The 288,358-nt window shown below is 43.3% G+C and overlaps 6 protein-coding genes, 1 long non-coding RNA gene and 2 other non-coding genes across 18 annotated transcripts; 7 read left to right on the top strand and 2 right to left on the bottom strand.

Annotated features, from left to right (window-relative positions):
• Positions 1-991: 991 nt before the first annotated feature.
• LOC112258793 (transcription factor MafF) lies at positions 992-8,356 on the bottom strand. Its single transcript, XM_024433381.2, has 3 exons — positions 8,107-8,356; positions 3,280-3,366; positions 992-3,182 (listed from the first exon to the last, which is right to left on the bottom strand). The coding sequence occupies exons 2-3, from the start codon at positions 3,310-3,312 to the stop codon at positions 2,739-2,741; spliced, it is 477 nt and encodes a 158-aa protein (XP_024289149.1). The 5' UTR covers positions 3,313-3,366; positions 8,107-8,356; the 3' UTR covers positions 992-2,738.
• Positions 8,357-8,876: 520 nt separating this feature from the next.
• LOC112258827 (mitochondrial import receptor subunit TOM22 homolog) lies at positions 8,877-11,723 on the top strand. Its single transcript, XM_024433447.2, has 4 exons — positions 8,877-9,177; positions 9,684-9,802; positions 10,085-10,202; positions 10,517-11,723. Exons 1-4 carry the CDS (start codon positions 9,088-9,090, stop codon positions 10,589-10,591), a joined length of 402 nt encoding a protein of 133 aa, XP_024289215.1. The 5' UTR covers positions 8,877-9,087; the 3' UTR covers positions 10,592-11,723.
• Positions 11,724-18,971: 7,248 nt separating this feature from the next.
• On the top strand, positions 18,972-23,109 carry LOC112258808 (meiotic recombination protein DMC1/LIM15 homolog). 7 transcript variants are annotated; one of them, XM_042326967.1, is made up of 13 exons: positions 18,993-19,109; positions 19,484-19,528; positions 19,800-19,948; positions 20,299-20,351; positions 20,496-20,559; positions 20,693-20,765; positions 20,953-21,044; positions 21,419-21,497; positions 21,665-21,751; positions 21,941-22,055; positions 22,219-22,279; positions 22,414-22,530; positions 22,621-22,763. In XM_042326967.1, the coding sequence occupies exons 8-13, from the start codon at positions 21,483-21,485 to the stop codon at positions 22,676-22,678; spliced, it is 453 nt and encodes a 150-aa protein (XP_042182901.1). In that variant the 5' UTR covers positions 18,993-19,109; positions 19,484-19,528; positions 19,800-19,948; positions 20,299-20,351; positions 20,496-20,559; positions 20,693-20,765; positions 20,953-21,044; positions 21,419-21,482; the 3' UTR covers positions 22,679-22,763. The 7 variants fall into 7 exon arrangements, with proteins under 7 accessions (XP_042182880.1, XP_042182901.1, XP_042182899.1 ...); XM_042326965.1 differs by lacking the exon at positions 21,419-21,497 and having other exon boundaries at positions 22,645-22,783; XM_042326942.1 differs by lacking the exon at positions 21,419-21,497.
• Positions 21,997-22,996, bottom strand: LOC112258838. The gene is made up of 4 exons (XR_002954781.1): positions 22,905-22,996; positions 22,615-22,719; positions 22,339-22,482; positions 21,997-22,089 (listed from the first exon to the last, which is right to left on the bottom strand). It is a non-coding gene; the product is annotated as an uncharacterized LOC112258838 (long non-coding RNA).
• Positions 23,048-43,642, top strand: LOC112258799 (eukaryotic peptide chain release factor GTP-binding subunit ERF3A). The gene is made up of 14 exons (XM_024433394.2): positions 23,048-23,404; positions 23,746-23,787; positions 28,500-28,763; positions 28,913-28,946; positions 29,120-29,197; positions 29,314-29,494; positions 29,831-29,985; positions 35,409-35,549; positions 37,503-37,596; positions 39,017-39,097; positions 39,945-40,118; positions 42,448-42,537; positions 42,688-42,856; positions 42,998-43,642. The coding sequence occupies exons 1-14, from the start codon at positions 23,206-23,208 to the stop codon at positions 43,048-43,050; spliced, it is 1,755 nt and encodes a 584-aa protein (XP_024289162.1). The 5' UTR covers positions 23,048-23,205; the 3' UTR covers positions 43,051-43,642.
• A 227-nt stretch (positions 43,643-43,869) lies between these two features.
• On the top strand, positions 43,870-48,456 carry LOC112258843 (ribosomal L1 domain-containing protein 1). The gene is made up of 9 exons (XM_024433465.2): positions 43,870-44,006; positions 44,488-44,627; positions 44,796-44,934; positions 45,318-45,466; positions 45,796-45,897; positions 46,143-46,236; positions 46,641-46,775; positions 47,323-47,454; positions 48,012-48,456. Exons 1-9 carry the CDS (start codon positions 43,965-43,967, stop codon positions 48,186-48,188), a joined length of 1,110 nt encoding a protein of 369 aa, XP_024289233.2. The 5' UTR covers positions 43,870-43,964; the 3' UTR covers positions 48,189-48,456.
• Positions 45,076-45,198, top strand: LOC112261936. The gene has a single exon (XR_002955251.1). It is a non-coding gene; the product is annotated as a small nucleolar RNA SNORA55 (small nucleolar RNA).
• LOC112261929 lies at positions 45,934-46,061 on the top strand. Its single transcript, XR_002955250.1, has one exon. It is a non-coding gene; the product is annotated as a small nucleolar RNA SNORA55 (small nucleolar RNA).
• A 9,491-nt stretch (positions 48,457-57,947) lies between the features above and the next one.
• Positions 57,948-225,692, top strand: LOC112258857 (sorting nexin-29). Of its 4 annotated transcripts, XM_024433484.2 has the most exons (21): positions 57,948-58,389; positions 61,105-61,169; positions 61,753-61,805; positions 61,887-62,011; positions 78,766-78,946; positions 79,048-79,118; positions 82,290-82,556; positions 82,719-83,088; positions 83,212-83,330; positions 83,931-84,018; positions 85,687-85,775; positions 89,340-89,403; positions 89,535-89,663; positions 105,486-105,574; positions 169,778-169,884; positions 184,783-184,899; positions 187,530-187,585; positions 191,592-191,673; positions 216,950-217,090; positions 222,484-222,623; positions 223,984-225,692. In XM_024433484.2, the coding sequence occupies exons 1-21, from the start codon at positions 58,383-58,385 to the stop codon at positions 224,111-224,113; spliced, it is 2,490 nt and encodes an 829-aa protein (XP_024289252.1). In that variant the 5' UTR covers positions 57,948-58,382; the 3' UTR covers positions 224,114-225,692. The 4 variants fall into 4 exon arrangements, 3 of the variants coding, with proteins under 3 accessions (XP_024289252.1, XP_042182920.1, XP_042182930.1); XR_006084102.1 differs by lacking the exon at positions 187,530-187,585 and having other exon boundaries at positions 223,984-224,122; XM_042326986.1 differs by lacking the exons at positions 216,950-217,090; positions 222,484-222,623; positions 223,984-225,692 and adding an exon at positions 191,830-193,449.
• The last annotated feature ends 62,666 nt before the right edge of the window (positions 225,693-288,358 follow it).

The following is a 288,358-nucleotide window of genomic DNA, read 5'->3' on the forward strand; positions in this document are numbered from 1 at the left end:
GTGATCAACATCTACATGATCAGCTGTGTGACATGGTCAGCCATTACAATTTAACAGTGGTCATAATTGATAGTTTACCAACACCGCTACTGAGTCATGACTGACTTACGGAATTGGATTTATATTACAATTTTGAAGTCGTCAATGTGCTTTGCATTGTAAGGGGTGAAAGGGGACTCACCTCACCCTCTACCAGTGGAGCAGGTTGAGAGCTTCAAGTTCCTTGGTGTCCACATCACCAACAAACTAACATGGTCCAAGCACACCAAGACAGTTGTGAAGAGGGCACGACAAAACCTATTCCCCCTCAGGAGACTGAAAATATTTGGCATGGGTCCTCAGGTCCTCAAATGGTTCTACAGCTGCACCATTGAGAGCATCCTAACTGGTTGCATCACTGCCTGGTATGCAATTGCTCGGCCTCTGACCGCAAGACCCTACGGAGGGTAGTACGTACGGCCCAGTACATCACCGGGGCCAAGCTTCCTGTCATCCAGGACCTCTATACCAGGCGGTGTCAAAGGAAGGCTCTAAGAATTGTCAAAGACTCCAGCCACCCTATTCATAGGCTGTTCTCTCTGCTACCGCACGGCAAGCGGTACCGGAGCGCCAAGTCTAGGTCCAAGAGGCTTCTAAACAGCTTCTACCTCCAAGCCATAAGACTCCTGAACATCTAATCAAATGGCTACCCAGACTATTCACATGGCTACCCAGACTATCCCCCCCCACACACACACACTTTTACACTGCTGCTACTCTTATCTATGCATTGTCACTTTAATAACTCTACCTACAAGTACATATTACCTCAACCTGTGCCCCCGCACACGGACTCTGTACCAGTACCCCCTGTACATTAAACTTTTTAAAAATATGTATTTTCTTAAAACTGCATTGTTGGTTAAGGGCTTGTAAGTAAGCATTTCACTTTAAGGTCTACCTACACCTGTTGTATTTGATTTATATAAATGATCACAATCACTCCATTGTATTCACAATATATACAACATTTATTTCAGTTAATATATAAAATAGACAATGTACTTAATTTTCACCATAGAAAAAATACATGTAATAAATACAGACCATTTTAGTTTTGCTGTACAAAACATCCAGCACAATTTGACATTAATAATCTTATATGAGACAGAGGATAAATGCTATGCAACATTGATATTGAGAAGATAGCTAAGTATATCTTAAGGGAGTATTAAATCAACACAATATAATGAGTCATATTATTGACAGATTAAATTTATATTGCCATTCATTTCCGAATGTCGAATCAAACTGTCTAGTGGAGTCAGCAGGGGTTTATTGATAAATCCTGGATGTTACAAGGCTTTCAGGTGAATTAAGCACCACCTCATCTCTGGCCTATCTCTTTGACCTTCTCATTCACCTCCCAAATCCTCTCTACCACCACATCTTTTCTTCATATCCATCTCTTTTTCCTCTCATTTTCTTCTACCATTCTTTTCCTTCATTCTTTCTCCTTACAGTGTTTGTCTCCCTTTCGAGCCATTTCAGAAAACAAAACATAAAATAATCATAAATAACAATACGTATCATCGCAATCACCTTGGTACTTTATAGAAAAATAGTATCCCTACAACAAGCCACACGACTCACTATGAAATTAGTACAAATATGGTGTACACGCATACTAAAATCATCTTACAGCAACATGACCGTCGGCTTTTAGCATATCTAAAACAGCTCATTACAAGTTAAACATTACAAAAATAATTGTCACACACTCCATACAACAATTAGACTTGAGAATTTCCCCAAACTAGTCATATCCAGGTATTTGAAACATACATTACATCACAGCACTCATTAGCTTTGTAATATCTATCCTTTAAATACACATAAAATAGAATACCTCTGAATAAACGTTTGCTCAAACATTTGTCTCTTGTATAAACATTATAAAATAACAGATAAAGGAATGCATCAATTGATTTTTGCATTGACATAGCATTCTACGAGATGTTGATTATTCAACTGTTTCCAGCAATGACCAACTTCTGCAAGTTGGGGAATCTAGAGACAAGCAAAGGATGTTTTTTTAAATTTTTATAGCAAACCAAATTGTGCACTGTGGTACAGTTGAAAACACCCATGTAACCACTACACACGGCAGCACAGTGAAGCACAATAGTATCGACACACTAGAAGTACAGAGGAACAACACTCCAAGACGTGTACAGATGTCAATAGTGATGCCATTTAAAAAGTCAAAGCATTAGAAGAAGCGGTGGAAGAGTCTGATTAACCCAGACATTGTGTAGCAAGGCTGGATGCCATGCCAGAAGGCAGAGCGTTAGCTGGCTCGGCTTGTTGAGTAGCAGTTAGAGAGAGCACCAGCAGCAAGACTGGCTTTGTCCACGGATGGTGTCTGTGTCCCTGTTTTGCACGTCTGTCGTGCTTTAGTTGGATTCGTCAACCGTCATGTTTCCTTAAGTCCACGCATGTCTGAGTGTGTGTTGGCTGGGTTTAGAGACTATTTGTCACTGCCTGTGAACACCGTACGTCTGTGTGTGTGTCACCTGAAGCGCATGAGCTTCATAAGTGCCTATTTGTCCTATTCCTCCAATCCTCCTGCTCTCTCCAAGCGTGCATGTGTCTAGCTGTGTGTGTGTGTGTGATATATATGAGAGTGTATGTACGTGCCTGTGTATATGAGAGTACATGTACAAGCGTTTGTCCATCCCCAGCCCGGTCGGTTCCTCCTAGGACCCCCCCTGCTCTCTCTGGACGTGGGCCTGTGGCGGGGTCTTCACTATGGTAATGACAGAGGCTGTGTTGAGGCGTGGGGCTGTAGCCAGGAGGTTGCCCCCTCCAGACTCTAACCCACGGGCAAACCTCTGCAGGGCTGCTAGCCTGGCCCCTAGGCCCTCCAGCTCTCTCCTCATCCCGGCGTTCTCCACACCCAGCCTCTCCACCTCCCTCTGGAGCTCCTTCTTCTGCTGCTCCAGGGCCTCGCGCTGGGACACGCGCTTCACCCGGCAGCTGGCAGCATAGCCACGGTTCTTCAGAGTGCGCCGGCGCTGCTTGAGCTTCTGGACCTCCTCGCGGGACAGACCCCGCAGGTGCAAGTTGAGCTCCCGTACAGACAGGGACATGAGCTCGCTGTCCGACAACACCGGGACGTTCTCACCACACTCCCGCTTTACCTAGAGAGGGATGGAGAGTTTTATCATTTTCTTTTAGAGAAAGTGCTGTGACGTGCGTGTAAAATGCACTTTACAATCGAATGAACTCTAATTCTACCTTCAGGGCTTTGCTGCTTCTTTCTGACGTCATGATCTGGCTTTATCCTGTGTCTCCGACACCAATAAACACAGATTTATAGACGGTCTACAAGAGAGAGTGAGAGAAAGGACATGATTACATTTGAGAAACGTTAATCTAATGAAGTTCATGTGTTCCCTTATACACACACACACCTACTACACCAATGTAGTAGGATATAAAGACATTCCATCTTGGACTGAAGACCTTCCCTTGAAAAGAAAAAACATCCACCACACTTCTGCGGTCTATCATTCAACTGTCTAAGTGGGAGTAAAGTGAAGTTAATAGTTTAAGATTTCTCCCCTGACTGGAATGGTGAAGGGAAGTTAAGTCTATCATGTGCCCATCCCACATTGCTCAAATCAGGTGTTCCCCTCAAACACTAGTAACCACTTCCTAACACTCACAGCAGAACTGAACTAATATGAATACAGTTATAACCTAACAGATTGGACATATTGTGCATTTCCAAATGCTCAAAGTATCGGGGCTGGGTTCAGTGGCGGTCGGTGCCGTTTAAGATGGGGGGGGGGCTTTTTTTTACGAGCATAGCCTTATTTCTATTACAGCATAATGTCATTCATATTCCATTCACCCAGCTCAATGTAACAGTGATAGGTTTAGGCTACTACATGATACTCAAATTTTCCCTATACCCATCATGAGGTTGCTACAACCTAGTCTATGAATGAAAGTTTACAGTGTAGGTGCACAGGTCGTTAGAATTTTGAGTAATCAAGGTGATCTAGGGTGTCATCATTAGTCCAACAGTTGCAAACGTGAATTTCTATTTGACAAATTAATCTATTTTTATACCTGTTCTGTTCACTTCAGTCTAACTTTTAAAATATATATTTTTTTACCAGAATCGGCAGAATGAAGACACGATAACACACAAACAGAGTTCCCTTTCATAGCAGCCACATGAAAACAGAATGATCCCTTTGCTCGTTGTATATATATCAAATCAAATTATATGTCACATACACGTTTAGCAGATGTTATTGCGGGTGTAGCAAAATGCTTGTGTTTCTAGCTCCAACAGTGCAGTAATATCTAACAATTAACAACAATACACACAAGCTAAAAAGTAAAAGAATGTAATTAAGGAATAATTAAATATTAGGATGAGCAATGTTGGAGTGACAGACTAAAATACAGTATAATAGAATACAGTTTATACATGAGATGAGTAAAGCAATAATATGTAAACATTAACGTTACTCGTGTTCCATTATTAAGTGGCCAGTGATTTCAAGTCTATGTATATGGGGAAGCAGCCTCTAAGGTGCAAGGTTACGTAACCGAGTGGAAGCCACCAAGTGATGGCTATTTAACAGTCTGATGGCCTTGAGATGGACAGAGAGAAGCTGTCTTTCAGTCTCAGCTTTGATGCACCTGTAGCAGGAAGAACAGGAAGTCGCTCAGGTGGTTGTTATCCTTGGTGATCTTTTTGGCCTTCCTGTGACGTCGGCTGCTGTAGGGGTCCTGGAGGGCAGGTAGTTTGCCCCCAGTGACGCGTTATGCAGACCGCATTATCCTCTGGAGAGCCCTGCGGTTGGTGCAGTTTCTGTACCAGGCAGTGATACAGCCCGACAGGATGCTCTCAATTGTGCATCTGTAAAAGTTTGTGAGGGTTCTAGGTGCCAAGACAAATCTATTCAGGCTCCTGAGGTTGTAGAGGCGCTGTTGCGCCTTCTCCACCTCACGGTCTGTGTGGATGGACCAATTCAGATCATCAGTGATGTGTACGCCAAGGAACTTGAAGCGTTCCACCTGCTCCACAGCGGTCCCGTCGATGTGGACAGGGGCGTGCTCCCTCTGCTGTTTCCTGAAGTCCACGATCAGCTCCTTTATTTTGTTGACATTGAGTTAGAGGTCACTTTCCTGGCACCACATTCCCAGGGCCCTCACCTCTCTGTAGGCTGTCTCGTCATTGTTGGTAATCAGGCCTACTACTGTTGTGTCATCTGCAAACTTGATGATTGAGTTGGAAGCGTGTGTGGCCACGTAGTCATGAGTAAACAGGGAGTACAGGAGGGGGCTGAGCACGTGCCCTTGTGAGAGCCTTGTGTTGAGGATCAGCGAAGTGGAGGTGTTGTTTCCTACCTTCACCACCTGGGGGCGCCCATCAGGAAGTTCAGGACCCAGTTGCACAGGGCGGGGTTCAGACCCAGGGCCCCAAGCTTAATGATGAGCTTTGAGGGTACTATGGTATTGAATGCTGAGCTATAGTCAATGAACAGCATTCTTACATAGGTATTCCCCTTGTCCAGGTGGGATAGGGCAATGTGCAGTGCGATGGCGATTGCGTCATCTGTGGATCTATTGGGGGCGGTAAGCAAATTGAAGTGGGTCTAGGGTGTCAGGTAAGGTAGAGGTGATATGATCTTTAACTAGCCTCTCAAAGCACTTCATGATGCTTTCTTAGGTACAGGAACAAAGGTGGACAACTTGATGTGGGGACAGCAGCCTGGGATAGAGAGGAGGTTGAATATGTCCATAAACACTCCAGCAAGCTGGTCTGCGCATGCTCTGAGGACACGGCTAGGGATGCCGTCTGGGCCGACAGCCTTGCGAGGCATTACACGTGAAAATGTCTTACTCGCGTGGCCACGGAAATAGGAGAGCCCACAGTCCTTGGTAGCGAGTCGTGTCGGTGCCACAGTGTTCTCCTCAAAATGGGCGAAGAAGGTTTTAGCTTGTCCGGAAGCAAGATGTCAGTGTCCGCGATGTGGCTGGTTTCCCTTTGTAGTCTTGCAACTATCTATGTGCTCGCCTCTTCTCACCTTTTCCCTTCGCTTGTGGACTTCATTGCACATCAGCTGTCTATGGCCAGGCACAAAAACCTTTCCAAGCCAAACCTTCATACCATGACCGCTAACCGCTACACACAGACTACATCGTTGTCACGCCATTGTCAACATAGCTACTAGAACTGACGCGTAAGTAAACATTCTTTAATCATGCAGTACAGTGCAGTCAGAAAGCAGTTCAGTAGTTACACCGGCAGGCCCCGGTGGCAATAAAATAAAACCAAACGCTTACCTGGACTTGGAAGAGTTCCAGTATTTGATAGCCAGCTAGCTAACATAGCATCCCTCTCTTTTTGAACTGGGTGTTTGAGTAGGCTAAAACTAGCGAGCTGCATTCGCTTGCGAAGTAAAAGTTACAATTTAAAAAAAATACAACCTCTCACTTCTTAATTTGGAAGAAATTAATTTGTTCAACTATTGGTCTCTCTTTCAGTCAACTCCTCACCGCATTTTGTGCACTGCAGTGCTAGCTAGCTGTAGCTTTCAGTACTAGATTCATTCTCTGATCTTTTGATTGGGTGGACAACATGCTAGTTCATGCTGCAGGAGCTCTGATCGGTTTGGAAGTTGTCATAATTACTGTGTAGGTCTATGGAAGGGGTTGAGAACCATGAGCCTTCTAGGTTGTGTTGAAGTCAATGTACCCAGAGGACGAAGGAATATAACTGTCTTCCGGCTACACCATGGTGCTACCCTAGTGCTGCTGAGGCAACTGTAGACCTTCAATGCAAAACAGTGTGTTTTAATCAATTATTTGGTGACATGAATATATTTAGTATAGTTTTATCTAAAAGGGTTAACTTTAATGTTTCCATTTATTTTCACGAAATTCACTGAGGATGATGGTCCTGCCCTTTTCCTCTGAGGAGCCTCCACTGGCTGGGTTGGACTCTTGCATGTGAAACTTGGTATTTGGAGGATCTCTTTTACATTTTAATATTTGATCTATTCAGGACAAGTGGCAGCTATGTTTTGAGTGTTATTTTTAGAAGTTATTCTTGCGTTTGATGTAGGTTATCATGTGTTGTTACAATCATTAACAATAAAATCCCCTTCCCCTAATTAGGATAAGGAACGAGATCACAATAAGAACTGGATAGATGTCAAATAGAATGACTCAGCTCTAACATAGACGTCTAGACTGGATTATAATTATTGTTCTAAATAAAGGCTCTGGTGAGTTTATGGTGGATCCTTGACCTTACTGTTTCCCGAAATGCGTGGGAAGTGACCTTATACTCAAAAACGTCTGTCCTACCACGAGGCGTCGTTGTAAACCGATGTGACCATTTCATAAAGTCATAGTGATTCAGCAATAAGCTGCCCACCGCTAGTTTCTAACGGGCGACTACACTCTCTCGTACATGTATTGTGTCAATAAAACCTCACTAAATATTGAACGATACCCGTAAATTCTGCATTTAAAGCAGTATTTTGTGCCTAATAGTGTTATAACACAATACAGTTCTGACAGTTGTAATGTATAATCCAATTAGCCGAGAAGCAGAAACACAAAGCTATATTTATCTTTCAAATTATATGAATGTTTCATAAGATAACTAACATTATTAACAGATTCACATTTAAGATTTGTGCCTATGTAAACATTTAATTCTCAATAAAAATCCACCCATTTCCTTAAACTGGAAGGGAGCTGTCGAGGTAGCTCAATGCGATAGTAAACACACGCCATCGCAACTGCGCAGGTCGCCATCTATTTTTTTTAGCAACGTTTAAATAGCTCCTTTAAACCTTTAAAATTTAGAACCTATACAATGATATACAAAACACCACATATCGAGAACAATACCCGACATGCATCTAAGATATGTAAATAGTGAATATGTGGTCGTATCATTGTTGCCAAATTGTAGCAATTTTGCAAGGCTAGCTAAACAACATGCTAGTAGCATTAGCCAACAACACGGATTAGCCAATGCTAGTTAGGTGGCTGCCTAACTCGAAATGCAAACAGCTGCCTACTTACTTGTCCTTAGCTATGTCGTTGGAGAGTACCAACTGCCAGTCTTTGAGTCGTCGACACAATTGTATAAATAAATGTTTAAAAACACGGAGAATGTTTAAAAACAAGTCAAATACTGTGTTCAGTCGAAGTGAGATAATCGACAAAATGTCAGTCCGCCTTTTCCCGGAATTACTCTGTTCGGTGGGGTTAGATTCTTTCATTCACAAAAAACACAGTAACAATGACGTGAACTCGAAGGAATGAGGGTGGATCCCGCCCGCCCCCACAGCGTACGAGCTGGAAGCAAAGGATCGGGATGTAAACATTAAGGAATCCATGAGTCCCAAACTTTTCCATGATGATGACCTTTCATATTCTTATTGATTTAGAAAGGCGATGTATGGAAAATAAATATATGAGGGAAAATGCCATTCCAAATTAATAGTCAGCTGCATACCTAGTGAATGTAGGTGAAAATGACTTTCATTTTTATATAAATGTGAGAAAAAAAACAACCCTGAAATTACAATTATACTGTAGAAAGGGAGAGTCTGACTCCTTGCTCGAATACATTGCATTTTGAAATCACAAATGTTGAGGCTCTCCTTATAGTGGATTACTAGCCAAAGATCAGCATGCATCATACATAAATACTAAAAACGGTATCTTAATATTAAACACATTTTTAAAAAAGTACAGTTGTTTCGTTGAATAATTAAACACGCTATAAGACATCTCGTACGACAGAGGGCGCCATTTATTTTAGAGAGTCAGGCAACTGACAAATTTTCCCGTCATCCAACGCACATGTAGCTTACCCGAGTGACCTCAGATTGTCGCAGGACCAATGCACGCCTCTTCTGTCCAACATTTATGCAAGCCGGGGCAAAAGCAATAATTAAACGATAAAACATTAAATTACTGATTCACCCTTCCACCGATTGAGGTACATTTTGAGTTGCTAATCACACCGGCTGGTAAGAGGCGCGAGAACAGTTTCCCATGGCTGGAATCGAAGAGCTATCACCGGCTGTGGGCCCAGTCGATACCCGGCCCCCAGAAGGCGAGATCGACGAAGATGAAGATGAGGAGGTATTGATGAATGGCAACTTGACACCTGTCACCCCGTAACTGTCATGCACGATCATACATACAATTTCATTTGAATGGGTATGCCTATTTAGCTAGCTACATCTACTGAGGGTCAGTCGTTATGCTAGTAATTGCTCACCGGTGTTAGCATGGTAGTTAGCTAGCGAACTATCACGTGCACAACTAGGATAGCTGTTTTACATGTAACGTCACCTGTACTGTAATTGGCTGGACCTTAAATTTAACTCCATGAACTAAACTTAACAAGATAACTAAGCCAGATGTCCCATGGTGGGGGCACATACATTGTAGGAATTGTCTAAAACTGTCATGAGTCATTCAGTAATCTGAAGGTTTTCAATACTAGTTAGTACCTCAACATAGCTGGCTACTTTTTGGACTTGAAAATCCTTCATTAATGTAGTTACTATATACCTCCATTCTCCATTGGGTCTACAATAAACATGTTATCAGTGTTGTAGTAACTTGTGTCTCCCTCCCCTCAGCTGGATGAGAGTTTTATTGAGAGGCTGTGGGGTTTGACCGAGATGTTCCCTGATACACTGCGTTCTGCGGCTGAGGTGACCGTATCAAGCTCAGTCACTATGGCCAAAAAGCTGTACAGGTGAGTGTTCTCCTGAAAACGTCTGAAACCTCTCGTTTTAGAGCTTCACCATGCACAATAATGACAGGAGCTATGTGTGGATGGAGCACTATATTGCATTCACAGTTCTGAACAGCTCCTCTGTATTCCAAAGAGTATCTTGTCTGCCTGCCTGCCCCTGGTCTTTCCAAATAGTCAGTTACGCCATCTTAAAAAAAACAACTGTAATTATCTCTTGTCTGTTTGTTATATAACCCCCACCTTTCCCTCTCATCTCACCTCCTGTCGCCATGTCTCTTCCAGTTTCTCCCGCGCTGCCCTGTGGGTGGGTACTACCTCGTTCATGATCCTGGTCCTTCCAGTGGTATTTGAGACTGAGAGACTACAGCTGGAGCAGCAGCAGCTACAGCAGCAGAGACAGGTACTGTGCTATCTCACTGACAGACCATCTTCAATTCCAAATACACTACTAGCCCCTCTCACTATGTCCTAGCTAGGCTCTTGTTCTTCTGAAATTAAAGCAATATGGCTAAAAGTATTAGCATTTCAGACAGCAAGGTGGATATATAATCATATAGCCTATACCTGTCCTATACTTTTCAATCTACGTGAAAAGCCTTTGGGGCTTTGATTTGGAATTGGGTAAATCATTATTTTGTTATGATTCATTAGAATCTGCGGTGTTGTCAATTAATAAATGAACTAATGTTTTTGTAATGCCCCTTCCTTGTGTAGATCCTGTTGGGACCCAACGCAGGGATGTCAGGTGGGATGCCAGGGATGATGCCTCCAGCTCCAGTGAAAATGTGATGAAGATGTCATTCAGACAGCCTTAGAGCTTTAACCAACGGGGGAAAGGGGAGGCTTTCGGAAGGAGAGAGAGAGACAAAGAAGAGGAAGAGAATACAAAGCTGCATCTGGTTAGCACACATGCTCATTCCAACATCCAGGATTGGTCATTTTAGGAGGTTGAGGAGGAGGATGATGTCACGTCCTGGGTGTTGCAATAATGAACGTCCCTCTTGCTGTCTCTCTTACTCAACATCCTGCAGAGACTGACTTCTGAGCACTGTCCTTTTAATTAATTTCTTTTTTTATATGTATAGCGATATAAATATGTATGTGTTCCACAGAGTTTGGACCAGGTAGATAATTGAAGAAATTGGGATATTAGTGCGGTTATAAGAGGTTACCAAGAGTGTGTGTGTGGTCTGAAGAACAATGTTTTAATGTGGGTGTGTAGCTACATTTGGCCTCAACTATTGTTACCTGTGTTTGGTTTGGGACCGTGTTCATTCCACTTGTAAGTGGGAAAATCATGGTAGACTAGACATGATTGTCATCATAGATCGGTCATAGTCACAGCTGGTCATTGAGATCTATAGTGTCTGCTGATTTTCGTTGTACCTCTACATCAAGAACAGGCTTACACTAGAGAAGCCAGGTAAGGCGACCATGCCCATTGAGTTGGTGACTTCTTGGAATATGCATCTACTCAGATGCAACAAAAGCCAGCAGGCCACAAGACTCTGCAAAGACTAAGCCATAGATAGGGTGTTAAAGTGTTCTTTGTTGTGAGTGTTAAAATTCCCATTGAACAACTGCACAGGGATACCCAATTGAAAAAGTGTTCGTGATCAGAGAATGTCTGTCACGTGTTGCTTGAGACTTGGTTTCATTTGGGCATTAAAGCCAATCCATCACAAAATATGCATCACAAAAAGTATATTTTGTTAAGATTCAAACAGCATTTTCCCTACATACAGTATAAATCTGTAAATATATTATGTCAATGTACACAGTCCTGTCAAGCCTGAGAGAATGTCAGTTACTTTTCTCTGTCACTCCCTATGGAATTTATGGTCTCTTACCTCAGCTTCCAGAGCTAATTCTACGTCTGTTTTCGACATGATTGCAGGAATAAAAACACCAACGAAATGGACATTAATATGTGCTGCTTTGCCTCCATTACAGTTAACTTGTTTGAAATGATTTACATGTACCTGACTTTCCTCTGAGACATTACATTTGTATACTGTAGTAAAATACAGGCATCTTAGAGATAAATACTATAAATTGACTTTGTAACTTCTGTGCATCAAGATCAATCACTCCTAAAGATTGTTTCTGATGAGAGCAGAGCATGAGAGAATCTCACGCATATAATTTGATTGACAGTTTACTTGATTGTTGCCGATGAAAGCATCTCGCGAGTGTAACACTTTCGATTGACAGTTCTCAACTTTCAAACGCGAGCGTGATAAAGGACTTCTGTTAAACTTTCCCGCCACCTGAATAATACATCTCAGGTGGCAAGTCATTTTTCATATTGATTAGTTGAAAGTCATCATCATTAGCTTTGCAATATTTTATATACACTTTCTATTTTTACAGAGCTATCAAGTCAGTGAAGGAAGCGTCCCAATTCTGTCGTTCTGTCAAATCTTTCAGGAGCAATAGTTTACGTTGGCTAGCTAACCAACTTATCGCTTGCTAATATTTTCTGATATGAGATATTTCTAAGTTTTTCCCCATTTATTAACTAGTAGCCTATAGCCAGCTAGAAACAAAAACGATATATACTTCAAGACATTGTGCCTATCAATATGAAAGCCGCTGAGGATCAAGTTGTGGAGGATGAGGCCGGATACCAAGATGATGAGGTAACAACCTGGCTAGCTAGCTAAACTCTTTTAACACATTCAACCCAGAGGCGCAACATAGCGAGACTTGCGAAACAGGCCGAGTTTGAAGTTTGAGAAGGGAACAATTCTTTCTTAGTTCAGTTTGACCCGAGACGACCATTAGACCCGATGAGGTGTTTCTACGCATTCGTTTATGCTACGTTCACTTTCTTGTCGGAACTAAAAAACTTCGACATTTCCGACTTGCTAACTGGTTGAACGTGACACGTGTATTTTGTTACCAAATCACCTTATACCACCCACCACTGCGACCTGTATGCGCTAGGCGCTTGGCCCTCGCTCCATATTCCTCGCCAGACCCACTGGCTCCAGGTCATCTATAGGTCCATGCTAGGTAAAGCTCCGCCTTATCTCAGTTCACTGGTCACGATAACAACACCCACCCGAAGCACACGTTCCAGCAGGTATATCTCACTGATCATCCCCAAAGCCAACACCTAATTTGGTCGCCTTTCCTTCCAGTTCTCTGCTGCCAGTGACTGGAACAAATTGCAAAAATCGCTGAAGTTGGAGACTTTTATTTCCCTCACCAACTTTAAACATCAACTATCTGAGCAGCTAACCAACCGCTGCAGCTGTACATAGTCCATCTGTAAATAGCCCACCCAATCTACCTACCTCATCCCCATACTGTTTTTTAAAATGTACTTTTCTGCTCTTTTTCACACCAGTATCTCTACTTGCACATCATCATCTGCTCATTTATCACTCCAGTGTTAATCTGCTAAATTGTAATTATTCGCTCCTATGGCCTATTTATTGCCTACCTCCTCATGCCTTTTGCACACACTGTATATATACTTTCTTTTTTTTCTACTGTGTGTCATTGACTTGTTTATTGTGTTATTGGCTTGTTTATTGTTTATTCCATGTGTAACTCTGTGTTGTTGTCTGTGTCACACTGCTTTGCTTTATCTTGGCCAGGTCGCAGTTGCAAAAGAGAACTTGTTCTCAACTACCCTACCTGGTTAAATAAAGGTGAAAATAAATAAATTAATAATAAATAAATTACAACCTATTAGCAAGTCAGAAATTTCAGAGTTTCCTAGTTCCGACAAGCACCTGAACGCGGCATTAGCTAGCCAACGTCGCGGTGACATCGCCTACAAGTGGGGATTTCTATTTTAGAAATTGAATTAATAGAATGGACGTCCGCATTTAAGGCAATTATGTCATAATGGGTGGACTGGCGAGTATACCCATAGGAGCAAATCAGGAATTAAAAGCAGGAAATGTACCCATCAATCTGGCTGTGATATTTTGAATCAACTCAACTGACATTACAATAAGTACATTCCATGGCATGAGCCACATCAGCTAACATCATTTGAATGAACATTCTACATTACCATGGAAATGATTGCATCACTATGGAAATTATTGTCACAATAATAGGCAGCCATTGCCAGTGTACCCATGAGTTTGCCAGCCAAATCGCCAGGGTTAGAGGATCCAAGCCCATTCTATTTCTATGATTTCTTAGAGCTGGCCAGGTTGTAGTTCTAAAACCCGGAAATGAGTGACCTCTGGTTTGTTCAGCCATCCCTAACGGAAGAATGAATGGGAAAATAATAGAGTTTAGTAATAAACGCTGAAAATAAAATCTCAGGTTAACACAGGCATAAGATATATTATACATTTTGTTCTATGAGATTAAAGCAGTCAGTCAACATGATCTTTATGAATTATGAAGCCTTTATGTGCTTTATGCATAGCCATGGGAAATAGGGGTGCCGAAGGTGCTGCAGCACCCCCTGAAAAATCTTAATTTAGAAAAAGAATTAATACAAAATATATATCATTTTTTGAAAAATATATTGTTTCTCAAAAGTAGTGCACTGGGCCTTTACTGGTATTAGTGGACTGATATAGAGGTCTGTAGTGCAGGCAAAAAAAATTTTTCAACATCTCAGCTTTGGCAAAAAAGGTAGTTGTATAATGAAGAACAATATCTTGCAGGATTCAATAGTTGGAATTGTAAGAGTTGTTGCCCTGACCCTGTCGCTGTGATTGTCATCCAAATAGGATCCAGAAAGAACAAAACCCTGTCTGTCCTCAAACATTTTCATCAAAAGGTGCAAAGTTATGGGCAAAGACACAAAACATCCACATCAAATTACATATTGTTCTTGATCAAATAACATGGAAAACAATTTTTTGGGGGGCAGTATTAATTTACCATCCTTACAAACTACTTAATGTAAATGTACATTACTGTATTATACATAGGCTGGTGGTCATCTAGGTTTGTTTGTACCTGTAGACTTTCCATCACCATGAAGAATAACAATGCACAATACAGTAAATGAGTATATTGAGACATCAAGTGGTTTGTGATGATGTGGCTAAATTGGTAGAGGATGGCATTTGCAATGTTAGGGTTGTGGGTTCCATTCCCATGGGGGACCAGTATGAAAATGTATGCACTCACTACTGTAAATTGCTTTGGATAAGAGCTTCTACTGAAAAGGAATGAATAGACCATTTCAGATAACACATAGAAATAAGTTGCATTTGCAAAGTATTTAAAGAAACTAGAAAACATACTGTATATCAAACAAGTATTTTCATATTCCACAAGTATTATTAGATACTACACAGGCTCTAATCGTACTACGCTGGTTCAGATGCTCGTCAGATGTGGCAGGGCTTGCAAACTATTACAGACTACAAATGGAAGCACAGCTGAGAGCTGCCCAGTGACACGAGCCTACCAGACGAACTAAATAACTTCTATGCTTGTTTCGTGGCAAGTAACACTGAAACATGCATGAGAGCATCAGCTGTTCCGGACGACTGTGTGATCACGCTCTCCGCAGCCGATGTGAGTAAGACCTTTAAACAGGTCAATTAAACAGGTCAACATTCACAAGGCCGCAGGGCCAGACGGATTACCAGGACGTGTACTCCGAGCATGCGCTGACCAACTGGCAAGTGTCTTCACTGACATTTTCAACCTCTCCCTGGCTGAGTCTGTAATACCAACATGTTTCAAGCAGACCACCATTGAAAGGTTGGTCATGGCTCACATCAACACCATTATCCCAAAAATCCTAGACCCACTCCAATTCGCATATCGCCCCAACAGATCCACAGATGATGCAATCTCTATTGCACTCCACACTGCCCTTTCACCCATGGACAAAAGGAACACCTACAGTTGAAGTCGGAAGTTTACATACACCTTAGCCAAATGCATTTAAACTCTGTTTTTCACAATTCCTGACATTTAATCCTAGTGAAAATTCCCTGTCTTAGGTCAGTTAGTATCACCACTTTATTTTAAGAATGTGAAATGTCAGAATAATAGTGGAGAGAATTATTTATTTCAGCTTTTATTTCTTTCATCACATTCCCATTGGGTCAGAAGTTTACATACACTCAATTAGTATTTGGTAGCATTGCCTTTAAATTGTTAACTGTTAGTTGGTGGTTGAAGATATCCCTCTAGTGGTGTGGGGGCTGTGCTTTGGCAAAGTGGGTGGGGTTATATCCTTCCTGTTTGGCCCTGTCTGGGGGTATCATCGTATGGGGCCACAGTGTCTCCTGACCCCTCCTGTCTCAGCCTCCAGTATTTATGCTGCAGTAGTTTATGTGTCGGGGGGCTAGGGTCAGTTTGTTATATCTGGAGTACTTCTCCTGTCTTATCCGGTGTCCTGTGTGAATTTAAGTATGCTCTCTCTAATTCTCTCTTTCTCTCGGAGGACTTGAGCCCTAGGACCATGCCTCAGGACTACCTGGCACGATGACTCCTTGCTGTCCCCAATCCACCTGGCCGTGCTGCTGCTCCAGTTTCAACTGTTCTGCCTGCGGCTATGGAATCCTGACCTTTTCACCGGACGTGCTACCTGTCCCAGACCTGCTGTTTTCCACTCTCTAGAGACAGCAGGAGTGGTAGAGATACTCTTAATGATCGGCTATGAAAAGCCAACTGACATTTACTCCTGAGGTGCTGACTTGCTGCACCCTCGACAACTACTGTGATTATTATTATTTGACCATGCTGGTCATTTTTGAACATCCTGGCCATGTTATGTTATAATCTCCACCCGGCACAGCCAGAAGAGGATTGGCCACCCCTCATAGCCTGGTTCCTCTCTAGGTTTCTTCCTAGGTTCTGGCCTTTCTAGGGAGTTTTTCCTAGCCACCGTGCTTCTACACCTGCATTGCTTGCTGTTTGGGGTTTTAGGCTGGGTTTCTGTACAGCACTTTGATATATCAGCTGATGTACGAAGGGCCATATAAATACATTTGATTTGATTTAAATTGGGTCAAACGTTTAGGGTAGCCTTCCACAAGCTTCCCACAATAAGTTGGATGAATTTTGGCCCATTCCTCCTGACAGAGCTGGTGTAACTGAGTCAGGTTTGTAGGCCTCCTTGCTCGCACACGCTTTTTCAGTTTCGCCCACAAATTTTCTATAGGATTGAGGTCAGGGCTTCGTGATGGTCACTCCAATACCTTGACTTTGTTGTCCTTAAGCCATTTTGCCACAACTTTGGAATTATGCTTGGGGTCATTGTCCATTTGGAAGACCCATTTGCGACCAAGCTTTAACTTCCTGACTGATGTCTTGAGATCTTGCTTCAATATATCCACATAATTTTCCTGCCTCATGATGCCATCTATTTTTTGATCTGCACCAGTCCCTCCTGCAGCAAAGCATCCCCACAACATGATGCTGCCAACCCCGTGCTTCACGGTTGGGATGGATTTCTTCAGATTGCAAGCCTCCCCCTTTTTCCTCCAAACATAACGATGGTCATTATGGCCAAACAGTTCTATTTTTGTTTCTTCAGACCAGAGGACATTTATCCAAAAAGTATGATCTTTGTCCCCATGTGCAGTTGCAAACCCTAGTCTGGCTTTTTTATGGAGATTTTGGAGCAGTGGCTTCTTCTTTGCTGAGCTGCCTTTCAGGTTATGTCGAAATAGGACTCGTTTTACTGTGGATAATAGATCCTTTTGTACCTGTTTCCTCCAGCATCTTCACAAGGTCCTTTGCTGTTGTTCTGCGATTGATTTGCACTTTTTGCACCAAAGTACATTCATCTCTAGAAGACAGAACGCACCTCCTTCCTGAGTGGTATGACGGCTGCGTGGTCCCATGGTGTTTATACTTGCATATTATTGTTTGTACAGATGAACGTGGCACCTTCAGGCATTTGGAAATTTCTCCCAAGGATGAACCAGACTTCTGGGGGGTCTACAATTTCTGAGGTCTTGCTGATTTCTTTTGATTTTCCCATGATGTCAAGCACAGAGGCACTGAGTTTGAAGGTAGGCCTTGAAATACATCCACAGGTACACCTCCAATTGACTCAAATTATGTCAATTAGCCTATCTGAATCTTCTAAAGCCTTGACATCATTTTCTGGAATGTTCCAAGCTATTTAAAGGCACAGTCAATTTAGTGTATGTAAACTTCTGACCCACTGGAATTGTGATACAGTGAATTATAATTGAAATAATCTGTCTGTAAACAATTGTTGGAAAAATGACTTTGTCATGCACAAAGTATATGTCCTAACCAACTTGCAAAAACTATAGTTTGTTAACAAGAAATTTGTGGAGTGGGTGAAAAACAAGTTTTAATGACTCCAACCTAAGTGTTTGTAAACTTCCGACTTCAACTGTATGTGAGAATGCTATTCATTAACTACAGCTCATCGTTCAACACCACAGTGCCCTCAAAGCTCATCACTAAGCTAAGGACCCTGGGACTAAACACCTCCCTCTGTAACTTGATCCTGGACTTTCTCAGGAGACTGAAAAGATTTGGCATGGGTCCTCAGATCCTCAAATGGTTTTACAGCTGCACCATCGAGAGCATCCTGACGGGTTCCATCACTGCTTGGTATGGCAAATGCTCGGCCTCCGACCGCAAGGCACTACAGAGGGTAGTGCGTACGGCCCAGTACATCACTGGGGCCAAGCTTCCTGCCATCCAGTACCTCTATACCAGGCAGTGTCAAAGGAAGGCTCTAAGAATTGTCAAAGACTCCAGACACCTTAGTCATTCTCTCTGCTACCGCACGGCAAACAGAACCGGAGCGGCAAGTCTAGGTCCAAAAGGCTTCTTAACAGCTTCTACCCCCAAGCCTTAAGACTCCTGAACTTGTAATAAAATGGCTACCCAGACTATTTGCATTGCCACCCCCCCTCTACGCTGCTGCTACTCTCTGTTTATTGTCTATGCATAGTCACTTTAATAACTCTACAGATATGTACATATTACCTCAATTACCTAATTATTTGTTATTCTTATCTCGTACTTTTTTTTAGGTATTTTGTTAAAACTGCACTGTTGGTTAAGGGCTTGTGAGTAAACAATTCACTGTAAATTCTACACCTGTTGTATTCGGCACATGTGACTAATACATTTTGTTTCAGATTAACTGTTTTGTACAGATAATTATTAGACTCAAGTTGCAAATGCTGGTAAACATTCAAATACTTTTAGTTGAAAAAAAATCACAAATTAAGTGCACCGTGCCTTTACTAGTCCTGTATTAGCGGAACGATATTCGCGAATTGAGTGCGGGAAAACATTTTTCCTCCAAAGACTACAAAATACGCCATTCATTTCCCCCGTAGGCTTTGTTCAAACAACCATGGCGGAGGTAGTGCTTACAAAAAGACACCATTACTATTTATCTTTATTGGATAAGCAGTGTTTGCCTATCTTCATACTGTACAGTCTTTGATTTTAGCTTGCTTGCCAGCCTGGCTACGGTTGTCAGTTTTGTTAGCCACTAGCCATCTCGTTGCTACTACTGGCATAATTTTAGGTTTTTCTTGGTAGAATGGATTGTTGTAGCTAGGAAGTTAGCTACAACTCTTTGATAATCATTGATAACAAACAACATAGCTAATATATGTTTTGGTGATGGTAACTTCCATCTGGCCTAAGTGGTGTGTCAGACATACACAGTCAGATCATATGTTACTTCTCAACATGGACATGAGGTTGTTTGGTAATGTTCTTTACCCCCAGGAGTCCTTTTTCCAAAACATAGACAACCTACAGAAGCATGGAATTGTGAGTATATCTGAAAACAATGTCGAGGACAGTGGTTAGACAGCGCTGACCATTGACAGAGTGTATAATATGTTATAGATACTTAGTCATGAGTTGGTAGATAGACCAACTCAAGATTACACCTCAAAACTAATAAGTAAACAACCCCCCCTCTCTTTCTCTCTGCCTCACTCTCTCCATTCTCTCCCACTACCACCCCTCCCTCTCTCTCTCTCCCCTTCACTCTCTCCCCTTCACTCTCCTCTCTATCCCTCCCACCCTCCATCCATAGAGAACATGGCAGATTTAAATAAGCTGAAGTCTGTGGGTATTTGCATAGTGAAGGGGATCCAGATGACCACACGCAGAGCCCTGTGTAACATCAAGGGCCTTTCAGAGGCCAAGGTGGACAAGATCAAAGAAGCTGCTGGGAAAATGCTGGTGAGAGACTCACCTGAGTCTACTTCAGAATAGGGGACTTTGATTTTTCATGATTAGTTTTGTTGTCAACAATGTAAAAAAAAAAAAACATTTATTCAACGTATAATTGTAAGACAAACTCAAAATCCTGTTGCAGCTGGTCACCTAGTATGTTGAATACATTTTTATTTTAGACCAAAGGTTTCCTGACAGAATTTGAATACAGTGCGAAGAGGAAACAATTGTTCCGTGTCAACACTGGAAGCATAGAGTTTGAGTTGAGATTCGCCACATGCTCATATGTTCATAACTTTTTATAGTAATACATTTTCAGTACTCCAATTTTTCTCTTCTGATCCGTCTGTCTTCAGTAAACTACTTGGGGGAGGTATGGAGAGCATGGTAATCACTGAGGCATTTGGAGGTGAGCTCTGTGGGTCCCCCAGTCAAAGATATGATAAATCTCATGCTCATGATGTATAAGACAAGAAGTTAAGGCCCAATAGCTAACATTAACCTGAACTGAGTCAGATATAAAACATGTTTTCTTTTTCTCATACTTTCGTAGTTTGTTTAAAATGTTTAGTCCCTCAGAGTTTTGGACAAGCAAGACCCAGCTCTCACACACTGTGGTAAGTGAATGGCTGAGGGGTATTTTCGGTCGTCCCAGTTAGGTTGTACTGTCTTGGAAGTCAGGTTTTAGAAATATTCAGATATTATTACATTGGTTCTTGTCATTTAGTCCGTGTCTCTGTTGTTCTCCAGTCACAGCCCAGCTTCCTGGAGAGGATGGCTACACAGGAGGAAAAGTAATCTTCATCGACACAGAGAACACTTTGTATCCTAATTTACCTGAGCTCTAATCTATAAAGTCAAATTTGCATCCGTTTAAAATCACCCTTACCTTTGCAAGTATTTCTGAGGATACAGGGTCATAAGTATCCCAGTGTTTTTTTATTCACATGACTCAGCCAATAGTCTCTTATGAAATCCTATGTTTTCCTTAACCTGATGTGACCCTCTAGTCATCCAGACAGGCTGAAGGACATAGCAGACAGGTTCAACGTGGACCATGATGCTGTGTTGGACAATGTGTTATATGCCCAAGCTTACACCAGTAAGACATCTAACTTACTCATTAAACAGTACCTCTCTATCATTACTGTCATAGTTCTTTTGTATTTTCTTTGTTTTAGTGTGGTCAGGGTGTGAGTTGGGTGGGCAGTCTGTTTTCTGTTTCTATGTGGGGTTTCTTGTTTGGCCTGATATGGTTCTCAATCAGAGGCAGGTGTTAGTCATAGTCTCTGATTGGGAACCATATTTAGGTAGCCTGTTTTCTGTTGGGGTTTGTGGGTGGTTATTTTCAGTCTTTGTGTGTCTGCACCAGATAGAACTGTTTCGGTTGTTGTTTTGTGTTTTTTAAAAGTGTTCAGTTTTCCATTAAAAAGATGAACACTAACCATGCTGCGCTTTGGTCCTCTCTATCTCCAGACGACAACCGTTACAATTACTGCCTAAACCTGAGAACATATTGTCTGAGGAAAGCTGTTTTGCAATGTTAGATAGAAATGTTAAGTATACATTTGGAGTCTGTTTGTACATTTTTTTACTGTATACATTTTAGGATAATTTCTGTGTTTTCTAATGGGTACTTATGACATCAGAGGATAAGGCTTTTGTATGGTTTGGACCATGCATCTTGGACTTACTCTACTGCACTACTATGTCCCTAATTAGGTTTCAACTTCAGGTGAACACCAGATGGAGCTGTTGGATTTTGTGGCGGCCAAATTCCACGAGGAGGGAGGCATCTTCAAACTTCTGGTATTAAATAAAATATAAACAACATCACCTGTCATATTGTTTTATGTTAGTATTTTTTTCTTAGAAGTTGACACTATCACTGTACTTATCTTTCGGTAACACTTTAGTTAATTCGACAGATATAATGCATTATGTGTAATAAGCATTTGTAATATCTTGTGTCTCTGTCTTTCCCATTCCTGCCCTCAGATCATAGACTCCATCATGGCTCTGTTCCGGGTAGATTTCTCTGGCCGAGGGGACCTGGCAGAGAAACAACAGAAGCTGGCCCAGATGCTCTCTCGTCTGCAGAAGATCTCTGAAGGTCTGGCCACAGCTCTTGCAGATTTATATGGGAACTATGGAAATAATAGATGTACATCGCAGCAGAATAACTCTTGAATTTTGCATAAACCTTGGATTGATGGAGATGGGATATATTAATTTGTACATATTGATATTCATGTCTTCCTTTCTCCTCTCCCTAGAGTACAACGTTGTGGTGTTTGTCACCAATCAGATGACTGCAGACCCTGGAGCTGGGATGTCGTAAGTGACTAGCCTGATGTAGGGACTAGGGTTCGGTTTGGAATTGGACGGAAACTCACCCACTTGGCCACATTTTTGGCCTGACAGATTTTGGCCTGTAATTCTGATCTGAGTGTTTCTCTTGTCTCTGTCAGGTTCCAAGCTGATCCCAAAAAGCCGATTGGAGGGCACATCCTGGCGCATGCGTCCACCACACGAATCAGCTTGAGGAAAGGACGTGGAGAGTTGAGAATCGCCAAGATATTTGACAGGTAATTTGTCTTAAGGTTCAATTACTCAATAAATGTTGTTCTCATTATTCCTTAGTAATAAGTTGTCAAATATGATTTTCTCACCTATAGAGAAAGATCTTCCTCCTCTCGTAGATTCATTATTTTCCATGGTATCCTGCAGTCCTGATATGCCTGAGAACGAGGCCACTTTCACTCCGGGGGGAATTGCTGATGCCAAAGAGTGAAAGACCCTCATGGATTCACCATTGGGCAGCTTTTTTCAAATCATAACTGATTTGAATACTTATACTGTTTATCTGTACTATTTAATGTTAGATTTTTGTTGTTGAGTTTAGTAAAATTAAGGATGTGTATACTCTGATTAGTATACTGTTTTTAAAGTTCATATTTACCGGTTTACAGAGTGGCGATAGACAGCTTTACGTTCAACCCCACCTTCCAGAATGCATTGTTCTGTAGTTCCAGGGTTACCCCCTCGAGGAGCCCTCCTAGCGGTTCGTTGTGAAACTGTGGTTTACGTCTCTCTCGTCGGTCTCGTCTCCGTGAGACACCGGCTCACCATATGCCTCCCAAAACAAGACACAGTGAAGCATCGCGAATTATTTTAACATAATTAGGAAGATAACAGAACGGACATCAAGCCAGGTGCGTTATTCACAGTCAAGCCAGCTAGCTAGCTTAGCTAACTCTGCCATGGACCCGCGAGACACAGCCCCGGATTCGTGGGAGCAGGAGGAGGATGCCGAGGCCCGAGACGCCGCGGGACTCCAGTCCGCTCTCGCCGCTCTCAACGTCAATGCCAAGCCGTTTGTCCCGAATGTCAACGCAGCGGTGTTTGTACCGACCTTCTTTCAAAGCAGCCTCACGGAAATCCCAGTATCCGACGGTCACGGTAGGTTAGTGTGTGATGTTGTGGAGTGTTGTAATAACGGGATTTTGACAGCTGCTCTTATTGCCTGGGGTTAGCCGGGTTAGCTACAGTACCTAGCTAGATAACGTTAGCTATCTTGGGGTTGTAACGTTAGCTAAGCAAGCTCACTAGACCAGTGTATGATATTGCTCAACCCTAATGTGACTTTTGACATGATGGTGCAACATTTATAGCTAGGCCTACTGCTCATAATGCTATTATTATTGTTAAGCCATCACCCATAACGTTACTGGATTCCTATTCCAAAACCTCCAATGTCCATTTAATGCCAATGATAAACGCAACAACTTGTCTCTTCACAGGTGCTGAGACAGTTGCCAGCATGGAGCTGTCAGAAACAGTTGGTATGTGTTTTGTGTTTATTACTATATTATTATGGAGCTAACTATTCTTCCATCTTTTACTTCCCTTTGCCACTCAGGTGTGTTGTACTTTACACAATGTTATTTTTTTGGACAGTCAGACTGTATCAGATTGTTTGTTGAAGATGTGTATCACAGGTGTTTTTTAAAATACCTTCAGGTTTCAATCTTAATTTTTTACCTGCAGAAGGTTGCCTTGCCAACTCCCACCCAACTCATTCCAGAAGAGATTACAAATGTCCGTCAGTCAGTATTGTCTACCATTCAGACATTGAAACATCTCTCTTAAGGCCTACTGCTCACTACGAGGTAGCCTACGCCTGAAGGCCAGTTCTGGGAGACATGACAAGGTCCAACTGGGAGGGTTGGCAGGCTCGCACTCCCTACATGCACATCTATAGCATGATGCAACATCACAGGCCTATGCCTAAAATATACTAGTACACTGGAACACGTGGAAACGGAGGATATGACGTTTGTTAGACTGGTATAACCAAATCGAGCAGTCCAGTTGTATTTTCAGGGAATGTTGCTGTAGAGGTACTGTGTTGACCAGCCCTATATGTTTTACATTTGGCCAGAGAACACTGCCGCTGTGCACATCTACTCAGGTTACATACGCCTGATTTATCTGTTAGTGTGACACCTGGCTGAAACTGTAGCCTGCCAGAGAGAGAGAGAGGACACGAGGGGAAGTGAGTTCTGAGTGACTGTTGATACCTTTTAATGTCAAAATTGAATTATTATTTTTTTTGAAATGTTTACAAAGTCATTAAATGAAAAGCTGAAATTTCTTGAGTCAAGTGTTACGGCTCTCGTTGGGAGAAGGAGACCAAGGCGTAGCGTGGTAGGCGTACATCGTCTTTTTATTGATGACACCAAAAATCAAAATAACAAAAAATGAAAGCAAACAGTTCTGTCAGGCACAGACACTAAACAGAAAATAAGATCCCAGAACTGAAATTGGGGATCAAACTTAGGTAGCCCCCAATCAGAGACAACAATAGACAGCTGCCTCTGATTGGAAACCACACTCTGCCAAAAACAAAGAAATAGAGAACATAGAATGCCCACCCGATACACACCCTGACCTAACCAAACATAGAGAATAACAAGGATCTCTAAGGTCAGGGCGTGACAATAAGTATTCAACCCTTTTGTTATTGAAAGACTAAAATAAGTTCTGGAGTAAAAATGTGCTTACGTTGCATGGATTCACTCTGTGTGCAATAATAGTGTTTTTTAAAATAAAAGTTTACCCCGTTTTCTCCCCAATTTCGTGGTATCCAGTTGTTTTAGTAGCTACTATCTTGTCTCATCGCTACAACTCCTGTACGGGCTCGGGAGAGACGAAGGTTGAAAGTCATGCGTCCTCAGATACACAAGCCAACCAAGCCGCACTGCTTCTTAACACAGCGCGCATCCAACCCGGAAGCCAGGCGCACCAATGTGTCGGAGGAAACACCGTGCACCTGGCAACCTTGGTTAGCGTGCACTGTGCCTGGCCCACCACAGGAGTCGCTGGTGCGCGATGAGACAAGGACATCCCTACCGGCCAACCCCTCCCTAACCCGGACGACTCTAGGCCAATTGTGCATCGCCCCACGGACCTCCCGGTCGCGGCCGGTTATGACAGAGCCTGGGCGCGAACCCAGAGTCTCTGGTGGCACAGCTGGCACTGCAGTACAGCGCCCTTAACCACTGCGCCACCTGGGAGGCTCAATAATATTGTTTAACATGATTTTTGAATGACTACGTCATCTCTGTACTACATACATACATACATACAATTATTTGTAAGGTCCCTCAGTTGAGCAGTGATTCAACCACAAAGACCAGGGAGGTTTTCCAATACATTGCAAAAAAGGGCACCTATTGGTACATGTTGAAAAGAAGCCGACATTGAATATCCCTTTGAGCGTGTTGAAGTTATTAATTACACTTTGGATGGTGTATGAATACATCCAGTCACTTCAAAGTTACAGGCGTCCTTCCGAACTCAGTTGCCAGAGAGGAATGAAACCTCTCAGGGATTTTACCATGAGGCCGATGGTGTTAGAGTTTAATGGTTGTGATAGGAGAAAACTGAGGATGGTTCAACAACATTGTAGTTACTCCACAATACTATCCTAAATATGAGAGTGAAAGGAAGGAAGCCTGTACAGAATAAAAATATCCCAAAACATGCATCCTGTTTGCAATAAGGCACTAAAGTAAAACTGCAAAAAATGTGGCAAAGAAATGAACTTTATGTCCTGAATATAAAGCGTTATGTGTGAGACAAATCCAACACAACATCACTCTTCATATTTTCAAGTATGGTGGTGACTCCATCATGTTATGGGTATGCTTGTCATTGGCAAGTTTTTTTAGGATAAAAATAAATGGAATAGAGCTAAGTGCAGGTAAAATCCAAGAGGATGGTTAAGTCTGCTTTCCAACAGACACTGGGAGACATATTCACATTTCAGCAGAACAATAGGCCAAATATACACCGCTCAAAAAAATAAAGGGAACACTTAAACAACACAATGTAACTCCAAGTCAATCACACTTCTGTGAAATCAAACTGTCCACTTAGGAAGCAACACTGATTGACAAATTTCACATGCTGTTGTGCAAATGGAATAGACAACAGGTGGAAATTATAGGCAATTAGCAAGACACCCCTAAGAAATGAGTGGTTCTGCAGGTGATAACCACAAACCACTTCTCAGTTCCTATGCTTCCTGGCTGATGTTTTGGTCACTTTTGAATGCTGGCGGTGCTTTCACTCTAGTGGTAGCATGAGACGGAGTCTACAACCCACACAAGTGGCTCAGGTAGTGCAGCTCATCCAGGATGGGACATCAATGCGAGCTGTGGCAAGAAGGTTTGCTGTGTCTGTCAGCGTAGTGTCCAGAGCATGGAGGCGCTACCAGGAGACAGGCCAGTACAGCAGGAGACGTGGAGGCCGTAGGAGGGCAACAACCCAACAGCAGGACCGCTACCTCCGCCTTTGTGAAAGGAGGAGCAGGACGAGCACTGCCAGAGCCCTGCAAAATGACCTCCAGCAGGCCACAAATGTGCATATGTCTGCTCAAACGGTCAGAAACAGACTCCATGAGGGTGGTATGAGGGCCCGACGTCCACAGGTGGGGGTTGTGCTTACAGCCCAACACCGTGCAGGACGTTTGGCATTTGCCAGAGAACACCAAGATTGGCAAATTCGCCACTGGTGCCCTGTGCTCTTCACAGATGAAAGCAGGTTCACACTGAGCACATGTGACAGAGTCTGGAGACGCCGTGGAGAACGTTCTGCTGCCTGCAACATCCTCCAGCATGACCGGTTTGGCGGTGGGTCAGTCATGGTGTGGGGTGGCATTTCTTGGTGTGGGGGCCGCACAGCCTTCCATGTGCTCGCCAGAGGTAGCCTGACTGCCATTAGGTACCGAGATGAGATCCTCAGACCCCTTGTGAGACCATATGTTGGTGCAGTTGGCCCTGGGTTCCTCCTAATGCAAGACAATGCTAGACCTCATGTAGCTGGAGTGTGTCAGCAGTTCCTGCAAGAGGAAGGCATTGATGCTATGGACTGGCCCGCCCGTTCCCCAGACCTGAATCCAATTGAGCACATCTGGGACGTCATGTCTCGCTCCATCCACCAACGCCACGTTGCACCACAGACTGTCCAGGAGTTGGCGGATGCTTTAGTCCAGGTCTGGGAGGAGATCCCTCAGGAGACCATCCGCCACCTCATCAGGAGCATGCCCAGGCGTTGTAGGGAGGTCATACAGGCACGTGGAGGCCACACACACTACTGAGCCTCATTTTGACTTGTTTTAAGGACATTACATCAAAGTTGGAACGGCCTGTCGTGTGGTTTTCCACTTTAATTTTGAGTGTGACTCCAAATCCAGACCTCCATGGGTTGATACATTTCATTTCCATTGATAATTTTTGTGTGATTTTGTTGTCAGCACATTCAACTATGTAAAGAAAAAAAGTATTTCATAAGAATATTTAATTCATTCAGATCTAGGATGTGTTATTTTAGTGTTCCCTATATTTTTTTGAGCCGTGTACATTGGAGTTGCTTACGAAGACGACATTGAATGTTCTTGATTGGTCTGGTTACAGTTTTGACATAAATCGGCTTGAAAATCTATGGCAAGACTGGAAAATGGCTCTCTAGCAATGGACAGATGTAATCGCTGCAAAAGTTTATTCTAGCATGTATTGACTCAAGGGTGTGAATACTTATGTAAATGAGATTGCTAGATTTTCTAAAAACGTTTTCACTTTGTCATTGTGGGGTATTTTGTGTAGATGGGTGAGAAGGTTTTATTACATTAATTTTGAATTCAGGCTGTAACACAACACAGTGTGGAATAAGTCAAGGGGTATGAATCCTTTCTGAAGGCACTGTAGGTGACCACAACTCTGTAAAAAATGTGTAATAAGCCAATTTCCGTGTTATAGTGTATGAGGTCAGAGATCAAAGAGCATTGTTTGAAGAGAACCTGCAGTCACCGTGCAGTTCCGCACACAGTTTAGATGAACAGTGTGCCGGTACTCTCCTCTCTGTTCACAAGCTATCTCATATACCCATCATGCACCTGTGAAATCTGCTGGATGTGCGGACTACCTTCAACAAAAGAGCATTGTTTCATGGTCTACATCAGTGGTAAACAAGTGCTGTTTTTGTCCTTTAGCTCCAGTGGAGAACGGAGGAGGGACAGAAGCAGACATGATGGTGGAGACGTGGGAGCAGAAAGAGGAGCCCGGGGAAGGAGAACCAGGAGGAGGGGGAGCCCTGGGAGGAGAGGGGGGTTCCAGTGAGGTGGTGCAGGGAAAGGAGGAGGAGGAGATGATGGAAGAGGAAGAGGAGGAGGAGCTGCCCATGCTCAAAGTAATCCCCCTCCCACCAGACGCCCCGAAGAAGGAGCATGTCAATGTGGTGTTCATCGGGCATGTGGGTGCGTTCCTACTGTATACTCTTACCTCATGGTCTTCTTTCCTACATCATTTTTTAAATTCATGGTGTGCAAGTGCAATTTCTAACAGCAAGTGCTGTTAGAAATTGTCTGTATTCATTTGGATTGAAGACCAGTTTTCTTTTTTTCAGATGCTGGTAAATCAACTATTGGAGGTCAGATCATGTGAGTAATAACATAGTTATCAATAACTATTCCTAGTTTCAGGTTACTGAAGATGGCTTAACATTTTCTTCTACGGTTTGATATTGCTACTAATGCCATGGCTATCTAGAATTAAAATGTTCTCTCCTATATTCATCAGATCAGGCAATCTCTGTTTATCTTTCTTTTTGGAGGTATTTGACAGGAATGGTGGAGAAAAGAACCCTGGAGAAATATGAAAGAGAAGCCAAAGAAAAGAACAGAGAAACATGGTGAGTTTACCTTCTGGTGTGACTAGATTCAGTTATGTATATGCTTGGAAATAATAAAAATGACTGAAAAACGTTTTCATGACTTTTTAATCTTGTATCCATATCTTGCTCGCCAGGTACCTGTCCTGGGCTCTGGACACCAACCAGGAGGAGAGAGACAAGGGGAAGACTGTGGAGGTGGGGAGAGCCTACTTTGAGACAGAGAAAAAGCACTTTACTATCCTGGACGCCCCCGGCCACAAAAGCTTTGTCCCCAACATGATCGGTGGGGCGTCACAGGCTGACCTGGCAGTGCTGGTGAGTTTTCCCAAACAATGCTTTGTGGAAGGCATTTCACTGGCCACTTTTCGTATCTGCTGCGTCGAGGCAAAACAGGCTCCTGTGTCCCTGTTAGTTGGTTAGTTGTATCGTTGCCAGTAGACAAGTTGACTGAGACTGCATTTGTTTAGAAATGGATTTTGTGTGATAAGAAGAGGACTGACATAACTATATAATGAGAGCATTTTCTAACATGCATTCTAGTTCTGAAAAGTCTACACAGTAGATAATGTACAGTACCTGTAAGGTGTACCCTAGTGTTTATCATTATCTTCTGCACCCTATGCTAGTCTAACGTAACCCTGTTGTGGTCAGGTGATCTCGGCCAGAAAAGGAGAGTTTGAGACAGGCTTTGAGAAGGGAGGTCAGACGCGGGAGCACGCAATGCTGGCCAAGACGGCTGGAGTCAAACACCTCATCGTCCTTGTCAACAAGATGGACGACCCCACTGTCAACTGGAGCTTGGAAAGGTCAGCCAGTACAATGTACAGTGCATTCGGAAAGTATTAAGACCCCTTGACATTGTTCACTTTTTGTTACATTTCAGCCTTATTCTAAAATGGATTAAATATATATTTTTAATCAATCTACACAATACCCCATAATGACAAAGCGAAACAGGTTTTTAGACATTTTTGCAAATGTAATAAAAATTAAAAAGAGATACCTCATTTACATAAGTATTCAGACCCTTTGCTATGAACCTCGAAATTGAGCTCAGGTGAGTCCTATTTCCTTTGATCATCCTTGAGATGTTTCTACAACTTGATTGGAGTACATCTGTGGTAAATTCAATTGATTGGACATGATTTGGAAAGCACACACCTAGCTACAGTGGGGCAAAAAAGTATTTAGTCAGCCACCAATTGTACAAGTTCTCCCACTTAAAAAGATGAGAGAGGCCTGTAATTTTCATCATAGGTACACTTCAACTATGACAGACAAAATGAGAGAAAAAAATCCAGAAAATCACATTGTAGGATTTTTAATGAATTTATTTGCAAATTATGGTGGAAAATAAGTATTTGGTCAATAACAAAAGTTTATCTCAATACTTTGTCATTGCCAACAAAGGGTATATAACAAAGGTAAAACGATTTCTGCGATGTCAATTTACCATAATTACGACCGGGAATACGTCTTTCCCGAAGTGGATCCTTTGTTCAGACCTTCACCCTGGACATGCGATCTCATCCCAGAGGACGACCCAAAACGTGGTCGCAGTAGGAGAGGCGGAATGGCCTACTGGTCAGACTTAGAAGGCGAGGACACCATCCACCGCTTCAGAGCATATTACTCGCCAATGTCCAATCTCTAGATAACAAGGTGGACAAAATTAGGGCACGAGTTGCCTTCCAGAGAGACATCAGAGATTCTAACATTCTCCGTTTCATGGAAACATGGCTCACTCGGGATATGTTGTCAGAGTCGGTACAGCCACCTGTTTCTATATGTATCAAGTCGACAGAAACAAATATTTCCCTGGTAAGAAGAAGGGTGGGGGTGTATGCCTTATGATTAACGACTCATGGTGAAATCACAAAAACATACAGGAACTCAATTTTTTTTTTGTTCACCCGACCTAGAATTCCTTACAATCAATTGGGATATGTTCCGGATAGCCTCAGACAATAACATTGACGTATATGCTGGCTCGGTGAGTGAGTTTATTAGCAAGTGAATCAGAGATGTCATTCCCTCTGTGACCATTAAAACCTTCCCTAACCAGAAACCGTGTATTGATGGCAGCATTCATGCAAAACTGAAAGTGTGAACCACCGCTTTTAATCATGGCAAGGCAACCGGAAACACGACCGAATACAAACAGTACAGCTATTCCCTCCTCAAGGCAATCAAACAAGCAAAGCGTCAGTATAGAGACAAAGTACAGTCGGAATTCAACGGCTCAAACACGAGACGTATGTGGCAAAGTACAGTCAATCACGGATTACAAAAAGAGAACCAGCTCCTTTGCGGACACAGACGTCTTGCTTCCAGACAAATTAAACAACTTCTTTGCTCGCTTTGAGGACAATACAGTTCCACTGACACGACCCGCTACCAAAGCCTGTGGGCTCTCCTTCTCCGTGGCCAACGTGAGTAAAACATTTAAACTTGTTAACCCTCGCAAGCCTGCCGGCCCAGACGGCATCCCTACACGCGTCCTCAGAGCATGCGCAGACCAGCTGGCCGGTGTATTTACGGACATATTCAATCTCTCCCTATCCCAGTCTGTTGTCGCCACATGCTTCAAGATGGCCACCATTGTTCCTGTTCCCAAGAAAGCCAAGGTAACTGAACTAAATGACTATTTCCTCATTGCACTCACTTCTGTCATCATGAAGTGCTTTGAGAGACTAGTCAAGGACCATATCACCTCCACCCTACCTGATACCCTAGACCCACTCCAATTTGCTTTCTGCCCCAATAGGTCCACTGACAATGCAATCACACTGCACACTGCCCTATCCCAACTGGACAAGAGGAATACCTATGTAAGAATGCTGTTAATTGACTACAGCTCAGCATTTAACACCATAGTACCATCTAAACTCGTCATTAAGCTCGAGACCCTGGGTCTCGACCCCGCCCTGTGCAACTGGACTTTCTGACAGGCCGCCCCCAGGTAGTGAGGGTAGGTAACAACATCTCCACCCCGCTGATCCTCAACACTGGGGCCTCACAAGGGTGCGTTCTCAACCCTCTCCTGTACTCCCTGTTCACCCATAACTGCGTGGCCATGCACGCTTCCAATTCAATCATCAAGTTTGCAGACGCTACAGAGGTAGGCTTGATTAACAACAATGACGAGACAGCCTACAGGGAGGAGGTGAGGGCCCTCCGTGTGGTGTCAGGAAAATAACCTCTCACTCAACGTCAACAAAACAAATGAGATAATCGTGGACTTTAGGAAACAGCAGAGGGAGCACCCCCATCCACATTGAAGGGACAGTAGTGGAGAAGGTGGAAAGTTATGTTCCTCGGCGTACACAGCACGGACAAACTGAAATGGTCCACCCACACAGACAGCATGGTGAAGAAGGTGCAACAGCGGCTCTTCAACCTCAGGAGGCTGAAGAAATTTGGCTTGTCATCTAAAACCCTCACAAACTTTTACAGATGCACAATCGAGAGCATCCTGTCGGCCTGGTTCGGCAATTGCACCTCCCTCAACCGCAAGGCTCTCCAGAGGGTAGTGTGGTCTGCACAATGCATCACCGGGGGCAAACTACCTGCCCTCCATGACACCTACAGCACCTGATGTCACAGGAAGGCCAACAAGATCATTAAGGACAACAACCACTCGAGCCACTGCCTGTTCCCCCCTGCTATCATCCAGAAGGCGAGGTCAGTACAGGTGCATCAAAGATGGGACCGACAGACTGAAAAACAGTTTCTATCTCTAGGCCATCAGACAGCCATAACTAACATAGAGAATCTGCTGCCAACATACAGACTGAAATCTCTGGCCACTTAAATAAAATAATAAAGATATCACTAGTCACTTTAAATAACAGCACTTTAATAATGTTTACATATCCAACATTACTCATCTCATATGTACAGTTGAAGTCAGAAGTTTACATACACCTTGGCCAAATACATTTAAACTCAGTTTTTCACAATTCCTGACATTTATTCCTAGTAAAAATGTCCTGTCTTAGTTCAGTTAGGAACACCACTTTATTTTAAGAATGTGAAATGTCAGAATAATAGTAGTGAGCAATTTATTTTAGCTTTTATTTCTTTCATCACATTCCCAGTGGATCAGAAGTTTACATACTCAATTAGTATTTGGTAGCATTGCCTTTAAATTGTTTAACTTGGGTCAAATGTTTAGGGTAGCCTTCCACAAGCTTCCCACAATTAGTAGTGTGAATTTTGGCCCATTCCTCCTGACAGAGCTGGTGTAACTGAGTCAGGTTGGTAGGCCTCCTTGCTTGCACACTCTTTTTCAGTTGTGCCCACAAATTTTCTATGGGCTTGAGGTCAGGGCTTTTGTGATGGCCACTCCAATACCTTGACTTTGTTGTCCTTAAGCCATTTTGCCACAACTTTGGAAGTATGCTTGGGGTCATTATCCATTTGGAAGACCCATTTGCGACCATTCTTTGACTTCCTGACCGATGTCTTGAGATGTTGCTTCAATATATCCACATCATTTTCCTCCTCATGATGCCATCTATTTTGTGAAGTGCACCAGTCCCTCCTGCAGCAAAGCACCCCCACAACATGATGCTGCCAACCCGTGCTTCACGGTTGGGATGGTTTTCTTTGGCTTGCAAGCCTCCCCCTTTTGCATCCAAACGTAACGATGGTTATTATGGCCAAACAGTTCTATTTTTGTTTCATCAGACCAGAGGACATTTCAAGTACGATCTTTGTCCCCATGTGCAGTTGCAAACTGTAGTCTGGCTTTTTTATGGTGGTTTTAGAGCAGTGGATTCTTCCTTGCTGAGCGGCCTTTCAGGTTATGTCGATATTTGGACTTTTACTGTGGATATAGATACTTTTGTACCTGTTTCCTCCAGCATCTTCACAAGGTCCTTTGCTGTTGTTCTGGGAACATCAGGCGTTTGGAAATTGCTCCCAAGGATGAACCAGACTTGTGGAGGTCTACAATTTTTTTTCTGAAGTCTTGGCTGATTTCTTTTGATTTTCCCATAATGTCAAGCAAAGAGGCACTGAGTTTGATGGTAGGCCTTGAAATACATCCACAGATACACCTCCAATTGACTCAGGTTCACTGACACTTATCAGAATCTTCTAAAGCCATGACATAATTTTCTAGATTTTTCCAAGCTGTTTAAAGGCACAGTCAACTTAGAGTATGTAATCTTCTGACCCACTGGAATTGTGATACAGTGGCCAGATGGAAGCCACCCCTCATGACATGACAGCCCGCTTGGAGTTTTCCAAAAGGCAACAAGATTCTCTGGTCTGATGAAACCAAGATTTAACTCTTTGACCTGAATGCCAAGTATCACGTCTGGAGGAAACCTGGCACCATACCTATGGTGGAGGCAGCATCATGCTGTGGGGATGTTATGCCAGCTGCAGGAACTGGAAGACTAGTCAGGACTGAGGGAAAGATGAACGAGCAAAGTACAGAGAGATCCTTGATGAAAACCTGCTCCAGAGCACTCAGGACCTCAGACTGGTGTGAAGGTTCACCTTTCAACAGGACAACGACCCTAAGCACACAGCCAAGACAACGCAGGAGTGGCCAAGTCTCTGAATGTTCTTGAGTGGCCCAGCCAGAGCCCGGACTTGAACCCGATCGAACATCTTTGGAGAGACCTTAAAGTAGCTGTGCAGCAACGCTCCCCATCCACCTGACAATGCTTGAGAGGATCTGCAGAGAAGAATGGAATAAACTCCCCAAATACAGGTGTGCCAAGCTTGTAGCGTCATACCCAAAAAGACTCGAGGCTGTAATCACTGCTAAAGGTGCTTCAACAAAGTGCTGAGTAAGGGGTCTGAATACTTATGTAAATGTGTTATTTCATTTTTTATTTGTAATACATTTCTACAAACCTGTTTTCGCTTTGTCATTATGGGGTATTGTGTGTAGATTGATTTAAAAAAAGATTTGATCCATTTTAGAATAAGGCTCTAAGATAAAAATGTGGAAGAATTCAAGGGTTCTGAATACTTTCCCGAATGCACTGTATGTACATGCATCTTGTTAGAGAGAGCCAAATGCAGAGTCTACAGTTTCCCATCTAATGTGTTGTTTGACCCTCATGCTGCATGGCTGGTTATGACAGACAGTCATAGAATAGTAAAGATATAAAAATGGAGATCGTGTTCCTCAATTAGTCAACATTGTAACATTGATATTGATATTTAACACAGTAAAATACCCCATCCTCCTCCCTCTCCACCACAGGTATGAGGAATGTAAAGAGAAGTTGGTGCCATTTCTGAAGAAGGTGGGCTTCAACCCAAAGAAGGACATCTACTTCATGCCTTGCTCTGGGCTGACGGGAGCCAACCTAAAGGAGCCTATAGAGGAGTGCACATGGTACACGTAAGTCAACCTCCCATCAGTTCTCTGCAGAAAGTACACGTAAGTCAACCTCTGCTCAGTTCTCTGCAGAAAGTTCATGTAAGTCAACCTCCCCTCAGTTCTCTGCAGAAAGTACAGTTGAAGTCGGAAGTTTACATACACTTTAGGTTGCAATCATTAAAACTCGTTTTTCAACCACTCCAAAAATGTATTGTTAACAAACTATAGTTTTTGCAAGTCGGTTAGGACATCTACTGTGCATGACACAAGTAATTTTTCCAACAATTGTTTACAGAAAGATTATTTCACTTATAATTCCCTGTATCACAATTCCAGTGGGTTAGACGTTTACATACTCTAAGTTGACTGTGCCTTTAAACAGCTTGGAACATTCCAGGAAATTATGTCATGGCTTTAGAAGCTTCTGATAGGCTAATTTGAGTCAATTGGAGGTGTACCTGTGGATGTATTTCAAGGCCTACCTTCAAACTCAGTGCCTCTTTGCTTGATATCATAGGAAAATCAAAAGAAATCAGCCAAGAACTCAGAAAAATTGTCGACTCCACAAGTCTGGTTCATCCTTGGGAGCAATTTCCAAAAGCCTGAAGGTACCACGTTCATCTGCACAAACAATAGTTCGCAAGTATAAACACCATCGGACCACGCAGCCATCATACTGCTCAGGAAGGAGACATGTTCTGTCTCCTAGAGATGGATGTATTTTAGTGTGAAAAGTACAAATCAATCCCAGAACAACAGCAAAGGACCTTGTGAAGATGCTGAAGGAAACCGGTACAAAAGTATCTATATCCACAGTAAAACGAGTCCTATATCGACATAACCTGAAAGGCCGCTCAGCAAGGAAGAAACCACTGCCCCAAAAACGCCATGAAAAAGCCAGACTATGGTTTGCAACTGCATATGGGGACAAAGATCGTACTTTTTGGAGAAATGTCCTCTGGTCTGATGAAACAAAAATAGAACTGTTTGGCCATAATGACCATCATTATGTTTGGAGGAAAAAGGAGGAGGCTTGCAAGCCGAAGAACACCATCCCAACCGTGAAGCACGGGGGTGGCAGCATCATGTTGTGGGGGTGCTTTGCTGCAAGAGGGACTGGTGCACTTCACAAAATAGATGGCATCATGAGGAGGAAAATTGTGAATATATTGAAGCAACATCTCAAGACATCAGTCAGGAATTTAAAGCTTGGTTGCAAATGGGTCTTCCAAATAGACAATGACCCCAAGCATACTTCCAAAGTTGTGGCAAAATGGCTTAAGGACAACAAAGTCAAGGTATTGGAGTGGCCTTCACAAAGCCGTGACCTCAATCCTATAGAAAATTTGTGGGCACAACTGAAAAAGAGTGTGCAAGCAAGGAGGCTTACAAACCTGACTCGGTTACACCAGTTCTGTCAGGAGGAATGGGCCAAAATTCACCCAACTTATTGTGGGAAGCTTGTGGAAGGCTACCTGAAAAGTTTGACCCAAGTTAACCAATTTAAAGGCAATGCTACCAAATACTAATTGAGTGTATCTCAACTTCTGACCCACTGGGAATGTGATAAAATAAATAAAAGCTGAAATAAGTAATTCAACTATTATTCTGACATTTCACATTCTAAAAATAGTGGTGATCCTAACTGACCTAAAACTGAATTTTTACTAGGATTAAATGTCAGGAATTGTGAAACTCAGTTTAAATGTATAGGGCCAAGGTGTATGTAAACTTCTGACTTCAACTGTACACGAACGTCAATCCCTCTGGGGGTGCTGTGTGGCGGTTGCTTGTCAAGTCTATTTTCATAACAGTCCATCAAATCAATGTATATTTTTTCCTCCTCCATAAAACAGCTCTGCTAACTTCTATGAAGCTATCAAAGTTCTCTCTGTCCCCATAATAATTGATAATCCATAAATGTATTATTAGAAAAGATAATAATTGATTGTCCCAGTCGTTCTTCATTGCCAGGGGTTTGCCATTCATCCCACATCTGGACAGCCTGCCAAGCTTCATCAGAATCACAGATGGCCCTGTCAGATTACCCATCGTAGACAAATACAAGGTGAGCTCAACTGCTGTCATGAGTTATCCCAGTTACATATCTCTAGCTCTGTATTGCACTCAACGGCATAACTTGCATAATTTTTAACCACTCCATCTTATTCTGTAGTAATTAATAATCCATTATGAATACATAATCTGAGAGTTTGACAATGGCTTATGAAATGACTGCTAAATGACAAAGATAATGCAGCACTGTGCAGCTGCTACCTACACACACACTGGCCTTCCCACATCACATCCAGATGAGGCCCTCTGTTCCGTTCTGGGTGTCCTTCCAAGTCCCTCCCTACTGTAGCCAAGGACAGCAGAGCACAGCCATTTTCTCCACAAGATAATTTAGCTTTCTGGCACCGGTTTCACCAGCAGGTGTTTTGGAACAGGTTACAAGGAAGAAAATTATATTGTATAGCTTTCTCAGCAGGTCTTCCGCACATACACACACACACACACACACACACACTGCTGTGGTTGTGTAAGAGGGGTGTTATGAAACCCAGGAGCTCTAACTAGATCTGCTATTCAGTTGATATAATGGGATTACGGTCCAGTTAATTGGCGGCTGGTTAGGTTGTTAGACTAGCTGGCAGTGGGGATCAACAGCTTAGCGCTAGACGGTAGTACACTCAATTAAGTCATCTTAGGTGGGAGCATAGAAGAAAAAAGAAACAACCATTTTAATTGACTAGACAGAATCGGTTTTAGTTTTTTTATTCATTCAATATAAGTGCAAATTTTCTATGGTAACCTGGTGTGAGCAGAATCCGTAGTAAACTGCAGTGTCCTTCCTAACCCTTAGTACCACTTCCTTTAACTGAGGGGGGTGTTGATGAGCATTTGTCTCTGCTAATACAGGAGTAATAAAGGCCTCGTTCACTAATTTTGTGGATTTAAGCACCATCAGAACCCCTACTTCCTGAGCCAAAAAGGTGAAAGATCTTTCTGTGCCCTTAAGCAAGGCACTTAACCCTAATTGCTCCAGGGTTGCTGTTGATAATGAAAGACCCTGGCCGTGACCCCACTCTCAGAGGTTTATAAAAACCTCTTAGATCGGAGTAGAGGATGAGAAAGGAAACAAAGGATGTAGTGTAATAATACAATCTTTAACTTGTAGCTTTGAGCCGGACCAGCTCATAGGGGCAGGAGCCTATCTTCTGTTTCTGTGGCATGAGGCAGCTTGACGTACATGTACAACAGCCCCTGGACAGGACACTAGTCTACCGCAGGACCTTCCCCCCCAAACTATCTCCTTAATGTTGAGTGCCGAGCAGAGACTCATAGGGTACCATTTTTACAGTCTGTGGTATGACTCGGCCGGGGATCGATCTCCCAATCTCAGGGTGGACACTCTAACCACAAGGCCACTGACTATAACTGGTAGAATAACCTTTAACCTGGTCTTGGTGGTGCTCTGTGTTCAGGATATGGGCACTGTGATCCTGGGGAAGCTGGAATCTGGGTTCATTGCCAAAGCCCAGCAGCTGGTCATGATGCCTAACAGGGTAAGGCTTTCCATAGGTCATTCATCTGTCCTGGAGAGTATACATTACACAAGTGTACAGGAGACCCTTTCACAATTTACATGTACGTTTTAATTCCTTTGGCAGATGCTCTGCAGAAAAACGTCTGCTAAATAATTTATCTTTAAATTGTAAAAGTGACTCCAGACTTCCAACATTACCATGCACTTCAGGTTTAGATTCTCCAACATGTACGCATCTGTGTTAAATACTTTACTTCAGGTTCTAATGTTATATTTCCCTTCCCAGCCCCAGTTTATCTTGCGATTTTAAGATTACTAATATATTACTTGTTGTATAACATATACACTGAGTGTACAAAACATTAAGAACATCTTCCTAATATTGATTAGCACCCACTTTTGCCCTCAGAACAGCCTCAATTCATCGGGGCATGGACTCTACAAGGTGTTGAAAGCGTTCCACAGGGATGCTGGCTCATGTTGATTCCAATGCTTCTCATAGTTGTCAAGTTAGCTGGATGTCCTTTGGGTGGTGGACCATTCTTGATACACACAGGGAACTGTTGAGTGTGAAAACCCAGCAGCGTTGCAGTTCTTGACACACTCAAACTGGTGCACCTGGCACCTACTACCATACTCTGTTCAAAGGATCTTAAATCTGTTTTGCCCATTCACCCTCTGAATGGCACACATACACAATCCATGTCTCAAGGCTTAAAAATCCTTCTTTAACCTGTCTCCTCCCCTTCATCTACACTGATTTGAAGTGGATTTAGTGACATCAATAAGGGATAATAGTTTTTGTTTTGTATACTCGGTGTACATACAGCACTATGATACATGTGATGTGTTATCCCCACCCCCAGCACACAGTGGAGGTGCTGAGCCTGCTGTCTGACGAGGTGGAGACAGATGAAGCTGTTCCTGGAGAGAACCTGAAGCTAAGGCTGAAGGGCATCGAGGAGGAGGAGATCCTGCCTGGCTTCATCCTCTGTAATGCTGAGAACCTCTGCCACTCCGGACGCACTTTTGATGCTCAGGTAGGCTACGTTCCTTAGGACATGACTAAGGTAATTTTAGATCGGTTGTTAGAGCATAGCGCTTGCAATGCCAGGATAGTGGGTTCCATTCCCGGACCACCCGTACGTAAAATGTACAGTGTATGCACACATGACTGTAAATTGCTTTGGATAAAAGCTTCTGCTAAATAAATGGCATATGTTATCATTGTCTAGGATTAGTTTACAAAGATACACTGCATCAGGGAAATGCTAAATGATAGCGATGGTAGGTTGGGTTGACTAAATACAGTTGAAGTTGGAAGTTTACATACACTTAGGTTGGAGTCATTAAAACTTGTTTTTCAACCACTCCACAAATTTCTTGTTAACAACCTATAGTTTTGGCATGTCGGTTAGGACATCTACTTTGTGCATGACACAAGTCATTTTTACAACAATTGTTTACAGACAGATTATTTCATTTTATAATCCACTGTATCACAATTCCAGTGGGTCAGAAGATTTCATACACTAAGTTGACTGTGCCTTTAAACAGCTTGGAAAATTCCAGAAAATGATGCCATGGCTTTAGATGCTTCTGATAGGCTAATTGACATCATTGAGTCAATTGGAGGTGTACCTGTGGATGTATTTCAAGGCCCACCTTCATACTCAGTGCCTCTTTGCTTGACATCATGGAAAAATCAAAGGAAATCAGCCAAGACCTCAGAAAAACAATTGTAGACCTCCACGAGTCTGGTTCATCCTTGGGAGCAATTTCCAAATGCCTGAAGGTACCACGCACATCTGTACAAACAATAGTACGCAAGTATAAACACCATCGGACCGTGAAGCACGGGGGTGGCAGCATCATGTTGTGGGGGTGCTTTGCTGCAGGAGGGACTGGCGCACTTCACAAAATAGATGGCATCATGATGAGGAAAATTATGTGAATATATTGAAGCAACATCAAGACATCAGTCAGGAAGTTAAAGCTTGGTCGCAAATGGGTCTTCCAAATGGACAAAGACCCCAAGCATACTTCCAAAGTTGTGGCAAAATAGCTTAACTTCTTGACGCAACCCATCCCGTTTGCGGGATAATTTATCACCACCCGCTGCACCAAATTCAAATTAAATTACTAAACATATTTAATTTTCATGAAATCACAAGTGCGATATAGCAAAACACCGTAGCTTGTTGTTAATCCACCTGGCGTGTCAGAATTCAATACAGCTTTTCGGAGAAAGCATAACAAGCGTTTATGTAAGAACATCTCTCTCAGTAGACAAAATATTACAAACACCTAGCAGCCAAGTAGATTGGTCACGAAAGTCAGAAAAGCAATAGATTAAATCGTTTACCTTTGATCTTCAGATGTTTTCACTCACGAGACCCCCAGTTACACAATAAATGTGCCTTTTGTTCCATAAAGATTATTTTTATATCCAAAATACCTCAATTTGTTTGGTGCATTATTTTCAGAAATCCACAGGCTCGAGCGGTCACGACGGGGCATGTGTCTAAACTATGTCTAAAGACTGACACCTTGAGGATTGGAAAAGGAATCTGGTTGATATCCCTTTAAATGGAGCGAAGGCAGGCTATGGAACATGGAGCTTTCAAAATAGAAGCCACTTCCTGGTTTGATTTTTCCTGAGGTTTTCGCCTGCAATATCAGTTCTGTTATACTCACAGAAAATATTTTGACAGTTTTGGAAACTTTAGAGTGTTTTCTATCCTAATCTGACAATTATATATTCTAGTTTCTGGGCCTGAGAAATAGGCAGTTTCATATGGGTATGTTTTTCATCCAAAAATCAAAATACTGCCCCCTACACTCAACAAGTTAAGGACAACAAAGTCAAGGTATTGGAGTGGCCATCACAATATCCTGACCACAATCCTATAGAAAATGTGTGGGCAGAACTGAAAAAGCATGTGCGAGCAAGGAGGCCTGCAATTCTGACTCAGTTACACCAGCTCTGCCAGGAGGAATGGGCCAAAATTCACCCAATTTATTGTGGGAAGCTTGTGGAAGGCTACCTGACACGTTTGACCCGAGAAACAATTTAAAGACAATGCTACCAAATACTAATTGAGTGTATGTAAACTTCTGACCCACTGGGAACGTGATGAAAGAAATAAAAGCTGAAATAAATCATTCTCTCCTATTATTCTGACATTTCACATTCTTAAAATAAAGTGGTGATCCAAACTGACCTAAGACAGGGAATTTTTACTAGAATTAAATGTCAGGAATTGTGAAAAACTGAGTTTAAATGTATTTGGCCAAGGTATATGTAAACTTCCGACTTCAACTGTATGTAAACTCCAGTACTTATTTTTTTCAATACTTTGTTTTCAGATTGTCATCATTGAGCATAAATCCATCATCTGCCCAGGTTACAACGCAGTCCTACACATCCACACCTGTATTGAAGAAGTACAAATCACAGTGAGTTACTAAGTTACATTAGCTTGTTAACGTCTCCTAACCCAACCGGGTCTCTATCCAAGTATAGCCTACCCACCACAGGTATCTTCTCTGTCAGTGAATAATGTTCATTAGTAAATAAACCTGTATTCAAGTCAATTCTCTCCTCAGGCCTTAATCTGTCTAGTGGACAAGAAGACCGGTGAGAAGAGCAAGACGCGACCTCGCTTTGTCAAACAGGACCAGGTGTGCATCGCCCGGCTACGTTGTGCTGGAACCATCTGCCTCGAGACCTTCAAAGACTTCCCACAGATGGGGAGGTTCACCCTACGAGATGAAGGTTGTGTGTGTGTTCCTGTGGGATTGTTTTATACCTTGTTTTGTTTCTATTGATGAAATAGGAGAAAGCTTTAAACAACAAAACCGGTGGCAAATGGAGTATTAAAGGTTTTTATAAGTATGGAATTGTCTCCCTTTTCAGGCAAAACCATTGCTATTGGCAAAGTGCTGAAGCTGGTACCAGAGAAGGACTAATGTGAAGCAGCATGGAATCCTGGGACAGTTGTCATGAAAGAGGAGGAAGCTGCTGACGCCTACCTAGCCAGCCACCCCCTCTTACATACCACACTATCTGTTGAAGATGAGGAGGAGAACAAATCATGTTTGAAAATAAAGAAGAAACTTTAAAAAGTGACTGAATCAGTTTTTATGATGAACAATGTTAATGAAAGACAAGTCCAGTGTGTCAGCTTTCTCATATTGAGAGCTCAGCTATGCCACTAATGTAGCCACTACCCTTTCCCAGGCCAATCTCACTCTGTGCTGGTCCACCTTTTGTTTTGGAAATGGGAATGTATGCGTTGTTACTTCGTTTGGAAAGGAAGGGACTAGCGTTGCATCCGGTTGCATCACGTTTGGACCATAATTAGCTTGTTATACGCATTCAAATCCAAAATATTATACCAAAATGGTAATATTTTGGTTGTAGGTATCGCCATACCAAAATCCTAATCTGGTATGTTCACACGCACACAATCAAACAAACATGGTTCCTGTTGTGAACGTGTGTTGTCATGTTACCAATCAACAACAATGAAAATAAAGTATCAAACTGAGAGAAAAAAAATTAAAGGCTCTGTTTTTCTCCATTTCTTACAATGTTCATTTGGTCTTTCGGAATGGTTTCCACTGGTTACCACAGCCACAAAGTCAAATTGGTCTAAATGTAAGGTTATGGTTAAGGTTAGCAGAGGGGTTGAGGTTAGGTTTAAATCCGATCAAATTGTAGGAATGGGCGGGGTTTATGACTTTGTGGCGGTGGTAACTAGTGACCTTTTTGAATTGTCCTCAAACTGTTCGCAAATAAAGTTGGGAAGTTTCAATTGCAAGAGTGACGTAAGCCAATCGATATGCGCATGCGTTACCTCGGATAAAACACGTGAAGAAGCATGGCAGACAAACCTGAGGAGGTGGCGCTGGACCGGGTACAGGTAATGTCTAAAATCACTTTGATAATGTCTTCTTTAACAAAAGACTAGTTATATGGATGCCAGGAAAAGCGGGGTGATATCAGTAGGTTATGTTTTGTAAGACAGCTTTCTCTGGAGCTAGCAACCAGCTGGATAGCAAGCTAGCTAGCGTTAGCTTGTGCGGTCGGATAGTTCGCAACACGAGGCAAGTCACTTATTTTCTGTATCTTAACTGGAAACGCTGTGAACACACTTTCGGAGTTGTCTACAATTCATTCAATTGGTTCTTGGTAAAACTGGAAAAATATCGACCCTTTACTAGTCCGACTTTTGTAGGTTAAAAGTGAAAAAGTTGTAACGTTGGCTAGCTATCGTTCACTTTCTCATCTGAGCTGACTTGTTCAGGACGGTTTGTGTAACTTACCTAATGCGGCTGGTTATTTGCATTTGGTCAATGTGTTGTATATTTACATTTCTTCCTAACTTCTCATTGTGTTCCCAGGTGAAGAAAGCAGTTCAAGCACTGCTGGCTTTCCTGAAGACTAAGTCTACCCCAGACTCTCTGCTCCTGGACGAGAGTCAACACCTATCCCTCCTCTTTACACTATGGAAAATCCCCAAGCAGGCCCAGACCATCCGCATGTGAGTCCCTCTGCCAACACTGTCCAGAGCTACAAACCAACATGGTTACATAATACAGGCATAGCTATGGAAAAATACATTGAATGTGTGGCGCAATTAACCCCTTGTCCTGCAGTATAATGTTGAAACTGTCAAGTAATAACCACAAGTCCCCTGTTTCTCCCTCAGCCCCTTGCCTCATGGCATCCGGACTGACACAGATGAGGTTTGTCTCTTCACCAGAGATGAGCCCAACATGACCCCTGACCAGACCCAGAGGTTCTACAAGAAACTGCTGGCTGAGAGAGGGGTCAAGAACGTCACAGAGGTATTACTAACTAACACTAATAATATTAGTTATTATTGATTGTTTTTCTAGACACCCGCAGTGCTTACCTCATCCTCAAATGCATCTCATCTGATTTACTTTAGTCTGTAACTAGTGTTTGGTCATCCAATGTGAATAAGTGCACCTCAGCAAACCCTGTCCTCCTGTCTGTGTTGGACATGGCCAATGATGGTGCCATAGTGACTCAAAGTATATCCAGGTGGACCTCCCTCTGGAGTCTGCCTCTACAGCTTTTACACAGTTGCCTACTGTCATACTGTATACGCATGTATTAATGATCAGAGCTTCTTGTTTTTTGATATGGTCCTTTACTTGTTGGTGCATGACTCAACTCACCCAGGCATACCCCTGTCTTTCTATAGGTGATCCCTTACAAAATGCTGAAGACTGAGTACAAGCCCTTTGAGGCCAAAAGAAGGCTGCTGGGGAATTTTGACATGTTCCTGTCAGATGACCGTGTTCGCCGCCTGCTGTCCTCACACATTGGCAAGCACTTTTACGAGAGGAAAAAGTATGCTTGTAAATGTGTTCTATTGGTTGATCAACTTGTCTATTTTAGTCAAATGAAATCTATTTAGACTTATTTTTGCATTGGTTTGGAACCTGTTTCACACTCCGTATGAATTTTGGTTTAAATCCAGTGCTATATAAACCTCATTCCAGTGAGGCAGGGGAGCGGTGTCCTTTTTGTGCTGTCTCCCTGTTCACTCTCTGGGAACATCAACATAGTCCCAAGTGCTGTTCTCTGGCCTTGAAATGCATCAAATCACTTAAGTTGAAATGTGCCTTCAAGCCAGCCCTTCTGGTGTTCTAATGTAGTGTTTTCTCTCCTCTGCTTAGGGAGCCTTTGTCAGTAAACCTGCAGAGCAAGAAGCTGGCCTTAGATATCCAGCGAACCATCCAGGGAACAACCATCTCCATTTCTAAGAAAGGCTGCTGCTGGTGAGGCCTGCTCCAAGCTTGACTTGATGAATAACTGCACCCCAGCAAACCCTGTCCTCCTGTCTGTGTTGGACATGGGCAATGATGGTGCCATAGTGACTCAAAGTATATCCAGACGGACCTCCCTCTCTATTGGAGTCTGTCTCTACAACTTTGACACAAATTGGCAAGTGTCTAATATTGTTAGTGTTCATAGAATTCATTCATTCACACTGCCTTTTGTATCATGTAATTGTTTGTTTTAGCATGGCTCGTGTGGCCCACTCTGGGATGGCTGCAGATGAAATAGCAGAGAATATCGACTCGGCTGTTAGCACCATTGTGACCAAACTACGCGTGGTGAGTTTGCTGCCAGGGATCCTCCTGAGCTCACGACTGACGGTCACTACAGATATTTACACTTATTATACGTTAATGTCAGTTATACCCAATGTTAAATAAACGTTTGGGCCCAGCTGTTGTCTGGGGTGAGTTTACTAGGCCTATAGTACTGTGGTACATTGAGCTTATTGCCTGCTCTTTATAGCAGAGGGATATAGCAGTGCCTCCTCCTTATAGCAGTGCCTCCTCACCCTAACAAATCAAGGCCCCTGACAAGAGGCCACAATCAGATGCTATACACAGGATGGCAATGTTTTTGGCTGTACCATTAAATGTTTCTCACATAAATGAAGTTGACCTAAAAAGGTATGTGTGAAAGTACATGTTTGAGACTAGATGGCTGCGGTCTTGCTGCTTTGCAGAAAGGACCATTGATAAAGATCATCCACCTGAAGAGCCAGTCATCAGTAGCTCTGCCCATCTACACCTCTAACATGAACCACCTGACCCTCTTAGAAGAGACAAAGAAACAGGCCCGCACAGCCATGGATGCCAAGGTAGGAGTGCTACACACAAATGCTTGTAAGTAGTATTTTAAGATTATAATTGAAGTTATCTATTTTTGTCAAACTAAATCTTTCTAAGGACATGTCTTTGCACTGGTTCGGAACCTGGTTTACACTCGGTATGATTTTAGGTTTAAATCCAGTGCTATATAAACCTCATTCCAGTGAGGCAGGGGAGCTGTCCTTTTTTTGCTGTCACCCTGTTCACTCTCTGGGAACATCAACACAGCGGGGCGGCAGGTAGCTTAGTGGTTAGTGTTGGACTTGTAACCGAATGCTTGCAAGATCGAATCCCTGAGCCGACAAGGTAAACATCTGTCGTTCTGCCCCTGAACAAGGCAGTTAACCCACTGTTCCTGGGCAGTCATTGAAAATAAGAATTTGTTCTTAATTGACTTGCCTAGTTAAATAAAGGTAAAATAAAAATATCCCCTAGTGCCACATATGGGCTACGGAGGTCAATTTCATATATAGACAGGTAGACCCCACATCCTCCTGCTCATAAAGAATACCTATAACCTTTTTTTGTGAATTTCAGAAAACTGCAAGCAAACAGAAGTCTGCCAAGAAGGAACAGAAGTCTACAGAAAAAAACACAGGTGCTGAAGTAGAGGAAGAGATTCCACAGCTTGTTCCCATAGTACCGCCAAGCAAAAAAGCTAAACTGGAGGTCTGTACCACGTGTCATAATGTTTTTGTCAAATTACATTTTTGCTGACTTGTCTGTGCACTGGTTTGTAACCTGGTTCACTCTCTATGAGTTTTGGCTTAAATCCAGTGTTGCATGAACCTCATTCCAGTGAGGCGGGGTAGCAGTGTCCTTTTTGTGCTGTCTCCCTGTTCACTCCCTGGGAACACTGACAGACTGGAGGTTATTTGACACTTTGTATCAGGCCAATCTCCTCTGTCCTGGCACACCAGTGGCGGAAACTGCTTCCCCCTGAAGCTAGGATAGCAGTCCCTGCCCATCTTCTGAGACATCAGAGAACCTACCTCTACAAACAGTATCTTTAAATAATCCTCACCTTGACCCCCTCCAGCTCTGATTTTACTGATGGCTGTTATTGAAGAAATGTACTTTCTATGCATGTGGTTGTCTAACCTAGCTGTCTTAAAGATGATTGCATTAAGTCGCTCTGGATAAAAGTATATACTAAATGACTAATGTATCTACAGACTCCTCTCAGTACTGTGCTAATTGAGTGCTCCTCTCTCTGATGCCGGTAGAAGCAGACCAAGAAGGGACTTGAGAAGGCACCCAACCCGACAGGGGGGAAGAAGGCACCCAACCCGACAGGGGGGAAGAAGGCACCCAACCCGACAGGGGGGAAGAAGGCACCCAACCCGACAGGGGGGAAGAAGGCTATGAGAAGAAAAAGCAGAAGGACCAAGAAGGCTGCTTAAAGGAAAGTGCCTCAATCTCGACGACTTTGGTCTTGATAACTCAATGAACATAGCGTTCCTATCCATTAATGTCTTACTCCCCCTTTCTCTACATGGAACTGACTTCATCACTGATTATAAAGGACTGGTTTATAAATATAGAACTGGTAACGTTTCAGTTTGTTGAATTGATCCAAGGACAAATTCAAATGAGCTGTAATTGTCTGTCTGCCTCAAAGGGTTTTGTTTAATGTAATGTGTAAACTCAACTTATAAATTTAAAAAACTACTGAAGTATGTTGTCTAATTTCTTATACAAAATGGGCTCACTGTCAATATTTAGTGAACACTATTTGTATGTGATGCAAACCAATTAAATCAGGCTTTTAGTGGTTCCTGATGCATTAGCCTTGAGTGGTGTTTACCATGGTGAACTCAGTCCAAATACAGTAGTCTGTCGGGTGACAAGGCTATTGTTGATGGGAACAGTCCGTGCGGCTGCTGCCTGATCCTTACAGGCCATATTTACCTTTCTAATATCAGACTGGGTTCACTGTAGAGTGCTCTTCTATCAGACTAGTGGTCTTACTCATTTTCAACAAATTCTTGAAATAATTTCTGTAATGGCCATTTGATGCCAAGTTAATTGTTCACTTTCACATGAATTTCAAAGCTGCTGGAGTTAGTGAGTTGACAATCCATACCTACTAGGGTCCACATCTAGTATTGAATGACCCCCACCCTATTTGGTGTGGTTAACCGGGTGGAATCACGTGAGTGGAGTGAGCTTTAGGAATTGAAGAGCTGTCAGGCTCACGTAAGTAGGAAGGCTGCTGTCCACAGCAGCACCCCTACTGATACTTGTCAGTAAACCGGTAGCCTAGTGGTTAAGAGCATTGTGCCAGTAACAAAGGTTGCTGGTTTGAATCCTGGGGCCGACTAGGTGAAAAAGCCTGCCCTTGAGGAAAGCACAACTAATTGCTCCTGTAAGTATTCAGTGCATATAACAACACTGGCTAAGCGCATCTAAAGACAAAACAATTATATTGCAGAAGTTAAAGTATTCATGAGGTGAGATGCAAACTATTCATCTCGTTCACTTTGAAGTAAAGGGCAGCTTGTCACTTGAGGGTGGAGTCTGACAAGACAGTCATTGCAGCATCCTTAGGACGATGGTGTTACAGAACAAGATTATGTGAGGAGAATCCTGTGTCCAGAACCACATTGCTGGGCCTACATCCACAAACCAGTCATGGTGATGGGAGCCCTGATGCTGGGTGCAGTGCTGTTTCTCCACTCTAGTGTGAGTACACCCAACATGCCACTGCCCTGGTCTACCTTTCCATGAGGATGATGTGTGGTGGGGCTGGTCCTGATACCTGTCATGAAGCTCAAGCAGAGACAGTTGGATCTGGGGGTCAGGTGGAGGCCCATCAGCATGTATTGGGCAGGAATTAATCACATATTCTGTTGGAATAGTGCGGTTGGATCCTGATTGTCTTTTAAATGATATCATTTTTAAAAACTTATTTAGAGACACTTACAGTCTATTCAGAAACATCCATCTACTGTCAGGTATTCAGCTGCCTTTATTGATCTCGAGGGAACTTCAGAAAAGACCATTCCTTGCCTATTTTAGATGGACGTTAAAATAATTTCTAAATATCTACATGATAAAGTATCATCCAAGAAGATGTCTTCAAGCTGTCTTGAAAACCAAAAGTTACAGTACTTAGAAATGATTTACTGTGAGCTTTCAGCATGTTGCGTCTCTGTGAGTGTGCACTGAGCTCTCCAACAGACCAAAGGCTTCAGTGCACAACACCTGTGTACCGACCTGAATCCACCACTTTTGGAAATTACATGATTTTCTGGACCCTAAAGAACTTTTGAAAATTAATGATTTGTGGACTACAGGAAAAACAGGTCTGAGCACGCCGTGCACAAAGTAGATGTCCTAACCGACTTGCAAAAACTATAGTAGGTAACAACACATCCCCCACGCTTATCCTCAACACGGGGGCCCATCAGGGATGTGTTTTCTGTCCCCTCCAGTACTCCCTTTTCACTCATAACTACATGGCCAGGCACGACTCCAACACCATCCTATAGGGAGGTCAGAGACCTGACCGTGTGGTGCAAGCACAAAAACCTCTCCCTCAACGTGATCAAGACAAAGGAGATGATTGTAGACTACAGGAAAAGGAGGACCAAGCACGCCCCCATTTTCATGGACGGGGCTGTAGTGGAGCAGGTTGAAAGCTTCAAGTTCCTTGGCATCCACATCACCAACAAACTAACATGGTCCAAGCACACCAAGACTGTCGTGAAGAGGGCACGACAAAACCTATCCCCCCTCAGGAGACTGAAAAGATTTGGCATGGGTCCTCAGATCTTCAAAAGGATACAGCTGCACCATTGAGAGCACTGGTTGCATCACTGCCTGGTATGGCAACTGCTCGGCCTCCGACTGCAAGGCACAACAGAGGGTAGTGCTGCTCTTTAATTACTTCTTCTATTTCTTACTCATATTTCTTTTAAACTGCACTGTTGGTTTGGGGCTCATAAGTAAGCATTTCACTGTTGCATTCGCCGCATGTGACTAATAATTTGATTTGACGTTCATTTTTCATGGCGCAAATATAAGTAAAGGACGTGAAGGTCGCGGAGAGGAGATATCAGGGAGTTGATCACTGTAAATGTGCCTATTGGTTTGCAGTCGTCCACAAAATAGTTGGAGTGTTCATATTGCTGACCGGGTGGTTGCAGACATATCCTGACACAATGTATTAATCTATGCAGGGGCTGTCATAATCATCCTCAGTCTCATTTGGTGGGTGTTCTGGTTGGTGGGGAACATCGAGGTGCAACCAGAGGAACAGGAAGATGACGTTAACTTGGTCAGCAGTGTTGTCAGGAAGGTGTAAAATAGTCTTATTAATGATTCCGATGGAACGAGAGGGCCAACAGAGAAGGGCCTGAACGACGGATGGAAATGTTACCGCTAACGGGCAGCAAGCCGTCACTCTGTACATTATTTATCAGTACACCACATCAACTCCATCTAATGAACTTACCAGAGAGACACTGAGAATATGATTTGACAGGTAATTTTGGTTCAAGTCAATTGTCAATATAATAATGAAGCAGTGTGTAATAGTGTTCAGTTATAACCAATTATGTATATAAACCATGGATTGGTGATGCTAAGTATTGGCCATTGAGAGACTTTGAAGCCACTGGTCAGCCATATTGCAACATTGTGATGCAGTGCCTTAAAATGTGATGCACCACTCGGGAGCCCTAAAAATGACACTTAAGGAAAATGTTTTAAAATATTTTTTCATGTTTTATTTGTGTGATTAGCTCACATAATATACTTTAAAAGAATGCAAGTACTTACAATATGAGTGAAATAGTTTTCCTTCCAAAAATTGTAGTTATGTTAAAAAGTAGCTTTTCAGTATTGGAATGTTGTGGGTGTACCCCAACAACAGAATGGTGTGGCCATAAAATTGCTAAAAAAAAAAATGTTATTGCAGGTAAACCGCTGATTAGCCAGCTCATCATCCTCTAAAATTCTGATTTGACAACACATCTTCTTCAGGAGTATGACATACACTATAAGGAAATAGCAAGCAATTTTTAAACCTTCTGTTTGAGATTTGTTTTAAGTGTTTTTTTCCCTAATTAATACTTTGGCCACAAATACAAGTATAGAACCTTATTTGAGTATGAGTTAACAGAGTTTGAACTTTTAAAAGTTTGATTTTCACTCGATAATTACTTTAAATGCTTCTACACCTTCATTGCTTGCTGTTTGGGGTTTTAGGCTGGGTTTCTGTACAGCACTTTGAGATATCAGCTGATGTACGAAGGGCTATATAAATACATTTGGTTTGATTTTGATTTGATTTAAATGTTTGAATTGAATGTAAATCTATATTTACCTACTTTGTATGATGAGTAACACCCTCCTGCTGTGAGTAATAGTTCCTCTTTTATTCTGAAATCTCACCAGTCTATGCGTGGCACAAGGACTAACCCCTACATTACACATTACACTCAAAAAAGAAGAAGGTTCCTGGAGTATCCTTTAGGGGTTCTTCAAGCTGAAACTGTGATGGAACCCCTATAAGTTCCCTCGAAGAACCCTTTAAAAGGTTTAAAGACAATATAAATAGTTTTTGTTGTTGTTGTAGTAATCTCTAAAAAGTATAATGAGAGAGAGAGAGACAGCTGCATGTGAGCTCTCACATTTTCCAACATGTTTTTTACAAAAAGATAGATACACTTTTTTGGGCAGGGACATATTCAGGATGCTACCCTCCACAGCATAACCTTCACTGCAGATCAAAACTCCAAACCTACAACCTAATTTTGGACAAAATTACCTGGAGGGGTTACTGCTGACAAGGATTCCTTTTTCCAAGCTATACAGATGGTGCTCTGGCAAACGATCAGCAGAGACCTGAGGACACCATCCAACCTGGAACTGAGACAGACCAGATACAACTTCAATTAGCACTGATGTGTGACATGAGAGGTGTCGAAGCCTTTGATCTCAACAAATGGCAGGAGTCTCTCACAGCTGACCCTGCTCAAATCCAAATCCAGAGCCCCTACAAGAAATCTGCCTCCAGAAATAAAAGCACACCTTGTGACACCTACTCCCGTTGCCTGCTGCTTGGATTCCACCTGGCGATCTGTTCACCGTCTGCCCTGGTCTGTCTCCCCCTTTCTGGTACAAGTACCCCCACCACACTTCCCCCTCTCTCCTGAGCTATCGCTCGCCTCCAGCACACACGCACTGTTGGGGCGAGTGACTCTGAACTTATAAAGTTATAAACTCAGCAAAAAAAGAAACGTCCTCTCACTGTCAACTGCGTTTATTTTCATAACAAGATTCAACAACTGAGACAAACTAAACAAGTTCCACAGACATGTGACTAACAGAAATGGAATAATGTTTCCCTAAACAAAGGGGGGGGGGGTCAAAATCAAAAGTAACAGTCAGTATCTGGTGTGGCCACCAGAGGAATTAAGAACTGCAGTGCATCTCCTCCTCATGGACTGCACAAGATTTGCCAGTTCTTGTTGTGAGATGTTACCCCACTCTTCCACCAAGGCACCTGCAGGTTCCTGGACATTTCTGGAGGGAATGGCCCTAGCCCTCACCCTCCGATCCAACAGGTCCCAGACGTGCTCAATGGGATTGAGATCCGGGCTCTTCGCTGACCAAGACAGAACACCGACATTCCTGTCTTGCAGGAAATCACGCACAGAATGAGCAGTATGGTTGGTGGCATTGTCATGCTGGAGGGTCATGTTAGGATGAGCCTGCAGGAAGGGTACCACATGAAGGAGGAGGATGTCTTCCCTGTAATGCACAGCGTTGAGGTGTTGCTACACGTGGTTTGCCACTGCGAGGATGATCAGCTGTCCGTCCTATCTCCCTGTAGCGCAGTCTTAGGCGTCTCACAGTACGGACATTGCTATTTATTGCCCTGGCCACATCTGCAGTCCTCATGCCTCCTTGCAGCATGCCTAAGGCATGTTCACGCAGATGAGCAGGAACCCTAGGCATTTTTCTTTTGGTGTTTTCAGAGTCAGTAGAAAGGCCTCTTTTAGTGTCCTAAGTTTTCATAACTGTGACCTTAATTGCCTACCGTCTGTAAGCTGTTAGTGTCTTAACAACTGTTCCAGAGGTGTATGTTCATGAATTGTTTATGGTTCATTGAACAAGCATGGAAAACTGTGTTTAAACCCTTTACAATGAAGATCTTTTTGCTGAGTTTATATATATATATTTAGCTATTTCCCTCATGACTCCTGCATGCTCTGTTGACTATGAACTTTCTTGTTTACTCAACTGTGGGACAGACTGTTTGTTCCCACACTCGGGACTCTGACTCTCTATTGGCTACACATACTTTTGGCCTCCCATGCTATTCTAACCATCTCTCGCTGGCTTTGTATTCATGTTTACTGATGAAATTGCTGTACAATATGATCTTGTTTCCATCTAATGCACATTCAAATGTCATAAATCAACCCTGCAGAGCTCCCCCTGTCCTCTGCTGTGCCTTGAATGTATTCCTGTGGATGATATCTGGAAATGTGCATGTATACCCTGGCCCATCTACTGTTGTTAGCCTCAATTCTGACTTGTGCTTTGATATCTGCTTCACTGATTTCTGCTCTCGTAAAAGCCTGTGTTTTCTGCACGTTAACACTGAAGCTTATTACCTCAAATGTATCAATTTAAAGTGTGGGTTCACAGCTCCAATCCAGATGTGTTGGTTGGTCATTACTGAGACGTGGTTAAGGAAGACTGTTTTGAATACTGATGTTAACCTTTCTGATTATAACCTTTTTTGGCAAGACATATCTTCCAAAGGTGGTGGATTGGCACTCTTTACCAAGGATCACCTTCAGTGCTCGGTTGTCTCCACCAAGTCTGTCCCCAAACAATTTGATTTGCTGGTTTTAAGCATTAAACTTTCAAATAGCACTTTGTTGACTGTTGCTGGGTGCTATCATCCTCCATCAGCACCGGCCTGTACCCTACCTGCCCTAAGCTCTCTCCTGGCACCTTACACTAAATCTGAATTTGTCCTGCTAGGTGACCTAAACTGGGACATGCTCAAACCACCTGACCAAGTCCTAACGCAATGGGACTCCCTAGAACTTTCTCAGATTATTACCAATCCCACAAGGTATGACTCCAAAACACCCAGAAAGGCTACTCTCCTCAATGTTCACAAATAACCCTGATAGGTATCAGTCTGGTGTTTTCTGTAATGACCTTAGTGATCACTGTTTTACAGCCTGTGTAATGGCTGCTCAGTGAAACGACCTGTCCTGATTTGTCATAGACGCTTGCTAAAAAAACCAATGAGCTTCCTTCATGAACTGGCCTCTGTAAAATGGTATAGAATCAGCTTGATCCCCTCTGTCGAAGACGCTTGGACCTTATTTTTTAAATATTTTCAGTGTTATTGTTAACAAACACGCCCCCATAAAGAAAATGAGAATTAAAAACAGATTCAACCCCTGGTTCGAATGTGATCTTGCAGAGTTACTCCACCTCAAGAATTGCATTTGGCGAAAGGCTCGGCAGATGCATACGTAGGCTGACTGGCTCTCGTTCAGGCAAATGAGAAATAAGTGCACTCAGGCTACCCGGAAGGCCGAAATGTGTTACTTTAAGGAGCAGTTCTCTCTATGTGTGTCTAACCCCAAGAAGTTCTGGGAAACGATTAAAGACCTGGAGAATAAACCCTCCTCTCACAGCTGCCCATGTCCCTTAATGTTGATGATGTGGTTGTTACTGACAAGAAGCACATGGCTGAGCTCTTTAAACACCACTTCATTAAGTCAGGATTCTAATTTGACTCTGCCATGCCTCCTTCCCCGTCCAACATTTCCCCATCTCCCACCCTTCTAATGCTACTAGTCCCAATGCTCCTCCCTCTTTTCCCCTACCCCGCTACAACGTTTCTCCCTGCAGGCGGCCACTGAGTCCAAGGTGTTAAAGGAACTCCTTAAACTTGACCCTTTAGACCCTTTCTTCTTTAAGGGTGCTGCCCTTATCATCGCCAAGCCTATCTTTGACCTTTTTAACCTGTCTCTCCTCTCTGGGGAGGTTCCCATTGCTTGGAAGGCAGCCAGTCCTTTATATAAAGGGTGAGATCAAGCTGATCCTAACTGTTATAGGCCTATGTCTATTTTGCCTTATTTATCAAAAGTGTTGGGAAAATGTGTCAATAATCAACTGACTGCCTTTCTTGATGTTTATAGTATTCTCTCTGGTATGCAATCTGGTTTCCGCTCAGGTTACGCATGTGCCACTGCAACCTTAAAGGTCCTCAATGATGTCACCATTGCCCTTGATTCTAAGCAATGTTGTGCTGCTATTTTTAGCAGCTGGCCCCTCCCCGGATTTTTTGTTAAACACTCTACAACAAATCTTTCTTAGTGTCCAACAAGCTTTCTCTACTGTGTATTTAAATGTTTTATCCCCCATCCCTGTAGGAGGCCTTTCGCCTTAGGGTAGGCCGTCGTTGTAAATAAGAATTTGTTCCTTACTGACTTGCCGAGTTAAATAAATGGTTAAATAAATGGTTAAATAAAAAATAAATAAAAGGGTTCTTCAAAGAACCCCTTTTAATGGATCCTCGATTAAACTTTTGGGGTTAATTTTGTGATAAATTTGAATGAAAAAAACTGTTTTGATAATGACAAATGGAACTGATGATACACTACTCAATTTTGAAATTGCACCTTGTGTATTCTACTATTACAACATTCAAGAGTAAGTTTATAACCAGAGTGAGTTCTTTTAAAATAAATACTCTCATAGTTCAGGTACCACTGTCCTAAGACAACAAAAATGTTAAGGGTGTACTGTATGACAGAGTGAAAGACCATTTCATCAACATGGAAGAGAGGAGGATGGCATTACCATCTCTACAAGTAGGGTGAGTCAACATGTTTTTAATACTTGCATGCGCGCACACACAGAAATCAGGAACATGGACAGTCGCATCATATTTAGCTTACATAGATTGGACTAAATTGTTTTTGGTATCTTTTAGTTGCCACTGTATTAGACTAAGCATAGGCAGAGGTGATTTTAGCATGTAAATCTTGGTGGGGCAAAAAAAAAATGTGCCCACAATGTTAGGGCCTACATAAAGCTGTCCCAACAGCAGAGTCACAACATCTTACCACTGCTACACCTGGCTATCAGCGGAACCTTGTCTGGCAGTGAAATAGTACATTCAGCCTAATTTACCACCAAAACATAGCTAATATGGCTGACTTGCTTAAACAAATGTGGTTTCTATTGACAGTTGAGATGTACAAATTATGGCATAAGGTGACGACTAGCAGATAAGAGGCAATCCGTAATTTAGATGAAGACATTAATGAGCAAGTTAGGACAGACATCGTCAATAGAACTATTTGTTCAGCACTTTTGAAATGTACAGCAATAGAATAAAGAACATGGGCTGTTTTTACAGTGTTCTATCTGTACACCAAGTCAGAACCGTAGGATAAATAAAGGGGGCAACACATACTTTCACATGAATGGAAATTAGGCATTGGCTGTTGTCAGCAGGCACACAGGTTATGCCTGTCTGTCACAATATGTGCTTCCACATTTGATCCTGATCAGCAATTTGATTGGTGATTGATTCACTTATTTCCCCCTCCATTCATAATAACCAAATCAAATCAAATCAAACCTGTGACTATTCTGTGAAGAACTACTATTTTTTTCAACACTTAATTAATGTAATGCATATACTTGTGACTCTTCCCAATACATTGCCTAACCCTTACATTCATATCACTATCAATTAAATTAAATTCAAGGGGCTTTATTGGCATGGGAAACACATGTTTACATTGCCAAAGCAGGTGAAATAGATAAACAAAAGTTAAATTAACAATAAAAGTGAACAGTAAATATTACACTCACACAAGTTCCCCCAAAATAAAAACATTTAGTGTCATATACACTATACAACTAAGACAGTACAGACCTTTAACCACACAGAGGAAAATACAGAGGGGGTGTGGAGGTCTGTCTTTGTAGCTTGATGTCTCCAGTCTAGAGATCAGACGTGCTCTCTCACACACACACACACAGCTTTTCATAAAAAGAGAACTGTCAATGAATACTGTTTTTGAAAACAAGCGAACGTTTAACACTTATACAGATTCAAATCGCTCCTAACCGGTCATATGACAACAGTGTGTCTGGTCATGTGACCTGCAGCGCCGACGTTGTTTCGCTTTGCAGGCAGGGGCACCGAAGTGTCAAAATGAATTCATTTTATTACAGCTAGACGATTACCAGAGCCACGACAGTCCAGTCGCCGAATCGACCAATGCGGATGGGTTTGTTAGTCAACCATTTTATCTACAAATGTGACTCGGGTTAACTATATAGTGATAAATGACAACTCGCAGGCCTCTGTAGTTCCAGCCGACAGGAGCAACGGTGGGCCACGGACCGAGGTTGTGTTGATGGGAAGAAGGAAGGGAGGGCTGCATCATGGAAGTTGTGCTCTCTGCCACCCAGGGTTCGGTTCGTACAGAATGTGATGAATCGCAATAGAATTCTGGATATCCACCAAGTCGAACCATGAACTAGTTTACATGTGGTGTGTCAACAACAACTAACATACTCGGACTGACAGAATGAACAGTGAGTTGTAGCTAAAAAACAACTTTTTGTTCTACCATCAATTGACACCTGGCTTTGGCTTATTGTGCGAATTTTGTCTGGTTTACGCACATAGGCCTATTAAGAGGTTTAGAATGGATGACAAAGCATAATTATCATGTGTGTTCAGGCAGGCGTGAAGGATAGATGACTCTTCCCGCGTTTATATTGAATCTCCCCTTGCAAATCGATTTTTTTCTTGACTGCATGAGACCATAGATGTCATCAAACAAATTGTTCATCAAAGAAACCCTTCCAATTATAATAGTAAGACTTATTGTATTGCTCCTGAGTCCTGACTAGCCCAAGATGTGCTCTTACAGAGCATAACATTACCGTAACTTCTTAAGGTCGAAGGAACCTGTTATTTTCATAGGTACACTGGCAACGTTTCTGGTGGCATCTTCTATTACACACAGGTGTTTCGAGCATGCTAAATAGATCAGTGGTCTCTCTGACTTCCATGGCGATACAGTGCCTGGCAAACGTATTCATCCCCCTTGGCGTTTTTCCGATGTTGCATTACGACCTGTAATTTAAATGGATTTTTATTTGGATTTCATGTAATGGACATGCACAAATTGGTGAAAAAAAAATAAAACTTAAAATTATAAACTGATAAGTGGTGTGTGCATATGTATTCACCCACTTTGCTATGAAGCCCCAAAATAAGATCTGGTGAACCAGTTACCTTCAGAAGTGACATAATTAGTTAAATAAATTCCACCTGTGTGCAATCTAAGTGTCACATGATCTGTCACATGGTCTCAGTATATATATACACCTGTTTTAAAAGGCTCCAGAGTCTGCAACACCACTAAGCAAGGGTCACCATGAAGACCAAGGAGCTCTCCAAACAGGTCAGGGACAAAGTTGTGGAGAAGTACAGATCAGGGTTGGGTTATAAAAAATATCATGAACTTTGAACATCCCACAGAGCACCATTAAATCCATTATTAAAAAATGAAAAGAATATGGCATGACAACAAACCTGCCAAGAGACTGGGATGGAGGTTCACCTTCCAGTAGGACAATGATCCTAATCATACTGCTAAAGAAATACTGAAGTGGTTTATGGGGAAACATTTAAATGTCTTGGAATAGCCTAATAACCGGACCTCAATCCAATTGAGAATCTGTGGTATGACTTTGATTGCTGTACACCAGCAGAACCCATCCAACTTGAAGGATTTGGAGAAGTTTTGCCTTGAAGAATGGGCAAAAATCCCAGTGGCTAGATGTGCCAAGCTTATAGAGATGTAGTCAATGTGAAATGGCTAGCTAGTTAGCGGTGGTGCGCGCTAGTGGCGTTTCAATCGGTGACGTCACTTGCTCTGAGATCTAGAAGTAGTGGTTCCCCTTGCTCTGCCTGGACGTGAAGTCTATACTGTTACATTGATGCTGTCAACCCGGATCACTGGTTGCTGTGGAAAGAGGTCAAAAGGGGGGTGAGTGTAGCCGGTGTGAAATGGCTAGCTAGTTAGTGGTGGTGCGCGCTAGTGGCGTTTCAATCGGTGACGTCACTTGCTCTGAGACCTTGAAGTAGTGGTTCTCCTTGCTTCCCAAGGGCCGCGGCTTTTGTGGAGCGATGGGTAATGAGGCTTTGAGGGTGACTGTTGACGTGTGCAGAGCGTCTCTGCTTCGCGCACGGGTCGGGGCGAGGGGACGGACAATACTGTTACAGAGACATACCCCATGAGACTTGTAGCTGTAAATGCTGCAAAAGGTGTCTACAAAGTATTGACTGGGGGGGTGAATAGTTTTATGCATGCTCAAGTTTTTTTTCATTTTTTTTGTCTTATTTCTTGCTTGTTTCACAAAAAATATTTTGCATCTTCAAGGTGGTAAGCGTGTTGTGTGTAAATCCAACTAATACAAACCCCCCAAAAATCAATTTTATTTCCAGGTTGTAAGGTAACAATATTGGAAAAATGCCAAGGAATGGAATACTTTCACAGGCCGCTGTGTGGGATCCCTAACCCTGTAAAGGTGTATCAATTTAACCTTTTTTGTTTTTAGAAAATTATTTCTTGTTGAACTGAAACACAGGGTCCAATGTGTGTTAAGCGTCGGGGCTCTTAACAAAAAAACCCAGTAAAGAAGATGCCTTCCTCCAATCACTTATGTGTAATGGAACTGAGAGCGATAATCAAGGGCTGAGTCCTGACCATCCCCATGTAGCCCATAACTTTCTCCAAGGTATAGCAAACTAAACTCCACGGTGAAGGAAGTTTCTGTTGAACTCCACCAACGGAGTGGATCAGAGACCAGGCTTTGTAGAATCTAGCTCTGACTACATAGATTCGCCCAAGGTCAATGCTTCACATTTTTTGCATCAAATTTTGTACAATTATGAAATGCAGTACCGCATTGGTAATAATGCATTATTTGTTCGACCGCAACTTCTGGGGTAGCTAGCTTTAGCTTGGTACCTAGCTAGCACCAATACAACCAGCCTGAAAACAATGACCAGTAGAAACTGCAGTCATTTTCATTATTCTTAGCAGTGATTTAGGAATCCTTTGTAAGTATCATATTTTTCTTTGAACACATCTTTGTATACATTTCTGATAAGTTTGGTGAAATTGTGGTACAGCTCTGATTTAGCCAGAGATGGCTCTTAGGCCAGAAATCTAAGATGAGTTTCCCAAACTGACAGACTCATGTTTGTAAGATCGCCCTCCTTCTCCTCCTCAGGCCCTCAGCAGAATGACGCAAAGAGACAACACCTGCTGGAGCGGCTGCTTGACTCTGTCAAACAGGTGAGGGGTAATCACAGTTAACCCAGAACTGTCGCTTGTAATTGGTCTGCTGATCGATTAAGTTCTGGGTGCATACATGTGAAGTGATTTAAGGAGGAGCGGAACCAGGAGCTACACCCTCTCTCTTTGCAAGTTACGGTCCGAATGTCCCCTCCCCTTCCAACATTTTAAAGATGGTAACACCTGCGAAATTCGTGATTTGTCCAAATAACCCAAACGTCGGAACTACTGCTCGTTATCCCACGCATCCCATTCCTTCCAGGTTATGTGAGCCTTCCTGTACGTGACAGGCCAGGTTATGTTAGCTTCCCCGTTGCATTCCTTTACTATGGATAATTCCCACTGAGGAGTGCATTACAGCTATGGTCAAATGAGTCATATAATCATAAACTGTTGTAATGATATGCTATTACAGTGTAATTCTTTGGTTTCTACTGTTTATAAGGCATGATATGATACTGTGCCTATTCTTTTTCTAGCTGGTTTGATGTTGTGGTCTCTAGCTGGCAGGCTCCCATTGAGTAAGTAAATGTGTTGTGTCATTGTTATTTTGATAGCCATGTCATTCTTCATTTCTCTTCAGTGCCAAATCCGCTTTGGAGGAAGAAAGGAGATCGCCTCAGATTCCGACAGCAGGTACCAATGTTTTATTATTACAAAACTGATATGATTTATTGATGTTGTGTGTGTGTGTGATGTATTGTATCTCCCCTGTAGGGTGATCTGTTTGTGTGCCCAGTTTGAGGCTGTCCTCCAGCATGGCCTGAGGAAGACCAGAGGCCTGGCTCTCACTGCTGCTGCCATAAAGCAAGCCGCAGGCTTCACCAGCAAGACTGAAGCAGGTACAGTCACATGACCTGAAAACAGATTAGTCAGTGATATGTAAAAAATAAAAAAGGAGCTACTTTGTCTGCACATTCTTAAAATTAGGTCAGATTAGGTTTGTATTTGGTGTAAAAAAAAAAAAAAAAGAATTTTATGTAAAGAATGTAGAAAATTAAATATGATATATTAAAACAAATATTGGGTCAGAAAAGAGCTATATGACCGAGTCAGACCATTAGAACCACTGCATCACCATAGTAGTGACAGCTCAGAGTTACAGACTAGTATTAAAAGTTCAAAAGCTGCTCTCACTCAAACAATGAAAAGGAATAACCAAAGGCGGCAGATATGCAAAAAGAATATACTTAATTTAATCCATGCTCGAAAGAATATACAAGGGGAAAGTTCAAGGTGCTATGAAAACAAAAGGAGCATGTCAAACATTATCCTGGGAAACTGGAGACCTGAGAAGACATGGCCAAAAGTTTTTAGAATGACACAAATATTACTTTTCTCAAAGTCTGGTGCCTTAGTTTGTAAGATGGCAATTTGCATATTCTCCAGAATGTTATGAAGAGTGATCAGATGAATCGCAATTAATTGCAAAGTCCCTCTTTGCCATGCAAATGAACTGAATCCCCAAAAAACATTTCCACTGCATTTCAGCCCTGCCACAAAAAGACCAGCTGACATCATGTCAGTGATTCTCTCGTTAACACAGGTGTGAGTGTTGAAGAGGACAAGGCTGGAGATCACTCTGTCAAGCTGATTGAGTTCGAATAACAGATTGGAAGCTTAAAAAAGAGGGTGGTTCTTGGAATCATTGTTCTTCCTCTGTCAACCATGGTTACCTGCAAAGAAACACATGTCGTCATCATTGCTTTGCACAAAAGGGTTTTCTCAGGAATGGCAGCAGGCAGGTGTGAGTGCATCTGCACGCACAGTGAGGCGAAGACTTTTGAAGGATGGCCTGGTGTCAAGAAGGGCAGCAAAGAAGCCACTTCTCTCCAGGAAAAACATCAGGGACAGACTCATATGGGTAAAGTCATCTTCTCTGATGAATCCCCTTTCCGATAGTTTGGGGCATCCTGAAAAACCTTGTCCAGAGAAGACAAGGTGAGCGCTACCATCAATCCTGTGTCATGCCAACAGTAAGACATTCTGAGACCATTCATGTGTGGGGTTGCTTCTCAGCCAAGGGAGTGTGCTTACTCACAATTTTGTCTAAGAACACAGCCATGAATAAAGAATGGTACCAACACATCCCCCAAGAGGAACTTCTCCCAACCATCCACGAACAGTTTGGTGATGAACAATGCCTTTTCCAGCATGATGGAGCAAGGCAAAAGTGATAAGTGGCTCGGGGAACAAAACATCAATATTTTGGGTCCATGGCCAGGAAACTCCCCAGACCTTAACCCCATTGAGGTCAATCCTCAAGAGGCGGGTGGACAAACAAAAACCCACAAATTCTGACAAACTCCAAGCATTGATTATACAAGAGTGGGCTGCCATCAGTCAGGATGTGGCCCAGAAGTTAATTGACAGCATGCCAGGGCGGATTGCAGAGGTCTTGAAAAAGAAGGGTCAACACTGCAAATATTGACTCTTTGCATCAATTTCATGTGATTGTCAATAAAAGCCTTTGACACTTATGAAATGCTTGCAATTATACTTCAGTATTCCATAGTAACATCTGACAAAAATATCTAAAGACACTGAAGCAGCAAACTTTGGAGATTAATATTTGTGTCATTCTCAACTTTTGGCCACGACTGTACTCGCATCACGAGGAGAGAATGGCTGTGGTGAGTGGACTCTCCACCCAGGAAACAGAGGCTGTAGGACGACTGCTAGAGAAACAAGGTGCAGATACTGGCTATGAAAACAGAGGGTTATGCAACTGATCTAGTAATAAAAGTCAAGAAATAGAAATCTGTTCTCTCTCTTTCTGAGGGAAGCCCAGCACCTGTTGGGGTTTCTTAAAGTAACCAGTGGTGCAATTCCAACAGACAATGACGATTTATTTAGTTAAGTTATACTGCTCTAATTTGACCTCTTGCTGGTACTTGGATGACTGAAAACATTTTCTTTAAGCTGAAATTCATAACATTTTGGTCGACCCGACCAAATTCACATATACATTTGAGTTAAAGATCTGTCATTTTAATTGAATGCAAGTTTAAGAAGTGGTAGATTTGTTCTAGGTGTGTTATTTCTACGCTTCCCATTAAGTTTTTTGTTTTTGCGTCTATTACTTTCGGATTTGTACATCAGCTGAAAATACAATATTTCTGGTTATGGAAAATACATTTTTTTCACAGCTGTTTAGATGGTACAATTCTCTACATTTATATTTGTTTGTTTACTCACACAAACTGAAATTAGGGAAACTATTTGAATTTTAGCAACCAGGATATGGAGTAGCGATTACTGCTTAGTGCCTTTTTTGTCAGTGGGCCGGATGTTATAATTAACGATTGAACATTTAATGGCAGGGATTGCTGTGAATATTTGCAAGTTCTGAATTTTTTCAAATTAAGCTGTAATTTTTCATACATCAAACTTTACAGAAATACTGACGTCTTGATTTTGGCTAAAGTAATGCTTAGCAACTTTAAGTACATTTAGAATGCACACTTTACCCTCTGTCAACTTGTATGGATAATGTATTTGGGATGTTTTCAGAGTATTTTGAACACTTTCAGACAATGTGATTAATCACAATTAAAAAAAAGAGAACTTTAATTAACTGAACTCTGACAGCGCTAGTTATTATCTAAGAGAGAGAAATTACAATACTTCAAGTTCATAGATACAGTATGATGTAAAGATGATACTTAAAAAAACTCTCTTAGCCCTTCCGGTTCTAGTTAACAAAGCCTTGGTGATGATAGAGAGAGAACTCTGGGACACAGCTAACATAATGAGTGTTTAATAAGCCCAGTTCTACACACTGAAATGGGCTGTTTACAGATTTGTGATCTTAATCTGAGCCAGTTTGCTCCAGCAGGAAAATAAATAGTCTTGCAGCAACTGGAAATGCAAATGATTATGTGGATTTGAATTCATGGATATTTTTGTAGGGGTTGTTACAATTTTTTGTAAGGGACATTCAAATCTGAAATTGCAAACTTAAAGCCTTTTTAAACCTCAAAGACACAAGTTTTAAATGTCCTGCATTGAAGGAAAGCTCTCCTGCAACAGTGTGATCAAATTCAGATCCTACATCTGTAACACCATTGTTCTAAGGCCATATGGAAATGCCATGCTAAAGAGAGACCTCCATAGCAGTTATTCACACTAATTATCAAGCACTTGAAACCGTAGGTGAGGTGTTGGGTGACTCTATTTTAGAGCATTTCATTGGTCCTTAAGTGAAATATCCACCCACCCAGGTACCGGGTCATGCAAAACAAACTCCACCCATTAGTCAGGGGATGAATAGGACTGTTTAAAACTCTGCATGGATGGTCTTCTACTGGCTATTCTCTGACCTTGACATGGCCTTCAGAAGCTTCAACTGTTATGAAATGGCTTTAATGTTGTAGAATGTAAAATCATTTCTATCTGTGTTAGAGGATATAAATCTAACTTGGAAGTAACAAGCAGTGCGTGGACATTTTATTTTTGGTGCATCTCTCTTCTCTCACTCAATTTCAATTTGGGGCTCTATTGCCATGGGAAACATATGTTTACATTGCCAAAGCAAGTGAATTAGATGTGAAATAAAAAAGGGAAAATAAATATGGGTTGTATTTACAATGGTGTTTGTTCTTAACTGGTTGCCCTTTTCTTTTTGGCAACAGGTCACAAATCTTGCTTCTGTGATGGCACACTATGATGTATGTGTATATATATATATATATATATCATTTTGTTTTCAAATTCTTTGTGGATCTGTGTGCAATCTGAGGGAAATATGTGTCTTTAATATGGTCATACATTTGGCAGGAGGTTAGGAAGTGCAGCTCAGTTTCCAATTCATTTAGTGGGCAGAGTGCACATAGCCTGTCTTCTCTTGAGAGTCAGGTCTGTCTACTGCAGCCTCTCACAATAGCAAGGCTATGCTGGCTGAGTCTGTATTGTTGTGAAATAAAAAATATTTAACCATTCACCTTTATTTAACCAGGTAGTCCAGTTGAGAACAAGTTCTCATTTACAACTGCGACCTGGCCAAGGTAAAGCAAAGCAGTGCGACAACAACACTGAGTTACACATGGTATAAACAAACGTACAGTCAATAACACAATAGAAAAATCTATGTACAGTGTGTGCAAATGTAGTAAGATTAAGGAGTTAAGGCAATAAATAGGCCATACAGGTGAAATAATTTTAAATTTAGCATTAACACTGGAGTGATAGATGTGTAGATGATGATGTGCAAGTAGAGATACTGGGGTGCAAGTAGAGATACTGGGGTGCAAAGAAATAACAATATGGGGATGAGGTAGTTGGGTGGGCTATTTACAGGTACAGTGAGTGGTAATGTGCACTGACAGCTAATGCTTAAAGTTCGAGAGGGAGATAAGACTCCAGCTTCAGTGATTTTTGCAATTCGTTCCAGTCATTGGCAGCAGAGAACTGGAAGGAAAAGCGGGCCAAAGGAGGTGCTGGCTTTGGGGATGACCATTGAAATATACCTGCTGGAGCGCGTGCTACGGGTGGGTGTTGCTATGGTGCTTTACCGAGCAAAGACTTCTAGATGACCTGGAGCCAGTGGTTTTGGTGACGAATATGTAGCGAGGGCCAGCCAACGAGAGCATACAAGTCGCAGTATGTGGGGCTTTGGTGACAAAATGGATGGCACTGTGATAGACTACATCCAATTTGCTGAGTAGAGTGTTGGAGGCTATTTTGTAAATGACATCTGCAAAGATCGGTAGGATTGTCAGTTTTACGAGGGTATGTTTGGCAGCATGAGTGGAGGAGGCTTTGTTGTGGAATAGGAAGCCGATTGGAGATGCTTAATGTGAATCTGGAAGGAGAGTTTACAGTCTAACCAGACACCTAGGTAGTTGTCCACATATTCTAAGTCAGAATCGTCCTGAGTAGTGATGCTAGTAAGGCGGGCCGGTGCGGGCAGCAATCGGTCGAAGAGCATGCATTTAGTTTTACTAGCACTTAAAAGCAGTTGGTGTTCACGGAAGGAGTGTTGTATGGCATTGAAGCATGTCTGGAGATTTGTTAACAGTGTCCAACGAAGGGCCAGATCTATACAGAATGGTGTCGTCTGTGTAGAGGTGGACCAGAGAATAAACAGCAGCAAGAGCGTCGTCATTCATATACACAGAGAAAAAGAGTCGGCCCGAGAATTATACTCTGCGGCACCCCCATAGAGACTGCCAGAGGTCCGGACAACAGGCCCTCCGATTTGACACACTGAACTCTATCTGGAAAGTAGTTGGTGAACCTGGCAAGGCAGTCATTTGAGAAACCCAGGCTATTAAGTCTGCCGATAAGAATGTGGTGATTGACAGAGTCGAAAGCCTTGGCCAGGTTGATGAAGATGGCTGCACAGTACTGTCTTTTATCTATGGCGGTTATGATATAGTTTAGGACCTTGAGCATGGCTGAGGTGCACCCATGACCAGCTCGGAAACCAGATTGCCTAGTGGAGAAGGTACGGTTGGATTCTAAATGGTCAGTGATCTGTTTGTTAACTTGGCTTTCAAAGATTTTAGAAAGGCAGGGCAGGATGGATATAGGTCTATAATAGTTTGGGTCTAGAGTGTCTCCAACTTTGAAGAGTGGTATGACCACGGCAGCTTTCCAGTCTTTGTGGATCTGACGATACGAAAGAGTGGTTCGACAGGCTTGTAATAGGGACTGCAACAATTTTGGCGGATCATTTTAGAAAGAGATGGTCCAGATTCTCTAGCCTAGCTGATTTGTAGGTATCCAGCTTTTGCAGCTCTTTCACAACATCAGCTGTCTGGGTGAAGGAGAAGCGGGGGGGAATTGGGCAAGTTTCTGCGGGGGGTGCAGAGCTGTTGGCCGGGGTTGGCGTAGCCAGGTGCACAGCATGGCCAGCCGTAGAAAAATGCTTATTGAAATGATATATTATTGTAGATTTATCTGTGGTGACAGTGTTTCCTAGCCTCTGGGAGGAGGTGCTCTTATTCTCCATGGACATCATCCTGTTGGTACTAGGGGGCCGTATTTTCATTTTTGGAAAAAAAAACATTCCTGTTTTAAACGGGATATTTTGTCAGGACAAGATGCTAGAATCTGCATATAATTGACAGCTTTGGATAGAAAACACTCTAATGTTTCCCAAACTGTAAAAATATTGTCTGTGAGTATAACAGAACTGATGTTGCAGGCGAAAGCCTGAGAAAAATCCAATCCGGAAGTGCCCCAGGTTTTGAAAGCGCTGCGTTCCAATGAGTCCCTATTCAGCTGTGAATGTGCCATCAACGAGCTTACGCTTTCTACGTATTCCCCAAGGTGTCTACAGCATTGTGACGTAGTTTTACGCATTTCTGTTGAAGAATAGCCGTAGGCGGTCACATTGCGTAAGTGGTCACATGGTGGCTCCGAGAGAGATTCTCGCGTAAAATACAGAGGTAGCTATTACTCCAATCGGTCCTACTGAAAAACTAATTGTCCTGATCGATATATTATTGAATAGATATTAGAAAAACACCTTGAGGATTGATTATAAACAACGTTTGCCATGTTTCTGTCGATATTATGGAGCTAATTTGGAATATTTTTCGGCGTTGTCGTGACTGCAATTTCCGGGCGATTTCTCAGCCAAACGTGAAGAACAAACGGAGCTATTTCGCCTAGAAAAATAATATTTTGGGGAAAAATGAACTTTGGCTATCTACCTGGGAGTCTCGTGAGTGAAAACATTGCTTTTCTGATTTCCGTGACAAGGTTGCCTGCCGCTAGCAAGGTATAATGCTATGCTAGGCTATCGATAAACTTACACAAATGCTTGTCTAACGTTGGCTGTAAAGCATATTTTGAAAATTTGAGATGACAGTGTGATTAACAAAAGGCTAAGCTGTGTTCCAATATATTTCACTTGTGATTTTCATGAATAGGAAGATTTTCTAGGAAGATTTATGTCCGTTGCGTTATGCTAATTAGTGTCAGGCGATGATTACGCTCCCGGACCCGGGTTTGAGAGTCACAAGAAGATTTATAGTGACCCAAAACTTTTTGGAATTAGTGCTACAGGATGCAAATTTCTGTTTGAAAAAGCTAGCTTTAGATTTCCTAACTGACTGTGTATATTGGTTAATGACTTCCCTGAAAGGTTGCATATCGCGGGAACTATTTGATGCTAATGCAGTACGCCACAGGATGTTTTTGTGCTAGTCAAGGGCAGTCAAGTCTGGGCTGAACCAAGGGCTATATCCGTTCTTCATTCAACATTTTTTGAACGGGGCATGCTTATTTAAGATGGTGTGGAAAGCACTTTTTTAAAGAATAACCAGGCATCCTCTACTGACGGGATGAGGTCAATATCCTTCTAGGATACCCGGGCCAGGTCGATTAGAAAGGCCTGCTCGCTGAAGTGCTTTAGGGAGCGTTTGACAGTGATGAGGTGTGGTCGTTGACCCATTACGGACGCAGGCAGTGATCACTGAGATACTGGTGGAAGACAGCAGAGGTGTATTTAGAGGGCAAGTTGGTCAGGAGGATATCTATGAGGGTGTCCATGGTTATGAACTTAGGGTTGTACCTGGTAGGTTCCTTGATAATTTGTGTGAGATTGCTAAGCGTATCCCAGTTTAGTTCTCCTAACAGTACGAACTCTGAAGATAAATGGGGGGCAATCAATTCACATATGGTGTCCAGGGCACAGCTGAGGGGGGTCTATAACAAGCGGCAACAGTGAGGGACTTATTTCTGGAAAGGTGGATTTTTAGAAGTAGAAGCTCAAACTGTTTGGGCACAGACCTGGATAGTATGACAGAACTCTGCAGGCTATCTCTGCAGTAGATTGGCAGTTCTAAGGAGTCAGAGTTGTAATGTTGTAGTTGGGGATGGAAATTTCAGAATTGAATGGCCTTCCTAAGCCAGGATTCAGACCCGGCTAGGACATCAGGGTGGCGGAGTGTGCTAAAGCAGTGAATAAAACAAACTTAGTGAGGAGGCTGCTGATGTTAACATGCATGAAACCAAGGCTTTTACGGTTACAGTATTCAACAAATGAGAGCGCCTGGGGAATAGGTGGGGTAATGGAGGCTACAGGGCCTGGGTTAACATCGACATCACTAGAGGGACAGCGTAGGATAAGGGTACGGCTAAAGGCTATAAGAACTGGTTGTCTAGTGCGTTGGGAACAGAGATTAAAAGGAGCAGAATTCTGGGCGTGGTAGAAAAGATTCAGGGCATAATTTACAGACAAGGGTATGGTATGATGTGAGGACGGTAGAGGTAAACCTAGGCATTGAGTGACGATGAGAACGGTTGTGTCTCTGGAGGCACCAGTTAAGCCAGGTGAGGTCTCCACGTGTGGGGGGTGGGACAAAAGAGCTATCGAAGGTATGCTGGGGGCTCTACAGTGAAACAAAACAATAATAACTTACCTAAACAGCAGTAGACAAGGCATATTGACATTAGGGAGAGGCAGATGTAGCCGAGTGATCATATAGGGTCCAATGAGCAGCAATAGGTGAGTCAGGGAGCCATTCGGTAGTCGCTACAACGCTAGGCGAGCTGGAGACATGGTGATTCAGAAAGCTAGTGGGCCGGGCCTAGCAGATGGGTCTTCGGCAACGTCGCAACGGAAAGCCTGTTGAAAACTCTTCAGACGATTACATCAGCAGACCAGTCGTGATGGATTGGCGGGGCTCCGTGTCGGCAACTAAGGGTCTGGGCCAATTGGCAAAAGAGGTATTGTAGGCCAGGAATTAGCTGGTAGACCTCTTCGGCTCGCCAGGAAATGGGCCTAGCTCGAGGCTAGCTCAAGGCTAACTAGTGCTTGCTTCGGGACAGAGGCGTTAGCCAGCAGTAGCCACTCAGGTTGCAGCTAGCTAGCTGCGATGATCCGGTGTAATGGTCCAGAGCTAGTTAGCTGGCTAGCTTCTGATGGGGGTTCCGGTTCTACAGTATAAAAATAGCAGATCTGTACCACATTGGGTGAGACGCATTGCAGGAAAGTATATTCAGTCCGTAGATGGAAAGTGAGAATAAAATATATACGAATAAAATGAGGAAAATTTACTTTTTACACGGGTCAAGACAAACACACATCCGACTGCTACGCCATCTTAGTTTAATGCACTGTTGGAGCTAGAAACACAAGCATTTCACTACACCTGCAATAACATCTGCTAAATATGTGCATGTGACCAATAAAATGTGATTTGATTTGACATTGTCAAATCTTTCCTTAAGTTCGGGTCAGTCAGTGGTCCGGTATTCTGCCACTGTACTCATTGTTTAGGCCCAAGTAACATTCTAGTTTGCTGTTTTTTTTGTTGATTCTTTCCAATGTGTCAAGTAATTATCTTTTTGTTTTCTCATGGTTTGTTTGGGTCTAATTGTTTTGCTCTCCTGGGGCTCTGTGAGGTCTGTTTGTGAACAGCTTGGTTAGGGGATTCTTCTCCATGTTCATCTCTCTGTAGGTGATGGCTTTGTTAAGGAAGGTTTGGGAATTGCTTCCTTTTAGATGGTTGTAGAATTTAACATCTCTTTTCTGGACTTTGATTATTAGCAGGTATCGGCCTAATTCTGCTCTTTGGTGTTTGTCCCATTTTGTGAATTCTTGGTTGGTGAGCGGACTCCAGGGCAATGGGTTCTATAATTGATTCAAGTATTTTTAGCCAGATCCTAATTGGTATGTCTAATTTTATGTTCCTTTTGATGGCATAGAAGACCCTTGTCTTGTTTCTCAGATCGTTCACAGCTTTGTGGAAGTTACTTGTAGCGCTGATGTTTAGGCCGAGGAATGCATAGGTTTTTGTGTGCTCTAGGGCAATGGTGTCGATGGAATTTGTATTTGTGATCCTGGCATCTGGACGTTTTTTGGAACACCATTATTTTTGTCTTAGTGAGATTTACTGTAAGGGCACAGGTCTGACAGAATCTGTGCAGAAGATCTAGGTTGCTGCTGTAGGTCCTCCTTGGTTGAACAGAAGCACCAGATCATCAGTAGACATTTGACATAAGATTCTGAATTGAGCAAAAAAAGAAACGTCCCTTTTTCAGGACCCTGTCTTTCGTAAAAATCCATAATTTGTAAAAATCCAGAACATGTTCAAAAACAATTAATGAACATGCACCTGTGGAACGGTCGTTAAGATGCTAACAGCTTACAGACGGTAGGCAATTAGGGTCACATTTAAGAAAAATTAGAACACTAAAGAGGCCTTTCTACTGACTCTGAAAAACACCAAAAGAAAGATGCCCAGGATCCCTGTTCATCTGCGTGAATGTGCCGTAGGCATGCTGCAAGGAGGCATGAGGACTGCAGATGTGGCCAGGGCAATAAATAGCAATGTCCGTACTGTGAGACGCCTAAGACTGCACTACAGGGAGACAGGATGGACAGCTGATCGTACTCGCAGTTGCAGACCACATGTAACAACACTTGTGCAGGATTGGTAGATCCGAACATCACACCTGCGGGACAGGTACAGGATGGCAACAACAGCTCCCCGAGCTACACCAGGAATGCACAATCCCTCCATCAGTGGTCAGATTGTCTGCAATAGGCTGAGAGAGGCTGGACGGAGGGCTTGTAGACCTGTTATTAGGCAGGTCCTCACCAGACATCACAGTTAACCTCTAGTGACTCCCCATCCCGGGTCCGGGAGCGTAATCATCGACTGACACTAATTAGCATAACGCAATGGACATAAATATTCCTAGAAAATATTCCTATTCATGAAAATCACAAGTGAAATATATTGAGACACAGCTTAGCCTTTTGTTAATCAACCTGTCATCTCAGATTTTCAAAATATGCTTTACAGCCAAAGCTAGACAAGCATTTGTGTAAGTTTATCGATAGCCTAACATAGCATTTTGTCCAGCTAGCAGCAGGTAACTTGGTCACTGAAATCAGAAAAGCAATCAAATTAAAGCGTTTACCTTTGAGCTTTGGATGTTTTCACTCACGAGACTCCCAGTTAGATAGCCAATGTTCCTTTTTTCCAAAAATATTATTTTTCTAGGCGAAATAGCTCAGTTTGTTCTTCACGTTTGGCTGAGAAATCGCCTGGAAATTGTAGCTTTTTTTAAATTAAATTATTTATTTTACCTTCATTTAACCAGGCAAGTCAGTTAAGAACAAATTCTTATTTTCAATGACAGCCTAGGAACAGTGGGTTAACTGCCTGTTCAGGGGCAGAACGACAGATTTGTACCTTGTCAGCTTGGGGGTTTGAACTCGCAACCTTCCGGTTACTAAGTCACACGCTCTAACCACTAGGCTACCCTGCCGCAGTCACGAAAACACCAAATAATATTCCAAATTAGCTCCATAATATCGACAGAAACATGGCAAATGTTGTTTAATCAATCCTCAAGGTGTTTTTCAAATATCTATTCGATAATTTATCCACCGGGATTTCAGTAGGACCGATTGGAATAATGGCTACCTCTGTATTTTACGCGAGAATCACTCTGAGAGCCATCAAGTGACCACTTGCGCAATGTAGCCGCTTACGGGTATTCTTCAACATAAATGCGTAAAACTACGTCACAATGCTGTAGACACCTTGGGGAATACGGAGAAAAAGTAATCTGGTTCACTGCTCAATAGGGACGCATTGGAACGCAGAGCTTTCAAATAGATGAGTCACTTCCGGATTGGATTTTACTCAGGCTTTCGCCTGCAATATCAGTTCTGTTATACTCACAGACAATATTTTTACAGTTTTGGAAACTTTAGTGTTTTCTATCCTAAGCTGTCAATTATATGCATATTCTAGTATCTTGTCCTGACAAGTTTCCCGTTTGCTATGGGAACGTTATTTTTCCAAAAATGAAAATACTGCCCCCTAGTCACAAAGTTAACAACGTCGCCTATGGGCACAAACCCACCGTCGCTGGACCAGACAGGACTGGCAAAAAGTGCTCTTCACTGACGAGTCACGGTTTTGTCTCTCCAGGGGTGATGGTCGGATTTGAGTTTATCGTCGAAGGAATGAGCATTACACCGAGGCCTGTACTCTGGAGTGGGATTGATTTTGGAGGTGGAGGGTCCGTCATGGTCTGAGGCGGTGTGTCACAGCATCATTGGACCGAGCTTGTTGTCATTGCAGGAAATCTCAACGCTGTGCGTTACCTCCCTCATGTGGTACCCTTCCTGCAGGCTCATCCTGACATGACCCTCCAGCATGACAATGCTATCAGCCATACTGCTCGTTCTGTGCATGATTTCCTGCAAGACCGGAATGTCAGGGTTCTGCCTTGGCCAGCGAAGACCCCGGATCTCTATCCCATTGAGCACGTCTGGGAACTGTTGGGTTGGAGGGTGAGGGCTGCCCCCCCCCTCCCACACACACACAGAAATAGCCTTGCTGGAAGAGTGGGGTAACATCTCACAGCAAGAACTGGCAAATGTGGTGCAGTCCATGAGGAGGAGATGCACTGCAGTACTTAATGCAGCTGGTGGCCACACCAGATACTGACTGTTACTTTTGATTTTGATCCCCCCCCCCTTTGTTCAGGGACACATTATTCCATTTCTGTAAGTCACATGTCTGTGGAACTTGTTCAGTTTTTTGTTATTCTTGTTATGTTCATACAAATATTTACACATGTTAAGTTTGCTGAAAATAAAAGCAGTTGACAGTGAGAAGAAGTTTCTTTTTTTGGTTTAGTAGGGTGAGGCCGGGTGCTTGCAGACTGTTCTAGTTCCAATTCATATCGCCAATTCATAGATTTGTTTTACGTGTGTGTGTGTGTATATATATATATATATATATATATATTTTTTTTAACCTTTATTTAACTAGGCAAGTCAGTTAACTTAAGTCGAGCCCCTACTTTTTCGAACATTCTGTTAAAAATCGTGCAACATTTCGGCGTCCTGCTACTCATGCCAGGAATATAGTATATGCATATGATTCGTATGTGTGGATAGAAAACACTCTCACGTTTCTAAAACTGGTTAAATCACCGCTGTGACTATAACAGAGCGTCTGTTTCATCGAAAAGCGCAAGAAAAACTGATCACTGAAAACTGAAAAAAATATCCATGCGCCACTTGCATGTATTGTTCAAGGGGCACGAAATTAAATGGGGCCGAGATTGCAGCTTCCACACGATGTCACCACTCTTGTCAATTGCCTTCTCGTTGTTTCTTGGTCAAACGAGGAAGAGAGACCACTTTCCATCCGGTCTCCGACAGGAAGTTTTGGAAGAGAGATTTCGGAAGATATGAAAGCGTGGAGCTATTGAATACACATCGCCTCGTGATCAATTTGATAGATTATTAACGTTTACTAATACCTAAAGTTGGATTACAAAAGTATTTCGAAGTGTTTTGTGAAAGTTTATCGTCGACTTTTTTTAATTTAAAAAAATGACGTAGCGTTTTGAAACAGTGTTTTTTTTTCTGAATTACACAGTTTCCATAGATGGATATTTTGGGTATATATGGACCGATTTAATTTAAAAAAAAGACCCAATAGTGATGTTTATGGGACATATAGGAGTGCCAACAAAGAAGCTCGTCCAAGGTAATGAAAGTTTTATATTTTATTTCTGCTATTTGTGTAGCGCCGGCTACGCTAATTCTTTTGTTTACGTCGCCTTCAGGTATTTCGGGGTGTTGCATGCTATCAGATAATAGCTTCTCATGCTTTCGCCGAAAAGCATTTTAATAATCTGACTTGTTGGCTAGATTCACAACGAGTGTAGCTTTAATTCAGTGCCCTGCATGTGTGTTTTGATGAACGTTTGAGTTTTAACGAGTGCTATTAGCATTTGACGTAGCACATTTGCATTTCCAGATGCCTAGATGGGACGTCTGCGTCTCAGGTCGACGCAAGAGGTTAAGAACAAATTCTTATTTTCAATGACGGCCTAGGAACAGTGGGTTAACTGCCTGTTCAGAGGCAGAACGACAGATTTGTACCTTGTCAGCTCGAGGATTTGAACTTGCAACTTTTCGGTTACTAGTCCAATGCTCTAACCACAATGGTAGCCACCAGGCTACCCTGCCGCCCCATATACACTGCTCAAAAAAATAAAGGGAACACTTAAACAACACAATATAACTCCAAGTCAATCACACTTCTGTGAAATCAAACTGTCCACTTAGGAAGCAACACTGATTGACAATACATTTCACATGCTGTTGTACAAATGGAACAGACAACAGTTGGACATTATAGGCAATTAGCAAGACACCCCCAATAAAGGAGTGGTTCTGCAGGTGGTGACCACAGACCACTTCTCAGTTCCTATGCTTCCTGGCTGATGTTTTGGTCACTTTTGAATGCTGGCGGTACTTTCACTCTAGTGGTTGCATGAGACGGAGTCTACAACCCACACAAGTCGCTCAGGTAGTGCAGCTCATCCAGGATGGCACATCAATGCGAGCTGTGGCAAGAAGGTTTGCTGTGTCTGTCAGCGTAGTGTCCAGAGCATGGAGGCGCTACCAGGAGACAGGCCAGTACATCAGGAGACGTAGAGGAGGCCGTAGTAGGGCAACAACCCAGCAGCAGGACCGCTACCTCCGCCTTTATGCAAGGAGGAGCAGGAGGAGCACTGCCAGAGCCCTGCAAAATGACATCCAGCAGGCCACAAATGTGCATGTGTCTGCTCAAACGGTCAGAAACAGACTCCATGAGGGTGGTATGAGGGCCCGACGTCCACGGGTGGGGGTTGTGCTTACAGCCCAACACCGTGCAGGACGTTTGGCATTTGCCAGAGAACACCAAGATTGGCAAATTTGCCACTGGCGCCCTGTGCTCTTCACAGATGAAAGCAGGTTCACACTGAGCACATGTGACAGTCTGGAGACGCTGTGGAGAACGTTCTGCTGCCTGCAACATCCTCCAGCATGACCGGTTTGGCGGTGGGTCAGTCATGGTGTGGGGTGGCATTTCTTTGGGGGACCGCACAGCCCTCCATGTGCTCGCCAGAGGTAGCCTCTGCCATTAGGTACCGAGATGAGATCCTCAGACCCCTTGTGAGACCATATGCTGGTGCGGTTGGCCCTGGGTTCCTCCTAATGCAAGACAATGCTAGACCTCATGTGGCTGGGGTGTGTCAGCAGTTCCTGCAAGAGGAATTGATGCTATGGACTGGCCCGCCCGTTCCCCAGACCTGAATCCAATTGAGCACATCTGGGACATCATGTCTCGCTCCATCCACCAATGCCACGTTGCACCACAGCCTGTCCAGGAGTTGGCGGATGCTTTAGTCCAGGTCTGGGAGGAGATCCCTCAGGAGACCATCCGCCACCTCATCAGGAGCATGCCCAGGCGTTGTAGGGAGGGCATACAGGCACGTGGAGGCCATACACACTACTGAGCCTCATTTTGACTTGTTTTAAGGACATTACATCAAAGTTGGATCAGCCACTTTAATTTTGAGAGTGACTCCAAATCCAGACCTCCATGGGTTGATAAATTTAATTTCCATTGATCATTCTTGTGTGATTTTGTTGTCCGCACATTCAACTATGTAAAGAAAAGTATTTAATAAGAATATTTCATTCTATCAGATGTAGGATGTGTTATTTTAGTGTTCCCTTTATTTTTTTGAGTAGTGTGTGTGTGTGTGTGTGTGTGTATACACACACACACACATGTATATGTTGAAGAGTGTGGGGCTTAAGCTGCATCCCTGTCTCACCCTCCTGGCTCCTGTGGAACAAAACGTGTGTTTTTGCCAATTTTAACCGCACACTTGTTGTTTGTGTACATGGATTTTATATTGTATCCTTTTTCCCCAACACCACTTTCCATGAATTGTATTGCAGACCTTAATGTGAAATTGAGTCAAGCTTTTTTTAAATCAACAAATCATGAGATTTTGCCTTTGTTTTGGTTTGTTTCTTTGTCCATTAGGGTGTGCAGGGTGAATACGTGGTCGTACGGTAATTTGGTAAAAAGCCAATTTGACATTTGCTCAGTATATTGTTTTCACTGAGGAAATGTATGAGTCTGCTGTTAATGTTAAAATATACAGACCACAAATGCCAATGTGCTAAACTAGGAGACAAACTTGACCCCCAATCACTACCGTGGGATATTCGTGAACAGCAACCTTGGGAGGATCCTCTGCATTATCAATTACATTGTGCTGATTTCTGACGTGCTGTTCCTTTTTTCCTGTTGTTTTTCTGTATTGTTTTAGTGATTCATCATAGTGAAGGCGTATCCTCGGGTTTTCTGGGTCTCTGTTTTTGGTTGGATAGGTTTCTCAATTTCTTTCTTAGGTTTTTGCATTCTTCATCAAACCACTTGTCATTGTTGTTAATTGACTTAGGTTTTCTGCTTGATTTATTTATTTTTGATAGGAAAGCTGACAGGTTTTCTACTGCCAAGTTTACACCTTCACTATTGCAGTGACACGTTTTGTCCAGGAAGTTGTCAAAAAGGGATTGAATTTGTTGTTGCCTAATTGTTTTTTTTTTGGTAGGTTTCCACACTACTTTCCTTTCATCTTTAGCATTTCTTAATATTATTCAGTTCCTTTGGCTTTGATGCCTCGTGATTTGAGTATTGCTCTGTTCAAGTAGTGTGATTTTTGCTGTGATCTGATAGGGGTGTCAGTGGGTTAACTGTGAACGCTCTGAGAGACTCTTTAAATTTAAATGTAATTTTTTTTATCTCTCGGTCAGAGCTGACGTTCTGGTTCTATGTGAAGGAGTATCTGAACCGCCATGAGCTGCAGCGGTTCTACTCCCTGAGACACATCTCCTCTGAGTTGGGCCGCGGCCGAGCCTGGCTCCGCTGTGCCCTCAATGAACACTCACTAGAGCGCTACCTACACACTCTGCTTGCAGACCGCATGCGCCCTGGGTAAGTGGTGTGTGTGTGTGTGTATTTATCTTAGGCCAGTGTGTGTGTGTGGAGTTTGGACCTTTTCTGGAAGTATATATTTTTTTCTGTGTGTTTTCTAGCACCTTCTATGAAGACTGGGCGTTTATTCTGGATGAGGAGCGAGCCAGCATGCTGCCCACCATGGCTGCAGGTGAGTGCATGACTCTGATTCTTGTGGTGAAACTTATTCATATCTCTGCCATTCAGAGAGCTGCTTTACAGTAAGCGATGAGTTACAGTTCAGTCACTCCCTGTGTCATGTGAACGAAAATATAAATTTTCGTTCACATCACACAAAATATAATTTCATTTTTTTTCATGAGCTGAAAAAAAGATCCCAGATATATGCCATATCCACAAAAAGCTTATTTCTCTCAAATTTTGTGCACAAATTTGTTTACATCCCTTTTTAATTAGCATTTCGACTAGATAATCCTTTCACCTGACAGTTGTGGCATATCAAGAAGCTGATTAAACAGCATGATCATTACACAGGTGCTTCTTGTGCTGGGGACAATAAAAGGCCACTTTAAAATGTCAGCCCAGGACCTCCACATCCGTCTTCTTCACCTGCGGGATATTCTGAGACCAGCCACCAGGGCAGCTGATGTCAATGTTGTGAACAGAGTGCCCCATAGGGAGGCGCACAATTGGCCCAGCTTCGTTCGGGTTAGGGGAGAGTTTGGCGGGGAGGGGGGGGTTTACTTGGCTCATTACGCTCTTGCGACTCCTTGTGGCAGGCCGGGTGCCTGCAGGCTGACTTCGGTCATCAGTTGAACAGTGTTTCCTCCGACACATTGGTGCAGCTGGCTTCCGGGTTAAGCAGGCGTTTGTTAAGAAGCGCAGCTTGGCGGGTCTTGTTTCGGGGGACACAGGACTCGACCTTCGTCTCTCCCGAGCCCGTTGGGGAGTTGCAGCGATGAGAAAAGATCGGCAGAATAAGGTGGGTAAAAAATTACAAGAAAAAGAGTGCCCCATGGTAGGGTTATGTATGGGCAGGCATAAGCTTCAGAGAACGAACACAATTGCATTTTATCTATGGGAATTTGAATGCACAGAGATACCGTGATATCTTGAGGCCCATTGTCATGCCATTCATCCGCCGCCATCACCTCATGATAATACATGGTCGTATGTTGCAAGGATCTGTACACAATTCCTGGAAGATGGCCTGTATACTCACCAGACATGTCACTCATTTGAGCAGGTTTGGGATGCTCTGGTTCAGCGTGTTCCAGTTCCTACCAATATCCAGCAATTTTGCTCAGCCATTGAACTCTATGTGAAGGAGATGTGTCGTGCTGCATGAGGCAAATGGAGGTCACACCAGATACTGACTTTTTGTTGTTGTTGATCAATGCCCCTACCTTTTTGTTAAGGCAGTGGTTCACAAACTTTAAACATTCAACCTCCAGCTGCGTACCCCCTCTAGCACCAGGGTCTGTGCACTCTCAAATGTTGTTTTTTGCCATCGTTGTAAGCCTGCCTCACACACACTATACGATACATATATTAAACGTAAGAAAGAGTGAGTTTTTCTCACAACCCTTGCTTGTGGGAAGTGAGTAAGAGCTCTTATAGGACCAGGGAACAAATAATAATAATCAATAATTTTGCCCTTTTTTATTTAACCATCTTACATATAAAACCTTACTTGTTTATTCAAAATTGTGAATAACTCACCACAGGTTAATGAGAAGGGTGTGTTTGAAAGGATGCACATAACTCTGCAATGTTGTATTGGAGAGAGTCTCAGTCTTAAATCATTTTCCACACACACTCTGTGCCTGTATTTAGTTTTCATGCTAGTGAGGGCTGAGAATCCACTCTCACATAGGTACATGGTTGCAAAAGGCATCAGTGTCTTAAAAGCACAACTTGCCAAGGCAGGATACTCTGAGATCAGCCCAATCCATAAATCTGGCAGTGGCTTCTGATTAAATAACATTTTCACAGAACTGCTTGTTGCAATTTCGATGAGGCTCTCTTGTTCAGATGTTGGACTGGAGGCAGGTCTTGATAGGGTTAACGAATCCAGTCGTTTGTGTCATCTGTTTCGGGAAAGTACCTGCGTAATTGTGCACCAAACTCACTTAGGTGCTTTGCTATATCACATTTGAGATTGTCCCTAAGCTTGAGTTAATTTGCACACAAAAAAATCATACAATGATGGAAAGGCATTTGTGTTGTCCTTTGTTGATGAAGACAGAGGAGCTCCAACCTCTTAATCATAGCCTCAATTTTGTCCCTCGCATTGAATATAGTTGTGGAGAGTCTCTGTAATCCTAGATTCAGATCATTCAGGCAAGGGGAAAAAACATCACCCAGATAGGCCAGTCTTGTGAGAAACTCGTCATCATGCAAGCAGTCAGACAAGTGAAAGTTATGGTCAGTAAAGAAAACATTAAGCTCGTCTCTCAATTCAAAAAGACGTGTCAATACTTTGCCCCTTGACAACCAGCGCACTTCTGTATGTTGTAAAAGCGTTACATAGTCACTGCACGAGAGGTGAGGGACCTTGCTTTAACAAATTTAACCATTTTCACTGTAGTGTCCAAAACGTCTTTCAAGCTGTCAGGCATTCCCTTGGCAGCAAGAACCTCTGCAGTGTACCCAAGTGGCGTCGGGAGCAACTGCTTGCACGCGCATTACCACTCCACTATGTCTCCCTGTCATGGCTTTTACACCATCCGTACAGATACCAACATGAGCAGCAGCTACATACAGACCGTTAGTGGAATTCCCGCGAGAGAGTAACGGTTCATGTGATTGGATGTTCATTATTTGACTAGGCTACATGTATTTGACATTGTTATTATTTTTCTGAACACTAAATGCTTTAATTAAATTAATTAATTATATTTTTGGCAGTGAAACGAGGCTACTCAGGCGAGGGGGGAAAAAAAGTACCCAAATGTATAGCCCTGTTTTTGAATATGTGAATAAAAAAATAAAGTATATTTTTTGTATTTAAAAAATAAACATGTGACTCATATTTTTATTTGGCGTACCCTCGACGAAATTGCAGGTGTAAGTGTACCCCAGTTTGGGAATACCTGTGTTATGCAGCTGTTGGTCACAGATACCTTATCTCTTTTCCTGGTCATGTGAAATCCATAGATTAGGGCATCATTTATTTCAGTTGACTGATTTCCCAATATGAACTTTAACTCAGTAAAATCTTTGAAATTGTTGTGATTTGATATTTTTGTTCCGTGTAAGTTGGGAGGAACCAATTCACCTTATCCACTACCGATGGATGGTGCTCTAACTAGGCTGTGCTGTGTGAATGACTTCTAACTAGACCCTCTTTCTCACACAGGACTGAACTCCATCCTGTTTGCCATCAAAATCGACAATAAGGACCTAAATGGTGTGATCCGAGCAGGCTCCTCCTCTTCCGTGAGCCACCTCCTGAAGGAGTCCACCCAGGGCATAGGGAGCTTATGGAAGGAGTCGACCCAGGGGGTGAGCACTCTGCTCAGGGAGATCAGCACCGCCACCACTGTGGTGCCAGGCTTCATCCCCACCCACCGCCCTGACGGCTCCACAGACCCACTGCCTGTCCTGCCCCGCAGCGACTCCGCAGGTAGGGAGGAGAAATTACAATCAACTTAGACACAAGGGGAACAGTGGCTATAACCAATTATTTATATTCAGTTCTATTCATATTCTTACTAAGATGATGATGATAATAATAAGCCCAAAAACATGGATATGAAACAAACTACTTTTTCTCTCTCCTCTCCAGACTCTGGCCTGAGGAAGGAGCGACGGAGGAAAAAGAAAATCACCAACATCATCTCTTTCGATGACGACCTGGATGGGGGAGCAGAGGACGAGGATGAGGAGGTGGCAGGGAGTACAGCCACTCTCAGGAAGAGCACCACTGCTCCTCAGGTCAGTCTGGAGGAGGGCCTTGACCCACTGGAGCCCTCCTCCTCCCTCTCGCCTCCCCAGAACGGGATGCCCGAGCCTGGGATTGTCAGTTGGGCCGGGTCTCCTCCTTTCTCCATGGCTCTGCCAGACTCCAAAATTATTGATAATGATGAGGAAGAGGAGGTGTACAAGAGCAGACCACAGCTACAGAGCCCCCTCCATGACAGGGCCAGCACTAACCAGTGAGTAACTATGGAGACTTTCACTTTCTTAACCATACAATAAGCATGGTGGGAAACTCTTAAACAATGATTGATATAAACAAGTGTACTTGCTGTGGTGTGTGTGTGTGTGTGTGTGTACAGAGTGGTGGTGGGGAGCCTATCCAGTGTGTCCACGTGTAGCCCTCTGCAGGCCATGACTGATCATGACAGTTCAAACATCCTCATTCCTGTGGCCTCCAGCCACTCCTACTCTCAGCCAGGTGAGCCAGGCTCCTCCCCTCTGTTCCTCAACCCAGTCCTCTGGGCTCACCAGTCATTTCTTACACATTTACAGAAGTTTGGTTATAGTGTGTTGGTTCATATTGTTCATTTTTGGAGTTTGTTTCTATAGAAACGGCAGACTGGTGTTAAAAGAGAATAGTGTGTGATGTTACTTAGAGGTAATTATACAGTACCAGTTAAAAGTTTGGACACCTACTCATTCAAGTTTTTATTTTTTATTTTTTACTATTTTCTACATTGCAGAATAATAGTGAAGACATCAAAGCTATGAAATAAACATATGGAATCATGTAGTAACCACCCTTTGCCTTGATGACAGCTGTGCACACTCTTGGTACTTTTTTGGTCACTACATGATTCTGTGTTATTTTACAGTTTTGATGTCTTCACTATTATTCTACAATGTAGAAAATAGTAAAAAAAAAAAAAAAAAAAACTTGAATGAGTAGGTGTGTCAACTTTTGACTGGTTCTGTACATTTACTAAGCTTCTGTTGAATATGGGAAGCATATTCTTAAAGCAGACAGATTTGATCCAAAACATTCCTCAGCATTGTTTGCACTTTCATTTTGTTTCAGTCGGTTCAGTGGAGGATACGGTTGCATTTCCTGTACAGACAGATTCCACAGGCAACCACGAGACAACCAGAACCCAGCTGCAGTTCAAGTATGTTGTCAGTCAATTTTACATGCACATGATCTTAACAAGGGAGGGAAGAAAACCGAGCTCACTTCAATATTTCATAGTTTTGATTTTAACAAAGCAAATTTGAGGACAAGACTACCTGAATCCTATCAGCATATTGACTATAGCACTTGTGCGGGCAATACACTCAATCACTGCTACTCTAAACTTCCGCAATGCACGCACAGCCCTCCCCCACCCTTCCTTCGGCAAATCCGACCACGACTCCATTTTGCTCCTACCGTCCTACAGGCAGGAACTCAAACAGGATGTACCCGTGATTAGAACTATTCAACGCTGGTCTGACCAATCGGAATCCACGCTTCAGAATAATATCGATTTATATGCTGATTCTGTGAGTGAGTTTATAAGGAAGCGCATCGGAGACTATTAAAACCTACCCTAACCAGAAACCATGGATAGATGGCGGTATTCACGCAAAACTGAAAGCACAACCCACTGCATTCAACAATGGAAAGATGACTGGGAATATGGACAAATATAAACGGTGTTGTTAATCCCCCCAAGGCAATCAAACAAGCGAAATGTCGGTATAGGGACAAAGTGGAGTCGCAATTCAATGGCTTAGACACAAGACGTATGTGGCAGGGTCTACAGGCAATTACGGACAACAAAATGAAAAACCAGCCACGTCACGGACACCGACGTCACGCTTCCAGACAAACTAAACACCTTTGCCCGCTTTGAGGATAATACCGTGCCACCGACGTGGCCCGCTACCAAGGACTGCGGGACCTCCCTCTCCTCCTCCATGGCCGACGTAAGACATTTAAATGTGTTAACCCTCACAAGGCTGCTAGCCCAGACGGCATCCCTAGCCGCGTCCTCCGAGCATGGCTGGTGTGTTTACGGACATATTCAATCAATCCTTATCCCAGTCTGCTGTCCCTACATGCTTAAAGATGGCCACCATTGTTCTTGTACCCAAGAAGGCAAAGGTAACTGAACTAAATGACTATCGCCCCGTACACTCACTTCTGTCATCATGAAGTGCTTTGAGAGACTAGTCAAGGATCATATCACCTTACCTGTCACCCTAGACCCACTTCAATTTGCATACCGCCCCAATAGGTCCACAGACGATGCAATCGCCATCACACTGCACACTGCCCTATCCCATCTGGACAAGAGGAATACCTATGTAAGAATGCTGTTCATCAACGACAGCTCAGCATTCAACACCATAGTACCCTCCAAGCTCATCATTAAGGTTGATGACCAGTGTCTCAAGCCCGCCCTGTGCAATTGGGCCCTGGACTTTCTGACGGGCCACCCCAGGTGGTGAAGGTAGGAAACAACATCTCTTCTTCGCTGATCCTCAACACTGGGGCCCCACAAAGGTGCGTGCTCAGCCCCCTTTGTACTCCCTGTTCACCCATGACTGCGTGGCCATGCACACCTCCAACTCAATCATCAAGTTTGTAGATGACAACTGTAGTGGGCTTGATTACAATGATGAGACAGCCTACAGGGAGGAGGTAAGGGCACTCAGTGTGCTGTCAGGAAAATAACCTCTCACTAAAAGTCAACAAATTGACGGGGCAGCAGTGGAGAAGGTGGAACGTTTAAAAAAAAAAAGTTCCTCACCGTACACATCACTGACAAACCTCTCTCTCTCTGGTGTTGCAGCTTGGAGGCCAGCCCGCCGGGCCAGAATGCACCTCTCTCCAGTGTCCTTCCCAGTGCCACCCCCGGTCTACCAGAGTCCATGACAGTGGGTGAGTGTGTGTGGTATACTAAACATGTGTTTTAAGAAGGGAATTCAGTATGATGAGAATTATTTTATTCAACCAGGAGATGGCACTGTTAATTCATTATCGGTGTGCCCTGTGTGTGCCCTGTGTGTACTCAAACTGTAGTCTCCAGTTTATAGGACTGAAACAGAACGGTACCCTCAGAAAATCATGTCTTCTTCGATAGATCTCATTTCTCTATACAACACACACACCAGTCATCCACATTTATTCTGCTCTATTGTCTTTCAAAACTTCCGGGAATATAAAATGCCCTGAACCAGTCAACCGTTTACACGCTGTCTGTGTTTTCGCCTCTAGGACGTGATTTGTGTAATTCTCTAAAGCTTAGCAGAGGTTAGCCCCGCTGATGCTCATATTGATGTTATGTGTTTCCTGTGTGTGGATCTCACCAAGCCTGTAATGTTAGTCAGGGTATCAGGGCTGGGGATCCAAGTGTGACGGTCTGCCTTTAAGCACTGTGGAAGACCCACAGTCACGTCTAAAGTTGTAACTCACGTCTATAGTCAAACACTCAAAAGATTAGCAGCTCTCAAAAGAGGAGTACTGTGTGTGTGTGTGTGTGTGTGTATAGATAGAGAACATTGTGTGCAGTATAAAGAACATAAGCCAAGGTCCACCATTATGTTAGTGCCTGCCACACACACACTATACAGCTCGTTAATGGATCTGTGCTGTTTTCCTGTGGTGAACGCATGGTTATCGTAAATGTTCCACATATCTGGAGCAGTGATGTGGAGTTGGGAGCTCCAGATATACTGGTTCTGTCCTCTCCTCTAGCGCCCATCTTCATCCTCCTCTTCTTCACCTCAACCAGCCACTTAGCCGAGGCTTTGCGTTGTAGACCTACCTTTTGAAATGCGTCCGGGGCCAAAACACGCTCCACTTCTAAGCTTCGTGGCTGTTGATAGCCAACAGCTGATCTGTATAATTTATTTGCTTATAATTGAGTAAATACTTTGGTATTCATAAGGTCTTGGCACTTGCCACTTTTTCCATAGCACTGCACTGAGAGAAGTAGGTCTATGTATTAGCCTATATCCGTCATGTGAGTAAAGAGCTGTGCTGTGACTGTATGGTGTGTATGTATCTGGGCCGAGGTGCTATTTTAGTAGCATGGCTGGTCCCATGCTCATATCAAGACTAGTCAACTATATTCTTATGGGGGCCAGATTTGAAAAAGGTATTTTACAGGGGGGCAAGACATTTTCTTCATGGGATTACTAAAACCGGTATTAAAAAAACAATGCAAAGACACAATTATGATGTTTATAAAGCACTTTTATTCAAATCAAATGTTGCTAAAAGTTCATTTTAAGTGCTTTAAGATTGGCCTAATTCAATGCGTACATTTCTTGAAATAATGTAACACATTTGTACACCGTTGACCTGCATCACAATAATTTCTACTCTCCTGTCCGTTTTATCTTTTGTTTTTATTTACAAATGGGAAACCTTTTATCTCAGTTGACTAGTTTTTGTGGAGGGCTCTCTCCCCCTGCATCAGTAGAGAATGGGTCCCTATAATAAACTGCACCACCTCTGTAGGGACTTAAACTCATCAAATCTCGTTGCAAAGTTAGCTTTCAGTTTATCTAGAAACTCCAACATTACGGGATTGATCTGTGCTGATGATGACTGAATAAAATTGTGTAGGGAAAGGGAGCGTTTTTGTTTGGGCTCAAATCAGAGGGGGAAATAACACACTTCAATTTCAGTCATGTCAATAACTGTTTTATCTCTCCCTTAGTTTATTTGTATTTTTACAGGACCAGTGCACATTTGAATCAACCTTTCAGTAAAAGTGACTGTTTTAGGCAGCCGGCTAATTTTCAACCGCAGTCCCTGGGCCGGTTATTAAAAACAATAAAAATATTGATAAACAAGGAGCAGTGAACACATGCAGAGTCACATATTACAAGCAACACGTAGCACGCCGACAGACTGAGCAACATAGGACAAGCAACACGTAGCACGCTGACAGACTGAGCAACATAGGACAAGCAACACGTAGCATGCCGACAGACTGAGCAACATATGACAAGCGACACGTAGCATGCCGGCAGACTGAGCAACATAGGACAAGCGACACGTAGCATGCCGGCAGACTGAGCAACATAGGACAAGCGACACGTAGCACGCCGGCACACTGAGCAACATAGGACAAGCGACACGTAGCACGCCGACAGAGCAACATAGGACAAGCAACACGTAGCATGCCGGCAGACTGAGCAACATAGGACAAGCAACATAGGACAAGCAACATGTAGCAAGCCGGCAGACAGAGCAACATAGGACAAGCAACAGAACAAGCAACACGTAGCATGCCGACAGACTGAGCAACATAGGACAAGCAACACGTGGCACGCCGACAGACAGAGCAACATAGGACAAGCAACACGTGGCACGCCGACAGACTGAGACTTGTGGATCTGCTGCCGTGGGTTTTTCTGTTTGACTGAAGTACTAAGTGGAGGGAGGGGGCCATTAGGATCTTGAATACAAGACATGCGTCGGTGTATTGAACCAGATTTTCCCCACTCAGTAGCTAATACTGTCTGTGGATGTAACAGTGATGTCTACTCTATCCAGCACTTTGAGAGCCTGTTGTACGCACACTGAAGGGGTTTTAATGTTGTACAGCAAGCTTGGGCCCAACCAGTTAAGCAGTATGTTAATTGGGTGAGTATCATAGCATTGAAGTCCAGTTTTGCTGCCCCTACCAATTTGGTATGTATGGGAAATGAGCTAGGTTGAGTCCATTCAATGGATTGAGGATGTCACTAAATAACAAACATCTGATACTCCTCATTAAGCAGTTTCTCTAGATACAGTATGTGTTGGCTTTCTACTGACAGCTGCTCTTGACAGCACTATAACCATTGCTTAACCACCCAACATCATTATGTAAAAGTTGATCAGGATAGGGGCGGCAGGGTATCCTAGTGGTTAGAGCACGCTGGTGTATCAGGCAGTGTAGTGATCTCATCTGCGGTGAAAAAGCTGATAGTCGGGCAGGCAGACCCTGTACCCCTGTAAGCAGCTCTGATTGGCTGTAACTTGTATGTTTGGTGACGATTGACAACAATTAATCGGTGGGACTACAGGAAAACAGATTCGCCAACTGTAGAATATTGAAAGAGGGCTCCTTTTTCGTACTAACCATCAGGTTTTTGCAGAGTTTTTGTAAATGTTCTAAAATTTATGTTCAGAATTTATCAAAGGGACATTCTAAATTGAATAAAAGAGCCTTATCTGGCCCGCGGGCCACCAGTTGAGTAGCCCTGCTCTATGTTCTGGACCTAACTTGTGTCGTCATGACAACGACAGAAGAGTTGGCTACAGGCAGCAGCACATGCAGTATGAAACCAGTTTAGTATTTCATGTATCACTCAGCTCAGTGGCACAGTAGTGGTAGTGATGAGACTTCAATATGGGCTGAAAAGAAATGTGAACAATAACCACTTTTCCAGATGTATTTTTTTGCATCTGTGTGTTTGTCTGTGTTTAACGGTCTCTCGTCCACAGTGGAGCTCCACCAGGCCATAGTAGCCATGATGAACAGGAAGGATGAGCTGGATGAACACAACATGTGAGTCTCCTAATGTTGATGGTATGAGTTGATCTTTGGAGCTATGTGTGTATATATGTATGCAAGTTTTCTGAGACTGTGTTTTTTGTGACTGTATGGTAATAGTATTGTGTTCTCTTCCGGGACTCAAGGTCCCTGCGTAGCCTGCTGGATGGGGAGATGGAGCACTCTGCTGGGCTGAGGCAGGAGACAGACGCCCTGAGGAGACGCCTGGATGAGCTGGAGGAGAGACACACAGCCAAGGTGCAGGCTCTGGGCAGGTGGGTGCCACTGGTGGTGGTTGTTCCCAACGGCAGGTTCCCATGGCTCAGTTGGTTTCCTATCCCTGTGCTACAATAAATCAGCAGATGTCACAAAGTGCTTCTACAGAAACCCAGCCTAAAACCCCAAATAGCAAGCAATGCAGATGTTGAAGCACGGTGGCTAGGAAAAACTCCCTAGAAAGGCAGGAACCTAGGAAGAAACCTAGAGAGGAACCAGGCTCTGAGGGGTGGCCAGTCCTCTTCTGGCTGTGATTTTAAAGAGTTCATGGCCATTAAGTCCAGATCGTTCATAGATGACCAGCAGGGTCTTATAATAATCACAGTGGTTGTAGAGGGTGCAACAGGTCAGCACCTCAGGAGTTAACGTCAGTTGGCTTTTCATAGCTGAGCATTCAGAGGTCGAGAGAGGGTCGAAAACAGCAGGTCCGGTGAACAGGTTAGGGCTCCATAGGCAGAACAGTGGACCATTGGTGGTTAGAAAAGGAAAAACATGGATCTCAATGGAAACGGTCTTTAGAAGTTCAATATAAGCAAGTGTGTTTTTTGGGTGGCGTCTTAAGTGTATGAGTTGAGTATGCTGCGAAGTGCACTTTTAACATTTGAGCCACTTAGTCACACTTTTATAGTGTTCTATCTTAACCAGCCCAGTTCTTCCACCTCACTACACTTTTAAGCCAAACAGGAAACTCCAGCCAGCCACTCACACTCAAGTGCTATCCTCCACCCAAATCTGACCTGATCTGATCAATAGTCTCTAAAAATACTGGAATTGGTAAGTAAGCCCTTCCTGTGTGTGTCTAACAAAGCCCCGTGGATGTGAGCTGGACTAAGATCCTCTCATAGATTTACCCACATTGATTCATCACAGCGAGAGGAGTGAGTACTGGGCTGGTTAAGATGTGGGCCGCCCACTGACTGAGGCAATGCTTCTGACACGCCTGTATGTAACGCACACTGACTGAGGCAATGCTTCTGACACGCCTGTATGTAACGCACACTGACTGAAGCAATGCTTCTGACACGCCTGTATGTAACGCTGACTGACTGAAGCAATGCTTCTGACACGCCTGTATGTAACGCTGACTGACTGAAGCAATGCTTCTGACACGCCTGTATGTAACGCACACTGACTGAGGCAATGCTTCTGACACGCCTGTATGTAACGCTGACTGACTGAAGCAATGCTTCTGACACGCCTGTATGTAACGCACACTGACTGAGGCAATGCTTCTGACACGCCTGTATGTAACGCACACTGACTGAGGCAATGCTTCTGACACGCCTGTATGTAACGCACACTGACTGAAGCAATGCTTCTGACACGCCTGTATGTAACGCACACTGACTGAGGCAATGCTTCTGACACGCCTGTATGTAACGCACACTGACTGAAGCAATGCTTCTGACACACGTATGTAATGCTGACTGACTGAGGCAATGCTTCTGACACGCCTGTATGTAACGCACACTGACTGAGGCAATGCTTCTGACACGCCTGTATGTAACGCACACTGACTGAAGCAATGCTTCTGACACACCTGTATGTAACGCACACTGACTGAAGCAATGCTTCTGACACACCTGTATGTAACGCACACTGACTGAGGCAATGCTTCTGACACACGTATGTAATGCTGACTGACTGAGGCAATGCTTCTGACACGCCTGTATGTAACGCACACTGACTGAGGCAATGCTTCTGACACGCATGTATGTAACGCACACTGACTGAGGCAATGCTTCTGACACGCATGTATGTAACGCACACTGACTGAGGCAATGCTTCTGACACGCATGTATGTAACGCACACTGACTGAGGCAATGCTTCTGACACGCCTGTATGTAACGCACACTGACTGAGGCAATGCTTCTGACACGCCTGTATGTAACGCACACTGACTGAGGCAATGCTTCTGACACGCCTGTATGTAACGCACACTGACTGAAGCAATGCTTCTGACACGCCTGTATGTAACGCACACTGACTGAAGCAATGCTTCTGACACGCCTGTATGTAACGCACACTGACTGAAGCAATGCTTCTGACACGCCTGTATGTAACGCACACTGACTGAAGCAATGCTTCTGACACACATGTATGTAACGCACACTGACTGAAGCAATGCTTCTAACACGCCTGTATGTAACGCACACTGACTGAAGCAATGCTTCTGACACACATGTATGTAACGCACACTGACTGAAGCAATGCTTCTGACACACATGTATGTAACGCACACTGACTGAGGCAATGCTTCTAACACGCCTGTATGTAACGCTGACTGACTGAAGCAATGCTTCTGACACACATGTATGTAATGCACACTGACTGAGGCAATGCTTCTGACACACATGTATGTAATGCACACTGACTGAGGCAATGCTTCTGACACACATGTATGTAATGCACACTGACTGAGGCAATGCTTCTGACACACATGTATGTAATGCTGACTGACTGAGGCGCATGTTTTCAAGCTCACACGGACGCAGAGAAAGCCTATTCCCTACCAGCATGGAGCTCGGGCTGTTCTTCCAGTGATGTTAGCAGAGCAGAAATGAGATCTCACCCAGGAAGGCGGCTGGGCAGGCGGCCAGGAGAGAGTGGGCCTGGCCAAAGAGACACTGGTCCTCTGCTCGGTTTGGAGGAAACACACACTGAGAGATTATTCTTTTTTCTTACTTGGCACTGAGCGTTTCCTGAAGGTGGTTGAGAATGGGATATTGATGTACTGTAAAGACCCCTCCTAAGGTTTGGGTGGTTTTAATGTAGTTGTTGAGAGGATTTTTGTTGTTTTGCTGCTTTGTGAAGTCAATTATCTTGCTGTCTCAAGGGGCTACTGTACAGTTGAAGCTCCCACTTTTAACAGTCTTCTACTCTACTCCGTCTGCCTACTGTGCTGTGGGCACAGAGGAAGGTTTATGAAAGGAAAACCACAGTAAATGTTTGAAGTATTGTTTGTCGAGCCTCTAAATGGCACTCAGGAGTATTAGATGTAGACGTCCTGTATTTTATCCTCTGAGTGTTTTACTGTAATGTTTTCTCAAACTGGGGCAGGTTTATACTCCTGTTTTTTACTGTCAAATCCAAATCAAACCTCTGGGACTGCAATCCCAGAAGCCTTCAGTAGAGGTCAAACAGGAAACTGTGGAAACTCTTCCTGCCTTTTACTCTTTCTGATATATGGACTTTTCCTCTCAGCTGATCCAATTTCACTAATGGGCGTATAGACCGTCCATTTTGACCGAGATGTTTGGATGGAATACCCCCATGTGGAATATCCCCAAACTTCCTCAACGACACATGCCGGTTGTACAATACACAGCAAAGTTAGTGCTGTAGGATGTCTTTGAAACTTTCAGGGATACTTGTAATGTAGAATGATGAGCCCATATAAAAAGGACTGTCTGGGACATATCCTCCAGTTCCAGTTGTCAGTCTGTTTCTGTTCAGGGAATTGAATCTGGACAGATGCTGTAGATTTGGGTGTGGCTTGTGTAAGAACACAGCCCCTACATTATCCTCCTAAGTCATTCTCTACATTGTCTTTCCTTCAGTGACACCTTCATATTACTCTAGCACAATAGATGGCTACACATACTCACACTGTACAAAACATTAGGAACACCTTTCTAACATTGAGTACCACCCCCTTTTGCCCTCAGAACAGCCTCAATTCATCGGGGCATGGACTCTACAAGGTGTTGAAAGCTTTCCACAGCGATGCTGACCCATGTTGACTTCAATGCTTTCCATAGTTGTGTCAAGTTGGCTGGTTGTTGTTTGGGTGGTGGACCATTCTTGATACACAGGAAACTGTTGGGCATGAAAAACCCAGCAGCATTGCAGTTCTTGACATGAACCGGTGCGCCTGGCACCTACTTCCATACTCCATTCAAAGGCACTTCAATTTTGCCCATTCAACCTCGGAATGGCACACACACACAATCCATGTGTCAAGGTCAGCCTATGTCGATACATTTTCACATCGATACAGTGCGATCCGTGTGCACTGTTGGCCAGAGAACTGATCTCTCTGCCTGCCTGCCTGCTCCCTGCCTGCCCTGCTCTCTCTCCCATTCTGGTACAGGTACCCTTGCCACCCTCTCTCTCCCCGGAGCTTTGCTCGCCTACATCATATGCATACATCGCTGACTTTTTATTGATCTGTGGTTGGACTATTTGATTAGTGACTCTTAGGTTAATAAATAAAAACAAACATGTTGCTATTATTCATGTTGCTGTTGTCTACCCTTGGCTTTTACAATGTTGGCCATACTTTTAGAGCCCGTTACTATGTGAATAAGGAAATATATGACTGTTTCTCCCTCGAGTTTTGTGAGAAACCCCACTCTTGCTCCGGAAGTGCACGTGAGAACTATGCACATTTCTCTCAAACAATATGTGAGAAATCTGACTCTTGCGCTTACATGTCAGGACTGTTCTCTTGGTACTGAACCATGTCTCTGGACTTCATACATCTCCTGAAATATGTGTCTTTAAAGACTCTGGTGACTCTGGATTGTTGTTCAAGTGCTGTCTGTCAATCCAAATGTTGTAACCCTCGATCTAGACTTACCATCATCTTGATGCTTATATTGTCTGGAAATGTGCGATCTAACCCAGGTCCTGACATTCTTACCCCTGCCCAATTTAAGTAGTCAGAGTTGCCTGAAGTTTTTGCATATGAGTGTAAGAAGTCTTCTGCCGAAGCTTGATTTTGTGAATATATGGACAACAGCTGCCGACCCTGATGGATTTATGCTTTCTGAAAAATGTCTCAAAAAAATCTATTAGACTAAAATATTGGCATAATTGGTTAGAATGTTTTTCGTACAGAACGTAAATCTAAGGGTGGTGGTGTTGCTGTATATGTATAAGACAAGTTCTCGGTGGTCGTTCTGACTTCTGTTACTAAACCTAAGCAACTTGAAAATCTGTCTTTGAACCTAAACCGTGGCTCATTTTTAAATATTGTTGTATCTTGCTGTTATAGACCTCCATCTGCACTGTTGGCTCTCTGGATTGTATTTTCAAATAGTTTTCACAGAATGTCAATTCTGAGTTTGTCCTGATGGGTGATCTAAATCAGGACTGGCTAGCATCTCGCTCTGATCAATTTAAAATTCTATGCAATACCTTTAATCTCACTGATTGTCAACAGGGTAACTAGGTTGAATATAAAATGTCCTCTTTGATCTTAACCAATACTCATTGTTTTAATGCTTCTGGTATTTTTGCAAATGACATAAGTGATCACTGTGAGATGGTAAAATTCCTAAGAAATCTCCAAGTGTCATTACGAAAAGAAACCTAGAACGGTTTGATATTCAAGGTTTTTTGCATGATGTATCTAGCATTGAATGGAATTAATCTCTGATGTTGAACTAGCCTTTTCTTACTTCCACAACGCATTCCAGGATGTATGTAATAGGCCCCTTTAAAAAAAATCAGAATCAGAATTAAGGGCAGAGAGAACCCTTGATTTACTAAGGAATTTACTAAAATCATAAGGAAACAAAATGCTATGTAGGCTAAAGCAAGAGGGTCTGGTTCAGGAGATTATTGGATATCTTTTAAGCATCTTCCAAATATGGGTGTGGCTATGATCTGTAAATTGAAAGCAGACCACTACCTGAAATCTACTTCAGATAATCTAAATAATCCATAAAAATTTTGGCAAGTAGTGAAAGGTTTGGAGTGCAAAAAAGATACACAGCTTCCCAAACAATTGTTGGTCGACATACAGATTAACTGAGAGAACCTTCATTCTGAAAACCTTGAAACATTTTTTAGATGCAGGCAGTTTATTTGAAAAGGTCATAGGTATAATTGACCTCCCCAGCTAAAGGCCTACTTCCAAGAAAACAACATCTTAAATGGAATGCGAATCAGGTTTTTAGGTTTGGCCACAGCAACATTGAAGGTTTTAAATGACATCCACTGTGCTCTAGACAAGAAGTTACATTGTCTGTCTTTATTGATTTGTCGAAGGTATTTAACACTGGCCCATGCTGTGTTAGTGCAAAGGTTAAAATGTTGTGGAATTACTGGTCATGCTCTAGATTGGTTTATAAATTACATATCAAATCGTACACGATGTGTAATAGTGGATGGTTATAAATTTGAGTCCATAGAGGTGTGCTCAGGTGTTCCGCAAGGTTTTTTTTGGGCCCACTGTTGTTCATTTTGTATATCAACAACATTGGGGATATTATTGAAACAGCGGATATTCATTTTTATGCAGATACTGTTCTTTATTCAAGTGGTAGTAGTTTATATTTAGCTTTTGAAGATGACCAAAGAGCATTTAACATCATACAACAGAATCTGTATGATTTTAAAGATGATTCTAGATTCGTGTAAAACAAAATGCATGGTATTTTCAAATGCCAGGCATGTTATTAATCATGTCATTGCTACGTTGGCTGGACATACTATAGAGCAAGTCAAACTGTACAAATATTTGGGTGTGTGGGTTGATGATAAGCTGAGCTTCACTGTGCATGTAGAGAACTTGATAAGAAAGCTCAAGCTGAGAATAGGTTTTTATTACCGGCGTGATTTTCTTTGGAGGCCAGGAAGGAGCTGGTACGATGTACATTACTGGCAGTTTTATGTGTGTGTGTGCGCACAGTCCTCAAACACTACCCTGAGTGCACTTGATTCAGTGTATCATGCAGCTCTCAGATTCATTACAAATTAAAAATGTCTAACACAGCATTTTGATCCCTACAGTGCTGTTGGCTGGTCATCATTGACATTGCGTAGGCTTAAATACTGGTATACACTGATTTATAAGGCCATATTGGGTAAAATGCCATTTTATCTCTTTTTTTTTTCAATTTAAAGTTTTATGTTTTCCTGTTTTTCAATCAATCAACCAACAAAACACATTCACAGATGTGACAGGCTTTAAAAAAAAGAAAAAGTAAAAAAATAATACATTTGAAAAAATAAAAATACAATTAAAATGAATGATGAAGTCAAATAAAAGCATTTATTTTTCTTAATCTATTTATTTTCCTTGGTATATATATATATATATATATATATATACATAAACACACACACACGTACTCAAAAACTAAATTAAAATAAAAACACACAAAAAAAACACAACACTTGCAGCAGCACTATCAAGGTTCTTATCAGCTATTTCAAGCATTCGCTGAGACGACGGGCCAATTCGTTTTTAGGTTTTACAGTACCTTACACAACATGTATCTGCGCATTTCCCTAGTCACCCCGTTCACTCTATCCAGTTTGAAATATAGTTGAATAGTGGAGACCAGAGTCTATCAAACTTGGGCTGTCTCTTTTGGAGGTCATAAGTGAGCTTTTCAAGAGGAAGAAAGTCAACAATCTGGTCAATCCACATTTTAAATGTAGGAGGGGTATTAGAGGCCCACAATAGAAGAATACATTTCTTAGCAAAGTATGTAATAGTCATAAGCAAATTTTCTCTGTCAGGATCAAGAACAAAGTCCTGCTGGGCATTAAGAAGATAGATACACGGGGTCATATCAAACTGTACCTCTAGTATTTTCTGTGCAGCAGTATGTAGAATCTGAATCAGAATCAGAATCTGGCAATCTCTCTACAGCTCCAAAATACATGCATATAGGTTCCACTTTCAGAGGTACATCTTTTACAGTTAGGAGACATATCTGTTTTCATTCTATGGAGTCTCAAAGGAGTATAATAAAATTTGTTAAAAAAATTGTAATTAGATTCTTTCATTTTTACACTGGTAGAGGAGCAGTATACCCTGTCGCAAACCTCCGCCCATAACTCATCACTGATAGTCAGACCAAGGTCCTTTTCCCAGATTATTTTCAAAGGAGTAAAGGAGGAGCTTCCTTTCTCAGAAAGGAGTCTATAGATGTAAGATATTTTGCCTTTAATGGATTGTGCTGTGACAAGAAGGGTTTCAACTTCATTCAACTGAGTTCTAAACCTCCTCTTGGAGGTAAATTAGGAAATTACATGTCTAATTTGAAGATATTTTAAAAAATGGGATCTTGGTACATCGAATTCACTGCAGAGCTCTTGAAAGGATTTCAGTGTAGTGGTTTTCTGATGAAATAGGTCTGAAAAGGTCCTGATTCCTAGAGTATGCCAAAGATTAAAGTTGGCATCCCTCAGGGCTTTTGGCAAGTCTGGGTTGCCTACTATAGGCGAGTGAGAACATATTTGGGAGGAAATGCCCAGGTATTTCTTACAGTCCCTCCACACTAGTAGGGTGCTGTAAATCACAAAGGTTTTGGCTATGTTGCCCACTTCACTAAAGTTATTAATGAATATAATTGAGCTTAAGGGCAATGAACCACAGGATTGGGCTTCTATCTGAATCCACGTTGACTCTTGTCTGTTTGTGATCCATGTTAGCATGTTGCGGATTTGGGCAGACCAGTAGTACAATTGAAGGGAGGGAAGGGCAAGACCACCCTTAGATTCAGGTTTCGATAGAGTAGAAAACTTGATCCTAGGTTTTTTATTGCCCCATATAAATTTGGTGATGCTTTGGTTAGTTGTTTTGAAGAAGGAAACTGGGAGATAGCATGGGAGCATCTGAAATAAGTAGTTCAGTCTAGGGAGGACGTTCATACGGATTACATTAATTCTTCCTACTAAGCTAATTGGGAGGGAGATCCAGGTTTGGAGATCGTTCTTGATTCGATCCAGGAGTGGAAGATAATTTTCCTTAAAAAGGCTATTCAGATCTGGTGAATAATTTTGCACGCCCAATTTTTCAGTTTTTGATTTGTTAAAAAAGTTTGAAATATCCAATAAATGTCGTTCCACTTCATGATTGTGTCCCACTTGTTGTTGATTCTTCACAAAAAAATACAGTTTTATATCTTTATGTTTGAAGCCTGAAATGTGGCAAAAGGTCGCAAAGTTCAAGGGGGCCGAATACTTTCGCAAGGCACTGTATATGTTTAATATAGTAATTGGTTGACCATATAGTGACCCAGTTATCAAAATAAATCTCCCCTCCGGATCAGATATGTTTTTGTCAATTATGAATGGAACATTTTTATGGATAAGTATGGCTGTGCCTCTACTGTTTGATTTGAAAGATGAGAAATACACCTGTCCCACCCAAGCTCTGCGGAGTTTGGCATGTTCAGCATCACAGAGGTGTGTCTCTTGTAATAGCGCGATGTCTGCTTTTTCCTTTTTTAGAACACATAGTATCTTTTTTCGTTTTATTGCATGCCCTAGACCATGGCAGTTCCATGTCAATAGATTTAAGGTACTAGTCATCGTCATCGAGCAGTAATCGAACTTTAGTGCAAGTCATCGCTGGGTAAAAGTGGATAGTAATTACAGCTGCGTTCACATAAAAGGAAAATAAATGGTGTACATAAAATAATAATCTCTGAACACCCCAGCCGAGTTCCCAAACAACTCGACACATCCCGTTGGATCTATTACCCCCGCTCAGTCTCAATTCTGTGTTCCGAATAAAACAAAAACCGGGAACAGTTAGCAACGCACAACGTCTCCCTCTCCCCACCAAAGAAATGCCTCATCCTCTCCACCCCGCATTGAGTAAATAACACAGTTGCCCTCGTCCAGACCACAGTTAAAGAGGGGAGAAAAATAAAATCAATAGCCCAGCCTAAATATACCTCCCCCAAGGGACCTAGGGAACCCCAAGTAATAATAGCAACAAAAAAAACCCAGGGAAATAAAAGTAGGCTGAAACATTAGTAGGCCTAGGTTAGGCTATACAGCCCATCCCTCTCAGTTAAAGGGAAATAAATATAAATTGGACGGCTATAATGACATTTAGGGGGTGGGTCTCTGGATATCGGCTACATGTCGTCTTACCTCCTTTAGTAATGGCATTAATCGCATTTAGTCATTGGTCTGTTTCTCATTGGCCAGGATTGTCTTTCAAAAAACGTTTTGCCTCTTCGGGAGTTTTGAAGTGTCGCAAGGCTCCTTGGTGAAGAATCCTGAGCTCATTTGGGTATTTGAATCCCCTGAAGATGCCTCGGTCAATGGAGTATTTCTTCACTTCGTCAAATTCTCGGCGCTTTCGGCGTATTCCAGCTGACAGGTCCTGGTGTAAAGCGAGTTTGGCGTTTCCCACTGTGATGGTGGTGTTTTTCGCCGCCTGTAGGACTCGTTCCTTGTCGGTGAATCTCAGGAAACGTATGGTGATTGGGCGCGGTGATTGTCTGGCTGCTGGTGGGGGCCTCAGTGCTCGGTGAGCTCTCTCGAGTTCTATGGGCCTGTCGGTGGACATGTGGAGCCACTCGGGAAGTTTGTCTTGCAGGTAGCGGATCAGTGGCATGTTTCCCTCTTCTTTTTCGCCCAGATTGAATAGAACACAATTATTCCTTCGCCCAATGTTTTCCAGGTCCTCTGTTTTCTCTTCCAGATGCTCGATTTTCTTTTTAGCATATGCTATTGTTTCCATGGCATCTGTCAATAAGTTTTCCATGGATAGGATTCGCCCCTCTGCCTCGTCCAGGCGCCCGCGTTTATGGTTATCTTGTTGTTGATGTCAGGCAAAGCGTTTTCCAGGATTGTCACCTTGCCCCCTATCGCACTGAGCTGAGAGTTAATGGCATCTAATTTAGTGTTTAGTTCTGTACGTTTGGATCTCAACTCAGAAAGGATGTCTTCGACAGAGTGCGAGGTTGGCATTCGTTGTGCCTCGTGGGGGAGCGGGTTCTCTTGCTCCTGGCTAATGGCGCTAGTTTTTTCTGAAGCTAGCTTCTTCTTGGAGGCTTTTTCCGTCGCTAATACTCGAGTCTGGGTAAAAATGTCACCTGTAGTGTCGCCTTTTGTAGCCGCCATGACTTTTTCTTACTAAAGCTAAATGAGTTTGAACTTGGAGTGGAGGTAAGATTAGGAATTGGAAACTACTTGTGCGGAGCTCTTAGTTCATGCGGCCATCTCGTCCAAGGGTCACGTGATCCCCCTTATCTCTGTTTTTTAATCAGGTCGGTAAATAAATATCAATTACGATCCCATTCTCATTTGCTTCTAACTGTACCAAAAATTAGAACAGGCCATGGTAGAAATAGTTTTAGTTACTTAGCTGGTCCTGCAATTCTCTCCTGAACATTTAAAAATTTGATGATCTAGTTTCGTTGGTGGAGTTTAAACACTTGATCGATGTAAATATCCTAGAAGACTGTCATTGTCTTTTAGTATAGCTGTTTTTTAGTTGTGTTTTGTTTAATGTTGTGTTAGTGAATGTAAGTTGTTTTGTCTGAAACTTTATTCCCTCTGCTGCTATTGGACCAGGTCTCTCTTGGAAAAGAGATGTTATCTCAATGAGAAACCTGTATAAATAAAGGTCAAATAAAACAAATATAATGGAAAGAGCAGGTGTTCCTAATGTTTTGTCACTCAGTGTAGCTCTACTGCATAGACACACTGCCAATAGTTTGCTCTTATTAAATAGATATGCATGTCTGTCTATATGGCATCTCTCTCTGTTTCTACAGTAGGGCCGACCCCATTTTGTCGACTGGTCGATTGTTTGGTCAATAGGCTGTTGGTCAACCAAAATGTCTAGTCGAGCAGTCAATTTTGAGTCTCATAGCAAAGGGTCTGAATACTTATGTAAATACGTATCTTTTTTTATTCTATTTAAAAAATACATGTTTTTGCTTTGGCATTATGTATGAGGTATTGTGTGTAGATTTGAGGAAAACAATATATTTAATCAATGTTAGAATAAGGCTGTAACTAAATAACTAAATGTGGAAAAAGTCAAGGGTTCTGAATACTCACTGTTGGGTACAGCTCTAATATACAGTGCTTTCAGAATGCACTGTTGGGTACAGCCCTAATATACAGTGCTTTCAGAATGCACTGTCGGGTACAGCCCTAATATACAGTGCTTTCAGAATGCACTGTCGGGTACAGCCCTAATATACAGTGCTTTCAGAATGCACTGTCGGGTACAGCTCTAATATACAGTGCTTTCAGAATGCACTGTCTGTCGGGTACAGCCCTAATATACAGTTCTTTCAAAGTATTGAACCCCCTTGACTTTTTCCACATTTTGTTACAGGCTGAATTTTATACGGCTCAAATGGATTTATTTTATATTTTTCTCCCCAATTTTGTGATATCCATTTGGTAGTTAGTCTTGTCCCATTGTTGCAACTCCTGTACAGACTCCGGAGAGGTGAAGGTTGAGAGCAATGCGTCCTCCACAGCACGACCATGCCAAGACATACTGCTTGCTTAACCCTTAATGTGTCGGAGGAAATACCCTACAGCTGTTGACCGTGTCAGCGTGCATGCTCCCGTCCCGCCACAGGAGTCGCTAGAGCGTGATGGGACAAGGACGTCCAAACCTTCCTCTAACCCAGACGACGCTGGGCCAATTGTGTGCCGCCTCTTGAGTCTCCCAGTCATGGCCGGCTGCAACACAGCCCAGGATCGAACCCGGATCTGTAGTGACTCCTCTTGGGCCACTCAGGAGGCCCAAATGTTATTTTTTTTATATATCTAGGCAAGTCTGTTAAGAACAAATGGAGCCACTCTGGAGCCCTGGCCTACACTGGTCTACACAATACTCCATAATGTCAAAGTGGCAAGCCTAAATATGTTCAGGAGTACAAATGTGCTTAACGATTCACACAAGAAGTTGCACGGACTCACTGTGCAATAATATTGTTTAACATGATTTTTTAATGACTACCTAATCTCCGTACCGCACACATAATTATCTGCAAGGTTCCTCAGTCGAACAGTGAATTTCAAGCACAGATTCAACTACAAAGACCAGGGAGGTTTTCCAATGCCTTGCAAAGAAGAGCACCTATAGGTAGATGTGTAAAAATAAATACACTGCTCAAAAAAATAAAGGGAACACTTAAACAACACAATGTAACTCCAAGTCAATCACACTTCTGTGAAATCAAACTGTCCACTTATTAAGCAACACTGATTGACAATACATTTCACATGCTGTTGTGCAAATGGAATAGACAACAGGTGGAAATTATAGGCAATTAGCAAGACACCCCCAATAAAGGAGTGGTTCTGCAGGTGGTGGCCACAGACCACTTCTCAGTTCCTATGCTTCCTGGCTGATGTTTTAGTCACTTGAATGCTGGCAGTGCTTTCACTCTAGTGGTAGCATGAGACAGAGTCTACAACCCACACAAGTGGCTCAGGTAGTGCAGCTCATCCAGGATGGCACATCAATGCGAGCTGTGGTAAGAAGGTTTGCTGTGTCTGTCAGCGTAGTGTCCAGAGCATTGAGGCGCCACCAGGAGACAGGCCAGTACATCAGGAAACGTGGAGGAGGCCGTAGGAGGGCAACAACCCAGCAGCAGGACCGCTACCTCCGCCTTTGTGCAAGGAGGAGCACTGCCAGAGCCCTGCAAAATGACCTCCAGCAGGCCACAAATGTGCATGTGTCTGCTCAAACGGTCAGGAACAGACTCCATGAGGGTGGTATGAGGGCCCGACGTCCACAGGTGGGGGTTGTGCTTACAGCCCAACACCGTGCAGGACGTTTGGCATTTGCCAGAGAACACCAAGATTGGCAAATTCGCCACTGGCGTCCTGTGCACTTCACAGATGAAAGCAGGTTCACACTGAGCACATGTGACAGACGTGACAGAGTCTGGAGACGCCGTGGAGAACATTCTGCTGCCTGCAACATCCTCCAGCATGACTGACCCACCGCCAAACCGGTCATGGTGTGGGATGGCATTTCTTTGGGGGGGCCGCACAGCCCTCCATGTGCTCGCCAGAGGTAGCCTGACTGCCATTAGGTACCGAGATGAGATCCTCAGACCCCTTGTGAGACCATTTGCTGGTGCCGTTGGCCATGGGTTCCTCCTAATGCAAGACGATGCTAGACCTCATGTGGCTGGAGTGTGTCAGCAGTTCCTCCAAGAGGAAGGCATTGATCCATAGCATCAATGGCCCGCCCATTCTCCAGACCTGAATCCAATTGAGCACATCTGGGACATCATGTCTCGCTTAATCCACCAACGACACGTTGCACCACAGACTGTCCAGGAGTTGGCGGATGCTTTAGTCCAGGTCTGGGAGGAGATCCCTCAGGAGACCATCCGCCACCTCATCAGGAGCATGCCCAGGCGTTGTAGTGAGGTCATACAGGCACGTGGAGACCACACACACTACTGAGCCTCATTTTGACTTGTTTTAAGGACATTACATCAAAGTTGGATCAGCCTGTAGTGTGGTTTTCCACATTAATTTTGAGTGACTCCAAATCCAGACCTCCATGGGTTGATAAATTTAATTTCCATTGATAATTTTTGTGTGATTTTGTTGTCAGCACATTCAACTATGTAAAGAAAAAAGTATTTAATAAGAATATTTCATTCATTCAGATCTAGGATGTGTTATTTTAGTGTTCCCTTTATTTTTTTGAGCAGTGTAAAACAGACATTGAATATTCCTTTGAGCATGAAGTTATTAATTATATTTTGAATGGTGTATAATACACCCAGTCACTACAAAGATACAGGCCTGCTGCCTAATTCAATTGCCGGAGAGGAAGGAAACTGCTCAAGGATTTCACCATGAGGCCAATGGTGACTTTTTAAAACAGTTAGAGTTTAATGGCTGAAAGGAGAAAACTGAGGATGGATAAACAACATTATACTTAGTCCACAATACTAACCTAAATTACAGAGCGAAAAGAAAAACTCCTTGTTAATTCTTCTGTGGATTTTTTTAATATGGCAGTTAGCAACCAAATGTAAGGTGCGTTATCGCCACCAACTGGACTGCAATGTGGACCTCATTCATCTCTCAATCACCCACATGGGTATATACTTGTCAAAACCAATGAGTAGAGAGGCGGGACTTGCAGCGCGTCAAGCCTCTAAAATGGAACCAAGTTCTAACCAAGTTCTATTTCAGTGCCTGGCTATGCAGACGCTTGTTGAGACACACCAGCAGTTTGGAGGAAATGATTGAATAACATGTACTGTTTGTGTACATTTATTTTGCAACAGTCACGCACACAACGTGGGTGGTCTGGTTAGTGTGTAAAACAAAAAATATGTAGAAAAGATAAAGGAGCTATATATTTTTAAATAATATCATCAGAGAAAATCTGTTATAGTCACGAAGCATAAAGACACTGTGTAAGCCATGGCAAAATGTGTAGAATTACAGGAAATTCTGTGGTTAAAATCTTAGGGAAAACACTAACCGTGCGCGCCCATGCGGGAATGCTAACCTGCCTTTTCCATAGCAGGAGGGCACATTTGGAGTGATCAATAAGACACACCTGAGCTGTGGAATCACCTCCCTTGCCTCTGGAATGCCAGACATTTATTACCTTTAATTAAATCGCACCGGAATTGTGTCTCGGCTTGCCAACTCTGATAACAACGGCCCTATCGTCCCTCCGAGAGCTCATCAGCCGGCTTTTTGAGATCTCCTGTCCCGGGTGTCCTTTGTGGGGTGGAATGGGAGGCGATAAGCAGGGGACAACGAGAGCGGGGAAGGAAGGGCAGGGGTTGTTGTTGTTAACAGCACTGTAATTCTCTTAGATTCTGATTTCCCCCCAAAACCAACAGTAAGTGTCCGCACAGGCCTTGTAAACACACGTACCGCTACACACACTTCTTCTGAGCATACACACGCTTGCGCCTCCCTCATGCATAGAGTCTGTAGTGACAGTAAACAATCACATGAAACCTGTAGGGCTGCATGTATAATCCTGCTTCAGAGTTGGGGTTTAGAAGGCTGTAAACCTTGCGGTTTACACACTTACTGGTCTGGTCTGATGTGCTGTCTCTCTCTCTGGGCCTTGATTCTGTTGTGTCTGTGTCTGCAGAGAGAACGAAGTCCTCAAGGTCCAGCTGAAGAAATACGTGGGGGCTGTTCAGATGCTGAAGAGAGAGGGGAGCCAGGGCAATGACACCGGTAAGACACCACGCACGCACTCTCGCACAATGCTCCGTATTTAAACAGGGCAGGAAAAATGTATTCTCTTATGGATGACAAGGTCAGTGTTGAGCCACCACTTAAGGATGTAGTAAGTGAATTATAAGCCTGGTTTGAGACATGCCTTTATGAAACATAATTAGTCCCCCCCTTCGTTACTTAGTCATTTTTGGGAATTTGGATTAAAGTGGTTTTCTCTCCTGTTGCTTGGGGATATATCCACGCTGTGCAAAGGGTACAGATACAAGACTGTTATATCAAAGGCAAACGGAATGGACATGGCAATTTAGGGAGACAGAATGCCTAATGACATTTTGGGGGTAGAGACTGTGGTTATCAGTACTGATCTCGGTTTCTGTGGACACTATCTCCCTCCTACAGGGTATTAGATGGGATACAGCTTTTGTCAAATTTGACTTTTCACAGCAAGATGACGCTGTCAGACATGGCAGCTCTGCTTCTAGCGCCTAAGCAATGTTGCATTTTTATTTTTGTGTTATATTTCTTACATTATTACATACAGCCGGAAATAACTTTTGGATATCAGACCGGCGGTAACTCACCAGCATTACGAACAGGAATACGACTTTCCCGAATTAGAACCTTTGTTCGTACACACCAGGGCAATTGAACTTATCCCAGAGGCTGCTCCAAGACACCACCGGCAGAAAAGAGGTATTCTGATTGGACTTCTAGTCCGACTCAGGAGGCAGGCACACCATCCACCGCTTCCGAGTATATTACTCCCTAATGTTCAGTCTCTGGACAATAAAGTAGACGAGCTCAGGGTGAGGATCTCCTTCCAGAGAGACGTCAGTGACTGTAACATACTCTGTTTCATGGAATCATGGCTCTCAGGATATACTGTCCCAATTCATACAGCCAGCTGGGTTCTCAGTTCATTGCGCAGACAGAAATAAAGAACTCACCGGGAAGAAAGGTGGGGATGTATGTTTCATTATTAACTGCTCATGGTGTGATTGTGATAACATACAGAAATTATTTTATTTACCCGACCTAGAACACTTCAATCAAATGCCGACCATGTTACCTTCCAATAGAATTCTCCTCTGTTAGTCACAGCCGTGAAAATTCCCCCTCAAGCCGATACCATGACGGCCCTCAAGGAACTACGTTGGACTTCATGCAAACTGGGATCCACATATACTGAGGCCACATTTATTGTAGTTGGGTAGTTTAACAAAGCAAATATGAGGAAAAAACGACCAAAGTTTTATCAACACATTGACTGTAGTACTCAATTAGGAAAACCATTAGATAACTGCTACTCGCCTTTTCAAGACCCCTACAAGGACCTCCCCCGCCCTCCCAAATCAGATCATGACTCCATTTTACTCCTCCCTTGGCTAGATGGCAGCTTTCGCAAAACTGAAAGCGCTAACCAACGCATTTAACCATTGCAAAGTGACTGGGAATATGGTTGAATACAAACAGTGTAGTTATTCCCTCAAGGCAATCAAACAGGCAAAACGTCAGTACAGAGACCAAGTAGAATCGCAATTCAACGGCTCAGAAATGAGACGTTTGTGGCAGGGTCTACAGACGATCATAGATTACAAAGGGAAATCCAGCCATATCGCGGACACCGTCTTGCTCCCAGACAAGCTAAACACCTTCGCCCGTTTTGAGGATAACACAGTGCCACCGACGCGGCCCGCTCCCAAGGACTGTGGGCTCGTGTTCTCCGTGGCCGACGTAAGTCATTTAAGGCCTGCCTTACAACAGGCCTACAAGCCCTCAGTCCAGCCTCTCTCAGCATAATGCGGACAGTCTGAGCACTGATGGCGGGATTGTGCGTTCCTGGTGTATCTCGGGCAGTTGTTTCCATCCTGTACCTGTCCCGCAGGTGTGATGTTCAGATCTACCGATCCTGTGCAGGTGTTACACATGGTCTGCCACTGCGAGGACGATCGGCTGTCCGTCCTGTCTCCCTGTAGTGCTGTCTTAGGCATCTCACAGTACGGAAATGTATTGTCCTGTCTCTCTGTAGCTCTGTCTTAGGCGTCTCACAGTACGGACATTGCAATTTATTGCCTTGGCCACATCTGCAGTCCTCATGCCTCCTTGCAGCATGCCCGAGGCATGTTCACGCAGATGAGCAAGGGACCCTGGGCATCTTTCTTTTGGTGTTTTTGAGTCAGTAGAAAGGCCTCTTAGTGTCTTAATTGCCTACCGTCTGTATGCTGTTAGTGTCTTAATGACCGTTCCACAGGTGCATGTTCATGAATTGTTTATGGTTCAATGAACAAGCATGGGAAACAGTGTTTAAACCCTTTACAATGAAGATCTGTAAAGTTATTTGGATTTTTACGAATTATCTTTGAAAGACAGGGTCCTGAAAAAGGGACGTTTCTTTTTTTGCTTTTTAGCCGTGTGTGAGCAATAACATTTGATTTGAATTTATGCAGCAGGTTAGGATTATTTAAATAGCAGGTTAGGAAATGTATTTTACGTAAGGAAAAGAGTTTAAAAAAATTCTACTTTTGACATTCATTTGACAAGCTTTATCCCTTCTAGCCATGACCCTCCTACAGAGACAGGAATTCTCCTCAGGCACTGTGTGGGACACCTGTACGGCACAGAGAAGCCGAGGATATCAGGAGTATTGCTTTTGTGTAAGTGTCAAATATACATGGCCAGGATTGGAAGTCTGTCAATCTAATTCACAGACCTCCTGCGTGGGGGTAATACTTTTTATTCTAGTTTGTTGGTTTGAATGTAATGGTTGGTTTGAATGTTTTTTTATTTGACTTGGCTTCTGGCACTACTTAAGAGGAAACATGCACACAAGGGTTAGAAAAATATCCCAGACACATTGCATCTCATCTCTCAGGTCTCAGCAATGACTCTAGCAGTCAGTCGTCAAATCTCCAACATGGATGTTTTTGTCTACGGTGACACACAGAGCAATGCTCTGGGACACTGACAACGTGGAATAATGAATGGATTTCCGGAAGGCTGTAGAATCCTGACAGAGTTTCCACACTAATTAAGGGCCTCGGCACAGCCGCCGCCTTGTGAATTACCCACAATCCTTCTCAGCCTTTCATGGTCCCCAGTGGAGTCAGGCCACACAGTGTACATGGTGACGCTCTTGATGTAAATATCCCAATTTGGTTTTCCCTTGTTCTCTTTCGCCTGTTCTTCTCCTTCTCTTTGTGTATCTGTCTCTGTCTGTCTAAAGTGTAGAAGACAGGCATACTAAATCCCTTTTTACATCTGAGTCTAAATGATTTCCACCTGCATCCCTTCAGTCCCTATTGCTAATGATGTGCCATACTCCATCAGGCTTTGGTGTTGAGTTGCAGCTGAAAGAGACGACAGGGGAAACACTGAATTGATACACAAGCGCTACAATGCATGCTTTGTTTCATCATGTCCTGTCAACGCTGTTTGCCTGATCATCGCACAGCCTTTTGAAACTCTTCTAATGATACTGCTCAATACAGATGTGATCTTCTGAACGCAGCTCAGGCAGAGACAGGCTACTAACAACCCCTCTGAAACAGCTTTCCGCTCTGGATAAACTCCAACGCTGTTTTCTCTTCCCTCCTCCTGACGTCTCCTCTATCCACGTTTGTTTGGATTGTCCCCAGGTGTTGTCACAGATTGGGGGTGTGTGTGTGTCACGGTGTCTATGTTATTGCTGTGTGACTGACTGAATGTGGTGTGATGGGAAAGCACAGCAAACTGTTCCCATGTATATCATTATGTATGGTTATGGGATGAGTCAGCATATGGTATTATTAGTACGGTGTATATTCTCTGATGATATACTTCAATTTCTGAGTTTGCAAAAAATATGAATACACACACTGTATTTCTATACAGAATGTTTAGCTTCGCTCCCTGTAGGCTTGAGAGATGCAACATTTTTGCAGTGATTTCCCCAAACTTTCAAGTACCAAATGCAATCAAGTAAGCAAAATTCAGTACTAATAAACCGTGAAACAGTGGTCACAAAGGCATGGTAAATGGGGGTCAACTTTCTCTGGCCGTAGATCAGGATTTAAGCTCCTTAATTTAATCCTTTTGATTCTTTCCTTCCTTCCTGTTTACATTTAGCACATTCATCTCAAATTCATGTTTCCTCCTTTTCTCCTAAATTTGATTCAGGCTCTCTGACCCCTGCTAAATTAGTCTAATAAAGCGTCTCACTTCATACACTTTAATACGGCGGTGATTAAAAAACGAATCAACACATAGTGGAGTCGTCACTTCTCCTGCTCATTTGACAGACACAGACATGCTACCTAATGAGTGAAGCGACCAGCAGCATTTTCCACCTATGCGACTCAGGCTGCCAGAGAAATTTTAATAACACCATGTTACTAATTGATTACACACACACTGACGTATTTATCAGTCCTTCCTCAGAGCCGTAGGGTCAGCAGCAGCCGTCGTGGTGTTGGTGTGCGCCCACGTATGTGTAATGGTGTTTATGGTGACTAATGTCAGCTCCTGGAGGTTGGGATGGGACGAGTGTTTATTAAACAGAAGGTGTGTGTAGGTGAGACTGGGTTTCTCCGTCAACCCTAATGTCCTAGCCGTTTCTGAATCCTGGCTTAGGAAGGCTACAAAAAATTCTGATATTTCCATCCCCAACTACAACCTTTTCCACCAAAATAGAACTGTCAAAGGGGGTGGAGTTGCAATCTACTGCAGAGACAGCCTGCAGAGTTCTGTCATGCTATCCAGGTCTGTGCCCAAACAGTTTGAGCCTCTACTTTAAAAAATCCACCTTTCCAGAAATAAGTGTCTGTTGCCGCTTGTTATAAACCCCCCTCAGCACCCCAGCTGTGCCCTGGACACCATATGTGAATTGATTGCCCCCCCCCCCATTTATCTTCAGAGTTTGTACTGTTAGGTGACATGAACTGGGATATGCTTAACATCACGGCCGTCCTACAATCTAAGCTAGATGCCCTCAATCTCACACAAATGATCAAGGAACCTACCAGGTACAACCCTAAATCCGTAAACACGGGCACTCTCATAGATATCATCCTGACCAACCTGCCCTCTAAATACACCTCTGCTGTCTTCAACCAGGATCTCAGTGATCACTGCCTCATTTCCTGCGTCTGTAATGGGTCCGCGGTCAAACGACCACCCCTCATCACTGTCAAATGCTCCCTAAAACACTTCAGCGAGCAGGCCTTTCTAATCGACCTGGCCCGGGTATCCTGGAAGGATATTGACCTCATCCCGTCAGTTGAGTATGCCTGGTCATTCTTTAAAAGTAACTTCCTCACCATCTTAAATAAGCATGCTCTGTTCAAAAAATGCAGAACTAAGAACAGTTATAGCCCTTGGTTCACTCCAGACCTGACTGCCCTCGACCAGCACAAAAACATCCTGTGGTGAACTGCAATAGCATCGAATAGTCCCCGCGATATTCAACTGTTCAGGGAAGTGAGGAACCAATACACGCAGTCAGTCAGGAAAGCAAAGGCCAGCTTTTTCAAGCAGAAATTTTGCATCCTGTAGCTCTAACTCCAAAAGGTTCTGGGACACTAAAGTCCATGGAGAACAAGAGCACCTCCTCCCAGCTGCCCACTGCACTGAGGCTAGGTAACACGGTCACCACCGATAAATCCATGATAATCGAAAACTTCAACAAGCATTTCTCAATAGCTGGCCATGCCTTCCTCCTGGCTACTCCAACCTCGGCCCAATAGCTCCGCCCCCCGCAGCCACTCGCCCAAGTCTCCCCAGCTTCTCCTTTACCTAAATCCAGATAGCAGATGTTCTGAAAGAGCTGCAAAACCTGGACCCATAAAAATCTACTGGGCTTGACAATCTGGACCCTCTCTTTCTGAAACTATCCGCCGCCATTGTCGCAATCCCTATTACCAGCCTGTTCAACCTCTCTTTCGTATCGTCTGAGATCCCCAAGGATTGGAAAGCTGCGGCGTTCATCCCCCTCTTCAAAGGGGGAGACACCCTGGACCCAAACTGTTACAGACCTATATCCATCCTGCCCTGCCTATCTAAGGTCTTCGAAAGCCAAGTTAACAAACAGATCACTGACCATCTCGATTTCCACCGTACCTTCTCCGCTGTGCAATCCGGTTTCCGAGTCGGTCACGGGTGCACCTCAGCCACGCTCAAGGTACTAAACGATATCATAACCGCCATCGATAAAGTACAGTACTGTGCAGCAGTCTTCATCGACCTGGCCAAGGCTTTCGACTCTGTCAATGACCATATTCTTATCGGTAGCCTTAGTTTTTCTAATGACTGCCTTGCCTGGTTCACCAACTACTTTGCAGACAGAGTTCAGTGTGTCAAATCGGAGGGCATGTTGTCCGGTCCTCTGGCAGTGTCTATTGGGGTACCACAGGGTTCAATTCTCGGGCTGACTCTTTTCTCTGTATATATCAATGATGTTGCTCTTGCTGCGGGCGATTCCCTGATCCACCTCTACGCAGACGACACCATTCTGTATACTTCTGGCCCTTCCTTGGACACTGTGCCATCTAACCTCCAAACGAGCTTCAATGCCATACAACACTCCTTCCGTGGCCTGCAACTGCTCTTAAACGCTGGTAAAACCAAATGCATGCTTTTCAACCGTTCGCTGCCTGCACCCGCATGTCCGACTAGCATCACCACCCTAGATGGTTCCGACCTAGAATATGTGGACATCTATAAGTACCTAGGTGTCTGGCTAGACTGTAAACTCTCCTTCCAGACTCATATCAAACATCTCCAAAATCAAATCTAGGGTCGGCTTTCTATTTCGCAACAAAGCCTCCTCCACTCACGCCGCCAAACTTACCCTAGTAAAACTGACTACCCTACCGATCCTCGACTTCAGCGATGTCATCTACAAATAACCTCCCATACTCTACTCAGCAAACTGGATGCAGTTTATCACAGTGCCATCCGTTTTGTTACTAAAGCACCTTATACCACCCACCACTGCGACCTGTATGCTCTAGTCGGCTGGCCCTCGCTACATATTCGTCGCCTGACCCACTGGCTCCAGGTCATCTACAAGTCCATGCTAGGTAAAGCTCCGCCTTATCTCAGTTCACTGGTTATGATGGCGACACCCACCCGTAGCACGCGCTCCAGCAGGTGTATCTCACTGATCAAAGCCAACACCTCATTTGGCCGCCTTTCCTTCCAGTTCTCTGCTGCCTGTGACTGGAACGAATTGCAAACATTGCTGAAGTTGGAGACTTTTATTTCCCTCACCAACTTTAAACATCTGCTATCTGAGCAGCTAACCGATCGCTGCAGCTGCACATAGTCCATCTGTAAATAGCCCACCCAATTGACCTACCTCATCCCCATACTGTTTTTATTTATTTACTTTTCTGCTCTTTTGCACACCAGTATCTCTACTTGCACATGATCATCTGATCATTTATCACTCCAGTGTTAATCTGCTAAATTGTAATTATTTGCTCCTATGGCCTATTTATTGCCTACCACCTCATGCCTTTTGCACACACTGTATATAGACTCTTTTTTTCTACTGTGTTATTGACTTGTTTATTGTTTACTCCATGTGTAACTCTGTGTTAATGTCTGTTCACACTGCTATGCTTTATCTTGGCCAGGTCGCAGTTGTAAATGAGAACTTGTTCTCAACTAGCCTACCTGGTTAAATAAAAAAATGACATGGTAGCAACACATCATGGCAACAGCACAACAGAGAAGCAGCACAAAACATGGTACAAACATTATTGGGTGCCGACAACAGCACAAAAGTCAAGAAGGGAGAGACGACAATACATCACGTGAAGCAGCCACATCTGTCAGTAAGAGTGTCCATGATTGAGTCTTTGAATAAAGAGATGGAGATAAAACTGTCCAGTGTGAGTGTTTTTTGCAGCTCGTTCCAGTCACTAGCTGCAGCGAACTGAAAAGAGGAGCGATCCAGGATGTGTGTGCTTTGGGGACCTTTAACAGAATATGACTGGCTGAACGGCCATGCTTGATTACGGAGACATAATTTATAGATCGGCAAGTAAGGGTGCTCGACCGGCTTGATATTCTTAACCATTCGGCCATCAGATTTGCCACCAATGCTCCTTATAGGACACATCATTGCACCCTATACTCCTATGTAAACTTGTCATCTCTGAATACCCGTCGCAAGACCCACTGGTTGATGCTTATTTATTAAAACCTTCGGCCTCACTCCCCCCATCTGAGATACCTACTGCAGCCCTCATCCTCCACATACAACACCATGGGAAGGATGGTCAACTGAAGCAGGGTTAGATTGGCAACTGGGGTGAAAGAGGAGCAATTTACGGCAGAGGAAACCAAGTCTAAATGTAACTTTAGCCTGCAGCATTGATATGTTCTGAGAGAAAGACAGTGAACCATCTAGCCATACTCCCATGTACATGTATGAGGTGACTACCTCAAGCTCTATACCCTCAGCGTTTGTCCCTCTCCCCACAGGTGTGATTACTTTCTTCTTACCAAACCACATGACCTTTGTTTTGGAGGTGTTCAGAACAATGTTTAGAGTAGAGAAAGCTTGTTGGAGAGCGTTTAACAAAAAATCCGGGGAGGGGCCAGCTGATTATAAGACCGTATCATTGCACATTGCATATATTGCATAATGGATGAGAGAGCTTCCTACTGCCTGCGCTATGTTGAGTAAATTGAGAAGAGCTTGGGGCCTAGGATCGAGCCTTGGGGTACTCCCTTGGTGACCGGCAGTGGCTGAGACAGCAGATGCTCTGACGTTACACACTGCGCTCTGAGGTAGTTAGCAAACCAGGCCAAAGAACCCTCAGAGACACCGATACTCCTTAGCTAGCCCACAAGAATGGAATGGTCTACCATATCGAAAGCTTTGGCCAAGTTAAAATAGCAGCACAACATTGCATAGAAACAAGGGCAATGGTGACATCATTGAGGACCTTTAAGGTTGATGTGACACATCCATAACTTGAGTGGAAACCAGATTGCATACCAGAGAGAATGCTATAGACATCAAGAAAGCCAGCCAGTTGATGATTGACAAGTTTTACCATAACTTTTGATAAACATGGCAAAATAGAAATGGCCTATAACAGTTAAGATCAGCTTGATCTCCCCCTTTAAATAATGGACGCACCGTAGGTGCCTCCCCAGAGGGGACAGATTAATAAGGTCAGAGATGGGCTTGGTGATGATGGGGGCAGCAACCTTAAAGAAGAAAGGGTCTAAACCATCTGACCCAGATGTTTTTTTGCGGTCATCTGTGTGTGTCTAACTGCGTGTGTCTTCCAAGACAGTGTATTAAATCACAGCGACAGCTGAACGTTTCAGCCACTTGCAGTCATCTGCCGAAACTCAGATTTAAATTCAACCTCAGAGGTCCTTGCACAGTGCCACTGCAAAGCACTCTGGGGCAGCTCGCCAGGTCGTAGGGCTTAGTGATGTCACAGAGACGTCAGAGGCTATGCTCAGCTGGGCGGAGACAGTAATCAAATCCGGTTGGTGCTCGCCGTGGCGCCCTACTGGTCCAATACTTGTCACACAGGGACTCAAAGATATGTGATGATGAAATCAAGAAGAGACCGTGCTGCTTGCTCCTCCCTGTGGATTCACTTTAGTCTACTTCTAAAGTGATTTAAAGGAAAGGAGTGTGTGGACACTTATGATGATGGCTATTGCTTAGAGTTGCTTCAAGGCTTATTTGAAGTGCTGTGAAAAGTGTCACTTAAAATATAAATTTCTCCCCCAGCAGATCTCTATGTACTTTTTTTTTTTTTTTGCTTTAAAAATTAATGCTTCCTAAAAAAGAGTCTTACTCTTAGAGAATCATTTGCTGTGTGATAACTGTAAGACACCTAAGCATAAATAACTGAGTCTTTTCATGTGCTCAGAAAGGAATATGTACTGAACCTGAGCGGAGAGACCTCTCTTTTTCTCTCTCACACACACACACACACACACACACACACCCTTTCTCTCCCTTTCTCCCCCTCTCTGGTGTGAGTCAGAAGTTAATGACAGGGTTGGGAGGTGTGGGTCAGGTAGTCCATCCCCTCTGTTGTTCTGACCGAACACTGTTGAGTTCCCTGATGATCCTTTGGTAACTGATTGGACTATGATGCAACACAGGTTGTCGAACTATACTGTAAAAAATACTTTTCCCTCACAGATGACTACATATACACCACATAACCAAAAGTATGTAGACACCTGCTCATCAAACATCTCATCCAAAATCATGGGCATTAATATGTAGTTGGTCCCCCTTTGCTGCTACAACAGCCTCCACTCTTCTGGGAAGGCTTTCCACTAGATGTTGGAACATTACTGCGGGGACTTGCTTCCATTCAGCCACGAGTATTAGTGAGGTCGGGCACTGATGTTGGCCAATTAGACCTGGCTCGCAGTCGGCGTTCTAATTCACCCCAAAGGTGTTCGATGGGGTTGAGCGCAGGGCTCTGTGCAGGGCAGTTTTTCCACACCGATCTCGACAAAACATTTCTGTATGGACATCGTTTTGCGTACGGGGGCATTGCTGAAACAGGAAAGAGCCTTCCACAAACTGTTGCCACAAAGTTAGACACATAATTGTCTAGAATGTCATTGTATGTTGTAGATTTAAGATGGAACTAAGAGGCCTAGCCCGAACCATGAAAAACAGCTCCAGACCATTATTCCTCCTCCACCAACCTTTACAGTTATGCATTCGGTCAGGTAGCGTTCTCCCAGCATCCGCCAAACCCAGATTTGTCCGTTGGACTGGCAGATGGTGAAGTGTGATTCATCACTTCAGAGAACATATTTCCACTGCTCTAGAGTCCAATGGGGGAGAGCTTTACACCACTCCAGCCGACGCTTGGCATTGCGCATTGGTGATCTTAGGCTTGCTCGGCCAAGGAAACCCATTTCATGAAGCTTCCGACGAACAGATGCAGTTTGGAACTCGGTAGTGAGTGTTGCAACTGAGGACAGATGATTTTTACGCGGTTCGCACTTCTGCATTCTGCGGTCCCGTATTGTGAGCTTGTGTTGCCTACCACTTCACGGCTGAGCCGTTGTTGCTCCTAGACGTTTTCACTTCAAAATAACAGCACTTACAGTTGACCGGGCGAGCTCTAGCAGGGCAGAGATTTGTCGAACTGCCTTGTTGGAAAGGTGGCATCCTATGACAGTGCCATTTTGAAAGTCACTGAGCTTTTCAGTATGGGCCATTTTACTGACAATGTCTCTCTGGAGATTGCATGGCTGTGTACTCAATTTTGTACGCCTGTCAGCAACTGGTTTGGCTGAAAATGCCGAATCCACTAATTTTAAGGGGTGTCCACATACTTTTGTATATTTAGTGTATCTGTGAGAGTGTAATGAAATGTGCAGCTGTGATTAAACATGTGCTTTATCATGTGATTCATAATCTGATAATATGGAACATGCTGTACATGTTACACTTCTAATATAGGATACATCTGCTGGCTCTAGAAATGGCCTGCCTGTTCTATATTTCTATGTATTAATCAGTGATTTGTTGGTAAAATAGCTCTTGTTATATTTATTAATTTTTAAACCTGACATTTTGTTATGGTGTTATTAGTTTTAATTGAGTTTGTTTGATAGTCGGGCAATGAGCCAAGCTCTTTGGTTTATAAGTCATGAAGGGTTGGATTAGAACAAATTTCTCATCATTCTGTTCATGTATTTTACACCATGTTCAGGGCCTTGCAGAATATCTGGAAAAGGGTGTATTTTTTAAAAACTGGGATTATGAGAGAACTACTAAAATGAAACCAAATAATAAAGATACTGTATCTCAGTTGGAAAGAGTTCCGAGGTGTGAAATGTTCAATTAAGCGGTGGACTTCCGCTCACAGACTCCCGCTGTGTTCACCAACTAAAAAAAAAGATGTACAGTGGGGCAAAAAAGTATTGTCAGCCACCAATTGTGCAAATTCTCCCACTTAAAAAGATGAGAGGCCTGTAATTTTCATCATAGGTACACTTCAACTATGACAGACAAAATGAGAGAGAAAAAAAGAAAAAAAAATCACATTGTAGGATTTTTAATGAATTTATTTGCAAATGATGGTGGAAAATAAGTATTTGGTCACCTACAATCAAGCAAGATTTCTGGCTCTCACAGACCTATAACTTATTTTTTAAGAGGCTCCTCTGTCCTCCACTCATTACCTGTTTGATCTTGTTATCAATATAAAAGACACCTGTCCACAACCTCAAACAGTCACACTCCAAACTCCACTATGGCCAAGACCAAAGAGCTGTCAAAGGACACCAGAAACAAAATTGTAGACCTGCACCAGGCTGGGAAGACTGAATCTGCAAAAGGTAAGCAGCTTGGTTTGAAGAAATCAACTGTGGGAGCAATTATTAGGAAATGGAAGACATACAAGACCACTGATAATCTCCCTCGATCTGGGGCTCCACGCAAGATCTCACCCCGTGGGGTCAAAATGATCACAAGAACGGTGAGCAAAAATCCCAGAACCACACGGGGGGACCCAGTGAATGACCTGCAGAGAGCTGGGACCAAAGTAACAAAGCCTACCATCAGTAACACACTATGCCGCCAGGGACTCAAATCCTGCAGTGCCAGACGTGTCCCCCTACTTAAGCCAGTACATGTCCAGGCCCGTCTGAAGTTTGCTAGAGAGCATTTGGATGATCCAGAAGAAGATTGGGAGAATGTCATATGGTCAGATGAAACCAAAATAGAACTTTTTGGTAAAAACTCAACTCGTCGTGTTTGGAGGACAAAGAATGCTGAGTTGCATCCAAAGAACACCATACCTACTGTGAAGCATGGGGGTGGAAACATCATGCTTTGGGGCTGTTTTTCTGCAAAGGGACCAGGACGACTGATCCGTGTAAAGGAAAGAATGAATGGGGCCATGTATCGTGAGATTTTGAGTGAAAACCACCTCCTCTTCCCTCCTGCAAGGGCATTGAAGATGAAACGTGGCTGGGTCTTTCAGCATGACAATGATCCCAAACACACTGCCCGGGCAACGAAGGAGTGGCTTCGTAAGAAGCATTTGAAGGTCCTGGAGTGGCCAAGACAGTCTCCAGATCTCAACCCCATAGAAAATCTTTGGAGGGAGTTGAACGTCCGTGCTGCCCAGCAACAGCCCCAAAACATCACTGCGCTAGAGGAGATCTGCATGGAGGAATGGGCCAAAATACCAGCAACAGTGTGTGAAAACCTTGTGAAGACTAACAGAAAACGTTTGACCTCTGTCATTGCCAACAAAGGGTATATAACAAATTATTGAGAAACTTTTGTTATTGACCAACTTTTGTTATCCACCATAATTTGCAAATAAATTCATTAAAAATCCTATAATGTTATTTTTTCTCATTTTGTCTGTCATAGTTGAAGTGTACCTATGATGAAAATTACAGGCCTCTCTCATCTCTTTAAGTGGGAGAACTTGCACAATTGGTGGCTGACTAAATACTTTTTTGCCCCACTGTATGTTTACACCGTGCCAGGCACAGAGAAAAAGTGAGTTTGGCTTCAAGTTCAAAACATTACTTGATATAGGACAGAAATCAAATCTCTGATTTGAAATATTCGACACTAGAAACTGGCCCATGAAATCCCTGTCCTCCTTTTGAAATGGGCTGCATTAATAATTCACGTAATGGTGGTTGTAGGAAGAGTCAATTTTTATATATATTTGTTTGTCTTTAGGCCGACCTCTTGACCTAATAGTCAGGCTGGATTTGAGTGACTAGCCTCTGGAGAGGGAGCGAGAGAGAACACCAAATCATGAGAGAACTATAACTTGACACATTGACACATTGGAAAGAATTAACAAAAAACAGAGCAAACAAGAATGCTATTTGGCCCTAAACAGAGAGTACACAGTGCCAGAGTGGCTGACCCAAAATTAAGGAAAGCTTTGACTATGTACAGACATAGCGAGCATAGCCTTGCTATTGAGAATGGTGGCCGTAGGCAGACCTGGCTCTCAAGAGAAGACGGGCTATGTGCACACTGCCCACAAAATGAGGTGGAAACTGAGCTGCACTTCCTAACCTCCTGCCAAATGTATGACAATATTAGAGACACATACTTCCCTCAGATTACAAACTCAAAGAATGAAAAAAACAAACCCAATTGTGATAAACTCCCATATCTACTGGGTGAAGTACCACAGTGTGCCATCACAGCAGCAAGATCTGTGACCTGTTGCTACAAGAAATGGGCAGCTGGTGAAGAACAAACCCCATCTTAAATACAACCCATATTTATGTTTGTTTATTTTCCCTTTTGTACTTTAACAATTTGCACATATGACACATATGACGTCTTTATTCTTTTGGAACTTTTGTGAGTAATGTTTACTTTCAGTATTTGTTTATTTCACTTTCGTTTATTATCTAGTTAACTTGCTTTGGCAATGTTAACATATGTTTCCCACGCCAATAAAGCCCCTTGAATTGAGAGAACAAAGAAGAATAAAGAGGGAGCGAGAACAAAGTAGAGGGAGCAGAATGAGTTAGGTACAGTAATACCTGGAGTTTTAGCTGTGGCAAAAGCAACGTTCCTTTCATCCTTGCAGTAAGAGAAGTCTGTGCCTGTGAAAGCTCCTTCTAGTATTTGTGTTAGTTTGAATATGAAACCCTGTTGGGCCAGCTGTTGATACCAGCACAACACTTCCTCAAACTTGAGTGGATAGTGAATGTGTGGCTGCCAACACGAGGCTGGAAATATGAAAGGGAAAGGGGGATCCCTAGTCAGTTGTACAACTGAATGCATTCAACTGAAATGTGTCTTCTGCATTTAACCCAACCCCTCTGAATCAGAAAGGCTGCTGTTGGAAAACAGGATCTTAATATACCCTGAACAAAATTATAAATGCAACTGAGATAAACAAATCCCAGAAATGTTCCATACACAAAAGTATTAATCTCAAATGTTGTGCACAAATTAGTTTACATCCATGTTAGTGAGCATTTCTCCTTTGCCAAGATAATCCATCCACCGGACAGATGTGGCATATCAAGGAGCTGATTAAACAGTATTATCATTACACAGGTGATTCAGTGCCCTCGCAATAATAATGTTCACCACGCGCACAACTTGCTGCATCACATTCTGTAAGTCTCAGTCTTTGAGTTTAGCCACAAGTGCTTCCTGACAAATGATCCAATGAAACATAACAAATTGGGGAATATCCTCTCTTTCTCATCAGGCCTATGAGTCCCTTCTCCTTCCCTCGCATGTTTGAGGTGCCGTCAGTGCATACAGATGGCAGATTTGACCAGTCAATATTATTATCAGCAAAAAAATGTAATAAGGGCTTTCAGAATATCCTCTTCTCGTGTTGGTCACTGAAGGGGCAGTAAACATAAGTTCCTCTCTGAACGACTTGTTTTGAGGGAAGAGGACCCAAACACATAATTGGGTATTTACATCAGTGCTTTTATCAAGCGCAATACTAAAACAGTTTAAAAAACGTACCATCAGTTGCTTTCCGATGTCCTCGTCGTGTCTTGTTCTGGTCAGGTCTGAGAGTTGCAGTCCCTTATTTGCTTTAAAATAGCTTCCTTCTTTGTGTAATCAGCATACAATATTTTAGCTGAGGCCAAAAAACATTATTTGACAATCTCCGCGTCTGTGTAGGCCTTCCTTGTTTCTCGTGTAGATCTCCTTGTTTCTCATGTAGGTCTCCTTGTTTCTCGTGTAGGTCTCCTGGTTTCTCGTGTAGGCCTCCTTGTTTCTCGTGTAGGCCTCCTTGTTTCTCGTGTAGGCCTCCTTGTTTCTCGTGTAGGCCTCCTTGTTTCTCGTGTAGGCCTCCTTGTTTCTCGTGTAGGCCTCCTTGTTTCTCGTGTAGGCCTCCTTGTTTCTCGTGTAGGCCTCCTTGTTTCTCGTGTAGGCCTCCTTGTTTCTCGTGTAGGCCTCCTTGTTTCTCGTGTAGGCCTCCTTGTTTCTCGTGTAGGCCTCCTTGTTTCTCGTGTAGGCCTCCTTGTTTCTCGTGTAGGCCTCCTTGTTTCTCGTGTAGGCCTCCTTGTTTCTCGTGTAGGCCTCACTGTTTCTCGAGAGTATCCAAGCAATCTCATATGTTGCCTCTGTTTTCTCTTCAACAGTGCTAGAACTGTCCATTATTTGTTGTTCTTTGAGCTGTCCTTTGATTTGTGCTATTTTGTTGTTTCTGGGGTTGCTTTGTGGCAGATATGTATTTTCAAAGTGTGCATGGTGTGACTGGAAATGGTGCTCTAAATTTGCTCATTTAAAACAATTGACTGCCTTCTGGCAAATAAGACAGTGAGCTAGTCCTAATCATGCAGTACAAAAAAAATACTTGTCTGTCCATTTCTCTGAAACTTTGTTCTTCTTGAATCGACCATATCCTTCTCTTAGCCACTGCAGCTGTGTTAGTTATGTAAGCTAGCTGCATTTCCCCGCTGCCGTCTTCCTGATTTTTCCTGGTTCTCCAGTGGTTGTTTGTTCATAAACTCAGCAAGAAAAGTAGTAGTTGTGCCAGAAGCCAAGTCAAAGAAAAAACATTACATTCAAACCAACAAACTAGAATAAAAAGTATTACCCCCACGCAGGAGGTCTGTCAATTAGATTGACAGACTTCCAATCCTGGCCATGTATATTTGACACTTACACAAAAGCAATGCTCCTGATATCCTCGGCATCTCTGTGCCGTACAGGTGTCCCACACAGTGCCTGAGGAGAATCCCTGTCTCTGTAGGAGGGTCATGGTTAGAAGGGATACAGCTTGTCAAAAGAATAAATATTTTAAACTATTTTCCTAACGTAAACTAAATATCCTAACCTGCTATTTAAATAATCCTAACCTTCTGCATAAGTTCAGATCAAATTATTGCTCACACACAGATAAACTCAGCAAAAAAAGAAACGTCCCTTTTTCAGGTCCCTGTCTTTCAAAGATAATTAGTAAAAATCCAAATAATTTCACAGATCTTCATTGTAAAGGGTTTAAACACTGTTTCCCATGCTTGTTCAATGAACCATAAACAATTAATGAACGTGCACCTGTGGAACGGTCGTTAAGACACTAATAGCTTACAGAAGGTAGGCAATTAAGGTCACAGTTATTAAAACCTAGGACACTAAAAGAGGCCTTTTTACTGACTCTGGAAAAACACCAAAAGAAAGATGCCCAGGGTCCCTGCTCATCTGCATGAACGTGCCTTATGCATGCTGCAAGGAGGCATGAGGACTGCAGATGTGGCCAGGGCAATACATTGATATGTCAGTACTGTGAGATGGCTAAGGCAGCACTACAGGGAGACAGGACGGACAGCTGATCATCCTCGTAGTGGCAGACCACGTGTAACAACACCTGCACAGGATCAGTACATCCGAACATCACCAGGGGTGATGGTCGGATTCGTGTTCATCTTTGAAGGAATGAGCGTTACACCGAGGCCTGTACTCTGGAGCGGGATCGATTTGGAGGTGGAGGGTCCGTCATGGTCTGGGGCGTGGTGTCACAGCATCATCGGACTGTGCTTGTCATTGCAGGCACTCTCAACGCTGTGTTACAGGGAAAACATCCTCCTCCCTCCTGTTGTACCCTTCTTGCAGGCTCATCCTGACATAACCCTCCAGCATGACAATGCCACCAGTCATACTGCTCGTTCTGTGCATGATTTCCTGCAAGATAGGAATGTCAGTGTTCTGCCATGGCCAGCCTAGAGCCTGGATCTCAATCCCATTGAGCACGTCTGGGACCTGCTGGATCGGAGGGTGAGGGCTAGGGCCATTCCCCCAGAAATGTCCTGGAACTTGCAGGTGCCTTGGTGGAAGAGTGGGGTAACATCTCACAGCAAGAACTGGCAAATCTTGTGCAGTCCATGAGGAGGAGATGCACTGCAGTTCTTCATGCAGCTGGTGGCCACACCAGATACTGACTGTTACTTTTGATTTTGAGCCCCCCTTTGTTCAGGGACACATTATTCCATTTATGTTAGTCACATGTCTGTGGAACTTGTTCAGTTTATGTCTGTTGAATCTTATGTTCTTATAAATATTTGCACATGTTAAGTTTGCCAAAAATATATGCAGTTGACAGAGGCTTTCTTTTTTTTGCTGAGTTTAGCTGCCACGTTGTTCTCCAGCTCTTCCCCCTCATTTTCGTTGTCATTATATTTACGTTTATTTTTTACAATAAATCGATCCATGTCGACCAGTGATGTGTGTTGGTCGCTGTAGCTGAGCAGTTGCATTCTATTTCGGCAAACGTTCTATTTCAGCCTTTCTGTTCAACAGCTGTGCTATTCTACCATCTGTCTGCCGTCCAGGGAACAATAGATATATTCAATGAAGGGATTCAGGCCTATATTAAACACATTGAATTGAAAACTCATTATTATGTATTATGAATGGAAAATAGGAAAATCACTGCGTGCTGCAATTTAAGGGCTCTCGGGCCGCATAGTGAGTACTACTGAAGTAGAGCCAAATTAATTTATTTAAAGTGAATGATTTCCTTATGTGAACTGTAACTCAGTAAAATGATTGAATGTTGCATTTCTATTTTTGTTCAGTGTGTATATTATGTAATCCACAAACTAGCATAGATAATTTAAGACATGTCAAAGTAAGTACTGAGACAGGTAGTTAAAGAACTAACTATCCGGGATATGCCAAATTAGGCCTAAGTACTCAGTAGTTTATCAACAGAATAGCTGGGTAGATTTTACTTCCTTATGGCTAAGTAAAAAGGCTGCTGTACTTTCCATACAGTGACCTCTTCCATACAGAAGAGGTCTAATGGTAGAAGAGGTAGTAGAGAAGGCAGCAGCAATCATCATCATACTAACATACTCCGTCTCTCTTTAATAACTAATGGCAGTTTAATTTCAATCATAATTGTCTGCCCTCCTGATTAAATTAGATATGCACAGTGGAGTTTGTTAACCACATCTACTCTTGAAGTTGCTTTTGAAACGTTCCTGTCCTAGTGGTGTCTGGATGTGGGGTCAAATGATTGTAACCTTTGATAAAACTGAGCAATAATTACTGTATAAAATAAATAATTCAAATACTGAGGTATATTGTATGTTTACAAAGATTTTAAAGTATTTTTATACTAATACAATTCCTCAGAAGAATCGATTTTGTTTAACGAAAAATTACTTTCTTTCTCAAAGGTAGGCATCAAAGTTATTGGCTCCCTAAAGACTAATTTGAAGGGGTGTCCACATACCTTTGGCTATGTAGTGTATTTTTCTCTCAAGAAAGCTAGGGGTCAAATTGAATGACACCCCAAAATATTTTTATAAATAAAGTAGTCAAAAGTTTAGTATTTGATCCCATATTCCTAGTACGCAATGGGCTACATGATTCTTGTGACTACAAACTTGTTGGATACATTTGCTGTTTGTTTTGGTTGTTTCAGGTTATTTTGTGCCCAATAGAAATTAATGGTAAATAATGTATTATGTCATTTTGGAGTCACTTTTATTATGAATAAGGATATAATATATTTCTAAACACTTCTACATTAATGTGGATGCTACCATGATTACAGATAATCCTGAATGAATTGTGAATAATGATGAATGAGAAAGTTAGAGGACCTGATCATACCCCGAAGACATCCTAACCTCCCCTACTATTGGAAGTGTTTAGAATGCTGAGTGCTGAAGCGCGTACTGTGTAAAAGTCGTCAGTCCTCAGTTGCAACACTCACTAGCGAGTTCCAAACTGCCTCTGGAAGCAACTTCAGCACAATAACTGTTAGTTGGGAGCTTCATGAAATGGATTTTCATGGCTAAGCAGCCGTACACAAGTCTAAGATCACCATGCGCAATGCCAAGCGTCATCTGGAGTGGTGTAAAGCTCGCTGCCATTGGACTCTGGAGCAGTGGGAACGTGTTCTCTGGAGTGATGAATCAGGCTTCACCATCTGGCAGTCTGATGGACGAATCTGGGTTTGGCAGATACCAGGAGAACGCTGCCTGCCCGAATGCATAGTGCCCACTGTAAAGTTTGGTGGAGGAGGAATAATGGTCTGGGGCTGTTTTTCATGGTTTGGGCTATGTCCCTTAGTTCCAGTGAAGGGACATTTTTATGCTACAGCATACAATGACATTCTAGATGATTCTGTACTTCCAACTTTGTGTCAACAGTTTGGTGAAGGCCCTTTCCTGTTTCAGCATGACAATGCCCCCGTGCACAAAGCGAGGCCCTTACAGAAATGGTTTGTCGAGATCGGTGTGGAAGAACTTGACTGGCCTGCACAGAGCCCTGACCTCAACCCCATCGAACACCTTTGGGATGAATTGGAACGACAACTGCGAGCCAGGCCTAATTATCCAATGGCAGTGCCCGACCTCACTAATGCTCTTGTGGCTGATTGGAAGCAAGTCCCCACAGTAATGTTCCAACATCTAGTGGAAAGCCTTTCCAGAAGAGTGGAGGCTGTTGTAGCAGCAAAGAATGGACCAACTCCATATTAATGCCCATGATTTTGGAATGAGATGCTCGATGAGCAGGTGTCCACATACTTTTGCCCATATAGTACAAGTTGTTAAACGACAATCTTGCTCTAAGCAATTGTATTATTATAAAATCATTTCAATTTTTTTGAAGCATACAATATAGCTCAGTATTTGAATGATTTATTTTATACAGTCATTATTGCTCATCTTTATCAAGGGTGTCAATAATTTCAATAATATAAACATTTCTTCTCCCACCTTGATAATGAATGGATCGCTCCTGCCTACCATCCTGACGGCTCTGCTATACCTTTAACCCATAGGTGGCAGTGTTTCCATGACTCCTTATGAGCCCTGTCCTGTATGGTGAGGTGTGAAGCTGGGGAGCAGAGCAGAGAGGCCCTGACAGCTCTCCCTAATGTAGATCTACCATAATGTCCTCGTAGGAAATGAGATGACCAGTGTTAAATAGTTTGGAAAGACCTCTTGCTCTGCTGTCATGCAGTGACCTTGCTGTAGAGCCACCACAGACTGGAATAAACTCTTTCCTTTAATGAGTCTGACGAGAAGGAGATCCTGCTTTCACAGGAACAGGCCCAGATCCATGCCTTTTTCGTGAAGAAAAGACGCCGGAAAAGGGGATGCAGATCGGGGATACTTACGAGAAGCCAGAGGCGAACGAGTGAACTCCCAATGCCTTCCATCCTCCTTGCTAACGTGCAATCGTTAGAAAATAAAACTGATTACTTGTTAAGATGATCCTACCATCAGGACATTAAAAACTGTAACATCTTATGTTTCACCGAGACGTGGCTGAACGAAGAAACAGACAATATAGAGCTGGTGGGATTTTCCCTACACCGGCAGAACAGAGACACTACTTCTGGTAAGACAATTGGTGGGGGTGTGTCTTTTTGTCAATAACAGCTGGTGCGCGACGTCTAATATAATGGAGGTTGCGAGGTATTGCTTGTTTAAGATATAGTAACTTATGATAAGTTGTCAACCACACAATCTACCAAGAGAGTTCTCATCTCTATTATTCGTAGCCATCTATTTACCACCACAAAGCGAAACTGACACTGAGACCGGTCTCAACCAACTCTATAAGGCCATAAGTAAAGAAGAAAATGCTCACCCAGAAGTGGTGTTCCTAGTGGCTGGGGACTTTAATGCAGGCAAACTAAAATCAGTTTTACCAAATTTTTACCAGCATGTCACATGTGCAACCAGGGGGAAAAAAATGCTAGACCACCTTTACTCCACACACAGGGATGCATAGAAAGCTCTCCCCTGCCCTCCATTTGGCAAATCTGACCACAATTCTATCCTCCTGATTCCTGCCTACAAGCATAACTAAAGCAGGAAGTACCAGTGACTCGCTTAATGCGGAAGTGGTAAGATGACGCAAATGCTACAGTACAGGACTGTTTTGCTAGCACAGACTGGAATATGTTCCAGGATTCATCCAATGGCATTGAGGAATACACCACCTCAATCATTGGCTTCATCAATAAGTGCTTTGATGAGGTCATCCCCACAGTGACTGTACATACATATCCCAACCATAAGCCATGGATTACAGGCAACGTCAGCATCGAGCTAAAGGCTAGAGCTGACGCTTTCAAGGAGCAGGAGACTAATCTGGACGCTTATAAGAAATCTCACTATTCCCTCAGTCAAACCATCAAACAAGAAAAGCGTCAATACAGGATTAAGATTGAATCCTACTACACCGGCTCTGACGGTCGTCGGATGTGGCAGGGCTTGAAAACTATAACGGAAAGGGAAACCTAGACGCGAGCTGCCCAGTGACACAAGCCTAACAGACAAGCTAAATGCCCTTTATGCACTGAAGCATGCACGAGAGCACCAGCTGTTCTGGATGTCTGTGTGATAATGCTCTTGGTAGCCGATGTGAGAAAGACTTTTAAACAGATCAACATTCACGAAGCCGCTGGGCCAGATGGATTACCAGGACATGTACACAAAGCATGCTCGGACCAACTGTCAAGTGTCTTCACTGACATTTTCAACCCCTCCCTGACCGAGTCTGTAATACCTACATGTTTCAAGCAGACCACCATAGTCCCTGTGCCCAAGGAAGTGAAGGTAACCTGCCTAAATGACTACCGCCCCGTGGCACTCACTTCGGTAGCCATGAAGTGCTTTGAAAGGCTGGTCATGGCTCACATCAACAGCATCCCCCCGGACATCCTAGAACCTCTCCAATTCGCATACCTCCCCAACAGATCCACAGTTGACGCAATCTCAATCGCACTCCACACCACCCTTTCTCACCTGGACAAGAGGAACACCTATGTGAGAATGTTGTTCATTGAATACAGCTCAGCGTTCAACACCATAGTGCCCACGAACCTCATCACTAAGCTAAGGACTCTGGGATTAAATACCTCCCTCTGCAACTAGATCCTGGACTTCCTGACGGGCCGCCCCCAGGTGATAAGAGAAGGCAACAATACGTCTGCCACGCTGATCCTTAACAATGTGACATGCTGGTAAAAATTTGGTAAAACTGATTTTAGTTTGCCTGCATTAAAGTCCTATGCCACTAGGAGCGCCACTTCTGGGTGAGCACTCAGGGGTGTGTACTTAGTCCCCTCCTGTATTCCCTGTTCACCCACGACTGCGTGGCCGAACACAACTCCAACACCATCATTAAGTTTGCTTTACGACACAGTAGTCGTAGGCCTGATCACCTACAACGATGAGACGGCCTATAGGGAGGTCAGAGAACTGGCAGTGTGGTACCAGGACAACAACCTCTCAATGTGAGCAAGACAACGGAGCTGATTGTGGACTACAGGCAAAGGCGGGCCGAACACGCCCCCATTAACATCGACGTTGCTCTACTGGAGCAGGTCGAGAGTTTCAAGTTCTTTGGTGTCCACATCACCAACGAACTATCATGGTCCAAACAATCCAAGACAGTCGTCAAGAGGGCACGACAAAACCTTTTCTCCCTCAGGAGACTGGAAAGATTTTGCATGGGCCCCCAGATCCTCAAAAGGTTCTACAGCTGCACCATCGAGAAGGGTAGTGTGAACGGCCCAGTACATTACTGGGGCCAAGCTCCCTGCCATCCAGGACCTACAGTGGGTCAAAAAAGTATTTAGTCAGCCACCAATTGTGCAAGTTCTCCCACTTAAAAAGATGAGGCCTGTAATTTTCATCATAGGTACACTTCAACTATGACAGTTTTAGATTAACTAACTTCAAAGTAATGACTCGGGACGTCGGGTTTGATACGAAAGCTTCTTTTAGTAATAATACTTGTTTACGTTACATTTAACAACAATTGTTTTGGTACAGAGCAATGCAGGTAAGATGCTGTCGGAAAGTCAGCCACAATCACTAGCACCTGCACATAATTGGCACGTTATCACTCATTCCTCTCGCAAGGCATTCTGGGACTTGCAGTCAAAAAGCGTAATTCAACACAACCCAATACAATTACATATGCAAATAAATCTAAAGAAATATCTTTAGATACAGCTCAAAGAATAAACTTAAACATTAACTCTAACACATTAAAGTTACAACATCCTCCCCCCCCGATGAACAATTGTGTTCATCTAGATCTCTAGGCAGTATATCAACTGAATAGGTCTCCTCAACAAAGTCCATGAAGCAGTACGAACTGAACATGATCTAACTAGGCCATCTCGGCCTGGAAAGAGTTCTTCAATCTTTCCTAGTTTCCAGGTTTGTCTGGGTGTGTTATCTTCTCCAATGAGTACAACGTCACCCGCCTTCAGTGGGGTGGGCTGTGGTGTGTCACAGCGGTGTGCTGACTTTAGATCCAGCAAGTAGTCTCTTTGCCAACTGTTCCAGAAACTGGTCACAAGTCTCTGCCTGTACTTCCATCTGCGTGTCATTTCCCGCTTGTGTAACGTTGGGTGCTGAGTGTCACTTGCTCCAGAATGCATCACCTTCTCATGGTGGTACTGTATCAGCATTTCTGAGTATCTGTACTTATTGGGCAGAACCCATGGGTGCTGCTCTCTGAATGTGAAGTTGGACTGTTGCAGTCTTCCTCCTACACTGAGCAGTTCGTGTTCGTCCAGGAAAGGTTTCAGTTCTCTGATTTTACAGTCATTGTTTAGGCTTTTTCCTGCCTTCAGTAGTTTGATCTCCTGTCCGAAACACTGTTGTTGTGTTACCTTAATCCAGTACTTTTCTGCATCGAACAGTTCGTCAGCAGTCAGTTCACCTTGCATCTTTATGGTTGTATGAGCATTGGCTATGAATCTCTTTATCCAGGCGGTGACTCTGAACACACTTTTCAGTTTGCTGTACCTTTCAAGCTTCAACACAGATTCAGTGCTGTCTGTGCTGTTTGCTGCGAGTTGTACAGTAACCTGGCAACTGGACTTGAGTTCTATATTCACCTCTTCCGGAACCTTGTTATCATCAGTCTCTTCGGACAGATTGGGTGATGTCAGAATTCTGGGTCCATTCCACCATAGCTCGCTCTGTGCCAAGTTTTGAACAGTTTGTCCTCTTGTAGGGAGGTCAGCTGGATTAGTTTTCCCTTCAATATGTGACCATGACTCTGGATTGGTCAAGGACTGGATCTCCGTCACTCTGTTCGCAACAAACTGTTTCCATTTCTGAGCTGAGCTGCAAATCCAATGCAGCGCGATCATCGAGTCTGTCCACATTTTGATCTGTTTTTCTTCCATTTTCAGTGTGGTCAAGTTGTTTGCTAGTCTCGCTCCAATCACAGCTCCCATGAGCTCCAGGCGTGGCAGCGTCATTTTCTTAAGTGGGGCTACCCTGGACTTGGATGCGACTAGACTTGTTGTTTCCCTGTCTTGTGACTCACCTTGCAAGTAAGCTACTGCACTGTAAGCCCTTTCACTTGAATCACAGAACACATGTAGTTTCAGGGTGTGGTTATTCTGTGGCCGCATGTCTGTTCTGTACCACCTTGGTATGATGAGCTGGTGTAACTGGGGTAGTTCTGAACACCACTGTTGCCATTCTCGTGTCAGATCAGGAGGTAATTCTTCGTCTCAGCTGAATCCCCTCTCCCACATTTCCTGGAACATGCACCTGATGGTGATGGGAGTAAAGAAACCAAGAGGGTCGAAGATACATGCAGACGACTGCAGAACACTTCTCTTTGTGTTTTCCTTGCTTTAGAATGCTCAGTAACGGCCTGAGGTCAAACACAAAGTAATCTGTTTCCGGTCTCCATACTAAACATAAAACCTTCAGCACTAATCCTTGTGTTTGTAACGTCAACGGGTGGTCAGTTGTCGTACTCTCCTCCCATTTTGTTTTCAATTCAGGAGAATTGGTCATCCATTTGCAGAGGTCCATGCCTGCAATCGACATCATTCGCTTTGCAGTTGTTGTCACAAGGTAAGCCTCTTCAACATTGCGTGAACTTGCAATGAAGTCATCTACGTAGAGTGACTCTCTCAGTATCTCTACAACTTCTGGTTGTTCTGTTTCATATCGTTTCAGGTGCTTCCTGATTGTAGCTGCCAGCAAAAATGGACTTGGGGAAGCTCCAAATACCACTCTTTTCATCCTCAGCACACGCAGCTCCTCTTCATTTTCTCCCCTTGGTGGGCCAGTGAGCCATAGAAATCTCACGGCGTCTCTGTCTCTCTCTGCTAGGGATATCTGCAGGAAAGCTTTCTTAATGTCTGCCATGAATGCGATCTCATGTAGTCTGAACTTTATCAGAACGCTGAGCAGATCCGGATTTAGGTTCGGTCCTGTGAGTAGACAGTCATTGAGAGATGGACAGCCATCTTCATGGGACGAGGCATCAAACACCACTCTCAGTTTTGTTGTCACCTTATCTTCTCGGAGTACTGCATGGTGAGGTAAGTAGTATTTTACGTTGTCTGCACTTGATGCGTTGTCCTTGGGCACGTCATCTGCCATATCTTGTTGTAAGTAGTCTTCTACTACTTCATTGTATCTGCTGTACAACGTCACATCCTTCTTCAGTCTTTTCTTCAGACCTTCAAACCGTTTCTTGGCGATTCTATAGTTGTCTTGGAGTTCTGGCATTTCTCGTTTCCATGGCAACTCCACATGATATCGCCCATCTTTGAAGGTGGTTGTTTCCTCAAACCTTTGTAGAGCCTCGTTTTCCTCTGGGTTCTGTGTTTTCTCGCTTAGAATACCCAGAGACTCAAGCTCCCAGAATGCATGCAGTTGCTTGGAGACTAGTGTGTCTTCATCAAGTGGGATGAACATGCAGGTTGCCTCTGCGACACTTGACATGGACACGGGTCCCTGCACCGACCATCCAAAGGTGCTCTCTAAAGCAACTAGCGTCTCCGTCAGTCGCTCCACTCTGTCTGATAGTATCTGCCAGTAGTAGTCTGCTCCTATCAGGACAGAGAATTCAGGATCATTGTCATCTCCTGGAAAGTCTGCGAGCTGCAGTCCCCTTTTACTGAGCTCATGCTGAATCCGTTCACCAGGAACCTTCATCACAGCTGTGCACACTTGTGGGGTTTCAATTGCCTCTATCTCTATTCTCTGCTGTTTGTCCCAGACATTCTCCAAGATGAATTTCACTGTGTTGCGTTGGGACGTTGCTGGGGCAGAGGAGCCAAACGTGTGAAGAGTGAGTGCCTCTTGTCTGATTACTGGTAGCTTCAAGCCCTTCACAAGGTTTTCATGTATGAAGCTTCTCTGACTGCCTCCATCTAGTAAGCAACGAGCTATCTTCCTGCCCGATGGGCCTTCTACCCATGCCTTTGCCGTTTGTAGCAACACAGTGTTCTGTCCATCTGGTTTCATCTTCACTGAATGGGGAATAACTGAGGAAACAACAGCATCTACAGAAACAGTAGGGGGTTGCACCTCACTCTTCTTACTGGTACACACCGCAATGTGATGTCTGCTTCCACATGTTGCACATGACACATCTTTGACTTTACAGAATTTTGCTATGTGTCTCTGTCCTAAACATACAAAGCATCTTCCCATGTTCTTTAGTTTCTCTTTGCGTGTAGCAATATTGTAGTCAGGGCAGTTTTCTGATTTGTGGTCTGCACTGTCACAAAATAGACACGTTTGTTGTTCCTTCTGGCTGGCTGTATGCAGTGCTGCAGCAGAGGGCATGTTGGGTCTTTTTTTGTTTTCATTTCATTGGAGAAGCATGACTTGTTCCATGGTTTGCTCTCTTTCTGTTGGTTGTATGATCTTGTCATTTGTAGCTCTCTCTCCCTGCTCTGAACCTCTTTCTGTAGGAAACTGATAATCTCAGACACTTTCCATTCATCATCTACTCCCCTCTGATGACTATAGTCAAGAGCTATGTCCTCTGGAATCATCTGCAGTAAGATTGGGAATAGTAGGCTTCCATAGGATTCTGACACTACACCCAGTGATTCCAGGCTCCTAATCTGAATTTCACATTCATCATATAGCTGCCTCAATGCATTTAGATCAGAGGATTTCTTCACAGGTGTGAGATTCAGCAGCTTTGACATATGAGCACTAATCACAAGATCTTTCCTTCCAAATCTGCTCTTGAGTAGAGCGATCGCATGATCATAGTTACTGTCTGTTAACATCAGTCCTGCTACTGCCTTTGCAGCTGGTCCAGTGAGAGATGTTTTCAGATAGATAAACTTCTCCTTATTACACAGTGAATCATTGTTGTGAATAGCAGTCTCATACTGGCTCCAAAACTCCTGCCACATACTGACATCTCCATAGAATTTCTCAATAATCAACTTCGGTAGCCTTACTGAGTTAGCGTCACTCACCCGGGCTCGTAGTGGATTGACGTCCTGTTTCTTCATTATCACTCTTTGTGCACGACTCTTTAGCATGATAATGCGCTCTTTATAATCCTCCGTGCATGCAATCTCTGCCTCCAATCCGTCCAATGGCGTTAACTCTTCAATTCCACGATCGAGTTCAAACAAACTGTCCTCCTTAGCTGATAACAATTCCAACAATGTACTCAAGTGATCGGTATCCGGATTTGACTGGGATATTTCCACGTCAATCTGATTCAAAATCCGCGTTGTTGCGCCTCAAATGGTACCCCGCTTTCGTCTCATTCTTTCTGCTTCATGCCGACGTTCCTCCTCAGCCATTTCAGCCACTTCTTCGTCGCAGCTCATATCCCGGGTTTCGGTACCAAATTTTAGATTAACTAACTTCAAAGTAATGACTCGACGTCGGGTTTGATACGAAAGCTTCTTTTAGTAATAATACTTGTTTACGTTACATTTAACAACAATTGTTTTGGTACAGAGCAATGCAGGTAAGATGCTGTCGGAAAGTCAGCCACAATCACTCAGCACCTGCACATAATTGGCGCGTTATCACTCATTCCTCTCGCAAGGCATTCTGGGACTTGCAGTCAAAAAGCGTAATTCAACACAACCCAATACAATTACATATGCAAATAAATCTAAAGAAATATCTTTAGATACAGCTCAAAGAATAAACTTAAACATTAACTCTAACACATTAAAGTTACAACAGACAGACAAAATGGGAAAAAATAACATAAGATTTTTTATGAATTTATTTGCAAATGATGGTGGAAAATAAGTATTTGGTCAATAACAAAAGTTTATTTCAATACTTTGTTATTTACCCTTTGTTGGCAATGACAGAGGTTTTCTGTAAGTCTTCACAAGGTTTTCACACACTGTTGCTGGTATTTTGGCCCATTCCTCCATGCAGATCTCCTCTAGAGCAGTGATGTTTTTGGGTTGTTGCTGGGCAACACAAATCAAATCAAATCAAATCAAATTTATTTATATAGCCCTTCGTACATCAGCTGATATCTCAAAGTGCTGTACAGAAACCCAGCCTAAAACCCCAAACAGCAAGCAATGCAGGTGTAGAAGCACGGTGGCTAGGAAAAACTCCCTAGAAAGGCCAAAACCTAGGAAGAAACCTAGAGAGGAACCAGGCTATGTGGGGTGGCCAGTCCTCTTCTGGCTGTGCCGGGTGGAGATTATAACAGAACATGGCCAAGATGTTCAAATGTTCATAAATGACCAGTATGGTTGAATAATAATAAGGCAGAACAGTTGAAACTGGAGCAGCAGCACGGTCAGGTGGACTGGGGACAGCAAGGAGTCATCATGTCAGGTAGTCCTGGGGCATGGTCCTAGGGCTCAGGTCCTCCGAGAGAGAGAAAGAAAGAGAGAATTAGAGAGAGCATATGTGGGGTGGCCAGTCCTCTTCTGGCTGTGCCGGGTGGAGATTATAACAGAACATGGCCAAGATGTTCAAATGTTCATAAATGACCAGCATGGTCCAATAATAATAAGGCAGAACAGTTGAAACTGGAGCAGCAGCACAGTCAGGTGGAAGTTGAAACTGGAGCAGCAGCATGGCCAGGTGGACTGGGGACAGCAAGGAGTCATCATGTCAGGTAGTCCTGGGGCATGGTCCTAGGGCTCAGGTCAGTTGAAACTGGAACAGCAGCATGGCCAGGTGGACTGGGGACAGCAAGGAGTCATCATGTCAGGTAGTCCTGGAGCTCAGGTCCTAGGGCTCAGGTCCTCCGAGAGAGAGAAAGAAAGAGAGAAGGAGAGAATTAGAGAACGCACACTTAGATTCACACAGGACACCGAATAGGACAGGAGAAGTACTCCAGATATAACAAACTGACCCCAGCCCCCGACACATAAACTACTGCAGCATAAATACTGGAGGCTGGAGGCAACACAGACTTTCAACTCCCTCCAAAGATTTTCTATGGGGTTGAGATCTGGAGACTGGCTAGGCCACTCCAGGACCTTGAAATGCTTCTTACGAAGCCACTCCTTCGTTGCCCGTGCGGTGTGTTTGGGATCATTGTCATGCTGAAAGACCCAGCCACGTTTCATCTTCAATGACCTTGCTGATGGAAGGAGGTTCTCACTTAAAATCTCACGACACATGGCCCCATTCATTCTTTCCTTTACACGGATCAGTCGTCCTGGTCCCATTGCAGAAAAACAGCCCCAAAGCATGATGTTTCCACCCCCATGCTTCACAGTAGGTATGGTGTTCTTTGGATGCAACTCAGCATTCTTTGTCCTCCAAACACGACGAGTTGAGTTTTACCAAAAAGTTCTATTTTGGTTTGATCTGACCATATGACATTCTCCCAATCTTCTTCTGGATTTGCTCTCTAGCAAACTTCAGACGGGCCTGGACATGTACACGTCTGGCACTGCAGGATTTGAGTCCCTGGCGGCGTAGTGTGTTACTGATGGTAGGCTTTGTTACTTTGGTCCCAGCTCTCTGCAGGTCATTCACTGGGTCCCCCCGTGTGGTTCTGGGATTTTTGCTCACTTGTGATCATTTTGACCCCACGAGGTGAGATCTTGCGTGGAGCCCTAGATCGAGGGAGATTATCAGTGGTCTTGTATGTCTTCCATTTCCTAATAATTGCTCCCACAGTTGATTTCTTCAAACCAAGCTGTTTACCTATTGCAGATGTAGGCTTCCCAGCCTGGTGCAGGTCTACAATTTTGTTTCTTGTGTCCTTTGACAGATCTTTGGTCTTGGCCATAGTGGAGTTTGGAGTGTGACTGTTTGAGGTTGTGGACAGGTGTCTTTTATACTGATAACAAGTTCAAACAGGTGCCATTAATACAGGTAACGAGTGGAGGACAGAGGAGCCTCTTAAAGAAGAAGTTACAGGTCTGTGAGGGCCAGAAATCTTGCTTGTTTGTAGGTGACCAAATACTTATTTTCCACCATAATTTGCAAATAAATTCATAAAAAATTCTACAATGTGATAATCTGGATTTTTTTCCTAATTTTGTCTGTCATAATTGAAGTGTACCTATGATGAAAATTACAGGCCTCTCTCATATTTTTAAGTGGGAGAACTTGCACAATTGGTGGCTGACAAAATACTTTTTTGCCCCACTGTATATAATAGGTGGCGTCAGAGGAATGCCCATAAAATTGTCAGGGACTCCAGTCACCCAAGTTATAGACTGTTTTCTCTGCTACCGCATGGCAAGCGGTACTGGAGCGCCAAGTCTAGGACCAAAAGGCTCCTTAACACCTTCTACCCCCAAGCCATTAGACTGCTGAACAATTCCTAACAATCGCCACCGGACAATTTACATTGACCCCCCTCCTCTTGTACGCTGCTGCTACTCGCTGTTTGTTTGTTACTTAGGCATAGTCACTTTGCCCCCACTTACATGTACAGATTACCGAAACTAGCCGCCTGTACACCTGCACATTGACTCAGTACCGGTGCCCCCTGTATATAGCCACGTTATTCTTATTGTGTTACTTTTTGTTATTACTTTTTTATTTTAGCCTACTTGGTAAATACTTTCTTCTTCTTGAACTGCACAGTTGGTTAAGGGCTTGTAAGTAAGCATGTCACGGTAAAGTCTACACTTGTTGTATTTGGCACATGTGGAAATAAAGTTTGATTTGACCAACCACATTTCAGACTGCTTTTGAGTAATGATTGGGACCAGAATTTTTTTTTTTTCACTCTCCGACACCTCTGATCAGAAGCTGTTGATAAGAAGCTGTCTGACTGGACAGAAACGACTTTGGAGTCGTATTTCCTTTAACAGCTCACCTCGACCCTCTGTGCTTCTTCCCTCTGTGGTCTCTCAATTTAGCCTTCCTTTGTTTCAACAGCCATAGAGATTCAGTGATCTGTGAAATTTCTCTTCATACATTATTTATCCGCACGAAGAGGGGAGACCTAAAGGTTTTCTTTTTGAAAGGAAATGTCATTCTCTATAGAGGGCAGTTAACATTAAGTGGTCCGTGCAACTGCGCTGTCAGAAGTTCCATGTCTCTTTGATGTAACGGGCTGATGACAGCAAACAGAAGTTTTAGGAAAGTTCTACCAGCAGATCAGGTCAGCAGCCTCAGTTCAGATCAGAGCAGCATCAGATCAGGTCAGCAGCATCAGCTCAGTTCAGGTCAGCAGCATCAGACCATCAGACAGGATGTTTAGGTCCAGTAAATAACACATTTTATTCGATGAGGACATGCATTAGTAGTCTGAGATTCATACCTACAGTCAGGCAGAACACACACATACACACACACACTACTCTCCGAGGGTGTTTTAGGGAGAGTTGGGATATGCAAAAAAACACATTTCCAATTCACACATGCGTATTCATACACACTTGTACATGTGTGAAAAAGACAAATATAAGCACCCACCAAATTATTATTATTACTATTTGAAGTGTGTGTGTAATGCCCTCTCCAGGGTGACAGGAAAGGTCTTCTGTCGAATGGTGCGTGTGTGCAGATGTGTGTGTTTGAGAAAGACACTCCTTGCTCTCAAAATAGCCTAGCGAAAGCATCAGAATATCACACTGTCCTCTGCCAGCCCTGATAGCACTCATCTCTCTATCTCCCTCTCGCTCTCAATTTCAATTTAAGGGCTTATTGGCATGGCAAACATATGTTAACATTTCCAAAGCAAGTGAAATAAACAATAAAAATGAAGAGTAAACATTACACTCACAAAACTTCCAAAAGAATAAAGACATTACAAATGTCACATTATGTGCAAATAGTTAAAGTACAAAAGGGAAAATAAATAAACATAAATATGGGTTGTATTTACCATGGTGTTTGTTCTTCACTAGTTGCCCTTGTGGCAACCGGTCACAAATCTTGATGCTGTGATAGCACACTAGTATTTCACCCAGTTTTTTTTCCAATTCATTGTGTATCTGTGTAATCTGAGGGGAAATATGTGTCTCATACATTTGGCAGGAGGTTAGGAAGTGCAGCTCAGTTTCCACCTAATTTTGTAGGCGTTGTGCACATAGCCTGTCTTCTCTTGAGCCAGATCTGCTAAATGGCGACCTTTCTCAATAGCAAGGCTATGCTCACTGAGTCTGTACATAGTCAGAGCTTTCCTTAAGTTTGGGGCAGTCACAGTGGTCAGGTATTCTGCCACTGTGTACTCTCTGTTTAGGGCCAAATAGCATTCTAGTTTGCTCTGTTTTTTTCCCCCAATGTGTCAAGTATTTTTTTTTTCTCTCATGATTTGTTTGGGTCTAATTGTGTTGCTGTCCTGGGGCTCTGTTGGGTTTGTTTGTGAACAGAGCCCAAGCTTGCTTAAGGGAATCTTCTCCAGGTTCATCTCTCTGTTTTTGATGGCTTTGTTATGGACGGGTTGGGAATGGCTTCCTTTTAGGTGGTTGTAGAATTTAATCGGCTCTTTTCTGGATTTTGATAATCAGCGGGTATCGGCCTAATTCTGCTCTGCATGCATTATTTGGTGTTTTGCGTTGTACATGGAGGATATTTTTGCAGAATTCTGCATGCAGAGTCTCAATTTGGTGTTTGTCCCATTTTGTGAATTCTTGGTTGGTGAGTGGACCACAGACCTCACAACCATGAAGGGCAATGGGTTCTACAACTAATTCAAGTATTTTTTAGCCAGATCCTAAATGGTGTGTTTAATTGTAAGTTATTTTTGATGGCATAGAAGGTCCTTCTTGCCTTGTCTCTCAGATCATTTACAGCTTTGTGGAAGTTACCTGTGGCAGTTACTTGTGGCGCTGATGTTTAGGCCAAGGTTTGCATTGTTTTGTGTGTGCTCTAGGGCAATGGTGTCTAGATGGAATGTGTATATGTTGTCCTGGCAACTAGACCTTTTTTTGGAACAGTAAATCTCTTACTGAGATTTACTGTCAGGGCCCAGGTCTGACAGAATCTGTGCAGAAGATCTAAGATCTAGGCCCTCCTTGATTGTGGACAGAATCAACAGATCATCAGAAAACAGTAGACATTTCAATAGAGATTCTAGTGGGGTGAGGCCGGATGCTGCAGACTGTTCTCGTGCCCTCGCCAATTCGTTGATATACAGTTGAAGTCGGACGTTTACATACACTTAGGTTGGTGTCATTAAAACTTGTTTTTCAACCACTACACAAATTTCTTGTAAACATACTATAGTTTTTGCATGACACAAGTCATTTTTCCAACAATTGTTTACAGACAGATTATTTCACTTATAATCCACTGTATCATAATTCCAGTGGGTCAGAAGTTCACATACTCTAAGTTGACTGTGCCTATAAACAGCTTGGAAAATTCCAGAAAATGATGTATGGCTTTAGAAGCTTCTGATAGGCTAATTGACATCATTTAAGTCAATTGGAGGTGAACCTGTGGATGTATTTCAAGGCCTACCTTCAAACCCAGTGCCTCTTTGCTTGACAACATGGGGAAATCAAAAGAAATCAGCCAAGACCTCAGGACAAAAAATGGTTGACCTCCACAAGTCTGGTTCATCCTTGGGAGCAATTTCCAATCGCCTGAAAGTACCACATTCATCTGTACAAACAATAGTAGTGTGCAAGTATAAACACCATGGGACCACGCAGCCGTCATACCGCTCAGGAAGGAGACACGTTCTGTCTCCTAGAGATGAAAGTACTTTGGTGCGAAAAGTGCAAATCAATCCCAGAACAACAGCAAAGGACCTTGTGAAGATGCTGGAGGAAACAGGTACAAAAGTATCTATATTCATAGTAAAACGAGTCCTATATCGACAACCTGAAAGGCCGCTCAGCAAGGAAGAAGCCACTACTCCAATCATGCCTAAAAAACAGTCTATGGTTTGCAACTGCACATGGGGACAAATATTGTACTTTCTGGAGAAATGTCCTCTGGTTTGATGAAACAAAAATAGAACTGTTTGGCCATAATGACTATCGTTATGTTTGGAGGAAAAAGGAGGAGGCTTGCAAGCCGAAGAACACCATCCCCAACCGTGAAGCACGGGGGCTGCAGCATCATGTTGTGGGGGTGCTTTGCTGCAGGAGGGACTGGTGCACTTCAAAAATAGATGGCATCATGAGGGATGAAAATGATGTAGGTATATTGAAGCAAAATCTCAAGACATCAGTCAGGAAGTTAAAGCTTGGTCGCAAATGGGTCTTCCAAATGGACAATGACCCCAAGCATACTTCCAAAGTTGTGGCAAAATGGGTTAAGGACAACAAAGTCAAGATATTGGAGTTGCCATCACAAAGCCCTGACCTCAATCCCATAGAAAATTTGTGGGCACAACTGAAAAAGCGTGCCTACAAACCTGACTCAGTTACACCAGCTCTGTCAGGAGGAATGGGCCAAAATTCGCTCAACTTATTGTGGGAAGCTTGTGGAAGGCTACCCGAAAAGTTTGACCCAAGTTAACCAATTTAAAGGCAATGCTACCCAATACTAATTGAGTGTATGTAAACTTATGACCCACTGTGAATGTGATGAAAGAAAGAAATTCTGAAGTAAATCATTCTCTCTATTATTATTCTGACATTTCACATTCTTAAAAATATGTGGTGATCCTAACTGACCTAAGACAGGGAATTTTTACTAGGATTAAGGTCAGGAATTGTGAAAAACAGAGTTTAAATGTATGTGGCTAAGGTGTATGTAAACTTCTGACTTCAACTATATATGTTGTGGAAGGTGGGGCTACATCCCTGTCTTACCCCACGACCCTGTGGAAAGAAATGTGTTTTTTGCCAATTTTAACCACACACTTGTTGTTTGTGTACATGGATTTTATAATGTCCTATATTTTTCCCCCAACACCATTTTCCATCAATTTTTATAGCAGATCCTCTTGCCAATTTGAGTCGAAAGCTTTTTTTCACCAAGACATGATAAGACTGCCTTTGTTCTGGTTTGTTTGTTTGTCAATTAGGCTGTGCAGGGTGAATATGTGGTCTGTTGTACGGTAATTTGGTAAAAAGCCAATTTGTCATTTTCTCATTACATTGTTTTAACTGAGGAAAAGTACGAGTCTGCTGTTAATGATAATGCAGAGGATTTTCCCAAGGTTGCTATTGACGCAAATCCCACAGTAGTTATTGGGGTTAAAATTGTCTCCACTTTTTTAGATTTGGGTGATCAGTCCTTCGTTCCAAATATTGATGCCCGAGCTGAGAATGATGTTAGAGTTTACGTATAGCCAATTGGAATTTGTGGTCTGTATATTTGATCATTTATTTGAGGACACCGTCAACACCACATTGCTTTTTGGGTTGGAGGAATTGTATTTTGTTCTGTAGTTCATGCAATGTAATTGTAGAATCCAGTGGGTTCTGGTTGTCTTTAATAGTTGATTCTATGATTTGTATTTGATCATGTATATGTTTTTGCTGTTTATTCTTTGTTATAGGGCCAAAAAGATTGGAAAAGTGGTTTACCCATACATCTCCGTTTTGGATACATAAATCTTCGTGTTGTTATTTGTTTAGTGTTTTCCAATTTTCACAGAAGTGGTCTATGGATTCTTCAGTTACATTGAGCTGATTTCTGACTTGATGTTCCTTCTTTTTACGTAGTGCATTTCTTTATTGTTTTAGTGATTCACCATAGTGAAGGCGTAGGCTCAGGTTTTCTGAGTCTATGTTTTTGGTTAGATAGTTTCTACATTTTTTGTTAGGTTTTTGCATTCTTCAGCAAATCATTTGTCATTGTTGTTCATTTTCTTCAGTTTTCGGTTTGACATTTTTAGATTTGATATGGAAGCTGAGAGGTCAAATATGCTGTTAACTTCTTGGTGACTGGGGGGCAGTATTGAGTAGCTTTGGTGCCCAGAGTAAACTGCCTGTTACTCAGCCATAAAAACTAGAATATGCATATAATTTATATATTTGGATAGAAAACACTCTTAAGTTTCTAAAACTGTTTGAATGATGTCTGTGAGTATAACAGAACTCATATGGCAGACGAAAACCTGAGAGAAATCCAACCCGGAAGTGGGAAATCCGAGGTTTGTAGTTTCTTTTTTTCTTTTTTTACCCCTTTCTCTCCCCAATTTCGTGGTATCCAATTGTTTTTTTAGTAGTAGCTACTATCTTGTCTCATCGCTACAACTCCCGTACGGGCTCGGGAGAGACGAAGGTTGAAAGTCATGCGTCCTCCGATACACAACCCAACCAAGCCGCACTGCTTCTTAACACACATCCAACCCGGAAGCCAGCCGCACCAATATGTCGGAGGAAACACCGTGCACCTGGCAACCTTGGTTAGCGCGCACTGTGCCCGGCCCGCCACAGAGTCGCTGGTGCGCGATGAGACGAGGACATCCCTACCAGCCAAACCTTCCCTAACCCGGACGACGCTAGGCCAATTGTGCGTCGCCCCACGGACCTCCCGGTCGCGGCCGGTTACGACAGAGCCTGGGCGCGAACCCAGGGTCTCTGGTGGCATAGCTTGCGCTGCAGTACAGCGCCCTTGACCACTGCGCCCCTCGGGAGGCCAGGTTTGTAGTTTTTCAACTCATTGCCATTCCAATATACAGTGTCTGTGGGGTCACTTTGCACTTCCTAAGGCTTCCACTAGATGTCAACAGTCTTTAGAACTTTGTTTGATGCTTCTACTGTGAAAGGGGGGCCGAATGAGAGGGGATTGAGCCAGGTGTCTGGCAGATTGCCACAAGCTCGTTCCATTGCTTTTCTACAGACAAAGGAGTTCTCCGGTTGGAACGTTATTGAAGATTTATGATAAAAACACCTTTTGTTTTTGATTCTTTACTTCGTTTGACATGTTTCTACGACCTGTAATATAACTTTTTGGACTTTTCGTCCAATCTTTTGGCTGGACGTGCACGCGCGTTTGGATTTGTTTACCAAACGTCCTAACAAAAGGAGGTATTTGGACATACAGTGAGGGGGGAAAAGTATTTGATCGCCTGCTGATTTTGTACGTTTGCCCACGGACAAAGAAATGATCAGTCTATAATTTTAATGGTAGGTTTATTTGAAAAGTGAGAAACAGAATAACAAAAAAAAAAATCCAATATAAACGCATGTCAACAATGTTATAAATTTATTTGCATTTTAATGAGGGAAATAAGTATTTGACCCCTCTGCAAAACATGACTTAGTACTTGGTGGCAAAACCCTTGTTGGCAATCTGAGGTCAGACGTTTCTTGTAGTTGGCCACCAGGTTTGCACACATCTCAGGAGAGATTTTGTCCCACTCCTCTTTGCAGATCTTCTCCAAGTCATGAAGGTTTCGAGGCCGATGTTTGCTGACTCGAACCTTCAGCTCCCTTCACAGATTTTCTTTGGGATTATGGTCTGGAGACTGGCTAGGCCACTCCAGGACCTTAATGTGCTTCTTCTTGAGCCACTCCTTTGTTGCCTTGCCCGTGTGTTTTGGGTCATTGTCATGCTGGAATACCCATCCATCACTGTAAATGATGAACTTTATCAAACAAATCAAACATTTATTGTGGAACTGGGATTTCTGGGAGTACATTCTGATGAAGATCATCAAAGGTAAGTGACTATTTATAATGCTATTTCTGACTTGGTCTCTGAGCGCCGTACTCAGATTATTGCATGGTATGCTTTTTTCTTAAAGTTTTTTTGAAATCTGACAAAGCAGTTGCATTAAAGAGAAGTTTATCTAAAGTTCCATGTATAATAGTTTATCTTTTATCAATGTTTATTATGAGTATTTCTGTAAATTGATGTGGCTCTCTGCAAAATCACTGCATGTTTTGGAACTACTGAACATAACACGCCAATGTAAAATTCGATTTTTGGATATAAATATGCACATTATCGAACAAAACATACATGTATTGTGTAACATGAAGTCCTATGAGTGTCATCTGATGAAAATCATCAAAGGTTAGTGATTAATTTTATTTATATTTCTGCTTTTTGTGACTCCTCTCTTAGGCTGGAAAAATGGCTGTTTTTCTGTGACTTGGTGGTGACCTAACATAATCGTTTGTGGTGTTTTCGCTGTAAAGCCTTTTTTAAATCAGAATTTTATCTTTAAAATGGTGTAAAATACTTGTATGCTTGAGGAATTTTGATTATGAGATTTTTGTTGTTTTGAATTTGGCGCCCTGCATTTTCACTGGCTGTTGGCGGGGTGGGACTCAACCTCTCTGGGATATTCAGGACAGTAAAGATTTTCTACTGCCAAGTTTACACCTTCACTATTACAGTGGAACGTTTTGTCCAAGAAGTTGTCTAAAAGGAATTGAATTTGTTGTTGCCTAATTATTTTTTGGTAGGTTTTCCACACTACTTTTCTTCCATCTATAGCATTTCTTAATTTTATTCAGTTCCTTTGCCTCATGATTGAGTATTGCTCTGTTCAAGTAGACTGTGATTTTGCTGTGATCTGATAGGGGTGTCACTGGGCTGACCTGTGAATGCTCTGAGAGACTCTGGGTAGAGGTCAGTGATAATGTAGTCTACAGTACCACTTCCAAGAGATGACCAATAAGTTTACATACCGTAGGAGTCCCCTCGAAGCTTACCATTGACTATGTACATACCCAGCGTGCGACAGAGCTGCAGTTGCAGTTGTACCTAGGGGGGCATATGGGGGAGGGAATGCTGTCACCTCCAGGTAGGTGTTTGTCCCCCTTTGTGCTCAGGGTGTCAGGTTCTTGTCCAGTTCTGGCATTTAGGTCGCCACAGACATAGTACATGTCCTTGGGCCTGGAAGTTATTGATTTCCCCCTCCAGGATGGAGAAGCTGTCTTCATTAAAGTATGGGGATTCTAGTGGGGGGAATATAGGTAGCACACAGGAGAACATTTTCTTTCCTTTTGAATTTCAAGCCAAATGTAAAATGTTCCTGTTTTGATTAATTTAATAGAGTGAGTTAGGTCTGCTCTATACCAAATTAGCATAAATCTCTCTCCCTCTCCCTGTCTCTCTCCATGTGCCACCCTCTTCCTCCCCTTCTCTCTAAAAATAGGAAATGTCTAAATTATACTTCCTAATAGGATGCTGCGGCGGCTTTAGTCTAGTTCTGCGTCAGGGACAGAGCACGTTCTGCATCAGGGACAGAGCACCTTCTGCGTCAGGGACAGAGCACGTTCTGCGTCAGGGACAGAGCACGTTCTGCGTCAGGGACAGAGCACTTTCTGCGTCAGGGACAGAGCATGTTCTGCATCAGGGAGCATCAGAGCATGTTTCATTTGAATTAAAGCTTTTTCTTAGCCACTGTTGAAAAGGCGAGTGTTGCGTGAATGGGAGGAGTGTGTGAGCTTCAGTTGTATGGTATATATACAGCCAGCTCCTCTCATCCTCTTCTCTCATCTTCTCTAGTGGATGTCACTCCATCCTTTTTAAACAGATGGGAACATCAATAGTTAATGTCCACTCTGGGTAGCTAAAGTTAATGGGTCTTTCTATAAACTAGGGTATCAGTGAGGATTTCTTACAATGGACAACTTGTTACAACTGTTGATAAGTCATTGATGATATTCCCAATATAGGCTAAGGACTGTTCTTATGCTGGATACAGCCCTTAGCCGTGGTATATTTGCCATATACCACAAATCCCGAGGTGCCTTATTGCTATTATATACTGGTTACCAACCTAATTAGAGCAGTAAAAATAAATGTTTTGTCATACCTGTGGTATATTGTCTGATATACCATGGCTGTCAGCAAATCAGCATTCAGGGCTCGAAACACTCAGTTTATAATAAGCATTCATCTATTAAATTAGATGTTGAACTTGAATCCTGGATCTAGCTGTCGGACATTTTTCTTGTATAGAGATCTCAGATATGCAGTGTAACTACATAACATTTCGTGTTTCCTTATGTTACGGGGTGAAAACAGTTTTCATGGGCACGCAAATCCAAAATAATAAATGCAATTGACAGTCACCTTACCTTGATACTTAACCTAAATCGATGTTGCATCAATATGTTTTGACCATGATAGTTCCAAAACCTAAATTTCCAAGCTAGTTATTACAGTATTTAGTTGAGATTCAGGGTTTAATGAATGATTGGTCCAAAATGCAATGCTTTTAGGTTTTTGAAGTATTTAGGACTAACTTATTTCTTGCCACTCATTCTGAAACTGACTGCAGCTCTTTAAGTGTTGCATTGATTTCACTCGCTGTTGTAGCTGACGTGTATTGTGTTGAGTCATCCGCAAACATAGACACACAGGCTTTACTCAGAGCCAGTGGCATGTCATTAGTAAAGATTTAACAAAGTAAGGGGCCTAGACAGCTGCCCTGTGAAATGCCTGACTTTACTGGGATTATGTTGGAGAGTCTTCAATTAAAGAACACCCTCTGTGTTCTGTTATAGGTAACTCTCGATCGACAATATACAGGGGTGCAAACTGTACAATATACAGGGGTGCAGCCTGGATTCGAACCAGGGACTGCAGTGATGCCTCTTGCACTGAGATGCAGTGCCTTAGACCACTGCGCCACGCAGGAACCATAACACAAGTTTTTCCAGCAGCAGATTATGATTGATAATGCCAAAAGCCACACTGAATTCTAACAAGACGGCTCCCACAATCTTTTTTATCAATTTCTCTTATCCAATCATTAGTCATTTGTGTAAGTGCCGTACATGTTGAATGCCCTTCCCTATAAGCGTGCTGAAAGGCTCTTGTCAATTTGTTTACTGTGAAATTGCACTGTATCTGGTCACACAGTTTTTTCTCTCCAAAAAAGTAGGCTGTTTGAGCCAGTCAAGGTTGCTTTGCTGTTCTTGGGTAGCGGAATGACTTTTGCTTCCCTCCAGGCCTGAGGGCACACACTTTCCTGTAGGCTTAGGTTGAAGAGCTGACAAATAGGAGTGGCCTAAAAAATGCATTATTATTATTTTTCTATATTAGGCCCTATATGTGCAATTACTGTATATAAATTATACAATTGTATAACATTGAGGCTGTTGAAAATTACAATGAGGTGCTTTAAAAAGTCCTTGAATTTGACTTGCCAATGTGTCTATGAACCTATGTTGTTGTATAGCTGGAGTTATGGGTCAATTTGCATATATTCACTTTTATTCCTCTATGTACACATGGAACAGCTTGAAATTCATTTTTATTTTTGGTTTAATCCATTTTGACATTTTGATCCCAATGTCACACATTGGTCCCATTTATTTATAGAAAGACCCAAACAGCACCACTAAACTCAATCCCAGTCACTTAGAATTTTACTGTTTAAACTTAATACAATACACACGGGCAACTCTGGCCTTGCTTTTGTTTCCTATGATGCAATATACTTAGCTATGTTCCGAAAATGTTTTGTTGTCTGCAGAATGTTGTCTGGTTCTGGTTCTTCTCCCATCAGAATACATTGTAGACGCACAATGAGGTTGAATCATGGTTCACTGTAGCCTAGGTTGTATTGACTGGGAGCCATGACTGGGATTCCAGACATGTTCAGTTGTTAGGAAACACTTTGCGTGTGTAGTAGAAAACATACAACATGACTATCATAGCATGTACACGCATGTATGCACACACACACACACAGCCATATTCATATGATCAATCACCAACCTCATAGTCATACTCATACTGTAGGAATCTGATGTTGGAGCACAGTAATGACCTAACACACTAGATATGACATACAGACACTCTTGGAAGAGAATTTGACTTGAATGGAAAATGTCTGTCATTAACAACCAACACATTGTTAAAATCCTTATTAAGGGTGTTTATTCAGGGTGATCAATCACCAGCCACCCCAATCCCATGCTTCCCTACCCTTCCTCCTCTGTTTGTACAGTATGAGACGAGTCTATGCTATGTTTGAGGTTGAAGCACCACGACAGCGTTTGTCTTCAGTACTAGACGGAGGAATAATTGATTTGACCCACTTCAAAATGTGTCATTAGTCATCTGCTGCCTTGCGTTAAATTATGGCAGAGAGGCAAATTAATTGCCTGTGAGATCCTCTCTCTCAGGGAGGGTGGGCCTCCCTTTCCACAGAGTCGACTATTAACAAAATAACAAACGCAATTGGATTGACTTTTGAAAATGGCAGTAAATTAACGATGCAGTGACTGCGAGCATCGCAGAGCAGGGAGGGAAATCAATTAATGATGCGGTGACTGCGAGCATCGCAGAGCAGGGAGGGAAAACTACAGCGCTTGTTCTCTGATGAAGATGCAGCTTGCCGCTAATGAAAAAGGCAGTTTGTTTCTGTGATGCTGGCCGTTTACTCATCGTCTAAGTGGCCAGAGCAAAGCATGCTGGGTCATCACTGTCCAAACCGTTATTGATGTTGTTGTTGTGATCTTCGAAAAAACCCTTTGAGTGGGTGTGGAGACGATCAACACAATAACCAAAACGCAATTTGATTGACTTTTCAAAGTGGCAGTCAATTAACGCAGCAGCGAGCATTGTGAAGTGGGGAGGAGAATCTACAGCTCTTACTTTCCTGCAAAGAAGCAGCTTGTCACTAATGAGAGAGACCGGTCTTTCACTCATTGTTTAAGTGGTGAGAGCAAAGCATGCTGGGTCATCGCTGCCCGAACCGTTATTGATGGCGTTGTCACCAGTGACGACCTCATTGGTCCAGAAATTAACCTTTTGTTTGAACTGGAGCAAAAGTTGTGTCATGTCATCTGATCTGTTAGACATGTAATTGTTAGATTAGAGTTATCGCAGCTGCATTCCCAGAATTAGAATCTTACGTAATTGCCTCAGATGCTTGATCAAGTTCAGGTTGAGATGTTGAGAGAAAGAAGCGCTGGGCATCTTGTTGGGACATGCTTTTTCTGAATTAGGTCCACAGAATTATACCTACCGAAGAGCAGCTTCTATGGAGGAACTTTGAATGTCTTTGAACTGCAGAGCTGGTTTAAAGTTGGACCAGAGCAAACGTTAGATAGCTGGCTTGTGTGTGCAGAGCAGCACTAGAATAACATTTTTAAAAACATGTCTTACCTTTTTGTAGTTAATAAATCCAATGTGAAACGTGATAACTATCGTATCCTTAACAGCATCGAAAAAGTCAATATATTCTTCTCTAATAAACATCTCTCCCTAATTTCTGAATTACACTTGTAAGATCGTCAGTAGGCTAGAGTAACCTATGCTTCAGAGGGGAGTGGCAGGTAGCCTACACACGCACACCCACCGGCAAAGATTTCCAGCTGGCAGGCAGACGCTGGAATAAGTTTGACAGAGTGCATAGGCGTTGTGTTGCGATTTTTGTGGGACTGGAAAAGAATTGTCGCAACGTAAAATAAAGTTTATGAATTGGTTCCCATGCTTTTTAAAATAACGGTTCTTTTCCGGAACAGTATGGATCACTTTCAATATTGGTTCGGGTTCCCTGAACCGGCTGCAACACTTGGTTTTGGGTGACCAGTGAAATTTCTCACAAAAAGATGGGCATGCCATTGGTATACTTTCCTGCAGTACCTGGTAATAGAGCAAGTACAGTCGTGGCCAAAAGTGTTGAGAATGACAAATATTAATTTTCACAAAGTCTGCTGCCTCAGTTTGTATGATGGCAATTTGCATATACTCCAGAATGTATGAAGAGTGATCAGATGAATTGCAATTAATTGCAAAGTCCCTCTTTGCCATGCAAATGAACTGAATCCCCCCAAAACATTTCCACTGCATTTCAGCCCTGCCACAAAAGGACCATCTGACATCATGCCAGTGATTCTCTCATTAACACAGGTGTGAGCATTGACGAGGACATGTCTGGAGATCACTCTGTCATGCTGATTGAGTTCGAGTAACAGACTGGAAGCATCAAAAGGAGGGTGGTGCTTGGAATCATTGTTCTTCCTCTGTCAGCCATGGTTACCTGCAAGGAAACACGTGCTGTCATCATTGCTTTGCACAAAAAGGGCTTCACAGGCAAGGATATTGCTGCCAGTAAGATTGCACCTAAATCAACCATTTATCGGATCATCAAGAACTTCAAGGAGAGCAGTTCAATTGTTTTGAAGAAGGCTTCAGGGCGCCCAAGAATGTCCAGCAAGCTCCAGGACCCTCTCCTAAAGTTAATTCAGCTGCGGGATCGGGGCACCACCAGTACAGAACTTGCTCAGAAATGGCAGCAGGCAGGTGTGAGTGCATCTGCACGCACAGTGAGGCAGAGACTTTTGGAGGATGGCCTGGTGTCAAGAAGGGCAGCAAAGAAGCCACTTCTCTCCAGGCTAACATCAGGGACAGACTGATATTCTGCAAAAGGTACAGGGATTGGACTGCTGAGGACTGGGGTAAAGTCATTTTCTCTGATGAATCCCCTTTCTGATAGTTAGGGGCATCTGGAAAAAAGCTTGTCCGGAGAAGACAAGGTGAGCGCTACCGTCAGTCCTGGGTCATGGCAACAGTAAAGCATCCTGAGACCTTTCATGTGTGGGGTTGCTTCTCAGCCAAGGGAGTGTGGGCTCACTCACAGTTTTGCCTAAGAACACAGCAATGAATAAAGAATGGTACCAACACATCCTCCAAGAGCAACTTCTCCCAACCATCCAGGAACAGTTTGGTGACGAACAATGCCTTTTCCAGCATGATGGAGCACCTTTCCATAAGGCAAAAGTGATAACTAATTGGCTTTGGGAACAAAACATCAATATTTTGGGTCCCCAGACCTTTGAGAACTTGTGGTCAATCCTCAAGAGGCGGGTAGACAAACAAAAACCCACAAATTCTGACAAACTCCAAGCATTGATTATGCAAGAATAGGCTGCCATCAGTCAGGATGTGGCCCAGAAGTTAATTGACAGCATGCCAGGGTGGATTGCAGAGGTCTTGAAAAAGAAGGGTCAACACTGCAAATATTGACTCTTTGCATCAACTTCATGTAATTGTCAATAAAAGCCTTTGACACTTATGAAATGCTTGTAATTATACTTCAGTATTCCATAGTAACATCTGACAAAAAATATCTAAAGACACTGAAGTAGCAAACTTTGGAGATTAATATTTGTGTCATTCTCAAAACTTTTGGCCATGACTGTACACAACACAGGATGTTTAAGGAAATGTTTATATTGACGTGTGATTAACTAGCTTACTAACATTTACAAATATGGGAGTAATGATTAATACAAGGTGACCAAACGGTTTGTAAATGTCTTTATAAATGCTTATAAATGCCTTTATGAATGGTTTATTAAGGACCCTTAATATAGTGTTAGCCTAGGGTGTTGCTGGGCCCAGCACAGGCAGTGTGGTCCCCTGGTCTTCTGCTCCCAGTGATGCTAGGTAGGCTTAGAGCAGAATTTTCCCAGTCCTTCCCTGGCTCAAGCTACAGTATTTGTAGCTACTGTACCTCTGCTCTGTTATGTACAGGAACAGTAGAGTTGTATGAGCTTGTTCAAGTGTGTTTGTCTGCCTGTGGGGTTTGTGTGGTGGTGGGTATTGTGGGTGTGTGCCTGTATGTATGTGAATGTCAGTGTTTCCCCTTGGATTGTTTTCAGCAGCAGTGGTAAAGGTAGCTGCTTTCTTGGGGAGTCCAGGGGCAAGCCCCCCCGGGGGGATTTTTTATAGAACGACTGTGAGAAGTTTACTCCTGGTGACTTTTCAAAGGACATTTTACAACAAAGTGAATGAAAATTAAATTGCGTTGACACCGCCACTGCACTGTACGTAGATGATGATGAGGAGCAAGCAGTGTTTGTGCGCTTGTGACTCTCATTCGCACCTACTGTTACTGTTCACTTGTCCACAAATATACATTGCAAATTGTCAGGGATAGTATGAGATTTTGGTAATCAAGCCCTTTTTCTATACTGAACGATAATATAAATGCAACATGCAGCAATTTCAAATATTTTACTGAATTACAGTTCATATGAGGAAATCAGCCAAGTGAAATAAATTCCTTAGCCCTAATCTATGGATTTCACATGACTGGGAAAACAGATATGTATCTGTTGGTCACAAATACCTTTAAAAGATGGGCCTCACAATGGGTGTTAGCTGGACTTATGGTTCATGAGAATACTATTTCAAAGGTTTAAAAACATGTCCAATATTTAAGAAAATCTATTAATGATGACCTTAAGGCACATTTTGAAATATTTTTTTTGCCAGTCTATGCCTGAGTTATTTGACCATGTTAAGAAAAAAAAAACATCTAAGAATTATAATCAAAGCTTCGCTGTGAACCCCTAATAATAATTTAAATCATATTTTTTTGAGTTTTCGGCTGCTAAATGAATATAGGGGAATCACTGTGTGTGTGTGTGTGTGTGTGTGAGGGAGGGAGGGAGGGAGGGAGAAGATGTGAATGCTTAACTCAGTTTTAACAGGTTGCAGCAGGATGAGCTCTGATGTTTTTCAACAGAGAAGTTTTTGGGTCAAAATGTTTTAATAATAGCTTTGATCATGAGAATAATTAAGTATTATTTATTCTCTAAAACAGTACACACACACAGTAACTAACACCACACACACACACACACACACACACTGACATGCCATCAACACACATTGACAGAATACACACGTAGGTACAAACATCTCTCTCAGTCCCAGTATGGTAAACAACTGAAGAATAGGAGATCATTATTGGGTGAGGTATTTATTTAAAATGCATATTTAATCATCCACAAAGGCACAATAATAAGGATTGTAAATAGCAGTGTCGTGACTTTACTTTAATTCATCTGATGACTGTGTATTTATTTAATCCACTAACTAGGTTTAATTGTTACCTGATTCAATTAATTACCTCATTACCTCTTATCATTCTGAACAGTCGTAACCTCATGCATCTGCAAAAACCCTTTCTCATGATTCTGTACTAGACTAATTGTTTTCATTATTTATTTACTAGCTAACTAAATAATAACACAGGATAAACACACACAGATTATTGACTAGAAACTTAATACGATGGAAACAGGTCCCTAGCGGACTGACACAATATTACAGCTTGTTACAACAGATATGGGGGGGAGGGGAGAAAAAGGGACACTTATCGTAGATATATTTTAGAACTATTCTCACATTAGTCATATACTTTGCACACAAACCGCCACCCGTTTGGAATTAGAAATCATTAATGTATTTACGTCAAACTGGCCCAGTTCCCTCCTCCCCTCTTCTGTGAGTGAGAGAAGGTCTGGTTATTGCCAAGCTGATCTGACCCATTGTGATCATCACAGGACAGTCATGACAGCAGCCTCCACATCGCAATGTAACGACATATATGCTTTCTCCTCAAATGTACAACTCAACAGTTCAGAGAATCCAAACTCTATTTCAGATATGCCTCCAAATAGACTACAGTATGCATACAGTAGCTTTGACTTATAAAACCAAATTCAATTGCTTTTCGTTGCATTTTCATAGGAGCCACAATCACAGGTTTAGATGAAGTTTTCTCAAGGCATTAATAATTGTACAACTCCTTGATACTGATTGGTTTCTGGGATCTCATCTGTACTTGTGAAAATGAGCAGTTGATAATGCAGAAAACTCGGAGTAGTTTCAGTAGCTCAGCGGCTCTGAAGAAGAGATAAATACTATTTTCTCTATAATTGGGAACCATTTCACTACAGAAGCATTGGTACCTCAGATACCCAATAATATCAAACTCACCATTGGCAGGAGTGTAACATAGCAACGGTACCTAATTTCCCCATGTGGGTACCTGCAGTAGTGAAGCACCACTTGTAGATGATTGAGATGCATTGACTGTGCTCATCATTTCTCTATCTGATTTAAACCAAGTGGCTCAGCTACTTCTCAGTCCTCTCTCTGTAGGACAAGTGGCTCAGCTACTTCTCACGTCCTCTCTCTGTAGGACAAGTGGCTCAGCCACTTCTCACATCCTCTCTCTGTAGGACAAGTGGCTCAGCTACTTCTCTCGTCCTCTCTGTAGGACAAGTGGCTCAGCTACTTCTCTCGTCCTCTCTGTAGGACAAGTGGCTCAGCTACTTCTCTCGTCCTCTCTGTAGGACAAGTGGCTCAGCTATTTCTCTCGTCCTCTCTCTGTAGGACAAGTGGCTCAGCTACTTCTCTCGTCCTCTCTCTGTAGGACAAGTAGCTCAGCTACTTCTCAGTCCTCTCTCTGTAGGACAAGTGGCTCAGCTACTTCTCACGTCCTCTCTCTGTAGGACAAGTGGCTCAGCCACTTCTCACATCCTCTCTCTGTAGGACAAGTGGCTCAGCTAATTCTCTCATCCTCTCTGTAGGACAAGTGGCTCAGCTACTTCTCTCGTCCTCTCTGTAGGACAAGTGGCTCAGCTACTTCTCTCGTCCTCTCTGTAGGACAAGTGGCTCAGCTACTTCTCTCGTCCTCTCTGTAGGACAAGTGGCTCAGCTACTTCTCTCGTCCTCTCTGTAGGACAAGTGGCTCAGCTACTTCTCTCGTCCTCTCTCTCTGTAGGACAAGTAGCTCAGCTACTTCTCAGTCCTCTCTCTGTAGGACAAGTGGCTCAGCTACTTCTCACGTCCTCTCTCTGTAGGACAAGTGGCTCAGCCACTTCTCACATCCTCTCTCTGTAGGACAAGTGGCTCAGCTAATTCTCTCATCCTCTCTGTAGGACAAGTGGCTCAGCTACTTCTCTCGTCCTCTCTGTAGGACAAGTGGCTCAGCTACTTCTCTCGTCCTCTCTCTGTAGGACAAGTGGCTCAGCTACTTCTCTCGTCCTCTCTCTGTAGGACAAGTAGCTCAGCTACTTCTCTCGTCCTCTCTCTGTAGGACAAGTAGCTCAGCTACTTCTCTCGTCCTCTCTCTGTAGGACAAGTGGCTCAGCTACTTCTCTCGTCCTCTCTCTGTAGGACAAGTGGCTCAGCTACTTCTCTCGTCCTCTCTCTGTAGGACAAGTGGCTCAGCTACTTCTCTCGTCCTCTCTCTGAAGGACAAGTGGCTCAGCTACTTCTCACGTCCTCTCTCTGTAGAACCATTGGCCAGTCCGTCAGTGTGAAAGGTGATGTATTCACACAAGTAAATTTCTTCTGTGATGCACTGGGTAGTGTCGTGGATGGGACTATTTAAAAAAAAGTTTTGATCCCATTCCCCTAATAGTACATTTCCCCCCCGATCGGTTTCCCTAAGGCCAGCTGAGTAGATAAAGGATAGGTCCAGACTGTGTGTAGAGCACAAGTTTCTGTATAGATAGTAATGCTACATGGTGGAGCTTCAGACCTGATGACAGCCCGTCATGATAAATGGCCCTGGCTGGACATTATTGCTGTCACTTCATTTCTCACCCTGACAACCAGTCACTTGGCGTCTCTCCCCCCCCTGATTAACACTCAGCACTCATTTATTGAAACGCACTTTACATTTCCCCCCAAAATCACCACAACACACACACACACCCTGATGCACTGCTCTGTACATGGGGATTGATTTCTTGTGAGAAGTCCTGGGAAAATGTGTGTATGTGTGGGGGGGGATAACTGAACATGTTTTATTTTATCCTTTCACTTGTTCTTCCCTCTGATTCATCCTGCCCCTCTGGAGTTGAAACTTCTCTGGAGTTGAAGCCTCTCTGGCATAGAGTGGCCATCTTTGAATCCATCAACCTTATTTTCTCAAATTCTTTAGGGACTCTTGTGATGAGTCCAAAGACCACATTCTGAGTGAATATGACCTGTAGTTCATGAGATTTCTGATTATTTTAAGCATTTAGCGTTACTTAATCGTGAAGTTTCCTTATTTTTTGAAGATATCAATACAAAAGGTAACATAGTTCATCATGGTCATGTCTTTGATGACCCTAAAAAGTTAAATGTTCATAGGCCATTGTGAAGTGGATTTAAAAAAGGATTTAAATGGACATGTCAAACCAGATTTCCTGATTTATGCCTTATCATTTCTCAAGCTAAGAAGCCTCACTTGGTTGAAGCCTCTCTGGAGTTGTAATGGTGAAACACACTGATGATGCTGTATGTGTAACGAAATTCGTCTTCCTCTGACGAGGAGTATGAAGGATCGGACCAATATGCAGCATGGTACGTGTCCATGTTGATAATTTATTGACATTGAACACCAAAAACAAAATAACAAGTAGAACAAACGAAACCGTTCTGTCTGGTAATGACACAGAGACAGAAACAATCAACAGGCTACCTAAAAGTATGATTCTCAATCAGAGACAACGATCGACAGCTGCCTCTGATTGAGAACCATACCAGGCCAAACACAGAAATACAACATAGAAAAAGGAACATATACTACCCACCCCAACTCACGCCCTGACCAAACTAACACAGACAAAATAAAGGAACTAAGGTCAGAACCAGAACGTGACAGTACCCCCCCCCCAAAGGTGCGGACTCCGGACGCAAAACCTGAACCTATAGGGGAGGATCTGGGTGGGCGTCTGTCCGCGGTGGCGGCTCTGGCGCAGGCGTGGACCCCACTCCACCATAGTCTTTGCCCGCTTCTTTGCCCGCTTCAGTGGCGCCTTTAGAGCGGCGACCCTCGCCGCCGACCTTGGACTGGGGACCCTTGCAGCAGGTCCCGAATAGATGGACGGCTCTGGCAGCTCCTGACTGACGGGCGGCTCTGGCAGCTTCTGACTGACTGGCGGCTCTGGCAGCTCCTGACTTTCCGTTCACCTTCCCACTCCTGGGCCAGACTACACTCAATCATATGACCCACTGAAGAGATGAGTCTTCAGTAAAGACTTAAAGGTTGAGACCGAGTTTGCATCTCTGACATGGGTAGGCAGACCGTTCGATAAAAATGGAGCTCTATAGGAGAAAGCCCTGCCTCCAGCTGTTTGCTTAGAAATTCTAGGGACAATTAGGAGGCCTGCGTCTTGTGACCGTAGCGTACGTGTAGGTATGTACGGCAGGACCAAATCAGAGAGATAGGTAGGAGCAAGCCCATGTAATGCTTTGTAGGTTAGCAGTAAAACCTTGAAATCAGCCCTTGCTTTGACAGGAAGCCAGTGTAGAGAGGCTAGCACTGGAGTAATATGATCAAATTTTTGGGTTCTAGTCAGGATTCTAGCAGCCGTATTTAGCACTAACTGAAGTTTATTTAGTGCTTTATCCGGTAGCCGGAAAGTAGAGCATTGCAGTAGTCTAACCTAGAAGTGACAAAAGCATGGATTCATTTTTCTGCATCATTTTTGGACAGAAAGTTTCTGATTTTTGCAATGTTACGTAGATGGAAAAAAGCTGTCCTTGAAATGGTCTTGATATGTTCTTCAAAAGAGAGATCAGGGTCCAGAGTAACGCCGAGGTCCTTCACAGTTTTATTTGAGACGACTGTACAACCATTAAGATTAATTGTCAGATTCAACAGAAGATCTCTTTGTTTCTTGGGACCTAGAACAAACATCTCTGTTTTGTCCGAGTTTAAAAGTAGAAAGTTTGCAGCCATCCACTTCCTTATGTCTGAAACGCATGCTTCTAGCAAGGGCAATTTTGGGGCTTCACCATGTTTCATTGAAATGTACAGTTGTGTGTCATCCGCATAGCAGTGAAAGTTAACATTATGTTTTCGAATAACATCCCCAAGAGGTAAAATATATAGTGAAAACAATAGTGGTCGGAACCTTGAGGAACACCGAAATTTACAGTTGATTTGTCAGAGGACAAACCATTCACAGAGACAAACTGATATCTTTCCGACAGATAAGATCTAAACCAGGCCAGAACTTGTCCGTGTAGACCAATTTGGGTTTCCAATCTCTCCAAAAGAATGTGGTGATCGATGGTATCAAAAGCAGCACTAAGGTCTAGGAGCACGAGGACAGATGCAGAGATCCAATGCCATTAAAATGTCATTTACCACCTTCACAAGTGCCGTCTCAGTGCTATGATGGGGTTTAAAACCAGACTGAAGCATTTCGTATACATTGTTTGTCTTCAGGAAGGCAGTGAGTTGCTGCGCAACAGCCTTTTCTAAAAATTTTGAGAGGAATGGAAGATTTGATATAGGCCGATAGTTTTTTTATATTTTCTGGGTCAAGGTTTTTTCAAGAGAGGCTTTATTACTGCCACTTTTAGTGAGTTTGGTACACATCCGGTGGATAGAGAGCCATTTATTATGTTCAACATAGGAGGGCCAAGCACAGGAAGCAGCTCTTTCAGTAGTTTAGTTGGAATAGGGTCCAGTATGCAGCTTGAAGGTTTAGAGGCCATGATTATTTTCATCATTGTGTCAAGAGATATAGTACTAAAACACTTGAGTGTCTCCCTTGATCCTAGGTCCTGTCAGAGTTGTGCAGACTCAGGACAACTGAGCTTTGAAAGAATACACAGATTTAAAGAGGAGTCCGTAATTTGCTTTCTAATAATCATAATCTTTTCCTCAAAGAGGTTCATGAATTTATCACTGCTAAAGTGAAAGTCATCCTCTCTTGGGGAATGCTGCTTTTTAGTTAGCTTTGCGACAGTATCAAAAAGGAATTTCGGATTGTTCTTATTTTCATCAATTAAGTTGGAAAAATAGGATGATCGAGCAGCAGTAAGGGCTCTTCGGTACTGCACGGTACTGTCTTTCCAAGCTAGTCGGAAGACTTCCAGTTTGGTGTGGCGCCATTTCCGTTCCAATTTTCTGGAAGCTTGCTTCAGAGCTCGGGTATTTTCTGTGTTCCAGGGAGCTAGTTTCTTATGAGAAATGTTTTTAGGGGTGCAACTGCATCTAGGGTATTACGCAAGGTTAAATTGAGTTCCTCAGTTAGGTGGTTAACTGATTTTTGTCCTCTGGCAGTTGTTGCCATCCTGTACCTGTCCTGCAGGTGTGATGTTCGGATGTATCGATCCTGTGCAGGTGTTACACGTGGTCTGCCTACTGCGAGGATGATCAGCTGTCTGTCCTGTCACCCTGTAGCGCTGTCTAGGCGTCTCACAGTACGAACATGGCAATTTATTTCCCTGGCCACATCTGCAGTCCTCATGCCTCCTTGCAGCATGCCCGAGGCACGTTCACGCAGAAAGCAGGGACCCTGGGCATCTTTCTTTTGGTGTTTTTCTGAGTTAGTAGAAAGGCCTCTTCAGTGTCCTAGGTTTTCATAACTGTGACCTTAATTGCCTACTGTCTGTAAGCTGTTAGTGTCTTAACGACCGTTCCACAGGTGCATGTTCATTAATTGTTTATGGTTCATTGAACAAGCATGGGAAATGTTGTTTAAACCCTTTACAATGAAGATCTGTGAAGTTATTTGGATTTTTACAAATTATCTTTGAAAGACAGGGTGCTGAAAAAGGGACGTTTCTTTTTTTTCTGAGTTTACATATTAATGCCTATGATTTTGGAATGAGATGTTCAACGAACAGGTGTCCACATACTTTTGGTCATGTAGTGTACAACCCCTTGAAAAAGCTGTACCAATAAAAACCCTCTGTTGCTTTGACAGTGGTTTTTATGTGTTAGCATATCTATGATTTGGATTCAGTTTCAACTCCGTTCGAAGTCCAGTCTCACATGATGTAGCTTGTCAGTATACACTGGTCAGCCAAACAGTTTGATTGATGTCATCAGAGCATGTTAAGTGGTGATTTCAACACATTCACTCATGGGTTGTTGGTGAGTGTGTAATTTCATGCATGCGATCAGATCATGCATGCCTGCTCTTGTAATTTGGGGCCATCAGTGCAGACACAGTCTCTCTGATGGACCGATTAAAAACTAAACACACACACACACACAGAGTTAACTGGAGGACCGATACAGGAAGCAGAGTGTGTGATGGGACTATGAAAGGAGATTGCTTTGATTACCATGTTAATTAACCTTGCGTCTCCTGCCTCCCCTGTGGATGGATGTGTGTGTGTCTGTGTGTGTGTGTCTGTGTGTGTGTGTAGGTTTGTGTGTTGGCCCCCAATGCTCTTATTGAGTGATTCTTAGAGAACATGTAGAAATTGCCACTGACGATGGTAGTAATACATTTTTCCATTGACCACTCTGCAGAACAGAGTGAAAGTGAAAACATTGTCAAAAGAAAAGGGATTTCTGACGGCCATTACCTTCATAATAGACTCCACTTCATTACGCATAAAGAACACAAACATGTTCCTGAATGTTTAGCGCCGAAAGACCAGGACAAACTTTTTGTGAGAAAAAAAATATATATATATACTGGATATATATTATTTACACTCTCCGGCTTGACAGCTTCCACTGGTTAACGCTTACAGCTGGAGAAATCACAGCTGGAGAGCCTTTCCATGGAAACCTTAAACACAAACACCACACACAGCTGGGACTTCCTGTCTAGTTTAGAACCTCCCTATAGGGATCCCAGGGGATCTGTTAGTTTTCTATAATGTTTGATGGATGTACTGCTCCTTCTGTCTTCTCTCATTATTTAAGAACCCGCCTGTCTCAGAACATAACTCTTATATCAGTTATGTTATTGGGGCTCCCAAAGGACGCAGTGGTTTAAGGCACTGCGTCTCAGTGCAAGAGGCATCACTGCAGTCCCTGGTTCAAATCCAGGCTGCATCTCATGCGGCCGTGATTGGGAGTCCCATGGGGCGGCGCACAATTGGCCCAGCGTCGTCTGGGTTTGGCCGGGGTAGGCCGTCATTGCAAATAAGAATTTTTTGTTAACTGACTTGCCAAGTTAAATTTTAAATAATATAAATATAATTCAGTTATTACAGTCCAGCTGCCTTCCCAAATTTCTTTGAGTTTTAACATCTGTGCCCGTGCGCGCGCACACACACACACACACACTTAGCTATTCACTATGCCTCTGTTTTATTAAGACCCTATTGCCATGACAGGGAACAGAAATCCAAGTGAAGGAGAAACTCTGAGCTGAGGTAAATTGGTTTGTAGCAGCAGTTTTACTGACGGAGGCATTGTGTGTGGGGGTGAGAATGTCTGCCCCTCCGACCAGACACACACTGCCCTTTAACACTATTAGGACAGATTAGGCCGATTGCTCATCAAATTCAACCAAAAACTAAAACAACTTAGGCCGGACAAAGTTGAATTACTGTCTAACGGATGCCCCACACCCTTTGATTGTCTCGTCTGGCTGCCACGAAAAGCCCCCACCTTGGAGACAGTCGATCACAATATTGTGGAGCTGCTGATCTTCACAAAGTGTGTGCGTGCCACTGGCAATGTACTTTGCTGGATGATATAAGGAAACTGAATGGAAAACCACAAGTATTTTAACGAGTACACAGTTCAGGTCAACGATCGCAGACATGGGAAGTACTTGCATTTACCTTTTGCTATTTCAGTTGAGTATTTGCGTGACATAGTGGAAAAGTGGCTTCCACCAGAAACTAAAATCCCATCAATACAGTATCTAAGACTGCAGTTTACACCCAAGAAGCCATGGTCCATGTCTGCTCTCCAGTACACAGGAAGGTTTGACCTCAAGTTCATGGTCCAGTCTCAGGTGATAAGAAAGGGACATCAAGATTCAAAGTTTGTTGCAGTACAGTGGAACTACATTCAAAAGTTTGCTTGCATGTGAAATGTTATGTGTGGATGATAAGGCAATCATCCCTGTCGGAGAACCTGGCACGCCTATAGGGACCTGTAACAGAGGCAGACATCCAAGCATTGCTCCTGTAAGTGGGCCAGTTGTAGCAGCTGCCGACCATGATTACCACATCAGTACCATCTGTCTTGTTGATCCCAGATATTCCAGCATCTCCATCTAGTTCATTCTATGATGGGAAGGTTCATATCACTGTCAAGGACAAGATTGTCCAGCCATCCATGCCCCTTCGACACACAGTTGAACATCTCAGCATTCTCAGAGGAGAGAACTACAGTGTCTTTCTCAACAAGTAAATCTTGATCATTCGTGGTGGTGGGCCAGACCACAGAACCACATATGCCTCTGTTCAAGCATGCCACACACTCCTGTTTGTTCAACTGGATCTTGACATGCTTATCGCCTGTAGAACAGGTTGGCCCAGGTGACAGCTGGGCCAACCCTGCCGAGAGAGTTAATTCCCTTCTAAACTTGGGCCTTCAGGGAACAGCCCTGGCTAGGAAGAAGATGGAAGAATCAAATGAGAAGTGTGTGAAGAAGTGAGGCACAATGACAAGCCTACGTGAAACAGCCACCAAACAACCAGATATGAAAGAGGCTTTTGAAAAGAGTATGCATCCTGTTGCAGCTCTTGTGATTGGTCGGTTTGAGCGCCTGAAGTGGAAAGGAACACACGTAGAAGTACATCAAATTAAAATGTAATTTTATTCGTCACATACACGAGGATTTGAACTTGCAACCTTCCGGTTACTAGTCCAACACTCTAACCATTGGGCTACCCTGCCGCGTCAGTTACTTGATGTAGAATAGAGTTCCATGTAGTCATTGCTCTATGTAGTACTGTGTGCCTCCCATAGTCTGTGCTCTGGACTTTGTGACTGTGAAGAGACCTCTTGTAAGCATGTCTTGTGGGGTATGCATGGGTGTCCGAGCTGTGTGCCAGTAGTTTAGACAGACAGCCCGGTGCATTCAACATGTCAATACCTCTCATAAATAAAAGTAGTCATGAAGTCAATCTCTCCTCCACTTTGAGCCAGGAGAGATTGACATGCATATTTTTAATATTAGCTCTCTATGTACATCCAAGGGCCAACCGTGCTGCCTTGTTCTGAGGCAATTGCAATTTTCCTATGTCCTTTTTTGTGGCACCAGCCACACGACTGAACAGTAGTCAAGGTGCGACAAAACCAGGGCCTGTAGGACCTGCCTTGTTGATAGTGTTGTTAAGAAGGCAGAGCATCACTTTATTATAGACAGACTTCTCCCCATCATAGCTACGACTGCATCAATATGTTTTGACCGTGACAGTTTACAGTCTAGTGTTACTCCAAGCAGTTCAGTCATCTCAACTTGCTCAATTTCCACATTATTTATTACAAGATTTAGTTGAGGTTTAGTGAGTGTTTTGTTCCAAATACAATGCTTTTAGTTTTAGAAATGTTTAGGGCTTATTCCTTGCCACCCACTCTGAAACTAACTGCAGCTCTTTGTTGAGTGTTGCAGTCATTTCAGTCGCTGTTGTAGCTGATGTGTATAGTCATCCGCATACATAGAAACTCTGGCTTTACTCAAAGTCAGTGGCATGTCGTTGGTAAAAAATAAAAAAATCAAGGGGCCTAAACAGCTACCCTGGGTAATTCCTGATTCTAACTGGATTATATTTGATAGGCTTCCATTAAAGAACACCCTCTGTGTTCTGTTAGACAAGTAACTCTTTATCCACATTATAGCAGGGGGTGCAAAGCCATAACACAAGTTTTTCCAGATGCAGACTACGATCAATAATGTCAAAAGTTGCACTGAAGTCTTACAAGACAGCCCCCACAATCATTTTATCTTCAGTTTCTCTCAGCCAATCATCAATCATTTGTGTAAGTGCTGTGCCTGTTGAGTGTCCTTCCCTATAAGCATGCTGAAGTTCTGCTGTCAGTTTGTTTACTGTAAAATAGCATTATATCTGGTCAAACACATTTTTTTCCAGAAGTTTACTAAGGGTTGGTAACAGGCTGATTGGTCTGCTATTTGAGCCAGTAAATGAGGCTTTACTATTCTTGGGTAGCGGAATGACTTTAGCTTCCCTCCAGGCCTGAGGGCATACACTCTCTAGTAGGCTTAAATTGAAGATGTGGCAAATAGGAGTGGCAATATCGCCTGCTATTATTCTCAGTCATTTTCCATCTAAATTGTCAGATCCCGGTGGCCTGTCATTGTTGATAGACAACAATAATTGTTTCACCTCTTCCACACTGACTTTACTGATTTCAAAATTACAATTCTTATCTTTCATAATTTTGTCCGATATACTTGGATGTTTAGAGTCTGCGTTTGTTGCTGGCATGTCATCCATAAGCTTGCTTATCTTTCCAATGAAAAGGTCATTAAAGTAGTTTGCAATATCAGTGGGCTTTGATGAATGAGCCATCTGAATCAATAAATGAATGGAGCAGAGTTGGCTTTCTCTCCCAAAATGTCATTTAAGGTGCCCCAAAGCTTTTTACTATCATTCTTTATATAATTTATCTTTGTTTCATAGTGTAGTTTCTTTTTATTTAGTTTAGTCACATGATTTCTTAATTTGCAGTAATTTGCCAATCAGTTGCTCTGCCAGACTTAATTGCTGTAACTTTTTGCCTCATCTCTTTCAACCATACTATTTTTCAATTCCTCATCAATCCAAGGGGATTTAACAGTTTTTACAGTCATTTTCTTAATGGGTGTGTGCTTATTAGTAACTGGAATAAGTAGTTTCATAAATGTGTCAAGTGCAGCATCTGGTTGCTTCTCATTACACACCACAGAACAGCAAATAGTCTTTACATCATCAACATATGAATCACTACACAACTTATTGTATGACCTCTTATAAACTATATTAGGCCCAGCCTTTGGAACTTTGGTTTTCCTAGATATGGCTGTTATATTGTGATCACTACATCCTATGGATTTGGATACTGCTTTAAAGCAAATATCTGCAGCATTAGTAAAAGTGTGGTCAATACACGTTGATGATTTAATTCCTGTGCTGATTGTAATGTGAGAAGCCAAAAGCTGTCTAAAGAAGAATAGTTCTACGCATTACTGACTGACTTTATTGTCCCCATGGGGACATTTTGTTGCAGTGTCATGTACATGTTTAAAGTGGCATTTAAATACAAAACAAAATTGACAATACAACTTTCATAACAGTTACATACCAATAAAATATATTTTTTAAAGACTAGCCTGCTGGTCTTACTGAGTCGATAGGAACATTAGCCTGCTGGCCTTACTGAGTCGATAGGAACATCAGCCCGATCTATTTAGGAGGGATATCACACCTGGCACAAATGATTGTCTAGTTCTGTTTTTCCTGCAGGGGGTTGCTTGGGTCTAAAATGATTTTGTGAGCCTTACGGAGGGCCCTGACCTTAAAGATCTCATCCAGGCCTGTCTGTTTGACTCCAAGTACCTTGCTTGCTGTGGTGATAATCCTTCTCAGATATTTCTCTGGCTGACAGTGGCATTGCCAAACCAACAAACAATACAAAAAGTTAAAATACTCTCAATGAAAGATTTGTAAAACAGAGTCAGTATAGTACAGTCTACATTAAAAGATCCCAGCTTTTTGAGAAAGTACAGTCTCTGGCTCTTTTTGTAGATCAGGTCTGTACATTTACTCCACTGAAGCTTATTGTCCAAGAGGACACACAGGTATTTTGTATTCCTCTACAATCTCTACTGTATATTCTGACCTCTGATAGATGTTGCAGAGGTAGGTGTTGTACACTTCCTGAAGTCTATGCACATCTCTTTGGTCTTGTTGATTCCTCACACCACTCTACAGTCATTTAGGACCGGGCCATGATGTTCCTCATCATCATGCAACAGGCTGATTAAGGCAGTGTCATCAGTGAACTTAACGAGGTGTCTGTCAGGATGGGAACTAGTACAACTATTAGTGTACAAGATGTACAGAAGTGGGGACAAAACACATCCCTGTGGAGAGCCTGTGTTGGTAGTGGGTATGTCTGACACGTGGGGAACTGTTTTGACTCGCTATGAGCGTTGGCTCAGGAAGTCCAACAGCCACAAAACCAGCTACGGAGTCCCGAATGAGTCTCTGTGCCAGAATGTAGTGCTAGATTGTGTTGAAGGCAGAAGAAAAGTCAACAAACAGAACCCTGACATGGGATTTGGCTCTAGATGTCTATAGACCATGTTAATACCCCCTCTAGATGTCTATAGACCATGTTAATACCCCCTCTAGATGTCTATAGACCATGTTAATACCCCCTCTAGATGTCTATAGACCATGTTAAGGAGACTACACCCTCTAGATGTCTATAGACCATGTTAAGGAGACTACACCCTCTAGATGTCTATAGACCATGTTAAGGAGACTACACCCTCTAGATGTCTATAGACCATGTTAATACCCCCTCTAGATGTCTATAGACCATGTTAAGGAGACTACACCCTCTAGATGTCTATAGACCATGTTAATACCCCCCTCTAGATGTCTATAGACCATGTTAAGGAGACTACACCCTCTAGATGTCTATAGACCATGTTAAGGAGACTACACCCTCTAGATGTCTATAGACCATGTTAATACCCCCTCTAGATGTCTATAGACCATGTTAAGGAGACTACACCCTCTAGATGTCTATAGACCATGTTAATACCCCCTCTAGATGTCTATAGACCATGTTAAGGAGACTACACCCTCTAGATGTCTATAGACCATGTTAATACCCCCTCTAGATGTCTATAGACCATGTTAATACCCCCTCTAGATGTCTATAGACCATGTTAATACCCCTCTAGATGTCTATAGACCATGTTAAGGAGACTACACCCTCTAGATGTCTATAGACCATGTTAATACCCCCTCTAGATGTCTATAGACCATGTTAAGGAGACTACACCCTCTAGATGTCTATAGACCATGTTAATACCCCCTCTAGATGTCTATAGACCATGTTAAGGAGACTACACCCTCTAGATGTCTATAGACCATGTTAATACCCCTCTAGATGTCTATAGACCATGTTAATACCCCCTCTAGATGTCTATAGACCATGTTAATACCCCTCTAGATGTCTATAGACCATGTTAAGGAGACTACACCCTCTAGATGTCTATAGACCATGTTAAGGAGACTACACCCTCTAGATGTCTATAGACCATGTTAAGGAGACTACACCCTCTAGATGTCTATAGACCATGTTAATACCCCCTCTAGATGTCTATAGACCATGTTAATACCCCCTCTAGATGTCTATAGACCATGTTAATACCCCCTCTAGATGTCTATAGACCATGTTAAGGAGACTACACCCTCTAGATGTCTATAGACCATGTTAATACCCCCTCTAGATGTCTATAGACCATGTTAAGGAGGGTAAGGATGGCATCATCAAGTCCTCTGCTAGGCTGATAGGCAAACTGAAATGGGTTGAGGAGCTTCTGGGTAGCGCTGAGAATATGACTTTTCACAAGTTTCTCAAGGCATTTCATTACTAAGGATGTCAAGGCGACAGGGCCGTAGTCATTCAGCACAGAGGGATTAGATGCTTGAGGAATTGGTATAATTATTGATTTTTTCCACAATACTGGAACGTGTTGCTGGTTGAGTGAGGATTGGAAAATGTCTGTAAAAACACCCACCAGTTGTTCAGCACAGTGCTTTATTTTGTCTGGGCTTTTGTGTGTGTTACATCCCCTGAACAACTTTAGAACATCAGACTGTTGAACAACAACTCTCTCAAACATTTGTAATGATGCTTCCATTTGTTTTACCTCCGACACCAAGTTGTCTGATTCAAATCTTGAGAAGAAAACATTCAGTTTGTTCGCCATGTTCTGGCCCTCATGTCCCCCAAGGTCAGCACTGGGTTTTCCCCTGCCTATATGGGGGGCGCTAGCCATGGATTTAATCCCTTGCAGGCCACGTTTCCTGAGGAGAGGGTTTGGGATGAGAACATTTTTACATGTGGTTCAGAGCTTTGCCAAGAAGACAATCCATATCACGAGCAGATAGTTGCTTTCAAAGGTCTAACCTGTGGAATGCAAGTAGAGACACAGTATTACTCAGTAATCACAGTGTCATTCCCAGATGTGTGTGTCCATTGTGGATGTCCAGATATTCTTGAGGGTGAAGAGGTTGTGAGGCTCAAACAAGAATTCCAACATGTCCTGCCAATGTGCCCAGTGTGTTAGCAAGAAGGAAAGCAGTTCATTATGAGAGCTCCAATAAATGTAAAAAAGAGATGAACACCCAAGAGACCAGAATAAACAAAAAATAAAGGGCAAAACAGACCGTGCTGTTGAACAGTAAAAAGCAGCAGGTGATTGTGCAATTACTTCTGACCACAGAACATTGGCTGTAATTTTCATTTCCAGGCGATTCTACATGTTGAATCGTTATTGTTTGTTGACAACCAGTAGGTGATTTACTGAGCCACGGCTCCTCCAAGTCTAACTTCTGTTGCTCTACCTCCTATAACTAGATTACGCCATGTTAATAGCTGATGTGGATTTGCTGTAAGCTCACTATTGATGACTTTAGCCAGCCAGAACTAGTAGTGATGAACCACCGTTTTAGGAGTGTGTGGGAGAGCCAAGCAGTGTGGCAGTTTGATGGAATGGTGTCAAGTTTTGAGAAACAAAATAAAAATATTTTTTCTGTGAATATTGGTGCAAAAGACAGTAATTAGAGAAGATGGTTGTCATAATGCCAATGTCTATTCGTTTACGTCTCCTGGCAGATACAGCGGGTTTGATACCTTAGAGAAGTTGCTGTTTTAAAACCTTCCAGGAAGTAACCCCTCTACTGTCACGGGCGTCCTTCTCTTCATCTGAAGAGGAGAGGCGAGAAGGATTGGAGGACCAAATGCGGCGTGGTATGTGTTCATGATGAAATTTAATAAAGAAAACACTGAACACTGAAACAAAATATACAAAACAATAAACAAATAACGACCGTGAAGCTAAATGAGAACTGTGATGACACAAGCAATCAACATAGACAATCACCCACAAACAAACAGTGAAACCCAGGCTACCTAAGTATGATTCTCAATCAGAGACAACTAATGACACCTGCCTCTGATTGAGAACCATACTAGGCCGAAACATACAAATCCCCAAATCATAGAAAAACAAACAGACTGCCCACCCCAACTCACGCCCTGACCATACTAAATAAATACAAAAACAAAGAAAATAAAGGTCAGAACGTGACATCTACTATTCGGTCTCCAACAGACAATTAAAACTGAAAAACCGGCTCTTACTTTAACTACTGACAAGACAATACTCCTCTGCATAATATTCAAATGATAATGGTGTGTGTGTGTTTGTTGCCCCAGGCATATCAAACACATTAATATTGATCATTATGTTGGCTGGCAGTTAGGCTATCGGTTAGAGCGTTGGGCCAGTTACTGAAAGGTCTGCTCTGGGATTCAAACTGGCGACAAGGTGAAATATCTTTCTGTGCCCTTAAGCAAGGCACTTAACCCTAATTGCATATAAAACACAATTGTACATGTGTGGAACAGGAGAAATATAAGCACCCACAAAATGATTATTATTGTTCCCCACGTAACTGTTTGCTTCTCTCCTCCTCCAGCTCTCCCCATGGTGAGGAGCTGTGATGGTTCTACTCTGGCCCCTCAGAGCAGGTCTATGGGGGATGTGGAGGAGCTGGCTGCCAGCTACGAACGCAAACTCATAGAGGTGGGTACTACTGTTACTGTCTGACTCAGTCTTACCTCTACTGCTACTTAGGCAGCTGAGATGACTGCATTTACTTTGTGTTCGTCATTTTGTCTTTTATTATGTATTATTGTTGTTGCATTTTCGAGAAGGAAACTGGAAGTACTGTAAGCATGTCGTTGGATGGTGTATACCATTTGTATCCTGTACATACGACTAATAAAACTTTAAACTATCTACACAGTCATCACTGATCAGTGAAGGAAGAATATTGATTTCACCAATCCAGCCTGGTCAGATCACTCAGTAATTACTTCGAGAGGATTTCTAAAGTATTTCAACAGAGCCATGGAGTTTTGTAGGTAGCTGATGCACAGTTCCAACTCTGTTGTTACACATGGTGATGCAGCCTCAGTCACTCAGAGACAGGGAGTGGGTGGTTCTGGGAGTTCTTGGCAAGCTTGGTACAGTAACTAATGACCAACCGACGGTGTGACACTCTGAGCTGAGTGACAATGGCATAAAAAAAACAGAAAAAACTCTGCCCTCCTATTCTAATGAGGTTTTCCATCAATTATTCCTAAGTGTTTTAAATTTATTTTATAAGAAATAATTCTGCTATTTTTTCACTTATTTCTGAACTGTCTTATTGATGCGATCATTTACTTGCTTGTCGGTCTCAATAGGGCTTCCCTAAGCATACTGGGATGTGGACTGAGCAAGTAGACGGTACATTTATTGATGTTACCAACTGGTTTGCCTGTTATGCTCTCTCTGAAGTTGTAGAAACATGCAGATAGTTAGCTAATGCTGTTGTCTGTTGCTATTGACAATGGGTTTTAAGTTCCACTGGGGCCATAGTGAAAGGGTATTGGATATGGAATAACCACCTGTATAATCTAAAGTCTTTCTAACCAGACTTATTGTAAGGTACTATTATGGGATGTATTAGTGATTTTGTGTAGGAGAGGTGTGTGATAACAGTGTGATATGGGTCGGGGACTCCTCTGGGATCTCTGGATCTTTTGATGTGTTCTCTCTCACTCTCGCTCTCGCTCTCTCTCTCGCTCATATTAATTATCCAACAGCAGAAACACCACAACAATTAACAGTCTTTCTTTCTGTTCAGTTTAGAAAAGACTCACAATAAGATCAGCCTATGCCTGGAAACATGCTTCACTGATGCCACTCATATATTGATCTTAAATATTTCTTATGAATAAGGATGGATTAAATAAGGCCCAACAAATTGCCAGTGTGTGTTTGTGTGCCCATCTGATTGCAGTGGACAGCTCAGCATGTGGTGTACCCCCACCCCCCCGCCCGGGTCACTTCCTGTTTGTAGTGATTTCTGGGTAAAGTGAGTCAGTGAGAGAGGGACTGTGTGCTCCCAGGCACTGACACCAATCTCTCCCCTATCTTCCTCCCTCCTCTGAGGGAAAGCTAAGCCTGTCGTCTCCTCTTTCCGCTTCTCTCCGCTCTCTCTTTAGACTCGTTTCACATCCAATTACTTGTGTTAGATAGCAGGTCAGCTATGGTGGCTGTTTCTGCTTGGGATGGTACTCCCAGCTCAGCATCAGCACATCCTAGAGAGAGAGAGGGAGTTGAGGGAGACGGGGAGGAAGAGGGAGGGGGAAGAGGGAAGAGATGGGAGGAAGATATAGGGAGGGGAGGAAGAGAGAGGGGTGAGGGGAGGGGATGAAGGACAGGGGGAGAGAGAGGGAGGCGGAGAGAGAGGGGAGGGGTGTGGGGGGAGGGGAAGAGAGAGAGAGGGGGAAGGGAGGAAGAGGGAAAGGGAGGAAGAAGGAAAGGGAGGAGAGGAAGAGGAGAGGGAGGGGATGAATATAGAGAGGGGAGCAAGAGAGAAAGGGAGCAGAGGAGGAGGGAGGGGAGGAAGAGAGAAAGGGAGGAGAGGAGGAGGAGGGAGGGGATGAAGAGGGAGGGAGGGTAGGAAGAGAGAGGGGGAGAGCGAGGGGAGGAAGAGATGGGGAGGGGTAAGAGTGAGGGGAGGAACGGAGAGAGGGAGGGAAGGAGAGCGGGGGAGGAGAGAAAGAGAGGAGGAAGATGGAGGGAGGAGGAGAGAAAGAGAGGAGGAAGAGGGAGGGGGGGAGGAGAGAAAGAGAGGAGGAAGAGGGAGGGAGGGAGGGAGGGAGGGAGGGAGGGAGGGAGGGAGGGGGAGGGAGGGAGGGAGGGAGGGAGGGAGGGAGGGAGGGGAGGAAGAGATAGGGAGGATGAGGGGGAAGGGAGGAAGAGAGAGAGAGAAGAGGGGGAGGGATGGGAGGAAGAGTGAGAGAAGAGGGGGAGGAAGAGGGGGTGGAAGAAAGTGAGATTGCACGGGAGAGAGGGAGGGAGAGGGAGGGATGGGAAGAAGAGAGCGAGGGGGGGAAGAGAGGAAGAGTGAGAGAGGGGGTGGGTGAGGGGAGGAAGAGAGGGAGGGTGGCAGAAAGGGAATGAGGGTGTAGGAGAAAGGAGGAGAGAACTGTCAGGATCACCTGCATCACAACGATGCCATATAGAACTGTCACAAGCAGAGAGTGCCTGGGTCAGGAAACAGATTTTTACTGTTAAGTTAGTTTGTAGGTCTAATAGAACTTACCATAAACCTAAACTAACTCTGCTTTCAATAAGATTTATTGCTATTTCTGAGAGTTTTGAAGGAAAGAGCTGAAATACAAAGGTGCAATTGACAATGTTTCTAAATTAAAACCCAGTTAAACAAAACATTGAATGAATGAATGAATGAATGAATGAATGAATGAATGAATGAATGAATGAATGAATGAATGAATGCATTGCCTTGGTCCTGTCTTCCTGACCAGTGCTGCATTGTGGGTTTTGAGGTTGGAAGTGTTGTCAGCCATATGTGAACTCCTTGCCTTTTAACCAAATTGGGAGTGCTAGCCTAGCACGTGGCTGGGGTGGGCTGGAAATACACCTCTATGTGCAAATCAGCCGGCACGGCCTCGGAGTAAAAACTTATCTCCCTCTCAACAAGAATTAATTGGTTTTCTTCACGCTTCAAATTAATTATCTCTTTTTAATGTCCTATTTGAAAGTTACAGCACAAATAAAGAGGTGATGAATGGATGTGTGTTCCCGGAGTGTTCCCGGAATTATCTGATATTCTGGAATGGTCTGATATGGTCTGACACTCTGATTTGTAGTTATTCCGATATAACAAAACATGCCGAAAAGCTGCTGTGTTGTTCAATGTAGCTAGGTCACAAATCCCGACCTACGGTCTGCAATGCTCCCACGTAGGGAAATGGAGGCTGTGAGTGCGTGGGCCTGTGCCCTCCCAGGCCCACCCATGGCTGCGCTCCTGCTCATTCATGTCAAGTCCATAAATTATGGCCTAATGAATTTTATTTCAATTTATGGATTTCCTTCTTTGAACTGTCACTCAGTCAAATCTTCGAAGTTGTTGCATGTTGTGTTAATATTTTTGTTCAGTATAGTTTTGTAATGGACTAAAACAGAAAATCTTTTTTTTTTACTGTATTCCAATGGGGTAACCTAGGTAACCACAGTTGGTTTCCCCCACAGGCAGGCAGGGCCACAACGTTCTGTCTAATACCGACTATCAGTGAGTTTTGTTGTTCAGAGGTGGTAGCTAGGAACCTTTCTGATGTGTTATTCAGTGTTCCCCACAGGAGGCTGTCAAAGGTGACACGGCTGTGTTGGACCTCTCTGTCGGTATTGATGGTACCCAGCCTGGCCTTTTCCAAATGCCAGCTGAGTCGTGTATGTGTGTGCATGTCACTGTTGTGCTTATTTCAGAATTTGGGAATTGACCACACCCCACAGAATACAACATTTCAGTTTGAGTGACAGAATTTCATTCTGTACAATTCAAAGAAATTCCACTCAGTCGTAGAACATGAGAGTTTCATTGAATCTGACAGGTCACACTTCCAGATACCAAATAATGTTACTTTTCTGTGGAAACAATGTTCATATATACAATTGTCCGGCGCCGACAGAGATGGCCGCCTCGAATCGCGTTCCTAGGAAACTATGCAGTTTTTTTTTTTTTTTACGTGTTATTTCTTACACTAGTACCCCAGGTCATCTTAGGTTTCTTTACATACAGCCGACAAGAACTACTGAATATAAGATCAGCGTCAACTCACCATCAGTACGACCAAGAATATGTTTTTCGCGACGCGGATCCTGTGTTCTGCCTTACAACCAGTGTAACCGAGTGGATCACATGCAGCGACCAAAAAAAAAAAAAAACGACTCAGAAAAAGAGGGAAACGAAGCGGTCTTCTGGTCAGACTCCGGAGACGGGCACATCGTGCACCACTCCCTAGCATTCTTCTTGCCAATGTCCAGTCTCTTGACAACAAGGTTGATGAAATCCGAGCAAGGGTAGCATTCCAGAGGGACATCAGAGACTGTAACGTTCTCTGCTTCACGGAAACATGGCTAACTGGAGAGACGCAATCCTAGCGGTGCAGCCAGCGGGTTTCTCCACGCATCGCGCCGACAGAAACAAACATCTTTCTGGTAAGAAGAGGGGCGGGGGCGTATGTCTTATGGCCAACGTGACATGGTGTGATGAAAGAAACATACAGGAACTCAAATCCTTCTGTTCACCTGATTTAGAATTCCTCACAATCAAATGTAGACCGCATTATCTACCAAGAGAATTCTCTTCGATTATAATCACAGCCGTATATATCCCCCAAGCAGACACATCGATGGCTCTGAACGAACTTTATTTAACTCTCTGCAAACTGGAAACGATTTATCCGGAGGCTGCATTCATTGTAGCTGGGGATTTTAACAAGGCTAATCTGAAAACAAGACTCCCTAAATTTTATCAGCATATCGATTGCGCAACCAGGGGTGGAAAGACCCTGGATCATTGTTACTCTAACTTCCGCGACGCATATAAGGCCCTGCCCCGCCCCCTTTCGGAAAAGCTGACCACGACTCCATTTTGTTGATCCCTGCCTACAGACAGAAACTAAAACAAGAAGCTCCCACGCTGAGGTCTGTCCAACGCTGGTCCGACCAAGCTGACTCCACACTCCAAGACTGCTTCCATCACGTGGACTGGGAGATGTTTGTATTGCGTCAGACAACAACATTGACGAATACGCTGATACGGTGTGCGAGTTCATTAGAACGTGCGTTGAAGATGTCGTTCCCATAGCAACGATTAAAACATTCCCTAACCAGAAACCGTGGATTGATGGCAGCATTCGTGTGAAACTGAAGGCACGAACCACTGCTTTTAATCAGGGCAAGGTGTCTGGTAACATGGCTGAATACAAACAGTGCAGCTATTCCCTCCACAAGGCTATCAAACAAGCTAAGCGCCAGTACAGAGACAAAGTAGAATCTCAATTCAACGGCTCAGACACAAGAGGTATGTGGCAGGGTCTACAGTCAATCACGGACTACAGGAAGAAACCCAGCCCAGTCACGGACCAGGATGTCTTGCTCCCAGGCAGACTAAATAACTTTTTTGCCCGCTTTGAGGACAATACAGTGCCACTGACACGGCCTGCAACGGAAACATGCGGTCTCTCCTTCACTGCAGCCGAAGTGAGTAAGACATTTAAACGTGTTAACCCTCGCAAGGCTGCAGGCCCAGACGGCATCCCCAGCCGCGCCCTCAGAGCATGCGCAGACCAGCTGGCCGGTGTGTTTACGGACATATTCAATCAATCCCTATACCAGTCTGCTGTTCCCACATGCTTCAAGAGGGCCACCATTGTTCCTGTTCCCAAGAAAGCTAAGGTAACTGAGCTAAACGACTACCGCCCGTAGCACTCACATCCGTCATCATGAAGTGCTTTGAGAGACTAGTCAAGGACCATATCACCTCCACCCTACCTGACACCCTTGACCCACTCCAATTTGCTTACCGCCCAAATAGGTCCACAGACGATGCAATCTCAACCACACTGCACACTGCCCTAACCCATCTGGACAAGAGGAATACCTATGTGAGAATGCTGTTCATCGACTACAGCTCGGCATTCAACACCATAGTACCCTCCAAGCTCGTCATCAAGCTCGAGACCCTGGGTCTCGACCCCGCCCTGTGCAACTGGGTACTGGACTTCCTGACGGGCCGCCCCCAGGTGGTGAGGGTAGGCAACAACATCTCCTCCCCGCTGATCCTCAACACTGGGGCCCCACAAGGGTGCGTTCTGAGCCCTCTCCTGTACTCCCTGTTCACCCACGACTGCGTGGCCATGCACGCCTCCAACTCAATCATCAAGTTTGCGGACGACACAACAGTGGTAGGCTTGATTACCAACAAGACGAGACGGCCTACAGGGAGGAGGTGAGGGCCCTCGGAGTGTGGTGTCAGGAAAATAACCTCACACTCAACGTCAACAAAACTAAGGAGATGATTGTGGACTTCAGGAAACAGCAGAGGGAACACCCCCATCCACATCGATGGAACAGTAGTGGAGAGGGTAGCAAGTTTTAAGTTCCTCGGCATACACATCACAGACAAACTGAATTGGTCCACTCACACAGACAGCATCGTGAGGAAGGCGCAGCAGCGCCTCTTCAACCTCAGGAGGCTGAAGAAATTCGGCTTGTCACCAAAAGCACTCACAAACTTCTACAGATGCACAATCGAGAGCATCCTGGCGGGATGTATCACCGCCTGGTATGGCAACTGCACCGCCCTCAACCGTAAGGCTCTCCAGAGGGTAGTGAGGTCTGCACAACGCATCACCGGGGGCAAACTACCTGCCCTCCAGGACACCTACACCACCCGATGCTACAGGAAGGCCATAAAGATCATCAAGGACATCAACCACCCGAGCCACTGCCTGTTCACCCCGCTGCCATCCAGAAGGCGAGGTCAGTACAGGTGCATCAAAGCTGGGACCGAGAGACTGAAAAACAGCTTCTATCTCAAGGCCATCAGACTGTTAAACAGCCACCACTAACATTGAGTGGCTACTGCCAACACACTGTCAGTGACACTGACTCTACTCCAGCCACTTTAATCATGGGAATTGATGGGAAATGATGTAAATGTATCGCTAGCCACTTTAAACAATGCTACCTTATATAATGTTACTTACCCTACATTGTTCATCTCATATGCATACGTTGATACTGTACTCTATATCATCGACTGCATCCTTATGTAATACATGTATCACTAGCCACTTTAACTATGCCACTTGGTTTACATACTTATCTCATATGTATATACTGTACTCGATATCATCTACTGTATCTTGCCTATGCTGCTCTGTACCATCACTCATTCATATATCCTTATGTACATATTCTTTATCCCCTTACACTGTGTATGACAGTAGTTTTTTTGGAATTGTTAGTTAGATTACTTGCTCGTTATTACTGCATTGTCGGAACTAGAAGCACAAGCATTTCGCTACACTCGCATTAACATCTGCTAACCATGTGTATGTGACAAATAAAATTTGATTTGATTTGATTTGTAACCTTAGTGCTTAGAATAGCCAATTACACTAAGTGTACAAAACATTAGGAACACCTTCCTAATATTGAGTTGCACCCCCCCCAAAAAAAGAAAAAGCCAAAATTTGTCAGGGCATGGACTGTAGCACCCCTGTGGAATGTCGAAGCATTCCACAGGGGTGCTGACCCATTTTGACTCCAGTGCTTCCCACAGTTGTGTCAGGTTGGCTGGATGTCGTTTGAGTGGTGGATCATTATTGATACACATGGGAAACTGTTGATCCTGAAAAACCCAGCAGCATTGCAGTTCTTGACATACTCAAACCAGTGCGCCTGGCATCTACTACTATACCCTGTTCAAAGGCAATTAAATCTTTTGTTTTGCACATTAACCTATGGCTTTGCGATATTGAGAAAATATAATATCACAGTATTTTTTAAATTATTATTATGGTATTTGACAGTATTATGTTTTTTATTAATAAAAGTTCTACATTTTCTTTGAGTAGTGCGTGACCTCAGGGTGGCAACACATGTATTCTAAATGATTTCAATGGGTCCTTCTCCATTCTGATTGTTTTATACTGTTCAATTCAACTTCAACCTAAAATACTTTTCAGCATTTTCCTCAATTTCTGTTTTTCCTGCACTCATTTTAGATAAGTTCCACACTGCCATGTAGGGCTGCACGATATGGGCAAACAATTTAGGCCTAATTTCTTACCAAATGTTGCAATTGTGGTTTAGAGCAAAACACTTGGGTGAACTGTTGGAATCATGGAAATAGAATGATTTTTCTAATTATATAGTTAGAATATAGTAGTGGGCACTTTGAATACAGTGTTGTTTGTTTAACATTATAGTTGATGCTCAGATAGTTGATGTTTAAAGTGAGGGAAATAAAAGTCTCCAACTTCAGCGATTTTTGCAATTCAATCTAGTCACAGGCAGCAGAGAACTGGAAGGAAAGGCGGCCAAATGAGGCGTTGGCTTTGGGGATGATCAGTGAGATATACCTGCTGGAACGTGTGCTACTGTTGGGTGTTGTTATCGTGACCAGTGAACTGAGATAAGGTGGAGCTTTACCTAGCATAGACTTATAGATGACCTGGAGCCAGTGGGTCTGGTGACGAATATGTAGCGAGGGCCAGCCGACTAGAGCATACAGGTCGCAGTGGTGGGTGGTATAAGGTGATTTGGTAACAAAACGGATGGCACTGTGATAGACTGCATCCAGTTTGCTGAGTAGAGTGTTGGAAGCTATTTTGTAGATGACATCGCCAAAGTCGAGGATCGGTAGGATAGTCAGTTTGGTGGTGTGAGTGAAGGAGGCTTTGTTGCGAAATAGAAAGCCGATTCTAGATTTGATTTTGGATTGGAGATGTTTAATATGAGTCTGGAAGGAGAGTTTACAGTCTAGCCAGACACCTAGGTATTTATAGTTGTCCACATATTCTAGGTCGGAATGTCCAGGGTGGTGATGCTAGGTGGGCGGGCGGGTGCGGGCAGCGAACGGTTGAAAAGCATGCATTTGGTTTTACCAGCGTTTAAGAGCAGTTGGAGGCCACGGAAGGAGTGCTGTATGGCATTTAAGCTCGTTTGGAGGTTAGTTAGCACAGTGTCCAAGGAAGGGCCAGAAGTATACAGAATGGTGTCGTATGCGTAGAGGTGGATCAGGGAATCGCCCGCAGCAAGAGCGACATCATTGATATATACAGATAAAAGAGTCGGCCCGAGAATTGAACCCTGTGGTACCCCCATAGAGACTGCCAGAGGTCCGGACAACATTCCCTCCGATTTGACACACTGAACTCTGTCTGCAAAGTAGTTGGTGAACCAGGCGAGGCAGTCATCAGAAAAACTAAGGCTATTGAGTCTGCCAATAAGAATAATGTGATTGACAGAGTTGAAAGCCTTGGCTAGGTCAATAAAGACGGCTGCACAGTACTGTCTTTTATCAATGGCGGTTATGATATCGTTTAGCACCTTGAGCGTGGCTGAGGTGCACCCTTGACCGGCTCGGAAGCCGGGTTGCACAGCGGAGAAGGTACTGTGGGATTCGAAATGGTCAGTGATCTGTTTATTAACTTGGCTTTCGAAGACTTTAGATAGGCAGGGCAGGATGGATATAGGTCTGTAACAGTTTGGGTCTAGGGTGTCACCCCCTTTTGAAGAGGGGGATGACCGTGGCAGCTTTCCAATCTTTAGGGATCTCGGATGATATGAGAGGTTGAACAGGCTGGTAATAAGAGTTGCAACAGTGGCGGCGGATAGTTTTAGAAAGAGAGGGTCCAGATTGTCTAGCCCAGCTGATTTGTACTGGTCCAGGGCCGGGGTTGGAGTAGCCAGGAGGAAGGCATGGCCAGCCGTTGAGAAATGCTTATTGAAATTTTCGATGATCATGGATTTGTCGGTGGTGACCGTGTTACCTAGCCTCAGTGCAGTGGGCAGCTGGGAGCAGGTGCTCTTGTTCTCCATGGACTTTACAGTGTCCCAAAACTTTTTGTAGTTAGAGCTACAGCATGCGAATTTCTGCTTGAAAAAGCTAGCCTTTGCTTTCCTGACTGACTGCGTGTATTGGTTTCTGACTTCCCTGAACAGTTGCATATCGTGGGGACTATTCGATGCTATGGCAGTCCGCCACAGGATGTTTTTGTGCTGGTCAAGGGCAGTCAGGTCTGGAGTGAACCAAGGGCTATATCTGTTCTTAGTTCTGCATTTTTTGAATGGAGCATGCTTATCTAAGCTGGTGAGGAAATTACTTTTAAAGAATGACCAGGCATCCTCGACTGACAGGATGAGGTCAATATCCTTCCAGGATACCCGGGCCAGGTCATTAGAAAGGCCTTCTCGCAGAAGTGTTTTAGGGAGCTTTTGACAGTGATGAGTGATGAGAGAATTGTGATGAGATAATTGTCCTCTCTTGCCTGCCTCAGCTGCAGGTGAATCCGGACAAGATTCAGCCCTCTGAACAGCTTTCACAAACACAGCAGATGCTAGTGTGTGGGGGAGGCGCTCCCTTCTTTGAATGTGTGGGTTTACAAGTGCCTTTCCCAGCTGCTCCAGGAACACCCTCCTCTTGTTCCGCTTATCAGGCATCTAGGTAGGGTTGATCTTGTTCCATGTCACGAAGGCATTGTATGAGGACACGTCATTGATGTTATGGAAGATGACCAGGGGCCAGCAGGCAGTCATCCTCCTGCAGCTGTAAGTTCCAATCCCATTGTCCAGGTTGTCCACGCCTCCTTTGTTGTGGTTGTAGTCCAGGATGATGGCTGGCTTCCTGTCCTCTCGATCACTGATCTCAGCCGTTTTGTGCATTGTGCTCAGGAGGACCACATTATTGTTCCTCTATGGGAGGTAAGAAACTAGATGTGGAGGGAGTGAAGGCAAACTTTGATGAGAAGGCCTCTCTCCCCCTTGTTGCGAGGCGTGTAGGGGGGAGCTCAGGCTTGTTCTTTCTAACTGTGCCAACCATGGTGATCTTCCTCTTCAGGAGCTGCTGGCTGAGTTCATAAGAGGTGAAGAAGTTGTCACACGTGACATTGTGCCCCCTCAGTCCATCTGTCACATCAAGCACAACCCGCATCCCCTGGTTCTTCTCCGGGCCTCCACTGGTCGGCTTCCCTGTGTAGACTTGCATCTTCCAAGCGTAGCTGGATTGTGCGTCACAGGCCACCCATATCTGGATGTCATACTTTGCTGGCTTGCTGGGCATATACTGCCGGAAAGGACAGCAACCTTTTGACAAAAGAGATTAGTATCAGTGTCACAGAAAACAATCACATAAATCAATGGTATTACAGCAATACGTAATAACATTAACAGTGAAAATCACTTACATTACAGATATGAAAATAAAAATGTACCTCTGAATGGAACCAGTTGCTTATCCACTGTTACTTCAGGCCCAAGGTTGTAGAAGGGTATGGCAGACGCTCCACCCACTTCTCCCAGACCTCTCTTATGGCCGCCAGTTTGTCTCTCACACGTCTTGCAGGTCTTGAGAAAGTGTGAAGGACTTTTAGTGGCATCATGGCACGGAAAATCGCCCTTCCACTCTCTGCATCCAAGAGACTACATGTAGCCTCTCCTCGGGACCTATACACACCCGCTAAGAATAGCAGCCCTATGTAGGCACGCAGGTCAATCTCATCCATCCTTTTCCAGTTGTCTCTATATTTACGGAAACCCTCCAAATGTGTCATCTCTGGGATGATTTTTTCAATGGCTGGTGTGATGAACATGTAGAATGTTGAAGCGATGTCCTGGCCATGGGCAACTGCATGTCTTGTGGGCCCTGGGGTCATCCTTATGACATTTTGTGCTGCCATCCTGCCCTGGTTGTCATATGGTGACAAGGACCATGTTATTTTGCTGTTCTTTGACAAAAATGTCTCTCTTTCAGCTTGGGGATTTTCTTCTTCATCTGAAGATGATGCATCGTGCTCTGGGTTGTATTCTTCTTCATCTGAAGGTGATGCATCGTGCTCTGGATTGTATTCTTCTTCATCTGAAGATGATGCATCGTGCTCTGGATTGTATTCTTCTTCATCTGTAGATGATGCATCGTGCTCTGGGTTGTATTCTTCTTCATCTGAAGGTGATGCATCGTGCTCTGGGTTGTATATTCTTCTTCATCTGAAGATGATGCGTCATGCTCTGGATTGTATTCTTCTTCATCTGAAGGTGATACATCGTGCTCTGGATTGTATTCTTCTTCATCTGAAGATGATGCATCGTGCTCTGGGTTGTATTCTTCTTCATCTGAAGACGATGCATCGTGCTCTGGGTTGTATTCTTCTTCATATGAAGATGATGCATCGTGCTCTGGGTTGTATTCTTCTTCATCTGAAGACGATGCATCGTGCTCTGGGTTGTATTCTTCATCTGAAGATGATGCATCGTGCTCTGGGTTGTATTCTTCTTCATCTGTAGATGATGCATCGTGCTCTGGGTTGTATTCTTCTTCATCTGAAGATGATGCATCGTGCTCTGGGTTGTATTCTTCTTCATCCGTAGATGATGCATCGTGGCTCTGGGTTGTATTCTTCTTCATCTGAAGATGATGCATCGTGCTCTGGGTTGTATTCTTCTTCATCTGAAGATGATGCATCGTGCTCTGGGTTGTATTCTTCTTCATCTGAAGATGATGCATCGTGCTCTGGGTTGTATTCTTCCTCATCTGTAGATGATGCATCGTGCTCTGGGTTGTATTCTTCTTCATCTGAAGACGATGCATCGTGCTCTGGGTTGTATTCTTCTTCATCTGAAGACGATGCATCGTGCTCTGGGTTGTATTCTTCTTCATCTGAAGGTGATGCATCGTGCTCTGGGTTGTATTCTTCTTCATCTGAAGATGATGCATCGTGCTCTGGGTTGTATTCTTCTTCACCTGAAGACGATGCATCGTGCTCTGGGTTGTATTCTTCTTCATCTGAAGACGATGCATCGTGCTCTGGGTTGTATTCTTCTTCATCTGAAGATGATGTATCGTGCTCTGGGTTGTATTCTTCTTCATCTGAAGATGATGCATCGTGCTCTGGGTTGTATTCTTCTTCATCTGAAGACGATGCATCGTGCTCTGGGTTGTATTCTTCTTCATCTGAAGACGATGCATCGTGCTCCGGGTTGTATTCTTCCCCATCTTCTTCTTCAGATACCTCCTCCTCTTCTAAATCATTGTTCTCTTGTTCCTCCTGGACATCTGTAAAATTCAGATCTACAACCTGTTGGGCACTGAAACGTGCACTCATGGCTTCAGCAAAGAGAGAACTGGGGGGACTGTCATCTGCAGCACCTTTATAGCCTCTGACTGCTTTCCCCATTAGTAAACAATGCTTTCAAGAAATGTTTATTTTGTCTGAAATAGTTTTTAGTGTGTGTGTGTGTGTGTGTGTGTGTGTGTGTGTGTGTGTGTGTGGGGGGTCGTGGAGGGGAGATGCTGCACATGCACAAGAAAGTTTTAGTTTGTCTGAGTTCAATCAGTACCACACAATCTCAATTTCTCATTGTGTGTATGTGTGTGTCTTTGTGGTTTTTGTGGTGTGTAAATGATTTTATAACTGCCGGGTAAAAATGACCCTAAGACAATCTTTGTACCCTGGTAGTGTACAGCTTTCCACGGAAATATGAACAAAGGCGATGTTTCGCTTTTTCAAATGTTGGGGTCACTCTAGGAAAGTCATAAAATTTCAAGTTGACAAAATATAATTTAGGGGGTCATTTTTTACCCTTAAGACAACACAAGTGTTAAGTAGATTTAAAACCAAGTACTTTTCCTCAAGTAGTATTTTACTGGGTGACTTTTACGTCATTTTTCTTTTAATGTATCTTTACTTTTACTCAGGTATGTATATTGGTTACTTTTTCCACCACAGCACATGTGTGCTTGTGTGTATTCACACCATTCACTATGCCCTTTGTATCTCCCGGTCTCTGTAGAGTTAGACGACTTCAAGGAAGCTGCAGGTTCACTCCTGAGATGGGAAAGTTGAATGTTGAGTGCATTTCAAAGTAGAAACAGTGGAAGCAGGACTTCATGGTGCTGCCTTCAAAGATGTCAAGTTCTGCATTTCAATGTCCAACTCTCTCTACCGGGTCCTGAGGTCACTGTATTTGAATTCATTCTAAAGTCTGGAAAGTTAAATGAGTCTATGTATGAATAGTGAACTAGAAAGCCAGATGAATGTTGAAATTTTAGCTAACTATGAGATAATTCTAGCCAAGCTGGAAAACTAACAAACGGAAAGTTTGTTTCCACACTTTTCCCAGATGCCATGTTGAGGTTAGTTTTCAACTTTGCACTATAAGATAAGGATTGTCTGTACCCTTACTCCCTCATAACAAAGAGCCCTCTTAAGGAAACCATTCTTTAACTAGCCTGATACTGAAGTTAATTCCTTGGTGGTTTTCATGCCAAACATTCCAAAACAGACAACCAGGCTAGAACATTGAGTCTCTACAATGTTTAGGATCATAACCCAGTGTGTTTGAGGTGGTATCCTCCATGTATTGGGGTCAGTAATGGGTACAGACATCAGAAATGACATCATTCACCTGTCATACACAGTCGTCCCTTTCCTCAATCTACCCTGACACCTGATGTCCTCTGACAAAAGAATGCATGTCACAGCTGTCTAGCTGTCTCTGTTCGTGACACGCTGGTGGCAGCAACCTATCATCCTGTCCAGGTCTGTTAGGGACACTGAAGGCTGATGTCACAAGCAGCCTGGACTCAACCACGCTGTGTGTGTGTGTGTGTGTGTGTGTGTGTGTGTGTGTGTGTGTGTGTGTGTGTGTGTGCATGAGCATCCTTTTAGCTAATTGTACTTCCTTGCCAAACTGTCCGTTTTACTGTTCCTCCGTGTATCATTTTTGACTGTTATTTGGAGTCTGTTGTTTTAGTTCATATACAGCTGCACGGATCAGGTGTGTGTGTGTTCCAGACCGTAACTAACACTGTGTGTGTGTGTGTGTTTTTCCTAGGTGGCTGAGATGCATGGCGAGTTGATAGAGTTCAATGAGCGTCTGTACCGTTCTATGATGGCCAAGGACCACCTCATCATCCAGATGAAACAGGAACTCATTGACCTCAGAGGACCAGTGAGTTACCCTCTACATGCACTCACACACACACCCAGGGGGAGCTTTTTGGCCACTCGGTTATAAATCAACTGCCCTAGGCTACAGATACCACCTCTTATTCTAGAGCTCAAGTCCTCATCTGCTGGCCCAGCTCTGGTTGCACACTGGCTGGCCGGAAGGATTTCAATGGCATCCAAAAAATCACTAAGGATCATGGTGAAAGTGTACGTAACTAGCAAAGGATCATAGTTTACGTAATCGTTTTCATCTTGCCTGAGAGAGTCAACCGGCAAAGAGCCTCCTCGTAGCCTACCGGCCCATGATTGGTCTGTACCAACACATGTTGTGTGACGACAAGTCAGTAGTCAGAATGGATCACTATTTCATTAAATATCTCAATTTGTAGCGAACTTGGAAATAATTCAGTGTGGGGATCGAACTTGATCTTAATAAACACATTTTAGATCCCAAAACATGCATCTAAAAATAATGTTTGAACGTCTTTGCGATCAGAATTTACAGTTGGAGTCGGAAGTTTACATACACTTAGGTTGGAGTCATTAAAACTCGTTTTTCAACCACTCCATAAATGTCTTGTTAACAAACTATAGTTTTGGCAAGTCGGTTAGGACATCTACTTTGTGCATGACACAAGTAATTTTACCAACAATTGTTTACACTTATAATTCCCTGTATCACAATTCCAGTGGGTCAGAAGTTTACATACACTAAGTTGACTGTGCCTTTAAACAGCTTGGAAAATTCCAGAAAATTGTGTGATTGCTTTAGAAGCTTCTGATAGGCTAATTGACATAATTTGAGTCAATTGGAAGTGTACCTGTGGATGTATTTCAAGGCCTATCTTCAAACTCAGTGCCTATTTGCTTGATATCATGGGAAAATCCAAAGAATTCAGCCAAGACCTCAGAAAACAAATTGTTGACCTCCACAAGTCTGGTTCATCCTTGGGAGCAATTTCCAAATGCCTGAAGGTACCACGTTCATCTGTATAAACACCATGGGACCACGCAGCCGTCATACCGCTCAGGAAGGAGATGCGTTCAGTCTCCTAGAGATTAACGTATTTTGGTGTGAAAAGTGCAAATCAATCCCAGAACAACAGCACAGGACCTTGTGAAGATGCTGGGGGAAACAGGTACAAAAGTATCTATATCCACAGTAAAACGAGTCCTATATCAACATAACCTGAAAGGTCGCTCAACAAGGAAGAAGCCACTGCTCCAAAACCGCCATAAAAAAAGCTAGACTACGGTTTGCAACTACACATGGGGACCACGATTGTACTTTCTGGAGAATTGTCCTCTGGTCTGATTAAACAAAAATAGAACTGTTTGGCCTTAATTACCATTATGTTTGGAGGAAAAGGGGGAGGCTTGCAAGCCGAAGAACACCATCCCAACCGTGAAGCACGGGGGTGGCAGCATCATGTTGTGGGGGTGCTTTGCTGCAGGAGGGACTGGTACACTTCATAAAATAGATTTCATCTTGAGGAAGGAAAATTATGTGACTATATTGAAGCAACATCTCAAGACATCAGTCAGGAAGTTAAAACTTGGTCACAAATGGGTCTTCCAAATGTACAATGACCGCAAGCATACTTCCAAAGTTGTGGAAAAATGGCTGAAGGACAACAAAGTCAAGGTATCGGAGTGGCCATCACAAAGCCCTGCTACCAAATACTAATTGAGTGTATGCAATCATCTGACCCACTGGGAATGTGATGAAAGAAATAAAAGCTGAAATAAATAATTCTCTCTACTATTATTTTGATATTTCACATTCTTAAAATAAAGTGGTGATCCTAACTGACCTAAGACAGGGAACTTTTAATAGGATTAAATGTCAGGAATTGTGAAAAACGGCGTTTAAATGTATTTGGCTAAGGTGTATGTAAACTTCTGACTTCAACTGTACATAGGCTTTCTAGGGCAGACCAGAGATTTTGGCACCGCTAGGTTGCTACGCAGTAGCCAACCAGCAGAGCTCGTGACTTAACATTCCAGACCTGACACAGGGGGCTGCGGCTGGAAGAGAGTAGAGGTTGATGTGGCCCACTCTATCCTCAGCCCTGTGGCCCTGTCTCTGGGGTGTGACACCCAACTTCATCCTCTCTACACCAGACCATTCTCTTCTCGTATAGACACATTAAAAATGAAAGACAGAAGGGTGTTGACACACACACACAAAGGATTACCCCTGCATGTGTCCCAGGGCCATGGGGGATTTAAGGAGAAGAAGCAGACAGATTATAGGAATCCCTTACAGCCATGCTGGGTAACAGTATCCTCCTCTGCTGCTGGAGCTCCCTCCTATCCAGGGATTAACAACAACAAGAGGCCCTATGGGGTCACACACTGAGCTTTACTAGTGTGTACAGTACGTTGATGTGATAGTGGTGGTGATGGGATTGGGGTGGGGGCAGAGTACAGTAATGTCATGGTGCTCTGCCTCACTAGTCACACAGACAGACACCTCCCTCAGGGTCTACCCAACCCTGTAGCACAGACACACAGGGGTGTGTAGAGGGTTGCTGACGTGACATTTTGTATAAACAGTGACATTTAGATTTTTCTCTCGCTCTTTCTCCTTCTCTCGCTCTCCATCTCTCGCCTTGCTTTTGAATAAAGGTTCCTGGTGACCTGAGCCAGACTTCTGACGACCCCAGCCTATCAGATTTTGAGACGTAAGCAGCTTCTCTTATCACATGAGTGGTGTCCCTACTATATATATGTGTATGTCTGGTCCCATGTCTCAGCTTGATCATTATCATCTGTATCTCTATCACCTCAGGTGAGGGAAGGTAGGGGACAGTTTACAGACATCTCTGAAAATGTCTTTCTTCCTCTCTTACTCCTGGTTTCTCCTTCTACCTTTCTCTTTGAAAACCTCTGACAGTGGCCAACCCCAGCCCTGTAGCTCCCCAGTCAGAAGATACTAAACCACTTGATTATTCCTAGTACGCTATCAACTCGGTATAATGTAAACATACACATGACCAAAAGTATGTGGACACCTCTTAATTTGAGTGGATTTGGCTATTTCAGCCGTTGCTGACAGGTGTATACAATTGAGCACACAGCCATGCAATCATAGACAAACATTGTCAGTAGAATGCCCCGTACTGAAGAGCTCAGTGACTTTCAACTTGACAGCGTCATAGGATACCACCTTTCCAACAAGTCAGTTTGTTACATTTCTACCCTGCTAGAGCTGCCCTCTAAATGCTGTTATTGTGATGTGAAAACGTCTAGGAGCAACAACGGCTCAGCCACGAAGTGGTAGGCCACACAAGCTCACAGAATGGGACCGCCGAGTGCTGAAGCGCGTAGCATGTATAAATCGTCTGTTTTCGATTGCAACAGTTACTACAGAGTTCCAAACTGTCTCTGGAAGCAACGTCAGCACATTAACTGTTAGTCGGGAGCTTCATGAAAGGGGTTTCCATGGCCGAGCAGCCACATACAGGCATAGGATCACCATGTGCAACGCCAAGCGTCGGCTGGAGTGGTGTAAAGCTCGCCACCATTGAACCCTGGAGCAGTGGAAATGCATTCTCTGGACTGATGAATAGCGCTTCACCATCTGGCAGTCCGACGTATGGGGTTTGGCGGATGCCAGGAGAACGCTACCTGCCTGAATGCATATTGCTAACTGTAACATTTGGGTGGAGAAGGAATAATGGTCTGGGGCTGTTTTTCATGGTTCGGGCTAGACCCCTTAGTTCCAGTGAAGGGAAATCTTAACGCTAAAGCATACAATGCTATTCTAGATTATTCCGTGCTTTTTGTGGCGACAGTTTGGGGAAGGCCCTTTCCTGTTTCTAATTGCCTAACATCAGTGCCCAACCTCACTAATGCTCCTGTGGCTGAATGGAAGCAAGTCCCCGCAGCAATGTTCCAACATCTAGTGGAAAGCCTTCCCAGAAGAGTGGAGACTGTTATAGCAGCAAAGGGGGGGACCAACTCCATATTCATGCCCAGGATTTTGGATTGAGATGTTGGACTACTTTTGGCCATGTAGTGTACATTACTGTGTATATGCAGGTGTTGTACTAACTGCTAATAGAACCTGGCTAGTACTTTATGATAACTACTTTGAGGTAAAATTGCACTTGCTATGACTGTGGTATTTGTCTGTCTCACCCAGCGATCTTAAAGGGCAATTCCACCACTTTTCAACCTAATTTTCATTATCTCCAGTACTGCACCAGTGTCTACATGTGTGAAAATGACATATTTCTACCATTTTGTAGATGACATCATCAAAAGTTAAAACATTTTAGAAACAGTGATTTTCAAACTCTATGAGATTCGCAGTGATGAGGGGAGCAAGGAAATACCCTGCCTCTGGCTAGAAATACCCTGCCTGTGGTTAGAAATACCCTGCCTCTGGTTAGAAATACCCTGCCTCTGGCTAGATATACCCTGCCTCTGGCTAGAAATACCCTGCCTCTGGCTAGAATTACCCTGCCTCTGGTTACCCTGCCTCTGGTTAAATACCCTGCCTCTGGCTAGACCCTGCCTCTGGTTAGAAATACCCTGCCTCTGGCTAGATATACCCTGCCTCTGGCTAGAAATACCCTGCCTCTGGCTAGAAATACCCTGCCTCTGGCTAGAAATACCCTGCCTCTGGTTAGAAATACCCTGCCTCTGGTTAGAAATACCCTGCCTCTGGCTAGAAATACCCTGCCTCTGGTTAGAAATACCCTGCCTCTGGTTAGATATACCCTGCCTCTGGTTAGAAATACCCTGCCTCTGGCTAGAAATACCCTGCCTCTGGTTAGAAATACCCTGCCTCTGGTTAGAAAAACCCTGCCTCTGGCTAGAAACACCCTGCCTCTGGCTAGAAATGCCCACCCTGCCTCTGGCTAGAAACACCCTGCCTCTGGCTAGACCCTGCCTCTGGTTAGAAACCCTGCCTCTGGCTAGAAACACCCTGCCTCTGGCTAGAAATACCCTGCCTCTGGCTAGAAATACCCTGCCTCTGGTTAGAAATACCCTGCCTCTGGTTAGAAATACCCTGCCTCTGGTTAGAAATACCCTGCCTCCTGCCTGCCTCTGGTTAGAAATACCCTGCCTCTGGTTAGAAATACCCTGCCTCTGGTTAGAAATACCCTGCCTCTGGAAATACCCTGCCTCTGGTTTACCCTGCCTCTGGTTAGAACCCTGCCTCTGGTTATACCCTGCCTCTGGTTAGAAACACCCTGCCTCTGGCTAGAAACACCCTGCCTCTGGCTAGATATACCCTGCCTCTGGTTAGAAACACCCTGCCTCTGGCTAGAAACACCCTGCCTCTGGTTAGATATACCCTAGAAATACCCTGCCCTCTGGCTGGTTAGAAATAGAAATACCCTGCCTCTGGTTAGAAATACCCTGCCTCTGGTTAGAAACACCCTGCCTCTGGCTAGAAACACCCTGCCTCTGCTTACCCCTGCCTCTGGAAATACCCTGCCTCTGGTTAGAAATACCCTGCCTCTGGCTAGAAATATACCCTGCCTCTGGTTAGAAATACCCTGCCTCTGGTTAGAAATACCCTGCCTCTGGCTAGAAATACCCTGCCTCTGGTTAGAAATACCCTGCCTCTGGTTAGAAATACCCTGCCTCTGGCTAGAAACTCGTTCTACTATATGTTTTTAACCACGAATCATAGAAACACGTCGTTTTCACATATGTAGACACTGCTATGATGCTGGAGATAATGAATATGAGGTTGAAAAGTGGCGTAATTGCGCTTTAAGGTGAATGCACTAGCTGTAAGTCTCTCTGGATAAGAGCGTCTGCTAAATGACTACAATTTTCACATGTGTAAATGTCTAGTTGTAAAGAAAGCCTGTTGACACTACAGTAGCTCTCCTGATCCAGGGATGACCCTTGTCTCATTATGAGAGGAGTGGTAAAACAGAGTTGAGCTGGCACCCTCATGATGACTGTCCTAATTTGTTCCGGTGAAAAGAGAACACAGTTCAACCTTTGTGATGAGAGAGGGAGGGAGGCTGTTGCTATGTCACTGTGCTGTTTAAATCAGTTCTGCCCCTCATTAAACATATGGAACAGGAGTAGAGGTTAAGAGGGCTGTAACACCTGGCTATTACTGGGTGCCTGAAATGGCAGCCTATTCCCTATATAGTGGACTACTTTTGACCAGGGCCCATAGAGCTCTAGTCAAAAGTAGTGTACTATACAAGGGATAGTTTCCGATTTTGAACACACCCTGGGTGTCTGAAACAGTGTGTCCTCTGGGTAACAATTTATCTCCCTTACGGTTCTTTCCATTTCCTTAATGAAAGGTCTCCACAAGGAGTTTTAATGTAGGTAGTAGCCCTTTTTTAAATCACCTGCTGCCCCTGGGACACCAAGGTAACAGTTACCATGGTTTTATACTTGCCAGACAACTCATCCTGAATTGAATTCTGCTGCTCTATCAATCTCTCCATACATTCATCATGTAGAAGAAACGTTAGTGGGGATGGCGTTTGATCGGAGAGATGTGGATGGGTAGCCAGGCAAATATTGTTGCACTTCATGGTTATAATTCCTGACTGAATAATCTTCGTATAAGCATAGTAATATTAGTGCATTCTTGACATGTCTTGAAGACCCTTACTTTAGTAGTATTTGGAATGAATGATATGTTTCCTGCCATGAATACTACAGTGTCTTTACCCTCTACTGTGTACTTCTCAAACCCAGGGCTCACCGTGCTCTAATCAATGTCTGGATTCCCTCTGTGTTTCTGCAAGGCCGCGCTGCCAACGCTTACCATGTATACCAGGTAAGGGACACACTAACACCGGATCCTAGTGTACTAAACAAACACACATTCAATTTGCAGATCAAGACATCCTAGTTTTTCTTATATCCCATTTCTGTGTTAAGTTGTTGAATGGAGTAACTAGTAAACTAACACCCAACATATGCCCTGGCCTAGATTTTTGTTGTACCTAGCACATTGACTAGGTGAGAAACCTTCCTTCCTGTTCTCCCCTGAGGGGAAACATGTCACTGCCCTGCTCGGTTCCACTCCACTCTGTCAGGAAGCGGAGCCACAGTGTATCAAGGTGAAACCAGAAATGATGGGACACGACAGGTGACACGACCTCAGCAGAGAGATAGTCGAGCCTGTTTGGCTGGCTCCCGGACTGAACTATGTACAAGTCTGCTCTTGTATCTCTGCCACTGCAGTGTGGTGTGAAGACATAACATGCACCCTGGTCAGAGTAGTACAGGCCTGGGCAGCTACCTCCAGATGTGTACCCCCTGATAAGTAGTGACAGGATGTTGGTATTGGAGAGTAAAGTAATGGCTGATATGACATCAATGATCCGATTGGTAGAGAAAGGAATCAGGTCATTCAATGTTTTGCTGGGAAGTTCAGTTGATGGATTTAGCATTGAACTTCTATATTCTAGCTAAATGGTTACGTAAATACATTTGAAGTGATTTAATGACACCTGTTGTTACTAGTGCTTAGTATAGCCTCAGACCATGGCTGTATCCTATATAGTCTTTGTTGTCTATGTGGTGTGTTCTCAGGGTTCTATTTGTCTAATAGATCACTATGGAAACATGACTGATGAGTACTGTTTGCCATTGTTGGCTGTGTGTGAAAGGGGCTTTGTGTCTTCCTCTCCAAGTCTTAAAAACATAGATTTGATGTATCACTGTGTGCACGATATGTAAAAATAGGTATTTCTGATACAAAAGGTCCATGCACCTGTTCTTGAATAGCATTTCAAAGAGATACTACTGATATTATAGAAATGGAGTTCTAGAATGTTTTTAATAAACAAAATGTTCCAATTTACAACCTGCCAACCAGGTCACAGCAACTCTGGGCCAGTCATTCCAGACTTCCTGATACTGTACTGTTCCGATGGCAGCAGGGCCTGAAAATCACTACCCGGCAGGAAACACCAGAATCACGCAGCTCTGTTTCACCCTGTGCTGAAAATGATGGAGAGGAGGGAGAAGAAAAATAGAGAGAGATGAGAGACAGAGCAGCGCAGCATTCTTCTCCGGCACTAGATTATAGGACATTTATGGAGGAGGCAAATTGCTTGTTCTCCATTCCCTGTCTTTGTCTTTCTCGAAAGCCACTTTTCTTCTCCGTTGGAAATGACTCTATACAGACAGAACAAGGTCTGGGATGCCCATAGTCAGAGAGAGAGGCTGTGATTGAGTCTCTCTATTATTACTCCTGTTTTGTTCTCCCCACAGATGAGCTCCCCATCCCTCCCCTCTCTCCCTGTCTCACTCCTTTCAAAATGAGAGACTAATGGCAGCTGCAAATTATTGCGTTCTCATACAATACCAACAAGAAGTTATTATAGAAATGTGTGTCGTGGAAAAAATAATAAGAAAAATGTAATTTCCAAACTGCCAGAGAACAGAGTAGTTAGAGATTTTACTTTTTAATCTGTGTGAGTTAGAGTAGTAGCCGCCAAGCTGGGGAGCCCTTCTGAGGTTATTCTCTTCTACCTCAGAGAAAAGTAGGAAAGAAAACAAAATATACTGAACAAAAATATAAATGCAACATGCAACAATTTCAAAGAGTTACAGTTCATATAAGGAAATCAATAAATGCATTAGGCCCTAATCTATGGATTTCACATGACTGGGAATACAGACACAGTGTGTACAGTGCCTTCGGAAAGTTTTCAGACCCCTTGACTTTTTCCACATTTTGTTACATTTTGTTACAGCCTTATTCTAAAATGGATTTACATTTTTTTAATCCTCAGCAATCTCACACAATACCCCATAATGGCAAAGTGAAAACAGGCTTTTAGAAATGATAAAAAGTCTGTAATACCTACATGTTTCAAGCAGACCACAATAGTCCCTGTGCCCAAGGAAGTGAAGGTAACCTGCCTAAACGATTACCGCCACATAGCACTCACGTCGGTGGCCATGAAGTGCTTTGAAAGGCTGGTCATGGCTCACATCAACAGCATCATCCCAGATACCCTAGACCCACTTCAATTTGCATACCGCCCCAACAGATCCACAGACGACGCAATCTCAATCGCACTCCACACTGCCCTTTCCCACCTGGACAAAAGGAACACCTACTGTATGTGAGAATGCTGTTTATTCAGTGTTCAACACCATAGTGCCCACAAAGCTCATCACTAAGCTAAGGATCCTGGGTCCCACCTCCCTCTGCAACTGGATCCTGAACTTCCTGGATGGCCACCCCCCTGCGGTAAGGGTAGGCAACAACACATCTGCCACGCTGATCCTCAACACTGGGGCCCCTCAGGGGTGTGTGCTTCGTCCCCTCCTGTACTCCCTGTTCATCCAGGACTGCGTGGCCGATCACGACTCCAACACAATCATTAAATTTGCTGACGACACAACAGTGGTAGGCCTGATCACCAACAACGATGAGACGGCCTATAGGGAGGAGGTCAGAGACCTGGCAGAGTGGTGCCAGGACAACAACATCTCCCTCAATGTGAGCAAGACAAAGGAGCTGATCGTGGAGCTGATCATCTGACCGTAAGGCGCTATAGAGGGAAGTGTGTACGGCCCTGTACATCACTGGGGCCAAGCTTCCTGCCATCCAGGACCTATATACTAGGCGGTGTCACAGTAAGTGGTACCGGAGCGCCAAGTCTAGGACCAAAAGGCTCCTTAACAGCTTCTAGCCCCAAACCAAAAGACTGCTGAACAATTAATCAAATGGCCACCCAGACTATTTATATTGACATTTGTTTTTACATTGCTGCTAATCACGGTTTATTATCTATGCATAGTCACTTTACCCCTTTCTTAAATGTACAAATTACCACGACTAACTTGTACCCCCGCACATTGACTCGGTACCAGTACCCCCTGTATATAGCCTTATTGTTATTTAATTGTGTTACTTTTAATTTGGTTATTTGGAAATATTTTCTTCACTCTTTCTTGAACTGCATTGTTGGTTATGGGATTATAAGTAAGCATTTCACAGTAAGGTCTACTACGCCTGTTGTATTCGGCGCATGTGACAAATAAAGTTTGATTTGATTATCATAATGAAACATGAGGTGATGGCGGCGGATGAATGGCACAACAATGGACCTCAGGATCTCGTCACGGTATCTCTATGCATTCAAATTTCCATTGATAAAATGCAATTGTTTTCATCGTCTGTAGGTTATGCCTGCCCATACCATTACCCCAGTGGTTGTGCGGTTGTGAGGCCGGTTGGCCGTACTGCCAAATTCTCTAAAACAAAGTTGGAGGCGGCTTATGGTAGAGAAATGAACATTCAATTCTCTGGAAACAGCTCTGGTGGACATTCCTACAGTCAGCATTCCAATTGCACGCTCCCTCAACATGAGACATCTGTAGCATTGTGTTGTGTGACAAAACTGCACATTTTAGAGCGGCCTGTATAATAATCATGCCGTTTAACCAGCTTCTTTATATGCCACACCTATCAGGTGGATGGATTATCTTGGCAAAAGAGGAATGCTCACTAACTGGGATGTAATCAAATTTGTGCACAACATTTTAGAGAAATAAGCTTTTTGTGAATATTGAACATTTCCGGATTCTTTTATTTTAGCTCATAAACATGGGACCAACACTTTACATGTTGCGTTTCTATTTTTGTTCAGTGTAATAACAAAAGCTGAAGCCCTTTATTTGCCAGGCGGAGATGATGGATGCACTTTGGTAGTGATAACGCCCTCGCTCCCTCCATCCTCCCTCTCCATCTCTAAACCAGTTGTTTAACTTTCCCAGAGGAAGTCTACTATCAGAGAGGTACTCCAAACGTATCCTACTGTATCTAGATGAATCTGACAGAACCAACATATCAAATCCACATTCCCAGCGTACCAACAACAACAAAAAACAACTCCTAGACACATTGCTCAAAGGAAAGTAAAAGCAATGTTATGGTTCATGGGCAAACTCTGCTTAGTTGAACACACACTGTACACATACGCACATTTCTTTTACCTTTGGTTGGCTGATGCAAAGCGGAGAGGAGATGACATGGTAAAGCCCTGTACTCTAGATGAGCCCCGGCACCCAGAATTCACTGGGTTTTTATTTCTAAATGAGTGATTCCCTTTGATCAGCAAAAAGCTGCTGAGCCAATCGCTTCCACACAAAGTCAGGCGCGCTGCAAACTTTCCCATGTTTTTATAACACTAATGAGATTTGATAACTGTTTTTTTTTCCCTCTCTTCCTTCCCGTCTCCCTTTTATTTCAATTCCAAATGTTCCGTGATACCTGACACGACTTTAGTTCCTCAGAGGCAAGCTGAGAGAGTGTGTGTGTGATTGAAATCGAGTCAGACACACTTATCCAGGTGAAAGCTATGATCCTTTATTGATGTCACTAGTTAAATCCATTTCAATCAGTGTAGATGAAGGGGAGGAGACAGGTTAAAGAAGGATTTGTAAGCCTTGAGACATGGATTGTATATGTGTGCCATTCAAAGGATGAATGGGCAAAACAAAAGATTTAAGTGCCTTTGAATGAGGTATGGTAGTAGGTGCCAGGCGCACCGGTTTGAGTGTGTCAAGAACTGCAACAGTGCTGGGTTTTTCACGCTCAACAGTTTCCCATGTGTATCAAGAATGGTCCACCAACAAAAGACATCCTGCCAACTTGACAAAACTGTGGGAAGCATTGGAGTCAACATGGGTCAGCATCTCTGGGTCAGCACCACATGCCCGATGAATTGAGGCTGTTCTGGGGGCAAAAGGGGGTGCGACTCATTACCTTTGGCTTCCTGTTGGAGCCAAACCCTTGGACATGCACATACTGGGAGATTGAAGTGGCCATTACAAAGCATCCAATGTGCGCTCGCTCCCAACACATAGATCCCATAGGTCCCCTTCCCCAGAGAGGTGCACTGTGGGAAAAGTGTTAATGATGATAATCTATATATTGCAATTGACTTCCCAACACGCTGAGGGGATTGGTGTGCTGGAGGGTTTACATAATTTAAAAAAATATACATAAATATTTTTACCTTTTTATTTAACTAGGCAAGTCAGTTAAGAACAAATTCTTATTTACAATGACAGCCTACCAAAAGGCCTGCTCAGGGATGGGGGATTAAAAATCAAAAATACAATAATAATATAGGACAGAACACACATCACGACGAGAGACAAAAATGGCAAAAATATCATGGTATTTTTCAAATTTGATGGTATTTTATGTTTTTGATTAATAAAAGTTCTACATTTTCTTTATGAGTAGTGCGTGACCCTAGGGTGACAACACATGTATTCTAAATTATTTCAATGGGTCTTTCTCCATTCCGATTGTTTTATACTGTTCAATTCAACTTCAACCTAAAATCATTTCCTGCATTTCCAGAAATGACTGCATTTTCTGCATTAATTTGAGAATTTCCACGCTGTCACGATATAGGGGGAAAAAACTAGACCTTATTCTTAACCAAATGTTGCAATTGCGATTTAGATCAAAACACTTGGGTGAACTTTGGGAATCACAGAAATAGAATGTTTATTATAATTCTATAGTTATATAAAATATAAATAATAGTGGGCACTTTGAATATAGTATTGTTTGACATGACAATGAATGAAAATGCCATTGAGTTATTGTGACAGGGTAGGAACCAAGTGATGTTCAGTGTTTCCTAGGGGACCCTATAATCTTTGCCTACATTAAATCTTTATTCATATAGCCAACATATTCATGCTTTGCTTATTCCTCTTTGATTTAGAAGATACTGTTGCGCAAACAACATGCTGATTTAGGCCTCCACCAGCACTGGTATCAGGCTGTATTAGCTAGCTACGTTTGCTCTGACTCAGTACTTTTATTAGCTAGTTAGCTAGCCAGCTCGGTAAAGTCACTAGCTGCAGCGAACTGAAAGGGAAAGGGGGATACCTAGTCAGTTGTACAACTGAATGCCTTCAACTGAAATGTGTCTTCCGCATTTAACCCAACCCCTCTGAATGACATCTGCATCTTCAGAAAAAAGATAGTTCAGTCTGCAGACTCTGTGTGTGTGTCAGGCCTATGACGGTTATCGGTCGGCCAAATGATCACAGGGGTCACCATTCTAATAGCAAAAAAAATCTTTTAAAAAAACACTTAAAATAAAAATGGTTTTGACAGTTATTTTATTGTCATGACTGTCTCATCCTGAACCGTCGCTTACACAGTAGGCGTCCCAGCTCTAGTGTGTGTGTGTTTATTTGACCAAAGCCTGAGAAGCCTATCTCATGGGCTTCTTTGGCTATGCAGATGAGGGATATCATATGTATGCACACACAGTGCCTTTTTTACTATCTTCTACATTGTAGAACAATAGTGAAGACATTCAAACTATGAAATAACACATATAAAATCATGTAGTAACCAAAAAAGTGTTAAACAAATAAAAATATATTTGAAATTTGAGATTCTTCAAAGTAGCCACCCTTTGACTTGATGATAGCTTTGCACACTCTTGGCATTCTCTCAACCAGCTTCACCTGGAATGCTTTTCCAACAGTCTTGAAGGAGTTCCCACATATGCTGAGCACTTGTTGGCTGCTTTTCCTTCACTCTGCGGTCTAACTCATCCCTAACCACGTCAATAGGGTTGAGGTCGGATGATTGTGGAGGCCAGGTCATCTGATACAGTGCATAAGAAAATATTTACTAAATAAACTGAAGTAAAAAATTACATAACAATAACAAGACTATATACAGGGGTACCGGTTCCAAGTCAATTGCGGGGGGTAAAGATTAGTCAAGCTAATTTGTACATGTAGGGTAGGGGTAAAGTGACTGCATAGATAATAAGCAGCGAGTAGCAGCAATGTAAAAGCAAAGGGGGTGGGGTCAATGTAAATAATCTGCGTGGCCATTTGATTAATTGTTCAGCTTTCTTATGGCTTGGGGCCAGACGCTGGGTGGTAATAAAGGCCCATTATTATTGAGATGATAATTATGGTGGTAGTTTTCTGTGATGGATGTTGGTTACAATGATAATTTTTGGTTGTTACATCGATTAATCATGAATTCAATCTCCACTATAATAGCCAAAGATGGCCTGTGTTAAATTTCCAGCATCAGAAGAACGTATTAGGCTAGTTGGAGAACTGAGAACATTTTGTACGATCTAAAAAACAACTATATACAGTGGGGCAAAAAAGTATTTAGTCAGCCACCAATTGTGCAAGTTCTCCCACTTAAAAAGATGAGAGAGGCCTGTAATTTTCATCATAGGTACACTTCAACTATGAAGGACAAAATGAGAAGAGAAAAATCCAGAAAATCACATTGTAGGATTTTTTATTTATTTATTTGCAAATTATGGTGGAAAATAAGTATTTGGTCACCTACAAACAAGCAAGATTTCTTGGACTGATGCACTTTACAAATTAGATGGCTTCATGAGGAGGAAAATTATGTGGATATATTGAAGCAACATCTCAAGACATCAGTCAGGAAGTTAAAAAGAAGTTTGACCCAAGTTAACCAATTTAAAGGCAATGCTACCAAATACTAATTGAGTGTATGGGAATGTGATGAAAGAACGAAATTCTAAAATAAATCATTCTCTCTACTATTATTCTGACATTTCACATTCTTAAAATAAAGTGGTGATCCTAACTGACCTAAAACAGGGACTTTTTCCTGGGATTAAATGTCAGGAATTGTGAAAAACTAGAGTTTAAATGTATTTGGCTAAGGTATACTGTATGTAAACTTCAACTTCAACCGTAGGCCTGTAGCCTATGCTATAGGCTATCTTTTAATGCAGTCATCTCGGTTTTCATTTGAAGCATCTTTTTATCCTCTGCTTGTTTGTAGCCTAACAATTGCAAAGACATTGACGACTTTGTATTTGTTGTCAACTTCATTATGTTTTGCAGAGATCTGTGTATAAAGTGACACTGTTGGGAAAGAAACACATCTAATGAAACTGCTTTAGGGAAATCGGGCCTTGGTTAGCTAACTGCTCTATCACTCATGGTGATTTATTTTTGAACAGTAATACGAATCACGGATAATGAATCATAAACCAGTGGGTCATTTTGCAGACTCAGTCAGCAGGATGACTTGACAGATTATGGTTTTAGAATGATGTAAGAGGACACTATCATATTTACATTTTCCCATTGCCAGCCAGCCAGCCTTAGCAGCCTCTGTTATTATGATGATTGACACTAAATGTAAGGATACTAGTCTATGGAAAGCGACTATTTTACTTAAAGGGATAGTTTGGGATTTTGGCAATGAAGCCCTTTATCTACTTCCACAGAGTAGGCTCACGAAACTACCTCTAAGTCCAAAACCCTGAACTATCCCTTCAAACAAAGCAGTAAAATAGGTTTAATGACACTGGGAAGGGTATCACTTCCTCCCTCCAACATGCACACACACCCAGAGTACTGCTGACAAATCTTCTGCTGATGATTCTCTCCTTATACGCTCTTATCACTCCTCATCCTCCTTCCTTTCTGCAATTCTCCAAATGGATTCTATTTTCTGCCTAATTTGGCAAATGTGTCCCAGAGTGGACGGAGACAGAAAGAAAGAGATGGAGGGATGACATAAGCACTCCAACTCCATGCATGTCCTTTGCTTTACTTTATCCCGCACACATTAAATATGCACTATGCAGGAATCTCTCTGCCATTTCCTGGTCGCTAAAATTCTAATAGTTTGCTAATTTCAGATTGTGACAAAACAAGCAAGTATAGTGTACAGCAGGTAATCCCAAACTGGGGTAGAGTATGTGCAATGCCGTCTGGGGTACGCCAAATAAAAATGTGATTCATTTTTTTAAATATAAAAAAAATCTTCACATTTTCAAACAGTCCATATAGTAAGGCCCGCATACATATAGACACATACCAGCTCTGCTGGTAGTACTGCTACTACCAGCAGTACGACACCTGCTGATTCCATGAGCACATCCAATGCTGGCATCAGTAATTCTACATTTGTTGTTAGCCCAGCTAGCATGGACACTGACAGTTGTGAATCTGATGCAGCCGAAGAGCAGCTGCCCCCATACCTGGGAAAGCACCGAACAACAGACAGGGACATTGAACCATCGAAGAGGCGCACGTATGATGAGAACTACTCAAGAACACAAAGACAACCTGCCTAAATGACTACAGACCTGTAGCACTCACGTTCGTAGCCATGAAGTGCTTTGAAAGGCTGGTAATGGCTTACATCAACACCATTATCCCAGAAACCCTAGACCCACTCCAATTTGCATACCACCCAAACAGATCCACAGATGATGCAATCTCTTTTGCACTCCAAACTGCCCTTTCCCACCTGGACAAAAGGAACACTTATGTGAGAATGCTGTTCATTGACTACAGCTCAGCGTTCAACGCTGTCGTGTCTTTGGCTATGCTGGATTAAGTGATATGAAATGCTATTCTATAAAATAATTTCTCCGTAATTAATATTACCTGATTGAGCTAATCATGTAAATGTAATTAACTAGAGAGTCGGGCACCACAAAATAATATTTATAGAGCTGTTATCTTCCGAATAAACTCTTAAAGACCTAGTAATATCTTACATCAATAGCAGTCAATATTAATCGTCATCTTAATTCAGTCTCATCTGAAAGTTGTCAATTCTTAGTTATCTGCAGGAATCCTGGCTAACAAGTTGAATCAGCAATACAAAATTGGGTTTAATTATTTATTTACTAAATACCTAACTAAGCACACAGAATTACACATACACATAATTAAATCATAAGTTGATTACAAATGACGTCATAAAGGAAAACGTCCCTAGCTGGCGGAACAGATATGACTGCTTGTTACACAAAAGAAAAGGGGCTGGGTGAAAGTGAAAGAGCGGGAAGACTGAGGAACAAAGGGCGAAGCTGTGCTATCGTAAATACAGTATCTCATGCATTCTAAATTACCGCCCATTTGGAAAAGGAAAATGCAATAAATATTTACTCTGAGCTGCGCTTCGGTAGGTTGGTGGTAGATGGAAGGCCGTTGTTGCCCAACCTAGTCCTTCGTCCTATGAAGAATGTCTCTGCTGGTAAATTGAATACTTTGTAGTAACGTCGTTGTGTGGCAGACGGGATACTCTGTCTGTTCCTTCCTAATCCTCAACTCAACGGCTAGGAGGTATCACTTCTGTAGTGAATATGAGTTCATACCATTCGCAACCGAAGCTTACGCTGATGTTGGCTTCGTTCTGTAGTTATTATCTGAACCATTCTGACATCGGACCGTCATCCTCACGTCCTCGGAACAGGAGGTTATATTGTCATCAAGGGCTTTTATAGGAAGGGAGAGGAGGGAGTGTTTGAAAAGTTTTATAGCCCATGTCCCTTCACAGGGCCGGGCCACTGATTGAGCAGAGCCCTATCTTATGAAAACCCAAATCTCACATTTTAGAAGCTAAAATCACATTTTAGAAGCTAAAATCACATTTCATCCCATCACAAATAATTTCATATTCAAACATTTAAATTGAACAACAATTCCATGTGAATCCAATAATTCTGATATGTAGACTTTCCACGGTAGAGTTTGTCATCTTATCATTGATGACAATGTCTCAGATGACAACCGAACTGACATCATATTCATTAAGTACCACCGCATATATTCAGTTGGTCGGATTACCAGAATATACACTGCTCAAAAAAATAAAGGGAACACTAAAATAACACATCCTAGATCTGAATGAATGAAATATTCTTATTAAATACTTTTTTTCTTTACATAGTTGAATGTGCTGACAACAAAATGACACAAAAATTATCAATGGAAATCAAATTTATCAACCCATGGAGGTCTGGATTTGGAGTCACTCTCAAAATTAAAGTGGAAAGCCATACTACAGGCTGATCCTACTTTGATGTAATGTCCTTAAAACAAGTCAAAATGAGGCTCAGTAGTGTGTGTGGCCTCCACGTACCTGTATGACCTCACTACAATGCCTGGGCATGCTCCTGATGAGGTGGCGGATGGTCTCCTGAGGGATCTCCTCCCAGACCTGGACTAAAGCATCCGCCAACTCCTGGACAGTCTGTGGTGCAACGTGACATTGGTGGATGGAGCGAGACATGATGTCCCAGATGTGCTCAATTGGATTCAGGTCTGGGGAACGGGTGGGTCAGTCCATAGCATCAATGCCTTCCTCTTGCAGGAACTGCTGACACACTCCAGCCACATGAGGTCTAGTATTGTCTTGCATTAGGAGGAACCCAGGGCCAACCGCACCAGCATATGGTCTCACAAGGGGTCTGAGGATCTCATCTCTGTACCTAATGGCAGTCAGGCTACCTCTGGCGAGAACATGGAGGGCTGTGCGGCCCCCCAAAGAAATGCCACCCCACACCATGACTGACCCACCGCTAAACCGGTCATGCTGGAGGATGTTGCAGGCAGCAGAACGTTCTCCACGGAGTCTCCAGACTCTGTCACGTCTGTCACATGTGCTCAGTGTGAACCTGCTTTCATCTGTGAAGAGCACAGGGCGCCAGTGGCGAATTTGCCAATCTTGGTGTTCTCTGGCAAATGCCAAACATCCTGCACGGTGTTGGGCTGTAAGCACAACCACCACCTGTGGACGTCGGGCCCTCATACCACCCTTATGGAGTCTGTTTCTGACCGGTTGAGCAGACACATGCACATTTGTGGCCTGCTGGAGGTCATTTTGCAGGGCTCTGGCAGTGCTCCTCCTTGCACAAAGGCGGAGGTAGCGGCCCTGCTGCTGGGTTGTTGCCCTCCTATGGCCTCCTCCATGTCTCCTGATGTACTGGCCTGTCTCCTGGTGGCGCCTCAATGCTCTGAACACTACGCTGACAGACACAGCAAACCTTCTTGCCACAGCTCGCATTGATGTGCCATCCTGGATGAGCTGCACTACCTGAGTGACTTGTGTGGGTTGTAGACTCAGTCTCATGCTACCACTAGAGTGAAAGTACCGCCAGCATTCAAAAGTGACCAAAACATCAGCCAGGAAGCATAGGAACTGAGAAGTGGTCTGTGGTCACCACCTGCAGAACCACTCCTTTATTGGGGGTGTCTTGCCAATTGCCTATAATTTCCACCTGTTGTCTATTCCCTTTGCACAACAGCATGCGAAATGTATTGTCAATCAGTGTTACTTCCTAAGTGGACAGTTTGATTTCACAGAAGTGTGATTGACTTGGAGTTACATTGTGTTGTTTAAGTGTTCCCTTTATTTTTTTGAGCATTGTATTTCATTTCCCCCCACCTTCTGATGTTCCCAGAATCTCTATGTTAACCAAGGGTTTTGCAAATGTAACATCAGTAGGGTAGAGAGAGGAAAAGGGGGGGAAGAGGTATTTATGACTGTCATAAACCTACCCCCAGGCCAACGTCATGACAACACCATAGTACCCTCAAAGGTCATCACTAAGCTAAGCATCCTGGGACTAAACACCTCCCTCTGCAACTGGATCCTGGACTTCCTGATGGCATGCCCCCAGGTGGTGAGGGTAGGTAGCAACACATCTGCCACGCTGATCCTCAACACTGGAGCCCCCCAGGGGTGCCTGCTCATGTCCCTCCTGTACTCCCTGTTCACCCACGACTGCATGGCCAGACACGACTCCAACACCATCATTAAGTTTGCAGACAACACAACAGTGGTAGGCCTGATCACCGACAATGACGAGACAGCCTATAGGGAGGAGATCAGAGACCTGGCCGGGTGGTGCCAGAATAACAACCGCTCTCTCAATGTAACCAAGACTAAGGAGATTATTGTGGACTACAGGACAAGGAAGACCGAGCACGCCCCCATTCTCATCGACGGGGCGATTTGGCATGGGTCCTGAGATCCTCAAGGTTCTACAGCTGCAACATCGAGAGCATCCTGACTGGTTGCATCACTGCCTGGTATGGTAATTGCTCGGCCTCCGACCTCAAGGCACTACAGAGGGTAGTGCAGTCGGCCCAGTACATCACTAGGGCTAAGCTGCCTGCCATCCAGGACCTCTACACCAGGCGGTGTCAGAGGAAGGCCCTAAAAATGGTCAAAGACCCCAGCCACCCCAGTCATAAACTGTTCTCTCTACTACCGCATGGCAAGCGGTACCAGAGTGCCAAGTCTAGGACAAAAAGGCTTCTCAACAGTTTTTACCCCCAAGCCATAAGACTCCTGAACAGGTAATCAAATGGCTACCTGGACTATTTGCATTGTGTGCCACCCCAAACCCTCTTTTACGCTGCTGCTACTCTCTGTTTATCATATATGCATAGTCACTTTAACTATACATTCATGTACATATGTACACACTACCTCAATTGGCCCGACCAACCAGTGCTCCCGGACATTGGCTAACCGGGCTATCTGCATTGTGTCCCGCCACCCGCCATGCCCTCTTTACGCTGCTGCTACTCTCTGTTTATCATATATGCATAGTCACTTCAACCATATCTACATGTACATACTACCTCAATCAGCCTGACTAACCGGTGTCTGTATGTAGCCTCGCTACTGTTTTTCACTTTTTACTTTTGATTTTATTTCTATACTTACCAATTGTTCACCTAATACCTTTTTTGCACTGTTGGTTAGAGCCTGTAAGTAAGCATTTCACTGTAAGGTCTACACCTGTTGTATTCGGTGCACGTGACAAATAAACTTTACATTGATTTGGGGTTCACTTATATTGGGAATAGTGACTTTCCTCAGCCACAGTGTGTTGTATGTGCAAATGTACTATCTCACAACTCAATGAAACCTTCATTCTTGCACAGACATTTCAAAACAAAACATGCCAATTTTAATAATAATCCACTGGAGTTTTAAACTATACAGACAATGCCAAATAAACTATACAGACAATGCCTTCATCAAACAACACTGTTGTGTTGAGATGTTTTTAAACAATTACTGCTTTGCATACAAGCCAGTGAATTCTATGCGTTACAGCTGGATGAGTCAACAGACGTGGCCCACGGACCTGGCACTGCTCCTGGTATATGTCCATTACGTTTATGGGGGGTCAATTAAGTAAGACATCCTCTTCTGCAAACCACTGGAAACCAGGACAACAGGAGAGGATGTTTTTAAAGTACTGGACAGCTTTGTGACATTAAATGGACTTTGGTGGTCAAGATGTGTTGGTATCTGTACCGATGGCGCAAAAGCTATGACAGGGAGACATAGTGGAGTGGTAACGTGCGTGCAAGCATTGTTTCCCGATGCCACTTGGGTACACTGCAGCATCCACGAAGAGGCTCTTGCTGCCAAGGGAATGCCTGACAGCTTGAAAGACTTTTTGGACACTACAGCGAAAATGGTTAACTTTGTTAAAGTAAGGCCCCTGAACTCTTGTGTATTTTCTGCACTATGCAATGAGCATGTAGTGCTTTTACAACATACAGAAGTGCAATGGTTAACAAGGGGCAAAGTATTGACACGTTTTTTTTAATTGAGAGAAGAGCTTAATGTTTTCTTTACTGACCATAATTTTCACTTGTCTGACCGCTTGAATGATGACGAGTTTCTCACGCAGCTGGCGGTTGAATCTTTGAAGGGGTACGGTACTATAAAAAGTTTGGGTACCACTGGTGTAGGGGATCATTGTACCATCTAAACCGCTGTAAAATATATTTTCCATAACCATAAATATTGTATTTTCAGCTGCCGAAGTAAAAAGACACAAAAACTAAACTTAAGAACGGGAAGCATAGAAATTGCGCACATAGAACATATCTACTGCCTCTTAGACTTGCTTTCAATCAGAATGACAGTAAAGATGAGGTGAAGCGTATTCCCTGTCTCGTGAGTTGGAGGGGATTCGGAAAGGGTGAGGTCAAAAGAGGCAAGGAGGGGAAGAGAGAGTTGGAAAGAAATGAATTGAAGGCAGACGTTACAAAGTTGAAGTCGCCAAGTACGAAGAGCGGTGTCCCATCATCAGGAAATTAGCTTATCAAGGTGTGAAGCTCATTGAGGAACTTTCCAAAGGCACCTGGTGGGCGATTGATGACAATGTTAATCTTGAATGGACAACTGACAGCGACAGAATGGAATTCAAATGAGGAGATTGAAAGGTGAGAGAGGGAGAAAAGAGTATCTTCAGTTAGGAGAAATTAGTAGCCCTGTGACGAGCGGATGCTCTTGGACTATGAGAGAAAACATAGTCAGATGAAGAAAGAGCAGCTGGAGTAGCAGTGTTCTCTGGGGTGATCCATGTCTCTGTCAGGGCCAAAAGTCAAGGGACTGAAAGGGAGCATAGGCTAAGATGAACCCTGCGTTCTTGTCCGCAGATCAGCATTTCCAAACGCTACCAGAGACCCAGAATTCCACATAGGTTGTGCATGCAGGGTGCACTAAATTAGAAGGGTTGCAACCAAGGGGTGGGGAGTGTCTGTAAAGACTACAGGGAGAGGAGCGAACAGATATAGAAAACATACACATAGTTGCCAAAACAGAGCTAAATGAGCAAATAACTAGGTAAGATAAGTTAGAGAGTGGTGTGGTGCCTTCCTCGAAGAACTCCGCAGAACAACTCATCAGAACTGTCTTTGGTTTGGCGACGGTCTTAGTTTTGTTGTCGAGACCAACACTGACACGACTGCCACTGAGAAACCAGGGGAGGCTGAATTCCTAACACTAATTTCCTAGGAGAGGAGAAACCACTCCCCCTCCAATGCAGCTAATGACTACTTTAACAAGTCCCTAATTGCCCTGCCCCTTGATCCTGGTTGATGTGTCAACAATAATCTGCAAGTTATGAGCAGTCAGCAGTTCACACACCAAGTAGGCTACTGGGAAGACATTCAGCACTTAAAGTAGATGGCCTTGTCTAGCAAAAAGACAGTACTAGACAACAGATAAAGACAATTCTACTTATCACTCCTGGAGATATCAGGAGTCATCTAGCTATAGAACGAAACACATTCTGTGCTTAATTTCATGGCTGAAAGTCAAGGATAACAGACAAGGAGTTTTTTCCGACTACTGTAGGTTATCTGACCACGAAAAACTCTGGGCCCTAGAAGTTTCAGGCAGGTGATAAATATAGCTGGACATTTAAAATAAAATCAAGAACAAGATCATATCAGTGATGTAGCTTCGCATACAGCCTGCTTTGAAAGCGTCTTAGCTAGAGAACAGAATGTTCCAATGCTATTGTTAGAGCCCATACACACACACACACACACAACATCTTATTATAACGTCTGCCCACCTATAGTGCTTCTACTTCTTCCACTCATTATGGTAAAAGTCACATCCCCACTACCTGGGCCCCCTGGTCTGTTGTCAGCTATTTGGTGCTGCCTGTACTGTAGTTGCAGTGTTGTCCCACTGCGAGGTGAGCAGGAGGCCTCAGTCTCCATAAGGGTTTCCTGAGAGGAAGAGGTGAGCCTATTGCTTTTACCACAGCTGGTAACCTACAATTACCCTGCCTGTCAGGAGAAAGCTGGCTATACTAGCCGACCAGACTGTAGCTCATACTTACGTACTTCAGAGAAAGAGAGGGAGTACATAGTAAATTGCATTATTTACTAGATAGATTACAGTACAGTTGTATGTATTTAAAACATTTATTTAACATGTATTTAATTAGGCAAGTCAGTTAAGAACAAATTCTTATTTGTGACAGCCTACCAAAATGCCTCCTGTGGGGACAGGTGATAAAAAATTGTAAAAAATATAACTAGGACAAAACACACATCATGACATGAGACAACACTACATAAAGAGAGACCTAAGACAACAACATAGCAAGGCAGCAACACATTTAACAACATAGCATGGTAGCAGCACAAAACATGGTACAAACATTGTTGGGCACAGACCACAGCACAAAGGGCAAGAAGGGAGAGACAACAATACATCATGCAAAGCAGCCACAACTGTCAGTAAGAGTGTCTGTGATTGAGTCTTTGAATGAAGAGATGGAGATAAAACTGTCCAGTTTGAGTGTGTGTTGCAGCTTGTTCCAGTCGCTAGCTGCAGCACACTTAAAAGAGGAGCGACCCAGGGATGTGTGTGTTTTGAGGATCTTTAACAGAATGTGACTGGCAGAACAGGTGTTATATGTGGAGGATGAGGGCTGCAGTAGATATCTCAGTTAGGGGGGAGTGAGGACTAAGAGGGTTTTATAAATAATCATCAACCAGTGGGCCTTGCAACGGGTAAACAGAGATTACCAGTTTACAGAGTGCAGTGATGTGTCCTATAAGGAGTATTAGTCGCAAATCTGATGGCCGAATGGTAAAGAACATCTAGCCGTTCGAGAGCACCCTTGCCTGACGATCTACAATGAAGAAAGCCAGAGCCTCAAAGTAATAGCATTCCATATTTAAATACAATAATGGGTGTGCTTCTAGCACTGTGCCTGATTGAAGTATAAAACGCTGAGTTAGGGCTGCACAATTCATCTAAATCACACTGAAATTGCATTATTGACATGTGCAATATCCATATCGCAAGAGATCCATATTGCATGCAATATTTTGAAATGTCAGCCACATGTCACGTCCATTTTTACAGTTTAGTCCGTCGTCTCTCTACCTAGCTCATCTGGTGGCTGCTTCCCACACACACCAAGCCCCATCCCCTGCCTGTCAAGCAGCACAGTTCCTCCTCCTCGTTGTTATATTCACTTAAGTTAGCATGCTCTTCTGTTAGGACTTTTGCAGTCAACAGATTGTTCCAAACAAGAATGACGCTGCTTTCCACTTTGCTTCTTAATATACAGTACCAGTCAAAAGTTTGGACACACCTACTCATTCAAGGGTTTTTCTTTATTTGTACTATTTTCTACATTGTTCAATAATAGTGAAGATATCAAAACTATGAAATAACACATATGGACACATGTAGTAACCAAAAAAGTGTTAAACAAATCAAACTATATTTGATATTCTTTAAAGTAGCCACCCTTTGCCTTGATGACAACTTTGCACACTCTTGGCATTCTCTCAACTAGCTTCATGAGGTAGTCACATCACCTCAATTAACTGTTAGTCAAATTGCTATATTTGTTTTTTGACCATATCGTGCTGCCCTACCCTGAGTCATGCTGTGGCACAGGCCTACCCTGAGTCATGCTGTGGCGCCGGCCTACCCTGAGTCATGCTGTGGCGCAGGCCTACCCTGAGTCATGCTGTGGCGCCGGCCTACCCTGAGTCATGCTGTGGCGCAGGCCTACCCTGAGTCATGCTGTGGCGCCGGCCTACCCTGAGCCATGCTGTGGCGCAGGCCAACCCTGAGTCATGCTGTGGCGCAGGCCTACCCTGAGTCATGCTGTGGCGTAGGCCTACCCTGAGTCATACTGTGCTGTAGCTTTCCTCTGATCAAAATCCACATATTGTTCTGAGATGTATTTTGGGTATGTCTTTCAATTCTTTGCAAATCATTTGCACCATTGTAAGAAAGGTGCTAACTTTCAGATTACCCAGAATCATCTCAGCATGGGTGTCTGCTTAAGTGAGCTAAACATCTCAGTTCCCCTCTCTAAAACATTCCTCTGTCTGTCTCTGTCTCTTTCCCCTCCTTCCTTTAAATGAACTGGTCAGTCTCTGTAAGGCAGTACAGTAATGAGCAGTTGTAATGCCACTGGTGTTGTAAATGACAGAATTTCCTCTCCCAGTCTATCTGGCTGTTGATGAATCACTCGCTGCTCCTTCGATCTGACATTAAGACTATTGATGAGTCACTCTCTGCTCCTTTCAATAGCCTTGTTAGTCTACAATAACACATTAACTGTCTGTTCAGGCTGAATTGAAAGAGGTGGTGTGAACACATAACAAGTAAAACATAACAAGTAAAACAGGGCCAACTTGCAGTTAAATATCTTGTTTGTGTTAAAGGGTAAAACTTTGAATTTGACCCCTAGATTTATGTTGTTTTAATGATAATTATTATATTCTCTGTACCAGGGGCAATGTACTCAGGGCAGCCTCCCTTGAAGACAATCTGAGAGCTGAGATAATTGATTTATTTTGACTAACTGAAAGATCAGTCAACAATATTCTATAAAGTTGTGCCGGTCCTTGAAATAGAGTTTGAGAAACACTGTTCAAATATATTTTTACTCTCCATATACAACAAAAACATGTCACTATAATTTGTGCACCATTTTAGAATAGTTGCAATTTGAAATTCATTCAGGATACAGTAATATGGTTTTTGAATAGTAAGCTTGCTACTTGTTTTCGATGTACGAAAACAGTGACTAGCTGAAATACAATGTAATCAGAATAGTTTGGATCGGACCCAGGCCATGGCTGTCAAATTTGAGGATCGAGCTGTTTTTTCTAATGCAGAGTGTTTAACCAAATATTTTCTGAAAGATAATGAAATAATTAATTGCCAATTACTGAGGAGGACGCAATAGCTGCTCTGTGGATCATGTGTTGCCATAAATCCGTATGATAATGAGCAAGTTTGCTCTAGTACACCGTGAGCCTGGTGTTTAATGTCTAAGAGGAGACGGCAGTGGGACTACAACCTTAATTATAGTGTGTGTTGCAACATTTTACCTTGTGCCTGTGTGTACAGTGAGTTGCAAAAGTATTAATCCCCCTTGGCATTTTCCTATCTTGTTGCATTACAATCTGTAATTTCAATTGATTTTTATTTGGATTTCATGTAATGGACATACACAAAATAGTCCAAATTGGTGAAGTGAAATGAAAAAAATTAGCTTGTTTAGAAAAAAAGAAAAAACAGAAAAGTGGTGTGTGCATATGCATTTGCTATGAAGCCCCTAAATAAGATCTGGTGTAACCAATAAACTGGGCGCTATCTATTTTCCCTTGCCATAGACAATACAGGGAACTGGCAGAGGGATATATATATATTTTTTTTTTGTGAACAGTTTTTCCTTGGGGTTTTGCCTGCTACACACGTTCTGTTATAGTCAGACATGATTTAACCAGTTTTAGAAACTTCAGAGGGTTTTCTATCCACACATACTAATCATATGCATATACTATATTCCTGGCATGAGTAGCAGGACGTTGAAATTTTGAACGCTTTTTATCAAAAAGTTGAAAAAATGCACCCGATCTTTAAGAGGTTAGAAAAAAAGAAAAACGGAAAAGTGGTGTGTGCATATGCATTTGCTATGAAGCCCCTAAATAAGATCTGGTGTAACCAATTACCTTCAGAAGTCACATAATTCGTTTTTTTTAAAGTCCACCTGTGTGCAATCGAATGATCTAAGTAGATATGCACCTGTTCTGAAAGGCCCCAGAGTCTGCAACATCACAAAGCAGGGGGCACCACCAAGCAAGCGGCACCATGACGACCAAGGAGCTCTCCAAACAGGTCAAGAACTAAGTTGTGGAGAAGTACAGATCAGGGTTGGGTTATAAAAAAATATCAAACTTTGAACATCCCACAGAGCACCATTAAATCCATTATTAAAAAATGGAAAGAATATGGCACCACAGCAAACCTGCCAGGAGAGGGCCGCCCACCAAAACTCACAGACCAGGCAAGGAGGACATTATCAGGGAGACAACAAAGATAATCCTGAAGGAGCTGCAAAGCTCCACAGCGGAGATTGGAGTATCTGTCCATAGAAACACTTTAAGCTGTACACTCCACAGAGCTGGGCTTTACGGAAGAGTGGCCAGAAAAAAGCCATTGCTTAAAGTGTTCGCCAAAAGGCATGTGGGAGACTCCCCAAACATATGGAAGAAGGTGCTCTGGTCAGATGAGACTAAAATTGAGTTTTTTGGCCATCAAGGAAAACGCTATGTCTGGTGCAAACCCAACACCTCTCATCATCCCGAGAACATCATCCCCACAGTGAAGCATGGTGGTGGCAGCATCATGCAGTGGGGATGTTTCATTGGCAGGGACTGAGAAACTGGTCAAAATTGAAGGAATGATGGATGGCGCTAAATACAGGGAAATTCTTGAGGGAAACCTGTTTCAGTCTTCCAGAGATTTGAGACTGGGACGGGGGTTCACTTTCCAGCAGGACAATGACTGCTAAAGCAACCCTCGAGTGGTTTAATGGGAAACATTTAAATGTCTTGGAATGGCCTGTTCAAAGCCCTGACCTCAATCCAATTGAGAATCTTTGGTATGACTTAAAGATTGCTGTACACCAGTGGAACCCATCCAACTTGAAGGAGCTGGAGCAGTTTTTCCTTGAAGAATGGGCAAAAATCCCAGTGGCTAGATGTGCCAAGCTTATAGAGACATACCCCAAGAGATTTGTGCTGTAATTGCTGCAAAAGGTGTCTCTACAAAGTATTGACTTTGGGGGGTGAATAGTTATGCATGCTCAAGTCTTTTCTGTTTTTTTGTTTTATTTGTTCCACAATAAAACATCTTTTGCATCTTTGCATCTTCAAAGTGCATGTTGTACAAATCAAATGTTACAAACCCCCCCAAAAAAATACATTTTAATTCCAGGTTGTAAGGCAACAAAATAGGAAAAATGCAAGTGTGTGTGTGTATGTACTCTGTGTGTGTCTGTGTGTGTGTGTGTGTGTGTGTGTGTATGACTACTCTGTGTGTGTGTCTGTGTGACTGTGTGTGTGTGTGTGTGACTGTGTGTGTGTGTGTGTGACTACTCTGTGTGTGTGTCTGTGTGACTGTGTGTATGACTACTCTGTGTGTGTGTCTGTGTGACTGTGTGTGTGTCTGTGTGACTACTCTGTGTGTGTGTCTGTGTGACTGTGTGTGTGTGTGACTACTCTGTGTGTGTGTCTGTGTGACTGTGTGTGTGTGTGTGTGTGTGTGTGTATGACTACTCTGTGTGTGTGTGTGTGTGTGTGTGTATGACTATGTGAGTGTGTGACTGTGACTGTGTGTGTGTTTATGACTACTCTGTGTGTGTGTGTGTGTGTGTGTGTGTGTGTGTATGACTACTCTGTGAGTGTGTGACTGTGTGACTGCGTGTGTGTGTGTGTGTGTGTCTGTGTGACTGTGTGTGTGTCACTACTCTGTGAGTGTGTGTGTGTGACTACTCTGTGAGTGTGTGACTGTGTGTCTGTGTGACTGTGTGTGTGTGACTACTCTGTGAGTGTGTGACTGTGTGTCTGTGTGACTATTCTCTGTGTGTCTGTGTGACTGTGTGTGTGTGACTACTCTGTGAGTGTGTGACTGTGTGTCTGTGTGACTGTGTGTGTGTGACTACTCTGTGAGTGTGTGACTGTGTGTCTGTGTGACTGTGTGTGTGACTACTCTGTGAGTGTGTGACTGTCTGTGTGACTGTGTGTTTATGACTACTCTGTGTGTGTCTGTGTGACTGTGTGACTGTGTGTGTGTGACTACTCTGTGTGACTGTGTGTATGACTACTCTGTGTGTCTGTGTGACTGTGTGTGTGACTACTCTGTGAGTGTGACTGTGTGTCTGTGACTACTCTGTGAGTGTGACTGTGTGTGTGTGACTACTCTGTGAGTGTGACTGTGTGTGTGTGACTACTCTGTGAGTGTGACTGTGTGTGTATGACTACTCTGTGTGTGACTACTCTGTGACTGTGTGTGACTACTCTGTGTGACTGTGTGTGTATGACTTGTCTGTGTGACTGTGTGTGTGACTACTCTGTGAGTGTGACTGTGTGTGTGTGACTACTCTGTGAGTGTGACTGTGTGTGTGTCTGTGTGACTGTGTGTATGACTACTCTGTCTGTGTGACTGTGTGTGTGACTACTCTGTGAGTGTGACTGTGTGTGTGACTACTCTGTGAGTGTGACTGTGTGTGTGACTACTCTGTGTGTCTGTGTGACTGTGTGTGTGACTACTCTGTGAGTGTGACTGTGTGTGTGTGACTACTCTGTGAGTGTGACTGTGTGTGTGTGACTACTCTGTGAGTGTGACTGTGTGTGTGTGACTACTCTGTGAGTGTGACTACTCTGTGAGTGTGACTACTCTGTGAGTGTGACTGTGTGTGTGACTACTCTGAGTGTGACTGTGTGTGTGACTGTGTGTGTGACTACTCTGTGAGTGTGACTGTGTGTGTGACTACTCTGTGAGTGTGACTGTGTGTGTGACTACTCTGTGAGTGTGACTGTGTGTTTGACTACTCTGTGAGTGTGACTGTGTGTGTGACTACTCTGTGAGTGTGACTGTGTGTGTGACTACTCTGTGAGTGTGTCAGGGAGCAGTTTTCTTTTTTCTTTTTTTGGTGTTGTTGAATTTTTACCCCTTTTTCTCCCCAATTTCGTGGTATCCAATTATTATTATTTTTTTAGTAGCTACTATCTTGTCTCATCGCTGCAACTCCCGTACGGGCTCGGGAGAGACGAAGGTTGAAAGTCATGCGTCCTGCCGCACTGCTTCTTAACACAGCGCGCATCCAACCCGGAAGCCAGCCGCACCAATGTGTCGGAGGAAACACCGTGCACCTGGCAACCTTGGTTAGCGCACACTGCGCCCGGCCCGCCACAGGAGTCGTTGGTGCGCAATGAGACAAGGACATACCTACCGGCCAACCCCTCCCTAACCCGGGCGACGCTAGGCCAATTGTGCGTCGCCCCACGGACTTCCCGGTCGCGGCCGGTTACGACAGAGCCTGGGCGCGAACCCAGAGTCTCTGATGGGAAGGCTGGCATTAACCACTGTGCCACCCGGGAGGCCTGGGGAGCAGTTTTCTAAGAGTGCTGGTCTTATTATGAGGTTTTTAATGTTGGTCCAGGTTGGCCAGCTGGCCCCAGTGGCCACCCTCTTGCCCTGTTTCACCCGAACACTTTGATCGTACACACATAACATGCACACACACATTCCCCCTTGAAAACTACAATAATGAACAAACAACAGGTTAATCTTCAGACAGTTTATAATGCTGCCCATGTTGTTTTCTCTTTACTCCACAGCATGTCCCTCACATCCTCTGTAATTGCACACTTGCCAGATAATACATTTTAAACACCTGGAAAGTTGAAAAGTTTCCCCTGAGAAAGAGGTGTCCTAGGCCAAAGCGTTCGTGTTTCCTGTGCTGTGTGTTGCTGGGGTCTACAATTCAGCAAGTACTGTACTGTATTAGGAAGTAGAGAGGTGATAAAGTGGAAGGAAATACTGTATTAGGAAGTAGAGAGGTGATAAAGTAGGAGCATGTACTGTATTAGGAAGTAGAGAGATGATAAAGTAGGAGGATGTACTGTATTAGGAAGTAGAGAGATGATAAAGTAGGAGGATATACTGTATTAGGAAGTAGAGAGATAAAGTAGGAGGATGTACTGTATTAGGAAGTAGAAAGATGATAAATTAGCAGGATATACTGTATTAGGAAGTAGAGAGATGATAAATTAGCAGGAAGTACTGTCCTGTATTAGGAAGTAGAGAGATGATAAAGTAGAAGGAAGTACTGTCCTGTATTAGGAAGTAGAGAGGTGATAAATTAGGAGGATATACTGTATTAGGAAGCAGAGAGATGATAAAGTAGGAGGATGTACTGTATTAGAAAGTAGAGAGATGATAAAGTAGGAGGATGTACTGTATTAGGAAGTAGAGAGATGATAAAGTAGGAGGATGTACTGTATTAGGAAGTAGAGAGGTGATAAATTAGCAGTATTCCATTAGTGGAAACCAAGACTGTTCTCAGGGCAGGTCTGCTGGTTTTGACTAGCAGAAGTGACTTTTCGTAGCATGTTAGGAGAACTTACGCAGCAGGTTAGGAGAATTGGGTTAAGGTTGGGAAACGGGTTAGGGTTAGCTAAAATGCTCAAATTGTCCCCGACGCGACTCAAACATATCTAGCTACAACCATGTCTTTCTCTCGTGCTCCCTCTCTCTTCCCTCTCTCTCCCTCCTCCAGTTGTAATTGCCTCTCTTATCCTCCCCGTCACAATCCTCAGTGTCTGCCTTCCGCAGACCATCAGCAGCTGAACAAAGGAATCCAACGCGCTACTTTAATAATGCATGAAAATAGCAACAAGTCACAGGCAGAGAGTGGAAGAGTATGTTTTACTGTCATACTGTATATTACAATATATTACAATATTATTGAGAATACAGAAGAACCTTGAGACGTTATGGTTGGCTAATTTCCTCCTTTCTGTAGACTGGGTGGTTTTGCAGGAATTTTGTAAGAGTAGGATTTGTACCCCAGGAAATGGCATATTCTGATTGTGTTTTTGTTGGTGTTGTTGTTGGTGTCGTACCTGTTCCGTAGGTGTACATCCGTATCCTGGACAACGAGTGGAATGTCTACAGACGCTACACAGAATTCCGGGCACTCCACAACCACTTACGCTCACAATTCCCACAGGTCGACAACTTCAGCTTCCCACCCAAGAAAGCCATAGGGAACAAGGTATGCACGGTCAGGAAAATCGCATGGTCACCCTCTGTCAATGTTGTTTTGAATGACCTGTAGTCAAATGGGTTGAATCTGAATGTATTTTTAAGTCATATTGTGGTCACTTGTCCATCACTTGGATCGACAGGCTTAGATGTTAGCTACAGTAGCCCCTAGCCAACATTACCTCTCTTTATCTCCTGTCTTCATCTCTCTAGCTCTCTTTATCTCCTGTCTTCATCTCTCTAGCTCTCTTTATCTCCTGCCTTCATTTCTCTTGCTCTCTTTATCGCCTGTCTCTAGCTCTCTTTATCTCCTGTCTTCATCTCTCTAGCTCTCTTTATCTCCTGCCTTCATTTCTCTAGCTCTCTTTATGTCCTGTCTTCATCTCTTTATCTCCTGCCTTCATCTCTCTAGCTCTCTTTATCTCCTGTCTTCATCTCTCTAGCTCTCTTTATCTCCTGCCTTCATCTCTCTAGCTCTCTTTATCTCCTGTCTTCATCTCTCTAGCTCTCTTTATCTCCTGCCTTCATCTCTCTAGCTCTCTTTATCTCCTGTCTTCATCTCTCTAGCTCTCTTTATCTCCTGTCTTCATCTCTCTAGCTCTCTTTATCTCCTGTCTTCATCTCTCTAGCTCTCTTTATCTCCTGTCTTCATCTCTCTAGCTCTCTATCTCCTGCCTTCATCTCTCTAGCTCTCTTTATCTCCTGTCTTCATCTCTCTAGCTCTCTTTATCTCCTGTCTTCATCTCTCTAGCTCTCTTTATCTCCTGTCTTCATCTCTCTAGCTCTCTTTATCTCCTGCCTTCATTTCTCTATCTCTCTCTAGCTCCTGCTTTCATGTCTCTAGCTCTCTCTCCTTCGTCTCTTGCTCCTTTTCTCCCTCCCTCTCACTCTCAGTTCCAGAGGGAGGGAGTCTGTTTAAGTCTCTCAGTAGAGTAGAGGGGGCTGTGGGTGCTTCTGTTACAGAAGTTGTAGAGTAACTTTGACATGGAAACACAAAGTAGTGTGCTAGGCCTGGGGGCAGCGTTTAAAACTAGAGAGGGTAAGAGTGTGTTTGGGAGCTTACAGTAAAGATGCAGGGGGGCTATAGAGACAGGATAGTGTTGGTAATTGAGTGTGTGTTTGGGTAGGTGAATGTGTGTATGCATTTGAGAGGGTTGTGTGTGTGTGTGTGTAATTATTATGTCTGCTGAGCTGAAGTATCTGTCATGTATTTTTAATCTCCTCATTGTTTCTTCTGATTCCCTCCCTCTATCCTCTCAGAAGGAACACTTTTTAGAGAGACAAGGCTTAGTTCTTGTCCCAACAGGTGTAGCGGGGTGCACTGGCATAAATCCCCCCCATCTGATCTCCTCTGATGGAGAGAGTTATGCTGTTACTTGTCCTACACTGTAGTCATGCAGATCAACTTTTCCCTTTATATCACTGACAAGGGGACGTACGTTCAGTTCTCTCTTTTCACAGAACACAGCATCCTTGCAGCTAGGGAAAGTTCTATTCTAAAGTAGACTGAGCGATGCTGGGGCTTACGTGTTGAATATGTTAGTTAATGATGGAGGAATGGTAATGCTACTGGGAACAGTGATCATGAGCCTCTCCAAACCCTTTTTAGTGTAGCATACACGTCTGCTACGGCATGGATGACAGGGGAGAGCTTTCACAGGTGATGGGGAAACAGGAAGGAACATAGACACACACACGTACATACGCAAACACACACACACACACTGTGCCTCAGATCCATCATGGTTATCCTCATTGGCAAGCCAGAGCTAACAGCCTTACACACCGAGGACCCTGGCTCATCATGCCTGCTAAACACACACACACACACACACACACACACACACACACACACACACACACACACGCAGAGCACCTGGTCCAGAGAGAGAGAGACGCTGAGCTAATCTTGTCAGTTGGCTAAAGCTACTGTATGGGACTGTATAGAAAGCTAATCGTAGGACCACAGTACCTACAGGATGTACAGTGGGGAGAACAAGTATTTGATACACTGCCGATTTTCCTACTTACAAAGCATGTAGAGGTCTGTAATTTTTAGCATAGGTACACTTCAACTGTGAGAGATGGAATCTAAAACAAAAATCCAGAAAATCACATTGTATGATTTTTAAGTAATTAATTTGCATTTTATTGCATGACATAAGTATTTGATACATCAGAAAAGCAGAACTTAATATTTGGTACAGAAACCTTTGTTTGCAATTACAGAGATCATACATTTCCTGTAGTTCTTGACCAGGTTTGCACACACTGCAGCAGGGATTTTGGCCCACTCCTCCATACAGACCTTCTCCAGATCCTTCAGGTTTCGGGGCTGTCGCTGGGCAATATGGACTTTCAGCTCCCTCCAAAGATGTTCTATTGGGTTCAGGTCTGGAGACTGGCTAGGCCACTCCAGGACCTTGAGATGCTTCTTACGGAGCTACTCCTTAGTTTCCCTGGCTGTGTGTTTCGGGTCGTTGTCATGCTGGAAGACGCAGCCACGACCCATCTTCAATGCTCTTACTGAGGGAAGGAGGTTGTTGGCCAAGATCTCGCGATACATGGCCCCATCCATCCTCCCCTCAATACGGTGCAGTCGTCCTGTCCCCTTTGCAGAAAAGCATCCCTAAAGAATGATGTTTCCACCTCCATGCTTCACGGTTGGGATGGTGCTGGGGTTGTACTTATCCTTCTTCCTCAAAACACGGCGAGTGGAGTTCAGACGAAAAAGCTCTATTTTTGTCTCATCAGACCACATGACCTTCTCCCATTCCTCCTCTGTATCATCCAGATGGTCATTGGAAAACTTCAGACGGGCCTGGATATGCGCTGGCTTGAGCAGGGGGACCTTGCGTGCGCTGCAGGATTTTAATCCATGACGGCGTAGTGTGTTACTAATGGTTTTCTTTGAGACTGTGGTCCCAGCTCTCTTCAGGTCATTGACCAGGTCCTGCCATGTAGTTCTGGGCTGATCCCTCACCTTCCTCATGATCATTGATGCCCCACGAGGTGAGATCTTGCATGGAGCCCCAGACCGAGGGTGATTGACCGTCATCTTGAACTTCTTCCATTTTCTAATAATTGAGCCAACAGTTGTTGCCTTCTCACCAAGCTGCTTGCCTATTGTCCTGTAGCCCATCCCAGCCTTGTGCAGGTCTACAATTTGATCCCTGATGTCCTTACACAGCTCTCTGGTCTTGTCCATTGTGGAGAGGTTGGAGTCTGTTTGATTGAGTGTGTGGACAGGTGTCTTTTATACAGGTAATGAGTTCAAACAGGTGCAGTTAATACAGGTAATGAGTGGAGAACAGGAGGGCTTCTTAAAGAAAAACTAACAGGACTGTGAGAGATGGAATTCTTACTGGTTGGTAGGTGATCAAATACTTATGTCATGCAATAAAATGCTAATTAATTACTTAAAAATCATACAATGTGATTTTCTGGATTTTTGTTTTAGATTCCTTCTCTCACAGTTGAAGTGTACCTATGATAAAAATTACAGACCTCTACATGCTTTGTAAGTAGGAAGACCTGCAAAATCAGCAGTGTATCAAATACTTGTTCTCCCCACTGTATCTGCATTAGCTTGCAGGATCAGGTGTATGACTCATGGAATGGAATACAAGTAGTGTTGTGTGATGAAACTGTAATAAATCTCAGTTTTGTGATATGTCAAGCACCATAACTGCAAGTGTACATAAGAATCCCAGCTCAATGTATTACCACGGCAACAGTATCTGAGCATCACTCGGCATCCTGCTGTATCTGAAAATCTCCTAACTGCATTGACATAGCAACACACACACACACTCCACCCTGCCACTGACAGCTCCTAAACAGCTGATTTGTCAAGGGCTCGGTGGGCAAACACGCTAAATGTTCCCGAGTGCGCCTGTCAAATCTGTCCTGATGGCCACGCCATCACCACAACTGTGGGAGGAAGAATGATGACATCAAAGGCTGGGACTGTCTGTCTGCTCTGCTCCCTCTGCCCAGAGTTTAACTGTCAGGGTGTCTCTCCTCTGATTCACAGAGAATTGTTATTGCTTTGGACGTTTTCCCTCTCTATATTTCTATCCCTCGCTCTCTCTCTCCATCTTTCCCTCCTGTGTTCCTTTCATTTGAATCAAATCACTCCACTTTCCGATCGCTGCTATCTTCCTCCCCTGTTGGACTGCTTTGTAGAGGAAGTGTTAGGGGGTTCAACCCAATCACAGAGCACTTCCTCCCCTGTTGGAGTGCTTTGTAGAGGAAGTGTTAGGGGGTTCAACCCAATCACAGAGCACTTCCTCCCCTGTTGGAGTGCTTTGTAGAGGAAGTGTTAGGGGGTTCAACCCAATCACAGAGCACTTCCTCCTCTGTTGGACTGCTTTGTAGAGGAAGTGTTAGGGGGTTCAATCAAATCAATGAACTGTTAGCTGTTTTTTGAACAAAATCTTTCTGATGATAACAATAAATAAGATTGTTAATAATTAATGAATATTTTATGTTGTGTTCACATTTAATATGCATGTAACGCCTTTAAGGATGACAAAGAGCGACATTGTGGAGGTCTTGAACATTCCTGAATGACTTGTGATCTTTTATGCTTTACTTGTGACATAATTTGCCTTGTTTCGTAACCACATAGTTCACATTTCGTTGTTTACATGATGTATCTTCCATGTTAAAAGCGGTATGTTTGTCTCATGGCTTGATTGGGATTCCCTATGGCGGATACCTTTTTATTCGCTACACACGTCACAAGTTTTGCATTTCAGTTCCATCGCAAACAACTCTTTTGAACCTCACAAATCTGTTCATGGTCATGATCCTTTGCTGTAGTTGTGTTGGCCTTCCTCTGTCAGGACGACTCACATCTGCATCAGCTCTCTGTGAAGTGGCATGGCTGTGCATACTGCTCTATGTACTGGGACTCACTAGGACTGTGGTCCTCTTGTGTCACCATGTCCTCATGTCTGTCTCACTAGGACTGTGGTCCTCTTGTGTCACCATGTCCTCATGTCTGTCTCACTAGGACTGTGGTCCTCTTTTGTCACCATGTCCTCATGTCTGCCTCACTAGGACTGTGGTCCTCTTGTGTCTGTATACACATAAAGTGAAATTCTATCACAGATTCAACTACAAAGACCAGGGAGATTCAGTCTGCTTTCCAACAGACACTGGGAGATGAATTCATCTTTCAGCAGGACAGTAACCTAAAACACAAGGCCAAATCTACACTGGAGTTGCTTACCAAGACGACATTGACTGTTCCTTTAGTGGCAGAGTTACAGTTCTGACTTTCTGACTGAAATGGTTGTCTAGCAATGATCAACAACCAATTTACTAAATTCTCTCTCCCCCCTCCCTATGTACAGAATTAACGTCTACCTCTCCTCTGTCCTCTCCTGTCCTCAGGATGCCAGGTTTGTAGAGGAGCGTAGGAAACAGCTGCAGTCGTATCTGAGGATGGTGTTGAACAAGCTGATCCAGACCCTGCCAGAGTTCTCTGCTAAACCCACCAAGGAGACCCTGCTGCAGCTGCTGCCCTTCTGCCTGTGAGTGACCCCACTGTCTGTCTGTGTGTGTACGTGCTTCAGAGTGTGCATCTGAGTTTGAATTGTCACATGGTAAACACACATTTTACAAAGTGCTTCTTATTAATATATTGTCTGACACATCTGAGTCCTCTAGATAATGGTAGTTGTTCAGTAAACACCTTCAAAGCCCAGTTATAGCATCCAGTCATTTACTGGATGTTCACACCAATTCCCACACCAGTTGAGGCTGTGACCTCTCAGTGAGCACGACCAATCACAGATCCCGACAAGAATCTAGTTTCCTGTTCTGGCAGCTGATAGGTCATAACACAGAGGTTCTAAAACTGAGATCAAATAAAGAGCAGAGTTGATCTCTCCTCTGATATCTACATTCACGATAGGCTGGATGACCCATCCAAAATGGTGGCCGCCATGTTGTTAACAGGCCCCTGGTTAGGAGGGGGCTGGGATGGAGAGAGGAAGAAAGAGAGAGATGAAAACCCGATTCGTCAAAAGCTGTACTTCCTCACTCCTCTCTTGGGAATGGACTCAGTCTCACCTCACCCCAAAAGTGTTCCCTTAGTTTCAGCAGTCATCACGTTCTGCCCAAAATGGCACACAGAAAACAGAGTTCTAGCCTCATTTATAAATATTGTGTAGAAACTATTCTAAAATACAACTTACGAACGGAATTTAGAATGTTGTATAAATAGTGTGATTTATCAAAACAATCCTACGAGTGTCAAATGCACACCAGTAGGAGATGACAAATACCAACTGTTCTCAGCCTCAGTACTTGTGCGTGACCATGACTATTTGCATTTCAAAACACCCCTAATTAACCAAATGGTGAAAATCATCCCTTTAAAGCCGGTGGGTATATACACTGAGTGTACAAAACATTAGGAATACTTCCCTAATATTGAGGTGCTCACCCCCCTTTTTCATCAGAACACCCTCAATTCATCAGGGCTTGGACTCTACAAGGTGTCAAGTGTGTTCCACAGGAATGCTGGCCCATGTTGACTCCAATGCTTCCCATAGTTGTGTCAAGTTGGCTGGATGTCCTTTGGGTGGTGGATCATTCTTGATACACACAGGAAACTGATAAGTGTGAAAAACCCAGCAGCGTTGCAGTTCTTAACACAAACCAGTGAGCCTGGCTCCTACTACTATACCCTGTTCAAAGCCACTTCAATATTTTGTCATGCACATTCACCCTCAATGACACATATACACAATCCATGTCTCAGTTGTCTCGAGGCTTAAAAATCCTTCTTTAACCTCACTCCTCCAAGTGATATCAATAAGGGATCATAGCTACTTTACTAACCTCTGGTTTCCTTTACTGACCTCTTAACCTTTTGTCTCCCCCCAGGGACATTCCAGTGGCCAGCGAGGGGAGCAGTAAGACGGCCCGGTCCAAATCCTCGTCAAGCTTCCCCATACTTGGGCGCAGCCACAACCAGGAGGGCCGCAACCTAGAGCCCCAGAGCGGCGACCTCTAACCTTTAGCCTCTGACCTGTGACCTCTGACCTCTTCTTTCATTGGATTAAACAGAAGAGTTTGTTGGTGCTCCTCCTGGATGGATTATGAGCCATAGAGAGGGACAGAATGGCTAATGGCTATGCAGGCGAGAGGCATGACACTGCTCCTCCTTTAGGCTTTTTACAGGTTTCCAACAGCAGGACATTATATCCTCCCTCTCTGGGATCTACAGAGGCAGACTCTTCCTTCTCTCTGACCCTGCCTAAAGATTTACTCAAAGATCACACGTGGAATAGCTGGGTCAACAACAGACATTGAACCAAGATGGGGGGGACTGTTTCCTAATTTTACTCGGTTTTGTAGTGAAACTGTATCATGGTCAGTGTTTTCTAGCTTCTTTGCAGTGAGGGGACATATAGAAATGTGTTCTTTATACAATGTTTTTTTCTTGGCGAATGTCAGCATTTTGGTGCCATTTTTGATTTTGACATCATCCCTTTACCTGACATTAGCCAAAGCATGGGCGTTCATCTTTCATATTTCTGTTACCAAACTGTTACCATACGATAATCTGCACAATGTCATATTCCATCACACAATTTAAGGATTTTATCAATGCAAATAAATCTGCTGGATTGACTATCCAGCCGTTCCAATGATTGTGAATTGAATGTAACTTAGCAGGAGACTTAACAGTGAATAGATTGTAGATGAACGCTTGAAGAGAAGCTTGATCAAGTGCATGAAACGTGTACACTGCTTTAACTTAAATACATATAGTACATATTACTCAAGAATAGAGATTACTGGACTTGGAAAGAAAATAAGAGATTACTTGGCAAATATTGATGGAAGTTGTTCTTGTGACTGCCCCCAGGCAGCTGTCCAATCAGAACTGTTAAAATAAGACGTAAACAGGAAGTAGCAGATGATAACCTGGAATGTAAATCAGTTTGTACACATCAATAATATGAGCAAAATATAAAATTATTACCATTCTTCTTTTGAAGCACAATAATCAAGTATTAATGATAAACAAGAAAAATGTTTCATTAACTATGACAAACGGTGCTGGTGTTGCATATTGTATGTTAAACATTTAATGGAGAAACAGTTATCATAATGTCTGCAATCATGGACCCTGGTTATAGACACAACAAAACGCTCAATCGATCTATTCTTTCTACTCAGGCGTTAAGCGATTTTATCCTGGTCACTCTTTTTCAGTACCAGAGAGGAGGAGGTCGTCTTTGCCACTACTAAACCAAGGTTAATTACTGTTCCTGTCACATGGCTAGGACCAGGAGTTTTCCCCAGACCATGTGACCTGACCTGGAGAAACTCTGGACCCTAGTTGTAGGCTGTAACTAGAGCCCAGAGTGTTTCCTGGTCATCTCATTTCTAAGACTGAGAGGGTTTCCCTGTCAGATCACATGGACAGGATAAGGAAAAACTCCTGGCCTTCCACAAGACTCCCATGTTTAGAGGGCTTCTCTTGTACCTTCTTTCCTAGCTTTTAGCCCAACAGTCTGCCTTACATCACTGTCAGTGGCACAGAGAGACTAATGAATAAAGGGGTTCATACTGTATGTACATACCAACGGTGTTATTGTGGTGTTCTACATCATTCTAAAGCAGTAACAGAATGGGACAATATTTGTTCTTGATGATTAATTAAAGGGCATGAACATTAGAAATGTAAATAAAATCGGATGGATGTACATTATGTATACCTCAGCAATAAGGCACGAGGGACTGTGTTATATGGCCAATATACCACGGCTAAGGGCTGTTCTTGGCACGACGCAATAAGGCACCGAGGTGCCTTATTGCTATTATAAACTGGTTACCATCCTAATTAGAGCAGTAAATATAAATGCTTTGTCATATCCGTGGTATACGTCTGTCAGCCAATCAGCATTCAGGGCTCGAACCACCCGGGTTATAAATTAGTGTACATACTGTGCCCGGTATGTGTATGGTGGATAGATGTGTGTATGGATCAAAATTAAAATATATATATACAGTACCAGTCAAAAGTTTGGACACACCTACTCATTCAAGGGTTTTTCTTTATTTTTACCATTTTCTACATTATAGAATAATAGTGAAGACATCAAATTTATGAAATAACACATGGAATCATGTAGTAACCAAAAAATATTTTATATTTGAGATTCTTTAAGGTAGCCACCCATTGCCTTGATGACAGCTTTGCACACTCTTGGCATCGCCTTGCTACTTTGTAGAATCTCAAATATATTTTGATTTGTTTAACACATTTTTGGTTACTGACTGATTCCATGTGTTATTTCATAGTTTTTGATGTCTTCACTATTATTCTGAAATGTAGAAAATAGAAAAACCGTTGAATGAGTAGGTGTGTCCAAACTTTTGACTGGTCCTGTACATAGACACACTCACGGGCCAGTTTATTAGGTACACCCATCTGGTCCGACATGCTGACGCGATGATATTACGCAATTGCTGCAGATTGGACGGTGGTACATTCACGCTGCGAACAGCCCGTTCCATCTAATCTCAAAGACGCTCCATTGGGTTGAGGTCTGGGGAATAACCAGGCCACTCAAGTAAATTGAACTCGCTGTCATGTTTTTCCACTCCTCAATTGTCCAGTGTTGCTGGGTTTTTTTTTTGCGGCCTTTATCTTCCAATCTTTTGTTTACTAAGACACACTGCCTTTCCAGGGGTGTGTTTGTTTGGTACCGTGGACAACGAGTGTGTGCTTAGTGTCTATTGACCAGAAAATTGTGTACATGCCCAGTTAGGATGTGGAGTACTCACGGCGATGTTACACCTAAGCGGACACGGGCATACAATGATTATGCATATCGATGAATACACTTCTCTCATTGACGTGATGGCTCAGTGGGAAGGGCATGAAGGCAACAGTGACCTCCGTTAAGACGAGGTCACAGCATGAACATATCTTCACACCATTTGAATACCAGAAAGTGTACTTTTCTTTTTTACATTGACATGAAAGGCAAGAAAAGGTAAGACTGTATAGTTTGTGAACTTAATGAATGGGGAATCTGTGCGGCTTGGAATTTAAAGCAAGGGATTTTGCATGAACCTTAGTGGGGATTCTAGCAGTATATTATGCCATTATTTACCATTGCTTCTTCCCCATCTGATTACAGCTTGGCAGGTCTAGGTAGGTAGCCTGTGTAGCTGTTGGTGTGATGGAAAACCAAGGCTCCCTAGCCAGATAATACTTTACTGTTCTTCTTACTCTATTGACCTCAAAGATCGGACCGCAACAAGACATTGGCCCAGATATTGAAACGCAATTAACACACTTTAACGCAGTCACATTCGTTCTGTTCCTTCATGAGTCCAGTTTTATAACTTGGGGCGGCAGGTAGCCGAGCGGTTAGAGGCGAGCCAGCAGTTGGAGGGTTGCCAGTTCAAATCCTTGGTCTGTTGGGAACAAATATGGTGGGAAGTGAGCTGGTAACTGGAGAGTTGTCTTTCAAATACTAGATGCCATTGCCTGCTGTTGTACCCTTGAGCAAGACACTGAACCTGTACAGTGGGGGAAAAAAGTATTTAGTCAGCCACCAATTGTGCAAGTTCTCCCACTTAAAAAGATGAGAGGTCTGTGGAAAATAAGTATTTGGTCAATAACAAAAGTTTATCTCAATACTTTATTATATACCCTTTGTTGGCAATGACAGGAGTCAAACGTTTTCTGTAAGTCTTCACAAGGTTTTCACACACTGTTGCTGGTATTTTGGCCCATTCCTCCATGCAGATCTCCTCTAGAGCAGTGATGTTTTAGGGCTGTTGCTGGGCAACACGGACTTTCAACTCCCTCCAAAGATTTTCTATGGGGTTCAGATCTGGAGACTGGCTAGGCCACTCCAGGACCTTGAAATGTTTCTTACGAAGCCACTCCTTCGTTGCCCGGGCGGTGTGTTTGGGATCATTGTCATGCTGAAAGACCCAGCCACGTTTCATCTTCAATGACCTTGCTGATGGAAGGAGGTTTTCACTTAAAATCTCACGACACATGGCCCCATTCATTCATTCCTTTACACGGATCAGTCGTCCTGGTCCCTTTGCAGAAAAACAGCCCCAAAGCATGATGTTTCCACCCCCATGCTTCACAGTAGGTATGGTGTTCTTTGGATGCAACTCAGCATTCTTTGTCCTCCAAACACAACGAGTTGAGTTTTACCAAAAAGTTCTATTTTGGTTTCATCTGACCATATGACATTCTCCCAATCTTCTTCTGGATCATCCAAATGCTCTCTAGCAAACTTCAGACGGGCCTGGACATGTACTGGCTTAAGCAGGGGGACACGTCTGGCACTGCAGGATTTGAGTCCTTGCGTAGTGTTACTGATGGTAGGATTTGTTACTTTGGTCCCAGCTCTCTGCAGGTCATTCACTAGGTCCCCCCGTGTGGTTCTGGGATTTTTGCTTACCGTTCTTGTGATCATTTTGACCCCACGGGGTGAGATCTTGCGTGGAGCCCCAGATCGAGGGAGATTATCAGTGGTCTTGTATGTCTTCCATTTCCTAATAATTGCTCCCACAGTTGATTTCTTCAAACCAAACTCGTTACCTATTGCAGATTCAGTCTTCCCAGCCTGGTGCAGGTCTACAATTTTGTTTCTGGTGTCATTTGACAGATCTTTGGTCTTGGCCATAGTGGAGTTTGGAGTGTGACTGTTTGAGGTTGTGGACAGGTGTCTTTTATACTGATAACAAGTTCAAACAAGTGCCATTAATACAGGTAACGAGTGGAGGACAGAGGAGCCTCTTAAAGAAGAATTTACAGGTCTGTGAGAGCCAGAAATCTTGCTTGTTTGTAGGTGACCAAATACTTATTTTCCACCATAATATGCAAATAAATTCATTAAAAAATCCTACAATGTGATTTTCTGGATTTTTTTCCTCATTTTGTCTGTCATAGTTGTGGTGTACCTATGATGAAAATTACAGGCCTCTCATCTTTTTAAGTGGGAGAACTTGCACAATTGGTGGCTGACTAAATACTTTTTTGCCCCACTGTAAATGTTTCCAGTTTCAGAGATTTTTGTAGTTCGTTCCAGTCATTGGCAGCAGAGAACTGTAAGGAGAGGCGGCCAAAGCAGGAATTGGTTTTGGGGGTGACCAGAGAGATATACCTGCTGGAGTGCATGCTACAGATGGGTGCTGCTATGGTGACCAGTGAGCTGAGATAAGGGGGACTTTACCTAGCAGGGTCTTGTAGATGACCTGGAGCCAGTGGGTTTGAAGCCAGGGCCAGCCAACGAGAGTGTACAGGTCGCAGTGGTGGGTAGTATATGGGGCTTTGGTGACAAAACGGATGGCACTGTTATAGACTGCTTCCAATTTATTGAGTAGGGTATTGGAGGCTATTTTGTAAATGACATCTCCGAAGTCGAGGATCGGTAGGATGGTCAGTTTTACGAGGGTATGTGTGGCAGCATGAGTGAAGGATGCTTTGTTGCGAAATAGGAAGTTAATGCATTCATCTTCAGGTAGCTAGGTGAGACAACCACATATCACAGTTATTGCATTCATCTTCAGGTAGCTAGGTGAGACAACCAGTTATCACAGTTAGTTCCTTCATCTTCAGGTAGCTAGGGGAGACAATCACAGTTAGTTCCTTCATCTTCAGGTAGATAGGTGAGACAAACACATATCACAGTTATTAGTGCATTCATCTTCAGATAACTAACTGTGATATGTGGTTGTCTCACCTAGCTATCTTAAATCAAATCCAGTTATATTTGTCACATACATGTTTAGCAGATGTTATTGCGGGTGTAGCGAAATGCTTGTGTTGTCTAGCTCCAACAATGCAGTAATATCTAACAATACACACAATCTAAAGTAAGGAATGGAATAAAGAATATCAATAATTGGACAAGCAATGTCAGAGCGGCATAGACTAAGATACAGTAGAATAGGATAGAATACAGTATATACATATGAGATGAGTAATGCAAAATATGTAAACTGACTAGTGTTCTATTATTAAAGTGCCCAGTGATTTCAAATCTATGTATATAGGGCAGCAGCCTCTAATGTGCTAGTGATGACTATTTAACAGTCTGATGGCCTTGAGATAGAAGCTGTATTTCAGTCTCTCTGTCCCAGTTTTGATGCACCTGTACTGACCTCGCCTTCTGGATGGTAGCGGAGTTAACAGGCAGTGGCTCGGGTGGTTGTTGTTCTTGATTATCTTTTTGGCCTTCCTGTGACATCGGGTGCTGTAGGTGTCCTGGAGGGCAGGTAGTTTGCCCCTGTAATGTGTTGGGCAGACCGCACCACCCTCTAGCGATCCCTGTGGTTTTGGGCGGTGCAGTTGCCGTACCAGGCGGTGATACAGCCCGACAGGATGCTCTCAATTGTGCATCTGTAAATGTTTGAGGGTTTTAGGAGCAAAGCCAAATTTCTTCAGCCTCCTGAGGTTGAAGAGGCACTTCTTCTCCACACTGTCTGTGTAGGTGGATCATTTCAGTTTGTCTGGGATGTGTACGCCGAGGAACTTGAAGCTTTCCACCTTCTCCACTGCGGTCCTGTAGATGTGGATAGGGGGTGCTCCCTCTGCTGTTTCCTGAAGTCCAGGATCAGCTTCTTTGTTTTGTTGATGTTGGTTGAGAGGTTATTTTCCTGGCACCACATTCCCAGGGCCCTCACCTCCTCCCTGTAGGCTGTCTTGTCATTGTTGGTAATCAGGCCTACTACTGTTGTGTCATCTGCAAACTTCACGATTGAGTTGGAGGCGTGCGTGACCACACAGTCATGGGTGAACAGGTAGTACAGGAGGGGGCTGAGCACCCATTCTTGTGGGGCCCCAGTGTTGAGGATCAACAAAGTGGAGGTGTTGTTTCCTACCTTCACCACATGGGGTCGGCCCATCAGGAAGTCTAGAACTCAGTTGCACAGGGCAGGGTTCAGACTCAGGGCCTCGAGCTTAATGATGAGTTTAGAGGGTACTATTATGTTGAATGCTGAGCTATAGTCAATGAACAGCATTCTTACATAGGTATTCCTCTTGACCAGATAGGATTGTGCAGTGCGATAGCGATTGCATCGTCTGTGGATCTATTGGGGCGGTAAGCCACTGAGAAGGAGAGCACACAGTCCATGGTAGCGGGCCGAATCGGTGGCACTGTGTTATCCTCAAGGTGTTTAGATTGTCCGGAAGCAAGACTTGAGTGTTCGCGACGTGGCTGGTTTTCCCTTCGTAGTCTGTGATTTTCGGTAGACCCTGCCACATACGTTTCACATCTGAGCCGTTGAATTGCAACTCCACTTTGTCTCTATACTGATGTTTTGCTTGTTTGATTGCCTTACGGAGGGAATAACTACACTCTTTGTATTCTGCCATATTACCAGTCACCTTGTCATGGTTAAATGCGATGGTTTGCACTTTCAGTTTTGCACAATTGCTGCCATCTATCCACATTTCTGATTAGGGTAGGTTTTAATAGTTACAGTGGCTACCACATCTTCTATACACTTCCTGATAGACAAATACACTGATACGGTGACTGAGTTTATATTGGTCTAGGAGGCAACATGTAACATATCCCATTCCGCATGATCAAAACAGTCTTGAAGCTTGGATTTCGATTGGTCAGACCAGCATTGAATAGTCCTTAGCACAGTTACTTCCTTTTTGAGTTTCTGCCTATAGGAAGGGAGGAGCAAAATAGAGTCCTGATCAGATTTACCGAAGGGAGAGCAGGGGAGGGCCTTGTAGGCATCCCAGAAGTTGAAGTAGCAGTGGTCGAGTGTTTTAGCAGTGTGACTACTACAGTCAATGTGTTGATATAACTTCGATAACATTTTCCTCAAATTTGCTTTGTTAAATTCCCCAGCTACAATAAATACTGCCTTAGGATATGTGGTTTACAGTTTGCATACAGTCCAGCGAAGTTCTTTGAGGGCTGTCGTGGTATCGGCTTGAGGGGTGTCGTGTCTTTACTATCAATTAAATTGAAGACTTCTGTAATTAGTATTACGAGATTAAACTGAATAATCATGTAACTGTAATTAACTAGGAAGTCGGGGCACCAAGGAAAGTATTCAGATTACAAAGTTATAATTTCCTAATATAACCTTTCAGTGCTGAACCGGCATGGTGGCTTGTTAGACAAGAGAGAAGTGGGGGTCGACTAAGAAGTCACTCCAAAGTTAATAATTATAACAATTGAAAAGCTAATCCTTTACACATGAACACTCACTCATTTGGGAACAATTGCAATCAATATATATATTTATGCTCAGTGTGTCGTCTTGATCGCTGGTGAAAAGTCTTTCTTTTGTAGAATTGTCCGTCTCTCTCCCTCTCTCTCTGTCTTGGTTAGAGGGGATAGTTCAAAGTGACATTCGTTATAGAATGGAGTTTCGGCGGTTGTCGTTCTTTGCGTTCAATGATACCGAATTCCTAGCTGCAGACTAGTAATTAATATCAAATACTTGTTCTCATTCTGTCGGTATCGATAGTCTAAGAGTTTAACCACATGGTGTGGTTAAAAGATTCTGCAACCTTTAGCCATCTCGTAATTGAGGTAAACTCGGTCTACAACCTTTGTCCCCCTCCTAATGGAGAAAAACATGGTCGGGTGAAAATTTCTCAAAGTTGGGTTTTATTCGGAATGGCAGGAAAGGGCTGTCCCAGGATGTCTGACCCTAACTGGGCTCAGGGGCGGTCCTCTGATTTAGTTCAAATCCAATTCCCTTTTTGAGTTTTCCTTCATTAAACAGTCCAAAATCACATTGTAAAATTGTGTAAATTGTATCATACTCACTCATTCATCTTATAAAACAATTAGATGTAAACCTTATATCTGGGGCTATTATATAAACAGCGTTATGGTAATGTGGCCACACCGTCTCCCATGAGCTTCCCAAGTTGTGATAAACGGACCAGTTCGCAGTTCGTGGATTCTTCACCGATCTTTTACACTTTCTCCGAAACATGAAATTTGTTCGTACCTCAAGTTCTGTGAGGTGGAAGGATTTCCTTTATCTCCATGAAAAACAACTCTATAACTGTGTGTCCATGAGGTCTTCTCAGGAATTTACGACCTCTGACCACAGCAGCCTAGTTGAAGGAGACAAGGTGGAGGCAGGGAGAGGGGGATGGGCTTGCTATACCCAAAAAGGCCAACGACATGACAGGGGGAATAAACACAGCTGTGACTATAACCGAAGAGAACTCTCTTGGGAGGTAATACGGTCGGCATTCGATTGTGAGGTATTCTAGGTTGGTGAACAAAAGGATTTGAGTTCCTGTATGTTATCACAATCACACCATGAGTAGTTAATCATGGAACATACACCCCCCGCTTTTTCCCAGAGAGATATTTGTTCCTGTCTGCGCAATAAACTGAGAACCCAACTGGCTGTACAGACTCAGACAGTATATCCCGATGAATGCACTAGCTGAGACAACCACATATCACAGTTAGTGCATTCAGATAGCTAGGTAAGACAACCACATACAGTGCATTCAGAAAATATTCAGACCCATTGACTTTTTCCACATTTGTTACATTACAATTGATTCTAAAAATGTATTAAGTTTACACACAATACCCCATAATTACAAAGCGAAAACAGGTTAAGAAATATTTGCAAATGTATAAAAAAAATAATATCCATTATTTAAATAAGTATTCAGGCCCTTTGCTATGAGACTCGAAATTGAGCTCAGGTGCATCCTGTTTCCATTCATCATCCTTGAAATGTTTCTACAACTTGATTGGAGTCCAATTGTGGTTAGTTAAAATGATTGTATATGATTTGGAAAGGCATACACATGTTTATATAAAGTTCAACAGTTGCATGTCAGAGCGAAAACCAAGCCATGAGGTCAAACGAATTGTCCGTAGAGCTCAGAGACAGAATTGTGACGAGGCACAGATCTGGGGAAGGGTACCAAAAAATGCTTGAGCATTGAAGGTCCCCAAGAATACAGTGGCCTCCATTCTTAAATGGAAGAAGTTTGGAACTACCAAGACTCTTCTAAGAGCTGGCTGCCTGGCCAAACTGAGTAATCTGGGGAGAAGGGTCAGGGAGGTGACCAAAAACTCAAATGGTCACTCTGACAGAGCTCCAGAGTTCATCTGTGGAGATGAGAGAACCATCCAGAAGGACAACCATCTCTGCAGCACTCCACCAACCAAGCCTTTATTATAGAGTGGCCAGACGGAAGCCACTCCTCAGTAAAAGGCATATGACAGCCCACTCTGAGTTTTCCTGAAGGACTTTCAGACCATGAGAAACAAGATTCTCTGATCTGATGAAACCAAGATTGAACTCTTTGGCCTGAACACCAAGTGTCACGTCTGGAAGAAACCTGGTACCATCCCTACGGTAAAGCATGATGGTGGCAACATCATGCTGTGGGGATGTTTTTCAGCAGGAGGGACTGGAAGACTAGTCGGGATCAAGGGAAAGATGAACGGAGCAAAGTACAGAGAAAGAGATCCTTGATGAAAACATGCTCCAGAGCGCTTAGGACCTCAGACAGGGGCGAAGGTTCACGTTCCAACAGGACAACGACCCTAAGCACACAGTCGAGACAACGCAGGAGTGACTTTAGGACAAGTCTCTGAATGTCCTTCAGTGGCCCAGCCGGAGGCCAGACTTGAACCCGATGGAACATCTCTGGAGAGACCTGAAAATAGCTGTGCAGCGACTCTCCCAATCCAACCTGACAGAGCTTGAGAGGATCTGCAGAGAATTGGAGAAACTCCCCAAATACAGGTGTGCCAAGCTTATAGCGTCATACCCAAAGGTGCTTCAACAAAGTACTGAGTAAATGGTCTGAATGCTTATGTAAATGTGATATTTCAGTTGCAAGAATTTCAAAACGGTTTTTGCTTTTGTCATTATTGGGTATTGTGTGCAGATTGATGAAGGGAAAAACAATTTAATCAATTTTAGAATAAGGCTGTGACGTAACAAAATGTGGAAAAGGTCAAAAAAACGTTTTGTAGAAATGCAGCGGTATTGTGCTGGAGATAATGAAAATGAGGTTCAAAAGTAGTGGAATTGGCCTTTAAGCTTGAAGGTCCGCTCCATTTGTTATGTGTTGAGACGTTGGGTCCTTCAGAGGGCCGACATATAGGAGAGATGAAGGATGATGACGGAGGTTGGTTAATTTACCAGTGCTCCTGTGACCCGGCTATCCTTCCATGGACTGATGTTGTTACACTGGAATACATTTCAATGTTCTTTAACTGTCAAATAGGCATCATGTCTAGCACATCTTTAGTTTTAGTAGCATTCTGTGACTGAAGTGATACAGTGAGACCAGATTTTCAGGAACACTTCTGTTATTTGTATATATTATGGATCCCCATTAGTTCCTGCTAAGGCAGCAGCTACTCTTCCTGGGGTCCAGCAAAATTAAGGCAGCTTATACAGAACCAGTCAAAAGTTAGAACACACCTACTCATTCAAGTTTTAGACATTTTATTTGTACTATTTTCTACACTGTAGAATAATAATGAAGACATCAAAACGAACGAAATAATACATATGGAATCATGTAGTAACCAAAAAAAGTTTTAAACAAATCAAAATATATTTGAGATTCTTCAAAGTAGACACCCCTTGCCTTTATGACTGCTTTGTACACTCTTGGTATTCTCTCAACCAGCTTCATGAGGTACTCACCTGGAATGAATTTCAAATAACAGGTGTGCTTTGTTAAAAGTTAATGTGTGGAATTTCTTTGCTTCTTAATGCGTTTGAGCCAATTAGTTGTGTGGTGACAAGGTAGGGGTGGAATACAGAAGATAGCCCTATTTGGTAAAAGTCCAAGTCCATATTATGGCAAAAACTGCTCAAATAAGCTAAGATAAATGACAGGCCATCATTACTTTTAAGATCATCAAAAAACCATCAAGCGCTATGCTAAAACTGTCTCTCATGAGGACAGCCACAGGAAAGGAAGGCCCAGAGTTACCTCTGCTGCAGAGGACAAGTTCATTAGAGTTAACTGCACCTCAGATCACAGCCCAATAAATGCTTCAGAGAGTTCAAGTAACAGACACATCTCAACATCAACTGTTCAGAGGAGACTGTGTGAATCAGGCCTTCATGGTCGATTTGCTGCAATGAAACCACTACTAAAGGACACCAATAAGAAGAGATTTGCTTGGGCCAAGAAACATGAGCAATGGACATTAGACCGGTGGAAATCTGTCCTTTGGTCTGATAAGACCAAATTTGAGACTTTTGGTTTTGGTTCCATCCGCCGTGTCTTTGTGAGAACACAGAGTAGGTGAACGAATGATCTCCGCATGTGTGGTTCCCACTGTGAATTATGGAGGATGGTGTGCATTGCTGGTGACACGGTCAGTGATTTATTTAGAATTCAAGGCACACAACCAGCATGGTTACCACACCATTCTGCAGCAATACGCCATCCCATCTGGTTTGCGTTTGGTGGGAGTATCATTTGTTTTTCAACTGGACAATGACCCAAACCCACCTCCGGCCTGTGTAAGGGCTAGTCGACCAACCTGGAGAGTGATGGCACTGCATCAGATGACCTGGCCTCCACAATCACCTGACCTCAATCCAATTGAGATAGTTTGGGATGAGTTGGACTGTAGCGAAGGAAAAGCAACCAACAAGGGCTCAGTATATGTGGGAACTCCTTCAAGACTGTTGGAAAAGCAGGCCAACAGTGTGCAAAGCTGTCATCAAGGCAAAGTGTGGCTACTTTGAAGAATCTCATATATTAAATATATTTTAATTTGTTTAACACGTTTTTGGTTACTACATGATTCCATATGTGTTATTTCAATGTTTTGATGTCTTCACTATTATTCTACAATGTAGAAAATGGTAAAATTAAAGAAAACCTTGAATGAGTAGGTGTGTCCAAACTTTTGACTGGTAGTGTGATCGCCTATGAAAAGCCAACTGACATTTACTCCTGAGGTGCTGACTTGTTGCACCCTCGACAACTACTGTGATTATTATTATTTGACCATGCTGGTCATTTATGAACATTTGAACATCTTGGCCATGCTCTGTTATAATCTCCACCCGGCACAGCCAGAAGAGGGCTGGCCCCCCCGCATAGTCTGGTTTCTCTCTAGGTTTCTTCCTAGGTTTTTGCCTTTCTAGGGAGTTTTTCCTAGCCACCATGCTTCTATACCTGCATTGCTTGCTATTTGGGGTTGTAGGCTGGGTTTCTGTACAACACTTTGAGATATCAGCTGATGTAAAAAGGGCTATATAAATACATTTGATTTGATTGATTTACTGTACAATTTTAACATTACAAAACATTCACAGATTTCACAACACATTGTATGCCCTCAGACCCCTACTCCACCACTACCACATATCTACAGTACAAAATCCATGTGTACGTGTGTGTAGTGTGTATGTTATCGTGTTTGTGCCTATGTTTGTGTTGCTTCACAGCCCCCGCTGTTCCATAAGGTGTATTTTTATCTGTTTTTTAATCTAATTTTACATCTTGCATGTGGAATTAGAACTGGAACCCCCAACAGAAGCTAGCCAGTTAACTAGCTAATAGTCACGGCTAGCCACTGCTAGCGGTCATCAACTCACCATAGCCTGGTCAACTCCTGCCAGTCTGCACAGCACGTTTCAACCCAGAGCTTAACGGACTGCTCTTTCTCCAGTTTCTCCAGTGTCCTGTCGCAAGCTCTGAAACTTTTCACCTGGATCATCGCAGCTAGCTAGCTGCTATCCGAGTGGCTACCCCCTGGCTAATGTCTCTGTCCCAAAGCAAGCACCAGTGAGCCTGGAACTATCCTCGTGCTAGGCATATCCCCCGGCTAGCTGAAGAGGTCCATAAGCCACTCCTTGGGCTACAATAAATATTTAGCTAATTGGCATGGACCCTTTTACTGCTTAAACAGAGCTCTGCCAAACAAACACGACTGGTCTGCTGACATAACCGTCTGAGGGGGCTACAACAGACTTATTCCGTTGCGACGTCCCCCCTAAGGCCCTTCTGCTAGCCTGCTAGCCCCGGCCCAATATCTGTCTGAATCGCCGTGTCTCCAGCTCGCCTAGCCTCCCACTGGTCCCTATGATCACTCGGCTACGCATGCCTCTCCCTAATGTGCCTTGTTCATTGCTGTTTTGGTTAGTGATTATTGTCTTATTTCACTGTAGAGACAGCCCTGCTCAATATTCCTTGGCTAGCCCTTTTGTTTCACCTCCCACACATGCGGTGACCTCACCTGGTCTAAATGATGTTTCTAGAGACAAAACCTCTCTCATCGTCACTCAATGCCTAGGTTTACCTCCACTGTATTCACATCCTACCATAACCTTGTCTGTACATTATGCCTTGAATCTATTCTTCCGCGGCCAGAAACCTGTTCCTTTTACTCTCTGTTCCGAAAGCACTAGACGACCAGTTCTTATAGCCTTTAGCCATACCCTTATCCTACTCCTCCTCTGTTCCTCTGGTGTTCTTCCGGTGATGTAGAGGTTAATCCAGGCCCTGCAGCACCTTGCTCCACTCCCAAACCCCAGGTGCTCTCATTTGTTGATTTCTGTAACCGTAAAAGCCTTGGTTTCATGCATGTTAACATTAGAAGCCTACTCCCTAAGTTTGTTTTACTGACAGCTTTAGCACACTCTGCCAACCCGGATGTCCTAGTCGTGACTGAATCCTGGCTTAGGAAGGCCACCAAAAATGTCCATACCTAACTATAACATTTTCTGACAAGATATAACTGCCAACGTGGGCGGAGTTGCATTCTACTGCAGAGACAGCCTGCAGAGTTCTCTCATACTATTCAGGTTGGTGCCCAAACAGTTAGAACTTCTACTTCTAAAAATCCACCTTTCCAGAACCAAGTCTCTCAAGGTTTCTGCTTGTTATAGACCACCGTCTGCCCCCAGCTGTGCCCTGGACACCATATGTGAATTGATTGCCCCCCATCTATATTCAGAACTTGTACTGTTAGGTGATCTAAACTGGGACATGTTTAACACCCCGACCGTCCTACAATCTAATCTTGATGCCCTCAATCTCACACAAATTATCAATGAACCTACCAGGTACAACCCCAGATCTGTAAACACGGGATCTGTAAACACGGGAACCCTCATAGATATCATCATGACCATCCTGCCCTCTAAATACACCTCTGCTGTCTTCAACCAGGATCTCAGCAATCACTGCCTTATTGCCTGCATCCGTAATGGGTCTGCGTCAAATGACCACCCCTCATCACTGTCAAACGCTCCCGAAAACACTTCAGCGAGCAGTAGCGAGCCTTTCTAAATCGACGTGGCCCGGGTATCCTGGAAGGATATTGACCTCATTCCGTCAGTAGAGGATGCCTGGTGATTCTTTAAAAGTGCTTTCCTCACCATCTTAAATAAGCATGCCCCATTCAAAAAATGTAGAACCAAGAACAGATGTAGCCCGTGTTTCACTCCAGACCTGACTGCCCTTGACCAGCACAAAAACATCTTGTGACATACTGCATTAACATCGAATAGCCCCCGCGATATGCAACTTTTCAGGGAAGTTAGGAAGTAATATACACAGGCAGTTAGGAAAGCAAAGGCTAGCTTTTTTCAAACAGAAATTAGCACAAATTCCAAAAGTTCTGGGACACTGCAAAGTCCATGGAAAATAAGAGCACCTCCTCCCAGCTGCCCACTGCACTGAGGCTAGAAAACACTGTCATCACCGATAAATACACGATAATTGAGAATTTCAATAAGCATTTTTCTACGGCTGGCCATGCTTCCCACCTGGCTACCCCTACCAACATTTCTGCAGCCCCTCAGCAACTTGCCCAAGCCTCCCCCATTTATCCTTTACCCAAATCCAGATAGCTGCAAAATCTGGACCTCTACAAATCAGCTGGGCTAGACAATCTCGACCCTCTCTTTCTAAAATTATTCACCGCATTTGTTGCAACCCCTATTAATAGCCTGTTCAACCTCTCTTTCATATCGTTTGAGATCCCCAAAGATTGGAAAGCTGCTGCAGTCATCCCCCTCTTCAAAGGGGGAGACACTCTGACCCAAACTGTTACATACCTATATCTATCCTGATCTTCCTTTCTAAGGTCTTCGAAAGCCATGCTAACAAACAGATCACCGACCATTTAGAATCTCACAGTACCTTCTTTCCTATGCAATCTGGTTTCGGAGCTGGTCATGGGTGCACCTCAGCCATGCTCAAGGTCCTAAACAATATCATAACCGCCATCAATAATAGACAATACTGTGCAGCCGTATTCATCGACCTGGCCAAGGCTTTCGACTCTGTCAATCACCACATTCTTATCGGCAATCTAAACAGCCTTTGTTTCTCAAATGACTGCCTCGCCTGGTTCACCAACTACTTCTCAGATAGAGTTCAGTGTGTCAAATTGGAGTGCCTGTTGTCCGGACCTCTGGCAGTCTATTGGGGTGCCACAGGATTCAATTCTCAGGCTGACTATTTTCTCTGTATACATCAATGATGTCACACTTGCTGCTGGTGATTCTCTGATCCACCACTACGCAGACGACACCATTCTGTATACTTCTGGCCCTTCTTTGGACACTGTGTTAACTAACCTCCAGACAAGCTTCAATGCCATACAACTCTCCTTCCGTGGCCTCCAACTGCTCTTAAATGCAAGTAAACCTAAATGCATGCTCTTCAACCGATTGCTGCCCGCACCTGCCCCCCGTCCAGCATCACTACTCTAGACGGTTCTGACTTAGAATATGTGGACAATTACAAATACCTAGGTGTCTGGTTAGACTGTAAACTCTCCTTCCAGACTCACATTAAGCATCTCCAATCTAAAATTAAATCTAGAATCGGCTTCCTATTTGGCAACAAAGCCTCCTTCACTCATGCTGCCAAACATACCCTCGTAAAACGTACAATCCTACCGATCCTTGACTTTGGCGATGTAATTTACAAAAAGCCTCCAACACTCTACTCAGCAAATTGGATGCAGTCTATCACAGTGTCATCCGTTGTCACCAAAGCCTCATATACTACCCACCACTGCGACCTGTATGCTCTCGTTGGCTGGCCCACGCTTCATATTCATCACCAAACCCACTGGCTCCAGGTCATCTATAAGTCTTTGCTAGGTAAAGCCTGCCTTCTCAGCTCACTGGTCACCATAGTAGCACCCATCCGTAGCACGCGCTCCAGCAGGTATATTTCACTGGTCACCCCCAAAGCCTATTCCTCCTTTGGTTGCCTTTCCTTCCAGTTCTCTGCTGCCAATGCCTGGAACGAACTGCAAAAATCACTGAAGCTGGAGACTCTTATCTCCCTCACTAACTTTAAGCATCAGCTGTCAGAGCAGCTCACGATCACTGCACATAGCCCATCTGTAAATAGCCATCCAACTACCTCATCCCCATATTGTTATTTTTTTTCTTTCTTCTCCTTTGCATCCCAGTATCTCTACTTGCACATTCATCTTCTGCACATCTACCACTCCAGTGTTTAATTGCTAAATTGTAATTACTTCGCCACTACGGCCTATTTATTGCCATACCGCCCTAATCTTGCCTCATTGTATATAGATTATTTTCCTGTTGTGTTATTGACTGTATGTTTGTTTATTCCATGTGTACACCTGTGTTGTTGTTTGTGTTGCACTGCTTTGCCTTATCTTGGCCAGGTTGCAGTTGTAAATGAGATCATGTTCTCAACTGACCTCCCTGGTTAAATAAAGGTGGAATATATATTTTTTTAAACATCCAAGGGCCAGCTGCGCTGCCCTGTTCTGAGCCAATTGCAATTTCACTAAGTCCCTTTTTGTGCCACCTGACTACACGACTGAACAGTAGTCCAGGTGTGACAAAACTAGGGCCTGTAGGACCTGTCTTGTTGATTGTGTTGTTAAGAAGGTAGAGCATTGCTTAATTATGCACAGCCTTCTTCCCATCTTAGCTACTGTTGTATCAATATTTTTGATCATGGCAGTTTACAATCCAGGGTTACTCCAAGCAGTTTAGTCACCTCAACTTGCTCGATTTCCACATGATTTATTACAATATTTAGTTGAGATTTAGGGTTTAATTAATGATTTGTCTGAACTGCAATGCTTTTAGTTTTTGAAATATTTAGGACTCACTTATTTCTTGCCACCCATTCTGATACTGACTGCAGCTCTTTAAGTGTTGCAGTCATTTCAGTCGCTGTAGTAGCTGACGTGTTTAGTGTTGAGTCATCCACATACATAGACGCACTGGCTTTACTTTTTCATTAGTAAAGATTGAAAAATGTAAGGGGCCTAGACAGCTGCCCTGTGGAATTCCTGATTCTACCTGGATTATTTTGAAGAGGCTTCCATTCAAGAACACCCTCTGTGTTTTATTAGACAGTCAAGTCTTTATCCACAATATAGCAGGGGGTGTAAAGCCATAACACATACGTTTTCCAGCAGCAGACTGTGATTGATAATCATCAGTCATTTGTGTATGTGCTGTGCTTGTTGAATGTCCTTCCCTATAAGCATGCTGAAAGTTTGTTGTCAATTTGTTTACTGTAAAATAGCATTTTATCTGGTCGAACACAAGGGTTGGTAACAGGCTTATTGGTCGGCTATTTGAGCCAGTAAAGGGGGCTTTACTATTCTTAGGTAGCGGAATTACTTTTGCTTCCCTCCAAGCCTGGGGGCTCACACTTTCTAGTAGTCTTAATTTGAAAATATGGTAAATAAGTGGCACTTTACGGAATTCAAAATTACAATGCTTGTCTTTCATAATTTGGTCCGATATACTTGGATCGGTGTGTGTGTGTGTGTGTGTGTGTAGTGTCAGCGTTTGTTGCTGGCATGTCATGCCTAAGTTTGCTAATCTTGCCAATGAAAAAATCATTAAAGCAGTTGGCAATATCAGTTGGTTTTGTGATGAATGAGCCATATGATTCAATGAATGATGGAGCTGAGTTAAACTTTTTTCCCAAAATGTCATTTAAGGTTCTCCACATGTTTTTACTATCATTCTTTGTCATTTACCTTTGTTCCTTAGTGTAGATTCTTCTTCTTTTTATTCAGTTTAGTCACATGATTTCTCAATTTGCAATACGTTTGCCAATCGGTTGTGCAGCCAGACTTATTTTTCATTATTACTTATCACTCCACCTTGTTTTCACCCTGAAGTTAGTCCTCACTGTGTGTATGTGTGTGTGTGTCTGCATTTGTGTGTCTCTAATTGCCTTTCAGTACCTCAGCATTGGTGACTGCTGCGATTTCTTTTTCCTGAAACATCACACCATCTCAGGTCTGCTCATAGCAATGCAGATTCACAGGAAAACTGCTAAACCTCACTGCCGTGTGTTTTGAAATAAGCTAAACTTGAGGAATATGCAAAGTATGCTAATCATGTAGAATGGGGAAGATTCATTTTCTTATGGAAATGTAGGCTTATTTGGTAGAATGGCTTGAGCAGGATACATATGGCATATTATGGCATATTGTAGACCCCATCCCCCCACCACATACACACTCCTGCTCCCCTTCTCAATGACTCCAGTTGTTAGTCTGTCTGTCTGTCTGACAGGCAGTTAGGTTAGAAGCTGTGGGGGAAGTTAGAAGCTGTCTGTCTGACAGGCACTTAGGTTAGAAGCTGTGGGAAAGTTAGAAGCTGTCTGTCTGACAGGCAGTTAGGTTAGAAGCTGTGGGGGAAGTCAGGAGCTGTCTGTCTGACAGGCAGTTAGGCTAGAAGCTGTGGGGGAAGTCAGGAGCTGTCTGCCTGACAGACGGTTAGTTTAGAACAATGTCAAAAGCCACACTTAAGTCTAACAAAAGAGCCCCCCCAATCTTTTTATCATCAATTTCTCTCAGCCAATCATCAGTCATTTGTGTAAGTGTTTTGCTTGTTGAATGTCCTTCCCTATAAGCATGCTTAAAGTTTGTTGTCAATTTGTTTACTGTAAAATAGCATTGTATCTGGTCAAACAATTCTTTCCCAAAAGTTTACCAAGGGTTGGCAACAGGCTTATTGGTTGGCTATTTGAGCCAGTAAATGAGGCTTTACTAATTCTCAGGTAGCGGAATTACTTTTGCTTCCCCCCCGGCCTGAGGGCACACACTTTCTAGTAGGCTTAGATTGAAGACATGGCAAATAGGAGTGGCAATATTGTCTGCTATTATCCTCAGTAATTTTCAATCCAAGTTGTCAGACCCCGGTGGCCTGTCATTGTTGATAGACAACAACACTTTTTTCACTTCTTCTACACTCACTTTACGGAACTCAAAATGACAATGCTTGTCTTTCATAATTTGGTCCGATATACTTGGATCGGTGTGTGTGTGTAGTGTCAGCGTTTGTTGCTGGCATGTCATGCCTAAGTTTGCTAATCTTGCCAATGAAAAAAATCATTAAAGTAGTTGGCAATATCAGTTGGTTTTGTGATGAATGAGCCATCTGATTCAATGAATGTTGGAGCTGAGTGACTTTTCCCCCCAAAATTGAATTGAAGATGCTCCAAAGCTTTTTTACTATTATTCTTTATGTCATTTATCTTTGATACGTAGTGTAGATTCTTCTTCTTTTTATTCAGTTTAGTCACATGATTTCTCAATTTGAAATACGTTTGCCAATCGGTTGTGCAGCCAGACTTATTTGTCATTATTACTTATCACTCCACCTTGTTTTCACCCTGAAGTTAGTCCTCACTGTGTGTGTGTGTGTATGCTTGTGTGTGTTTGTGTCTCTCTAATCGCCTTTCAGTACATCAGCATGCTGCTATTTCTATTTCCTGGAACATCACACCATCTCAGGTCTGCTCATAGCAATGCAGATTCACAGGAAAACTGCTAAACCTCACTGCCCTGTGTTTTGAAATAAACTCAACTTTGGAGGAATATACCAATTATGCTAATCATGTAGAATGGGGAAGATGCCTTTCCTTCTGGAAATGTAGGCTTTTTTGGTAGAATGGCTTGAGCAGGATACATATTGCATATTGTAGAGCCCCTCCACCCACCATTCCCCCCACCACATGCACACTCCTGCTCCCCTTCTCAATGACTGCAGTTGTTAGTCTGTCTGTCTGTCTGTCTGTCTGTCTGTCTGTCTGTCTGTCTGTCTGTCTGTCTGTCTGTCTGTCTGTCTGTCTGTCTGTCTGTCTGTCTGTCTGTCTGTCTGTCTGTCTGTCTGTCTGTCTGTCTGTCTGTCTGTCTGTCTGTCTGTCTGTCTGTCTGTCTGTCTGTCTGTCTGTCTGTCTGTCTGTCTGTCTGTCTGTCTGTCTGTCTGTCTGTCTGTCTGTCTGTCTGTCTGTCTGACAGGCAGTTAGGTTAGAAGCTGTGGTTGAAGTAAGGAGCTGTCTGTCTGACAGGCAGTTAGGTTAGAAGCTGTGGATGAAGTAAGGAGCTGTCTGTCTGACAGGCAGTTAGGTTAGAAGCTGTGGATGAAGTAAGGAGCTGTCTGTCTGACAAGCAGTTAGGTTAGAAGCTGTGGTTGAAGTAAGGTAATAGAAGCAGCTGGGAAAAGTACCAGGCATGGACGTTGGCCCTCCCACAAAGCAGTTTGACGTTGGCCTTCCCACAAAGCACCTTGACTGGCTGAGTGTAATCAGACTCCTTTCTGCTGCCAGACCCCATAGCTCAGAGAGACAAGTCCTCCCGCCCGAGCGGAGGTAGAGAAACAGAGGGAGGACTCTACTGCACAGAGGTGATGGGAGAGAGAAAGGGAGAGGTGAGGTTGTTTGGTTAAAAATAGATTTTAAAGCAAGAAGGTGGGCAATGGTAGATGAGAATGTTCTTAAGTTGTTATACAGTTTTCACACATCCAAAGAAGCTTTTCCAAGTGCTGAATTGTGTGTATGCACTTACTGGAGTGTGTGTGTGTCCTATGTGAGTGTATGTGACCAAGCTTTCACTTAGCCTCATAATATCACCAGTGTGACAGCAGCTGTGCTTTTCCCATCGTTGTCAGTCTTCTCTGATTACATAAGCTTCTAGGCATGAACCTGGTGTTCCCTGATAGGACCAGGACTCCATTGGTGCGGTTGTTCTGCTGCAGTAATCCCCTGTGTGTTTGCGTTTGTGTGAATGGTAGAAAGTGTGTAGGCCACCCAGGCAGCTGGGTGGCCTATTTGTTCAGTTAGTAGTTTATTCATAGCAAGAGGAGAGGGAGAGATACAGAGTTAGGATTTGCCTGGTTTCGGTGCTCCGCTCCAGTGTGGTTATTTGGCAGCACGCCCCTCTACAACTCCAGCTACAGTGGGTAATTACATAATGCTCAGGGCTCTGTGTCTCCCACTGTCTGTTCTGGAGAGCATCCATTTCACAGGCCACAGGGTGGATACAGCTCTCAGTGCCACAGCTGCACTGACATGCTGTAACTGTATGGGGGACTGTGGGTATTGGCACTGTATGCTATGGAAGTCTATGGGAAGAACAGGTGGACGGTCCGTTTTTTTTTGTCTGTCTGTCTCTCTGTCCATCCCAGAGGACTGCCTTGTGTTTATGGTTTATTATTAGGGAGCTTTTAACTCAATATAACCCATCCCCACGGCAACCAGGCCTTTTATTCCACAGTACTGTACATCTCCATGGCAACTTACAGGTAACTGACAAAATAAAGGAAACACCAACATAAAGTGTTTTAATAGGGCGTTGGGCCACCACAAGCCAGAACGGCTTCAATGCACCTTAGGCATAGATTCTACAAGTGTTTGGAACTCTATTGGAGGGATGCGACACCATTCTTCCACAAGAATTTCCATCATTTGGTGTTTTGTTGATGGTGGTGGTAAACGCTGTCTCAGTCGCCACTCCAGAATCCCCCATAAGAATTCAATTGGGTTGGGATCTGTTGACTGAGACGGCCAAGACATATGGTTTAGATCGTTTTCATGCTCATCAAGCCATTCAGTGACCACTCGTGCCCTATGGATGGGTGCATATAGCCATGGCAGCCAAAATAATGGCCTGCCCAGCATTTAAAAAAATGACCCTAAGCATGATGGGATTGCTTTATTAACTCATTAACCACACCTATGTGGAAGCACTTGCTTTCAATATACTTTGTATCCCTCATTTACTCAAATGTTTCCATTATTTTCTCAGTTACCTGTAGTTTCAATGTGTGCATATGTGTGTGTAGCGGGGCTATAGGTCGAGAGCCATCTGAACATTGCCGAAGTAATGCATGTGTTTCCATATAAATGAGCAGCATAGTGCAGATGCGCATCATATGCCCATCTGCCTGATGAACACAGAGGTTAATATGATTCCTGGGGTGTTCGAGACATGGGTCCATCTGTAAGGTTGTGTTCCAAATGACAATCTATTCCCTATTATACTGTAGTTCACTACTCTTGACCAGGGCCCTATACAGGGAATAGGGTGCCACCTGAGACACATCCTAATGTATGGGCTGATCCAGGAGCAGAGCATGACTGGCTCGGCCCATGTTTCTCTTTCACCCTGACTTCACCCATCATGATGAGGCCCTGCTCTGAACACTACAATCCTGCTGGGACACAGCTATGTTTATCTATACCATGGGGTGAGAGAGAGAGAGAGCGAGCTAGAGAGATGGAATATGTAAAGTTGTAGCAGAGAGAGAGAGAGAGCGAGAGAATGGAATATGTAAAGTTGTAGCAGAGGTATACATAACATTGATTGCTCTGCAACCATCTGAGATTTGGGAAAGATTGCTTATTCCGTCTTGCCTGGTGTTGCAGAGATGGGGAAGATAGGAAGAGCCTGCTGCTTGCTATCTCTACCTGTGCATTTGTGGGTAAAAGAGGCAGTTACAATATGTCACAATTCTGCTGATGGTCAGAGATATTCTACAGGTGTGATACAATTCCCATGTTGTGATTACAGCAGGATGAAATATGAGAGGGACACTGGGTGCATCTCAATTAAGTCTGACCTGGCCTCCTCTCCTTTTATTCCTGATTTTCACTGATGTTAAAGAACCTGTCCTGTGTCTTAAAATGTGTGTAAATGTAGGAGAGGAAACGAGGAAAGGAAACTCACATGACTGACTGTCCTATCCTTATTGTCAGTGTAATTCTATCCAGCCTTGTGGATCTCTGGTCATATCCCGCTTCTGCAGTAAGGCTGGTAATCATCTACATGCTCCCAGTAATTACAGATTTGTCCAGAGGGGTTTGTGTGCGACAAAGGAGAATGCTACAAACAATCCCTTGGTCTGATTAAGGACATTTTATTCCTCACAGGCTCTCACATCAGGAGAGACCTTGATGCTTTATGTTTGGAGGATAGCACATCAGGAGAGACCTTGATGCTTTATGTTTGGAGGATAGCACATCAGGAGAGACCTTGATGCTTTATGTTTGGAGGATAGCACATCAGGAGAGACCTTGATGCTTTATGTTTGGAGGATAGCACATCAGGAGAGACCTTGATGCTTTATGTTTGGAGGATAGCACATCAGGAGAGACCTTGATGCTTTATGTTTGGAGGATAGCACATCAGGAGAGACCTTGATGCTTTATGTTTGGAGGATAGCACATCAGGAGAGACCTTGATGCTTTATGTTTGGAGGATAGCACATCAGGAGAGACCTTGATGCTTTATGTTTGGAGGATAGCACATCAGGAGAGACCTTGATGCTTTATGTTTGGAGGATAGCACATCAGGAGAGACCTTGATGCTTTATGTTTGGAGGATAGAGAGTAATTCCCTCCATAGTTTAGAGTCTGATACACTGGGTGATGGGAGGGAGAAAGGGTTGAAGAAATGTACGAGGGCAGGTAGCCTAGCAAAAACTACTGGGCCGCCTTCCGAGTGGCTCAGCGGTCTAAAGCACTGCATCGCAGTGCTTGAGGCGTCACTACAGAGTCAGGTTCGGTCCCAGGCTGTGTCACAAACGACCGTGACCGGGAATCCTATAGGGTGGCTCACAATTGGCCCAGCGAAACTACAGGTTAGGGGAGGGTATGGCCGGGGGGTTTACATGGCTCATCGCGCTCTAGCGACTCCTTGTCTTGTGGCGGGGTGGGCGCCTGCAGGCTGACTCTGGTCATCAGTTGAACAGTGTTTCCTCCGTCACATTGGTGCGGCTGGCTTCCGGCTTAAGCGGGCGGCGGGTGTTAAGGAGTGCGGTTTGGCGGGTCATGTTTCGGGGGACGCATGACTCGACCTTCGCCTCTCCCAAGCCTGTTGGGGAGTTGCAGCGATGAGACAAGATTGTAATTGGAAATGATGAAATTGTGGAGAAAAATAAGAAATCAACCGTTGTGCCAGTAACCTATTTGTTGGTTCAAATCCCCAAACCAACTACGTAAAAATATATATATATAAAATAAATAAATAGGTCTGTGCCCTTGAGCAAATCAAATCAAATTGTATTAGTCACATGCGCCAAATGCTTACTTAGAAGCCCCTAACAAACTATGTAGTTTAAAAAATATGAATAAGAAAAATAAGAAATAAAATAAACAAGTAATTAAAGAGAGGCAGTAAAATAACAATAGTGATACTATATACCATATATAATGATCCCAAACACACCGCCCGGGCAACAAAGGAGTGGCTTCGTAAGAAGCATTTCAAGGTCCTGGAGTGGCCTAGCCAGTCACCAGATCTCAACCCCATAGAAAATCTTTGGAGGGAGTTGAAAGTCCGTGTTGCCCAGCAACAGCCCCAAAACATCACTGCTCTAGAGGAGATCTGCATGGAGGAATGAGCCAAAATACCAGCAACAGTGTGTGAAAACCTTGTGAAGACTTACAGAAAACGTTTGACCTCTGTCATTACCAACAAAGGGTATAAAACAAAGTATTGAGATAAACTTTTGTTATTGACCAAATACTTATTTTCCACCATAATTTGCAAATAAATTCATTAAAAATCCTACAATGTGATTTTCTGGATTTTTTTTTCTCATTTTGTCTGTCATAGTTGAAGTGTACCTATGATGAACATGACAGGCCTCTCATCTTTTTAAGTGGGAGAACTTGCACAATTGGTGGCTGACTAAATACTTTTTTGCCCACTGTACATGGTGATATACGTAGTAGCTTGGACACTTCACCAAATATTAATTTAGGTTGAGTGCGTCACCAGTGTCTGATTTATTCTAAATCATTTCTAAACATTGAATATAAATTACAGAAGGCATGAGAAGTAAATCAGATCAAGTTAATTAGTTATGTTGTCTAGTCTAAAGCAGAACTATTTGCCAGTCTAAAGCAGAACTTTTTGCCCGTCTAAAGCAGTACTATTTGCCAGTCTAAAGCAGAACTATTTGCCAGTCTAAGCAGAACTATTTGCCAGTCTATAAATCAGTACTATTTGCCAGTCTATAAATCAGTACTATTTGCCAGTCTATAAATCAGTACTATTTGCCAGTCTATAAATCAGTACTATTTGCCAGTCTATAAATCAGTACTATTTGCCAGTCTATAAATCAGTACTATTTGCCAGTCTAAAGCAGTACTATTTGCCAGTCTAAAGCAGTACTATTTGCCAGTCTAAAGCAGTACTATTTGCCAGTCTAAAGCAGTACTATTTGCCAGTCTAAAGCAGTACTATTTGCCAGTCTAAAGCAGTACTATTTGCCAGTCTAAAGCAGTACTATTTGCCAGTCTAAAGCAGTACTATTTGCCAGTCTAAAGCAGTACTACTGGCCAGTCTAAAACAGTACTACTGGCCAGTCTAAAACAGTACTACTGGCCAGTCTAAAGCAATACTACTGGCCAGTCTAAAGCAGTACTACTGGCCAGTCTAAAGCAGTACTATTTGCCAGTCTAAAGCAGTACTATTTGCCAGTCTAAAGCAGTACTATTTGCCAGTCTAAAGCAGTACTATTTGCCAGTCTAAAGCAGTACTATTTGCCAGTCTAAAGCAGTACTACTGGCCAGTCTAAAACAGTACTACTGGCCAGTCTAAAACAGTACTACTGGCCAGTCTAAAGCAGTACTATTGGCATGTCTCAGCAGTCCTATTTGCTAGTCTAAAGTAGTACTTACGTTTGTGTGCGAGATCTGTCTTGTAGCATGTGGAGGGGCATGGCCACCAAGCTCACAGGTGGCCATGGTCTGCTCATTAAGAAGGGACACTCCATTACTAATTGGGGGGAGGGGGGAGGTCCTGCTCTAGTCCAGTGCTTTAACTGGCTGTATTATACAGATTATAGTATTTAAACTGTTATTGTTTACTTTTCTAATTGTTTATTGGCTTAGTTTGCATTTAATTACAAGTGTTTCCTGTTTCATGTCACCTAGTCTCTACCAGGTTATAAATGCTCAGGTGTGGAGCTTTATGGGAGATTAAGATGACCACCTGTCTCTAAAGGGGTTAGTTAGGGTTGTTCTGAGCCCTAGGGGTTAGTCAGACTGATCTTCAGTCTTTATATTCATTTGAAATCAATTTACTAATTAATTTGAGCCTTGTCTAGCATCATGTTGAATGATTTATTTATTTTTTAAATACCTGCACCAAACCTTTAAATAAAAATATTGTATTGAATCTTCTGCTTCCTGCGACTCCTTGCTCACCAACATCAGCCAGACAGCTCGAACCATCCAGGGCAAGTAAGGGGCATACCATCCACCCTTACAGACACATTTTTGGGCTCTTTGTAGTCGTTCTTGGTGTGGTTTAGTATGTGATGCATATTACAGTATATTGGCTCTATCAAACCGAATGGTGTGTAAATTATGGGCTTTGCACCCCTCTGGGACTGATGCCTGTCTGTGTGTATGTCGCTCTGTGTGTCTACCTTTGTGTGTGTGTGTGAGTGTGTGTCTGTGGACTGTGTCTGGGGAGTGTGTGTGTCTGGAGAGTGTGCCGCTGTAACTATAATAGTCTAAATTCCAATTTCCCAGCCTGCCCTTGCTTTTAGTGGGGGTCAAGTCTCTGATGCTAATTTGTTTGCCTGGCTGTTGAACACTTGGCGCTCAAGTAGCAAGGAGCAGGGCTGACTCTAGCCTTTTGGGGGCCTTATTGATTTGTTTGGGCTACCACACAACCTCTTGCGCAAAACATTTAAGTTGCCCCCCTCTAGGAGGTGGAGAGAACATTGTGCAGTTTTAAAACTTCTTCAGGATTGGTGGGTCCCCTGCGGGACGGTTGAGCTAATGTAGGCTAATGCGATTAGCATGAGGTTGTAAGTAACAAGAATGTTTCCCAGGACATAGACCTATCTGATATTGTCGGAAAGCTTACATTCTTGTTAATCTAACTGCACTGTCCAATTTACAGTAGCTATTACAGTGAAAGAATATCATGCTATTGTTTGAGTAGAGTGCACAGTTTTGAACATGAAAAGTTATTAATAAAAAATTTGGCAAATTTGGGCAGTCTTGATTCAAAATTTTGAACAGAAATTGAATGGTTCATTGGATTACACTAAAACTTTGCACTTGCAATATCTAAATTGCACCTGGGCTGGAATAATATATTATGGCCTTTCTCTTGCATTTCAAAGATGATGATACAAAAAAAATACATATTGTCAAATGATGCAGATGCTACAGGACTGTTTTGCTAGCACAGACAGGAATATGTTCCGGGATTCATCCCATGGCATTGAGGAGTATACCACCTCAGTCATCTGCTTCATCAATAAGTGCATCGACGACGTCATCCCCGCAGTGACTGTACGTACACATCCCAACCAGAAGCCATGGATTAAAGACAACATCTGCACAGAGCTAAAGGCTAGAGCTGCTGCTTTCATGCAGCAGGACACTAATTTGGACGCTTGTTTGATATGAGAATGGTAACTCCAATCTGCAAAAGCAGGGTGTCTGCGGAAGGCTGAGTATCTTGGCTATTAATTGGTGCCTTCAAATATTTTGTGTGACCTACTACCATATATGGGCATACAATTGTAAAAGGGCAGGCCGAGCCAGTGACCTCATTTCAAGATGGCTGCTACCTACATTCCGGTTAGCGTTGTGAAACATAAGCAAAATAAACACGGAATACATTGATACACACCAAAAGCCGGGACTCCACAGATCATGAGGATATCTTATTTGTCTGCCTGTGCCCTACCATTATTGATCACCAGCCCGAAAGTCAATTTTTTTATTTCACACAACGTTTTCACAAAACAGCAAACGTCTTACAAGGTAAGCTTCCATTTGGTCTGTGTTTGAGCTATAGCTACATGGGGGGCATCAAATAAATCCGTAGGTTGGCCGGAACAAATCTAGCCTATTTCCAATGTCATCTGATGATGTATAACTTAATAATAACATTGAATGTCCACCGAGTGACTATATCTTTGGGCATCAAAAATATGATGTTGCCTGCATATGCGCAGTAGGCATCCATTACACAGGGGATTGCTACTCTGGCACCTTGACAGTCTTATAGCCAATGAGATACGCTTTCCAAAGATATGTAGTTGACCTGGGTGGGACAATACAAGGCAAAAATCGTTTATGCGTTTTGCAAACTATTGCTACCTGGCTCAGAGATTACCTGACACCACTTACTAAAACATCTGCCCATTTCTAGTTGTTAGGTCTATCAATCCCATTTTTTCCCCTGATATTTTTACATTGAGGGAGAGGTTGTTACAAAAATGGCGCCTGAGGAGATGGCCGCTGTTTTACGGTCTCCTAACCAATTGTGCTATTATGTGTATTATGTGTTTTTTTCGCAATATTTGTAAATTATTTTGTACATAATGTTTCTGCAACCGTATCTTACGGCAGAAAAGAGCTTCTAGATATCAAGACAGAGATCACTCACCTCAGATTAGACGAAGATTTCTTCAACAACAACAACAACAACAACAAAGAGCCGGATGCCTCGTCCGAACCCGCAGAAGACAACTAGTAAAGCTGCCGTTACCATCAATATTATTCGCCAACATGCAATCATTGGACAGTAAACTAGACGAGGTAAGATCACGAATATCCTACCAATGGGACATCAAAAACTGTAATATCCTATGCTTCACGGAATCGTGGCTGAATGACGACATGGATATTCAGCTAGCGGAATACACGCTGCACCGGCAGGATAGAACAGCACACTCCGGTAAGACGAGGGGGGGCGGGCTGTGCATATTTGTAAACAATAGCTGGTGCACGAAATCTAAGGAAGTCTCTAGATTTTGCTTGCCTTGCCTTGCCTGTAGAGTATATTGTGATAAACTGCAGGCTACACTACTTGCCTAGAGAGTAGCTATACTTTTCATGGCTGTTTATTTACCACCACAGACAGATGCTGGTACTAAGATCGCACTCAGACAGCTGTATAAGGAAATAAGCAAACAGGAAACCACTCACCCAGAGGCGGCACTCCTAGTTGCCTGGAGACTTTAATGCACGGAAACCAATTTTCTGTCAACATGTTAAATGTGCAACCAGAGGGAAAACAATTCTAGATCACCTGTCCTGCACACACAAAGCTCTCCCTCGCTCTCCATTTAGTAAATCCGACCACAACTCTATCCTCCTGATTCCTGCTTACGAGTAAAAATGAAAGCAGGAAGCACCAGTGACTCGGCCTATAAAAAAATGGTCAGATGAAGCAGATGCTAAACTACAGGACTGCTTTGCTATCACAGACTGGAACATGTTCCGGGATTCTTCCGATGACATTGAAGAATACACCACAGTCACTGGCTTTATCACACACCACCATCACACACCGTTGTGAAAAGGGCACGACAACGCCTTTCCCCCTCAGGAGACTGAAAAGATTTGACATGGGTCCCCCTATCCTCAAAGTTCTACAGATGCACCATTGAGAGCATCCTGACCGGTTGTATCACCGCCTGGTATGGCAACTGCTCGGCATCCGACCTTAAGGCGCTACATAGTGTAATGCGTTCAGCCCAGTACATCACTGGGGCCAAGCGTCCTGCTGCAACTCGCTGTTTATTATCTATGCATAGTCACATTACCTTTACCTACATGTACAAATTACTTCAACTAACCTGTACCCCCGCACATTGATTCGGTACCGGTACCTCCTGTATATACAGTGGGGCAAAAAACTATTTAGTCAGCCCCCAATTGTGCAAGTTCTCCGTCTTAAAAAGATGAGAGAGGCCTGTAATTGTCATCATAGGTACACTTCAACTCTGACAGACAAAATGAGAAAAAAATCCAGAAAATCACATTGTAGGATTTTTGTGAATTTATTTGCAAATTATGGAGTGAGCGGAGTGGCCGGGGTAGAGAGGAATGAGAGTGGCCGGGGCAGAGAGGAATGAGAGTGGCCGGGTAAGAGAGGAAGGAGAGGGGCCGGGGCAGAGAGGAATGAGAGGGGCCGGGTAAGAGAGGAAGGAGAGGGGCCGGGCGAGAGGAATGAGAGTGGCCGGGTAAGAGAGGAAGGAGAGTGGCCGGGGAAGAGAGGAATGAGAGTGGCTGGCGAAGAGAGGAATGAGAGTGGCCGGGAAGAGAGGAATGAGAGTGGCCGGGGCAGAGAGGAATGAGAGTGGCCGGGGAAGAGAGGAAGGAGAGTGGCCGGGGAAGAGAGGAATGAGAGTGGCCGGGGAAGAGAGGAAGGAGAGTGGCCGGGGAAGAGAGGAAGGAGAGTGGCCGGGGAAGAGAGGAATGAGAGTGGCCGGGGAAGAGAGGAATGAGAGTGGCCGGGGAAGAGAGGAATGAGAGTGGCCGGGAAGAGAGGAATGAGAGTGGCCGGGGCAGAGAGGAATGAGAGTGGCCGGGGAAGAGAGGAAGGAGAGTGGCCGGGAAGAGAGGAATGAGAGTGGCCGGGGAAGAGAGGAAGGAGAGTGGCCGGGGAAGAGAGGAAGGAGAGTGGCCGGGGAAGAGAGGAATGAGAGTGGCCGGGTAAGAGAGGAATGAGAGTGGCCGGGGAAGAGAGGAATGAGAGTGGCCGGGCAGAGAGGAATGAGAGTGGCCGGGTAAGAGAGGAATGAGAGTGGCCGGGGAAGAGAGGAATGAGAGTGGCCGGGGAAGAGAGGAATGAGAGTGGCCGGGAAGAGAGGAATGAGAGTGGCCGGGAAGAGAGGAATGAGAGTGGCCGGGAAGAGAGGAATGAGAGTGGCCGGGTAAGAGAGGAATGAGAGTGGCCGGGTAAGAGAGGAATGAGAGTGGCCGGGGAAGAGAGGAATGAGAGTGGCCGGGAAGAGAGGAATGAGAGTGGCCGGGTAAGAGAGGAATGAGAGTGGCCGGGAAGAGAGGAATGAGAGTGGCCGGGTAAGAGAGGAATGAGAGTGGCCGGGTAAGAGAGGAATGAGAGTGGCCGGGAAGAGAGGAATGAGAGTGGCCGGGAAGAGAGGAATGAGAGTGGCCGGGTAAGAGAGGAATGAGAGTGGCCGGGGAAGAGAGGAAGGAGAGGGGCCGGGCGAGAGGAATGAGAGTGGCCGGGTAAGAGAGGAAGGAGAGGGGCCGGGGGCGAGAGGAATGAGAGTGGCCGGGTAAGAGAGGAATGAGAGTGGCCGGGGAAGAGAGGAATGAGAGTGGCCGGGTAAGAGAGGAATGAGAGTGGCCGGGGAAGAGAGGAATGAGAGTGGCTGGGGAAGAGAGGAATGAGAGTGGCCGGGGAAGAGAGGAATGAGAGTGGCCGGGCAGAGAGGAACGAGAGTGGCCGGGTAAGAGAGGAATGAGAGTGGCCGGGTAAGAGAGGAAGGAGAGTGGCCGGGTAAGAGAGGAATGAGAGTGGCCGGGAAGAGAGGAATGAGAGTGGCCGGGGAAGAGAGGAATGAGAGTGGCCGGGTAAGAGAGGAATGAGAGTGGCCGGGTAAGAGAGGAATGAGAGTGGCCGGGTAAGAGAGGAATGAGAGTGGCCGGGGAAGAGAGGAATGAGAGTGGCCGGGTAAGAGAGGAATGAGAGTGGACGGGGAAGAGAGGAATGAGAGTGGCCGGGTAGAGAGAGGAATGAGAGTGGCCGGGTAAGAGAGGAATGAGAGTGGCCGGGCAGAGAGGAATGAGAGTGGCCGGGGAAGAGAGGAATGAGAGTGGCCGGGAAGAGAGGAATGAGAGTGGCCGGGTAAGAGAGGAATGAGAGTGGCCGGGTAAGAGAGGAATGAGAGTGGCCGGGGAAGAGAGGAATGAGAGTGGCTGGGGAAGAGAGGAATGAGAGTGGCCGGGGAAGAGAGGAATGAGAGTGGCCGGGTAAGAGAGGAACGAGAGTGGCCGGGTAAGAGAGGAACGAGAGTGGCCGGGGAAGAGAGGAATGAGAGTGGCCGGGTAAGAGAGGAATGAGAGTGGCCGGGTAAGAGAGGAAGGAGAGGGGCCGGGGCGAGAGGAATGAGAGTGGCCGGGTAAGAGAGGAAGGAGAGTGGCCGGGTAAGAGAGGAAGGAGAGTGGCCGGGTAAGAGAGGAATGAGAGTGGCCGGGGCAGAGAGGAACGAGAGTGGCCGGGGCAGAGAGGAACGAGAGTGGCCGGGGCAGAGAGGAATGAGAGTGGCCGGGTAAGAGAGGAAGGAGAGTGGCCGGGTAAGAGAGGAATGAGAGTGGCCGGGAAGAGAGGAATGAGAGTGGCCGGGGAAGAGAGGAATGAGAGTGGCCGGGTAAGAGAGGAATGAGAGTGGCCGGGTAAGAGAGGAATGAGAGTGGCCGGGTAAGAGAGGAATGAGAGTGGCCGGGGAAGAGAGGAATGAGAGTGGCCGGGTAAGAGAGGAATGAGAGTGGCCGGGGAAGAGAGGAATGAGAGTGGCCGGGTAAGAGAGGAATGAGAGTGGGGGGAAGAGAGGAATGAGAGTGGACGGGGAAGAGAGGAATGAGAGTGGCCGGGGAAGAGAGGAATGAGAGTGGCCGGGGAAGAGAGGAATGAGAGTGGACGGGGAAGAGAGGAATGAGAGTGGCCGGGGAAGAGAGGAATGAGAGTGGACGGGGAAGAGAGGAAGGAGAGTGGCCAGGGCAGAGTGGAAGGAGAGTGGCCAGGGCAGAGAGGCATGAGAGTGGCCGGGGAAGAGAGGAATGAGAGTGGCCGGGAAAGAGAGGAATGAGAGTGGACGGGGAAGAGAGGAATGAGAGTGGCCAGGGCAGAGAGGAAGGAGAGGGGCCGGGGAAGAGAGGAAGGAGAGTGGGCGGGGAAGAGAGGAAGAAGAGGGGCCAGGGAAGAGAGGAAGAAGAGGGGCCGGGGAAGAGAGGAAGGAGAGTGGCCGGGGAGGAGAGGAAGGAGAGTGGCCGGGCGAGAGGAAGAAGAGGGGCCGGGGAAGAGAGGAAGGAGAGTGGGCGGGGAAGAGAGGAAGGAGAGTGGCCGGGGAAGAGAGGAATGAGAGTGGCCGGGGAAGAGAGGAAGGAGAGGGGCCGGGGAAGAGAGGAATGAGAGTGGCCGGGGCAGAGAGGAATGAGAGTGGCCGGGGAAGAGAGGAGAGGAGCCGGGGAAGAGAATAGAGGAGCTGGGAAGGAGAGTGTCCGGGAAAGAGAGGGAAAGAGGTGGGGGGAGTGGCTGGGGCAGAGAGGAATGAGAGTGGCCGGGGAAGAGAGGAAGAAGAGGGGCCGGGGAAGAGAGGAATGAGAGTGGCCGGGGGAAGAGAGGAAGGAGAGTGGCCGGGGAAGAGAGGAAGGAGAGGGGCCGGGAAGAGAGGAAGAAGAGGGGCCGGGGAAGAGAGGAAGAAGAGGGGCCGGGGAAGAGAGGAAAGAGAGTGGCCGGGGAAGAGAGGAAGGAGAGGGGCCGGGGAAGAGAGGAAGGAGAGTGGCCGGGTAAGAGAGGAAGGAGAGTGGCCGGGGAAGAGAGGAAGGAGAGTGGCCGGGGAAGAGAGGAAGAAGAGGGGCCGGGGGAAGAGAGAAAGGAGAGTGGCCGGGAAGAGAGGAAGGAGAGGGGCCGGGAAGAGAGGAAGGAGAGTGGCCGGGGAAGAGAGGAAGGAGAGTGGCCGGGAAGAGAGGAAGGAGAGTGGCCGGGGAAGAGAGAAAGGAGAGTGGCCGGGAAGAGAGGAAGGAGAGTGGCCGGGGAAGAGAGGAAGGAGAGTGGCCGGGGAAGAGAGGAAGGAGAGTGGCCGGGAAGAGAGGAAGAAGAGGGGCCGGGAAGAGAGAAAGGAGAGTGGCCGGGGAAGAGAGGAAGAAGAGGGGCCGGGGAAGAGAGAAAGGAGAGTGGCCAGGGAAGAGAGGAAGAAGAGGGGCCGGGGAAGAGAGGAAGGAGAGTGGCCGGGGAAGAGAGGAAGAAGAGGGGCCGGGGAAGAGAGAAAGGAGAGTGGCCGGGGAAGAGAGGAAGGAGAGGGGCCGGGGAAGAGAGGAAGAAGAGGGGCCGGGGAAGAGAGGAAGGAGAGTGGCCGGGAAGAGAGGAAGAAGAGGGGCCGGGGAAGAGAGAAAGGAGAGTGGCCGGGGAAGAGAGGAAGGAGAGGGGCCGGGGAAGAGAGGAAGGAGAGTGGCCGGGGAAGAGAGGAAGGAGAGTGGCTGGGGAAGAGAGGAAGGAGAGTGGCCGGGGAAGAGAGGAAGGAGAGTGGCCGGGGAAGAGAGGAAGGAGAGTGGCCGGGGGAAGAGAAGAGGGGAAGTGGCCGGGACAGAGAGGGAAGGAGGTGGGGGTCAGGGGGTGGCTGGGGAAGAGAGGGGAGGAGAGGGGACCGGGGAAAAGGGGAGCTGGGGAAGAGGAGAGGAGCTGCTGAGGAGAGTGGCCTATGAAGAATGGAGAGGGGGAAGAGAGGAGAGGAGGAGAGGGGCCGGGGAAGAGAGGAGAGTTGAAGGGCTTCGGTGGCTTGGCACAGATACATTTGACAGGAAACAAACACATGGTGTGTTTTGGTGGCGACGGGGTGGTTGGGAGGGATGAATTTGGTCGTCTTTTGTAGAATAAATGTGTTTCAGCGTTTCAGCATGTTGTTGACGGGGTGGGATGCATAGGGACGCATAGAGGTTCATTCTCACTCCAGCCATGCATACCAGAACAAAACAAATGTTATGCTTTTAGGTGAGCAACACAGAGATAAATCAAAGTATTCATGACGTTTTAGAGCATGAGAGAACCACTACATTCCACAAGTGCTCCAGTATTTCCACAAAATTGTTTTTCACTTGTGGCTTGCCTTTTGTAAAAATGTATTTGATATTCCTCACCAAAAGAAATCACTGCCACTTTTAATATCGCAGTTGCCACAGCAACCAGAATGTTGGGCGCTACTTGTTGCCTGAAAAGCCTAGGCTGTGAGTATTGGTTATGATGAATACAACACAAGCTCTATCTGAAATGACAGCCTATACATAGTGCACTGATTTTAACCTCAACGTGTGCAAGACAAACGAGATGATCGTGGACTACAGGAAAAGGAGGGCCGAACATGCCCCCATTCACATTGATGGGGCTGGAGTGGAGCAGGTTGAGAGTTTCAAGTTCCCTGGTGCCCACATCACCAACAAACTATCATGGTCCAAACACACCAAAACAGTCGTGAAGAGGGCACGACAAAGGGCACGACAATGCCTTTTCCCCCCCAGGAGACTGAAAAGATTTGACATGGGTCCCCATATAAAGTTTTACAGCTGCACCTTCGAGAGCTGGTTACATCACCGCCTGGTATGGCAACTGCTCGGCATCCAACCATTAAGCGCTACAGAGTGTATTGCGTACGGCCCAGTACATCACTGGGGCCAAGCTTCCTGCTGTCCAGGACCTACAGTTGAAGTCAGAAGATTACATACACCTTAGCCAAATACATTTCAACTCAGTTTCACAATCCTTGACATTTAATCCTAGTAAAAATTCCCTGTCTTAGGTCAGTTAGGATCACCACTTTATTTTAAGAATGTGAAATGTCAGAATAATATTAGAGAGAATGAATCATTTCAGCTTTTATTTCTTTCGTCACATTCCCAGCGGGTCAGAAGTTTACATACACTCAATTAGTATTTGGTAGCATTGCCTTTAAATTGTTTAACTTGGGTCAAATGTTTCGGGTAGCCTTCCACAAGCTTCCCACAATAAGTTGGGTGAATTTTGGCCCATTCCTCCGACAGAGCTGGAGTAACTGAGTCAGGTTTGTAGGCCTCCTTGCTCGCACATTCTTTTTCAGTTCTGCCCACAAATGTGCTATAGGAAGGAGGTGATGGCCACTCCAATATCTTGACTTTGTTGTCCTTAAGCCATTTTGCCACAACTTTGGAAGTATGCTTGGGGTCAATGTCCATTTGAAAGACCCATTTGAGACCAAGCTTTAACTTCCTGACTGATGTCTTGAGATGTCGCTTCAATATATCCACATAATTGTCCTGCCTCATGATGCCATCTATTTTGTTAAGTGCACCAGTCCCTCCTGCAGCAAAGTACCCCCTCAAGATGATGCTGCTATCCCCGTGCTTCACTGTTGAGATGATGTTCTTCAGCTTGCAAGACTCTCCCTTTTTCCTCCAAACGATGATTATGGCCAAACAGTTCTATTTTTGTTTCATCAGACCAGAGGACATTTCTCCAAAAAGTATGATCTTTGTTCCCATGTGCAGTTGCAAACCCTAGTCTGGCTATTTTATGGCAGTTTTGGAGCAGTGGCTTCTTCCTTGCTGAGCGGCCTTTCAGGTTATGTCGATATAGGACTCGTTTTACTGTGGATATAGATACTTTTGTACCTGTTTCCTCCAGCATCTTCACAAGGTCCTGTGCTGTTGTTCTGGGATTGATTTGCACTTTTCGCACCAAAGTACGTTCATCTCTAGGAGACAGAACATGTCTCCTTCCTGAGCGGTATGACGGCTGCGTGGTCCCATGGTGTTTATACTTGCGTACTATTGTTTGTACAGATGAACGTGGTACCTTCAGGTGTTTGGAAATTGTTTCAAGGATGAACCAGACTTGTGGAGGTCGACAATTTTTTTTCTGAGGTCTTGGCTGACTTCTTTAGATTTTCCCATGATGTCAAGCAAAGAGGCACTGAGTTTGAAGATAGGCAGGTAAACCTCCAATTGACTCAAATGATGTCAGTTAGCCTATCAGAAGCTTCTAAAGCCATGGCATAATTTTCTGGAATTTTCCAAGCTCTTTAAAGGCACAGTCAAATTAGAGTATGCAAACTTCTGACCCACTGGAATTGTTATAGATTATTTAACTTATAATTCACTCTGTAAACAATTGTTGGAAATATTACTTGTGTCATGCAGAAGTAGATGTCCTAACCGAGTTGCCAAAACTATAGTTTGTTAACAAGAAATTTGTGGAGTGGTTGATAAATGAGTTTTAATGACTCCAACCTAAGTGTATGTAAACTTCCGACTTCAACTGTATATACCAGGCGGTGTCAGAGGAAAGCCCCAAAAATGGTTAAAGAGTGCCAAGTCTAGGTCCTAAAGGCTCCTTAACAGCTACTACACCCAAGCCATAAGACTCCTGAACAATTAATCAAATGGTCACCCAACTATTTGCATTGACACCTTTGTCTTTACTCTGCTGCAACTTGCTGTTTATTATCTATGCAGTCACTTTACCCCTGCCTAATTTAGCCATGATTACTACAAGGTGTAAATAGCTGGCTAGACTCACTTACCTGGTAAGCTAATGTAAGCATGTAAGCATGTTCATGCCCATGGCTAATTGAGTGACTGTTAGTGACTGACAAAACAAGAGAAAAACTGCTGATGCAATACCAAACTTTGAATTCAGGGTTCACTCTCACTCCAGCCATGCGTACCAGAACAAAACAAATGTTATGCTTCTAGGTGAGCAACACAGAGATAAATCAAAGTATTCATGACATTTTAGATCATGAGAGAACCCTTACATTCCACAAGTGCTCCAGTATTTCCACACAATTGTATTTCACTTGTGCATTTGTAAAATTGATTTGATATTCCTCACCAAAAGGAACCACTGCAACTTTTAACATCGCAGTTGCCACAGCAACCAGAATGTCGGGCACTACTTGTTGCCTGAAAGCCTAGGCTGTGAGTATTGGTTATGATGACTATAACACAGGCTCAATCTGAAATGATAGCCTATACCCTACATAGTGCACTGATTTTAACCTGAGCCATATGGCCCTTTAGCCAACAGTGCACTTTATAGGGAGGGAATAGGATATTATTTGAGATTGAGCCACTGTAGATCACAATATAACTAGCTTGGCTAGCCAAGGGCTGGTGTCCATGCAGCAGCTGTAGAAAAGACTGCTAATGGCTCGTTGACAACTTGGAGATAGTTCCCTGGCTTCACTCTCTGTTGGTTTTTGATGCCATAAATGCAACATGGTTTTATGATTAGCAGTAATTCTGGGAGATAACAGCACAACTCCAGTCATTACAAGTTAAGTAACTAAACACAAACTGAAATAACGAGGAGGGAAGTGATCAGAACAGATGCAGTCCACAAGCTCTCTCTCTCCCCCCTATTTTTCCTCCCACTCTCCTTTCAGCTGATACTCTATATTTCCTAATATTGCTTGGCAATTCAGCAGAGCTGTGCAGAGCCGACTTGCACCCTGTAGTCAGAATAACTGGTTTTGGAGGAGAGAGTTCCTCACTCACCCCGAGGCAGTTGAGAAACACCACTGGCAATTTCTCCTAATGTACTGTACCTCCTTTCTGTAATCAACTTATTCTACATCCTGTTAGAGGTTGGCCTTATTCATCTGAGGCCTTCAGTGAGATATGGAAGCCATACATAAAAAAAAAATATTAAGATCTTCTACACCTCTCTCTCTTTCCTCTCAATTGCCTTTCTTCTGTCTCTCAATCTTTGTCTACCTCTCACTTCCTCCCTGTTCCCCTTCTCTTCCCCCTCTCTCTGTATGTCGCAGTGATTGTCATACATCTCATGTCTGTCTGGTTGATGATACTGCCCGTCCATCTGTCAATAAATTACTCTGCAGTGTGGATCAGAGGTCCGAGGAAAACCTCTACACAGATACACTATATATACAAGCGTATGTTGACACACCTTCAAATTAGTGGATTCGGCTATTTCAACCAAACTCATTGCGGACAGGTGTATAAAATCGAGCACACAGCCATGCAATCTCCATAGACAAACTTTGGCACCTTTCCAACAAGTGAGTTCGTCAAATTTCTGCCCTGCTAGAGCTGCCTAGGTCAACTGTAAGTGCTGTTATTTTGAAGTGGAAACATCTAGGACAAACAACGTCTCAGCCACAAAGTGGTAGGCCACACAATCTCACAGAACGGACTGACGAGGACTGAAGCGCGTAGCGCATAGAAATATTCTGTAGTTCCAGTGAAGGGAAACCTTAAGGATCGGTGTCCCGCTAGCAGGACAACTTCCGGTGAAACTGGAGGGTGCGTAATTCAAATAAATTCTAATAGTTATTATGGATTTTAAACATTTAGGTACATATAAGTGTCTTATATCGGCTGAAATATTAAATTCTTGTTATTCTAATGGCACTGTCCAATTTACAGTAGCTATTACAGCGAAAACATACCATGCGATCGTTTGAGGATGGCACCCCACATCAAAATATTTTTCCACCAACACAGGTTTCATACATTCACATATAAAGATTAAATATTCACTTACTTTTTGAAAATCTTCCTCTGATTTGTCATCCAAAGGATCCCAGGTATAACATGTAGTGTAATTTTGTTAGATAAAATCATTTTTTATATCCCAAAAAGTCTGTTTAGTTGGCGCCATCGATTTGAGCAATCCACTCGTTCAACTTGCAGAGAAAGGAATCCAAAATCTACCCCTAAACTTTGTTTCAACAAGTTAAAATAAGTATCTATTTAGTCCTCAGACACCCTAAAATGTAATCAAACTATAACATTTATTTTGGAAATAAGTATGTTCAATAGGAAACAAAACTGTTATTTCTTATTCGTTTTTGAAGTTACAAGCCTGACACCTTGAACGTAGACTGCTGACACTCTGTGGAAGCCAGAGGAATTGCATCCAGTGAGATATTTTACAATATAACCTTTCTCTTGCATTTATAATATCTAGGTCTCTCTCAAACAAAATCTGGTTAGTTTTTGTTTGGATTTTCTCCTACCATGTTATTGTGTTTCCAATGGTACCAATTATATGCATATCCTGGCTTCAGGGCATGAGCTACAGACAGTTTACTTTGTGCACGTCATTCAGGCGGAAATGGAGAAAAAAGGGGCCTAGCCCTAAGAAGTTTTAAATCTACAGCATACAATGACACTCTAGACGATTCTGTGCTTCCAACTTCATGGCAACAGCTTGGGGAAGGCCCTTTCCTGTTTCAGCATGACAATGCCCCCGTGCACAAAGCGAGGTACAGAAAAGGTTTGTTGAGATCGGTGTGGAAGAAATTGACTGGCCTGCACAGAGCCATGGCCTCAACCTCATCAAACACCTTTGGGATGAATTGGAACGCCGACTGTGAGCCAGGCCTAATCGCCCAACATCAGTGCCCGGCCTCACTAATGCTCTTGAGGCTGAATGGAACCAATTCTCCGCAGCAATGTTCCACAATCTAGTGGAAAGCCTTCCCAGAAGAGTGGAGGCTGTTATAGCAGCAAAGTGGGGCCCAACTCAAGATTAATGCCCGTGATTTTGGAATGAGATGTTGGACGAGTAGGTGTCCACATACTTTTGGTCACATAGTGTAGATATAGTTTCACCTATCAATCACAACACCTAATTCTCTCACTGACAGTTATCCAGCCCTCCCACTTTGTCCTGTTCCTCCTCTCCTTTTTTCTTCCACTACACTGTGACTTCCCTGACAGCCTTCTCCAATGTCACCCCATGATGTCCCAGGGTAGATAGTTTCATAGACTGCCCCTCTAACCATGTTTATCTCTGGTGTCCCAAAACACCAAGATCACTGTTGTGCAACCATCTGGTTGTAACAGAAATAATTTGTTTACCCGTGGATTCTGAGCACCCAGTTGCATACAATCAGTTCAAACCAAAGTCAAATGGTTTATTACAGACACAGAGGTAGCTCGAGGTTCTGTATGTATGGACGGAGGAACAGGGGACTCTTTCGGATGGGTCTGGGTCTGGGTTTTAATTGTGTTGGTGCTATGGAGACTGGTGCTATGGAGACTGGTGCTGTGGAGACTGGTGCCATGGAGCAGAAGAATGGTAGAGCTGCTGGGTGTCATTGAGACATGCCAGTCCCAACAGATGTGCCAAATGGAGCAGAACAGCCGACCTGGTATCGCACCGCCACCTCAGCCACATAGCATAGCCTCAGTTGCACAGCCACCCAGGGGAAAGAGGGAGGCAGCGAGAGGACACAATTAGAGGGAGGCACTGAGAAGGGAGGGAGGGAGGGAAAGAAGGAGCAGGAAGCCGATGAGGCCAGGAACAATGGGGGGAATTGAGGACAGGACGAAAAATTGTTTTTGGGTGGGTGGAAGTGGGGAGAGAAGGAGAAGATGGGAGGGAGAGGTGGAGGTGGTGTGCATGTGTGGGGGGATGGGAAAGGGAGGGTGGACGGGGTGCAGGTAATGAGGCATGCAGCCATGTCAAGTAGACCTGAAGGACCTCACGTCTCCTCCTCTAATTTCCCTCGTGTTTTCTTACCTATCCTTGAATGTCCTCTCCTCTTCTGTCCTCTTGTTTTGTTTCATGTCCTCTCATCACATTTCTCGATTCTCTTCCTCTCCCTCCTTCAAAGTATCAACGTGGAGACCTGGGCAACTGGATCCAAAATATTTATGAAAAAAATGCTTTCTGCCGTATTTGAAATGATTGACAAATCAACTTGGAACAGTTCCTTGCTGTGTTCTATAACATTTTGGAATGTACCTCCGCTGTGCATTTCATCCCCTGCCAGCAGCCAGTCATGTTTATAGCCAGAGCCTCATTAGAATGTAGTCTGTAGATATTAAAATGATTCATTTCTACTCGCTGAGCATCCATTATGCACACATTTTCTAGTTTAGCTCCCCTCTTGCGTCTTGAAATGTCCTATTCATGCTGGTGCTCCCCATTGTGTGTGTGTGTGTGTGTGTGTGTTCTCACCCAGGGAGAGAAGGAGAGAGGAAGCTGTGCCTGTTTGAATCCTAGGCCTCAGACTGCCTGCTGGACACCATTCAGAAATCCATTCTCCTTCCTGAACAATGCCTAGCCCAGCTTCCTAGCTTACCATTTCACACGTGCTACAATGCTCCCGTCTCGCCCAGCCACCAAGGCTCTCCTCACATTCACACTATAGCTCCCATTTTCTGACACTTTGCATTTGCTTTCTGAGAGAATTGTTGATTCATGATCGAATCATTCCTGTCCCAGTGGCTCTGCAGACATTCTGGCATAGTAACCATGGAGATCACACTCAGATAAGATCAGATGTGACAAATGACCATGTGAATTTATTTTAGTGCTGTCTCTAGGGTTACATGTTTAATGCTGTATTACATGAAACTTTCCATTAAACAAATGACATATTTCTTCACGTGTTTTTGAATGAGCTGGTTTGAGAGGATGGTTGGTCTGTGTGATAAGTAAAGTATTTCTGAGTAGCAATATGCTAATAACATTTGAATGTGCATGTTTGAGCTGATGTCCGGGGCGGTCTTGAAATCAAAGGGAAACGGTACCCTCGACCTCCTCTGTTGTCTGACAGTTCAATACAACGTGTGATTTCACATCTCTAATTGGACACCAGTCTATCTTAATTGGCTGATTGCATCGTGTTTAATCATGAAAACTAGTAGTGATTGTGACCCAGTGGTTGAGGGGATGGTACGGTCAGTAAGCACCAAGAGAGAAGAGAACAGCAACACAACAACAACAGGCGGAAAAAAGAGAGGGAGGAATGTTTTAGCAAATGAAAACAAAGCACTCTAGGCCTTTTGAGCAGCCACACACAGGCGAGTACTTAATGATGCATATTAAAGAGGAGATTTATTAAGGAATGTGCAAAGGCCATTAGCTGGGGCTTTGATTTATTCATCACAGCCACACTTCAATAAATATGGAAATAGCTTCTGCCCTTTTTGGGGCATGAAGGCGCTGAGTGGAATAACAGAATATAAGGTTATATCTAAGGCTATGAGTTTCGCCTTACCCAGGTGACCGACCAGAAGAAAATCTCCAAGCCCTAGTTCTAGTTGTATTCTATGACTTTCCTAGTCAGTTCAGCTTCAAACTTAGTGCCCTATATAGAGCTACAGAAAGCATTATTGATTGAGGCATACACTAATTACATGTAGAATATCATTCAATAATGGTTATGTGATACAAAAATACATGAAGCTGGCTTGATGTATTCACTTTCCCACACTACTAGTACATTAAGTATGCATTTTATTACTGCAGAATTCATAATGTTGTTTTCCTTTCTGTGCAACCTTTAGAATATTCATGAATTTCATTGGATGGCAGAGGTAAAATAAGGTAATGCATTTATTAGAAAAGTATAAAATGTAAATGTGTATTCTCTCTCGGTTTCTCTTCACTAGCTCCGCTCTGGTCCTCAGAAGTGGAAAAGAGAAATCATGTTTAAAAATGTCCTCTCTGTCTTTACCATGACTCAAGTTTTGCTTCTTCAAGCCAATTCTTGCCTACTCATGTCAACTGTGGTCATCCTAAATCTGATTATAAAATCTGCTAATTCTTTACAGAACTGTGATTTTGTACAATCCTGTTTACAGGGCAGATTGATTTCCTGAGAAAACAGACCAAAGTGTTATTTTAGCTGTTTTCTAACAGCCTGCAGCTTATATCCCTTTTCAGCACCACGGACAGTTCCATGTGGTTTCAGCACCAAAGACAGTTCCACATGGCTTCTGTATCTCCCTGGATAGGGGAGGCAATGATGAGACTACCTTCAGCAGTTTTCATTTGTCCTTGCATACATTAAGGGAATATTTTGACATTCGCCATATGGTTAGTGAGGAAGTCCACATGGCAAATGTACGGTCCCTTCCTAGACGTCTGACAACTTTTCTAAAATTTGCGGACGGCGGCAGGCCGTGCAGCAGGGCCGGATCTTCCAGGAAGTCATCAAACGAAGTCTCTCAGACATTCGGTTTCCTTTTTATAAAACTTTCAAATTTTGGTCCTTTTTCCACTGTCCCAGTAAATCCCACAATAGGGCGAGTGGAATCATATTGCAAATGTACAAAACATTCACGACGTGGCCTTATCTCCTAAACAGAAAAGACTTCGAAGACGAAACTTGATGAGCATAGGTTTGGCATAATGGGCAGTTGGCCCCGAACAAGATGGCATCCAGTCCTCAACGGTTTTTGAGTTATGGCCATTTTTCTGGGATTAAAGGTCAAAGTAAATGAAACTACGGTGTCAATAAAAAAAGAACCAGCCATTTATCTATCGTAATTTAAGAGAAATCGTACAATGTCAAATTGGTGATGTTCAAAAAAAGGCATTTAAAAAAAAGTAGTTACAGATCCAGTTGCAGCGTGTTCAGACAAATCTTTTTGAATTGTGTTTCCGAGCTATGCGAGATTTCTGTGATTTTCTGTGATTTTCTGAAATAACACACACTCATTCAACCCTCTGTAAATAAGTCTGTTCTTAACATAAAGACTTAACTCAATATTCTATAAGTGCCTCCCCAAAGGAGGATATGTGTTCACTTTCAGCTTCCTGTGTAAATCGGAAGTGCCTTAAAATGGTGTCATAGTTGCTGTTTCGAAGGGTTAAAAAAGTGACATCTTTCCAAAACTTCATATGTGTTATTAGGCAACCCTCATGAACTGTAAATCAGTCATTTCTCCCAACAAATGTCAAAGAAAAGCTCTCTCACTTACACACACACACAAACACACATGCACACACACACACACACACACACACACACACACACACACACACACACACACACACACACACACACACACACACACACACACACACACACACACACACACACACACACACACACACACACACACACACACACACACACACACACACACACACACACACACACACAGCATGGATGGAGTGACAAAGTGTGGTGCTTAAAGACTCACAGAGCCTGAAATGGTATCACCATAATCTCTAGGCTGTGCCAAGTTCAACGAGATGCCCCGCTTGACCGTAGCTTGCTCGGTCTAAGCGCAGCGACCATGAGAAAAAGTAGGCCCAAAATGAAGCCTGGCCCTAAATGTCATTTGCTTTTGGGTGACAGTGAGAGAACCATCAGGGTGAGAAGCAAAATTCGACCTCATGTACGTTCCTGAGGTCCTCCCGTTCTGTGAAAGCCTAACCGTGATCGTGTAGCATTAACCCTTAACAGTTAAAAGAAGGTGTTTACATCAAACAGTTTTCACTGACTTCTCTCCCCATAGGAATACATTGCCTGCACCCCTAAATTCAACCTGAAGCCTATGTGGGTTATGAATGCCGTATGAACCTGTCTTCGATGACAATCCATCAGGCTACTATGAGGTCTACCTGTGTTGATTCTAAGCTTCCTGAAGCAACCAGAAGTTATTAAATTCACCCTAAAAGTGTTTTGATATACATAACTTGCAATTATGAAAATCACTTCATTCAACCCTGTGTAGATCAGTCATTTCTAAACATAAAGACTTAAAACTCAGGATTCTTTAAGAGCCTACCCCAATGAAGATATGTGTTTACTTATAACTTCCTGTGCCAACAGGAAGTGCCTTAAAATGGTGTCATAGGTGCTGTTTCGAAGGGTTAAAAAGGTCATATCTTTTTAAAACTTCATATGTGTGATTAAGCAACCCACATGAACTGTAAATCAGTCATTTTTCCCAACAGATGTCATAGAAAAGCTCTCTCTCTCTCTCTCTCACACACACACACACACACACACACACACACACACACAATGTGTGGAAGCACTTGCTGTCAACAGCAGGTGGCTCTGGGTCTTCCTTTCCTGTGGCGGTCCTCATGAGCTAGTTTCATAGCGCTTGATGTTTTTTTGCGACTGCACTTGATGAAACTTGAGAAGTTCTTGACATTCATTTTTCGGATTGACTGACCTTCATGTCTTAAAGTAATGACGGACTGTCGTTTCTCTTTACTTATTTAAGCTGTTCTTGCCATAATATAGACTTGGTATTTTACCAAATAGGGCTATCTTCTGTATACCACCCCTACCTTGTCACAACACAACTGATTGGCTCAAACACATTAAGAAGGAAATAAATGCCACAAATGAACTTTTAATTAGACACACCTGTCAATTGAAATGCATTCCAGGTGGCTACCTCATGAAGCTGGTTGAGAGAATGCCAAGAGTGTGCAAAGCTGTCATTGAGGCAAAGGGTGGCTACTTTGAAGAATCTCAAGTATAAAATATATTTTGATTTGTTTAACACTTTTCTGATTACTACATGATTCCATGTGTTATTTCATAGTTTTGGTGTCTTCACTATTGTTCTACAATGTAGAAAATAGTAAAAATAATGAAAAACCCTTGAATGAGTAGTCGTGTCCAAACTTTTGACTGGTACTGTATATATTTTGTTTGTCCCCCATCTGACAGTTCAAACTCAGATGCGCACACTCTAATGCATGTACAAAAACACACACACTCACACATATGTGCAAACACACACACTCTAATGCATGTACAAAAACACACACACTCACACATATGTGCAAACACACACACTCTAATGCATGTACAAAAACACACACACTCACACATATGCGCAAACACACACAAACACACAAAGCAGAACCCTTCAGCTGAGGATATTAATTCTGTGTGTCATAATGCCAGTAATGCCAATACAGACAGGACTGAGAACATATGGTCCTGAGAGACAGCAACACATGAAAGGAGAATGAAACGCTATATATGTGATCGTTACGTAACGGGAATGCAGATGTTCCCATGTGTGCATCCAGCAGGGTATAACTCTGTAATCAAATGAATCCTATCTGGGTCTGCATTTGTTCTGTGAGAGTTAAGGTCCGTCCACACCAAGAACAATCACGATAAATACAAAGATAAAAAAGGTTATTTGTTCAAGTGAACAGGAGCGTTCACACTACAACGATAACTACAAAAAGAGTGGAGAACGATTCCACACCATGCTGGCCAAAATGTATAGTTATGTATCATTTATTGTTATAGTTACCGTCCTTGGTGCGGACGGCCTTTTATGTGTATACGGCACATCCTGTACTTTAATCAAATACAAAACAACACAAGAGATCATTTTCTCCTGTTCTGAGTGTCTCAGATGTAGGTTTGTCGTCATATTAATGTGATGTCACCATGGAGTAGGCCTTTGTAAGGATTTTCACAGGGATAACACACCTAACTAAACAAAATATGAATAGTAGACTACGCCCAAACATTCTTTTCACTTTGACCCTTACATTAATCTATGAATCTTACTCATGAAAGGTGTAAGATAAACAATTATATGGTTTATCTGTTGCAGGGTTATAGCAATTATAACCATGCAACAGACAGGCACCACGTGAACAAGAACACTCCTGTGGTGTACTACATTGCGATATCAAAAACAGACAATACACCTGTAATTTCAAGGAGACGTGAAAAAACACCATGTTTATTTACACATCGCTCAAAGAGCTGGATGCTCTGGCTGTTTCCACTGCTCCATACCACATTGCTGATCTGATCCAGAAATGGATAGCATTTACTTGCGTCGTGCCTAGGGGATGGAGCATGTTTACAAATGCATATGCAAATACCACATGGCTCCCCCCAGCGGAATGGATCCAGCTGCTCTCCCTCCCTCAGCTACAGATGTGCTTTCAGGGTGACCATCATGTCATGCTCACCGGCAATATATCGCTCCCCTCATCTAGCTTACATTACATTCCTCATCACAGATTGGGAGGGAGGGAGGGTTTATTGATATAGGCCTATGACTCACACATTAGGGAAACTAATGTAGAATAAATCATGGAATGGACTTTATTCACAGCGAATATTTGAATGCTAAATACATCTTACACTGACAGGCAAAGTATTATTATTTTTTTTACTGCTAATCAACACGTTTAGAGAGACGTTTTGTAGAATAAATTAACTTTGTTTTAGGGTTGGCAAATTGGCAGTCAAACCCCTTCTATCCTGGATTTCAAATCAATATTACCAAGGTGCAAATATCATCCATTTACTCAATATTTTCATGTTAGAATTTAGAGAATTCTAATTCTCTGAAGCCTGCAACATATACGTGTCAACAGGGTCTTATCTGAACAACAAACCAGCTGGATTGGACTGCAGACTGTTTTAATTGATGTCTCTCCTCTTTGCAGAGTTGATGACATCTATCTATAACACTGCCTGTTTTATTTCAGCAGTAACTGAGATAGAAGTCCAGTCCAGATTTTGTCCAGCATTCATTCTTCTCAAGATTTCAGTCTTTATCCTTGACCCACCATTCACCATTTGGGAAACACTGGTCAGCTATGTCTAGACAAAAGTCTATACCCTCAAAAGGTACCGAATTGTATTTTAAAGGGGTACTAACACTTTCGCTGTAGTGGTACCCTGTAAAGTACATCAATTGTACCATTAGTTATAGGCACATAATTGTAACCTAGCAGTTCTTACCATAAAACATTTACAATCTTGCCTTTTTAGGGTACCACCACAGTGACAAAACTGTTTGTTCCTATTAAGTAGCAAAACTGTACCTCCTATTTATACCAAGTCCCTCACATGTACACACCTCTCCGCCATCCCACAGCAATGTAGCAAATTCAGGAGGTACTGTAGCCCTGACCGGGACTCAAACCTGGGTTCAGCAATTGTTAAGCCAACACCTTAACCCTTACTCCATGAGATAATATCTGTACCTCTGGTTTTGTACCCCAGGTAAATATACTGTACCCTAACCATACGATATTTTTCTGAGACTGTTGCACAGTTCCAAAGTCCTCTTGTGTACAATGTGAGAGTACTTTTCATGTTGAGATTCAGGAGAAATGGACTTCTAGGAGAGCAGCAGAAAAGCAAGTGGACCAACTCAATCATTACACATTCTTTGCCATGCAAATAACCTCGGAAAACCTTTCTGTTCTTATTGATCAAAGGTACAACCAGTGATTAAAGAACATCCATTGAAGTCAATAGAGCTCACTGTGGGAATAGAGTTGCACACTGTGGCAGTTTGAGAAGTCACTGACAGCAGCAACATAATGCAGACGGGACTGATTTCACATAATTGCATCATGTGTGTAGCGTTGTTGACTTAATGAGTCTCTGCTGGGTTGTCAGAACTATAGAACCATGCAAGCCAAGTGTGAGAAAAAGGAAGCTGTGCATCTTCAGTGAAACAGGTTTCTAAATGATTTGTCTGCTACCTATTTTATCTGAAGGTGTTTTTATATGTCATCATAACACATTTATCAAATGCCCACAGGACTGTATGCTTTATGTACAGATGTAGGATCTGATCCCTCTTTTGCTGCTGAGAATTTTCCTGTGCAAACTTGTAATGTATTCAATGTTTAAAAAGGCTTCTAATGTTTGTATTTTGCACTTTAAAATGTCAGACTTGATTTACCCTACCGAAAACATGTATCAACCCCTACCAAAAAATTACATTTATTATAATCCACATTATAATTTCCATTTTGCGTTGCTGCATGATTATTTGCATGCTGCATGATTATTTGCCTGCTGTAGCAAACTGGCTTAAATTAAGATCCTACATCTGTATGAAACATAGTAGCATAAAGAATATCAAGCTCATCATTTTATCCAATATTAATCTGTAAAATAAGCTTACAGTAATCACAGTATTGGATCTTCAATACTGAGATTACACTGAATTAACGAGATGTATGATTACACCGCTACAGATGTAGGATCTTAATTTGAGCCAATTTGCTTACAGCAGGAAAATAATCCTGCGGCAACAAGAAATTTTAATTATTATGTGGATTATAATGAATGGATTTTTTTGTAGGTGTTGATACATTTTTCTTTGGGGCAAATCATGTTTGATATTTTAAAGTGGAAATGACAGGGCCTTGCAAAAGTATTCATTGCTCTTGTCATTTTTCCTATTTTGTTGCATTACAACCTGTAATTTAAGTGGATTTTTATTTGGATTTAATTTAATGGACATACACAAAATAGTCCAAATGGGTGAAGTGAAATGAAAAAAATCACTTGTTTAAAAAAAAAAAAAAAAAATGGTGCATGCATATGTATTCACCTCCTTTTCCTAGAAGCCCCTAAATAATATATGGTGCAACCAATTACCTTCAGAATATACATCATTAGTTAAATAAAGTCCACCTGTGTACAATCTAAGTGTCACATGATCTGTCCACATGATATACATATATATTTACCTGTTCTGAAAGGCCCCAGAGTCCTCAACACCACTAAGCAAGGGACACCACCAAGAAAGCAGCACCATGAAGACCAAGGAGCTCTCCAAACAGGTCAGGGACAAAGTTGTGGAGAATTACAGATCAGGGTTGGGTTATAAAAAAATATGAGAAACTTTGAACATCCCACAGAGCACCATTAAATCCATTATAAAAAATGAAAAGAATATGGCACCACAACAAACCTGCCAAGAGAGGGCCACCCTACAAAACTCACAGACCAGGCAAGCAGGGCATTAATCAGAGAGGCAACAAAGAGACCAAATATAACCCTGAAGGAGCTGCAAAGCTCCACAGCAGAGATTGGAGTATCTGTCCATAGGACCACTTTAAGCTGTACACTCCACAGAGCTGGGCTTTACAGAAGAGTGGCCAGAAAAAAAGCCATTGCTTAAAGAAAAAAATAAGCAAACACATTTGGTGTTCGGCAAAAGGCATGTGGGAGACTCCCCAGACATATGGAAGAAGGTACTCTGGTCAGATGAGACTAAAATTGAGCTTTTTGGCCATCAAGGAAAATGCTATGTCTGGCACAAACCCAACACCACTCATCACCCCGAGAACACCATCCTCATGGTGGCAGCATCATGCTGTGGGGATGTTTTTCATAGGCAGGGACTGAGAAACTGGTCAGAATTGAAGGAATGATGAATGCGGCAAAATACAGGGAAACTCTTGAGGGAAGCCTGTTTCAGTCTTCCAGAGATTTGAGACTGGGACGGAGGTTCACCTTCCAGCAAGACAAGGACCTTAATCTTACTGCTAAAGCATCTCTCAAGTGGTTTAAGGGTAAACATGTAAATGTCTTGGAATGGCCTAGTCAAAGCCCAGACCTCAATCCAATTGAGAATCTGTGGTATGACTTAAAGATTGCTGTACACCAGTGGAACCCATCCAACTTGAAGGAGCTGGAGCAGTTTTGCCTTGAAGAATGGGAAAAAATCCCAGTGTCTAGATGTGTCAAGCTTATAGACACATACCCCAAGAGACTTACAGATATAATTGCTGCAAAAGGTGTCTCTACAAAGTACTGACTTTGGGGGATAGATAGTTCTGTTTTTTTCTCTTATTTCTTTTTTGTTTCACAGTAAAACATATTTTGTATCTTCAAAGTGGTAGGCATGTTGTGTATAAATCAAATTAGACAACCCCCCCCAAAAAATCTATTTTAATTCCAGGTTGTAAGGCAACAAAATAGGAAAAATGCCAAGGGGGTGAATACTTTAGCAAGCCACTGTACAAACTTTAGTAGCCTTTTTACATTTGAATACACTACACTTCTCTATTTCCTGCTGTAAATCCATTTTGCCAGTTGTCTGTTGAACCATAAAAACTACATCATCTTTAAAGGCAGGTCTTCTTTAGGTACAATTTACAACTCTCACGGAAGAGGAGATACTCAATTAAATTCCACCCATGAGTGTGTGTGTGTGTGTGTGTGTGACTTTTAGAGTGTATGTGTGTATGGTCACTCAATGTCGTCAAAGCCCGCTACAGTATGAAAGTTTGTGTGATTTCCGATAGGTGCTTTGATGTAGAAATTTTAATCATCCACCAACCTGAGTGAAAACTTTCATCATCATCTCTTTGACTTTTGTTCCATTATGAAAACACCCAACTTTCTAACTTGACATCTATCGTGTCAAAGAGGTATGTGTGGAATACTAAAAAGACAGGTTTGACAGCAAGCTGAAGTAAATGAAGGTGGGATAGGACTAATTCTGTAAATGCTGGCATTGAGTACCATTGGAAATATGTGACCATAAATTATCCAGGATTTAGACACTAGGAAGAAAATGTTTGGAATAGTTAATAATTTGACATCTTTTTGTTTGCCTTGCCTTGTGATTGTGACATTCAGACTCAATACAAGGAAGCTCCATATGTCAGATTTCCCCGACAACAGAGCCTCTTTGTAATGCGGCCCTACTAACCTTTTTTCTCTCCATTGTTTTCTGTCTCATCCCTCCGCCCCTGGTCTCTAGGGTTTATTTTGGTCCCAGATTGACCCACTCTGCAGCTAGATGAGATGCTAGCTCCAGCTGTTGCTTCAGCATGCCACGCAGTAAAGACCTCTTTGTCTTCTGCTTGGATTCACCAAGCCACTCATATGTACGTCTCATGTATGCTTCTTGTTCCATTGAACCCACCAGAATCCATAGTGCTACATTTTTTATCAAGTTTTATGCTTTCATCTGTGTCTGCTAGAATTTGGATCTGTCTTGGATTCAATGGAACAAGAAACACATTCCAGAAAGATAAGTGGCTTTTGAGAGAATTTACAGCACACAAACTGGGGGTTAGAATTTCCCCCACATCTATCACAAATCTTTGTGCCATTATGTGAATAAAGAGAAGGAAGAGAAAAATGTCAGTACTGGTAATAATCTTAATTTATTTACTTCTATTTTCCCACTTTTACATTTTACTGTAGTTTAAATAGGCCTACAGTCAATGCCTTTTCAAAAGGTAGTTCTCAAAACATAAATACATTAATCAAAACTATATTATACAGTCAAAATTGCAAAGAAATTAATCAAAAGAAGAAGAATACCTGCAAAAAGATTAATGCAACCATACTCATCTCTCGAGTCGAAGCAGACGAAGACGAGTCAGAAGAAGAAGAAGAAGAAGAAGCACACTGTGTGCAGGATTCATTCATACATGTGATCACAATCCAATTCCATGTATTCAAGACAAAGGCTGGTTTGCTCATAGTTTTGTAGACTTTCCATTGGCACACAGAAACACAATCCACAATAGACATAAGGAAAGGTGAATACAATGGAGCAACACAACTGAGGCCTCAATCCACACCAAAGCAAATATGAACGTCACAATGTTGGAGAGGATGACTTAGGAGTAACCCAAAGTTATGTAGAAGTAACCCAACTTCACTTTCTGTGTCTCTACATGTCCACAATATTGTAGCAAAATCAGAACAATTAGACAGTCCCCATTACCTAGATCTTTCCATATATTGTACATGGTATGACACTGACAGGGTGATTTAGCATGTCGTGCAGTAGTATTTACTGATTGACGTGAACACAATAACACACATTTCTCTTCTGATGAAAATAACATGTTCATATTCTGTGAACAAAACACTCAATAACAGTGAATTTTGTATTCACTGATGACATTTGTATTTAATGTTTTGTAAAAGGTGGTCTTAGATATGCAAGTCTGGTACTAAAGCAAGACAATGATCAGAAGTTCTGTAAAGGTATTTAGTGTTTGATCATTACTGCTCTGCTATACACTTCAACACAGATCCAAAAATTGCTTACACATTGAGAAAAACTGTAAATCAAGATTAGCTGAGGGATTTATCAATCTGAGACTCAATCTTTCCAAAAGGTCATCCTGATTTATCTTCAAGGCTGGTGATTTATTGTTTTATTCATTTTGTCTGTGGAGACTTCCCTCCTAAATCAAAGGCAGGATATGAGGTCTACTAGGTCCAGCCACGCTACTTCATCTGCTTCTAGCTTTAATCCTCCATGTGTAATAACTCCTCCAGCATATCAACACTACATTACTATACTCTAGCATCTCCGTCTAGCTAAAGCTGCAGTTGTATCATTACAACGCCTGCTGACTCCACACACAACACTGACAGATGAAGTAATAGATGGCTACCTGAAACTAATACATTCTCCTCGCTCTTATTACAAAAATGTCATGCTGAAATAAGCTTTCACATAATTTTTTGGTTTACTTGTAAATGTGGTGTTATTTTTCACCCTGTGAAGCAGAAGCTGGTTGTAATTATTTTAGAAACTGCGTCCTGGAAAAATGAATCTAATGAATCTAATCTAAAATGAATCTATCATTTTCACAAAGGAGTGTTCCGATTTTGTGCTGTAATGCTTTTCAAGATTTAGGGCCATTTATAGATCTCTGTGTGTTTGTGTGTGTGTGTGTGTGTGTGTGTGTGTGTGTGTGTGTGTGTGTGTGTGTGTGTGTGTGTGTGTGTGTGTGTGTGTGTGTGTGTGTGTGTGTGTGTGTGTGTGTGTGTGTGTGTGTGTGTGTGTGTGTGTGTGTGTGTGTTTGTGTGTGTTTGTGTGTGTTTGTGTCTTTGTCTGTCTGTCTGTCTGTCTCTGTAAAAAGCTGGAATACTGCCACTCGCTACGTTGAGAGAATCCATGTGTTTTTTAGCATGTTGGAGTGAGATGGTATGAATAACTGTGTAGAGTAACTGCATGATTCTCCCTCCACCTCAGTGACTCTACTGGTGGTGATGACATTGCATCAATCATTACAGTTTGAACCGGTGATTACTGACGGTACTGTAGTTATGATGAGATTAAATATTTTTTATTGATTTTTATTTCACCTTTATTTAACCAATTAGGCCAGTTGAGAACAAGTCCTCATTTACAACTGCGACCTGGCCAAGATAAAGCAAAGCAGTGCGACAAAAACAACACAGAGTTACACATGGAATAAACAAACAATAACACAATAGAAAAATCTGTACACAGTGTGCAAATGTAGTAACGGGGTAAGGCAATAAATAGGCCAATAGTGGCGAAGTAATTACAATTTAGCAATTTACACTGGAGTGATTTATGTGCAGATGAGGATGTGCAAGTAGAAATACTGGTGTACAAAAGAGCAGAAAAACAAAAACAAATATGGGGATGAGGAAGGTAGTTGGTTGGATGCTATTTACAGATGGGCTGTGTACAGCTGCAGCGATCGGTAAGCTGCTCTGACAAGTGACTCTTAAAGTTAGTGAGGAAGATATAAGTCTCCACTTCAGTGATTTTTGCAATTCGTTCCAGTCATTGGTAGCAGAGAACTGGAAGGAAAGGCGGCCAAAACAGGTGTTGGGGATGACCAGTGAAATATACCTGCTGGAGCGCGTGCTACGGGTGGGTGTTGCTATGGTGACCAGTGAGCTGAGATAAGGCAGAGCTTTACCTAACAAAGACTTATAGATGACCTGGGGCCACTGGGTTTGGCGACAAACATAAAGCGAGGACCAGCCAACGAGAGTATACAGGTCGCAGTGGTGGGTAGTACATGGGCCTTTGGTGACAAAATGGATGGCACTGTGATAAACTGCATCCAATTTGCTGAGTAGAGTGTTGAAGGCTATTTTGTAAATGACATCGCCGAAGTCAAGGATCGGTAGGATAGTCAGTTTAACAAAGGTATGTTTGGCAGCATGAGTGAAGGATGCTTTGTTGCGAAATAGGAAGCCAATTCTAGATTTAACTTTGGATTGGAGATGCTTAATGTGAGTCTGGAAGGAGAGTTTACAGGCTAGCCAGACACCCAGGTATTTATAGTTGTCCACATATTCTAAGTCAGAACCGTCCAGAGTAGTGATGCTAGGCGGGAAGGTGGGTGCGGGCAGCGATCGGTTGAAGAGCATGCATTTCGTTTTACTAGCATTTAAGAGCAGTTGGAGGCCACGGAAGGCGTGTTGTATGGCATTGAAGCTTGTTTGGAGGTTTGTTAACACAGTGTCCAAAGAGGGCCAGATGTATACAGAATGGTGTCATCTGCTTAGAGGTGGATCAAAGAATCACTAGAAGCAAGAGAGACATCATTGACATTTACAGAGAAAAGAGTCGGCCAGAGAATTGATCCCTGTGGCACCCCCATAGAGACTGCCAGAGGTTCGGACAACAGGAACCCCCTCCGATTTGACACACTGAACTCTATCTGAGAAGTAGTTGGTGAACCAGGCATGGCAGTCATTAGGGAAACCAAGGCTGTTGAGTCTGCCGATAAGAATGTAGTGATTGACAGAGTCAAAATCCTTGGCCAGGTCGATGTAGATGGCTGCACAGTATCGTATATTAGTATTTAAATGGCTCCCTATGTGGGCTCTGATCAAAAGTAGTCCACCATATGAAGTGTCATCTAAAACATGCCCTACGTAGGCCTCCTGTACTGTGTTGGTTGAATTAGGACAGTAACAGAGCTGGCGACAGAAAGTTAAGAGACTTAAGAGGAGTTTAAACACAGATTTCCATGGGGATTTATGTACTTTATTCACTTACCCGGTAATCTTTTTCAGGGGAGGGGATTATGATGATGAGTGTTCTGATTTGGGAGGAGAGTAATTGGGTGCAGCAGTGTGGATCGTCGTTTTGGAGGGGTTTCTCCATGCTGAGATCTGATTGGCTAAGGTTATATGTGTTATAAAAGTCTGTGGGCTCGCCGCCGCCACCTGGCTGTGAAGCGTGACATGGTCCAGGTGTGGAGACAGATGTGTCAGTTGGAGAGATGTGTAGGGGAATCGTGTACTTTTAATCAGACTTCTTGCTGAAAACTGAATATTTACAAGGCAATATTAACATGCTTTGGTCCTTTGATTATGGTTAACGTTGATCACCTATCCATAGGGCCACCTCAAGATACATAATACAACTATAGGAGCATACCATTTGATAAAGATACTAGACACAATAAGGTACCTGTAGCTTCCCTTAACACTTTTGTGAGTGTGTCTCTTTGAGCCAAGGCTTAGCTGAGCACTGTTAGAAGACTAAACTGGCATTCACATTTAATTTAACATAGAGACAGGCGCTTCATCATCGACACACACAGCCATCTGTGAACCCTGGCCCTGTGCCCAGAGCAGGGTGGCAGGGAGGAGAGACCAGGCCAGGGAGGAGAGACCAGGACAGGGAGGAGCCCAGCATGGACAGGTTGGTCCCGGCCAAAGGGTGGCTAAATCTGAGGAACAACAGAGAATGATAAAGATGAATCTGATAATGATGTTTCTGGAATGACTTTACCCATTGTGGATTTGTTACACACTCCCCCGAGGGCGATATCTTTGGGTTGTGGCTGGGCTTGTTAATTCGTGCAGGGTTTTTCTGGACACCCCTGAAAGTTATCTGAAATGAAGACAGAAGTAAAAGTGCATTTTTGAAGAACAAGAAATGTGGCGGAGGAACAACCAGCATCACAAAATACATTTTTAAGGAGCAACAGCACAACCAGAGATGTCCCTTTTCCTAAGGCACGTTTGCATCATGTTAAACCATGAACACTTGCCTTTGTTATTCTAGACCTCTGGTGTAGTGTGAATATCAGACAAGCCCATAGACTTCATTATAATTAAGATGGTTTTCTTTACCTAGGGCTGCTTGACAAGCCTATTAAGAAGGCAGCAGAGAAGGAATACTTTGAATTACTTTCATACAAAGTTTGAGCTCAGAAATACTGTATATTTTTGGTTGTGTGGGTCTGTCAGTCAGAGAGGACTATACAATTAGGCCCAGAGCTTTTCCTGGCCAGGTGAATTTAACAGGATAATCTCTGAGCCCTAGTGATAGCAAATACTCATTTAATTACTTGTAATGTCATTACTAGGGCCCAGAGTTTTTCCAAATCAGTTGTTCAAGAAAAATGACTACGTTTAGTATACCTACCTGTGCTGTCACGCCCTGGCCGTAGAGAGGCTTTTTATTCTCTATTTTGGTTAGGCCAGGCTATGACTAGGGTGGGCGTTCTATGTTCTTTTTTCTATGTTTTTGTATTTCTTGACCTGGTATGGTTCTCAATCAGGGACAGCTGTCTGTTGTTGTCTCTGATTGAGAACCATACTTAGGTAGCTCTTGCCCACATGGGTTTTGTGGGTAGTTATTTTCTGTTTAGTGTGTGTTGCACCTGACGGAGCTGGTTCGGTTGTGCTTTTTGTTACTTTGTATTTAGTGTTCAGTTATATTTAATAAAATGCCAAACATGTACCACGCTGCACCTTGGTCCTCACCTTCTTCCACCAACAGCCGTTACATGTGCTTTCTATCCTAATTTGTATTCTCTCCACTCTGAGATATTTAATTGTCCAATGTGAACACTGGAATCTCTGTTCTTCCATTTGGTCATCAGGTTTACTGATTCAATGGGAGCATAGTGTGTGACTTTATTTCTATAACCCGTTTTCTATCAAACTTTGCACAAGTTAAGAATATAAGTCAAACTGAACAATGATGTTATTTTTCTCTGTACCTGAAAAGTGTACGTGTTTTTCCTCTCTGCTTGACAACGGTAAGTGGATGTTAAAATATGTAGTAGGGGAAGCAGACTCGTACACTTGTGTGTGTGTGATAGTAATGTACCTACACTGTAGCTCCTCGCATACTAAATGTAAGGCAGTGTTTCTATGGTACACTGGGGATAATTTTCATGCTTTTAAAGCCCTATGCATTCCCCCTTGAAACTAATGTGCTGTGTTATCTGTTAACTGATATCTGTACGCTATTTATGGAGTTTTTCCTTCAGCTTACTGTAAGCACAATGTCTGGAAGAATGTGTGGAAGAGTGTGTTGTGTCGTTACACAGATGTTGAAAATACTGTGCTTCAGGAGAATTGTGTGTGTGTGTGTGTGTGTGTGTTTGAGGATGTGTGGTGGTAGAAAATGCATGCGTTTCTAATTGCTCCACTAAGCACTGAGTCCCGGTGGAATAACACTTGACTTTCACTCTGTGCTGAGCTTTAGCTGTTCCCCACTTTAGCTGCTGAGCAAAAATTCAGAGGAATGGGGATTGTGTGTATTTGAGTGTGTGTGCCAATTCCTCCTTTGGCCTCCTCTCCTTCCAGTTCTCTGCTGCCAATGACTGGAACGAACTGCAAAAGTCACTGAAGCTGGAGACTCATATCTCCCTCACTAACTTTAAGCATCAGCTGTCAGAGCAGCTTACAGATAATTGCACCTGTGCATAGCCCATCTGTAAATAGCCCATCCAACTATCTCATCCCCATATTGTTTTTTTTTGGGGGGGGGGCTCCTTTGCATCCCAATATCTCTACTTGCACATTCATCTTCTGCACATCTTTCACTCCAGTGTTTGATTACTAAATTGTAATTATTTTGCCAGTATGGCCTATTTATTGCCTTACCTCCCTAATCTTACTTCATTTGCACACACTGTATATAAACTTTTTTATTGTGTTATTGACTGTGCATTTGTTTATTCCATGTGTAACTCTGTGTTGTTTGTGTCGCACAGCTTTGCTTTATCTTGGCCAGGTCGCAGTTGTAAATGAGAACTTGTTCTCAACTGGCCTACCTGGTTAAATAAAGGGGAAAAAATAAAAAATACTCTATACACTATACAGTCGTGGCCAAAAGTTTTGCAAATGACACAAATATGAATTTTCACAAAGTCTGCTGCCTCAGTTTGTATGATGGCAATTTGCATATACCCCAGAATGTCATGAAGAGTGATCAGATGAATTGCAATTAATTGCAAAGTCCCTCTTTAACATGCAAATGAACTGAATCCCCCAAAAAACACTTCCACTGCATTTCAGTCCTGCCACAAAAGGACCAGCTGACATCATGTCAGTGATTCTCTCGTTAATACAGGTATGAGTGTTGAAGAGGACAAGGCTGGAGATCACTCTGTCAAGCTGATTGAGTTCGAATAACAGACTGGAAGCTTCAAAAGAAGGGTGGTGCTTGGAATCATTGTTCCTCCTCTGTCAAACATTGGTTACCTGCAAGGAAACATGTGCCGACATCATTGCTTTGCACAAAAAGGGCTTCACAGGCAAGGATATTGCTGCCAGTAAGATTGCACTTAAATCAACCATTTATCGGATCATCAAGAACTTCAAGGAGAGCAGTTCAATTGTTGTGAAGAAGGCTACAGGGCGCCCAAGAAAGTCCAGCAAGCGCCAGGACCGTCTCCTAAAGTTAATTCAGCTGCAGGATCAGGGCACCACCAGTACAGAGCTTGCTCAGGAATGGCAGCAGGCTGGTATGAGTGCATCTGCACGCACAGTGAGGCAAAGACTTTTGGAGGATGGCCTGATGACAAGAAGAAGCCACTTCTCTCCAGGAAAAACATCAGGGACAGACTGATATTCTGCGAAAGGTACAGGATTTGGACGGCTGAGGACTGGGGTAAAGTCATTTTCTCTGATGAATCCCCTTTCCGATTGTTTGGGGCATCTGGAAAAAGGCTTGTCCGGAGAAGACAAGGTGAGTGCTACCATCAGTCCTGTGACATGCCAACAGTAAAGCCTCCTGAGACCATTCATGTGTGGGGTTGCTTCTCAGCCAAGGGAGTGGGCTCACTCACAATTGTGCCTAAGAACACAGCCATGAATATAGAATGATACCAACACATCCTCCGAGAGCAACTTCACCCAACCATCCAGGAACAGTTTGGTGATGAACAATGTCTTTTCCAGCATGATGGAGCAAGGCAAAATTGATAAGTGGCTCGGGGAACAAAACATCAATATTTTGGGTCCATGGCCAGGAAACTCCCCAGACCTTAATCCCATTGAGAACTTGTGGTCAATCCTCAAGAGGCGGGTGGACAAACAAAAACCCACAAATTCTGACAAACTCCAAGCATTGATTATACAAGAATGGGCTGCCATCAGTCAGGATGTGGCCCAGAAGTTAATTGACAGCATGCCAGGGCGGATTGCAGAGGTCTTGAAAAAGAAGGGTCAACACTACAAATATTGACTCTTTGCATCAACTTAATGTCATTGCCAATAAAAGCCTTTGACACTTATGAAATGCTTGTAATTATACTTCAGTATTCCATAGTAACATCTGACAAAAATATCTAAAGACACTGAAGCAGCAAACTTTGTGGAAATACATTTTTGTGTCATTCTCAAAACGTTTGGCCACAACTGTACTCTATAATATATACTCTATACACTATACTCTATACACTATGCTCTATACACTATACATAATACTCTATACTCTTTACACTATACTATATACACTATACATAATACTCTATAGTCTATACAATATGCACTATACTCTATACACTATGCTCTGTACACTATACCATATACACCATACAACATACTCTATACACTATACTCTGTACTCTATAATCGAAACAGTATGCACTATACATACTACACTATACTCTATACACTATACAATATACACTATACACTATACTCTACACCAGTGGTAGAATAAGTACCAAATTGTCATACTAAAGACACCTTAATAGAAAATGACTCAAGTAAAAGTGAAAGTCACCCAGTAAAATCCTACTTGAGTAAAAGTCTAAAAGGATTTGGCTTTAAATATACTTAAGTATCAAAAGTAAATGTAATTGCTAAATATACTTAAGTATAAAAAGTAAAAGTATAAATAATTAAAAAATCCTTCTATTAAGCAATTCAGAAGGCACCATTGTCTTGTTTTTTTATTTACAGATAGCCAGGGGCACACTCCAACAGTCAGACATAATTTATAAACCAAGCATGTTTTTAGTGAGTCCACCAGATCAGAGTCAGTAGGGATGACCAGGAATGTTGTCAAGTGTCAGTGTGCAGCGGTGAGGATGGAGTCAGGCGCAGGACACAGAACTGAGTAAAATAACGTACTTTACTCGAAAAGAAAACGATAAAAATCCACGCAGGGAAAACACACAACGACACAGCAGTCTAATAACACTCAACCAGGAACAATCACGCACAAAACATATTGGGAACCAGAGGGTTAAATAGCGAAAAGAATTATAACGTAATGGGAACCAGGTGTGTAGAATCAAGACAAAACAAATAGAAAAAGAAACGTAGATTGGTGGCAGCTAGAAAGCCGGTGACGACAACCGCCGAACGCCGCCCGAACAAGGAGAGGCACCAACTTTGGCGGAAGTCGTGACAAATGTTCTCTTGATAATAATACTCCATACACTATACTATATACACTATACTATATACAGTATTCTCTATACACTATGCACTATACTCTATACACTGTACGCTATACTATAAACACGACACATAATATTCTATACACTATACTCTATGCACTATACACTATACTCTATAAACTATGCACTATACAATATAATCTATACATTTTGAACTATACTCTATACACGGTACACTATACTATAAACACTATACATAATACTCTATACACTATACTCTATATACTATGCACTTTACTACATACACTGTACTCTATACACTATGCACTATACTCTATACACTATGCACTACACACTATGCACTATGCAGTATGCACTGTACTCTATACACTATATTATACAGTATACACTATGCACCAGAGGTGTGGACTCGAGTCACATGACTTGGACTCGAGTCACAAATATTATGACTGCAACTCCACTTTGACACCAATGACTCGTAACTTGACTTGGACTTGAGCCTTATGACTCAACCTGACTTGAACTCCCCAAGCCCAAATATTAAAAATGATGCTATTTAAAAAAGTGTGCAGCGCATCAACTCTTCATTTAATGGATTACAGTTAGAATCGGACAGCAACCAATCAAATTGTGCCAGCTTACAGAAAGTTGTGCGTGACAGTGCAGAGGAACATCAGCGGGTGAATTCAGATAGGTCCCTTGGAAAGATGATAAAGAAGACACTGTATCAACAGAAAAAGAATTGCAACTTGCAAAACATGCGGGAAGAAAATTAGAGACAGAGGCGCAACAATTTCCAACTTTGTTCGATATTTGAAGCTGCACAAAGAAAGATAAGTTGTGGCTAATGTAGCCGACAGCTATATATTTTATGACTTTACTAGTGTAGCATGTAGGCTAACGTAACGTTAAATCAATGAGCCTCCACACAGTCAGTCAGTGCGGGAACGTGATCATTGCACCCAAGATTGAGATACAACTGGCTAGGCAGTTGGTAGCCTAAATCCTGCCTGATGTTCCTAAAACAAGGTTGGGCGATTGTGTACAAGCCTACATCCCCGATTGCACCCCATAACGATCCTCGATAGTCAATCACAATTGGGGGGGGTCTTTCTCATGGCTACCCATGTACTTCCATGGAAATATAATGTTTATTTGGAAAGTAATTAATAAATATATAGTTTTCATGATTTGCGTAAATGTAATATACAAACCCTCAGTCTTGTTAAAAATATGAAATTGTATTACATTTGGTGAAGTGCACATTATGACCTGTTCAGGACTCAACTCAAAGTGAAAGACATGAGACTTGACTTGATGCTTGACTCGGACTTGCCTGTCTTGACTTGGGACTTGAATTGGGACTTGAGTGCTAAGACTTGAGACTTACTTGTGACTTGTGAAACAATGACTTGGTCCCACCTCTGCTATGCACTATACTATATACACTATACATAATACTCTATACACTATGCTCTATACACTATACATCATACACAATACATAATACTCTATCCACTATACTCTATACATAATACTATGTACTCTTCACACTATACACTGTATTATAT

The sequence above is a fragment of the Oncorhynchus tshawytscha genome, linkage group LG01 (genome assembly GCF_018296145.1).
Source record: "Oncorhynchus tshawytscha isolate Ot180627B linkage group LG01, Otsh_v2.0, whole genome shotgun sequence".
NCBI lineage: Eukaryota > Metazoa > Chordata > Actinopteri > Salmoniformes > Salmonidae > Oncorhynchus > Oncorhynchus tshawytscha.

What these genes read in the sequence shown, in the direction of transcription:
- LOC112258793 (XM_024433381.2), bottom strand. Translation starts at nt 3,312, where the DNA reads ATGACGTCAGAAAGAAGCAGCAAAGCCCTGAAG. An exon ending in GAAGCAGCAAAGCCCTGAAG is followed by an intron (nt 3,183 to 3,279) that starts GTAGAATTAGAG and finishes ATCCCTCTCTAG; the next exon opens with GTAAAGCGGGAGTGTGGTGA.
- LOC112258827 (XM_024433447.2), top strand. Translation starts at nt 9,088, where the DNA reads ATGGCTGGAATCGAAGAGCTATCACCGGCTGTGGGCCCAGTCGATACC. An exon ending in ATGGCCAAAAAGCTGTACAG is followed by an intron (nt 9,803 to 10,084) that starts GTGAGTGTTCTC and finishes TGTCTCTTCCAG; the next exon opens with TTTCTCCCGCGCTGCCCTGT. An exon ending in AGCTACAGCAGCAGAGACAG is followed by an intron (nt 10,203 to 10,516) that starts GTACTGTGCTAT and finishes TTCCTTGTGTAG; the next exon opens with ATCCTGTTGGGACCCAACGC.
- LOC112258808 (XM_042326946.1), top strand. Translation starts at nt 21,000, where the DNA reads ATGATGCTGTGTTGGACAATGTGTTATATGCCCAAGCTTACACCA. An exon ending in TCTGCAGAAGATCTCTGAAG is followed by an intron (nt 22,056 to 22,218) that starts GTCTGGCCACAG and finishes TCCTCTCCCTAG; the next exon opens with AGTACAACGTTGTGGTGTTT. An exon ending in ATCGCCAAGATATTTGACAG is followed by an intron (nt 22,531 to 22,620) that starts GTAATTTGTCTT and finishes TCTCACCTATAG; the next exon opens with AGAAAGATCTTCCTCCTCTC.
- LOC112258799 (XM_024433394.2), top strand. Translation starts at nt 23,206, where the DNA reads ATGGACCCGCGAGACACAGCCCCGGATTCGTGGGAGCAGGAGGAGGAT. An exon ending in GGAGCTGTCAGAAACAGTTG is followed by an intron (nt 23,788 to 28,499) that starts GTATGTGTTTTG and finishes TTTGTCCTTTAG; the next exon opens with CTCCAGTGGAGAACGGAGGA. An exon ending in AGGCTGACCTGGCAGTGCTG is followed by an intron (nt 29,495 to 29,830) that starts GTGAGTTTTCCC and finishes TGTTGTGGTCAG; the next exon opens with GTGATCTCGGCCAGAAAAGG.
- LOC112258843 (XM_024433465.2), top strand. Translation starts at nt 43,965, where the DNA reads ATGGCAGACAAACCTGAGGAGGTGGCGCTGGACCGGGTACAG. An exon ending in TCTAAGAAAGGCTGCTGCTG is followed by an intron (nt 45,898 to 46,142) that starts GTGAGGCCTGCT and finishes TGTTTGTTTTAG; the next exon opens with CATGGCTCGTGTGGCCCACT. An exon ending in GCACAGCCATGGATGCCAAG is followed by an intron (nt 46,776 to 47,322) that starts GTAGGAGTGCTA and finishes TGTGAATTTCAG; the next exon opens with AAAACTGCAAGCAAACAGAA.
- LOC112258857 (XM_024433484.2), top strand. An exon ending in TGCTTGACTCTGTCAAACAG is followed by an intron (nt 61,170 to 61,752) that starts GTGAGGGGTAAT and finishes ATTTCTCTTCAG; the next exon opens with TGCCAAATCCGCTTTGGAGG. An exon ending in ACGCTTACCATGTATACCAG is followed by an intron (nt 191,674 to 216,949) that starts GTAAGGGACACA and finishes CCTGTTCCGTAG; the next exon opens with GTGTACATCCGTATCCTGGA.